Source organism: Dermacentor albipictus, chromosome 1 (genome assembly GCF_038994185.2).
Source record: "Dermacentor albipictus isolate Rhodes 1998 colony chromosome 1, USDA_Dalb.pri_finalv2, whole genome shotgun sequence".
NCBI classification, from domain to species: domain Eukaryota; kingdom Metazoa; phylum Arthropoda; class Arachnida; order Ixodida; family Ixodidae; genus Dermacentor; species Dermacentor albipictus.
In genome coordinates, this window is record NC_091821.1 from 13371648 (window position 1) to 13582960 (window position 211313).

General features: G+C 46.3%; 6 protein-coding genes across 7 annotated transcripts; 3 read left to right on the forward strand and 3 right to left on the reverse strand.

Moving 5' to 3' along the window:
* Positions 1 to 264: 264 nt before the first annotated feature.
* LOC135918204 (uncharacterized) lies at positions 265 to 1162 on the forward strand. Its single transcript, XM_065451886.2, has one exon. The coding sequence runs from the start codon at positions 403 to 405 to the stop codon at positions 1102 to 1104; it is 702 nt and encodes a 233-aa protein (XP_065307958.2). The 5' UTR covers positions 265 to 402; the 3' UTR covers positions 1105 to 1162.
* A 14743-nt stretch (positions 1163 to 15905) lies between these two features.
* On the reverse strand, positions 15906 to 71630 carry LOC135918196 (coiled-coil domain-containing protein 6-like). Its single transcript, XM_065451877.2, has 7 exons — positions 71270 to 71630; positions 70810 to 70959; positions 53132 to 53275; positions 37010 to 37410; positions 28272 to 28372; positions 18280 to 18479; positions 15906 to 18183 (listed from the first exon to the last, which is right to left on the reverse strand). The coding sequence occupies exons 1-7, from the start codon at positions 71501 to 71503 to the stop codon at positions 18013 to 18015; spliced, it is 1401 nt and encodes a 466-aa protein (XP_065307949.1). The 5' UTR covers positions 71504 to 71630; the 3' UTR covers positions 15906 to 18012.
* A 158-nt stretch (positions 71631 to 71788) lies between these two features.
* LOC135918197 (mitochondrial import receptor subunit TOM40 homolog 1-like) lies at positions 71789 to 73554 on the forward strand. The gene has a single exon (XM_065451878.1). It carries the CDS (start codon positions 71975 to 71977, stop codon positions 72959 to 72961), a length of 987 nt encoding a protein of 328 aa, XP_065307950.1. The 5' UTR covers positions 71789 to 71974; the 3' UTR covers positions 72962 to 73554.
* Positions 73404 to 84564, reverse strand: LOC135918200 (uncharacterized). The gene is made up of 10 exons (XM_065451881.1): positions 84325 to 84564; positions 84178 to 84255; positions 83933 to 83999; positions 83728 to 83829; positions 83533 to 83616; positions 83417 to 83450; positions 83099 to 83312; positions 80151 to 80216; positions 78615 to 78679; positions 73404 to 73480 (listed from the first exon to the last, which is right to left on the reverse strand). Exons 4-7 carry the CDS (start codon positions 83819 to 83821, stop codon positions 83222 to 83224), a joined length of 303 nt encoding a protein of 100 aa, XP_065307953.1. The 5' UTR covers positions 83822 to 83829; positions 83933 to 83999; positions 84178 to 84255; positions 84325 to 84564; the 3' UTR covers positions 73404 to 73480; positions 78615 to 78679; positions 80151 to 80216; positions 83099 to 83221.
* Positions 84565 to 84717: 153 nt separating this feature from the next.
* On the reverse strand, positions 84718 to 147303 carry mts (protein phosphatase 2 catalytic subunit mts). 2 transcript variants are annotated; one of them, XM_065451880.1, is made up of 6 exons: positions 147053 to 147303; positions 144106 to 144315; positions 143648 to 143911; positions 135149 to 135310; positions 98045 to 98163; positions 84718 to 86633 (listed from the first exon to the last, which is right to left on the reverse strand). In XM_065451880.1, the coding sequence occupies exons 1-6, from the start codon at positions 147158 to 147160 to the stop codon at positions 86561 to 86563; spliced, it is 936 nt and encodes a 311-aa protein (XP_065307952.1). In that variant the 5' UTR covers positions 147161 to 147303; the 3' UTR covers positions 84718 to 86560. The 2 variants fall into 2 exon arrangements, with proteins under 2 accessions (XP_065307952.1, XP_070395304.1); XM_070539203.1 differs by lacking the exons at positions 84718 to 86633; positions 98045 to 98163 and adding an exon at positions 105900 to 105986.
* A 156-nt stretch (positions 147304 to 147459) lies between these two features.
* Rack1 (Receptor of activated protein kinase C 1) lies at positions 147460 to 171568 on the forward strand. Its single transcript, XM_065451879.1, has 6 exons — positions 147460 to 147665; positions 147898 to 148069; positions 148335 to 148479; positions 162216 to 162425; positions 170392 to 170532; positions 171341 to 171568. The coding sequence occupies exons 1-6, from the start codon at positions 147557 to 147559 to the stop codon at positions 171518 to 171520; spliced, it is 957 nt and encodes a 318-aa protein (XP_065307951.1). The 5' UTR covers positions 147460 to 147556; the 3' UTR covers positions 171521 to 171568.
* The last annotated feature ends 39745 nt before the right edge of the window (positions 171569 to 211313 follow it).

A 211313-nucleotide genomic window follows, 5' to 3' on the forward strand; every position in this document is an offset into this window, starting at 1 on the left:
CCACAGTTCAAGGGTGCCACTGCAACAGCTAAGTTCATTAGGCTTTTTGATCGCTTGTTCGACATCATGAACTCTCGAAACCCACTTGCAAGGTCCTATAAGGCACCTCTTCGCAAGCAGAATGAAGCCCTCTGGAAGCTATTCTTTTCCGAGGCCCGTGCCTATATACAAGGGCTAAGAGATCCTGCAGGGCGTCCAGTAATAGAAGGGCTGAAGAAAACTGGGTTCGTTGGATTTTTGGTGTGCATGACCAGCACAGAAGAATTGTTCGATGAGCTTGTTCGCAAGGATCAGCTGAAATACTTGCTGACGCACAAGCTTAGCCAAGATCACGCCGAAAACTTCTTCGGGTCCATACGTGCACGAGGTGGTCATAACAACAACCCAACCGCTGCGCAGTTCATGGCTGCATACAAGCGTCTGTTGGTTCAGACAGAAGTGACTTCATCAAGCTCTGGAAACTGCTCCCAAGACATAGTCTCAATTCTAAATCCAACAACTACAGGAGCTTTGGTAGGTGAAAGGAGCATGCTTACTGATATGCGCAGGTCATCAATCCTGCAGGCCGACGACCACAACTATACCCATCGCATTGACTGCCCAGAAAGCCTGTCAGCTTTTGTCGGCGCTGTAGTGCCGTACATTGCAGGTTTCGTCGTTAAGAAAGTTCGTTCAACGGTAACATGTGAACTGTGCATCGCAGCCCTGCACTCGGATGAACTGGCACCTTTAATTAGGCAAAAGAGCCGCGGTGGACTTATTTCACCGTCACAAGACGTCGTTGGCCTGTGTGAAGCAGTTGAAAAGGGGCTGCGACGGCTACAGGCAGAATATGATACTATTAAAATGGTGACGGTAAGATCAAAACACCTCATCCTTGAAGTCCTGGGCACCTGCACAGAGAAAAACTGGTTCCAGAAACTGGAGGACCACATCCTTGATCTTGATCCACTTGATAACCATATTTATATCTTGTGCAAAAAAATCGCTGAAGAATATATAAAAGTGAGAATACACCACATGACGAAAGAACGAAACCGTGAACTGATCAAAAACAAAGTGAGACCACTTTTGTCGAGGGTGATTATTTTCAATCACCAGTAGGGTGTCTGTCATGGTGTTCTTGACTGTATGTCAAATTTTCTCCTTAATATCTGCTCATTTGAACTGCCTTCTGCATATCAGTTGGCTGCTGGTTGATGGTAAATAAACGACTACAACTAGAACCGCACATTTGCATTCCTTTCTAAATGTGAGCAGCTGCATCAGCAAAGCGAAAAAGTGCGAGCGCAGCTGCATTATGCTTTTCTCCTTAATATTTGCACAGTTACACTGCCTTTTACATGCCAGTTTTCTGCTAGCTGATGGAAAATAAATGTGTATAACTAGAACCACTCGTTTTTGTTGCTCTGTAAATGCGAGCAACGTCATCCGCAGCGCGGAAAAGCACGAGCGCGGCAGTGCTAAGCTTTTCTGCTTAATGTTTGAGCTGGCAAACTGCCTTGTACATGCCAGTTTCCCTTTGGTTGACGAAAAATAGACGTTTAATACTGGAACCGTTCGTTAGCGTTGCTTTGTAAACGCGCAAAAGGGCGGCTGCGCTATGCTTTTCTCCTTTATTTTTCCGCAGTTACATAGCCTTCTTCACGCCAGTTGGCTGCTACAGTTGATGGGAGATAACCGTTTACAACCAGAAGCACTTGTTTTCATTGGTTTCTGAATGCGAGCGCCTTCATGAGCAGCGCGAAAAAGTAGAGGCGCGGCTGCGCCGCTGCCTTTTGCCTCTGGTAAGATGGCCGCCGGCCGTTCGGCGCGGCTTCACCTTTGCCCATAGGCGCGTATAGGCGGCTTCCACTCCAGCAATTTTTATATATCCTCCTTGGCTTTGAAGCCGGGAGCGTAGACAGGTCCCGGATGTATGCGGCGGCGCTGCAGTCGCACGGGCTGTACGGACGCGTTCTCCGTGAGTTGCGGCCAGTTGCAGCGTGCTTGCCATGTGCTTGCTCTGAAGGGCTCTGAAGGAATTCCTCGAGTTTCTGTCTCGTTGGGAGTCACATGCAAAAGGATTGCCATTTGTTGGGCATGTTGGTAGCCTGACTTGGAAATCATATTTAGCGCCAGCGAACTAGGACAGAAGGGAAACGACACCACAATGCGCTAACTTCAACTTCATTTTCAGTAAACACCCGCCTATTTAACTGTGCATGGGTTAAATAGGTGGGTGTTTCCTGAAAATCAAGCTGTTGAAGTTAGCGCATTGTGGTGTCGTCTCCCTTATGTCCTTCTTCGCTGGCGCTAAATATGCTTTCCATTGCAAAAGGACTTTGCGGCTTGAGCCAGTCGACGGCAGATAGGCTCCGTGTGAAATTGTGCAGCACTTTGGCTCTGTTAGAATACTTGGAAGGAGAGGGTTTTAAATACCTATTGACATCTAGACTAAGCCAATAAAAGTTGGAGAACTTCTTGTGTGGTAGTCGTGCGGATCCAACGATCACCCAACGCCGTCTCAATTTTTGATTGTTGTGAATTGCCTTTTTATATATTGGCGAAGGCGATTCAAACAGGGAATACAGAAGTCAGTAAATATTTGGTATCGCTACTTCACTCACCTGATAATTCTGACAAGGAAGGGGACGTTTCGTAACAATTGACAAGTTAGTTTAAGCTGGAAATCTGACGCTGGTAGAGCAAAGGCTAAACAATACTCCGGCAGAGCACCGGGTTTATGTGGAGGAAAGGAGTGATAACCGCATCATCCATTATATATGGCAGGGTATGTCGCGCAGAAATTTTTTATTCGCAAGAAATGTGAGGACTGCCGCTCTCTTCTTTTGCAGAACTCTAGTGTCAGTAGCAGCCTCAAAATTCACGACATTTGTGACAGGGGTGGATTGCTGTATCCCTCCAAGTTGCTTTTCGAAGCACTAAAGAAACTTGAGGGAATAAATTTACAACCTTCTTCAACAAAAAGGAGCTTTGCAGCTACAGCATAGTTGATGTCATGATTCTAGTTAAAGCTTTAAATTTGGCTATATATATAGCTTAAAATTACATGCTGATAATTTCACATATCAACAGTTGTGCGTCTTTATGTCCTAACAAGGCTGCACTTTCACGTTAAAGGTGTTAATCAGTGAAGAGAAGCACCACGGAAAAAGAAATTGCACTTTATAGTTAGCTACACTGTTCTTAGCAGGCTGGTGCAACATATGCATGCGGACACTTCTCTGTGTTTTTCTTCTGAATGCACAACTTCTTCTGGTGCATTCAAAAAGCTAACTTTGTGAATATAATTAAAATGAATTAAGTAATTTATTTGCGCATTATAATTCCGCTGTAGGTCTCCGTTGTTTGGGTAGGAATGTACTTGCACTGTTTTTCTGTGTTTTGGCATGATGTGTGTAGTTTTGCAGAGAGAGAGAGAGAAATAACGTTTATTTGCACCCGCAAAAAGAGACCAGGGGTGCTATGCAGAATGCGTCGAGTTTCTCGTTCACCCGAGTTTTGCCCGAGTTTGCTCGACGGCAGTCAGTGAACGGAGATAGCGCGGAACGGGCCGAAGGTGCAGGCAAAAAAATATGTAGACAAGAAGTCGCGTATGACAACATGAGCGCTCCCTGCGCGGCACGCTGCTTCCACGTTTCAAGCGCAGAAGGCTGCACAACGAAACGCGCCAGCGCCGCGTATTGTTATCAACGGATTATCGCAACTTAGCGATACCGTGACTGCCCCGCTGTCTGTCAGCACACTTGCCGTGAGCCGTTTGCCACGCCTTTCCCGGGCGCGTCAAGGGCGTGCCTCATCTTTCGGGCGCTATCTATCTATCCTCCATCGAATGCGAACGGGGTACATGCGGCGCATTCTTGCACCTACACTTTCACTCAAACGAATACGTTAAAATACGACAAATAAAATAACGTACATTTTTATTTCTTTAGGTATCTGTTTTTCGTTTTCAATGCTAGAAATTTGTGATGACAAACAGAGATCGAGCAAATTATTAAATTTTGCACTTCTTGCCGTGAGTGGCGACAGGGAGGCGAAAGCTTAGAAGCGGTACATTGAAGCGGGTCGCACGCACGAGGGCGTTCATACGGTGATAAGTCGCCTAGGGGCGCTGCAGTGCTATTCTCAATAAAGTCGGTCATGATCCATGGAGGGTCATGGCCACTCTTTCTCTATTAGGAGAATAGAAACGCAGCGCCGCGGTACGGCTGTTCATCGCAGGCGCTTCACTAGGCTTTAAGGCCCCCGCTTTACCGACCAAAAACGACACAACAGCTGTCGCTGTAAAATGGCGGTATGTTATTTTAGAGTGCGTAGTGACGCAGTTCAGTGAAAATGTACCAGTTTATCTTTGTGCGCGAAGCCTCTGCGATACATTGCGAAACGTGCGTGCTTCCCCAGCGACAGAATTCATCGCTTGTCATCGCTTGCCCAGTGAAGGCGCCTCTGAGCGCATGTACGCAGTATATGAGTGTGTTGTGCAGTCGAAGGTACTTGCGGATTACCTCTGCTGGAGCCAGCAGCGATCGCAGATGGATATCGTAACGACACCGCAGCACTCGCATTTTGGCAGGTGAGGGCTCTTGTGTGCATTTATTAAATCAGATTTCGAACGGAGAGAGGTGTTGGAACTGTTGAGTGCGCAGTGCTTGTGATGAAGAAATGCCATTGCACTGGGCCTAGAAGAGCGAGCGATTCTCGGACGCTGATCGTGTTCACGACGTTGTGGCTCCGTTTCATCACCGATGACAGAGCAGCCATCTGAAACGACTGCTGCAATAAACACTTCTCAGCATCGTCGTCCCCCTCGACGCCTCGACGCCTTGCAAGCACCTACAGTGACGTGCCGATAATTATTTACTGTGCGCTACGCGCCGCAATGCAGGCAGTGAAACCGTGTTGTGCGGCCATCTCAGCCCGAGAGGATGTATGCCAGCGACAGTCAACGCTTTGTTTTCGATAGTGGTGCTCAATACATCATCGATGACAGTGCGTTGTGCGTGTTTTATGTCGGCGGTCAAGATTGTTGATGCCTCTCAGCTCGACACCGCGTCGCTGTTGCCGGAAGATAAGTTGGGCGTGGCCCAACTGTAGTGGGTGCGCGCGCAATAGTTGCATGCCTCGCGCGGGGCGTGACCTCTGGTTTTGATTGACAGGCGAACTCGTGCTAAACTCGTACATCGCGAAACCCCCTCCGAGTTCAACTCGGGAACATGGCGGCGGCAGCAGCAGCCTGTTTCATTGCATCCAGCGGCAGCAAGCGTCAGTATGACCGTCCGGACCCGTTCACCTGCATGACCGACGGGGAGTTTCAGCGTCATTTTCGCCTGTCGAAGACATCAGTGTGCTGGCTGTGTGACGAGCTAGGCGAAGACTCTCGTCTGCGGAGACAGCGTGGCGGGCTTCATTCGCTCACCGTCGTAGAGCAAGTCATCTGTGCCCTCCGTTTCTACGGGACTGAGAGTTTTCAGGGAAGCGTCGGCGCCGAGCGTTACATCGGACGCCATCAAACTACTGTTAGCCACTGTGTCAGAGATGTGTATGACGCGCTTATCGATGCGGCAGTGCGTAAGCGGTGGCTAGCTTTCCAGAATACTGCGGCGGAGCGGACATATATAAAAGAATGCTTCCCACTTCGTGGGAACATTACGAACGTAGTCGGGTGTGTCGACGGAACGTACGTAGGAATTAAGGCGCCTTCAATGTCAGCGTTACTGTGATTAACAGACTTTTTCGCTGGTTGATCACTTTTTGTCGATTGTTCTACTTATCTGTCAAGGTGCCTTCCAAATGGCTCACTTTCTTGGGAAAGGGGTTAAGTATAAATAGGTAAATGGATATCACTAATTGTGTGAAGTAACCTATGAATCCTAATCTCATAAACAACTTGGGGTTCTTCATTGGTGAAGTTACTAAGTATGCACAATGCTGAATTTTGGTCATGCGTAATCTATCGGCCGCACTATGAAACAGCGAGGCATTGCACAATTTGTTGCAGCGCGAGATGTGGATGTTGCGCCAAGCCGGTTGTGCCTATGCATTTGTGGCGAAATGAAAATGCATTGAGAATCTTAGTGTGTTGGCTTGCATGAAGAAAATACTTCAGATTGTTTGCTCTGTTCACTGTCGATGCATGTGCCAGAGGTTCAGTGCATCTTCTTTTTTTTGGGGGGGGGGGGGGGCGGCGTTATTCTGGATGGATAAATTGTATATTTTCGTCTCACAATGGGGCTCTAATTCTTAAGCATTAGAACAATGCACGTCCGATACTCTGCAGAACTCTCTGTACGTGAATATGTCATGAACCACCAAGGCATTATTACATATCGGGAGAAATGTGGTGCAGATGCCAATGAAAAGTGGGTCTTTAACCTACCATGATAAAAATAAAACTTGCAGAGCAAATAGACCATTTGTACAGGTTTAGAGCAACGATTACACAAAACGTGATATGCCCAAACGAGTAAACACTTGCCGCATTGTCAAAGTAGGCTGAGCGACATGCAGCATATATTGGCATTGAACATGTCTCGTAACTGTTATTTTTATTGTAAGCCCTCGCTGTCACACCTTTCCCTCCAGCACTCCCTTTCTGAAACGTGGCACTGTGTTTCCATTGGTGTCATGATGATAATGGTAACGGCAGCAGCAAGGCTGGTTAATGCTTGCCTCTTTGATTCCTGTGAGTTTAGTGGTAAAGAATATGGCACGTTCATACATACAGCTGTGCTGCAAAATTTAACATTTGTGATTTTTCGGAGAACTAATTTGTGTTGGGAAATCTCAAAGATGTGCACCATTGTGGCCTAATAACTAGAGCATTGGTGAGGTTGAAGACGGTGTATTGGTATAGAAGCTTGAAGTTTAATTGCACAACAATTCGACGGGACACAAAGAGAAATACACACAGCAGAATGCTTTGCTGTGTGTGTTACACTTCTTTGTGTGCCGTTGAATTGTTGTGTGATCCAACTTAAAATAGAGCATTGGGCTTCTTTGGTGCAGGACCGAGGAAGTGTGAGCTATTCGACAACATGCCAGTGCCTTGCCACACACTTATGGAAGTCGGAAGGTTTGCAAACAAAGCTTTGCTTTCAAATCCAACTGCTCATGTAATACAAGCGCTGATTGAAAGAACCATCACACAAAAATAATGGTGAAATCAATGGCCTGTGAAAAGTGTAATTTGTATATAGACACTGTTGACATAATAGGTGCCATACCGGTGCCATAATAGGTGCCATACTGGCCTCAAAATTGTACTGGACAGAGCAGTTTGTTTCCTAAGTGAAGCTCGACCTCCCATTACATGCTGTGCAAATAACCAAGCTCAGTTTGTTTTGACGTGCTACACAACATTCAGTGTAATCTGTTTTTGATTCTAAAGAAGTGCCAAACACCACCTCTTTTTCCAGGACGTCATGGGAATATTTGGCGAGACCTTTTTCAGCCCCTCATAATGGAAGTGTGGTCAGCCAGCTTTGCTTGGATGCCTTTATAGATTTCTGCTCCTGATCATTGTGTGCTATCAAATTGCAGAAGTATATGCAACTGGTGCAAGGCATTACGTGTTTCTATAGTCGGATACAACTTTAGGAGGCTGCGGAATCTGCACTTTAAGGCAGGTGAACACAAGCCTGCACCAATGGGCACGCACTCGAGACTGATATTGTGCCGCCAGACAGACTAATATTGCTCATTGGAGAGGGACTATTTCTTTAGACGTGTAGGCAATCGGCTGCTGCGCTTTGGTCATCTGGGTGGGGCCTCTCCTGTCTTCTGAAGTTTTATCCGACTGTAAAGGATGCTGCTTTTCATACAACACAAAAGGACAAAGTGTACAATTATTTGGCCTATGAAATGGATACATCAGAAGTGTGCTATGCAAGGGCTTAAGATGTGTGAAATATGGTACATGCAATTATAAGACAATGTTAAAGAATATGTGGTATTGAACATGCATGTAATGGCACATTTGAATCGGGGAGTGTTGCAGTCATATGCACAGTCTATAGGTGATAGCATTATTAAGCTCCTGCTGTTTCCTTTCTTCATTGTGAATTACACACAGCGTTCATCTTGTGGCTAATGAACACGCACTGTATTCTTGCACATAGAAAGAACAAACAGCATGATGACGTGTATGCTGCATTAGTGTATTTTTTTATTTACATGGTCCAAGAGTGGCACAGGTTGTCTTACGTTTTTGCCAATTTTGAAGGGACACAAAGTGCATGTTATAAGTCTCCTAATATGCACAGCACAATGTTTACTGCAATAATTTTATTCATGTTCTTGAATAATAAACATAATATTAAACTGAAAGCTCCTTTATAAGGTGCCTTCTGTGGGCTCGACAGGACAGCAGTGAGGTCACCGATACTACTGTTGCGGAGCAGTTCCTGGACCTTTGCCACACTCTCAAGAGCACGTGCCTGGCGCTCGCCTACTGCCACCAGGCGGTTGAGTGGCTCCAGCAGAAGAATGTTTTGCTGCAAAAAAGTGTATTGGAATGAATCAGCCACATACAAACCATTATTTACAAAGAAAAATGCTCATTGCACTATTAGTACTAAGTGCCCTTAAATGTGGAAGCCTCTAGTGTAGTATGCTTAGTAAAACAATGCGTTGGGACAACATTGCTTTATTTTTCAAAACTGGGGTTTTCTTTTTCAGAGCCAATTGTCATGTTGATTAGTGTGCCAGCAGCTGAGGTGGCCCTGCACCTTCACGAGTCTCTACTGTCAGCACCACAAACCTATTTTTGTTCGCTGCAAAACAAATGCCTCACCCTACAATCCCGTCTTATACGAGCTGATTGCATCCTATGCCTACAAACATCATATTCTTGTCCCATTACGCAATTTTCTACCATCCTTGGCTGTAGTTCTCTCTCCTTGACATTCATTCTGTAATGCTTATGTAATCACCTGATATGAATTGGCAACAAGTGATCGAATACGTGCATGGCCTGCCTGCCGATTCCTTTCTTTTTTAATCTCAACTAGCATATCAGTTGCCACGGTTTACTACGCCACTGTCTTCCTGCCTTAATGCTATCTGCAACAATTTTTGTTACTTCGCTTTCTACACACTCCTTGACATCTCAAGTTTCTTTGTTAACCTCCAGGTTTATGTCCCATATTGCATAACCGGTGGAATGCAATGATTCTAGACTTTTTTCAAGGATATCGGTAACGTGGCGATCACGATTCGGTAATGCCTTCCATGTGCTGTTCAACCCATGAAATTTTTGTATAAGTTTCCTGCTTTATATCAGTACTTGCTATTGATATTTCACTTGGATAAAGATACTCTTTCATAAATTTTCTAGCTTAATGTCACTCATGAATTTCTGTTGCCTCACCAAGTTAGTGAAGGTTACCTTCATCTATTCCATATTTTCGCGGGCCCACTTGCACGTAAAAGCACGAACACTCATTGGTTCTCACTGCCTTCTTTAAACTGCTGGACATTCAGTTCGCTACTACGAAAGTGACTTAATCCGTGCACTCTTATTATGCTAAATATGAAACAGTAGAAATATACTTATCTGCAGTTTGTCGAAGTCTCCTTCACTGTGTTGGTAGCGAGATCCATCGTCGGTACCACCTCGTCGCATCGTAGCTATATAGGATGTCTACCTTTTGCCCACACTATGTAATGTTCGTGACGCTCGCAGTCACGCAGAGTGGAGGAACTCAGCGCACTCGCAGAAGCAGCACCGGACAAGTTGTTTCTTCAGCACTTCGCCGTGAACAGTAGGTGCGCGTTGCGATCTGTAAAATCGCCGAAGCTATTGGCAGTCTTACCGGGTGCACGGGAAGATTGCCCACGGAGGAACAGAACTATCCAAGAAATAGTGGCCTTCGTCGAGCCTGATCACTACGTCGCGCACTGCAAGCTCGTTGTACGGGTTTGTTTACACTGGGCCTCTCTGATGCTTAGCCGCCATGCTTGCCCGGTGAATGGATGTGATGACGCTACTACAGCGCTCCCTCTTGGTATAATGCGAAGCGTACTAAATTACAAATTAGTCTAAGACGCATTCAGTGCACATCTCGTAAGCTTCAAAATGCTTCTAAACCACGGTAAAGTAACTAATAATATTGTACTAAATGCATTTGTTTTACAACTTGCTTCTGCATGTAATGCACTCGGTGGAACGACAAACAAGTGAAAGAAGGCACGACCATGCACCGACGGTATGATCACGTGAGCCCCAGTTTGTCGACCGCCCAGAAGGCAACGCCCAAGGAATGATAGCCAGCCAGAGTGAATCTAGATAAACCAATGAAACTGGAGGCTTGTCGAAAGATAAACTGTGTCTCGGTACCATTCGTGCTTTCATCTTGGGGTGTCGCCAGAGCTCGTGAAGATCCCGAGTTTCGCCAAACTCGACGCATCCTGCATAGCACCCCAGAGATCCCTTTTACTTGGCGTCATTCCTACCTGTTTTATTCGTTCCATAGAAATGTAGGATGTCGGTGTGTCTCATACTCGCACATGAGCCTGACGTTCGGGAACACTTCATGAGGTAAATAAAAAAAATGTCACGAATAAACTGTGCAAATGTAGTTGCGGGGCGCTCGCGAAACCGAATGAAAGAACGAGGGACAAATGTTTATCGCGAAAGAAGGTAAATGACAAGCAGGAAAGCTCTTTGACTTTGGGCTATGTACGTACATATTGTTTTGCCTTCTCTCCTACAACAGCAGCTGAGGAACTAAGCGCTTGACGTTGGCTCGCGGATGCCGCGGCCGCTTTTTTATGAATGCGAACCGCAAAAGAAAATGTGCGCACCTGGAATCCGAGTTAGTTTAAATCAATTCGATGTCCCTAACTACGGCGTTATTTGCAGCCGACTTTTCCGTTCGAATAATTTCTAGTTACGTGGCAGCGTGGCTCAAAACAAATTTAACGGCTTTACGCCACTACTTCGGTGTCTGCAGAACCTTTGCTGTTAGGTGAATAAATGTGTCTAATGGGCGTTGAGATGCGCTAGGAGTGCACATACAATTCATCTCTTATATGAAGTGAGTTTCGGGGATGCATCTTAACACCCGCCGATGATTTGTACGTCTATTTGATTGCGACAGAAAATGATTATCAAAATATCAGCATGCAGTGCTGGCGCTGCGCCGTACGTTCCGTACAGGATGGATGGATGGATGGATGATTGTGGCTCAACCCTTTGAATCGGGCGGCGGCGACGCGCGCCACCTAGCCTTTAATCGTTCTATATGCATGCATACCTATGTATTTACTCCTTTACTTTTGCGTTGATATTGTCCACCAATCAGTTAGCCTCCGTTTAGTTATTTCTACCTGTTCAAAGTCTATTCTACTTTCACTGTCTTTAAAACCCAAGGCTTTGAATAGTTCCCCGTTAGATTCAACTGCAGGGTGAAGTTGTTTACAAGCAAGTATCAGGTGTTCCGCCGTTTCCTCCTCCTCTCTACACGCCTCGCATACCAAATCTATCTCCTGGTATCTGGCTCGGTACGTTTTAGTCCTCAGTACACCTGTCCTGGCTTCGAACAACAATGACCTTCCCTTAGAGTTATCGTAAATATTTTCTTTGGCTATTTCTTGCTTAAACGTCCTGTATGTCTCCAATGCCGATTTGGTTTGCATCTCTGTACTCCACATACCCCTCTCTGCCTCCTTAACCTTTTTCTTGACAGATGATTCCTTACTTGTTCCCCCGCTACTGCCCAAGTATTTGCTTGTCAATTTTCTAGTTAGCTTCCTCCACCTCGTGTCAACATTCCTCGTGTATAAGTAACTGAAAACCTTCCTAGCCCACCGAATTTCCCCCATTTTTCTCAATCGCTCCTCAAAGGCTATCTTGCTACTAGCCTCTCTGCCCTCGAAAGAAGACCATCCCAGATCCCCCTGCACTCCAAGATTTGGTGTCTTGCCATGTGCTCCCAGAGCGAGCCTACCCACCCCACGTTGCCTAATTTCCAACTGTTGCCGGGTCTCTGTTCTAATACATAGAACCGCATTGGCAAAAGTCAGGCCTGGTACCATTACCCCCTTCCATATCCCTCGTACTACCTCGTACCTATTGTAGTTCCACAGTGCCCTACTCTTCATAATCGCTGCACTTCTGTTACCTTTAGTCGTTAGATATTTTTCGTACTCTGTCAGATACTCAATGCCATTATTTATCCACACCCCAAGGTACTTGTATTTATCGACTATCTCCAGCGTGGCCTCCTGTATCTTATGCTCGCCGCAACTGTTATCATTAAAAATCATGACTGCTGATTTTTCTTTGCTAAACTTCAAGCCTAATCTGTCTCCTTCTGTACCACATATGTCCATTAATTCCTGCAGATCTTCTGCATTGTCAGCCATTAATACAATATCATCCGCGTACATCAGTCCTGGTAATGACTGTTCAATCAATTTTCCTTGCTTGAGAAATGATAGGTTGAAGCCGAGTCCGCTTTGCTGTATTTTGGCCTCTAGACCTTGTAGGTACAGCATAAACAGCAGAGGCGACAATGGGCACCCCTGCCTAAGCCCCCGCCGAATCATTACAGGCTCCGAAACCTGCTTTTCCCATTGTATAATCACCCGGTTACCTTTATAGATATCTTTTAAGAAATTGGTTACTCCATCTTGCACTCCTAAAGTTTCCAGAATGCCCCACAAGCCCTCTTGAAGTACACTGTCATAGGCTCCCTTGATGTCCAAAAAAGCCAGCCATAGGGGTCTGTGTTCCTTTTCAGCTATTTCAATGCACTGTGTTAGCGAGAACAGATTGTCCTCTAGCCTCCTATGCTTCCGGAACCCATTTTGTAGCTCCCCAAGTACCCCCTCGTTCTCTACCCATGCCTGCAGTCTGTCCTTTATAATCTGCATAACCACCCTGTAAACCACTGACGTCAGCTGTTATAGGCCGGTAGTTATTTATGTCAGCTTTGTCCCCCTTTCCCTTATATATCATTCTCATCCTACTTAGCCTCCATTCGTCAGCTACTTTACCATCCGCTAGCATTTTGCTCACCACCTCCCTCAATGCTTTCTTAGATTTCGGGCCCAATTTCTTTATTAACATAATTGGAATACCATCGGGGCCTGCCGATGTGCTACTTGGTACCCTCTTCTCCGCCCTTTCCCACTCTTTTTGTCCAAGCGAAAGCAGTGGGTTGACCGGGCTATCCCTCTCCGACGTACTGCATGTACCATTTGTCTGTTTTGTAAATTTTTCCCTCATCATGGTTCCTATATGCTCCATTGCCCCCTCTCCTTCTAACCGAGTACCTTGAGCTGTTACTATATACCTCTGCTCTAGGCTTGTCCTATTACCCAAGGAGTTCAGATGTTGCCAGAATTTCCTAGCTGCCTGTTTATCTTTTTTATTGCTTATTTTTGACAGCCATTGGGACCCTTTTGTCTTGATTTTCTCGTTGATCAAATAAGATGCTTCCCTTTTGCATTTTATGTAGTTTACCCATTTCCTCTCTACTTCTGCTTCAGGTTCTCCCTTACTTTTGGAATACCTGTGTTCCCTGGAGGCTTCCCGACGTTTTTTTATGAGTTCTTGAGTTTTCGTATCCCTTGCCTTGTTTTCCTGACTCTCGCCTTACCTAGCTCACGCTCAAATAGTCTCATTAACTTTGGGTAAGTCCAATCCGTTTCAGTACCCTCTGATATTTCCTCTTCAATTTGTTTGGCCGCTATTTCCACTTCGTCTTCTGAGTAAAAAATCACATCTGGCGTTTCCTCGCGCGTCGTTCGTGTTTTAGTTTCACTCTTAAAACTCAACTTGATACGTTTGTAGTCGCTACCTATACTTCTGGAGCCCTGTTCATCTATAATCATGGCTCCTAATCTATCGTACATCCTATGTGACATTAACGCATAATCTATTGTCGAGTGTCGACCCCCTACCTCCCATGTTATGGTCCCGTCACACTTTTCAGTAGAGTTACAGACAACTAAGTTAAGCCTCTCACACATATCCAGCAGCATGTTACCTGTGGAGTCTGTGTGCCCATCCATATCTTCAATATGCGCATTCATGTCTCCTAATACAATTACTTCACATCCTTTTCCCAGCTCATTGATGTCCGCTGCTATACAGTCCAACATTTTTTTGTTTTCCTCTTTAGCATTTGATCCTGTCCAAAGGTATACAAAGCCTAGAAGTGTTTTCGCCCCTGCTACTTTTCCTTCTAGCCATAAATGCTCCTTGCATTCCTGTTTGACCCTTTGCCAATTTGTATTTTTATGAATGAATGCTCCAATTCCCCCACCCTTTCTGCTACCCTGCACTCTGTTGCAGTATTCCCATGCATAATCAGGGTTACAGGGCGGTTGTTCCATGTCCCTAAGATGTGTCTCTACAAACCCATAAACCATTAAGTTCTCCTGCCTTAGTTGTTCTTCGATTTCCTCCCATTTTAGCCTATTTCTGCCACCTTGCATGTTAATGAACCCTATGTCTGACTTAATTTGGCTCTTGCGCTTATTCCTGTCACCTCTCCTACAGTACCGATGTTCGCGTATTTGTGGCTCCTGCCTCGAATCGTCCACGCGTACACTGCTTCCTTCAGGGCTCTGGGTCCCCCTAAAAAAGCTGTTGCCTGGCGACCCATCCTGCCCCCTATCCGTTTGCCAGTGGCACTACTGTAGTGAATACCATCCTGCACAAAAGGCCGGAAGCCGGTTCCGTACACGTCCCTGTTTACCTCCATCACGCTGTACCCGAGTCGTCCGCTCAGGCTCCTAATGACCCGATTGGCCTCAACCACCCTCCTTTCTACCTGGTAAGCCTGGCCCTGGACCTCTGGGATAGTGCATATGGTCACATGCACCCTCCCGGAGGCCTCTCTAAGCTTACTCAGCCCAGTCTCAATGTGCCTCTGAAGGTCCTGGCTTCTCCCCTTAAGCACGTCATTGAGCCCAGAATGCATAATGACCAAGCTGTCGCTATCCGTGCTGACCCCAACTACTTCCCGCGCCTTGGTCATTGCTTCCGCCATACCCTTGCCTGCTTGCACCTCCACCTGTACTCCACCTCCACCAGCCCATGTTCCTACAGCGCCATCTCGTGCTATCTACATGAAGCGCCTCAGCGGCGAGGGCTTCCTGAACACACTGCCCCTATTCTAGTACACTGTAGCTCCGTGGTGCGTGAAATGCCCTCCTGCAAACAACGGTTGGAGAAACCTTCAAATGCGGCGTTTCTAATGCATTAAATGGAAAAGGAGGTGTCGCCGTACTCCAATAGCGACTGGCTGCTAAGATTCAGCTGTGCGAGTCTGTGTTTCATAAAATCATTTCAACATGGTATGCGTCGGCTCTGGTTTCGTTACCTGATGTGCGCGGTAAAATCGGTATGTAAAAAAAAATATTTGGGCGTTACTATAACTGCGCATTGCAATCGGTGGCACGGTAGGATTGTGTAAATATGGCAATTCAAATTTTAGCACAGCGGCCCACTGATTCTCATTCTATAAAAAGTATTATAAAAATATGAATTTAACAAATTTAAGGATTCATTTTCCCCCAACCATTCGCAAGTGGAACGGCTACCCGGGGATGTAGCAGAGTGGCCCGTTTTTGCTTTCACGACCGCACTTCATAAAATGGAACTTGCGTCTATCCTTCATGTGCCGAGCAACGTGTCATCTAGAATTTCATGCTCAATTTATGCGACCTCTTTTCAAGTGCTTTCATCTTTTTTTAAAATCGTTTGTTATCGTACTATGCATCGTGCACAACTAAATCGCATACTGCCCAGAGCTCCATGGTGTGTTTTTGCAAGTTCACTCTTTGATATTCCTATGAAGTGCATGACATTTTATAAAACCTGCTCCTGCTCGAAGTTCCCAACACAGGCCAGCAGTACGAAATAAAGAAACAAATCACATTCCATGTGAAAGGCACAACATTTTGTTTTTATTGTAATGAAATGCTTCCAAAACCAAACCAATAAACAAACCTTTAAGTTCTGTGTGCAAAGACTGTTAGAAAACTGACAACGGACACCTGTTACAACCTATAAACGCACATACTTGCGTGCAGACACACACACGCACAATGCACACTCGAATGTGCAATACCAGTGCCATTAATTGATCAGTTTGGCTTTACCCCTCCCCCTATCTAGGAGCACCCACTTAGCTCTTGCAACCCATGAAGTATGGGTACGCTCAACTGATATCACAGTCAGAAGCTACGGCAACATCTTTCAGCGACAAAAATCAGAACACAAAGGTAAACTTCACAAACTGCAGATCTGCTTGGGACCTTCGGCACACTGAAACTCACTTTGTGCCTTTCGACACTGAAGTTCCGGCACACAACAGCAACATTAAGGAAAGAAAACAGGACAGCAGCACTTGGCTGTTATGTATTGGAAGCCTCAAAATATAGAACCCACAGGTTATGAGTCAACAGCGCCAAAATACGCTTCAAGAACAGGCGGTACAAGAATGACGAGGCAGACAGACGGCTGAGAGCAGGTCTGTTAACACACAACATCAGCCAGACAGCACTATGAAACAAGTATGACAGCTTGTCGGGAGGCTCTCGTACTGGCTGCTGAACAAGCTGACTGCTTCCCTCCTCTTGTGGGTGACTGCATTCAGATATCCCTGGGTGCACAAGCTAATACATTCTCAACCACTCACAAAGCTTTCTTTGCTAACAAGAGAACCAAACTGACTGTTAGTTGAACAACAGCAGATTATCACACACAAGACACTTTCATACATAGTGCTTTACTCACAAACCTGAACAAATATGGAAATAATGACAAAGTTAGAAACTTACAAACTATTTACAAGATGTTGCCAAAAGTGCATTTCTAGTTGGACAGACAGATTGTCGCACCAAAAGCAGAGCACGGCCCACATGCACACCCCAGCATTTAATCTGGCAAAAATACACATCCCCTTCATAGACCAAGCTATGTTGCCAATGCAAAAGCTACTATGCTAACCTTACAGTGGTAACATTAGAATTCTCATTGGGCTCTTTCAATGCCTGCTTCATCAAATTGCACTGCAATAAGGACTGCATTTTTGAGCACTCAGCAGCTTGCATACAAATGTTACATTGATAACCTAATTTGCATAGCAAATAAACCTACCTGAAATGACTAGAACCATTGGGGAGTCATTGCTCACTACTCTATGCAAACCTTTGGATATCCAACTTCCCTCCAGCAACGTAAGCTCGCTTGATGGCACAAACATGCTGAAACCGTTACCTATGGCCATAACTAAAAAATATCTGCAGGCGCTGCAATGTCAGACGGCAAAGAATAATGGCAAGGCAAGCTGCCTAACTAGTGCGCACACACGAGGAAAAAGAATATCTTTAGCAGTGCTGAACCTTTCCACTAAGCAAGTGTTGATTTACTGACACCCACCTTGAGTGAAGCATGCAGTACACTGCAGTCTCATTTTATTTTTCCATTAAATAAATAAAGCCCCCACCCCAACCCTCTTCAGCAGCTTCTTTGGGTGGCTGCATTACTGCATGCACACCTTAAAAACAAGACAGCATGAGCACAAGGTAAAGGTGTGCAGTACATCCAACCTACTTTCCTGTAGGGTAGCAAATGATAAAAACTTTAAAGATGCATTTCCAAGTACTTGTACAATTACAACCAGCTTAAAAAGGGGGGACATGTAAAACAAGGCAATCCTTTTGCCAACAACACCTTTCCTTTAAAACTGAAGGACACATGCAGCCTGGTACTGCACTCAAACCTGGGCAGCCAAGGATAGCAAATGAGCATACTGTTGCCATCCAGAGAACCTCGAGGCATGCTAACTACTTGTAGCAGGACTCAGACTGACGAATCTGTAACCCTTCCTCCGGGTTCAGTAAAGTGTCTTGGAAAAGTACCCCTTGGCATTGCACAGCTCACTTGGGGTTCTGTTTCAATATTTATGACAGTAAATTGACTGTGGCTTCTGTAGAAAGAGGAACATGCCAAGGTTCCATCACTGCAATTTGTTGGTAAGCTGTCAATCAATCCATCATAGGGGATGCTGCAGCTGGCACAGTTGGTGGTGCCGGGTTTGCAGCGCTCAGGTGGCTGGGTGCAATTGGTGACACCACAGGTGTTGCTGGGGCAGGTGCTCTAGAAAACCGCTCCTGTGATGACGTGCGCACACGGGCCTGGTTTGAAGAGGGGAAGCTCTGCACAACACAAATTGGTTTGCATCATTAATTAAGAGAGGATTAAGGTAAGCCCTTATGAAATTCCCACTAAGGCTGTTGTGTAGCCCGACTCACAGCAGGGTGTGGGGGCAGCATGTTGACAGTGGGCGGAGATGGGGAAGGCAGCAGGAATGCAGGTGGAGGTGCTGTAGGCCCAGTTGGATGAAAGAGGGGCTGTCCACAGGTCTGACAGCGATTTAGAGACCCAGATGGGCTTAGAGCCTCACGTGGCAGACTGCCCAGCACACTACCAGGGCCTCCACTAACCGGAAGACCTGCACAATGTAGCAAAATGTCTAAGCTTAATCCTCTGAAATGGTATACCCCACCTTTATGGTAAGAACAGTGGCAGAGTAAAAAGAAAACAATCTGCCTAGCAGGTAAGAGAAAACCGAACGAGAGGACTACTCAGTCAATTAGACAATCAGTGTGCACAGTTACTTTATGTAGAGCCATCCAGCTATAAAAAAAAAAAAAAGCTTAATGATTCCACCACTCTGGTGTTTTGAAAATCAAAGTACTGAAATGGCTTTACACTACAGCTAACTTCCATTAATTCAACCCTGATGAGACCGACGAGTTTATAGAATTAAACAGGAGGCACAAAAAACAACACACAGTAATGATTCATTTGGTAGCATTTACCCACATTCCAACACACTTCTGAATCGAACGCATACCCACTTTTTATGTTTTTAAAGAAGAAAAACACCATAAAAGTGACAGATCTCCTAAACGAAATAGGAATCGAAGGTGCACCAGACTTTTTGGCAAGAAAAATGCGACATGCCTCGAATGTCTGGGGGAACAAAAAACAGTGAATTTTGCCTTTACAAAATGGAATTTTATTTACTGAATGCCCATAGTCATCACTCTCAAATGGCACTTTAACGCTGTCTATGAGGAACCACAACATCTCGTCCTCCATACATTCCATAGTGCGTTTCATATTCTGCATTCATCAAACCACTCGCTAGTTTGTCCTCCGACGCGTTATTCTCAGGGATGCCAAGAACGTGTGACATGACTTGTTGCCGCTAGCGTAACATGTAAAACACTTTATAGTTTGAATAGGCTGTCGTAATCAGATAGAGCTTTGCGCAGTTGTCCGGCTATGTGCAAACTTCTTTTGTTGCCATCCATGTTACCCATCTTGTGATGGAATAGTGATGCCAGCTAGGCTGGCTCTGGCAGTAGGCTGATGCAAATGCAGTTTTGGTTTCATATCAGACTGCACCACCTAAGCTATTTTCAGATGAATTCTTTTGGGAAAAAATATGCGCATAATATAATTGGGTAAATACGGTAATAATTCATCGTGAGCTACCGTTTTCGCTTTGAAATCTCCCTGGTGTAGGCTGGAAATAGGAATCTTTTATGGGAGATATTGTGTGTTCGACACATTCCCTGCGCACTAAGCGCTGCAAAGACTGACGCTGCTCCATTGGAATCACCACTGCAGCCACCACTGGGGTCGAGTGCATGTGTGATGACCAGCCAAGTTTGACTTATTTGGCGAAGGCCAATTTTAGGATCAATGAAACTTTGGTCCCATAGAAATGTATGGGCCCTGTATTTATGGCAGTGTGTGCCTGATGCCATATTCTGTAACAAACCACGTCATTTGCCCATCTTCTGGCCCATCATCACTGCTTTGGGCATGGATTGTAGGCCACCACACCGTAGTCTTTAATGGGCTGGCACCCTCGACTCTAGACATGATAAATATGGAAAATGGAATGGAACATTTTAAGAACAAACAAGTCCTAGTTGCGTCAAACCTATTTAAAACAAAAAATTACCTGTGTGAATTTGATCACATTTGTAAAAAGTAATTACAGCAGTTTATCCGTGAATTTAACAATAAACCATGTTGTGACGAGAGTAGGGACAATTGCGCTGGACAAGTGACCATGATTGACCGCAACACAAAAGAGTCCGAAGAGGATGAAGTGCAAATGATAGTGTATGCTGGCGCGGCCGGAGGTGACGTGTACTGGTGGTGACCAAGGCGGCTACCAAGGAGGCTACCGGTCCGTTCGGACACTCGCCTCGAGACCCGTTGAGACTAGGGGATGACCCTAGGCGGTTGGTCCACTTTGGCGCCAGTGCCTGCGGTCCCCCCAGAGAGCATAGCCGCTAGCAGTACTGCCGGCAGAATTATGCTGCCAGAAGCCGGTGGAGCTTTTTTCCAATGGGCCGGCCACACCCATCGAGCCACAGAGTGACAGGTGTCCCTCCCTGGTGCCAGGGCGCGGACAGCTCCACACGACAGACCCGCACAGTCTGTGTACCACTAGTGCACAGCCACAAGACTGAGCTTGGCATAGTTGTGTATCCGGTGAAAACTAACACACGTAGGATAGCAAACTATACTGCATATGCAAGGATGGTTAGGATGGGGTTACGAAGCCTGCTTTTTATTCACTGTGTTCTTGTTTTTGTTGCATGTTTAATGTCACACATGATTAGACATGGAGATGAAGGCAATGTCTGTTTCCCATGCATCTCTTAAAGGGTGCTGAACCACTGGGCCCGTGAACCTTTCACAATTGGCAAGCATGCCAGGATTGGCTTTTAACACCTATAGCCAACACTCCCACACCGCAGTGAGGCATGGAAACAGACAAATTATACAGTCTTGGACGAGAGCTTGATCTTGGGGAGGTAACGCTAAGAGAATCGGTGGAGGAGGAACATGCGAGACTACGTGATGAGACAGCAGAAGAGCACAATGCAGGGAAAGAGCAAATGTCCCTGCAGCATAAACTACTAGAGCAAGAGAGTCCTTGAACTGAAGCTCAAGCTGCAGGAGGTAGCCCGCAGGCTGCCGAACACGTAGTGCAGGCTACTGCTTTATGCTCGTGTTGACAAAGGTGTACAGTCCACACAAACTTATTCCACCATTCAATGCTACTATAGACAACCTAGACGTTAATCTGCAACGCTTCAAGCGTGTCGCGACATGCCAGGAATGGCCGCAAGAGAAATGGGTGCTCTCGTTGAGTATCTGCATGACTAGAGAAACATTAACCGTCACTGGTCACCTGGATCTGCTCGCCACCTTGGACTATGACGAGCTCAAGACTTGCACTCCTGCAGCATTTCCGGTACACTGCGGAGAGCTACCGTGAAAAGTTTCGCCATGCCAGGCATGAATACAACGAGAATGGTATGCCGTATGCAGCCAGGCTGTCCGGCTACTTCGTTCACTGGATCGATAGAAATTGCGGAAAAAAGTTAGTGCCCTCAGAGACATGATCATCGACAAACAATCAAGGGCTGCTCCTAGAATGCGGACAGCTTCATGGCAGCTCAGACTTTACAGAATCTAAGCAAGGAGTGGGTTACTAAGGAAATGATTGATCCTGCATCAAGGACGAAGTTGGAAAAGAAGACGGCATGAGGTGATAAACATTTTTTCCTATGCGACAAAGAGGCACGAGCGGCTGACTGCTGGTAGTGGACAAAATGAAGTTTCCCCGAGCATGGTCAGATGGGTGCAAGATGGGTCACAACATCAACAAGTGGCCAGTCAGTAATGTGGCAGGAGGGAAGCCTCCTGCATAGTGTCAATACACAAATTGGAGGAAAATGCAATAGAAAATGGTTGCCTCGTGCTTAGACAGGAGAAAAAATACAGATTGTCAGCGCAACAATGAGTTGGTGACCAAATTGGGCACATGCCTGCTGCAAAAGGGTTCCTGGGAAAGTATACAGTTATAGTACTGCGTGTCACTGGATGCAACACCGTTGGGGTACGGTAGGCATTGGTGCCCAAGGAAAAGTTTACCGGGACCTGCAGCACATTAGTCTCATTAGATTGCACGGTGCATTGTCTACCAGAAACTACGGTCTTCTAGGACGCGCCATTTTTTGCAGGACAGGTTTGTGCAAAGTGCATACAGGACCCACGTTATGATGATGTTCTTGGAAACATCGATGGAGCAGTGCCACTGGACAACCTGAAACAGCATCACAGCCATATAACCACGTACAGTAAAACCTCGTAACGAAACGGGATATAACGAACTAATGGATATAACACAGCAATCGTGATTCCCCTTGAAATTCAAATAGATGCCAGTGTATTACGTTTTAGCTTCGTTTTAACAAAGCTAAAATTTGCTCGCAATTGGTACAATCACATGAACCCACTTATAACAATATTCAGGTGCCACAAAAATTCCATTGTTATAATCGATAATTGCTATAACTGGGTTGCATGAAAAAATTAAAATAGGGTGATGGCAGAGCTGTTGTGAGAAAACTATAATGGCGGGGGGGCCAGTGACCCTCCCCACCACCTTCCTCCATCCGGCTGCAAATTGTGTTCATTCGTTTAACTGATTCCTGGACGCTCCAATTGTGTGTAACAAGCTGCGGCTCTCGGCGTTAAAGAATGGCACTGCTATAACAACTACAAAGAGGTGTCACGGATGGCAAGCCATATGCGAGTACCACCGAGGCATCGCTTTGGTGGCCCCAAAAGGGGCCTTTTAAAAGTTGTGAGAAATCCAGAAGAAACACTGAGGTGCGATCATCACAAGCATCTTGACACATACTTCTCACTGGCTTGCACGAGAAAACCATACGTCCCTCAACCTTGCATGCTTCACGCGAAGCTTGCCGACATCCTTCCCCAAGGCATGCAGGTGCTTCACGTAGTGCAGCGCAAGGTTCCTCGCGAAAACGAAGCCCTGGAGCCGGGCCTCCTGTGAGGACAACATTGAGGCAGCCTGCTCTAGTGTTATTGCTGCCGTCGTCACCGTCGCTATCTGATGCAAGCACGTTCGCGACGATTGCTTCAGTGGGCAGCCTGCCCTACCGCATAATCACTGCTGTCGCTATCTGATGCAAGCGCGGTCGTGACAATCGCCTCCTTGGTTAGAAGCACTTAGTTTCCAAATCTACAGCAGTGCGCTTTGGCAATGTCGTGCATTGCCGATGATCAGTGGGCGGATCAGCCATCTTCAGTTTCGGCGGCAAGAAACTGCATGGCCAGGAACGATTTCGACACAAACAATGAAGACCAACGCGAGCGATTAAGCTGTTTTCAGAACAGTGCCAAATGAGTAGCCAGCAAGCAACATGCAAGCAACCTGCGAGCAGCGCAGTTGGTGCAGTCCATTCGTGATTCTGAGGGTGGGGTGGTGTAGAGCTGTGGGCGCAGCAAAGCTGTGCGCATGCAGCCCATTCCTGTTCGGAGGGGGGGAAGGGCGACGGGAGAGAGGCGCGCGGAGATGGCTAGAAAATGAGCGCACGGTGGCTGTTGGAGCAGCAGCCCATCGTGCAGCAGCTTGAATTTCTCATTTTCTTTTTTTTTCTTTTCAAAGATTTCACATTTCACTACCGTTCGGCTCGGACACCAAGCAGTCAAGCTTCATCGTTATAACCGATAATGCGGCGACAGGGCATTGTAGTAAGTGGGTTATTTCGCCATGCTTCTTATTGTTATAACTGATATATTTTTAAAACCGGTATCGTTACAAGTGGGTAAGACTGTATAACGAACCTTTACTTTAGAGCGCAGCTCTTTGGTGCCCGTTCCTGTGTTTCGCAGAGCCCTCGTGCCTCACCATAACCAGCTCCGTAGCTAGGGCCAACACGCTGCTCAAGCAGCACGCGCTCCTGGCACCATCTCTCGCACACGGTGCGAGCCTTGCTCTCTTCGCTCCTCCTCCAATGTCACCCATGTGCAGCGGCAATCAGAGCATCGGCTCAGTAGCGGCTGACCTCGATGATGTGCTGCTGCGTAAGCCGAAAAGCATAGCCGCTGCCGTTTGCCACTGCATGTACCCCTTGCCCCCTCCTCTCCTCCGTGGCGGCAACCGTGCGAGGGCACACGGTGTTCTCCGGTCGCCGAAGCATCAGCTCGTTATGAGCAAGTCACGGTGCGCACTTCCCAAGCCGAAATGCAAAGCCATCTTCAGTTGACTTGCTAGCAGCGTCAGCCAGTCGCTGCCATCTCTTCGCCGCACAATGTTTTTATGTGCCTACGCGCAGCCTCCAGCAACCTTCCGATAAGCAAGGCAGCTGCGCAAGCTATGCTCCGTTTGCGGTGGCTGGTGGGAAATGTTCTGCACCACACGGATTATCCGAGGCTCACAGACGGTTTATATTATAATATAATCCGTCTGCCTATATAATTAGTTTATTCTCAGCCAGTTCTTTTTAAGCCATGAGTAAGGCAACCGGTGGAAGTCCTTCGTCTGCCACTGCTGCTAAACGAGCTGCCCGGGCAGAGGCCCAGCGCTGTCGTCGCCAGAATCCAGAGGTGCGCTACGCCAAACCAGGCATTGGTGCAGCAAGTCTAGCATATATACATCTATTTCTACGACCACAAAGTTACCTTCATGACCATCAAGAACTGGGACTGGAGTGTTTCTTGAAGAAGTGAAGAATAAGAAGTAACTGTACATGCCTAGCTCGAATTATTTGCCTCAGTAGCGTATTTACTCGCATAATGATAGCACTTTATTGTAAAAAAAATTAATGCAAATTCAGGGGTGCGATCATTACGCGAGTTAAATTTCCCGCAAAAAGAAAAAAAAAATTTTCATCCCGCGTTTGCGGCGGGATGACAACAGGTCAACAAATAGGCGGCTGCCGCTATATGTAGTGCGAGACGGCAAAACAAAAATGGCGGCCGGCGGAGCAAGCTGAACGCAATGAACGTGATTTTTTTTTCTTCTCATGAGTACATTACGTGCATTGAAACAGTTTCTTACGTATCAGTAATGAATGATATCGTTATTATCAGCAAGTTTGCGGCAATAACGTAGCCATGTCCACTTTGAGTTGACAGAAACAGATGGGCACGCTTACCTGCCAGTGACATAGAAACACATGGCGGGCATGCTGTGGAAACTGCGGCATTTGTCTTCACTACTATCCTAATATGGCACGTTTCCACTAAGGGTGGGCGAATATCTTAGCTGTGTTACAAGCGTCAGCATGTGAATAGGGTACACTTCTAACATACCAGAGTAAACGTGGCTACTATTGTTGCCGCTTGCGATTTGTTGCTTGCCCACGAGTGCAGAAAAGAATCGAAAGACACCTTTGTTGTTGTTGACCACAACCACTATAAAGCCTACACATAATAAAGGCAAGTTTGGTTGTAGCTTTTTTTTTTGTCATGGAAGTGCGGAAAAATGATGAAGGGAATGAAATGGGGCATCTGCTTAAGAATGTTTGGTGCGTGCAGACTGCTTGGTTTGTCTTGAGTCGTTCGCGTAGCATACGACAGATGGTAAGCGCGATCATTAAACGAAAAAAAAAAAAAATCGAATTTTGACAACAAAATTCAGGGGTGCGATCATTACGCGAGTGCGATCCCCGCCGATCCCCGTGTAATTTCCGCCAGTGATTAAACAAAGCCCAGAATGACTGAGAATGGAATTGGTCTGCAGTCTGCGAAGCATGGTGGCTTGCACTCGGTCGAGGTCGGGGTGGGGAGGCGGGTACACGTGTCTCGTCTCCTTGTAGAAGTTGGCAATGGTCAGCATAGGATTTGGGGGCCTCTGCGAAAAACAGTTCTGGATAACGGCGGCCGAAGTAACCGCCCAGGCAGCAGCGAGCATTTCCAGTGCCATGAAGAGATTAACTTCCATTGGCCGCTTCAGTTCCATATTTAGCAACATCCACTGGATGAGCCTTCCACGGTAGGCAGCCTTAACACTCCTAATGATCCCTTGGTCCAAAGGTTGAATGACAGATGTGCAGTTGGGAGAGAAAAAAATTAAGCGGACGTTCGTCAAAACGTCTTCAACGTGGTGGGCATTGGAATTGTCCGAAACAAGGCAGATGGATCTGCATTGCTTCCACATGTCCACATCAAAGGCTTCCAGCCAGCTGGTGAATATCGCGCGCATCATGCACGCTTTGTGGTTGGCAGTGTACTCGACTGGCAGCCTTTGGTTCCCTTTAAAACATTGTGGTTTCTTGCTCCGGCCAATTACGAGGAGGGAATGCTTGTCGGAAGCGTCCATGTTAATGCACAAAAGGATGGTGACCCGCTTTTTGTTACGCTTGCCACCATGACATTTTTCTCCCTTGAGGTCGAGTGTTTTCGCCGGCAACATCTAATAGAAAAACCCACTCTCATCCGCATTATAAATTTCGGAGGGCTCATATTCTTGAAGTATATTTTCGTAACTTTCCTACATCAAGGATTATGTGCCTTAGGCGCCGACACTCGCCGACTCCCCAGACAGCACCTTGGAGATGACACAGTGCCCCGTGCCTTGAATCGGCTTAGCCAGCCGGCACTCGCCTTAAACAGTTATCGTGCCCCAGAATGCATGCGAAGTCAATAGCCTTCTGCTGCAGAAGGCTTCCAGACAAAGGCACCTTGTTCACTCTTTTGTCGAGGAACCAGTAAAATATGGCTTTGTCCACATCTTCGTAGACCGGCGTTGCCATTGTGCTGTGCTGTGCGCGCGCTCCGTTCTTCAGTGCCGCCATGTTTTCTTTGGCTTTCAGAATTGTAGAAAGTGAACTGCACGGGATATTGTACTCTTTCGCAATATCAGACTTGTTCCTGCCTTTCGCAGCTTCGGCGATGATTGTAGACTTCTGTTCCAACTGTCAGAAACTTATGCTTTTTAACAGGCGGCGGCATCTTCCCGACAGACCAAACACAGCGGGTGGCAAGATCAGTGAGATAACACGGAGAAAGAGCCTTGTCGTCACGTCGTTGCTGTTGGCGGTGAAGTCAAGTGAAATGTCATGTGGCTGCATAGTTGCCAAAAAATGGACTAGCAAACCATCATTTCTAGCAGACAAAAAAGTCTTGTTGCTATCATAATTATTCAACCGATCGAACATAAACACCTATGGCGGCGCCCTGCACACCATTGTTTGTTGGGGGAAACGTCAGATGAGTGTGCTGCAGCAGTTTTGGCATTTCTGAGTTGCCAACTGGTTCATGAACTGAAAAAAAGTTGCAGGTCGCTACCTCAAACCTTCGTTAATGCGGGACTGCTTTATAAGAGCTCTTCGCTGTTGAGAGGGACAAAACGCATTATTCTCTACAGCCGCTCGCCGGGGGTGCCAGGTTATTTCGTTGCTGCGAGAATTTCGTTTCTGAGGGCTTTCGTTATTGAGGGGTTTGACTGTATATGCAAAGTGCTGCCATTTCGCAACCTGCTGTGGCCCTAATTTATGAAATGCATTTCTTACATAACAGACCTTTAGTGCAAATACCATTCTAGGCACATTCAGACCAGTTTTCTTCCTGGCTATCTAGCTATCCACCTATCCTACCAAAAATATGGGCCAATCCCAAAGGTAGTGCAATCTAAAAATGTGGGTCATTTGCATGGGTATGTGCTACTTTTCAATAAACCTCTTTGACACTAACTTGGGTATGTGCCCCTGGGTGCACGCAGACATTGCGCCGCTGCCGAACGTGCAGCGTGCGATGATGGAAATGCGAAACAAGAACCTGGCTGCGCCGCCTCATATATGGCATGTTTCGACTATTCACACACTTGGATAGTCATCGTAGGCAAGTCCCGAGGGAATTTTTTCCGCTTGATTATTACGGTCTACTGTAATGAGCGGCAAGTGTATTTAGACCCAAATTTTGAGTATTTGAGCATGACAAAATGTAGTAAAGCAGAGTGCCAATTTTTATGACTGATTATACTAAGGTTCAACTATGTTTAAATTGCCTAGAGAGAGAGAAGGTAGTGCTTCAGCTCCATAGTTATTGCAGCATTACCAAAAAAAGATGCCGCTGAGTGTAATTGCACGCTTCTGACTGTGCCAAATGCATAAAGTGAACATGCCCTGCGCACGTGAAAAAATGCCACAAGTCCAGCATATCGCCCTGCAGTAATTGCTTGCTGCTTCTTCATGAGTTGTTCTTGCGGAGGCAGTTAAAGTGATTGTACAATAGAATAAAACTTGAAAAATTACTGCATCGCAAAAGAGATAAAGAATGCTCTCGCCTAAGTCAGCATATAACGTCAACTACTCATTTAAGAACTGCTATGCAATGATGCAGATTACATTATGCAGAGTGCACAAGGAGAGGGGAAAAGGAAAGGAGATGGCACCTGGACTAAGAGGCCTTGAAGAGTTCGGCGATGGATTGTAAGGTATTGGGCTTGACACAGTCCTAGGCCGCATAGCGTGTGCCGACATTTCATTGAAGTGCCTAAAAAAAAAAAAAAAAGAATTTGTTAAAGGCATGTAAAGCAAGACTTGTATACATAAAGATATGAAACATTAAATGAGCAGTTCTACTACAATTACCTACAAAGCAGGTGCTTCCTTTATGACGATGTTCAATAAAATTTGCCCTAACCTTTTCAACACACTTCCAGAAAGAAATAGTGAAATTTCATTAATTCGACCTTGATGAGACAACAGAACTGACATAGTTATTTAACGGGTAGAATTTAAGAGCAAGAAAAAACACCTGAACCCACCACTGCTTCATTTGGCAGCATTTGCCCAATTCTAACACACTCCCAAATCTAACGTGCAACAAGACTTTATGAATACATAGCAGAAAACTGACAAAGATGACAGAACTCGTAAACAATGTAGAACTCTAATGTGCACCCAATTTTTTAACAAGAAACATGCAGCGGGCCTGCTATTTTGGCAATAAAAAAAACTATGACAGCAAAATTTAATCTTCATAGAATAAAAATTTATTTTCACCTAATGTCCATTGCCGTCACTGATAAAAAAAAAATTATTCAGGGGTGGAACTGATACAGTGTGTCTTGGAGCACTCCTGGGTGCAGGTAAATTGCAGTTTTGGAGCAGGCTGGGAGCAGCTAAAATACCGTTTCAGAAGAGACAGAAGGGGCACATCAGACCTTATTTTGCATTAGAGTAGAGGAGCATGTATCATATCTTAAAAGGTTGAACTTGATAACATTGTTACAAAAAGAAGCTCAATCGCCTCGGACCATTGTATTACACAAGAAACTCTGGTGTGCTAGGCTTAAGCTTGCAGAAATGCTATAGGACATCACTGCACACTGTGTGTTCAAAATGGTAAACAAGTATTGCACTTCACTGTCTCGTACCACTACAAAGGATGACACAACATCACTCGACGAACAACACTGCATGCCCTCCTTCCGCAGTCCTGCAATGCCTATTTCAGCCTTACAAGTGCACTGTAAATTTCTTCTAGTCACTTTAGCACCTTTTGCAGACCTGTGATGGCATCCTCGAGCAGGATGTTGCCGCTCTCCACTTTCCCCAAGTACTTGTTTTTAAGACCAGGGGTTATTAGTTATTGGGCACTGCTTAGAAGAGATTTGAATGAAGATACTTTGGTAGGCAAGAGAGACTTCTCAGTGAGAGAGGTGCGCTTGTACATGCTTTGCATCTCGTCCTCGCGTCATCGTTTTGCAGCTCTTAGACACTCCTGTTCATGCCCCACATGCTCCGTGAACGTTTGTGTGTGCTGCACATTAGGGTTGGTAATATCGATGAACGATTAATCAATGAGTTGGTTAAAAGTATCCCACAAACAATTAATCTTCATCGTTGTCCACCTTTCATTTAAGTTAATCAATTAGACATGTTCGATTAATCATTTTCGAAAGTTTGACAGGAGTAGTGCAAAAATTTAGAAATTGTATTAGAATGGCTGTGCACGAGCACTGACTGTGCGGCTGTGGTAGAGCAAATGTCAACTGTGTTTCTGCGTCCCCAGTTATGCCGAGCCAAGCACTTCCCCTCTTCCCCCACACCGCACACGCCACAACGCTGCCCGAAGCCATGGACTTCAAATGTTCTCGCAATTGAAGGCACACCATAACAACCCAGCGGTTCATTCTTGTGTCACTCCCAGTCCACTAAATACGTGGCACAGCATTCACGCCGGTTTGGAGCATGTATTTAACATAACAATGGAGTTCATGTTGATTCCAGCAAACGTATAGCTATTATTCTATAATATTCGTGAATGCTAGTTGCGTGGCCATTCAAGGAAGGCATCTGTTTCACGCAGACATCCCAGCTTATTGACATTACTTCGTTCCGTAGAAAAGAGCATGTGGCTTAATATCTTAAACCAGTAATTTTATTTTCCCCTCTGCATATTGCAGTTTCTTACATATTTCAGTTGAGCTTCACCTTTAACTTTTGCCACTTATCTTATTTTCTGTTTAACTGTACTGTATAGGGATTCACTAGTGCCATGTATCTTGTTTAATTCTGCTCTACGTGCCATTTTAATACATACATGTATCGTTTATTTTTTCAAAGCCACAAGTGCCAACTATATTCCACATTTATCTAATGACCTCACAACAATTTCGAACGAAATGATGGTCCATGCCTGGACTAAATATTTTCCTTGTGCATTTTCCCTCGGTCTGCTAGATTAACCACTTCATTAGCATGTCCTGTGATGCACACAATTCTCGGGAATAATGAAAGCACCCGGCTTTACTTTGCTGTCACTACCTTAGCATGTCAAATAACTTTTGAATGTGCTTTTTTAATAAGCGGCTCGCATGTTGTCACCGTCCTATGCAAGAACTTGTTTTGTTGCCATGTTGTGATGGCAATGACACAGGCTCTGATAATAGGCCGTTGCAAATACTGTTTCGCATCCAATAATAGAACTGTGCAGGTAATTTTCGCACAAATTTAGAAAAAAAAAAAAAGTAAAGTGAGTATTAGAAATGCTAACTATGGTAATCATTTATAGTGAGCCACTGTTTTTGCTTGAGATCTCCCTAGGGAAGGCTAAATTTTCAGCAGGAGATAACGAGTCTGACACTCCCTATCCCTTATTGCCACGAAGACCAGTGGGCGTAGAAAAAATTTTGCGTATCCTTCAAGCACAATCGAAGTTAGGTGTAATTATCAGACCAATGGGCAGCTTTTTCTTTCATTTCCACTAGCACACTGGAAGCTACACGCAGGGGAGACGGCAAGGGGCACAACGTAGCAACGCCTTGCTGGCACCAGCCAGCACATTAAAGGGACACTAAAGGTTACCAGAAACTCAAGTTAAAGTGGTAGAGCAATGTGCTAGAACGTCTAAGGCGTCAATTTAATCGCGAACAGAGCTTTAGTAACCGAGAAATTGAGGTAAATGCATGACACGATTTGAGACCCCCCAGCGACATTCCTGTACTAGCCCGATGACGAAAGGACTCCTCATAATTTGTGTTACTAATACTCATCTACTCCTATTAAAAATATCATTTCATTCGATTATAAGACGGAAAAAAATGCTACTTGTCTACGTCTATTCGATTCTAAGAAAAAATAACATTTTGACGTTGCCCTTCAGTAATATGGGTGTTCGAAAGGTTTCGTTTTCGCTCGACTCTGCGCCGCGCACGCTTTAGAGTTTCAGTACTTTCGTTATCGTGTCGTGCTGTGAGGGTTCTGCTGGCTCGCGAAACTTTCATTTGGAACAAGCAGCGAGAATGCCACGTCCATGTGATGTCGTGGGAAGCCCTCGTTGCTTTCCCGCTCCGGAGAGCCGGTGTCGAGGCCGCCGTCGTAGTACGCAACGACGCCGGCAGTGCGAGCCCTCAGCAGCAGGTCGCGCTCGTCGGTGTTTAAATCGCTGAAGTTGAGCCCACCATCGTGAGCCAATCTGTCGGTGTCAGGGTCCATTGCGACGAGCGTCGAAGTTTGCGTCATAGAATGAAGTACCAGCTTATGGGCGTATTGCGCTGGAGTTTGAGGTATAGTAGCGGCGCCTGGTGGCGGTGCGGGAAACGACATCTGGGTCATGCCAGCTTGGCTGTGTTGAAGCATGTTTCTAGGCCGAGTTTTGCGTCGATTCGCACTTTTTTATGCCCTGTTGCGAGTGCGAAAAGGCTCACAGACCACGCCGACCACGTTGCGAGCTCGCCGCAGCCTATAGTTGAACGACAACGGACTCTCCGTGTGCCGTGGGACGTAATTCGTTTCTCCTTCCGCTAGCCACCATACTCCCGCTACAGTGTTCTAGAACACTGTACTCCCGCTTTCGCACTGCTGTCGGCTCTGTCTTGGCTCTGTTTCTGGCCGCGCGTTTGCGTTTTGCGCAGAAAAGCCATAGCGCCGCCTGCGGACGCCGTTCTACTCACCGATGGCGCAACGTCACTATGAGACCATGATGTCAGTACTGCTCGATCGGAGGGCGGGCGATTTGAACTGCGCTAGAGGTACGCGGACGCTTCAGAACGCATTTTCTTTTAAAATAAGTCTCTCCTTGGCACGAAACAAGCATTTCGAGGTTTCTGTGATGGTATTTCAACAGTCCACGTTGACTTAATAGTAACCTTTAGTGTCCCTATAAAGTCTCGGCAGCGAGACGGCTCATGCCAGCACTCCTAAGCAGCCGCGGCATCTACGCTATGCTTTTTACCTCTGAGGCCATCTGTAGCAGATGCAGCAACATGCAGCTGCTGTGTGTAGACAGGCAATGCAAAGATGAAATGGTTTTTCTGTCTTTTTGAGATCACAGGCATACTGTATTTACTCGCATAATGATCACACTTTCTTGTCAAAAAAATTGACACGAATTCAGGGGTGCGATCATGATGCGGGTTAAATTTCCTGTGAAAAGAAAACTTTTTCTTGTTTCATCCCGCATTTGCTACGGGATGACAACAGGTCAACAAATAGGCGGCTGCCGCTGTAACAGTGCGGGACACCAAAACAAAAACGACGGCCGACAGAGCAAGTGGAACGCACCGATCGTGATTTTTGTTCTTCTCGCGAGTACATTATGGGCATTGAAATAGTTTCTTTCGTATCAGTAATGAATAAGATCGTTACTATTCGCAAGTTTATGGCAATAACGTAGCCATGACCACTTTGAGTGCACAGAAACAAAGATGGGCGCACATAGCTGCCAGTGACATAGAAACACATGGCAGGCACGCTGCGGAAACTGTGGCATTTGTCTTGACTACTATCCTATTACAGCACGTTTTCGCTAAAGGTGGGCGAATATCTTAGCTGTGTTACAAACGTCGGCGTATGAATAGGGTACACTTCTATAGTATCCGTGTAAACGTGGCTACTATCGCTTCCGCTCGCGATTTGTTGCGTGCCCACGAGTGCAGATGAGAGGAATCGAAAGGCACCTTTTTTTTTTGTTGTTGACCACAGCCATTATAAAGCCTACAAACAAAGCCAAGGCATGTTTGGTTGTGGTTTTTCTTTTTTCATGGAAGTGCGGAAATTGATGAAAGGAATGAAATGGGGCATCTGCTTAAGAATGTTTGGTGCATGCCGACCACTTGGTGTGTTTTGAAGAGTATTTCACGTACCGTATTTACAGGCTTGTAAGTCGACCCCTTTTTTTAAATTTGAAAGTCTGAAGTTGGGGAGTCGACTTACAATCGAAACCAAAACATGGCCCCGCCAAAAAAAAAGCGATACCAACGGGAGCTACAACGTAGTTACAATTTAATGTTTGCTCTATGGCCCTACCCGTATCTTTTTGCTATCCCGCATGTTTGTTCGCTTTTTGGAAGGGGTTTTCAACATTTTTGAAAGTCTTACAGTGCATGCAACACTCATGAGGGAGGGTGTCGATAGTTGATGGAAGCGCCGCTGTTCCCATTTGCAGCGGCACCCTCAGAACGGCGGCGCTTCCGGGGAGTATCGATAGTTCATGGAAGCGCAGACACCGCTTGTGGGTTTCTCTTTCTCTGTTTAAAGGCATTGGTATTGGTTTGACCAACTTTTTGACGCGTTCCACTTGGCTTCCGGCTATGTGCTACTTCTATGCTTCCCCAGTCGTCATGAGTGCTCCAGGCCCACTAATCATTCGGCACTCGTTCACAGCAGCGCACAAGAGGGCTGCCATCCTTTACGCCGAAGAAACAAATCACTGCGCAGCGGGCCGCAATTTCGATGTTTCTAAACGGGTGGTGTGAGAGTGGGGACTGCAGCGAAGCGAAATTTTCACCCTGTGACGGCAAGTGAGAAATTTCCCACGTGCCGAAGTCTGGACGCTTTCCGCAGCTGTAGGCTAAGCTTGCAGCGTACGTGGCTGAAATGCGTGATCGGTCCCTGCCATTGAAGTGCGACGTGGTCATGAAACAAGCCCGGACCTTCCCCTTAATTTTAAGGTTCTGCTCCGCCGTGAGTACAACGAGTGGCTGGCGGCAGAAGACTGCGAAATTACGCCAACCGGACCTGTCGAAAGAGCCTCCCTGACGGCTGCGTGTGGTTCGGTGCATTTGGCGTGGGCTGCTGTTCTGCAAGATGTCCTGGTGCGGTCGTTTGCCAAATTTGAAATTTAGCTGGACCACGACGCGCTGTGGGACCGCAACAACGATGACGATGGTAGCACTAGTAAAGACGAGTAGTCCAGTGATCATGTCAGCTACTAATAAATTTTCGTTATGGAATGCGCCCTCGGGTATGCTCTCCTGTTTTTTTTTTTCCGGTCAAGCGATATGGGGGGTCGACTTACATTCGAGTCGACTTACAATCGTGTAAATACGGTAGCATTCGACAGATGGTAAGGGCAATCATCATTAGCTCGACTTTGCACACGACATATTATGAGGGCAATCATTATGCAAGTAAATACAGTATCTGTGCATGATATTGTTGCATACTGAACCTCACATTCCCATGAGGAACAACCTACAGTTAAACCTCTATATAACAAACTTAAATACTTGTACAGTCAAACCTCGATATATCGAACACAGATATATCGAATTATTGCGTATATCGAACACTTTCTATATCACCTGGAAAGTCACATGCATGTTTAATTTTTTATTTTGAACGGGATTGGACGTAAAATGGCTGTATTGAATGCCACTACCCCAGAACAAATTCACTCTGTTTACAGGCGGTGAGCTTTTCCGCAACACCCTCGAAAATAGCAGTGGCGCAATGGGCATTACAGACTGCTGTGCACTATAGCTGCACACACCGATCGCGCCATTTGAACGTAGCAGCGTACGTACGTGGCGATTTTGCTAGTTCGACGTCAACGACGCATCATAACGCATTGCATTTACCGCACTGACTCCTCCTCAGTGCCGTGCTCTGCACCTCGCCAGGACTGGTGGTTTGCATCCACCAAGACGTGTGACAGCGTGCGCTCACTGGGCTCACTCAAAGACGCCTTGGCTGACGCCACTTAATACTTTGTTAATGACAGAGTTTCAAAATGCTTCGATTGACGGCCGTGGAGATTGCAGCAGAAGTAGAGGCACAACGAAGATGCTGCCGAGGTTTATCTTGTAAGCGCTGATGCTGCCCCGCTCCCAACTTCAAGTGTGTCTGTAGCTGCTTTGGCCCTTCTACGCTGCTACTACGGCGCAATAGAAGGCACTGGCCTATTGCTTGTGGATTGTTTAGACTACGTTGAGGGCTCTGAATTTAGGCAAGCGGCTGTCGATAAGCAGGCTACACTGCTGCGGTACTTTCAGCCAAATAAATAAATACTTTGTGTGAAGCTTCACGTGAGTATTTACTGCGCCACGATTCAGGCGCGATCGGGGATCGTTGTTCGGAGCTGACATTCAGTTGCACCGCACATTATTGGCCTGAGACATCGCGCGGCCGACGAAGTCTGCGCGGCCTAGGCTAATTGCGTGCGGCGCAATCGACTGCGCACTCACAGCGGATGAAGTCGGCGCATCCTATGCTAATTGCGCGCGGCGCAACGAACAACAATCCCCGATCACACCCTTGGTTCATTGATTGATTTGCAGAAGTTTTTGACGCGTTGTTTAGTGCGATTTTATATATATAATTATTTCGCAATCATTCGCTGTTCGATATATCAAGGTTCGACTGCATAATGAAATTCTCAATTTAACAATTCAGCTTTTCATAACTTTTCCACAGAACACCATGTATAACCTTAATGTAATTGTGTTTAGACACAATTTCAATATAAACAAATTTCACTGCTGCCGAAAAAGAATATTGAGACAATGAAAACTTTCGTGGCAGACATAAATGCTCAAATGATTGCATTACAAGCAGCTGCTTGCGGTTGCACCTCTAAAATTGCCTGCTGCGCGTTGGAGAGCGACCACCGAAGCAGAGCAGTATCAACTTCTGTAGTCCAAGAGCGATTAGATCCTGCCCTGCCCCGTGCTTTGCATACTTCGAGTGCTAGTGAAAGCTGAGCCGATGATGGTGGCTTGATGAGCACAGGTCTTTCCCGGCGAGTAAGGGGGTGGGGGGTCAAGCTTTCGGCTGCTCGTGGCTGAGGGCATACACAGCCTGCAAGCCATTTTAAATTTAATCTGGCATGTGTGCGTGTCTGGACGTGCCAAGATGGCGTGGCACCATGTGTTGTCTTCCTGCCCATTTAATAGTTGAGGTTGCGTAATCTGGACTTTCCCAGACGCACTGAAGTGAGAGCCAGACGAAGCATTTGGTCCCCGCAGCGAGGGCTTTTCATTATAGTGTAGCCCCTCTGCGGGCAACACTATTGGCCGCGGGGGCGAAGTGGACGTGCAAGCATGGCTGGCTTAGCTGAATTCATACCACCAATCTGAAGATATCATTTGCACGGCATGAAACTATCTTTTGTCATTGCCCCTCAAATTTAACAAAGTAACTTTTTTTCTTTCAAATTTGTTTTTTTCGATTGCCCAATGATCCGAAAAATTTTGCGGCCTTTTCCTTTTATGAAACACTGATAGGCGACTGCACTTATTTGCATAAAAGGTAGAATTTCAATACAAAGAAATATAACGAAGCAAACTACTGATTTTACCAGCTTCATTATATCGAAGCTTAACTGTATATTTTGATGCATAATGTTGACCTGTGTCTTGCCTTGTATACTGCCCTCAAAAAGTATTCTGAGAAAAGTCAGCACCTCTCCTCGTCCATCTCCAGGCTCGATTCAGACTCTGAAAGGTGGCGGCATAGGGACTCGCGGCGGTCCATCTCGAGCTGCAGCTTGCGCTGAAGGCGCACATTCTCTTCACGGATCTGGCGCTCCTCCTGAGCAAATTGGGCCACCTTCTCATTGTGCTCCTGCTGAGTGTCATGGAGCTGGGCACGGAGGCGTGCCAGCTCCCCACGCAGTCGTGCCACGTGGGCTCCCAGCGCAGCTGGTGTGTCACGCCCGGGCTCTCGAGGCGATGGCGGTGCTGATGGGGGCTGCTCCAGCCGTTCCTGCAGCAGCCGCTTCTCTGCTTCCAGCTTGTCCATTCGCTTCCACAGGCGGTTCACCAGAGCCTCCTGCTCTTGCTCAAGCGTGCACTCTAGCTCCACCTGGCAACAAGCACACAGCCACTGATGTGAACAATCTGCCACATCTGCACAAATATAGAAGAACAAAATAGACACAAACCTCGATATAACTGAACGGGATATAACAAAATAACAGATATAGCTAAGTAAATGATATTCTCCCTGAAATTCCCATAGAGATCTATGTATTTCAAGCTAAGTTTTAAAGAAGTAAAATTGTGTTGTTAATGGATACGACAAGTACCTGACACCAAAAAAAATTCACTGATTATGATACTCCCTAATGCAAAATTTGAGCCCAGCTCTATACAAGCTTTCATTTCACGACTACTGGCTGGCACAGACAATCTGTCTCGTGCCGAAAGTTGCAAATAGAGCGAACTGGGGCGCGACTGCCTCGCTAATCTGGAGATCGCGAGAGCCAGCGCATAAGTGACACGTGGGCGCGATTCACAGCAGCCCCTGCAGACAGACCAAGATGACGCGCTACTCTGGTGCCATCTCGTAGCCATCGTGACCGCACTACGCTTCTCTTCTCCCCTTTTGCCATACCCTACTCATCCGCTTTCCCTCTCCCGTCTTTCATCTTCTGGTGTGTTCATGCGCTTGGTTATGCCGATGTCGACATTCGCCGCAGGAATGCCAAAGAACTAAGCGCCCCCAGAAACTAAACTTCATGTATACAAATCACTCATTAGGCCAACAATGGAACACACATGCACCATCTGGGATCCCGATAATAAACGCAATATTAATGCAGTGGAAATGATTCAGCGGAAAGCAGTTAGGTTTATTTCTTCCAAGTACTGCATAACTGACTCAGCAACAACTATCATGCAGGATCATGGTATACAGACATTACAACTAGGTGGAAAATTTTAAGGGCTGAATTTCTTTTTTCTACTCAAAAATAACAACCTCGCAAACCATCCTGTTCCATATGCCCAACCATTAACCACAAGACAAACTAGACATCACCACTTTGAATCCTTAACTTATCATACAAAAACTAATGCCTTCAAATTTCCCTTTTTCCCCCGTACTATTTAAGAATGGAATGCACTACCAGTATTATTCTTAAACAGCACAGACTAAATTGATTTGATTAATTTTTGAACTATTAATTTCGCAACAGAGATGTCAGCATCTTGTTTTCTTCTCAATGCATGTATGATTACTTTTTGTAATACTACCACTCCTGCTTGGGTCCGCATGGAGCTGCAGTAGTTTGTAAATATTAAATAAATAAGTAAAATAACTGTGCTCTAAAAACTATCCAAATGTTGCGCACCAAGCATATTGCTTTCCGCAGTTAGACATTCATTCGGTGTGGTAGTTAAAAACTCCTGCATCAAATGCACCTTCAAAAAACAATGGTCTTTCTCACTGTTGCGTGCAGGTACTCTTTTCTAGTACACCTTAGCCGCACACAAGCAAAGCCTCACTGCCTTTCTTCCTGCTCACTGCCACCGCAACATACAGACATGGCTAGGTGTACACTGACAGGATCTCGGAGGCCACGCCTAGCTGCACAGTGTGACGTACAGTAGTAGAGAGATAAGTGTGGTGGTAAGCTGCAGCTTGTGCAAGGCTAGTGCTACTGGGCGTGGCGGTGCCAAAAACCAGTGCATGCACTTCTCTCACTGCAGCATGCCGAAAACACGGTTGCAACCGGTGCAATTTCCGAGGCCACAAGACGGCCAAGACTAGTCGGCACAGCATGGTTCACTAGTGTCCTTGTTGACATAACAGAGCCACGTGAGAGCAGCTCATCAGCCTGGATAGGCTGTGTAGGCGGCACGCCGTGTTGTGTGCCACGTGCTGCTCAACCATGACGAGACATTTTTCTTGATTTGCATCCCCGGCAACGAGGCGGCCCACGAGCTGGCTCGAGATCTCTACCGCCGAGCCGCTACGGGGCCCCTCGATGACCGAGGGAGCGGAGAGCGTATGCTAAAATATGGGGAGATCACGCAGCATTATAGATTGGCTCGTAGACTGGTATCCCCGCCAGACCCAAAATTAAACAACAGACAAGCAGTCGCGTGGAGACGACTACAAACTTATACATATCCGCACCCGGTTATGGCGAACCACATGTTCCCCGAGGCCAGGAGCGATAAATGTAATCTTTGTGGGGCGAGAGGGACCCTCGACCACATAATATGGGAATGTCCATACTCTCCCGGGGGAAGGCACAAAATAGGTAGCAGAGACACCTGGGAGACCCTGCTGCGCAGCTCGGACTCTGAGCTCCAGCTCCGGCTCGTCCAACTGGCCGAAGAGGCTGCTGGGACCCAAGACCTCCCAGCCTGCATCTGAGGCGGCGGCACTCGCCCCCTGACCTATGCGTCGGGGGGTGGGTAGATCACCTTTTTCAGTTGGACATTAAAGTTTATTCTATCTATCTATCTTGATTTGCATCACAGCATGCAAACTGTTCTCTTCAACCGCGTTGCCGTAACGCCAGTTTCGCGACAATAGGATGAGCCAAGCGAAAAGCTAAAGCGAGACTATCACATCGGCACAAGAAGGCAGCTATCATAAAAGCTGTTGCGTCAGGTGCAAGTGTGTTGCACACTCTGAAGATTTTAATTAAAATTTTATCGCATACATGGCTGTGCAGCGATTCCACAGGCCACAAAGCAGTCTTTCTTGCATGTTCAAAGTAATTGATACAGCAAAGTAATTTCTGCTGCCCCCTCAGCTTTGTTACAACAAGGTTCGAGTGTAAATTGTTACATTAGGGTTTCGGTTTCGAGACCAAAACTTACTTCTCCTTAGGGGACGCTGTGATAGCGACGCCGCGCCTATTTAAGGTGCAGCGCTTCAATAAACTCGCGCTCCGCCTCGGTCCCCGTCTGCATCTCTATTTACGCCGCCGTCCCGGCGTGGCGTTCTTGGCGGCCACGCCGACATAACATTGGCGACAAGCATTAACCTTCCGTGCGGGCTACAGATCTTCAACTATTGCCATGCTGCCCAAAAGAATGGTTGCCTCCCCGCTCTGTTGCCTCCCCGTCAGGGAAGGAGGCAACCTGGCGCCTCTTCTGCCTAAGCGCTGTCGGCTCAGTGTGGCAGCTGTTCCCACTGCGGCTAGCCGCATCATTGGGCGAATTTTCGAGTTGTCCTGCCTACCACAAATTCTGCCAGACATGTGTGAAGGGACATCTCTTCCAACTGGGCCATTCATCGGAAAGTACATCGAGACCAGTCAAGCTGGAAACGCAAGAGAATGCTGCTATAAAGACAGCGACCATAGTACACATTGAAGACGCTGTTGGCGCCCCATCACTTAAGCGCGTTCCCGTACAGGTTAACAATGCAGTTGATGGTTGACGCCGGAGTGGTTGTGTCGCTGATGAATCTTCAGAACTACAAGAGGCAGTTTTCACATATCCACCTGCTTCAATCCCATTTAATCATCCAGAACTACTTGGAGCAAGTGGTGAAGAATTTGGGATTTCTCTCCGTAACTGTCAAGTTTCAAGACAAGTCAGTTTCGGTGAACTTTCACGTGACTGAACTCGTTCGTCACTTCTTGGACTCGACGCTATTAATGTTGAATTCCAATGGCGGAGTCGGAGCAGCCGACGGACTCCGCGAGCGAGCACGCTACTCTGGCGCAGAGCAACGCCTCCAAATCCGTGATTGGAACACAACCTGCGCCGCCGGAGCAAGGCGGAAACGGAAGTTGTATCGCCGAGTTACCCAGGATACCTTGCGTGTTGTCACTTCCTTCTGCTGTTTGCTCCCACCACCACCGCACCGGTCACTTGTCTCTTCAGCGCCGTTCACCTGACGTTTTTTTTAAAGTGCGGTATGGATATCTCGCCAAGCGTGCAGCAGCTTTTGCTTCCTCGCGAGTCGTGACCGGTGGCGCCTCCCAGCAGACAAACGTGGTAAAGGAAATACGTCACGCAGAGTTCCGGTCCACTCCGCCGATTTTGGCGGAGCATCTTTTTCTGCTCCACGGAGTGACTACCGCTCTGAATCCACTCCGACTCTCTCATTGGAACACCTTACTCCCGCTCTCACTCCGTCATTGGAACAAACTTGCTCCGAAACGAGCAGAAAAACTTGCTCCGACTCCGCCATTGGAATTCAACATAAGGCATTGAAGGTAGTGATTGATGGAGTGACTTTGTCGTGGGTCCAAGCCTCATCACCACCGGACTTCGACATTAGTTTCCGCAGGACAGAATATCTTCAGACTTCACTGAACTTATATGGTGCAGTGGACTTTGACAGTGCACCACAGGCCAACGCCTGTTAGACTTCACCACCAGCGAGAGTGAACCAGTGTACAGTGCTTGAACAGTTGAGTGTTGGAACGCATGCTAAGGCATATAACCCTCTTACCAATTCTGTTGTAAAACAGTCACAAAGTTACTTAAGATATGCCTTCAGCGGATTCCGCATTTCAGTGCAGTTCTCATTCACGAGTACATTCTTGTACAGCTTGTAAAGTTGCTTGAATGAGTACTACATGTTCGGCTGTAAGGCAAAAGAGTCGAGTGCTATCACTTATGCTGACTGACGTGCCCAGTCAAACTGCACCGCTCAAAACATCGACTGCTGAGCGTTTCATAGGATCTGAGGATTCTATTCAGGCACCAGTTCTACCTTCGGCAGTAGTGCCCAGCCAACATGTTCTTCCACCTGGCCTGATAGGCAAATAGCTGAACCTAGTGGTTCAATGCAGGCACCTCCAATGTTCCCAGGCCCCATGCTCATGCTTTCTCTGAAACACCTAGCGCTCATGTCTCCCGAGCTTTCATGCTCACATACAATTCCTAGGACATAAGTCTTCGCTCCCAGCTGCGCCTGAGCAGCGCGTCAGTGAATCTTCAGATTCTTTTGGATCTTGTTTTTTGCCTTCAGAGTCATCTGACGGGCGCTTCAGTCAGCTAGGAAGCTCAAATGTCAAGTCTTCATCTCCGCCCCCCGTTTCACCGGGTGGGTGGTTAGCTGTGCAGCAAAGCTCAAAAGCAACTTCAGAGCCATTACTGGCACCTATGGACGAAACGCAGCTTCATGTACCGCAATTGCCTCGTCGGTCAAAAAGGTGGCGCCAGAAACCGCACCGCCTACAAGACTTTATTTCATGATCATTTCATGAGTTCATATTTCAATTGCACTTCTGTGACATACCTGGACAGGTGTTCAGGTGTTTTGTTGGCTGCTGTGCAGTCCATTGTGTTTCATGTTAATTTTTGTTATGCATTTTTAATTGTTAAAAAAAAAGAGGGCTTTATTTTGCTTTTGACCCTCAGGGAAGAGAGAGTTGGGAAGGATGCCAATGTATATCATTAACGGATGCACAATGATGCTTCCTCCGCCTTCTGTTCAATACGCTTTCTGACAATTACTATTGTATAATGTATGACTTTGCTTCTATCCAGAATTATTTTCAAAAAGGGGGGTGGTGTTGCATCAGGGTTACGGTTTCGAGACCAAAACTTACTCGTCCTCAGGGGGCTCTGTGATAGTGACACTGCGCCTATTTTAAGGCGCCGCACTTCAATAAACTCATGCTCAGCCTCAGTCCCCATCTGCGTCTCTTTTTAGGCTGCCATCCCGGCGTGGCGTTCACGGTGGCCACGCCGATATAACAGAAATGCAGGTGTTGACTCTAAGCTCTCAGATATTATACCGAGAAGCTACATCTAGATTCCCTTGAGCTATGCTTTAGTGCAGGGCTGCAGGTTGCTTTTGCCCGCTTTGGCTTCCCAAGTAGGGACGGCAGGCACATACTGGATGTCTGAGACTAATTTTCTCCATTTCCTCTAAATGAAAACTTAAGGGTAGCACGTGAATAATGAAGGCATTCCTCATTATGCATACCAAGTTTAATCTAGAAATATTGAGAATTATTATAACTATAAGCTTTCATATCTATGCATTTCAGCCCTTTTGTCAAACATTAAAATAATGCAATCAGCACGTTGAAACTACAGTAAAATATTGTTCACAATGTGGGCTTTTGACTGAACTAAAAGAATAACATTCACATTATCATTTACTTCAACACTGGTATACCTGTGTAAGGACAGCTTGGCAAGGAACATATATTTATTTTAAAAATCTACTCAGGGTAGCACAATCGTTTTAGTTGAGTCGATGCATAAGAAATTACAATTGGGCCAAACCTTGTGCTTAAAATTTTGTTAGCTGTGGAGATGTTACTCTTGTCAGCAAGAAAACTTTCCCAGAAATCGTGTCATTAGGGACCCAATTTCTAACATGTAGCAGTCATTCCTATGCAAAATCCTTCCTGGCAATTATGCTAGCTTTTCTCTCTGGACTGCGTTGAGTAATTGACCAAAACACCAGCCATCTTCACGGGGCTGCCCTCAACCGTGTTGTTGACGCAGGGTAGCGTACTGGTTTCCGAAGAAATTGTGCCTTTCTTAACATTTGATGAAAAAAGGCATTCCTGTCTTCTGAGTGTTGCATATGAAAATGTCAGTTATGTTTGTATTAATTTTTTGAGAGAATTAGAAGTACAATGAACAAAATCGCCAATGCACAAAGAAGTGTGTTGCCACCAACGGTCACTTTTGCCATTTTTGGTGAATGCTCAGAACTCTGAAAAGTTAAAATTAGTTATAGAGTCACAAGTCTCAATTTTAAAAGAAAAAATAAACTTTTTGCACATTTCTTGCTCTTTAGGAGGAATTGTGGCAAATCGCTATAAAGCCAAGTCGATTCTTATAGGGGGTAGTTACCCTTGGTGCTCATGTTTGCAGTACTTCTAGTGCTCATTACGGCATGAAATTTGGAGGATACATTCGTCATTAATTAAATATTCTTGGTAGCAAAATTGAAAAAAGAAAGATGATTTTTTAAATGTAATTGCCCAACATCTTAATCCCTTGAAATCACAAGTACAGGAATGTTCCTGCATTTCAGCCTCATCACAATATGACTGGCTTTGCATGCAAATTATTTACTACCGTATTTATTCAAATCTCGGCCGATAGTTTTTTTCACACAATCATATACCTAACTCAAGGGTCGGCTTAGATTCGAGGATTTGAAAAAATGTGACAGTTTGTAATTAAAATGATAAATATGGTGCATAGCTAGTGCCACCTAGAAAAGTCAGTATCGCAGCCGCTATTAGCTGTGCCATTAGCCAACTGAAGTACACCGGCTATGTCGTTATTTTGACCTGTGTCGTATCGGCGTGCAGGGTTGCCCATAGTGTGGCGTTACCGTAATGGCACCAAACAGGTGATGCCACCATAGTGTGTAGCAAGCATGTGACGCCCCCTCGGGCATAATCTTCGTTGGCCCGCCAGGCTTGTTGCCCTATGTTGTTTCTATGGGAAGAGTGCACAACAAAAAGCTAGTGGCTTGGTGGCCTGCCGTGCTCGGTAGGCAACATTGGGCACCGCACCCAATAAACACTGACGAGCGCAACTGCTCGGGGGTCAGTCATCTTTCATCGTTCAGTCATCATTCAGCGTCCGTCTAACAGTGGGTGCCTCGAGCCCTCCCTCGTTCACAAACCCAGGCGGATCGTGACAGTGCCGCTTTTAAACGAAAAGGTGCTAGCCGCCAAGGCATTGATGAGAAAAGTGCCCGTCATTGGAGGGGTAACGGGGGACACTTTTTGCTTGCGCACCTTTTTTGTGTGGACGCTTTTTGCGTGTGCCGCAATGAGGAGATGACAACGATAAGGAAAATAAGCGCACGATAAGAGACGAACTGTTCACCGCGATCGTGCAGTGTTTCGATGCATGCGAGCCGTGCCGCACTGTCTGCGCATGCATGGGTGCGCCGACGTGAGCTTGCGAGCGTCCGCAAGTGTGCGTTTTGTCTGGCTAGTGGCAACGATAACAGTGAGCTCGGCATGTTCATATTATATAAATGCTGTTCTCATTTCGTGAACGCTGTCCTCACTTTTTTGTTCGACCTACATTCGATGCAAGTTTTTAAGTTTTTTCTGGCTTCAGACATTCGGGGGTGGCTTAGAATCGGGGCCGGCCTAGATTCGAGTAAATACAGTAGGTACATTTACTATAAACTTCCCTTAACTTTTTCAGTGTCGCTGATGTACCCGTACGTTCTCCACTCTCTCTACTCAAATGTGCACAGTAACATGAAGTTGGCAAGATCCGAGGTAGTCCAGCCATCTGTTGTACAGTTAAATTTCTATATAACAAAGTCAGTAAAATCAGCAATTTGCTTTGTTATATCAAAATTTCGTTATATTGAAATTCCACCTTTTATGCAAATGAGTACAGTCGTCGATCAAATTTTCTTACACGGGAAGGGGTGTAGAATTTTCCGAATTATTGGGCAAGCGAAAAAAGGGAATTTGAATGTACATCGACGGTATCTTCACATCAGCGGTATGAATTAAGTGAAGCCAGCCATGCTTTCGCATGCACTCCACCCCGGTGGTTGACAGCATCTCCTGCACTGGACGACGCTATCAGGAAAAGCGCTGGCAGCAGGGAGGGCATGCTTCGCTGCCTCTCGCTCCAACGGGTCACCGAAACTCGTGACACACAACCTGCAACACTAAACATGTGGGAAGATAGCTTACATGGTGCCACATCCGCCGTTCCCACACGCCCACTTCGCACGCCCAATCAGCCCACACGCGGCTGATTACCTCTAAAAGCAAGGTGTGCAGCTTCGGATGCGCCCGACCGCGCTTACAGCCATGGGCAGCCATGGCCGAGACGCGTGCCACTTACCCCCCCCCCCCCCCCCCCGCACGTGCTCAATCGCGTTACTTGTGTGAGCTCGCTTCCCTCCCTCTTTCCCTTTGTTTGCGCTGGAAGGCGACAATCGTGAAGCCACCATCTTTCTTGTCTCACCCTTGCAAATTTTCACTCGCATCTAAAGCACACAGAGCGCAGGGCGCAATAGCATCCTCTCACATTTGGACATTATACAGAACATGATGCGGCTCCACTTCGGCGGTCAGTCTCGTCGCGCAGTGCACGATTTTAGAGGTGCGTTAGAAAGCAGCCACTCCTAATTTAATAATTTGACTATCTGCATCCGCGGAAGTTTCCATTTGGTGTCCTGGCATTCCTTTGCAGCGGCAGTGAAATTTTGTTACATTGAAACCGCATACACACTTCATTATATTGAGGTCCTAAATACCTGGTGCTCTATGGACAAGAGGTTATGAAAAATTGAATACTTCGTTATATTGAGAATTTCATTATACTGAAGTTTGTTATATCGAGGTTCAACTGTATATATTTCTATAATCATATTTTTCTGCTCTCTGAGTCTGTTCATTCTGGCTTTGTCCTATCAACTGTGGAATGCAACCCCGCGTTGGCGTGGTTGCGGAGTGTGTGGGTCCACAGACGGGAGGGGCAGCTCCCTGACTTTGTACACCGCTATGGCAGTGATTCTTTGTTATATGTATTCGTGTCGTTGCGCAAAGCCACCTCTTTCGGGTGTTTCTGCTATCTCTCGTATGTTTACAGAATTTTGTTTTTCCTTCTGCTATCTTCACTAGAGCACACCTCCTTTACAGTGACAAGAGTCCTTTCATAAGTGCTTTCTCCAGGATTTCCCGGCCCTCAGTTGTATCTCTTTCATCTGTTGCTCTCTTTGCTTTTTCTGGTCAAGTTCGAATAAACGAAAGTACCCCTTCGTTACGCATGGCCGCATAATCACTTTGAGATAGCTGCTTATGCAGCCCCTTCAACTGCTCATTGAAGCGGTGGCTCTTCAGACTCCAAATACGAGCCACGCTTGGACTCCTAAGACAACAGCTTGTTGTCCAAGGAAAAGGCAACTTCAACAGCTTTGATCTTGACACCATGAAAAACTACCCGGAATAGTGGGGTTTTTGAATCTGCTGCGCATTTTATTCCTTTTGGCAGGTAGGAGTGCGAGGACAATACCGAGACAGCATTTTCCATTACGTACCAGTGTCATTTTTTCCCTTCTTTATCACGAAAAATAAACCGTTGTGATCATTTTATAATACCCGAGAAATACCGATGCTGGGGGCATGCGACCTCCAGAAAGCCTAAATACTGAGATACTGAATAAAAATCTAGGAATTCAAAGCAATCGCCGACATAACATTCACAAATATATGTTAACTCTTTCGTTACCACGCCTATTCGGATAGATCACCTGTGATCGCTGCTTTAAATCGCCGCTTTCAACATGCTGGAGCCAGTGTTGAGCGGTGATAATGACGCCAGCTGTTCACTAGTGAGCTTTAGTTTGGAGTACAAGTCGTTTTATTCCACTAAAGTGTACTTCTGAAGGTCCAACGCATGTCCAACATGTGGAGCTGGCATTTTTAACCAGTTTCCAAGAGTTTTGGTTTCGATTCTTCTGTAAAATCCCGGGAAGGGGCGCTGCCAGTGACACTACGCAATTATCGAAAGTCGCTCTCATGGTGCCGTTTCGCGCGGCTGTGTCGCGAGAAAAGTGCCCCGCTGGAAACTATGCTGCACCCACACTTGAATTTAGTGATGAGGACTCGAGCTACTATTCCGAAGATGACAGCAAAGCAGATTCAAGCTCTGAGAATGACGATGTTTTGAGTCAGCCTGGGACATCCGCAGCTTTTTGCCGGCGAGATTTGTTTACAGCCTTGAGCGGTCTCCTTCCTTGTGCACGCTTGTATGCTGACCTTTTTGCACGAAGCGAGAGCTCTATTGATTTTCTTCAGCGTGCATACTTCGCTTGGTCATGAGTGCTGCGATCGGCAGCAAAGAAACTTCCGTTCACGACAAGAAAGCTGCTTATAGCACATCTCGGCCCAGCACGATGAAGCAGCGCAAGACAGTTTACAACTGCGTGGGATTTCTTTCTACTCTTCTCTGCAGAGGTGATAAAGACAATCTGCAAAAGTGCAAACAGATATGCTTGGATGCATAATCTTGTAGCTGCCCAGCTATGCTGAGAGCGATAGACCTTGGAAAGAGGTGCATGACTCCAGACGAACTGGTGAAGTACGTTCCTTGGACTTTTCATCGGAGCATCCTCAGAAGATGCCGAAAAAGAGGAACTGCAAAATGTGTTACGAGGACTGCAAAGTTGAACAAAAACTAGACGTTTTGTGGGAAAAGTGAGGAGTGCACCTATGTGTCAACTAATCCAGAAACTGCTCCATCGAATGGCATGAGCTATGAAGCAGTTTCTGGTCTTAGTTTTTTTTTTTATATCCTAAGAACGGCGGTGTACTGAGCATTTATTTTTTCAGACACTATTTCTGGGTTATCTCAGAAATTTATACTCTGAATTTCTTTTAATATTAATATTTTTTAGACGTGTTTGTTTACTGTTTTATCAACTGGCAGCAAAAAATGGCGCTTTCTGGAATATTTATGTTACCAAATAAATTTTTTGTTTTGGAACTTATCTTTTTGGAAAGAGCATTTCATTAAATATGGTATGCTGCAATGTGCGCTGGAATATTAGTTGTAGTGGTAAATAATTTTTTTCCAAGACCTATCAAAAACGCCCATTTTCTCACGGTAAGGAAAGAGTTAACAAAATTTGTGGCCATAATTTTTGCTGAGCCGTGGGTATGTCCTGCGAACTCGTAATATTGCGGACAAAAAGTGCTTGCTTGCAAATGCAACTTATATGTTGCACACATCTCGTGAAATGGACAGTGGAACAGTGACGACCTTTGAGCCTTTGCTTCAGCAAACGCATCAATCATCCCCAGCCAAGCCACCTATGTGGTGACAGGTTTTTCATAACTACATTGCACTGCAACCTTCACAAAATACACTTCGATGGAACACATCCACATGAAGTAAACAAGAAATCCCGAATTAGCAAAGGAAATACGACTATGAAGACAACCAGCTTGCATGCAATGGCTGCACAGCTAAGATCCACATTGAGTGGAGTTTCTGGTCCTCCAGGAAGAAATGACAGTGGGACTCCGATTATTCGTTCCCGATGGTCCCAGATTGCCCAAGGCGATGCTTTCAGCCAATAAGCGTTGCATATGCATTGTCTCAGGCAGTCTTGGACAGTACAGAACAACAAATCGAACAGGCAGACTGCCTATGCCGACTAGTGTTAGCCAAATTTTTTTTGCAAGAGACCAACTTTCATTAGCAGAACAAATCTTGGCGGCAAACCTTTTTATAATACCTTTAAGATTAATACAAAGAGACCTTGAAAATCTAATTGCTTTACCAGAAGTTTGCTTTAGACGAAGTTCACCAAAATTATACAAAAATAAAAGGATCCAAATTGCTGAGCTTATCAAGAAATCGGGCTCCACAGTAAACTTTAAAGGAGGCATACTATAAAGTATGAATTCATTTGACACACCAATGAAAGAGAAAGGCTTTAAAAAGTAACATGCTACACCTTTGCAATAGCAGTACTGGTAAGTTGAGAATTTATTCTATCTGATGTACCTGTATAGGTCTGTCTTAGCAATAGTGGAAGCAAAAAACAAGCTTTTAGCTTCCACAAAGCACAAACTGCCTGCTTTACAATAGATAAGCTTTCATTTGTCATACCATGTGTTGTGGGTCGAGAAGAAATGAATACTGCAGTTGGCTTTTGCTTTTTCTCATTTTACATCTGCAAAAGAGTTTGTTCCATACTGACACGCGCACTTGTTAACTTTCTTCAGGGACTGCTTTTCATCAGCTAACAAATGTTAAAAGTTATTGCTGAACTAGTTATGGCTCAACCAACTGGACAAGGAAAAGGAAAGCAAAACGTTTGTAGAAATGTCATAACAGTAGAATGAGATTTGGAAATTGGGCTTAATGAATTTGGAATGAGATTTGAGAATGGAAAAAAATTGATGCAAAGCAGAGAGTACATTTAAGCTACATCTAATTTCACTGTTGTCTGAACAGTAAACAGTGCACAGCTTTCCCCAAGTAAATTGTGCACATCTGCCATCCGATGTGCAATAGCAAAGTTTGGCATAGAAGCAGCCAGCTTTTTTTCCCCTTCCACATACTACAGTAAAACCTCGTTAAACCGTACCTGCTTAAACAGTAGTTTCAAAGTAGTAAAGTCAAATCCCCGACTCAGCGGCCATTGAACATAATGTGCTTTGTATCCGCATAAACCGCACCAGCTTATTACGTATGCATCGGTTAAAACGTAGCGTTTCCACTTTTCGTCGTGCAGACACGGCGGTGCGTCGTCTCCATCAGGTGGCCCGGCAGAACAACAAGCCTCAGAGATAGGAACAACAGCCCCCAAGCCCCCTGTGCGTTTGCGCGCGAAGCCACATCAACATCATTTCGGCGCCGTGCCAGCACAAGGCAGAGCGCATGCTGGCATCGTGCAAGCGAGGACTCACGTCATGCCGAAGCTCGAATTAAAAAACGGAAGACACCGGGTGCTCAGCATAGAAGAAAAAATAGACGTTGTCCGTGTTATCGAACATGACACGAAGTCGTGTCATGTGACACGACTTCGACAGTGACACTGTTGACTATGGTGTGTGGCATTTGGAATGCGGCAGCGCTGCTGTGACCGCGAAGAGATGACTACGAGGTTCGACTTTTTGCCATCGTTGCCTCTGTTGTTGCCGAAGTGTTGACTAGCGACAGTGATGAGGATGACATGGAAAGCGACAGCACAGGCGATTCAGGCCTGACACTGGCAGAAGCTGCGCGTTACATCAGCCTCATGAATGCAATTGTCGCGACGAGAACAGCACCCGGCAATGAAAAAGGCATGCCGCGACTTCTGCAGCTCTATCGTGCGCGTGCACGGAGAATACGTAATGCCAACGAGGAATCTGCCATGCGAGTGTTTGCTGAGAAGAGGGGGCTGGCTGAAAAGCTGGCACGCAGCTTCAGTAAGTTTGAGGCCGCTATTGTCGTGCTAGGCCGCGGCAGCATCAAACGAAAATAAGACTTTTGTCGTGCGAAGTGAATAAATACTGCATGTTTTTTCCCCCTTTCATTGCACCCTCTCTGAGTTCCGTTTTCGACAGGTAAGTGGGCGATCTCATGCTATTTCGGTTTAACAATACTATCGTTTAGTACGTACTTTTTCCGAGCTCCGGCCAACTACGGTTTAACGAGGTTTCACTGTACCTTAACCCTTTCAGGCGCCGCTTGCAATTATGCATAGAAAATTTTTTTTTTTTACATAAACATTCATTTTGGGACCTAAGAAAGACAAAACCATCGAATTCTTGAAAGTTATGAAACTTTATTATTTGCAACATTGTACACAATTGTGTACACAGCGCCTCGGTGGTCACAAAATTCACTTGTGGAATGCGAGGAAGCAGTTTCTCTTTTTCATGAGGCACAGTGGCACGGCGCATTTCATGCAGAATATCCAGGCGCCTCCTGTGCACTTTTCGAGCTTGCACCTCATTCGCTCCTACTGGTCGCGGGATTCGGGCCAATGGTCAAAGGAATCGTAGTGCACGTCGGTGCAAGGAAACGATATTCTTGCTTTTTTTTGCCCTATATTTGGTTGCGGTGCTTGGATCTCTGCAAGAAAAGGCCTTCCACGCTTTTTCTCAGATAGTACTGACTAAATTAATGCTTCGGCAACTTGCAAAGCGAAAATTTATCAAATCTAGGAGTTTAGCTTTAGGCAGCGTTTGATTGTCGCGGAGGTATTCCAGCCAAGAATTGCAGATAGCCACGTCTAAAAAGGGAAAAAGCACCCTCAGTGTCCACTTCTTCAGCTTGCGTTTCCCCTGCAGCAGCACCTTCCTTTTCTGCGAGGTTGGTGAACGCAGCTGCAACGCAAGCGTCGATCGCTTCACACGTGGCTTCTTCTTCGTCACTTTCCCCGACGTCTGAAATGTTTCCATCAGCTATGAGCTCCAAAAGCCTTTCAGCTGACTTTTGGGTTTTCCTATGTTTTCCTATGCTTTTTCGGATTGTAGAAAGAAGAACGAGGAATGGCGTAAAAACCTGGAAAGAAAATCGAAGCAACTCCCAGCGTTCTTCATTTCTGTAGCGACCACGGCGCTTTGTACACAATCGTGTACACATGCGCGTGCGAGCCTTAGCGTTCGGTCATCTCCTCAGAAAGGATGAAATTATCACTCCTCGGTACTTCATATAATGCAGAAGCGCGTCTAATTTTTTTCGCATGCCACAATGAAAAAAAAAAAAAAAAGCGGCTCTAAAAAAATAAGAACTTCACTCACCGCTCTTTGCTGCTCCGGCGTCCGCCATTTCTTGTTTTGATACGGACACCTTCACCGAAATGCGACAGATGGCGCCCAAAATGCACATGGTTGTCAGTTAAAAATTTAGGAATGCGCTAAAGACAACCTAATAGAGAAGTGCGCGCCCTAAATGCAAAAAACAACAGCAGAAGTGCAATGTACACAATTGTGTACAAGGCGTCTTAAAGGGTTAAGGTTGCATATACTGAAAATTTAATGGCGAAGTCCTGCCCTCTCCTAGTTGCTCAAATGGCTATCAAACAGCCACACACTTAAGCAAAATTATACCCTTTGGGTCGTATCTTGCCACACAACAATAAACGTCTAGTCTTGCCGGCATTTCCTTTATTTAATGCTGCAAGCCTGGTACTCCCAAGTCATGAATGGCATGCGCATTATCAGCATGACAGAGCCTTCTCGACAGGAAAGTAGCGAGCGCAGCATTTTTAAGAAAGAATCGCAAGCGAGACAGATGGCGATTATCGTTGTGTGGCAAATATACACCCCAAAGGGTGTACATTTGTTTAAGAGTGCATTCAGAGCACCTAATATGAGGTTCTGTAGATAAAAAGGAGATTAAGGAGGAATTGCCGGACAGGTCACCTTCTCTCGGCGCAGCTGCTCCAAATTTGCTTGCTTGGCCAATGTCTGTGCCTCTAGACGTTCTATCTTCCGCATCAACTTGTTAACAAGTGCTTCTTGTTCCTGCTCCAAGCTCTGCTCCAGCTGAACCTTTTCTTGGCGAAGCTGAAAAACATTGGAAGCTGCTGTGTTACTCAGTTTACTAGAAGTGGATGTGGTAAGAATAAGCAAGAACAACGCAGTAAGAACCAAAACTCAGCACTAGGACAAGAGACGAAGAAAGGAATGCACAACATGCCCCTTGTCTTAGCGCCGAGTTTTGTTTCTTACCATGAAACCCATCTAACTAGTCCTAGTTGCAGTCTCCAATAACTAAGGTTAGAGCAGCAATAACTACAGCAAAGGTTCAAACACAAAATGCACACAATAGAAATGTGTTGACAGAAGAATGCTGCCTTCAGGCCACTTTCACCAAATGAAGCCTGCTGCATGAAAGCTACAACTGGTGAGAACTTCCAGGGAGTTGCACTGGACTAACATGAACAGAACCTTACTTCTAGCATTACCAATGATGCACTATGTTATCCACTTACATGTGTGTCCAGCTAAGCTTAGCATGGGCCATTCTAATGCACACACACAAAACCCTTCAAATTAAGAGTAAGTCATGAACAATGATCTACAAGAGGGCATGTAGCACCGAGAGCAATAGAGCACATCACACGGCCAACTGGACCAAGCCTGCCTGAGAGCTGCTGTACAGAACAGCAGTTGTCATAATAATGAGCCTAGGTCGATCGCTTTATGAAGTTGTACCTCAGGAACTCTTGTCTAAAAGCGTGGGAACTGAGAAATCGTTTTTACTAGCATTCGCTGAATGAATTCGATCAGGTTTATTGCATTCAAAAGAAAATGTTGGAACCTACCCATTGTAGAAAGCAGATTATATTTACGTCAATATTTTGAGAAAGAACTATCACTGGAAATTCAGTTTGGAAACAAAGACTGATATCACAATATGTGACAAACTACACCTGCGTGGACAAATAAAGCAGGCAAAATTGATTATATACCACTCTGAATTTTAAGTATTTTAGGACATTTTTGAAACTTCTGTTAACAATGTAATGATTTCTTGTTAACTGTTATCTACTATCTCAGATTTGGCTGCTTTGAACAAACTGGTACAGCTTACAGAATTGGGGTGTTTCTTCGTGCTGAGCTATAGTTCAATTTTCAACAATTTTTTGTAATATTTTAAGCCCTACATTAAAATTCTGCTTTCTACAATCAGCAGAATCTTTCTCAAATGCACCAAATTTCATTCAAATCAATCCCACTCCATGCCAGGGCTCGACACTTTACTTTGAATTCACCTTTCGGCAAGCAGTCAATGTGCCATCTGGGTGCCCGAGTTGTGCACGACAAGAGAGTGCACGAAAAGGAGCCCAGGCTGAGTTTTTTATGAACCTGTTGATCAGTCTGCTACTTGAGAGGACTGGCTCAGCAGGTTCACTAGCTTGACAACTTGTTTATTGTTGCTCCTTTTTTTTTTTAAGGGGCCCTACAACACTTTTTATTAAAGCTGTGAAAAGTATTTGACATTAAAATACTTTATTTCAGAAATACTTTGCAGCAAAAGTACTTTAATGCGCTCAGAAGCAGAAAGATCGCCTTTAATCTCCTTCGCAGTGCTCCCACCCCTTTTTCAATGCCATGCACTGCGATGGCTACAAGGGAGCAGAGCGGTTACCACAACGATCCGTTTACTGAATGACACTGTGTCACTGTGCATGTAGTTCAAAGTTGATTTTGGATTACACATTTTAGTCATGTAGGCATTAACTACTTCAAATTCTAGTACCTACAACGCACCAAAGTAAGAGGCTATCCCTCAACTTACAGTTGAGTTCCCAGTGCCGCATTCCCTTGCCGTGCTACAGTGTACAGATAGCTATTCACGGCTGTGTTTTCTCGCATCAAGTGGCATGAGTAGCACATTTCCTTTCGTACTTATCTCTACGACAATCACACAATTTCCAAAGGTCAATCAAAACACTGCAATTATGTTCGCTTGTGTGAGTACGTCAGCAGCGCACACATCGGCTAGTGATGGATGCTGCACTCCGGACTCGCTTCAAAGGATTCCTAACATTACGAGTATCTAACGCGATGGTGACACACCTCCAATGTATGCTACTCTGGAAGCAGACCTGTTCCATTCAGATCTTGGTGCTCAAGCTGGCTCACCACGCCTGCCAGGAGCCATGTAACCCACAGGTACTAAAAGCATGTGGTTACCCTGAGCGAGCCGCAACGAGCTCAGCAAGCGGGCTTGTCGCCGGCACCCTGTGGTATCTACGCTACACAGCAGATGCAGCTACATGCAGCTGTAGTGGCTAATTGTAGTCCCTATAGCCAGTATAGTGCAACATTTTTTATGTGCACAACAGGAATGGAGTGCATGCTCATAATTGTCTGCTCTAGTCTGGCTGTGCTATGCAGTGCAGACCAGCTTTATCCTGCCCCAGCTTGACCGACGGATAGTAGCCACATCCAAAATGCACAATTTGAAGTGCTATCACTAGCCCAATATGAAGCGATGTCTGCCACGGCATCTAGCCAGGGGCGGCCAGAGATGAGCACACGCTGGCAAGTGTACGTGTGGTCTAAGTTTCACGGGATTGGAGGCTAGTTGAGTTTTCAAAACTCAAAATTAGCGAAACCCGATGACTAAGGCAGTGCTAAGCAGTCTGGCCAAGGTTTCAATCCTACGTGGGCCTGTGCGGCCAAGCGCAAGAGACAATAGTTGGCCTCTTCTGGAAGTATGTAATTCTTAGTGAAATTCCAGACACAGATTTTTGGTTACTTTAGCCTGTTAAGTAATCTGCATTAATGAATATACACAATAACAGTAAGAAGAGGCCAATAGCAGCCATTTATGAGAATCTTGCATATGAAAACATATGCAGGGTGCCGCCACCTTCAAAATGAGTGAGGAGAAGGCCTCTATTTGAAAAGTGTTTGAGAAAAAGGCGAAAAAAAGCTCTACACGCTGTTGCCCGACTGCAAAAATTGGCTTAGATGGTCACAGCAGCATATGCTATCAATGGACTGCTTTTTTCACCAAGCCTGATGGGTGGTTCAGGACCCCTTTAAAGCATCGCAAATACAAACATGCCACAACTGCACTTTACGTGAAAATGATGTGAAGTATGACATGACTGCATTAAATTCTGGCACAATCAACCAAAATATGAAGATATCAATCACTCCATCACATGAGTTAGCTTGCGGCTTGCAGCAATCCATGCCAGTGCTGAAGGAGTCGACAGCCACCTTTACGCATTTAAATAAAAGCTCTGGACCCTGGCAGAGTGGTGCCTAAATGACCATACAATATGGTGTAGAACATAGCTCTGTTCAATTCACCTAAACCACTTGTAGGGAGCACACGCGCCCATCTTTCTCAGCGTCGAGAGCCGGCGTAGACACTGGAGTGGTGCACTACGCCTTCTCCCGGTTCTCCCTCGCTCTCACAACGCACACACCCTGCCTCTCTTACTCTTGGGAAGGTATCTGAGGGGCGAGAAGGACATTCCCCCGCAAAGGTAAAAAGGTACACAACAGCGCCACCTGGGGAGACCCCCTCTTTCTGACGCCGGACCCATAATCTGCCGGACTGGAGTACATGCTGCAACCCGTGAGTGACCTCGTTTGCTTGACTATCCTAGGCAACAAGGCCAGCCTACTATTACTTCTTACAGAGAGGACTTCCCTCTGCCAGTGCTCTTTGTAGCAATAAACATTGTTAGAGTTGACGCCGCTTGTTGCCTTATTCGCTCAAACCTGACGTAGCCGCAATTCCCGCTCTACGGGTTGCGGAGTACCACAGAGCGACTGTGTGGGGCTAGATCAGGAGCTTGCCTTCAGCCCTAGCCACACGCAGAGCGGAACCCCCAAACATCAGAACCAGTTCATGAGATGTTGCACGGCGCTATTTGTTTCAGTGGTGCAGCAATGGTACCCCCTGAACCACGCCGCTCATTTCAAAAGGTGCAGGAAAGGTGCAAAGCTAGTTCACAATTTTGCTGCACCCTCTCTACTGTCAGTGCTGACTTGGTGCACACATGCAGGTGCAAAGCAGCGAGTGACACAGAACATGGCCGGAAGCGCTGTTGACACCTCATTTACGTGCGACTGCGATGTCTTTGCAAGCACAGGGTGTATTTACACCCCAGAAGCCAATGATACCTGCCGTTCCGGACCTCTCGAACTTATGCAATCGGTGCAAATTAAGTGGAAAAAACAAAACACCTGCACCACGTGTGCTCCTCTGTATTCATTTCAAGTGTAGTGCTATGCATGCACCGCAGAAATTGAGCTGCGCCATTTATGAACGTTTCGTGCACTGCTATGAACTGGTTCACAGTGGTGCAGGTGACTCGAACGGACCTCATATCTCCAAAATTGAAACCTATGCTGAGCTGCTTGGTTGCCAGTGCGGTATCATGAGGTGTTAAAGGGACACTAAAGGCAAATACTAAGTCGACGGGGATTGTTTAAATACCATTCCAGACACCTTGCAATGCTTGTTTCGTGCCAATAAAAGACAGTTTACAAGAAAATTGCATCTGAAGGGTCCAAACACCTTTTTCATAATTCAAATTTCCCGCCACACAACCAGGGGAGTGGTGATCTTGCATGTGCCATCAACACCCTTTGCTGCCGTCAGTAGGGTGCTTTCAATGAGTAAAACGGCGCCCGACAGATGGCGATACTGAACCAAGACAGAGCAGGGGATTCGCTCCAGCAGCTGCTTTTTGGTCAAGTGGCGTAGACCATTCGGGCATTCAGCAACATCACATGGAAGTTGAATTCTCTGTTACTTCCACTTTGTGCGAGTTTCGTGAGCCAGCAAAACCAGCGCAGCACTACGCGATAACGGAACTACTGAAACGTGAACATGTGGGTGACACGGAGTCGAGTGAAAACGAAACCTTTCGACCGCCCGCGTCGTTGTGAAGGGCAATTTCAATGAGTTCTTTTTTCTAAAAATGAAATAGAACTGGACAAGTAGCGTTTTATTTCGTCTTATAATACAAGGGTATTTTTTGCAACGAGTGGTTGAGAAGTAGTGACAGAATTTTACCGAGTGCTCTTGCCGTCGGGCAAGTACTTGAATGTCCCGGGGGAGTCTAATCATGTCCTGTATTTACCTCAATTTCTCGATTATTAAGGCTCTGTTCACGATAATATTGACGCCTTAGAGATTCTCGAGCACTAATCTATCACCTTAGCTTGACTTAATCTTTGCCTTTAGTGTTACTTTAAGTGGCTAGAATTAAGTCAGAGAGAGATACAGTAATGAAAGGGAAAAATTGGCATCCAACCAAATAGCACAAAGTTACAAAGGAAACCCATACGGGTTTCTCAGAAAGAAAGCCTCGCAGTTGTGCATACATTGTGCTTCACGGGAATGCCATGTTCGTATTGCAGTGCATCACATACCAATTTCCGACATTGCAGGTGGGGCTTGCTGGTGAGAAGAGCTTACCGAAGAGTAAGGGTGTGGAGGATTTTTCACTTGAAACTTAAGATGCTTCTGCAGTGCACACAGGTGTCATTATTTTGCAGGCGCGATTGTCACCATGTAATCTATGCACCAGGTTTGTTTGCAATGCTCAAACCTGGTGAGGCCTTTCTAAGAGGAAGCACTTGCCTCCTGGGCATGTCGTAAGCAACACGAGATGGTGCAAGAAGCCTGTTGAGAAAATTTTTGTATGTTGCTTTGAACAGACTTTTTATTTTTCCATGCATGTGTCTCCTGGCATTTTATTCAAAATGAAAGCCTCTTGGAGAAAAGCTAGCACTTATAGTCAAGTGAAAAGGAAACGAGGTGGTTCAGGGAGTTCATCTTCCGAGTAACAGCAATATTTAACTGGCCTTGGACAACAGTGGCAAATAATTGTTGAAATATATCAGTTCCAATGAAAGCAAAGATAGCACTGAAACCTCTGCTTTTGTTGATATCTCTTCCCGGCACCATCTCAATTTCCATTCTCTGGCGCTCCTTCAATGAATGTTGATCAATAGCAAACAGCACAGGAACATTGTGTGCATCGTATTTTCTTCAATAATATGAGGCAATGTGTGCAGTGAAGCCCACCTTTGTTACAATGTAAAAAATCATTTTTTAAAGGGACACTAACGCCAAATACTAAGCTGAACCAAAGTGATTAGTGCTCGAGAATCTCTAAGGCATCAATGTTATTGCTAAAGGAGTCTTAATAACTGAGAAATTGAGCTAAATGCAGGACATGATTAGAGACTCGCCAGGGACATTCAAGCACTTGCCCGATGACAAAAGCACTCCAGAGTTAAATTCTGTCACTAGTAATCAACTACTCGTTGCAAAAAACATCCTAGTGTTGTATTATAAGATGAAATAAAATTCTACTGAACACGACAGCTGAATGCCTCCTCGACTAAGATAGTCCCGCTCAAACAGTCACGCTTCTGAAACGCGCAATTCTCGGTATAAATAATTTAGTAAAGCTCTTATGTGCTACAGCACATGTGGGATTGCGAGAGAAAAATAACCCCGTGCCTTCTACAGCGCTGCCCGTCGTCTGCTTTTTCGCTTCGTTGCAAGTGACAAAAAAGTCACTTGCGGAGCTGTGTTGGGGGAAAGCATTTCGAGCGCTGGCAGCACACCTTATGCGTGATTGTGTCACAGCACGCATTCTACAGCTTGCGCGTGCAGTGAGCACTGGTGGACAGCAATCAATCGACTGTGCTACACAACGCTTGAACACCGTCGCTAGATGCTCGACTATCTCAGTGCTGACAACGATTGTTCATGCTAAGTTGAGGGCAAGAAATCTTTGCGTTGGAGGCTTATTTTGAAAATATTTTCTGTTGAGACCCTCGTAGGTTTGTTTCATGCACTCACGCTTTCCTCATTTCTTCTGAGAAAGGTTTTGCTTTATCACTTCACCCGACAGTTACGCGCGCTGTTCGTGTCTCACCATCTTCTGTCGCATATCCTCTTCATTGGTGTCACTTCGGCCACACGTCGAGACAAGCCTCGGAAAGGTGCGTTGCTTTCTGGCCGTTTTACGGCCGCTTCTACGCGCCAGCGGGCGGCCTTGCTAAGCCTAATGCATGGCCACGACTGCGTTGATGACCGAGCCCGGGTCATCGCAGCTTTGGTGACGCCTACGCAAGACTGGGGCCAGGAAGCGGCTACGGCACGTCCCGAAGGCGTTCCAGGAGCGTCTACCACAGAACGCTTTGCTGGGATGCATGAAGAATGCTGTGGGCATGCTACCACTGACCAACAATATAGACGCGAACGCCAAAGACGAAAGAACAATATGGAACCGAATGAACGCAGTCGCAGCCACCACCGTCGTGACAGAGACCGCTCTGCAAGTCTGTCAACGACGGCCAGTGCGGTATCGAAACGAACGCGGCACGACTCTTTCACGTCATCGACCTACGAAGACGCGTCCACCCCTTCCAGTGACGAAGAAGACATGCAAACACAAGCACCACTGACATCCTCAAGCCTACAGTCTGATGTGACAACACCACGTCAAGCAGAAACTGCATTGCACGCACCTCAAGAACTGTTTTCTTACGCAAACTCAACTGAGAAGCTAGAGACAATTCGAGACGCCACAGCCCTCTCCCAGGACGCGTTTGAAGATTACGGTGACGAAGGAGCGTGGAAAGTGCAACGCCGTAAGCACAACCAAACGCGGCCCGAGAAGGAAACACCGCCAGAAACTTTTGTGCTAGTCGTGAAACCACGGGTAAACGTGGCGCTCACGACTGTACCAGGCAAGAACCTCCACCGCAACTTCGTGATGGCCACACCCGCTGCCGTCTACACCAAGCCTTTGACGTACACGTTGCAACCAGCATCTAATACCATAAGATTGCTCGTTCACGACAAGAGGCAGGTAGACGGGCTTCTCAAGCTTTCACACCTAGACGTGAACCACGGACAGATACCAGTACAAGTGTATCAGTGCGCACAACCAACAACGGTAGGAAACGGCTGCAACCTCAACTACACAGCAGCGCTCAAGCAAACTCAACCAAGTGGAGGCAAACCGGCGAACTCTTCACCTTATACCACACCTATGCTACCTTCACCATCGCAGCTGGTTGATCCATCCAAAGACAGTGTAGAAGCTGAGATTGCAGAACTCGCACGACAGAACGTCGAACTGCGGCAGAAACTAGAAGAGAACAAAAAAAGGCATGCAGCACTGCTCGAACGTGTTCGTGCCAAGCCACAGCAGCAGCCATGCAATCCGCAGGAACTCACTAAAATGCAAGAAACAACCGCTACTAGCACACAGCAGACAGACCTGGCTCTGCTGGTACAACTTTTGCACCCTCTCCTCCAAGCGCAAGCGAAGCACTTCCAACGACAATATGGCTTGCTCCAACAGCTCTTCGCCTCGCGTCAATAGCCACCCGGCTTCGCGTACAGCCCTCGACAGTCCCACTCCACACGTTTTACAGTGGAACTGCCGAGGGCTCGGCACTTGTGTCACAGAACTGAACCTCTTGTTTGACTTTGTCGGACGCCCCCTTGCGCTTTTACTTCAAGAAACTAATGGCACAGATCGGACACTACGACAGTTCAATGGTTATTACCAACCGTCAATAGAGCATAGAAACAGGAAACAGCACCGAAACCCGCAGCACAATGGCATCGCCAGTGCAGCCGAAGAATTTGTAATACGGGGACAAGCGGCTGTCTTCGTCCGCACCGACATTCCGAAAACGCAGATTGACACTTTTCAGTACTCGACTGCCGTGCAGGAGGTGGTGGCTGTCCGTTGCACGATTGCAAAGCGAAATGCAGTGCTGGTATCGGTATACATGCGCCCTGAAGTTAGCTCCCGTACACGCGGTTCATTCACGTGGATTCGCGCTTTGCGGAGACGTTACTCAAACGACGACTTCCTGATAGGTGGCGATTTTAACGCCAAGCATACGCAGTGGGGCTGTGATTATCACACGCCCTGTGGAACGGCACTCGCAGATGCCACGGAGTCAGCTGATTTAGTGCTCGCAAATGACACCGACTACCCCACCCGCTCCGCCCTGCATAGTGGACAACATAACACGACCCCAGACCTGACGTTATCCACACCAGCCTACGTGAGAGACTGGCGATGCTATCCGGACGCCTGGGGCAGCGACCACTATCCACTGTGGATTACTTTGAACGTGGGATGAAAGCGTGCGGCCGGATGCACTGTGCGCACGATCAGATGGGATGCCTACAGAAGAGCATTTGCGGAGCAACCCAAGACTTCATCTGTACGGGAGCGGGCGTCACGCGCCCTGCGCAAGGCCACTACTGAGAATGAGGTGAGAGCTGATGCTCCGGCGCCGGACATACATATGCTAAACCCTTGGGATGCGCGCAAGTGAGCACAGTTGACGTACGAAGCCAATGGCCGACGACATCGCGACCGTGCGCGACTTCGACGTCGCACTGCCATTGCTAGAAGATACGCCAAGTGCCTGTATCGGGAACGTTGGAGCCAGCACTGCTCATCATTCAACGAAAGAACTGGCCTCCACAAGGTGTGGCACACGTTCAAGGCTATGACAGCTCAGCGTAAAACACGCAGCGCTATTTCTAACGTCTTGCTCAAAACTAGCCAGTCAGTCAGCCAACTCCAAGATGATGCCGCGAACACGTTTTTTCCCCAACCGTCGACGCCCCCGAACGTCGACATTTACCGGAAAACGCCGCCAGTGACCGATGAGGGCATCCAGGCCCCATTCTCACTCTTTGAGCTCGAACAGGCACTTTCTTCCATCAACGCGCGCAGCGCACCAGGCTATGACGGCGTGACGTGGGCGGCTCTGAGGAGATTAAGTATGGATCAACGGTGAAATCCCGGCAGGATGGAAGCATTCGATAGTCAAACCCATACCGAAACCAAACAGCCAGATGTACTGTCGAACATGCGCCCTGTATCTCTCACAGTTACTACATGTAAGCTGGCGGAGCGAATGGCCTTGACACGCATATCTCACTTTCTAGAAACAGAGGGTCGCTTTCATCCAGCACAGACAGGGTTTATACCAAACCTTAGCACTCATGACAGCCTCCTACTTGTGAGGGAGGGTGTACTGCGTCGAAAGACAGTCGGTCGCGGAAAGCAACCCCCGAGCATCCTGGTGGCGGTGGACCTCTATAAAGCTTTTGACACTGTGACGCATGAGGCAATCATCGAGGCAGCTGAGAGGCACGGAATCACGGGCCGCCCCCTCAACTTTGTGCGTTCCTTCCTTCAAGATCGCACTTTTTCCGTACGGGTAGACGGAGACGTCGGGAAGGTTTACCCAAACAGTTTACCCAAACACGACCAATTGATGAGCAGCAGGAGACCCTGCAGGCAGCACTTGACGTTATTGAACACTACCTGCCACAAAATGGCATGTGGCCATCTCCAGAGAAGACAACCTATATGGTGATCCGTGGTTCAACGCAGGACGAAGCAGCCCTCACGCTCACTCTCGCAGGCAAAATGCTGCAGCGAGCAGAAAAATCTGTGCGCGTTCTCGGGATACCTATTGACCGCACAGGCACAGCGGATGCGTGGCTCGCAGACCTTTGTCGGACATGGCACAACACTCTGCACCTCATAAAACGAATGTTTCCGCATGGGCGGTGCTGGTACCGACGTATGCCGAAAGCTTGTTAGTGCTTTGCTGACATCCCGAGCGATATACGGAGCGCGCTGTTATGACCTGCTTGCTCGGCACTGGACACAGCTAGAGGTACTCCACAGATCAGCTCTCCGTGTTATCACCGGGCTCCCGAAACACACGTGTCGAGGAGTTACATTGCTATGCGAAGCTGCCTACCCTCCGAGCAACCATCGAAGCATCGAAGGCAGGACACAAGGAACGCCTGAAGCACACCAGACAAGGCAGGACTCTACTGGCCTACATGGGAAAGGATATAACAACTTTGCCACAACTGCCATTCGACATCTCATCGTGGGATGACATTGCTGTCGTCGACACTACACCAACGCCGCGAAACATGGGCGTCCAACATGCGCACCGCCGGGCAGCATTCGCTGCGCGCCATGTGAAGACATTGGCAGACACACCGCCAAGCCATGAACAAGTGTACACTGACGCAGCTTTCGACCCACGCACCAGCGAAGGAGCAGTCGCCTACCATGTAGTGGGTTCTTGTGAGACACATTCTACCTTTACAACTGCTGATGCTGACGACCCAACGGACCTTGAACTCGGCGCAATAGTCTGGGCATTAGATAGAGTTTCAAGCACCACGCAAGCAAAACACATCGATATATACACAGACTCTCAGTATGCGCTGCATGCTTGCAAGTTGCGCCACACAGCATCATTGGAAGTACTCCTCGTCAAGCAGGCCTTCAGGCGTGCGGAGGCCCACGGGGTCACTACAACACTTCATTGGATCCCTGGTCACCAGGGCATCAAGGGAAATGAGAGAGCCCATGAGGCGGCGCGTGCCCTTCTTTCCAACTGCGTTGTCTCCCGGGATCCTTCAGAAGCCCTCACAACCAGCACAAGCAACACTACAAATGGAGCCCCTTATGACCCAGACAGAGCTCTGAGAGCAGCAGCCAACCGACGCAAGAGGGAACTCCGTGCAGTGTGCCCTCAGACCCAGACCCACTTCCAGCGGGTCTTCCCAGGTCGGGGCAGGTGCTGCTGCATAGGCTCCGTTCCGGCTTCGTCCTCACACCGGATGTGCTGGAGCGGTGGCGGCAGTACCGGCCACACCGGGAAAGATGCCCTCCACCTCCATCTCCGTCTCCCAACTCCCTTCCATCGCAGGAACCCGGCCATCCCACAGCCTCCGCGGACCAAGCACTCCAGACGCCACACAGGTGCCCTGGCTGTGACATGGCCACGCGGCCAACCGCAGCCCTTCTGTTTTGGGAGTGCCAGCGACACGCTCAGCAGCGGGACCATCACCTGAGGGCGGTGCGAGTGTCGTCCTACAAGGAGTGGATTAGACCGGCAACTGGTTCGATGGATTCCGACAGGGTCATTCTGGACTCGCTCTTGGCTTTCGCCAAGGACGCGCAGCTTCTAGGACGGCTCTGAATACGCCTCCCCCCTCCTCTTCCTATTCCCCATTATAAGCCTTCGCGCCATCCCTTAATAAATACATTTTGTCATCATCACCATTACTTCACCCCGTCCAATGAAAAACGCAGCGACACAGCGCATGAACACACCTGCCACTAACAGTAGGCACCAGAATTTGGCAAACTTTCTTCGTCTTAACTTCACTCGGGAGCGAAATAAAGCAACATGGAACAAGCACGCAGGATGTTTGTTTGTAGCCGTGTACCGCCGCGGGATCCTGTTTTCAGGCGAAGCGTAGTGCAGTATCAGTGATGCTCGCTGCAATATTTCTTCGCCGCATCACGGTTCAGAATAAACGAATGGTGCATCGTAAGCTCGCAGTAATATTTCCGGCATCACAGACCATCACAAACAGTTCGGGACTTCACTCTGACAAGGGGCTGACGCACACAGCTGACGTCACTTGGCCCAGCTCGATGCACAGGCAGCCATCTTCTCCGCCAGTGGGATGACCGGCTGTCCGGCTCATGACGTCAGTCAAGAGCGAGCGCCCATTGGTGGATGCTCGTGTGAATCCATGGAATAAACAGCCCCTTTTTTCTAAAGTTGTACCTGACTATAGACAGCGATATGCAATGCTCATTCAACATTTGCGAGTTGATGGGCATCTCTCTTGGCATGCGTTCCCCCTGTCGCACTCGTGATTCGAGCTGTTACAAGAATGCCGATGTGTTGTGTGGCCGTCGGGTGTTTGAATATGTACCTGAACATGAGCCATGGCTATGCAGCACACAATGCTGAGTAGAGGAACGCCGAACACATCCTTTCCTGTCCCAGCTTTCAGAGCGCCAGCATGCACCACTTGCAGCAGGCAAGTGCGACGCGGACCAGCCAACGCGCACAAAGCATGTAAGCTGCAGTCGACGAAGCTGCATAAGCTACCTATCAAGATCTGCTTAGCAAACACTTTCTCGGGGTGACATAAGTACTATAAGCCGTGATGGTGTGCGAAAACTAAAGGTATGTTGTTTTCAGGGGCAATATTCTGGAGCGATCATTTCCGGTAGTGCATCATCTTCAAGACATTTCGCGCGTCTCTACATCAGACACATCAAAGTATACGAACGAAAGCTTTTCAGGCACAGGACCAGAAACAAGCAGGAACTGCATGCTGCATTTTTCACGAAGGAGAACACGGTGCAAGCCATGCAGGAATGTAATGCCGCCAGTGCGAAATGTACGAGGATTTATCATGGCCGCCGTTCGGCCTCTCTGGCTGTAAGTTTACACAAAGCAACGTGCCCCTCTAGGTTGGGCATGCTGAGCCTCAGCTACTTATAATTGTTTGCTATAAATGGTGGTAGTTGTCTGATCGATCGACGAGTACGGTGTTTTCAGTGTGCTGGGCAGCGGCTGATGAAGTCGGATACATCATACTGGAGAAGCTCAGCTCGCTAAAATGTTGCGCTGCACTTTAATCATGACCTGCAGCAGCGCAGTGATCAGTTGTTGCCACAGCACGAGGGCACAAGTGTGCAGCAAGCGAATGCTCCTTTATTTGTCGAAGGCACAAATGCAACACCCTCGCTTCAGCGAACCTGAACTGTATATAGGCCAGTATGCTGCTGGTCAGCCAAGCCAGCATACGATGCACCCTGTTCCAGCAGCTTCGGCATGCTATAGGACACTTTCTATTCCCATGCCAGCCACACTAGACTGTAGAGCGTCTCATTTTCGCTGATATAGTGCAACTGCGCCACGTGTGGATCGCATCCACATTTACCATGGCCACCCTAATGCACCCTTCTTCGAGCGGAGGCAGAACACATTGAGGTTGTGCTGTTGAACATACACAAGCAGATAGAGAAAAGTGGCTGGACTTTGAGAATACTTTGCATTAAAAAAAGTTCACGAGTGCGCAACGGCGTTGGCACAGCTTGCAAAGCATACTAACTATGTGGCTAGCAGACATGTAGGACATGTTCGCTGATACATGGAAACGGCATACAAGCAAGGGAAGCAGATGACCTGGGCGCTGGTTCTCTAGTCTACAGAGTATGTCACTCACGGTTACTGGCAATGGTGGCATTTCTATTTATTTATTTTAATCTATTTTGGCAAGTGTTTTGTGAAGTTCTGACTCCCATTTCAAGCGTAAAATTTTCAATGGAGGCTACTGTAAGTCTAAATTATCTGAAATGGGGCTTTCTACACGGCCCGTAATTTTGCTGCAGTTGGACTTTAACCAAAGTATTAAAGGAGGAAGTTGAAATCTATGGTCTGTAGTATTAAATTTTTGTGTGGCACCGTAAGACATACCTAATTAATAAAAAGTCGCATCTTGAATATGTTGAAATGCAAAATTTACTGACTTGTAACATTGCGCTGAAAAAAAAAAAAACCTCGAAAAACGGCTGTTAAAGAGTGATAAAAGTAGACAAAAGTGGCATTTCATGACTGCATGTATAGGTGCTGTTAAGATATTGCATAGATTTCGTGGGTGCAATGAAGGGACAGTGTACAACATGGCAAAGCATATCAGTTTGCTCTAGTTAAATTTTTAAAAAACCTTTAACCCTTTCTTGACGAGTGTTGCCTACAGGCAACATACCAAAAAAGAGTTTTTTCTTGTTGAGTTTCAGTAGTGAGTACGAAGTTTCTCGCTAAATTTCTTCGGCCAAGACAGAGACAGGCAGCAAGAATAATTTGTTGGTTTAGAGCAGGAACACTGGACAAGGAAGAAGTTTGGCACGCAACTCACTCTCTTGTGAAAGCAAGGTCAGAAGAGACATGCCGATGCAACCTATCCAGCTCTAGTGGTGTCACACATGGGGTATAAAGCAAATAAAATGTACACATGTGGTTCAGAATGATGGGAGCTGTCTATGCAAATTGAAAACGAAGCCTTCGATGGCTTGGGGTGAAGCCCACTTCCAGTTTCCTGCCTGGGGTTTTCCCACCATTGCTTAAAAAATTTCTGCAAAATGTTTTTTCTTTTTGTTGATTAGGCTCATTCTTGATGTGTCTTGCATATATAAACAGAAAATAAACATTTCTTTTTATTTACATGTCTCGCCATTAAAGGGTTAAGGTTCCAGTATCACATTACTTTTGAGAAGACAAAAATAGCATTTTAACATGGTCAGAATTTCATTTTCTATATTTCGTTTGTAATCGAGGGTATAAGTAAAATGTTTGAGAAAACATTTATTTTGATCCTTCAGACATGACAAGTTTGAACTAATATCTTTGGCAATTGCCAACCAACATAACTTCATACTTTTCCATGTACTTGGATACGGACACATGAGGTGAAGCTTCTTATGTACTTGCAACCATCTGATCAACTCTGAATTTCCAGCATAGCTTCCAAAACAAATAAATATTGCTGCTTACAATACAGCTATCAGTTGTGTATGACAGAGGCAACAGCCAACAGCTAGAGTAATTCTCCTACCGCGTGTCTGCTCATTTTCATATCAGCTTTTAGCAAGAATAAAAATTGTGCCAGTCAAGAACGCCCTAAACAGAAACTCCAGCCACTTCCAAATGCTCACATCTTCGCAGCTATATGGCGTGCATACAATAACGGCAGTGTGAGCATACCAAAAGACACCGCAATGAGGTACCTTACACCACCAGATGGCAAATTTGAAACCATGTAATAACAGCCTGGGATTACAACCCAGATGTGCACGTGCACAACTGCCTGCATTTATACAAAACATTATTCTTACAAGTGGCATGCAAAATGCACAGCCAGCCTTTTCTGCTCAGAGCAACTTAAATGACAAAGCGTGACCCTAGATTTAAAAGGAAGCGCCTCCTTGTCCATGTCTATCTTGGTAGACAATAGTTAGCCAAGCCTATGTAACATAGCCTAGCCAGGTCCAAGGCAGTGCTCGGCTCTGGTGGCGCCAATTCAACAAGTAATCAGTACCTTGCTCACGGTCGGTAATCAACAAGTTTATGGAAAATCTTTAGATACCCCAAATAACATGTGTTTATGGTAGAAATAAGCATATAAATGATTTTAAACACCGCAAGACATGGTGTGGGATTCATGTTTTCGTAATCGAAAGTAGAAATCATTCTTTTTACACCCTTCAAGATTGGTTTAAAAATCACAAACGTTAAAAATTTTTTTTTTAGCAAATGACATGAATTTGTAATGAAAAGGCCCTTAAAACTGCGCAAGACAAAACTGTGCCCGGCAATTACAGCTGTTCTGTCCTCAGAATTTTCTTGTGCGGAACATATGGCAACAAGATACTAACACAAAGCTACGTCACACTGAAGTCAAACATTGCACAAGCAAAAAAAAAAAAGGAGGATCTCCGCTTTTGAAAGAAGTGGTATCCAAAACACACTGGACATTTTCACTTACTGCTTCGTGTGCCCACATGCATCAATGCCCTGGTAAAATGGTAACAAGCAATTTCCGAGTTGGCGCTCGGCTACCATGCTTTGGGCTCAACTAAACTAACTCGACCTTTAGTGTGCACTTCAGCTTCTGTACAGCGTGTGCTGCTTGTCAGAGGGCAAATGACAACATTGAAGTGTGCCAAAAACATCGCTTTCATAATAAAGCAACGGTGGAATTTCACAAGTTATTCACATGTGGAACTTCGTTGCAGCATTATGAAGTTGCACATGCTTACGATTGCTTACCTATCACTTTCTGGCCTGTTTTACTGCAGCAAGCAAGCCCAAATCCATTCCTTCCTTTTATTTTTCCCCTTGATGCTACATCTCAATGAATAGTACAGCGTCAACAGAAAGCGAGGAACGACAAGACAAAGCACCAACCGCCAACATGATTTTGCAACGCGGTAGCCAGCCAACGAGTGACATACATATAGAAAGACCTGGCTGGAAGTCAGTGCTTCTGTTTTGTTGCATCCTTAGCCATCTGTTTGCACCTTATCACTTGCCCATTCGTATATCCTTCCGAGCGAAACCTGAAGACAGCTCGAGGACAATAACTTTTATGTGATATATATACAAAGAGAAAAATATGTTTACAACTATTATGTCTCTGCTAGCAAGTTACATCCATTCCAGCACCAGCACCAGCAGTTAAGCAAAGTGTAATCTGTCATAGCAATAGAGCTTGAGTACATAGCATATCACAGGATGCTGGCATCAGCACGGTGCGTCACCTCCTGGTTTACGTCTGTGCCTAGTACACCTCCACTGTGCTGAAACTCTAATTGTGGGTTACAGCAACTGGACCAGGTGCAGCGAAGCCACTTTGAACTGCATATCACACTTTCAGAGGACAATTTAATGTGTGCCACTTGCAGCAAGCATCAAATTATTAGTGTCAAGGGATGTATGTAGGTACGTAGCACGCATATGTAATAAGGCATCTTGACAGTGTAACAGCATTGTCAAACAATCTTGCCACATACAATGTTCTGCGCAACCGCGATGCTGAAGCGGCCTCTTGTGAAATGCGCTAGTTCACATGTTCTGCACATAATCTGTAGGGCGTACCCTCCGGCTGAATGAAATATTCTCAACTGTCAACTCACGAAGAATGTGCAGATAATTCAAACCTGGTTCAGCTTTCGTGAAAGATCATTAGTAAGGCACTCCTCCTCTTGTTCGTAGTTAAGGGCGAGCGTCTCCTTTTCTTTCTTGAGCGCTTGAATCTTCTTCAACAGTGTGTTGCTGATGAATTCTTCCTCCTGTTCGGCTTTCGCTTGCTGCAAAAGCGTCAAACTCAATGAGTGTTAATTGCTCTTGAGTTTAATGTTCTATACGCAGGACTAACGATAGTTTTTTTCGGCTGAAGCACGTATGTACGAACACCTGCCGGTACTTTTAATACTCGCGATGAACAAGTACTCAAACACATGCGTAATGAACCTTCAGTTTTAAAGAGTGTTGCTGCATGTATAAACTCCATGTACAGCATGTACCGCGCTGTAAATTTAACGCAATGGCAACACAAACGCAATAGCTTTGAATGAGCAAGTCACAACATTCGTAAAATGTCACAAGGTTAGGCCTCACTATGTTGACGCTGACTTGCCGCAACGCACGGTTCTCCTCCTGCAACGTCTTCACTCGAAGTCTGTACGTTTCTAACTCCATTTTGAGCACTCGGTTTTCCTGCTGGAGAGATTCAACGCGTTTTTGAATCTGCTCTCGCGACAGAGGAGACGGGGCAATCATTGCCCCGTCAACTGAGCTGCTATCACTTTCACTAGCACTATCCGCCATAGTTCTGGCGCCGCCAAGAAACATGTGAGCGCCGTTGGCCGTTGGTGACGGCGGCGGGACCCTCGATGTAGAGCTCGACTAAATGGCGGCGCTTCTGATGTTAACAGAACGCGAAGAATCGTCTGCGATGCATTTATTACACCGCGTAAGCACGAACATATTTAGTTCACCAAATAGTAATGTATGTAGTTTTTAAAGATGCACGGTGGCGTTTGCGCTTCTTTCGTTCACATTCAAAACATACGTTTTTTTTTTTTTCGGCGGTTGGCAAGGGACCGTCACAGCCGCCACGTGACTGACTAAATCCATTGACTTGGTCGTTGTGACGGCCGAAGCCGAAGCCGTTGCTGCCTACCGTCTATGGTGGTAGCACTTCACTACTGCAGGAACACGTGCTGCATCGATTACCAAGCAAGACGTATATCCTTGCTTGTTCGCGACTAAAAAGTTACAGCAACCAGTGCTAGTGGACGAGTAGCATAAGGAGCAAGAACGATGGGTAACGTCTTCGCTTCAAGTCCTTTATCTCCACCGACAGCCATGGCCCCGGCCCCTCCACCGTCGGTACCAGAGCCACCGGACCAGCGCGAACTGCCACTTCAAGATGATGGTGAGATGCAGAACCCTGGTACTCTGGAAGACCTTCATAAGAAGTGCAAGGACATATTTCCGGCAAACTTCGAAGGAGGTCGCTTGATGGTGAACAAGGGTCTCAGCAACCATTTCCAGATCAGCCATACCCTGAACATGAGCTCTATAACGCCCTCCGGGTACAGATTTGGAGCCACTTATGTGGGCACGCAGCAGTTTGGTCCGGCTGAGTCGTACCCGGTTCTGCTTGGTGACATTGATCCTAGCGGCAACCTGAATGCGAACATTATTCATCAATTTACCCCTCGCATTCGCACCAAAATAGCGGCGCAAGTCCAGGACAACCGATATGTTGCAACGCAGCTGACTGCCGACTACCGGGGTCCGTCGTACACCGCGTCGGGCACTCTAGGCAATATTGATATCCTGAACAACTCGGGAGTCATTGTGGCGCACTACCTGCAGAATGTGCTTCCAAACGTGGCCCTCGGCGCTGAGTTAGCCTACCAATATGGACCTCAAGTGCCGGGCGGCGAAATCGCCGTCCTGTCGATGGCGGGACGCTACACTGGCCCCAACTACGTGGTCAGCGGCACCTTGGGCATGGCAGGGGCACATTGCTGCTACTATCACCGCGGTAGCGAGACAACGCAAGTGGGTGTCGAAGTGGAGACGAACTTCAGGGTGGGGGAAAGCGTTGCCTCCATTGGCTACCAAGTGGACTTGCCCAAGGCGAACCTTGTTTTTCGCGGTATGGTCGACAGCAACTGGACCGTGGGTGCCGTCCTTGAGAAGAAGCTGCAGCCACTGCCCTTCACCTTTGCCCTAAGTGGCATGCTTAACCATGCGAAGAACCAGAGCAGATTTGGCTGCGCACTTATCATCGGTTAGCACACTTTTGAGTGCTTTGCGTGCACCTTCGGGTGTATTTAGCAGCAGAGGAATGGCATGTATTTTTTTGAGCAGTTTTTTTAGGATGGCAGACCTGTGGAGGCAATGCCTCGATGCAATTTCACAGTGGTCCTAGCAGAGCTGCCCGAGGGTATGCAGGTCGTTATTACAGGAGTAGTTACTTCCTCATATTCATTGTTTGATCCATACCAGCCCATTCTTCGCTGGCCCATGGATGTGTACATAGGCATTAAGCTTCTCTGCCATTTGGACAATTGTATTTTTGAATGTGCTGCTTTTTTTTTTTTTGCACTGGTGGTCCATAGCTGTAGGTCATTAATTTCATCTAGGTGCTATTTTATTTCGTTTTCTTGAGACATGCAGATTATGGCGTTTCAGTCAAACTGCGTCACGGCTGAAAACAAAAAAACTATGGCTAGTATACAAGATGAAAGCTTTTTGCAACGTTTATTTGTAGTATAGAATTTGCAGCATTTCTGCTGTTGGCGTAGACTCCATCTGAAAAGGAAAAATGCAGTGAATGAATAGTTTCCAAGTGTCGAGTATGATACGAATAAAAGTAATGAACTGTATTCACAGACTATTCTTTTCCTTTAGAACTAAGACTTGTGCTGGAAACATCTTGGTTAATTTAGTTTGACTAATCAAATGTTTACGCCACATCACACAATAAATGCTGCCTACCCTATTGCATTTAAACAGCATATACCATGCAGGTAGCAGCACTGCTGCTATTCATATGTATTTTGTTGTAGGAATAAAGCGAGTTAGTGTATGCATATTTCTAGCTGAAAGCTAGAGGAGGGTTCCACTCAAGGGAAAAAATTGACAAAGTGTGATGCTATATGTTCATGCTTTTTGTTATGTACTATCATTGACTGCAATCCTAGCAATAATGTAAACATGCTGTGTACTAATTTCTTCACAAGGTGTGCTCAGTTACGTCATTATGCTGAACATTTCATTCAGCACAATTACGGACCAATGATGCATTGTGTGTGAAAGCCTTCTATATTCCAAATGATGAGTTCACTCTGCAGGCTTTAAACCTAGCCAGCATTAGTTTACACAAAGACCTAAAAATCACAATTTTCATCACATTTCACATACCATGGGTGCTGACTACTCATATACACCAGCACACACCTAAAGACATTATGCACAGGTCTTCCTTTGAGAGAATTTTGAACTTTCAAGAAAAGGATTATTGTGATGCTTCATTTAGTAACTTTCTCTCCATCTGCCCTTCTTAAACAGGTAGTTTCTGTGCCACTGATGCGAAGACTCACTATCTGAATCCTAAGCACCTCATGCAAGTTAACCCTCCTCAAGCAAAGCGATAATTGTCCAATGAGCCCCATTCCCAAGGGGAAACTGCAATCAACTATAGAAGACCCACAGTGGTTGCTTGGTGGCTTTGGTGTTGCGCTGCTAAGCACGAGGTTACGGTATCCTGGCCACCGTGACCATGTTTTAATGGAGGCAAAATGCAAGAACGCTGGTGGGTATCGTGCATTGGGTGCACGTTAAAGAACCCAGGTGGTCAAAATTGATCCGGAGTCCCCCACTACAGAGTGCCCCATATCAGATCATGGTTTAGGCAGGTACAACTCCAGTATTTTAGCGTTTATGGATGTAAGGTGCAACATAATGTGATGCACTCAACTTGAACCAGGGAGGTGGTTCCCTACCCTGCGTGATTACCGCTCAATGTTTGAAGTGGTTTGCTCATTCTGCGAAATGATTTGACTTTCCTTCAGTTTCAGATGAGCCATCTTGTGAATATCAAGAACAGTAGCAGTATACTTGGATATCACTTTCGAGGATTCTTTCACTTTAGCGAGATGTTGCGTGACCAACACTAGACGCATTGGCGTCTTTGGCCAACAGCATTCCTGGCCCAGTGCTAGAAATGTGGTTGCCCATAGACACTGACTAACAGGCAATGCTGCAGAATTTATGCAGGTAGTGCCGGTAACATTTACTCCGCACATTTCACAGTGCAGTTTTTCATCTGACACTGGAGTCCTTCAAAACTTTTCTAGAAGTATTGAAGGATCCTGACAGTGCTTTCTACAGAGTAACTACTACATATATCACAAGTACAATTTGTGTACATAAGGTTATGTCATTGTGTATTGTGCAGTATGTGACATACTGTGTTTTTGTCACGAGCATAAGCGGTGCACTGGAGCTGCTGGTTGCAGAAACGCGTCACTGTATTTGGTGTTAGGCAGCAAATAGGTTATCTGCGACACCTTTTATTTAATAATCGCGCCAAGTTTTGAGACTTGAAAGTGTAAGACAACGTTACACTGAATTATGTGACTCGTAACAGTGTTGATATCTGGGCAAGTTAGTACAGATTATTTATTATTATTTATTTATCAATACTGCAATCCCCATTGGGGATTTTAGCAGGGTGGGAAACAATACATATGTAAGAATACTATAGTATAGGCAATGAAAAACAATACAAGTCAGGTTAACGGAGCTTAAACATAGCAGTGGCACAGCAAGAAAACAAATTGTTACTCAATACTTGAAACAAACGCCGAAAGGGATGATTTTAAAACTTGGTCATTGGTTAGATGATTCCATTCAACGATTGTTCGAGGAAAGAAGGAATACTTAAAACAATTATTACGTGTACTAAATGGGGTTATTGTTCGGCTATGTCGCTGTCTAGTAGCATAACCAGATGAAAAAGTAATTATTCCCGTGAGATCTGTCTTATAATGACCGTTAATAAGTTGAAAAAGAAATTTTAGTCGTGATACACGATTTCTTTGCATTAATGGTGGCAGGTTTGCTTTTGTTAAGAGGTATGTCACTGAAGTGCGTCCGAAGTTGTTATAAATGAAACGAGCTGCTTTTCTTTGCACCATTTCTATCTTGTTAGTGCCAGTTTTAGTAAAAGGGTCCCAAATTACACATGCATAGTCTAGCATCGGTAAAACTACAGCTTTATATGCGAGTAGGCATACAGTGGGAGTAGAAAGTTTCAAAGCCCTTCTTAAAAAATAAAGCTTGCGGTTAGCATTAGATACTACATATTCAAGGTGCTTAGCCCAAGTGAGGTCATTTGTGATCCAGAGTCCTAGATACTTATAATGTGTTACTTCGGAAATATTTATGTTAGTAATACCATATGGAAACGTTAGTTTATGTTTCTTATGTGAGATGGACAAAAAAACTGTTTTCTCGAAATTAATTGACATTTGCCAGGCAGCGCACCAGTCGACAATTTGTCGAAAAGCATCATTCAGCAACTCCTGGTCAGTAACATTGTCTATCTCCGAGTACAATACACAGTCATCTGCATAAAGCTTAGCCATAACAGGAATACCATGCAGCATATCATTAATGAACAAAAGGAACAAGAGAGGTCCAAGGACCGAGCCCTGCGGAACACCAGAGCCTACCGGAAGTCGTTCAGAAGCATGATTATTAAAAACAACAAATTGTTCTCTGCTATCAAGGTATGCTGTAAGCCAATTAATTAGTCAGATGCATTGATACAAACTACATAACCTGTGTCTCATGCGACAGGCTATTTTCTGGTTGTGAGAGTGTTATCTGTGATATCTGAAACAGCTTAGTCACAAAATATTGTGAATGCGGTTGTCTGAGAAAGATCATCAGCCTATTCTCTGTCCACTGCAGGATGAAGGACTCTCCCTGAAACCTCCAATTACCTCTGTCTTGCAGCAACCCATTCCAACTTGCATCTGCGAATTTCCCAATTTCATCGCCCTACCTAGTCTTCTGTCGTCCTCGACTGCGCCTCGTTTCTCTTGGCACCCATTCTGTAACCGTAATGGTCCACCGGTTATCTAACCTTTGCATTACATGACCTTCCCAGCTCCATTTGTTTCTCTTAATGTCAATTAGAATATCTGCTGTCACCGTTTGCTCTCTGATCCACATCGCTCTCTTCCTGTGTCTTATCGCTACGTCGATCATTCTTCATTCCAACGCTCTTGGTGCAATTCTTAACTTGTTCTCGAGCTTCGGTGTCAATCTCCAAGTTTCTTCCCCATATGTTAGTACTGGTAGAACGCATTGATTGTACACCTTTCTTTCAAAGGTAGGGGTAAGCTTCCAGTCAGGATACGACAATGTGTGCCGTGTGCACTCCGGCCTAGTTTTAGTCTTCTGTAAATTTTCTTCTCGCAATCAGGGTCCCCTATGAGTAATTGACCTAGGTAAACGTACTCCTTCAGACTCTAGAGGCTGACTGGCGATCTTGAACTCTTGTTCCCTTGCCAGCCTATTGATCATTACCTTTGTCTTCTGCATATTAGTCTTCAACCCTACTGTTACACCCTCTCTGTTAAGGTCCTCAATCATTTGTTGTAACTCGTCCCCGGTGTTGCTGAACAGGACAATGTCATCTACAACTGAAGACTGTAGAGATATTCGCCGTCGATCCTTACTCCTCAGCCTTTCCAGTTTAATAGCTTGAATACTTCCAGGCATGCAGTGAATAGCATAGAAGAGATTGTGTCTCCTCGTCTGACCCCTTTCTTTATAAGTATCCCTACTTTTCTCGTGTAGAATTAAGGTAGCTGTGGAATCTCTGTAGACATTTTCCAAGATATTTATGTAAGCGGTTTGTATGCCTTGATTACGTAATGCCTCTATGACTGCTGGTATCTCCATTGAATGAATCTTTGTTGTTTCTTTATTAGGTCTTTTGTTACTTGGGAGAGCTTACCTACAGGTTGCCTTGGTGCCTTGCCTCCTACTTGCTGCTTCTGAAGCTAGTCTAGCTACGGTTTCGTTCATTACCTCTACGTCAGCTTCATCCCTCCGTTCTAAGGCTGAATATTGGTTTGCAAGCACCAGCCTGAATTGGTCTGCTTTCACCCTTACTGTGCATTGGCCTGTTTCTTCTCGACCAATTTTGCTCTTTCTCTCTTCAAATTGAGATGAATTCTAGACCTCGCTAACCTATGATCACTGCACTTTACCCTACCCAGCCTACCTAACACTTCTACATCCTGCACTATGTTGGGATCGGCAGAAAATATGAAGTCTATTTCATTTAGTGTTTCACCATTAGGGCTTTTCGAGGGCCACTTTCTGTTACTACGCATCCTCAAGAAGGTGTTCATTATTCACAGCTTATTCCTTTCTGCGAATTCTACTAACATCTCTCTAGTGTTACTAGAATTGATGCCATAGTTGCCAATTGCTTGTTCACCAGCCTGCTTTTTCCCCACTTTTGCGTTGAAGTCGCCCACGACTACAGTATATCAAGTTTGCACTTTTGTCATCGCTAAATTCAACATCTTCATAAAACTGGTCTATTTCGTAATCATCATGACTGGAGGTTGAAGCATAGGCTTGTACTACCTTTATTCTATACCTCCTATTTTAGTACGATTACTGCTACCCTCTCATTAATGCAAATCATCAATGTTGCCCGCTATGTCCTTATGGATTAGGGATCCTACCCCGTATTGCTTATTTAGTTCTCTATAACAGACATGGCAATGCAATGGTTACTATGTGTGAGATGGTAATTCTTGGGCCATTTGATGTCCGTGAATTCATGACCATACAGAAACTAGGGCAACTTCAAATATTCTGTAGGGGTGACTGCTTTCTGATGTCACCAACTTACCAATTTGTGCTGCTTACAGTTGATTCATTTTGCACACTCCAGTTCGAGCTCTTCGCTGTAATCTGCTAAAGTCGCCAGCCACATGCACCAAGAGAAACAGTTTCTGTGTTGCAACAGGAACGAAAAAAGGGCTGGCCTGGGAAACTTATTTTTAATCTTGTAAAGACTTGTACAAGGAAGCAAGCCTAACCTAAAGCCTAAAGTATTATTCACAACACTGAACGTTATGCAAGTTAAATGCCACCATTATCAAACATGCATTAACCATAACGTGCTTATCTTTGTTCATCTGTTAAAGTATGCAATGAGTGCACTAAGTGTAATGTTAAAATGATTGTCCAGATAGTACTCATTCCTGGGATAGTCAATTCATGTTTAGTTCCACATGAAAATGGGATCACAACGTAATGGATTAGTCGGATGTTACACATGTGCCTCGCATTACTTGGAATTCATAGTGTAGAGTTGTGCAATAAGCCGCAGCACCTACTGCCACGTAGTGACTCGTGGTGCCTCGTTCCCAGCCACCAATGGCTCAACACTAACTATTATAGACGTAGCAGCTGGGGGCTGGAACTACGAATGCCACAGCACGGTTCATTAAAGAAAGCTTGAGCTGGCACCTGTATTTGTTGCTACAGTCATGTAGCAGCAACTACAGGTGACACAAAATTTGTCTTTATTTCTTTATTGCGCATCTGTTCGCCCAGTTTTTACGCTATAGAGTCTCAATTCTGGGAGTGCAACAAATGATCGACTTTTATTGTGACCAGTTCAAAATGTGATGGACGTGAGGCAGAACATATTTTGCCAAACGATGTGGCCATCTCGTGGTTTTTGAAACCAACCGAGAAGTACCAGTATGCAATGTGATGAAGGGAGAGAGGGTCCCTTTGCGTTTCCAAGAGAAGCACACAGTTGCAAGGGCCAATTTGGCAGCTTTCAGCGACATGGTCATTGTATGGCTTTTAACCACTGAACCACTCCGACTAGTATGTGCTTGAATTGTTTGTGATACTATGAAACTGCCACCCCTGATTTTGGCAATGTAAATAGTTTCCTGCTTCAGTCGCACTGCACTTGGAGTGCAATTTGAACTGGTCACCTAAAAAGTGATGTAATTATTTGCGGTGCTGTGAAGGAAGGTAGCCCTCATACCCTAATTGTAGTCTACAGCTATCTAAACAAGCAAAAGAAAGGGGGACAAAATTTCCTTGTCTGTACTCCTGTAAGCTCTCATAGCCACCTAATGCTGACGAGTGCTAATGACGAGCAGCTGCTGTACACTGCTGTTGCCAGTTGCAGACCATGTGTTCGCATGTTCCCTCAACCCGGCCCACTTTTATCTGCCGTATCAAAGCATCTCGCACTTGCATGCAAAGCTTTTCAAGTCAAACAGGAGAAAGGAGGGAAATTGGAAGAAAAGCATGTCTGTAGTAAATAACTAATTTTGAGTATGTACGTTTAAGATAGCTTTCCCACTCAAGAGGACCAGGTTGAACAAAAATATCAAGTGCAAAGGAAGCAAGGACCTACCACATATTGCAAGCACAGCCAGATAGCCCGAGATCCTGGTTGCAAAACTGTGAAGCACTTTGAAAGCTGAAAAAAGAAAGTGGCATTGCAGTAAGAAAAGAAATTGCTTTCCAAACTGCCCAGGAGCTTATTGAAGAAAAAGCCTTATTGGGTGTTACCCAATAAGGCTTTTTGCAGTGCAGCAATCGTATGTGGCCCTAACTTTCCACTACTGTGTTCCTGCATATTCAGCAGGGATTATTTGCTTCAAGTATACAGATGCACAAATTACTCATGTCTACACCCAAGAGAAAGTAGCAATTCTGGAATGCCAAATAGGCAAGTCTTGCCATGATCAGAGGCACAGCAAACAATACAGGACAAATGTAAAGAAAGATGAGTGGCAGTGCCACCTTGCAATTTCCACACAAGCTTCCGGTGACATGCTGATTTACAGCATCTGCTCGGGTTGCTTGTTCGTCTGTAAATAATGTAGTCAAATGGACTCCCTTACTGTGAACAGCAGCTACGGGCATCTGACCTCTCAATACACAAACTGCCACGTGACCTTGAGAATGCAATGTTGGAGCTGGTCCCACACTTCTGCACCACGAGCAATGACCCACATAGCCACTTCTTTCCTGAATCTTCTGCCTGGTATTTTCTTGCGTCTTTCTTTTCCCCAATCCACTTCTTTTTGAGCTGCAGCACCACCTCAGCATTTATAACTTGAAAATGCACCTTTCAGCTCCGTACGACCTACTTTGCAGAACAATAATTGAAGTTTGTATGACATCTTCAAAAATAGAAAAATTAAATGCAAGAGTTGAATATTTACAAAAATATCACTCGGCCCAAGTTTTTAACACAAAGAACTATAAAGCTACAAAACAGGATTTTATCTGCCCATACCCCTGGCCAATTTTTTATGAGCTGTTTAGAATTATTGCAAACGGACAGATACATTCAGCCCATTCCCTAGTTTATAACTGCTGTTTGCAGTATAGTGTTGCATGTCATTACTACTTAGAAACTTAGCTGAACACAACTTTAAGGATCTCTGGTTTTAGAACCTCTAGTAGGGTGGCTTCAGAATAAAGGCTAGTACTGTAATCCTTCACCTCCAGTGCACAAAAGGTCTCATTTATGTATTTTGTCGTCACCGTTACGTTTTTGGCCGAGCAAGGCTGCAAGCCGGGCCAAGACAACTACGGTAACACGAAGCTTAAAGTATAAACCCCATGCAAGCAATCTTGCACGCGACAAGCGACACGATGGAGATGGCTGTCACGTTCGCTCGTCGCCTACAAGTTGCATCCCATGCGAGCGATGACTTCGAGCGACGTCTCCCCAGTGTTGCCGGTATGAGGGCAGCAATATAGGCGCCGAAACTAGCGTGACGCGTGCTTTATTAACTTACGTTGATGTATTTTACTGTAAAAAGCAGCATAAAATATTTCTGAGAGTCTTGCACTAGGTTCTTATCCTTGCACCTATAAAAATTCAATCGTTTGCTCGTTCCGTGCGACAATCGGAAGTACTGGAGTTATGTACATCCAGTTCCGGCTTTGCGCTATTGGCTAGTCGCTCATAGCACTTCCGGGCGACGAGCGACGAATTCTAGATTTGCAAAATCACGACCGGCTTTATAATAAAGCCGGTCGTGTGCAAAATCGAGCGATCGCGCGACAAGACCGAGCGATCTGTTCAAGCGACGGCCCGATCCGTCGCGCGAACCTGTCGCTCGTCGCTGTCGCGCACAAAATCGCGCCAATGGGGTTTAGCCTTAATGCGGCATACTGGCCGACCAAAAGGAACAACAAAAAGCGAAAACAGCGTCAGCTAGACCAATGAGCAACTGAAAAGAGAGCGTCCTTTCTTCGTAGCGTGCGCGACGCTATAAAGATTCCCATTTAGCTTTGTTTTGCTTCGTAGTGTCGTCAGTGGCTTGAGGACGCGCGAAGCGAAAGCGCAACACCGCCGCTAAAGCTCTAGCGCCGAGTAAAAGTTGTGGTGCTAAAGTGCCAGCACTAACATCCATTATTTACAGTAGATTTCCGTTAATTCGACCCTGACATGACTCGGAAAATTTAAATTCTCGGCGGGTCGAATTAAACATGATGCAGAAAAAAACCAAAACACCGCCGATTCATCTGGCACTATTCGCATGAGCTTAACAAGCCCCCAAATCAAGAGCACCCACTTTCTACGTGTCCACAAATTGAAAACTAACGTAGAAATGACATGAAATCTCCTAAACAAAGTATAAATCTAACGCGCACCCGATTTCTCAGCAAGAAAAATAGGCAAGGTGGTATTATGCGTTGCACAACGGCCGCCGGTTTCCCGAAGACAGCTTCGCCGCAGTACATTTACGTTATGCGGTGAAGCATACGACCGCGGCAAAGGCCATTTTGGTTTATTTTCCCCACAATCGTATCGCATTGCTGTGATGTCACGAGAAGCCAACAAAGACTCCAAGGACATTCTTGTTCATTGCTCTGATTCACACACATAGAACAAACGACTGTAAATACAACGGACAAATACTGTCGTATTATATTGTAAGCTACGGTTTTGATTGAAAACCTTCCTAGGGCATGCCGAAAACAGCAATTTTCGACTAGAGATTTGGCGTGTGTCCAACGCGATTCATTGCCCCGTAAGCTCTGCCGCGACATGCTGCCACTGAATGGGTCGGTATTGGTGTCACTACAAGGGTCAGGCGCATGCATGCCGAGCGGTCAAGTTCGATTTACCCGTTGAAGGCCGCATTTAGGATCGAAACAAAGTTTGGGCCCGTAGAAATGCATGGGCGCCGGGCGGGACCCTTCGGCGGGAATCGAATTAACGGAAGCCTACTGCACTACCCTGACAGCTTTCACTTACATAATGAATCCACACTACAAAGCCTACGCTTGGAAATATTTTTAAGGTAACGTACGAGGCAAGGTTGAAGTGCAACTTACGCCGTGATTGGCAAAACTTAGCTGTGAATACGAACAGCACAATGTTCAGCAGAAGAGATAGCTTGAGCCATCTGTAGATTATCTTGCTGTAGATGAACATTGGCGCTTAAGTGACTGCAGCTGCTAGGGAGTTGTAGCTGAGTTGGCCGGAGGTGCCACACTTGGTGCAGTGGGATGGACGGAAGTAATTCGTGGTACAATGCACTGCAGAATGCTGCAGCACAGTGAAAAATAATCGTAAAAAAACAGTAGCAATCAATACTCTCGTAACGCTTTTGGACAATATCAAGTGCCAAGTTGCAATTGAAATGGTACTACCTCAAGGATTCATTTTGCCTGGAGGTTACAAAATCTGGAACAAGACCAAACAGCAGCATGAATGACATACAAATTTACGAATCCTTCGGAAAGGTGATCTAGCATTATATGCTCACCCAACAGGTACATTAATCCAAAAAATTCGCACAGTGCGCCAGCAACTAAGTTGAGAGTGACATACCGGTCACGTTCTTCTTTATCTGTGGCAAAATATAGGAAACTGATTTGCTACACTTCGCAGTGCACGCGTGCAACTGAAAAAAAAAAAAATTTAGAAACTGAAATCATACTTGCATGTATTAGACACTAACCGAGGTTGCCATAAATTAAGCAGAGATTGGACTGTATCCTGAGCATGATAGCTGCAATTGCAAACACTCCTATTGTAGAGTCTTCAATGTACATCTTCTTAGCTGCGGTGAAAATGCGAACAAAAACAGTTAATGCCTGCTGCTACAGGAGGCAAGTGACGGCCAAAACGCTCGCAGCGTTACAAAACTTCGTAAAGTGAACTACCTTGCAAGTGCGAGTCTTCGTCCGGTGCTGTGGCCTTCAGACAGCGATTTCAGGTGACTTACAAGACCTGACCGCGTTGAAAGAACGGCATACATTAAACAGCTTCGCAAGTTTCAAATGCGTGTATAAATTGTACAGCGATCTGTGTAGCAGACGACTGCGCTCTTGACGCCACTAACCCCTTTTTCTTCGACTAAGCATCATCGTACCGAGTCTCACAGTAGAAGAATAACAAACATGCTTACTGTATGACATCAGCAGGATCAACACTCGGATGAGACCGCTCAAGATTTCTTCCGTTTCAACGGCTGTGTACACCCTACCTGATGGAAAATGCGGGGAAAGACGAACGTAGCGTCAAGCGTCCGGTCGCTTTGCCGAAAAGGACTTACCTCTTCTCGCTAAGAGCCTGAAGAGTATCAAAGCGATCTTGAGAAGAAACGTAAACAGGACCACCGTCGAAACTGCGTTTAACCTAGAGACCATTTCTCGGGGGCACTCGGCCCCGACCAACGGCTCACCGAGACGACCGCAGCCGCGAACGGCCACAGCTGGCTGTGGGCCGATTCACGCGCCCCTGCGCCCGCTCACGTAACAGGCGCGCGGGCCACGTTTAACAGGGACGCAACGACGCATAGGGTTCACGATACATCCACGTCTTGAAACGCGATTGTATCGCGCGCACACTTCGTTACAGCGCTTGATATGGCCCGCAAGCCGAGACTACCGCGACTGCTGCCGCTAGCGGTTCTATCCACTAGAATGTAGAAGACAACGAAGCCAAGGGCAGATGAGGGGTCATTTTATTTCGTTTATTATAATGCTCCATAACGTACTCTTCCTGAAGCACGAGAAAAAAAAAACGTGGGAAGGGGATCACTAACAAGTACCTGCACGGACAATCTACACCACCTTCAATTCCACAATAGCGAAGGTGACCGTGTCACGATAACTACACACCTTCATTTTTACAATAGACCGATTTCACCTCGAGTTCAACCACGTAACCGCTGCAGACAGGGCTGCCTGCAGCATTTAGCGATCTGAATGACGACGAAAGTGTGAAGGTTTAGCTGCTTCCCTCGTTTTCTTTCGTCACAAGTTTGTACAAGTCAAAATAACCAACCACGAATAAATGGTCAAACAGCGTGCGCAAAAGACGCCGATAGCCGACACCGTATGGCCGTATCGAAATTCGGCAAGGAGGCAGAAACTAGCGCGGTGTGAGCATCAACTATCAGCATCATGGCGGCGGCGCCACCTGCGCATGCACTGTTCGAGCGGTGAAATCGGTTTATTGCATAGGCCACCACGTTCCGTGAAAATTCCGCATATGGCATCCCGTTTTCAAAACACATTCTCTGAAAACATGTCGCACAATAAGCATTTCTGGCCTCAATCAATTGCAAATGAGAAAAAAAAAGTGCAGCATCCTACGGAAGTGCCAACGTGGCGTACAACTGTTACCATGTCACAAGATAAACAGAAAACATTCAATAGAGCGTATATATTTTCCTTTCCTTTCTGTGAGCTGAGCAACACATTGTGCAAGACCGAGCAGATGAGTGGGATTACACACCTATTTTATTGCCTTCTATATCCCCCTTAGCTTGTCGAATGTTAGCTTTTGTGGGCAAATGCAAGATTAGAAAAGTTGACAATTCTTTATCAGCCCAGGTGCTCAGAAAGGTCAAAATTCGCAAAATATTTATGCACATTGTATGACAAAACCCTAAATTCTTGTAAAAAAAAAACACTAATTTCATGGTGCAAGCCTTTCTTGCAGGACACTAGCTGCAGTAACAGCAGTCACTTCTCATTAGAGCAAGCATATAATGTTGAAGCCCACAATAGTTGCATTAGTTCCAATGAATGCTTATTAATAATAATAAGAAAAAAATCCAGCCGCAAGCAATAAAAAACTTCACTTTGCACAGACATTCATAACCATTCGTTGGGCCCATGGAGGAAATGTTCTACAGCATTCACAGTCCACTACGTTTCGACAAAAAAGACATGGCCTCCTCCTCCAAACCTATTACATGAACAGCAGCTCCTCACCCCAATGCATTGTTTTTCTTTCAAAGCACTGCCATCACCTCAAGCTCTCCACACCTTAAGCACATTGCAGTGCATGCACCAAACTTTGATGAGAAAAGCAGAAGAGAAAAAAAAAAAAAAGATGGGCAGGACTTCCATTGGAACTGCATGCAAATTTTCCAAAATGTTAAGCTTTACAGATACTAAAAAATGCAGAATACTGCTTTAGTTAAAAACACTGATTGGCGGGACACTGAAAGAACAAGAAAAAAAAAGTGCATCAAGAAGAGGGGAGAATGGAACTATCTCCCTGGCCCTTTTGCACTGGTTCCATAATGGAAGCCGACAGACCCAGGATTTCAGCAGCTTGTTCACTCTTTCTCAATGGCCGCAAGGGACAGTAGCCACTAAGAAAGCAAGCTTGCTCAGTCTGTAGCAAGTATGTAAATCATCAGAAGTGACAGTGTCGCCTGACTAAAATCAGGAGGACAGTGCTGAAGGACGGGAGGTAGCATCAGCAGAAGGGTGGGAGAGGTTGGCATACAAGCAAAACAGACTTGTTAAAGATCTAGCAGCGCGGTACAGGGCTTAAAGGAAGTAGTCGGGTGTGCGGCGGGTCACATGTGGCTCCCCTCTTCTAGGTGCTGGGTCGAACTGGAGGCTGCAGGGCAAAAAGGAGATAACTCAGACACAAACAACACCAACAAACAGCCGCAAGCTCTATCATGCTCTACACCTTACGACAGTTTGGCAATGACAGAAATCGGACAAACAGAAGGAAGAGCTACTTGACGGATGCAGGTGAACCTACTTACAGTGTGCTGGAAGACCCAAAAAGATTCACTTAATATATTCAGTAGTTTGACACAGTAAAAACCATGTACAACAAAACTTGCAAATTATAAGTTAGCATAATTTGCCAATATTTTTTTCTACACAGGCTCTTTTAGGGCTCTGCAACGCAAACACTGCGAATAAGCATGCTCTAGTTACTGAACGATTTTCAAGTGTACATCTGATCCAAATAATATTCTTGTACACATATTAAAGAGCCTGCAGGTTTGCTTAAAAGACCACTGCACTTGTGAAATTCCCACCATGTTTCTTAGCACGCACCAATAGACATGTTGCTGGCCAGTTATACGTCAGAAGCAAGCAGTGCTTCCAGAAGGCCCAAGAACACAAATGTCATGAAAAGTTCAGATGTGCTATCTGGTGGTGAACAATGCCACTGTGTCATAGCTATGGCCTCCGAGTTTGGGTGGCATGCCAATCATGGAGGCTGTGCTGATAACAAGGCTCAGCACAGTGATCTTTGGAGCAACACGAGGATCACTCCACGTCGGCATGCCTACCAACCTGGAACCTCGAAATTCTGGAAATTCCCCAAAACATGGCAGAGAGGGAACGACAATGACCAGACGAAAAAACTTTTTTTCTGGACAACAGATACGTCAGAAACAGCTCTGAATAGCTAGCAGACAGTTATTAGATAACTTGGCGCTCATACTGCAACTGGAGACAGCGCATGCGCATATAAAAAACACATACTACAGTTTACAACGGACCCGCATACAACAGATTTTTGGATATAATGGATTACATTTCAGCCTTAGTTTGTTCTACCTATTTTATTAATGCAACGAAGTTTGCTTTTAACGGACTGCGTTACAACGGACTATCGGCTACAGTGGATGAAATTGTCGACAATTTTTGCCAAAATCGGGCATCTAAAACGGACTTTGGCCGTGCTGACACGGGCTGGCAACTGCTTTGCGAGGGTCAGCCAATGATCGTGTTTCAATATCTTACGAGGGAGGGAGGAAAGCGGGGTGAAAGCACGCAGTCTTTCGTGCGCGAGGCATTGGGAGCAGGGGCGGGGGTTCTACTCCGGTGGCTGCTGTTAACGGCGTGGCCGCCATATCTTGAAAGCGATCTGTGATGGGAACAAAGTGCGCCCAGTGCCGGTAGCTTCGTATGTGCTGTGCTTTCGTCGTTTAATTCACGTTGAAGCAAGAAACAGCACGAAGGTCAGTTCGCTCGCTACTGCTGCCACGCTTATCTTGCTTAATTTGCTATCATAATCGATGCTTTGAATTTCGGGCGAAACAGCTTTCTTTTTGTTCTTGTTCTTACTTAGGACGTTTGTCACTCACTCTTTGCAATAAAGTTGTTAGACATCGCAACAAAAGTTTCAGAAGTGAGATGCATCTCGGATATTACGGATGTTTTTTGCCCGATATTGAGTATTAATTTCTTTTTTTCGTTAAATGAACGTACTAGAGTTTTAAACCCTAGAAAAAGTAGTCGCAAGCCTCAGAGCGCAGTGAATAATTTAACAGCTTTTCTATAACCAGTTTTGCTTTCGTTTCCTAGGAGGATACTGTGTCATAACGCCGTGGCACAGTATGCAGTGATGGAACCAACACTTGGTCTTTTGGAGCAGCTTTCGGAGCATGAAAAATCGCAGTTTCGGGCAGAAGCATATATTCTAGTGTAAAGAGGAAGCACTGTATAAGTTAGTACTTTCTGAAACATTGTATTCAGTATGTATTATACTAAGATAGAATTTTCCTTCAACACACTGCTTCATATTATTGTTTTTTATAAGAACATGAACATAAGCGCAAACTTAATCCTAATTCACAGCTAATTCTGCATTTAAATAAAGGGTTACTCCCATACCCTCAAGCTGTCCTAGGCTTCGTTATTCATTTCATCTGCTTAATCTTTTATCTACTATAGCGTTTCCTCCCCTAAACAATCTGTATATGCACAGCCGCCCAATTCTTCATTAATATGGCGTGAGGGCTGTATCCTTGCACATTAATAATAATGCATAAGGATAAGCTCATGCACTTAGAGCTCATGCTGGTCACAGCGTATGGTCTTCTAGGCTGTTCCAAACAAGGCACTGGCACACTATCTGTTCGTTACACATGCTATGATATAAAGAATTGGATGGCTCTACGATATCGACACTATGTATCCTTACAAATGAAATTACTAGCTGAGCAAATTGGTAGTGATCAGAACCACAACTAAGTAGCACAAATCCAGACGGAACAGAAATAATGATACAATTTTAATTGTTCTCGCAGGTATACGCGTAGTGCGCGCCGATGGATATGCCGATAGACGTGCCGCTGGTGGCGGTTTTGCGAAGTGCGCTCGAGAAAGGAGGCAGCAGCACACTGTAGTTTGCTGCATTGTAGAGCGTGCCTCTCTGTCTTATTCACATGTTCAGAGACGAATAAGCAACGCCATTCGCATGTGTGTGATGGCCAAAGCTTCAAGGAATGCCAAAGAAGAATTATTGCACAGTAGGGTGCTCAAATACTGGCAAAAACGTGCCGGCGAGACTGTTCTAATCATTATCAGCAAAGCCTCATCAGCAGTAGCAACGAATTGCGGCCATTCAGCAGGAAATGTCTTGTTCTCATGCTTTCTTTTGTGGTGTAGGTGTTTTTTCCACTTGATCATATTTGGATGGGAAAGTGACGAAGTTGGTCACAGCCTGCCCATGTTTTGTCTGCAGTGCAGCATGCGTTTTAAAGGCATTTCACTAAAGTTCTGAGTGCCGCTTGCCGCTTCGTTACTGCGTCGTGCTAGCTAGGCAGCACAACTGCACGAGTGCATTGTGTTGTATGTTAAAGCTACTGAAGCTTGCAAGAACTGAAATTGTAGGTTTTATCCTGCCTGGTAAATCCTCGTACCAGCTGTCACGCACTTCATGTTTTTGCATCTATTTTATGCGGGGCTTTGCGCATGTTGAACTGTTGCTAGTTGCTTCATGCAGAACCGTTTTACTTTCTCTATGTGCGAGGTTTTCACCCTGCCTGCTTTTGTAAAGGGCCTAAATCAAACTGTCATCAGAATAATACCAGGCAAGTGATTCTTTAACAGCTTTATTCTTTGCACCCGTGGACATCTTAGATATTGTGGTTTCTTGGGAAATGTGTTAAGAAAATAGGTAATTCAAGGCGAGAATTGCTAGTGGTTGCTACATATGGTATTTCTGTTCCATTTTCGTTGAAAAGTCTGCGTCACGTTTGGGAAGTTATTACACCTCGATGCTGTCCGAGCAGACTTACCACGTAGAGTGATTTGTTTGTTTCACAATGAAGTCCCTTTTTGCATGTGAATTTTGTACTCAATTGAATTCTTTCTTATTATACTTATGCCACCAGAGGACTAAACCTGACCTTGCTGCCAGTGCCCATCTACTTTGGCTGGTGCTGCTCTGCCTTTATATCATGTGGCATCTCTCCCTAGTAACAATCGAGAAAGAAAAGCTGCTGAAGAGTTGGTCAGACCTTTCTACATTTCCAAACAGCTCCTTAAGGAAATATAAAATTGCAAAAACTGCAGCAGGAACAGCAATTCATCGGCGTATGCAGCAGAATTGCATTGGCGGTACAGCGCTAACACGTGCTCTTATTAATATGTGCATTTGGTGACTTCGTTGCCTAGTGTACGTATTTCCATCAATAAATTCGCAATTACCCTTCATGAGACGACTGGCGGCACTTATTTGGCGATGTCACATGTATTCATCACACCGTGCGGATTTATTTGAGATATAAGTCTGCACTAACAATGTGTGCCTATTACTGAGGTATGGCAAGAGTAGAATAAGAGAGAGAGAGAGAGAGAAGCAGCAGCAGTAGCAAGATTGAGACATCGCAATACTCAACAAATCCTAGTGGCTAGTTATCACGAGCTTCACTTCGTGTAAATGGCGTTCACTGCATTTGTCTGCAGGACGCACCTGGCACGTATGTGGACCAGGCTGTCCTAAACACTATTAACATTGTGTTCATGTCCGCTCCCATAGAGATCAGTGTCTTCCCTGCAGCTGTCACCGCAGAAGCAATCTGGCACCCGAACCAAGGAGAAATCGCAGCTGCGCACTTCAGTCATCATTGCTGCAAAGGGTTGTCGTCTGCTACTGCTCCCGAGCGTACTGTTGGAAGTGTACGCTAGGTGGCTATCAGTGGTGCCTCTATAGGCGGTGCACTGTATAGACTGAATAGCATCTGTGTTCTGCGACTTGTGCGTTTGTGGCTACTTCCTTGTTCCATTTTGAATCTTTTTTTCCTTCTCACGTTGGGGCTGCCTAGTCATAATAAAATGCGACTTACACACTTGTCGATATACCACTAAGTTGCATGCAAGAAAGGCATGTCGAGCAGCTGTGCCCTCACAATGGTGCATCACCATAATAACATAACATACTGCATTTACACGCATAATAATCCCACTTTTTTCCAAAAAAAACTGACACAAATTTAGGGATGTGATAACCACGCGGGGTAAATTTTCCGGAAAAAAAAAACTTTTTTTTTTTTCATCCCGCATTTGCTGCGGGATGACAACAGGTCAACAAGCAGGTGGCTGCCACTGTGACAGTGCAGGGAATCAAAACAATAATGGCGGCTGACTGAGCAAGCCGAATGCTATATTTTTTTTCTTGTGAGTACATTATGTGCATTGCAACAGTTTCTGCCATATGAGTAATGAATAATATCGTTAATATCGGCAAGTTTGCAGCAATAACGTAGCCATGTTCACCTTGAGGAGACAGAAATGGAGATGGGTGCGCTCAGCTGCCAGTGACAGGAACACATGGCAGGCATGATGCAAAAACTGCCATATCTGTCTTCGCTACAATGCTAATACGGCATGTTTCCGCTAAGGGTGGGCAAATATCTTAGCCGAGTTACAAGCACCGGCATATGAATAGGGTACACTTCTAATGTATCAATGCAAATATGGCTAGTGTCGTTGCCGCTCACGATTTGTTGTGTACCCACGAGTGCAGACAAGAGGAAATGAAAGGCGTGTTTTTTTGTTGTTGTTGACCACAACCATTATAAAGCCTACAAATAATCAAGCCAAGGCAAGTTTGGTTGTAATTTTTTTTCCCTTGGAAGTGCAGAAAGTGATGAAAGGAATGAAATGGGAAATTCGCTTAAGAATCTGTTTGGTGCGTGCAGACCGCTTGGCAAGTCTTGAACAGTCGTTCGCGTAGCATTCGACAGATGGTAAGCACGATCAACATCAGCTAGACTTGGCACACGACATATCGCTGTGGCAAGTTTGGGGTGTGATCATTACGTGGGAAAGAGAAAAGATAGAATGATCATTACACGAGTGCGATCATTATGCAAGTAAATATGCTAATTATTATTGTGATAGCAAAGTGCAATAACATAGCAGCTGCACACCGTATATGCTGTAGCTGTGATGGAAAGCGTACGAGGGTGAGCCGCAAAGGATGGTTGCCTGATGCGCGGTGCCTTCTCGCGCGCGCAATTTCTTCCCTATTCGGAGAAGGTGCATATTGGCACAATACCTGCGATAAACGACGATTTGGCACATGTAGGAGTATTTCCTTCATGGCGCAGTTTGGCACAATTGGCACAGTGTGTGTTCCACAAGTTCTGCTGCTACAATCCTCAAAGAATGAACCAACTAGCTCAGTTAAACAGCCTTTTGCAGTATGCAGTCACGTGAGAGCAAAACACTGCGTCATTTTGAAACTCGGTCTGGCTTGCTCGGCCGTCTGCTATGCTGCAACATTGGCCCTCACAACGAGTAGCAGTATACGAGGTGACTGAGCAAGCTGGAGTGAATGTCAAAACGTTGTAATGTCCTCCCACATGCCGTGTTAGGATGACACGACCCAGTATCCTCCTGGAAATTAAACCAAACTGTTACATAAGCTGTTACATTAAATTATTAACAACGCTCCAAGGCATGCCACTATTTTTCTGGTGCTTAGAGGTCTTTAGAGGTCATTTATCGCAAGAAATGAATAGTAAAAAAATTATGTCAGCACCGCTTTATTATGCTTCACTGCATAAGTCTACTGCACCGTTATGCAATGGATATTAGAACTTTGCACCAAGCACACTTAACACATCTTGATAGAAGCTGAGTTAGGCTTACACTGACTACACACAAATGGCTTCAATTTAAATCTGACTTCGGCTAGCGATTGGGTGCATAATGGCAATTACGTCGCGACTGTGCATGCTGCATGATGCATTTTTATTGTTTCTTTATTTTTCAGTGGGGATGGGTCAGTTTTTCAGGAAATTTATGGCTGTGTCCATGTAATCAGGAGTTTGGCCAGAATTTGTGAGTCTCGTGGAGAAATCGAGAGAGTTGGCAGGTATGCGTCGGTGCAGTGGCATAGCGCAATAGAAACAACGAAAAAGAGGGAAGACTGTAGAAGCATGGCAGGGTCAGCATTTGATAGATGGTGATTTTCCTTATATAAGGCGCATATAAAAAGCTTTGGTTAGGAGACACTTCAGATGGTACCACTTAATCAAATTCTACTACTTTCACACGAGGTTGTTACGGGCCGCTTTGATATAGTGAGCGAAAAAAAAAAAAAACCTTTTCAATATTAAAAAGAAAAACTTCAGCTTCCAATAACAATGGCCTTTGGCACACTTCCGTGCCAAGTTACCACCACGGAGCAGCTGCAACAATAAGAAGTAGTCATATTACTGGTTTCTTTTATGCTACAGCCTTGTACACCGAAACTTATTAAAATGGAAATAAATAAATAAATAAATAAATAAATAAATACAGTGAATTAAGACTTGCACAGTCGACTTCCTTTCATTTGAGACCCTTGTTAATTTACAAGTAAAAGTGTACGTGTGTGTGTGAAGAACAAGAAGAAAGAAAACCGAGGGGCCAGATTTTTATTAGTCATCTCATAAGACGCCAACAAAGACACCAATGACAGCACAGGAGAAATTACTTGTGCTTATTAATTGAAATAAACAAATTATAAATTAATGGAAATGAAAAAACTGGCAGCAGGTTGAATACCAACCTAGTCTTGGCATTACAAGTGGGATGCTCTTACCATCCTACTTATCACAGCGCCATCGTCCCATCCACGTTCTGGGGTACTTATATATGTATAAATATATATATATAAACAGCGCCAGAGTTGTTCTTTTACCTACTTTTATTTCTATTCATATATAATTTGTTCAGTTCCATTAATAAGTACAAGTAATTTCCCCTATGCTGTGATTGGTGTCTTTGTTAGCTTCTTATGACATGACTAATAAAATTCAAGCCCCTTGGTTTCCTTTCTTCTTGTTACAAACACACACACACGCACGCACACACTTTTGCTTCACTAAGTACAAATAAACAGATTTGCAACAAAGCAGCAAACTTTTTTTTTTTCGACTACAGTAAAAGCTCGTGCAGAAGTTGTTAATTCGAAATTTCGGATAATTCGAAGTAGCCGCCGCGGTCCATCCAACAATGTATTGAAAGCAATATGCTACGTATTATGCTAATTCACACCGAAATCCGCACCTCCACCGATAATTGAACTCGCTGCGATCGTGGATGGGGACAGTGCTAGAGCGCGGGGCTTGTTGGCAGCGATCGTTGCCGCATAGCTTTGCTTTTCCATCTGCGGCTGTCTGTTGCAGGTCGGTTCTCTCCCTCTCTCAAGACCTTCAAGATAAAAGTGCGGACGCGGCGCTGCGTGTTTTTTTGTTTATTGCAACAGCAATTATATGGACACTCCAAGCGCATTTCTGCCATCACCGCGGGTGTCTGTGTCACTGTGAGGTTCTGCATAAAGTCCAAGGGCGATAACGTCGCCGCGTGCCCTACCCTGTATGCGCGAGTGAAAGCGTGCAAGGGAAGCAGACGATTGCGGCTTAATTTCGCCCGGAACGAATGTGAAGAAGTGCACCGTCTTCAATCACGCGTGAGACATCCAACGTTGCGAGGCGCCAGGGTGCGGGGGTGGGGGATGTTCTCTTCGGCTGCAACTGCGCATGTGGCGGATATGCGCAGTCGTGTGGCCATATTTTGAGGGCGATCTGCGTCGGGGGACGAGTCTAGTAGCTTCGGTGGCTTGTAGCTTTGTGCGTGCTGTGTGTTCTCAGCGCTCACTTTGTGTTGAAGCGATTGACAGTACGAATGTCGATTCGCTCGCTGCTATTGCCGCGTTTCCTTATGCCAGCGTTTTGACAGCGAGTGTCCGTAGTCATCGGGTGTGACGTGTTCATGTTTGCTGTGCGCGCTGACATTATGCTTAGTATTTAGTTAGCAAGCAAATGTTTACATGTTGATACGGCCAATAAAAGTACTATCCTAACATCATACGGCTGTCTACTAATTTGCTATCGCAATCAATGCTTCGTCGCTCGGGCGAAACTCTGTCTTTCTTTTTTCTTCACCGTTTTTTTTTTCATGTTACATCTTAAAGGCTATGCTCTTTATATACGAGATGCTCTGCCAAGAAGCGGCACCAGGTAATGTCTATAACACGCTGGCCGCGATGTTTATTGGCGCTCGCAGTACGAAGAGGCATAGCCTTTGAGAATCGTGGCTATTACTTGAAGAAGAGGCTTACTTCTATAGCTCATATATTAAGGTTTCTTGCTGGTAAAACGTGGGGCACATACGTGGCATCTATGCTTCACCTATACAGGACGCTCTTCCTAGGATACTTGTGAAAAGTGCTTCAACCGTAGCAACAATTGCCATCACAAGAGACCACCCAATAATGACCTACATAGCTATCAACGCACTCCAGGCGCATGTTCGCCATATATCCACAGCCCCTGACCGCCATCTCGCTCGCTAGCTAGCCTGAGAAAGGACCCAAGGCAGCGTTCTCCAGATCAGTTGCGGCTAACCGGCACTCTTTATCATTGAGGAACTCACCCGCAACAAGAATGCCATCCCCTCTGTGGTGCTTGAAAAAGCCTCCTGTGTACCTTGCTGTTCCAAGAATAGTGAAGAAAGCTAGCCTGACCACCGCGGCTCTGAAGCAGATCACATTGGGACTTTTTCGTTGTTCATACGCTAACCGAATGCATGTTTACACGGAGGGTTCCGTCTCGGAAAATTCGACGGGCGCCATTGTTATACAATCTTAATCGGTTGTCATCAAGTTTAAGACTTCACACGTAACGACATCTACAGGATCCGAACTGGCCACTTTTCACGCTGCTGTTGAATAGGTTGAAAAAAAAAAAAAGACGCCTAACAAATGGGCAATATTTTGCGATTCGAAAGCAGCCCTCCAGAGCTTGAGAGGTTTACTACGTGGCAATTATGAGCAGCTGGTGTCTAAAACCCAACTGAACTTTCCATTGCACTTCTGAACGAGGAGATGATATCTTTCAGCGGCTGCCGGGACATTATGGCATCGTTGGTAATCACCTCGCCGATGACTCTGCCCGACGTGCCCAGGCTGGTGCACCGACACTCCTTATACCTTTATCGAAAGTAGACACTGCAAGAGAGCTTCGCAGTCTCGCTCGTACCATCACGTTAAGTTACTCGCATACACCACAAAACTGTAAGTGTCGTTTATACAGCCTGAACCCATCACTGATTTCTGTGTCACTGGCAGCTAAGCGCGCCCATCTGTTTCCGTGCCCTCAAAGTGGACATGGCTATGTTATCGCCGCAAATTTGCCGATATTAATGATATTATTCATTATTGATACGGAAGAAACTGTTTCAATGCACGTCTTTCTGCTAGCGTGTTTAAATTTAGTTTACTGCAAAAAAGAAAATCCGAGCAACGCCTGTTACATAATCCACATGTGCCTTTTCTTACTGGTCTTAACTAAATTATCAGCAAACCTTTCACGACGTTACGCAACAGTGCTGTATAGGCTGTGGGTAGGAGTAGCATTCACCAACTCCTACAGCTATCATATTAGAATGGCGAACTCACCAATGTGCGCTAAGTGCAAGTGTGAAGAGACCGTCAGCCATCTTCTGTGCCACTGTTCTCGCTTTGATAACCGACATGAGACTCTCCAGTGTGCCTTGAATAGACTGGACAACAGGCCATTTACAGAAGCAAAGATCTTGGGAGTTTGGCCTCACAATTCATTAGCCCAGAAAGCAATTCGAGTGCGTCTTCGCTACTTAGGGCAACAGACTTGAGTGCCCAACTATAGACATCCTACACCTAACTTAGTGCATGAGAAAGTGCGGTATAGACTCATGTTTTCTCTCTCCATGCCCCTCCCCACGTGTAGGGCAGCAAACTGGACTCAGTCTGGTTAACCTCCCTGCCTTTTCTTCCCTTCTCTCTCTCTCTACTCAAAGGAAAGCAACGCTGGGATATGTGTTTAGACACCTCCTATGCGTATGGTGGAACTCTGCAGCATGCAGCCGGTGCATCTACGAAAGTACAACAGAGACCAACGTCGCAGCACGCTGTGATGCATTTTGAGAGTGCATTTTAGTGCGCAACTCTTTGTTCCTGTGGCAAGCGTCCACGCGCGTCGCGTGAGGCCAGTCACGCTACGGCGCTTGCGCTGCGCCAGCCAAAATGCCACCCCCTCTAGACTTCGATGCGCGCGCCGTTGGCTTTTCTCTTCTGAGCATGCACAGAACAATCCCCAACCCGTGTGCCGCTTTGAACGGCTGCCTGCGACTGCCGGGAAAGCGGCGTGGGTACTTGTTTTTTCTTTTGCGCCATGCATAGTGGGTCGGCACAATTGGCACGACGAACATGCGGATGGAGCTAGAGCCACGTCCAACATGTCGGGCTGCGCCAGTGCTTCGAACTATATATGCGCTTTAACCAAGCGATTTTTTCCTCCGACTTTCATTAGTTGGTATTTTGTATAATTCGAATTTTTGTAGCATCCCCGCAGGATTCGAATTAATGAGCTTTTACTGTATAGAAAAGTATGTAAAATTTAGGAATGTGGTGAATTAACAAGGGTCTCAAATGAAAGGAAGTTGACTGTACAAGTCTTACTTCACTGTATTTGTGTTCATTTGAACAAGTTTCAGTGTACAAGGCTGTAGCAAATAAAACCAGTAATATGCCACGCCTACTTTTTATTGTTGCAGCTGCTCTACGATGGTTTTACTGGAAACTAGTGTTTAGTAAACAATTTTAGGACAGTGATCTCTAAAACAAAAGAGACAGCTAGTTGCAACTGCAAAGTCAATTCATGAGCAACATAATTTATCCCACCGGTATGTCAGTGTTAGTTTACTTTTAGTAGAATAAGAAACAAGTAGTTTCCCCCTTACAACGAGTACTTGAGTTGGTCATCCAGCTCCATGATGGCTGCCTGGTTGCCACAGCGGTAGCAGTAGTTAGGTGCACTAAAGATGGTCACCACATTCCGATCGTGGCACCAGTTGTAACCCTGCACAAAAATTTCATACAAAAGTCAAGCAACAGAGATTATAGCAAGAGTAATTCAAGACTTACAATGCCAGTAAGGATGTCAAAGTATTCAAGATAAAATTTAAATATATTCTTTTATGTTCAACGCCACTTGTGCATGTTTTAACAACAATGCTCTGGATTTACTTCGCATGAATATGCGATGCTGCTGTGAAACAAGACTATGAAAGGGTCTGGGTGAAAAAGCAGATGAAAACACCACTGTGACACTATCAGTTTCATGCTTTCCACTGGCACTGTCAACAAAATCTTACAATTCAAGTTTACAGCTGTTAAAAATACTAAATATGACAGCATACAATCACAGAAGCCTACATAAGTTAGAAATTCAAGCAATGCCTGTATGCTGGTGATTTCAAGCACTGTACTTCCGGGCGCAGCTTTTTTCCAAGGTTCCACTGGTGCACCATATATAATGGTGTGACATATATACATAAAACAATGTCCAGCAGTGTCCCGAGAGTAACAGAATTTTGTTTTAACAGCGAAACGACTGTGGCGACACCTGTGAACTCCTAGGGCTTGCCATGCAGGCAGCATGGCAGCAGCAGTAAAGGCACCAGGGTGGCTTCCTTGATTGGAGGTCATCTATATTAGTTTGCTGCTACAGTTTAGTTTTTAGTGGCAATAGCACTGCGCCGCTAAGCTTGAGGCCGCAGTCTAAAATCCCAGCCATGGCAGCCGCAGTTAAATGGGGGCAAAATGCAAAAATGCTTGTGCCCTGTGCACTGGGGGCACATTAAAGATCTCCTGGTGGTCAAAATTAATCCCAAGTCCCTCACTACAGCATGCCTCATAATCAAATTGTTGTTTTGGCATGTAACTCACCACAATTCCAGTAGTTGTCTTAAAGAAAATTGGCACAATTACAAAAATATACCCCAATATTTCATTGTTATGATGTGGTACCAGTTAATAGAAAAAAAGGAAAGATAAAGATAAAGTAAACCACCATTTCGTTTACATTATCAGTTGTCCGTCCAAAGTCTCAACAGTCCAGCAGTAGTTAAAGTGCTTCCAGCTTCCAATGGACATTTTGCATTTGTACGTGCGTGTTCAGGCAAGATGTGATCGTTGTCCGTGTGTTCATCCCAAGCACACCACACTGCAGAAGCAATGCCAGCGACATGCTTCATGATTCCAACAACATTGCATACAAGTTATTCAGAGGCTCCTGATGGTGACACAGCGATGCTGCTGGCCGAAGTGGCTGAACACCAGACTGCGCATCAGAGGACTAGGCCTTCGCTGGCTTTGAGTGAAGTGCAATAAATGTCAGTTTCCTCACCTAAGAGGAGTGTTAGATTCGGATAGCGGCACCGCCAACGAACCCATAGACTTAATGTGCAAAGACTACTGATATTTTTGGCAGCTGCCAGCTCAACATTAGATTATCCGGACTTCGTCCGTGGCTGTAGCGTATGCTGGCTCTGCCGCCATTGTCTCCCCTGGTAACATCAAGTATGGCCTCAGAGATTACACGCCAGATGGTAATCTCTGAGGCCTTGCCTTGGTCAGAGCCCTACACCTCAGAGATTTAAAGTGCAACTCCGGTGATTTTTGACTATTTCAAGGTAATGGAATATTTAGGTTCCCGAGACCCCCCTGTCATGCATCTGATAGTAAAATTTTTATGCAAATTCGAAAATAACTTGAAATAAGCGAGGAAGTGCAAAAACGAAACTGAAATCTGACGAAGCAGCCGAACGAACCTCTTTATGTGATGTTACTATTGTCCCCACCGGGAAAGGAGCACAAGGCATGCTGATCTCGCCCGCTGGCAGCGAAGAGCAGACGCTTGGCTGAATTCCGACGGCGCAGGACCTTCAAGTAACAATATCAGCTGCACTAGCTCTTTGGATCTGTCAAATATTGATAGTTATGATTCTGACGAATTCAATAGCCATGAATCGCTGCTCGCATCCGAGCCGCCACCACAACAGCCAGCGCCTATGCACTACATATCCAGCTGCAACAGTAAGACCAAGGGTGGTCCTAACCACTGATTTTATACGTGCTGCTTGCTATTTTAGGTGTGTTACCCTTATACTAAGGGATACGCGTCGCATACTCACTGTAAGACATGGAGCACGACTTTCCACATACATGTACCGCAAGAACGCCGATGATAGTCAAAAGCACCGAACGGTGCATTTGTTTACATCGGCAGGTACAGCGACTACTTGTCGTTCGCTTGAGCTATAATGCTAGCCGCTCATCAGTAGCCTCAATTAATGTCAGAACATATAAAAACAGGCAGATTTTGTGCATGTGAGCACCACTGCATCACTCTGAATCGCGCTGATACGAGAGACGACACATCTTCGAGAAGAGCGAATGGGGAGACCGTAGTACGGGAGCATTGTTATGCTGCCTACTTATAATTCTTTGTATTCTCTTCATGCACACAATATGTTCCGTAACGTGGACATAGATGAGGATTTTGTGCATTGATCATTCATTTAGAGAACGCATAGTTTTTTCGTGGAAACGCCAATGCCAGTACTGACACCGGTGGAAGTTGAACGATGCGGTTGTTTATGCTGCTGTATCGAAGGGGTTTCCGCTTGCTGCTCATTTGGGATACGAGGCAAACAGTGCCCCTCGGAAGCTAAATAATAAGTCAGCATAACAATAGGTAACAATACAGCCATGTATGTAGTCATATTTAATTTATGGAAATGCAGACGAGTGCGAATGGCCACGTTAGAGAACAGCAACGTAGGCATGTTGATAGCGCGACGTGTCATCGCTTTTAGCCTGTGCATTTTACGAAATGAGGAATCCTTTATTTCAAATCCGTATGGAGAAGCAGTTTTCTTCACTCTAATGGCTTAATTAGCTTCAGGTCAATCGCTCAGGTCCGCCAATGCAGTAGACGCATGAACTCGGTGACTGTGACATAGCCTTAACGTCAGCTGAACGCAATCGGCATCGACTCAAATTGTGTGTGCGGATGGCGAGGGCTGAAGTTCATGCAGCCAACAACACAACACCATTTGCCTCCCATCTCTTGCATGTCTACAGGGAACGCAACTTCTCGCGACAGCAACTTCTCACGCCATGCAAGGCAAGTGTTCAGAGGAACGTACGCAGCGAATTTCATCGACACTTGACATCGAAAAATCGCCGGAACTGCCCTTTAACTGCAAATGCCAATCTTGGAGGCTTTGCCTGAATTATAAGTCGCATCAACATCGCGATCATCACATCGTCTTCCAGCTATTCCAGCAACCCCATGCATGGCCTGCTCTCTCCATTCTGTTTGACGAGTTTGACTTTCGGACAGCGTACAACCATTCTGTGCTTGTTTGTTCAGTTTGCATTCCAGACAGCGCTCTGCTAGCTCCAAGAAGTCTTTCTCGTGATTTTATAGACAAGCCAAGTAGTCCGAATGAGCCCGACACCACAAATGAAGAGACTCTACTGCAGCCTACCACAACGAGCTCAAAAGTGGACATCATTGATAACATGCTAGGCGCGGTGTGCCAATTTTTGCTGCCTTTACTTTTGAAGACTTTGCAGACGTCGACAACCCAATGTTGTGTGCCAAACTGAATGATGACGAAATAATTGAGCAAGTTCTCCCACCGTCAAACAGTGGCTAACTCGGATGATGATGATGTGCCGTGTGCTCCGGAGCCTTCACAGTCTTTATGTGGGCATACAGCAACAGCAGAAAACTGGCAGAAATACAGGCGTACTCGGTTGTGCATAAGCGGAAGTGCGTGCAGCAACAAATCGACCACTTATTCCTTGCACAGGGGTCTTAAAATGTACATAAAATTATCTTTTTTTTGGATACATTTGTTTTTTTGGACATTCAATAGTTCGAACGTATGTACATTCCCTGTAGAGTCCGAATTATGGGTCGCTGACTGTATTAGAAAGGCCTAAACTATGCCACTGTGCAGATGTCTTGTTCAATTACTGAAGTATTTAATGAGAAAGAAATTGCATAATTGGCTTCACCAGGAATAGAACTTGCACCTTGCAGCCAAAATTTCAATTTTCATATAAAGGAATTGAAAATTTAGTCTACAGTTGCATTCTGCATAAAATTCTACCTAGTAAGCACTCTATCGATGACTATGCCTTTTCTTATACAAGAACAACAGTTTTTGCAATAGCGCATTTTCATGAGGTAACACAAACTTAGAAACGGTTCCAAAATTCTAAAGTGTGTCATCTTATTCAAATTGCATCTATTACAACTAAAGCTATCCTGCAGCATGTGTTGAGCCTTTTTTCATTTCGACTTTGTTGGGTGGCAATAGCTGCAACCTTTCTTTTTTTCTGAGCCAGTTTTGAGCTGTCAGGTGCCCTTGGCTTTTGCCCGTGACAAACACTGCCTGGGCAAATTGTACAAGCAGCACATAACCAGTGCATAGGAAAGCCAAACATGGTCTCCAAAAGCGGAACTTTGGGTCAAGCGAAATGAGCGCAAGAGAAATTGTGCTAAATAGGCCCTGGGCGAAGTGGTGCGAACAAGTTGGCAGTTATAAAAAAAAAAGAAGAAAAAAAAAAGGAAAAGGACCACTGCGGCCTTCTTTCCACACTGTGCGTGATTCTTATCCCTCCAAGCATCAGTTAGCACGCTGTATTCCTCCTCAACGATGTTGATCAAAACTGGCAGAGGTAGGGCACTGTTTCTGTGATATCTCAACTTCTTTATTTACCAATTTTTTCTCCATTCAGGCTGTCCCAAGCCTGAATGACTTACAAAATGTGATAGACTTGTTCGAAGCACTGTGCATTCCAAAATGAATGGTTGATGGCACATATTCTTAGACTTTTTTTTTTACATCATATTTTTTAGTTCTCTCTCTTTTTTTTTAATGAGGTGATTGTACAACAGCCATCTAATCTCTGAACAACTAGATGAATCATTAATTCAGAAAAGACACACTGGAAAGCAAGAATGTCACGGGCTGAACTGCACTTCAAAAAACACAGTTAAAGAACGGAATTAAATCGATCTAGCAGCCGCAATGAAATCAGCGGTACAAACTCGGCAGGAAGGAAGAAAAGCGGTTTCAAGAAAATGGCTCACAAAGTTGTTCCTTCAATTTTAAGGGGGGATACGGCTTCGCATCATCATCATCATCATCAGCCTGGTTACGCCCACTGCAGGGCAAAGGCCTCTCCCATATTTCTCCAACAACCCCGGTCATGTACTAATTGTAGCCATGCCGTCCCTGCAAACTTCTTAATCTCATCCGCCCACCTAACTTTCTGCCGCCCCCTGCTACGCTTCCCTTCCCTTGGAATCCAGTCCGTAACCCTTAATGACCATTGGTTATCTTCCCTCCTCATTACATGTCCTGCCCATGCCCATTTCTTTTTCTTGATTTCAACTAAGACGTCATTAACTCGCGTTTGTTCCCTCACCCAATCTGCTCTTTTCTTATCCCTTAACGTTACACTTATCATTCTTCTTTCCATAGCTTGTTGCGTCGTCCTCAATTTGAGTAGAACCCTTTTCGTAAGCCTCTAGGTTTCTGCCTCTTGGTGAGTACTGGTAAGACACAACTATTATACACTTTTCTCTTGAGGGATAATGAATCATGAAAAATCATGAAAAATGGCAAAAAATTTAATTTTTGCAAATCACATTTTCAATTTCTATGACTATTTCTATCTGATTCCGAAATATCACTGTAAACTATGTACGAGTGCTCTAAAAAATTTGTTTTATCAGCCAAGGTGGCGAGAAATTTTGCGGTAATAAAGAAAAAAACAGCATTTTCTCAGTAGGTACTCGTCACCATGTTACGTTTCTCATATGTGGGAGCCTGGTCAGTTGACATTGGGAAACAGTCTCGAAGCAAGCACCTGCTCCTGCAGTCCGCACAGCGACAGGCTCCGAATTTACATGCGCAGTGATTGGTGCTCCCCATCCTGTCTTTTCCTGCAGCTGCCGTGTGCAAGTTTTGCTTGTGGCTTTCCTCAGCCATGATTTGGCATTAACGGAGACTATCACACATGATTACGTGGTCCGAAGTGTATGAAGTTGATATCCACATGGGTGGAAAGGCCTGCAAAAGTAGCTGCAAAATGGTGATGCCCACAAACCCAACCATGAACATACCGTGTTTACTCGCATAATGATTGCACTCGCGTAATGATCGCACCCCTAAATTTTGTCGTCAAAATTTGATTTTTTTTATTTCCCGCGTAATGATCGCGCCCCGAACTTGTCGCAGCGATATGTCGTGTGCTAAGTCTAGCGAATAATGATCGTGCTTACCACCTGTCGAATGCTACGCGAACGACTCTTTAAGACAAGCCAAGCGGCCTGCACGCATTAAACATTCTTAAGTAGATGCCTCATTTCATTACTTTCATCACTTTCCGCACTTCTATGACAAAATGAGGTACAACCAAACTTGCCTTTATTATGGGTTGGCTTTATAATGGCTGATGTCAACAAAAACAATAAAGGCCCATTTCGATTCCTTTCATCTGCTTTTGCACTCGTGAGCACGCAACAAATCGCGCGCGGCAATGATATTAGCCACGTTTACTCTGATACGTTAAAAGTGTACCCTATTCATACGCCGACGCTTGTAACACAGCTAAGATATTCGCCCACCCTTAGCGGAAACGTGCCGTATTAGCATAGTAGTGAAGACAGATGCCGCAGTTTCCGCAGCATGCCCGTCATGTGTTTATATGTCACTGGCTGCTAAGCGCGCCCACCTGTTTCTGTCCCCTCAAAATGGACATGGCTACGTTATTGCCGCAAACTTGCCGATATTAACGATATTATTCATCACTGATACGGAAGAAAGTGTTTCAATGCACGTAATGTACTCACGAGAAGAAAAAAACATCGCGTTCGGCGCGTTCGGCTTGCTCCGCCAGCCGCCATTTTTGTTTTGGTGTCCCGCACCCGCAATCTCACATCTCTCAACAAACGCGGTACGAAAAAAATTTTTTTTTTTTCGCGGGAAATTTAACCCGCGTAATGATCGCACCCCTGAATTTGCGTCAATTTTTCTGACAAAAAAAGAGCGATCATTATGCGAGTAAATACGGCACTTCGAGAATGTGGGGCACGAAGTGCGACTTACACATTAGCGGCACGCGAAAGAACAAAAAGAAATGTTCAGGTTGGAAAGGAGGTAACGCTTAAATGCTGGATACTCCATGTCGCTATGTTGGCTGCGGCAGCAGATGCTTGCGTCACCTGATTGCTTGGCAATGCAAGTTGCTCATCTTCAATGGCGACTGTCCGCGTAAACAGGTAGTACACACTGTTCAATCTGCTTGCACTGCTGGTTGTTGCTTGTTACCAGACCACCATGTGCGACGAAGGCAAGCCCTATGCCTGCAGTCGGACGGTTGAATGTGCCGTAAGCGACCCGTGTGCGTGTATGCTCACTGTTGTCATGTGAACTGTAGCCAATGTACAGTGTATAGTGCCAGTGTGTTATGTTAGAGGTATGCTGAAATGGTTTGATTGCATAGTTTTATTTCAATGCTGTACCACTTGGTCATGGTTGCCGTGTTACATTTCTCGGATGTGGTGGGCTGATCAGTTGCATTGGGCAACAGCCTCTCAAGGTAAGCACCTGCTCCTGCAGTTCGCACAGCGACATAGACTCCCTGTTTACACGCACCGTGATTGATGCTCCCCGTTCCGTCCTTTCCTGCTGCAGCCGTGTGCAAATTTTGCTTGTGGCCTTCCTTGGCCATGATTTGGTGTCAACGGAGACTATCATGGGTGATTACATGGTCCGAAGTGTATGAGGTTGATATCCACATGGGTGGAAAGGCCTGCAAAAGTGCCCGCAAAATGGTGATTCCCACAAAATAGACTATGTCCATATTGAGAGCAGGTGGTGCACCAAGTGTGAGCGACACAGTAGAGGCCACCGAAAGAACAAAAAGAAGCATGCAGGTTGGAAAGGAGGTAACGCTAAAATGCTGAGGAGTTCACGTCGCTGTGTTGGCTATGGCAGCAGATGCATGCATCACCCAATTGATTCGCAATGCAACTTACAGGGACTGTCGATGCAAACAGGTGCGACACTCCAATCTGCTTGCGCCGTTGGTTGTCACTCGTTGCTAGACCGCCATGTGCGATGAAGGCAAGCACTGTGCCTGAAGTCGGATAGCTGAATGTGCTGTAAGCAACCCATGGTGCATGAATGCTCACTGTTGTCATGTGGATCTTAGCCAATGTACAGTGTATTGTCTGAACCTTATGTGGTGATTGAATGCAGAGTGTTATTTGATCATGGTCACCGTGTTGTTTCTTGGATGTGGCGACCTGGTCAGCTGCATTGGGCAACAGTCGCACGAGGTAACCATCTGCTCCTGCAGTCCACACAGCGACAATGACTCCCAATTTACACAAACCGTAATTGCTGCTCCCCGTTCAACTTTTCCTGCTGCAGCAGTGGGCAAATTATGCTTGTAGGCCTTTATCGGCCGTGATCTGGCGTGAACGGAGACCAGCATACGTGATTACACGATCCGAAGTGTATGAAGTTGATATCCACATGGGTTGAAAGACCTGCAAAAGTGGCTGCAAAATGGTCATGCCCACAAACCGATCATGCCCATATTGAGAATGTGGGGCACCAAGTGCGAGTTACATATTAGCGGCACACAAAAGATCAAAAAGAAAAGTGCAGGTTGGAAAAGAAGTCATGCTAAAATGCCGGGTAGTCCATGTTGCTCTGTTGGCTGTGGCAGCAGATGCCTGCGTCACCTGACTGCTTTGCAATGCAAGCTGCGGCGACTGTTGATGCAAAGAGGTGGGGCACTGTCCAATTTGCTTGCGCTGCGGATTGTAGCTCGTCACCAGACGCCATGTGCAACGACGTAAGTGAGCCTCTCAGCGCATCTCAAAAAGTAAATTTTATTTCTGCGCTTGTACGAGAAGGTGCACTGCTTTTCTTCTGCCAATAAAGTCGCACGTCCTGTTCACTCACTTGTGGCTTGTTTGTATGGGCGTCAGTAGAGGCTCTTTGGTCTTCTGGCAATTAGAACACACCAGCTACGTGGGAGCCTAGGCAATGAGGCATGCCGCATAGGCAGCAGGGCGCGAACGGCACGTACCAGCGAAAAGCGGCCATATTGGATTTCACTCTTAAACAACAAAAAAAAAACACACACTGTCACTTCCTGGTTGAGCAACGCCATCTGGTGTCCGCCCCGCTAAGTTCCATGCGCTGCCGCTGCTTATTTTCGTGCCACTGCGGAAGGTACAGCTTCCATTCTCTAAATTGGTTCTTTATTCTATAGCGTGGTCGTGATCAGTCGAGATGCCAAACTGTGCACGGAAATTCCGTACAGTGCATAAATTCGGGAAGTGTAGAAGAAAGCACGCAGTGCACCGAAAAGATGCATCGGAACTCAGTGACGCCTGACGACCTTGTCGGACTGGTGCTCGCAGATGTCGCGGAACAGCGGTGCAACCAAGGAGTTGGGTGCAACACAACGGGAAGAGGCGATCGTGATGGCTGTCACTGCAGCGGTCCCGAAAGCGGCTGACGACGGCGGACCATGACGGTGGACACCCCGGTAACAGACTGCGGGGCAGCCGTTGTCACGGGCGCATGTGCTACGAAGATGCGCACTCAGCCAGACCGTGCGAGGATCGACACGGCGTATCTCATGGCGGCAGAGCGAGATCAGATCAAGCAACAAGCATAGGAAAAAACAGCGGAACTCTCCTTAGTTTTAGCGATGGAGCACAAGGTGAAGTGCCTCACAAGTGAGCCCCGTCTGGAAAGTGCGTTGACAATGTACACCATCGTCCATCTCGACATGGTAAACTGTTTACTGGAAGTTGCTGGTTGCCAAGTGTGCAGCGGAGCGACAACTATTGAGCGGAACTCACGGGAGTACAGCACTGCCGTGAAGCTGAAAGTTCTGTGCAGCAACTGCGACGAAATTGACACGAAATGGAGCTCGCAACGAGTTGGTGGCACTGCCAATTGCAATCGTTTCAAGATTAATGTTCTCGCGGCGCGTGCCATACAGAGCATGGGAAATGGGCAGACGGTGCTTAACAATATTTTTTCTGCTATCGGAGTTTCACACAGACCTTCACACCAAGACCTATCAGCACCATCTGAAATCAAAGCTAAATCCAGCTGCAACAAGTGCCTGCACTGACAATATGGCTAAGTGTGCCACTTCAGTGAAGAATGTATACCGAAGCCTGAATTTTGGAAATGCAGGTAATATTGCAGTTTATTTTGATGGCACTTGGCATACTCGGGGACATTCATCTCACATTGGACTGGCCACAGTGAGAGCTTTTTTCATGTTACGTTTTGGACTATGTTGTCCTTTCGAATTTCTGCCTTGGCTTTGAGCTTGGCCCTAAACCTGAAACTCCAGATTATGCTGACTGGAAGTCGCAGCATTTATGCCAAAAGAACACGTCTTCCAAGGCAGGCCAGATGGAGGTGGAGGCAGCACTAATTTTATTTCAGCACTCGTTTTCCCTTCATGGCCTGAGGTACACAACCATTCTCTCCGATGGTGATAGGAGATCATACAGTGCCATCAATAAAGCAAAAGTCTAGGGTTTCATGCCAGTAGAAAAGGAAGACTGCACAAACCACGTGCAGAAACGCATGGGAACGGCGCTGCGGAATTTTGTGCAGAAGCAGAAAGGGGAAAATGGTGGGCGCACCAGCGGTAAGGGCCGCCTGACAGGAGACGCTTATTCACGGTGCAAATATAATGCAGCCATTGGAAGAAATGAGCCCCCCCCTCCCAAAGGCAGATACAATCTGCCAGATGCTGTAAGCAATGCACTGCGGTCAGTGCATGAGTGCCTCTCTGATAAGCTCTTGCAGAGGTGCCAGAGAGTGAAGACGCAAAATGCCAATGAATCACTGCATTTGATCATTTGGAGCCTGGCGCCAAAAGAAAAGAATGCATCACTGTTTGCTGTTGAGGCTGCCGTGGCAGAAGCTGTTATGCAGCTCAACCTTGGAAGCCACCAGTCTAGCTCGCACATACTCAGTGAGCTGCACGTGCAAGAAACTTGCACAGACAGTAGGCGAGCAGCCGAGAAAGACAAAATAAACAAGTACACGTGTCAGTATGAAAACCAGATGCCTGGGCGACAGCGAAGGTGCCCCTGAAATGTGTCAATTATACAAAAAAGGCGTGCCACACGACTCCAGAAATGCCGCACAGGAAAATGAGCATTAGTACATATCGTACTACATCCCGATTTGCTAAACGAACATAAAAACCTTCTGCAAGTAAATATTACTTCACTTGGTGCCGACAAGAATGATGAAATGACAACTAGCAACGATGGCTAACTAGCACTATCAGCTACTTCCACAGTGCACGCTGTTTCCCACGTCGGCCCGGCAGGGCAAGTGAGCTTGGCTCCGACAGATAACTACGCTGACATCACGAGCATTCACTGAGTGTTTATAAAGCTGCAAGTGTGCACTGTGTGAAGTTGTGAAATGACGGCGTTCTAGTGACGAATGCACAAAGACAATAAAAAAAAAAAAAAAACTTCGCTTTTCACTCAACCAGGCAGCGCGAGCTCAGAGATCATTTGTTTCGCTAGCTCAAACATAGATTTGTGTCTTCGTTGAGATTGATTGTATGAGTCAGAAATGAAAAAAAAACAGAGAGGTAAACCGTATATGCCAATACATAGCTGTCACAAAGTGCAGCCCTACTCTAGGCTTCATGGAGCTGTTGATCGCATTTTAACGACGGAAATCAGAAAATCCACATTGCCCTGCTGGGATGGTCACGGGAGGTGCAGCCGTAAATGAGACACGACATTGGCATCGCGCCAAATTTCGATGGCAATAATATTCGAAAGGCGTTCCGTGCACGCGGCAGCAACAATGGCAAAGCTGACAAGTGAGTGAAAGAACTTCATTGGAGTTCCGGCGAGGACGCGAACTCGTCGTGCACCCGGCTGGTCCCACTTCGGGACTGGCAGGTGTAGCCCACCGGACCGGCCACAGGCACGCCGGGCAGCCAGGATTTGCTTGTCTAGAGCGGGGCCACGTAGGCGCGAGTCCCACTGCTCCTAGCTGAACTTGGGGTAATTCAACCCGCGCTCCTGGAGCATGTGTGCTAGAGCGGAGGTCTGCCCGCTGGACGGGCAGGCATCGTCGTGATATACGTCGGGGTGAACAGTGTGGAACGGCAAGACATGGTTGTGTGCCAGTCTGTAAGAGTCTGAGAGACACAGCTGGTGTCCTATTCCACTGACAAGTGCAGCGCCTGCCACGGCCGTACCCCACTCACTTGGAGGAGAGAGTCGAGTCCGGCTGTGCGCCTGCCAAATTGCTTCGGCCCTCAGCCACTAGGGCGCTGCGCATGCGCAGTTCGGCATCGCAAAAGCAGATGAACAACAAAGAATTGTGTTCCAAAGTTGGTAATTCAAATTTTGATAATTTTGGCTAATATGTAGATAGAAATACGAAACTTTATATGTGCACTCTTTGAACATTCAAAAACATGCCTAGTTAATTTTAGGTCTCTCAGTACAATAAATTTCTTGCAAGTCACATCCCAAATTTATAATAAAGATTGCATAACTTTTTTCCATTAAACATACCGTATAGTGCGGAATATAGGTCAAGGTTTTTTCCAAAAAATATTGCTAAAAGGTCACCGCTCGACTTATATACCGGCCCTTGGCACAACCTGAATAGTCGTCTGGCCAAATGTAGGAGTACAGACCTTTTGGTATCAGCATCGTTATTGCCTCCTTGGTGACTGACACGTCCCAATGTTAACGCGGCCTACGCAGTTGGACCGATGCCATCTTCCCTTTTTGTGCAGAAATTGTTCCTGACAAACCGCCAAATGAGTACGAGTACTTGACGTTAGTTCACTGTGCCGTTTAAAAAGAAAGTCATCGAATATGCTGAAATGCATGGGAACATGTCCGCCCAGCAGCAATTTGGCATCTCTGAAAAAAGCATCCGGTACTGGCGAATGCAGAAAGTCAAGCTGTCTGCCTGCAACGCGCGGAAGATGTCCTTTCGCGGGCACCCCGTGGTGCACCGAGAGCTCGAAGATAAGGTGGCAGATTTCGTCCACGAGCATCGTGCCAGATCTTTGCCAGTGACAGCAGAACTCATCCGCATCAAAACTATCGAGATCACCCGAGAATCTGGACTGCCCAAGGAACAATTCAAGGGCTCCATTTACTGGGTTCGTCTCTTCATGCAATGCAAGGGATTCGCACTTCCACGACGCACATCGATCTGCCAGAAGCATACGAGGACAAGTTGGTTGAATTCTAGTGCTATGCTATCCGTCTCCGGCCGCAACACGGCTACATGTTGGGACAGATTGGCAACGCAGATGAAACGCCGGTGCGGTTCGGCATACGGTCGCCCACCACAGTGTGCGAATGCGGCGCAAAAGAAGTCAAGCTTTGTGACGCGCAAGACCCGCGGCAAGCCAGCCCAAGACCCACGACGAGGAGCCGCGGTTCTCGGAGGCCAGGCGCGGGATCGACGGTAGTTGACTGAGCGACGAACAGGTGGCGTGAGTGCGGCCAGGCGCGGGATCGACGGTAGTTGACTGAGCGACGAACAGGTGGCGTGAGTGCGGAGAGGACAGCGGCGTGAGCGTGCGAGCGTGCGGGGGGAGAGTGGCAAAAGGGAGAACTCGGAGGTGGTTGTGTGGTGCGGAAGGTTGGCGTTCGGGAAATAAAGCGGTAGTTCGGGACCACGTGTGGCGTGTCGTCGATCGTGACAAGTGGGGGCCCGTCCGGGATCTACGTGGACATGGAGACAGTGGACGTTCCCGAACAATTGGTACAGCATCTGCTGGGGCAGACGAGCGGATCTACCATGGAACGCGAGCAAATCGCGGCAGCTGTCAGACAAAGACTGATGGCGGCCGAGGCAGTGCCTATGGGTTCTACGACAACGGCGGCGGCGGTTCAACCGGTGAGCGACTGCGCTCCGCGCTCCACAGGAGGTCAGCCAGGTCAGCCTCCAAGGTTTAAGGGGTTCAACGACCATCAGTCCCCCGAGGAATTTTTGGACCGGCTTGAAACGTTTTGTTTGGTCAGCGGTGTCGCAGCTGACAAGAGGCTTACGCACATTGTGCCTGCTGCGCTGGAAGGTTGCGCGAAGTTGTGGTGGCGATTCGTGAACTCGTTTGCGTCGTGGGAGGAGTTCACTGCGGCGTTTATTGCGGAATTCTCCTCCTTTGACGCGAAGCGCCGCTTGAAACAAGAGCTGGAGCACCGGACGCAATATCCCCAAGAAAATTTAAAGGAATTTATTTATACCATCGCGGCCTACTACGACCGGATTGGCGGCGAAGTGCCCGAGTCGGAAAAGGTTGACAGCGTGCTGCGGCAGATGCACCCGCAACTTCAGGATCTGGTGGAGGGAAGACAGTTCAGCAGTCTCGCGGAGTTGGCGAAGGCCGCTGACGGTCTCATGGAGCGTTTCTGGAGGCGCATGCAGTACAAGCCACCACCACCCCCGACTGACCAAGTCGCGAGAGACTTGGCCTTCCAATCGACTATAAACGTGGCCGGCGTGCCGGGAACACAACCCGGAGGGTTGATCACAGCGGCTGCCGCGCCGTTCCAGTATCCGCCGGCGGCATCCCCCTGGCCGTTGCACCCCGCGGCGATACAGCCCTCCTACCACAGAGACCAATTGCACGGATTGGCCGCATTCGCCACAAGGACGCCACATCTCTCAACGCCGTCACAGCACCAAAGGTACCAGCCGCGTGACCAAAGAGAATTCAACTGCCATCGCTGCGGAGGCGTCGGTCACATGGCCCGCGAGTGCCCTACAGGTCGGCGTGGCGGCCCACCCCGCTGCTACCAATGCAACGGGATCGGACATATCCGCTCTCAGTGTACGGGAAACGGGGGACGGTAGGTGCTACACCGGCAAGCACCTACGAGACTGCGCTGCAAGTAGCGGCCTTGGCCGGCAACAAAGAGCCTCTCCTGGAAGTGCAGATCGGGAGGACGACGTTCCAGGCCCTACTGGACACAGGCTCGAGTGTGAGCTTGCTTGGATTGCCGGCGGCAAGGGTAGCGGTCGAGGCGGGCGCCAAACCCAAGACACAGGAACAAGCACTCCGCCTGGCAACAGGTTGGTCTCAGTCGACGACTTCCCTCAACTGCAAAATAAAGTGGGCCACAAGCAGCCGCAATCAACGCTTCCTGTGTGTGCCAGACTTGTGTCGGGACATTGTGCTGGGCAGAGATTTTTTAACAGCAACAGGCATCTCTTTACATGTATCGCTGGGTGGGTGGACGATTGGAACCGATCCACAGTGCATGGTGCCATTTGCTAAGCGTGAAAAGGACCCAGCGACAGCACTTGCAATAGAAGATGGAGAGTCGTACCACTTGCACAGCCTCTTTGAAGAAGTGCTTGTAGTTCCAGGCATAGAGAACATGCATCAGGCTGGCACCAGGGAACTACACCCAAGCATGAGTAAAGTTCTCGATGACTTTAGCCATCTGTTTACTACAGTTGCGGGATGTACCACCCTGGCTCAGCACCTCATTGACACGGGGGACAGTGCGCCCGTGAGATGCAAGCTACGTCCAGTGAATGCGAAGAAGCAGAAGATCATTGAGGGCTGTGTGGATGACCTCCTACAACAGGGCCTTATAAGACGAAGCACCAGCCCATGGACTAGCGCCCCAGTGCTCGTTGCAAAGAAGTCTGGAGGCTACCGGCTCGCTGTGGACTACCGTCCGTTAAATGCACGCACCCGAGTACCTGCCTACCCAATGCCTCGAACTGACTGGCTGCTAGCGCAGTTGGGCCGAGCAATGTGGTTTTCCAGCTTTGATCTCTCCCAAGGGTTTTTCCAAATTCCTGTTTGCAAGGCTGACATAGCTAAAACGGCCTTCATTTGCCATCAAGGTACATTTGAATTTACGAGGATGCCCTTCGGGGTGGCAGGTGGTCCAGCAACTTTTCAAACCCTAATGGACCGGGTGCTGCAGGGAATCAATCACCACTTTGCTATGGCATTTTTAGATGATGTCCTTGTATACTCAGAGACACTGGAGAAACATGTTGAACATGTAAGGGAAGTGCTACAACGCATTGAGGGTGCTGGCCTTACGATTAATCCAGATAAAGTACAGGTCTGCCGTCAGTCCCTCAAGTTTTTAGGTCACATCATCTCCCCTGGGCAGTGCACACCAGATGAGGACAAGGTGCGTGCAGTGCTGGATTACCCTAGACCCAGTACAGTTAAGCAGCTGCAAGCCTTCCTGGGACTTGCCGGCTACTATAGAAGCTTCATCCCTCACTTTTCACTGACGGCACATTCACTGACCAACCTTTTGAAGAAGAACGAGCCATGGCAGTGGGAGGAGTGCCAAGAACAGGCTTTCACTGCACTCAAGCAGGCCTTAGCTCAGGATGCTGTTATAAGCCTCCCAGATCTAAATCGACCCTTTGTGGTGGAGACAGATGCAAGTGGCATTGGCATTGCAGCTGTGCTGCTGCAGGCTGGCCCTGATGGTCTGCAGCCTGTTTCCTTCATTAGCAGAGTCCTTACAGCAGCCGAGAGCCATTATACTGTCCAGGAGTGGGAATGCCTGGCAGTAGTCTGGGCAGTGGACAAGTTCAGGGCATATCTTGAATTTACGGAGTTTGAAATACACTGTGACCACTCCTCCCTGGCATGGATGTTTCATACCGACCAAGCTTCACCCAGGGTCAAGCGTTGGGTTCTTCGGCTGCAGGGCTTCAACTGCCGAATCAAGCACAGACGAGGGCTGGCAAACATACCCGCTGATGCCTTGAGTAGAGCCCCTCTCCAGTGTGAAGACAACCCAAGTGACAACCTACATGAGACGCTGTTCCCCATTGCTGCTCCAGAACCTGAAGGCAAAATTACATTTGATGAAGTAGCTGTGGCCTCGGAGGTTGACTCTTCGCTGCTGAGTGACACAACACAGCTGGTACAAGAACAGGCTCGTGATGACCGCCTCTTAAAGCTGAAGGCAGTGGTCCATGGGACTCAGCTCCCAAGTTCGGACCCTGATCATCGCCTCTTTCGTGATCTGGCCGAAACAATGGAACTGCAGCCAAGCGGATTGCTGGTTCAGCAAAGAGGCAACCAGAAGGTAGCGTGGTTACCTAGTCACTTGCGGCAGCTGGCACTGAAGGTGGCCCACGACCATCCCACTGCAGGCCATGCTGGATTTTTCAAAACTCTGAGGCGTGTGGCTGCACGATTCGTCTGGCTGGGCATGCGAGCAGATATATCAAAGTATGTGCAGTGCTGTACTGTCTGTCAGCGCACAAAAGCTCGGCGCAAGAAACCAGAGGGCCTCATGAGCAGTCAGTGGGCAACATCACCCATGGAAGAGCTCAGTGTTGACATTATCGGGCCCTTGCCATCTACACCCCGGGGCCACAAATACTTGCTGGTAGTTATTGACAAATTTACGAAGTTCCCAGAGCTTTTCCCTCTATGAGCAGCAACAAGTGCGAAAATACTGGAGTGCATGGTGCAAGTCTTCTGCCGCCATGGCACACCTGTGGCCATCACCAGTGACAATGGCAAGCCCTTTGTTAGCACACTATGGCGCAACCTCTTGAAACACTGGGGCATCAAAGATCGCCACACAGTGCCTTACCGGCCGGCTGGCCAAATGGTGGAGCGTCACAATGGCACAATTAAGCAGTGTCTACGGGCATACTGCTCCAACCACAAAGACTGGGACCGGCACATACCTGAGATCGCCCTTGCCATGCGTACTGCCGAGAGTGTTGTCACCGGATATACTCCAGCATTGTTGTGTTACGGCCGCGAGTTGCGCACCCCATGGGAACCTACAAGCGACAAGGAAGACACAGAGCCTCCAAAAGCAGCACACCATGCACTTGCTGCGGAACTCCAGCGGTGCCTTGGAGAGGCCCTCCAGTATGCTCGGTCACATCAGGCAGCTGCTTGGAAGGTGCAGAAATCCTGTTACGACCGTCATCGTCAGGCAACAACCATCAAAGAGGGTGACCTTGTGCTCCTGGATTCCCATACCTTGAGTGATGCGGCCAAGGGCGTTTCGGCGAAATTGGCACCGCGGCGAAGTGGACCTTATTGTGTAATCAAACGATTAGGTGACAATAACTTTGTTTTGAGCGATCCTGCTACAGGACGTCATCGAACTACTGCCCATGCTGATCAGTTGATGCTCTACCATGAGCCATGGCCCCTCCCTACCAGCACAGCTTCACGATTCGAGGGGGGGGGAGAGTTGTGACGCGCAAGACCCGCGGCAAGCCAGCCCAAGACCCACGACGAGGAGCCGCGGTTCTCAGAGGCCAGGCGCGGGATCGACGGTAGTTGACTGAGCGACGAACAGGTGGCGTGAGTGCGGAGAGGACAGCGGCGTGAGCGTGCGAGCGTGCGGGGGGAGAGTGGCAAAAGGGAGAACACGGGGTGTGGTTGTGTGGTGCGGAAGGTTGGCGTTCGGGAAATAAAGCGGTAGTTCGGGACCACGTGTGGCGTGTCGTCGATCGTGACAGCTTCTTTCTACGGGGAACGAGCATTCACGCTTCACGGTGATGCTCGCACATACTGCAGACGGCAGAAAGATGCCCCGATACATAATTTTCAAGAGGAAGATGCTGTCGAAAGAGGCTTTCCCGCGGGATGTTGTCGTTCGCGTGAATGAAAAGGGCTATATGGACGAGGCCCTCATGCTCAATCGGATCAAGACCGTCTGGAATCGGCGACCCAGCGCACTCCGAGCATGCTCGTCTTGGATGCCTTTCGCGGGCACTTGACCGCGGGTGTGAAGCAGGCACTCCGCGACGGGAGGGCGGAACTCGCCGTCATTCCGGGAAGCATGACGTCAACACTTCAGCCACTGGACGTCGTGCTCAACAAGCCCTTTAATGACCGTGTCTGGGAACAATATAATCGGTGGATGGCCGGCGACAACCCGACAACCCCAACCGGCCGGCTGTGCAGGCCGCCTCTCGCCACTGTGGCCACATGGGTGCCGCAGGCTTGGCGCTCGCTGTTCGACGATATGGTGGTGTGGGCATTCAAGAAGTGTTGCATTAGCAACTCCTTGGATGGCACCGAGGATGACATGTTGTAGGATGCAGCCAGTGAAAAGCAGTCGTCTTCGGACGAGAGTTCAGAAAGCTTGAATGAATAAGCAGGTGAAGAGTCTGGCGGCACTACAAAATAAAACGAAGTTTTGTGCCTTATAAATTGTATGTTGACTTCTTTGCTTCAATGTAAGGGGGTCGACCTATATTCCACAATAAACGGTAGAAAAAAACTGATTACATATTTGCAATCAGCTCACTAAACTGAATACAGTGGAACCCCGTTCATAAGTTTTTCACTGGACCGAAAAAAAAAAAAAAAATGTAACAGCTGGGAAAAAACAACAGTGAGGAAAGCTCCGATAATGAATGAAAAAAGTGCAGCTTCAACTATAGACAATTTATTTCCACATAGTGCGCTAAGGACTTAAAGAAGTCTAGAATGGTGGCTTGCCGTTTCTTTCGCTCGCTAGAAATCACCACACGTTTCTCAATAGCCTGGAAGGCCGCACTGCTGTCAGCGTTGCTGTGAGGTGCGACGTACCTGCAGAGGAGGTCTAGAGCCGCGACGGCTTCTCCAAAGCTAGGATTTAGCAACTCCCCGGCATCATGCGGCTTGTGCTCCTTGTAGTCACCGCGCCATGGCTATGGCAATGGACAAAGGAATATCCGCGGGAAATTTTGCCCTATTTGGCGTAATCATGCTAACATGCTAACCATTGTTTAGTATTGCTACGGAGCGCGCGCGTCCGAGCAGCCCGGTTGCGCGCAGCGCGGCGTGGTTTCGTGAGAAATATAAACAAGAGAGGAGAGCTGGCGCTATAGGCGGAGCAACGCCAACTTCCATCTTCACTTTAGCTTCACAAAGAGTGATGTCAGGGCCTCTCCCGAGTTTCCTTCCTCCATGAGTCGACCCGTCCAACAACCATGCGGTGACTGTAATCACAGTGATGATAGTGAGAGCATTTTTCACAAATGGCCACCTAGTGGCGGCCTCTCGAACTGGCGTGCGGCTTCTTGCAGCCAGTTCCATAGCCAAGCCCGGCCAAAACTCGTCAAAAGCCAAAATGGCAGTTGGAGCGCGTTGCCTATTTTAGCCCAGGCGGGTTCGAGGTGCTAAGTTGCGACGCATCATGCAGGAACGTTTTCACAGCTACTACGTAACAGCGGAGTTTCTTATACATTGGATTTTATGGAAGCTATGCCGAAACCGGATGAAAACGACGTAGCAGCCGGGAAAACGCAGTAGTGAGGAACGTAACAGCGGGGCTCTACTGTATAAGCTGAAAGTTTCAAATCTCCAGAGTCCATAACAATAAAGTTCTGTTCAAGCACCAGGTCCCCCCTTAATAACAAGTTATTTTCAATCGAATGCCTGGAGGCAAATGCAATGCTTGATAAATTTGCTATTTTTAAAGTGCGAAACAGCTTTGTGTGCCGCACAGGCATCGTCAGCATCGCAGCTGACCACAGCGCCACAGCTTACGAAACGTCCAAGTTAAGCACCGGGGCTGTTGGCATCGCAGCTGACTACAGCGCCACAGATCATGAAGCGGCAAGAATAGCTTTGTGCAACAGTGTACGCGTGAGAACAGCACGCTCCAGGCCTCTTGGATTATTTACTTGAGTGGGTTCGGTAATTCTACATGCAACAAAGTTCCACACGTATTTCGGGTGCCGTCGCGACAATGGCAACTCGCGGACCTTATCGGACACTTGACTTGGCAACAAAAGTAAAAATTTTGAAAGTTGAGGAAGGAGGCACCGCCAAGCAAGATATTGCACGGAAGTACGGCATCAAACCGAACACTCTTTCAAACTTCTTGAAGAACAAGGGCTCGATTCTCGAAGCATTTGAATATGATCAGTTCAAAATGTATCGCAAGACAATGCGCACTGGCACCCACTCAGAGCTAGAGCAAGTGCTGCTCATTTGGATTAGGGAGGCACAATGTAACCATCTCCCGCTCAGCGGCAATATCGTTTCAGCGAAAGCCTTAACGCCCGCTACAATGCTAAGAAATGAGAACTTCGCTTCTTCCGATGGATGGCCAACACGCTTTAAGCAACGTCACGACCTGGTGTTGAAAAGCACGAGTGGAGAAAGGGTGTCTGTCAACCCTGAAACATGTGCGACTTGGAGAGAAGACAAGCTTCACAAGTACTTAAGGGGGGACGCGGCCCTTCAAAACCGAAAAATCGCGAAAAAGTCGATTTTTGAAAAACGATATTTTTGGGTTGTATGTCTCATAAACGACCTGTTCTGCAATTATCAGCACCTAATTCAACCGTAAAGTACAAAAAAAAAACAAAAAACAAAGAAAAACACTACTTTTGAGGCCACCGCGGCCCACAAGACACGCACAAATGCCAAAATGAAGTCAAACTTCGCGCGCGCGCTATTCCCGGCCCATGCGGCCTGCCCGCACCATCTTGGTGTTGTTTTGACCGTGAATTCTGTCTCTATTTTGCCGCCTTGCAATATGGCATCGTTGGCGCGGTTGAGGCGCTATTGGCGCTTTCCCGCGATGTGATACGGAGCGCTGATTGGCCGGAGCAGCGCGTTCAAATCCCGCGCGCTGAAGCGCGCCTGCCATTGGCTGCTGCGCGGGCGGCAGCGGGTGCTCCCTTTGATGCCGCGCCCACCGCGCTCGCGTCGTTGTAGACCCTTGCTTCGCCCGCCTCAACATGAGCTTGCGAGCTGCTCATCGCCTTGCGGTGTCTTTTAAATTATTTGCTGAGTTGTTTTTTTTTTCCCGCTAGTTCTTTGCTGCACGCGATGCCGGCAATGCGCAAGACAGTGCAGATGTTCAGTGCACGGGAGTGCGATATGCGTCTTGTACGAGCATCGAACTTCCGATCTTCCGCAGCGAGTGGCGACTGCGTAGACGCTTTTCAGCGGCGGAACTGTGCTTTCCGCTGTCGCCAGTCGAAAATCTGACACACAGTGTGTGCCTGGAGCCGCGAGAGTTAATTAAAAGCTCCGCAGGAGCTTTCTAATAAAAAAACATGCGTTCAACTTTAAGGCCTGTTTTCTTGGAATTGATTTTTTTCGCTAGTAGTGGTGCTGGGGAAGGCGATATCTCAAGAACCGCTCTTCAGATTTGCATGCCGTTTTTTTTTTTTAAATTCTGTTCCTGAATGACTTTGCCAGGGGGTAACAGGCTTCTTTTTTTGAAAGCTGGTGCAGTTAATTTACAATAAGCAATTATTTTTAATGAATGTGGTCATTACTAGCTACATCAAATTCAAAGTTAGTCTTAAAAATTTTTGGAGGGTAAATTAAAAAAAAAAAAGGCTCTTTAGCCCCCTGGGATACCTATCAAGGGATCATCACAGTGAATTTCAGCTTCCCACGATGTCCTGGCATTTCTGCAGGCTCTTGCTCAGGCATACACATGAATCACCTAGTTAGACCTCAATAACTCTGGAACTAATAAACGTATCTTTATGAAACTTTGTAGTTCCTCATAGTTCGGTGGTGTGAACATACCCTGAAAGTTTCATCTGGATATCCTAAAAAATGAAAAAGTTCGGTCTCCAGGGTAGCCTCCCCCTTAATAAGCGAGTATCAGCCAGAAGACACCTTCAATGTCGACGACATGGCACTATTTTACAGAATGTTACTCTAGAAGACAGACCTTCAAGGACGATGACTGTGCCGGAAGGGAACGCAGTAAAGAGAGAGTGTCTGTTCTTGTTGCAGTACAGTCGCCGACCGATTTTCCGGACTCCAAAAATTCGGACATGCCTGATTATTCGGTCAGCTTCGCGGCACCGCAATTCTCCCCATAGACCATAATGTATAACAACTGCCGAAAGTTCGGACACCTCGCAACCTCTCGTCTGATTTTTCGGACACTCCTTGAGCCAAATCGGTCGAGAGCACCATGCACTGACTCTGACCGGTGCATGGTTCGTCTTGCTGAACGCCACTTTTGTTTTGAAGGGAGCTTCCTTGCTGCCCCACGAAGTGGCGCTACTGGAAATCCCCGCTCATCATCATCATTTCTGCCTAATTCGATAGAGTGGCTCTGCAGCAGTTCCGGTTTCAGCTTAGTAAGCCATGTCAAGACAATCCAGCAGCTGATTTGTTTCTTCGCGCGCGACGCTGCGAGCAGGCCGCGTTTTGTCGTTTGTGTGACTGGTGTCGGCACGGTGGTGTTTGCTTTGTGTGCTGTGTCGACGTTTCGGTGATCCAACGCGGCATACGGAAACATCGCGTCAAGTCTCTAATGGCGCCGACAGTGCCCGCGCAGACTGCGCTGCGGAATGCCGGCAAGCGGGTGCCGGGAGGCCTAAGATTTGTCGCCTTCCGATGTGCTCTCTACCGACGCGGAACTGCCGAGACTTGCGCAGTGGTTGCATTGCGATTCTGGACACCGTCTAATTGACAGTTTCACAGGTGCTGACACTGCTGTACTGACATACGCAGAGCTCGACGACGGCGAGATCATTCGTCACGTTTCTGCTGCACCGCCGGACATCGTCCGGCGGTGCAGCAGTCGGAAGTTGACGCTCTATGTGCTACGCTGCCGTCGCATGCGGAGCGTGTACAAGCAGTGACTGTGCTTTCAGCCGCCTAGAGTGACTGTACGACCCTCTCCGAGATTCAGGCTTATCTGACTGCGCGTAAACGGAACAGCGTGCAACGGCGCATTCACGATTTCTTCAAGCCTACTGCCGAGCCCGAATAAGTGCGTGGAAATAAAGGATTTAATTTTTTTTTTTCTTAATCTGCTTTTTCGGACACCTGTTTATTCGGACATTTCCGCAGTCCCCGTGAGGTCCGAATAAACGGTCGGCGACTGTATTAGGATTGGAGCGGTCGTTGTTGTAGGGAGGACCTTGGGGCGACAGGACTAGGTGAGCAGGATTTATTTACATTATTTACATCTTAGACAAGACATACATCGACAGTCTAGCGTGACTCCCATATGGAGCCCGCAAGACTAGCATACAACAAACAGCTTACGAGCACCACAGCTCACGAGTACATTTCTAGCACGACAATGAGCACGCAGCTCACTAGTACATTTCTAGCACGACAATGAGCACGCACTAGCAGCTGACAATCGCTGCTTATAAGCACTTGGTCCCCCCTTGATTCCAAGCGCACAAACACATTCGTCCAGTCATCGTTCGACATCACCGAAGATGACCTGCCCTTTTGGAGTTGGAGGAGGGCTCACATACACGTGCCGCACACACACACTGGTGTAAAGGTCCGGAGCCGACGTCAGAGGGGCTTCGTAGAACTTTGCTCCGTCCCAGGTGGCACCCCGGGTAGCACATTGTCTGCTGTCTCGAAAAGCTCATGGGGAGGTTCCGCCAATTACCTCCCCTCGAGAACTCCCCTGAGCTGACCCCGCGCCACGTGGCTGCCGGTTATTCGCAGTTCTCTGAAGTGCGCCCCGTCCGGTTGGATTGGAATACGTGCAGCGGGCTGAAATAGCTGGCACGTTGTCACCCCGTACGGCCATTCCTAACAGCAGTGAACATGGCTGGCACTGAGCAATGTCACCTGCTGGTAATCGGTAAGGCCGCTAAGCCTAGATGATTTAAAGGTATCAAAAAGCTGCCCGTCGACTATGCATTTAACAGGAAGGCTTGTATGAAGGCGGACATATTTAAAGACTGGATAATTAAACTGGATTGCAAGTTCATGTCGTCGAACCGCAAGATATCGCTTACTTGCCAGCCAACACAACATTGGTGCTACAGCCCATGGACCAGAGATCATAAAAAAATGTAAAGCTATTGTACCAGAAGCATCATCTCGAGCAGATGCTATTGTGTATGGACAACTCAACTCAGTACGAGGTGAGCCTCCTCGGAGTCATCCACATGTTGGCCGAGCGTGGGGTCGTGTAGAGGAAACCATTGCAAACTGCTTCAGGGCCTGTGGTTTCACTGCGAGTGCGCCACAGCTGATTTTTCTTTCCCAGCGGAGGAAGCACACACAAGTGAGCTTGACAACAATAGTGTTCAAGCAGCTCTCGGCGACGTCCCTTTCGAAGAATATGCTGCCGTTGATAGCACAGTAGACATGCGTGGTGCGCTGACGGACACTGAAATCATCGAGAACGTTTGGCCCAACGAGGCTAGTAACGGAGGTGACGTGGACGACGACGTTGTAAGTGAGCCACAACCGTGGGCTGCTGATGTAGCTGCGGGCCTTGCTCACGCGCAGCGGATTTTTGCTGCAAAGAGCAATGCCAAGGAAGCACTCGGGCAGACCTGCAGAACTTGCTTTCCGCAGCAAGATTTTCTAAGCAGAAGCAGACGGCAATAATTGATTTTTCATAAACAGCCTGCTTTGAAATAAATATGTCCCTTTTTGTTCGTTGTGGTTAATTGGGAGTTCATTTGATTTGAATTGTTTCGCGGTCCCCATGAACTTCGTATTAACGGGAGTCGACTGTCCTATACCACTTGCGTATTGGGGCGTGCGCAGGCGGGCAGTGTTTAGTTTGGGTTTTGTTCCGCGGCCGGTTTCGGCTTCGTGCGCTCGCAAAACTGATGGTTATCTCATTGCTAATTGCTCAAAGGGCAGCCACCTGTTACTCGCTCGTTTATTGCTCACAGGGGTGCACATACACATACACGCACACACATTCTTATTTTTTGGACATTCGATAGTTCGGACTTATCTACGTTCCCCGTGGAGTCCGAGTTATCGTATAACATGTGTATAACACATTAGATGTTGTCCCCGGTCACAGAAAGAGCACAGAGACGTCTAACAACTGTACTGGCAGCCATTCAAAGCTATTTCTGGTGTTGCTGTGGCAATTTGAGACGTTCCGAACCATTCCGTTTTTCTTTTCCCTTCCCTGCAGTCCTCGAAAAATGTAGCAATGGGGTTCTACTCTAGTAGTAAATACTTCAGACAACAAATACTTCTTGCTAAGTATTTATATTAATGAGCTTCTGGCGCTATACAACTTAAAAGGGCCCCTCACCAGATCTGGCCATGTTGAGCTGACAAGTGCAGAGCATACAATGTGCGCCAACAATCGTGTTTGCAACATTGCTACGTGCCACGGAAAGGTCTGAAATTTCAATCCAAACGTCGCTTTCTTTTCTCCTCGCAGCCACTGAGCTCCAAGCTGGACAGTGACGTACTCGCGTCCCTGTGCCTACGTGCTCGGGTCCGCAGTGCGACGTCACTCGTGGTGACACGCGACTTCTAGAATTATTCAAGGCACCATCTGTTGCTGGAATTGACGAAGTGAAATTTAGAGAAATAATAAAACACGCAAATGGAATATCAGCATATTTGTTGTTTTACTTTGCACCGAAGCAAGAGAGATGTACTTCTGCTTCGTCTGTTTGTTCGTGCAGTAACCTGCGCAGGTACAGTAAAAGCTCGTTAATTCGCACCTCGTTAATTCGAATTTTTGAATAATTCGAACTAATTGGCACGGTTCGGCCATACTCCATAGAGCCCCATGTATTGAAAAGCTCGTTAATTCGAATGTTAATCCGGTCCGCCACGGATAACTCGAACTGCGCGCTGCTGTAGCCAGCTTGCAGTCTCTGCTGTTAAGCGAAAGATGGCGCGACATACACTATCATCATTGCGTGTTTTTTAGGGGGCAGCACTTGCGTTTATTCGCAAATGCTCTGCTGCATCGTCATGGACAGCGGGATATGCAGTGCGTTCGGTGGCAACCACAAGACCGGCCATTCTCTCCGTCGCCAGTGCGATCAGAACGTCGAAGCCTAAAAGTGCGCCGTTGCTCGCTTTTGTTCTGTACGCGTCCGTCGCATACTTACACTGCTTGCGTGCCGCGATGTCGCCACGCTAGCCGCGGTGGCTAACACCACCGCGGCTCTTCAGTTTATGGATCAGGGCGTTATAAAAAATGTAAGTTTTTATAGACGTCACATTCTTGAGAAGTTGCTCCTGTGCTCCGATAATGAGAAAAGCTATACCATGACTCTGCTCACAGCCCTGCACATGCTTGTGCGTGCCTGGAATCAGGTAACCACAGAAACCATTGCAAATTGTTTCCGGCACTGTGGTGTCGGAGCGCTTAACACATACGCTAATGAAGTTGAAGAGGACGTCTGCGCTCCGCTTCATGTACGGGAGGTGCTCTGCGATATGGACTTCAGCGACTACGTGAATGTCGACAGCTGCGCCGCGGTCTGCGGTGCCGTGACCGATGATAAAATCATCGCCCAAGTCATCGGCGAAGACGAAGAACCGGCCATGGACGATGACGCACGAATGATGAAGATGATGTTGGTGAAACACCAGTTCGACCTTCATTGACAAAGGTGATGGACAGACTGAATCACGCCCGGCTTTTCTTCAGTTACGAAGAAGGTGAAGACGATGCTTTTCGGCTCATTCGAGCTCTGGAAGATAAAGCGACAGCAATCGCTTTTAGAGGAAAAAAGCAAAAAACCACTACGGACTTTTTTTCCAAATAACTGTACCCGGAGTTGCTGTACTTTTTTTTGTCATCAGATGTGGCCTTTTCTTAATCACTTTCGTTAGTTCGAATTTCAGTTAATTTGAACTCGTTAAGTGTCCCCGTGAAATTCGGGTTAACGAGCTTTTACTGCACCTAAACTATGCCATTTTTTTACCGTGTTCCAGAATGTGATCATGCTTTGAGATCCGCTTGTTCTTCCTCAGTATTTGTGCAGCACTGAATCATACCGCTAGTCATGTCTCCTTGTGCACAGCATGAAAAATTGTGCACGGCACGAAACCACACTCACAACAGCTCGTGCGCAGCGCCACAAAAAGGAGAGGGGAAAAAAAAAAGAACGATGGCAGGGCTCGTGACGTATGCATCACGCGATCTTCGAGGTCCGGTATCGTAAACGCAGGGAAGGTATTTCGCTCGTGGAGGCTACACGGGGCAAGTGGAGAGAGTGTCTCGCTATGCAGTGGAGCTCGCCTCCTGAAATCATGGGTTCGCGGCTCTGAGCTATTTCTATCTCGGCTATTAATAAGCCGAATTGATTTTTCCCCCCCTGCAGAACGCTCCTTAGAGGACACGTAATAACTTTCAGCGTACCAAAATTTTCCATAGGGATGGTGAAGGGCCCTTTAAAAGGAAACAAAGTGAAACCCATTCTTTGTTAAATCATCCCTCAAGATAGCTTGAAACACTGCTATAGAAACAACAAACGACTGCTGAAAAGATAAAGTGAAGGAGCCACACTTTTATCCTATATTGAAATCACCTGCTGACCTGCCAACCTTGAAATTTTGGTAATGACTTAAAGGGAAGCTGAAACGGTTTTCAATTTCCATGAATTGCTGGGATTGGTAAGAACAGACCTAATAATTTATGGTTCCGAAATAGTTTTCTTCGTTTTGTTAATATAAGGGGCGGAAATCGCTTTTTAAATCACCCCCGCGGACACGCCCCCATCGTTTCCCGGAGCGCCAGGTAAGGTGGTTGCCAGAGGAGAGAACCGGCGAGAGTGACGTCACTCGCGGGAACCAAGCTGCCGGATCGGCGTGCTGACATTTTCTGGCATGCCTCTTTCCGTCCTGCGCTTTACTGAATGACGCTACGAGAGATTTGCCGCCGCCACCGCCACCGCTCACATTTGTTTTCTTTTGGGATTTTTGTAAACTGTTTGGGATTTTTGTAAACTGTAAGCTGAGTGCCTACAGCCAAGGGCGCCCAACATGCCATCGTTCTGTGCAGCATTCGGCTGCGCGAACACAGGCGGGCGAGACGATGTGGTGCTTCACAGGTTCCCGAAGGACAAGAAGCTTGCAGCGCAGTGCGGTGAGGAGAGATAAGTTCGTGCCGACGAAATCAACTGTGTTGCGCTCGGACCATTTCCGCGATAGCCGGATAGCCTTACGACAAATGCGGAAACGCGTTGTTGCTAGCGTTGCTACAGTCGCCGACCGATTTTCCGGACTCCAAAAATTCGGACATGCCCGATTATTCGGTCATCCTTGCGGCACCGCCATTCTCCCCATAGACCATAATGTATAACAACTGCCGAAAGTTCGGACACCTTGCAACCTCTCGTCTGATTTTCCGGACACTCCTTGAGCCAACTCGGTCGAGAGCACCATGCACAGACTCTGACCGGTACATGGTTCGACTTGCTGAACGCCATTTTTGTTTTGAACGGAGCTTCCTTGCTGCCCCATGAAGTGGCGCCACTGGAAATTCCCGCTCATCATCATCGTTTCTGCCTGGTTAGATAGAGTGGCTCTGCAGCAGTTCCGGTTTCAGCTTAGTAAGCCATGTCAAGACAATCCAGCAGCTGATTTGTTTATTCGCGCACGATGCTGCGAGCAGGCCGTGTTTTCGTTTGTGCGACTGGTGTCGGCACGGTGGTGTTTGTGTGCTGTGTCGAGGTTTCGGCGATCCAACGCGCCATACGTGAACATCGCGTCAAGGGTCTAATGGCGCCGACAGTGCCCGCGCAGACTGCGCTGGGGAATGCCGGCAAGCGGGTGCAGGGAGGCCTAAGACTTGTCGCCTTCCGATGTGCTCCCTACTGACACGGAAAATGTTCTGCCGAGACCTGCGCAGTGGTTGCATTGCGATTCCGGACACCGTCTTATTTGAGTTTCATACGTGCTGACACTGTTGTATTGACATGCGCAGAACTCGACGACGGCAAGATCATTCGTCAGGTTTCTGCTGCACCGCCGTACGATGACTCCGAGTCGGAAGATGACGCACCATGTGCTATGCTGCCGTCGCATGCGGAGCGTGTACAAGCAGTGACTGTGCTTTCAGCCGCCAATAGTGACCGTACGACCCTCTCCGAGATTCAGGCTTATCTGATTGCGCATAAACAGAACAGCATGCAACGGCGCATTCACGATTTCTTCCAAGCCTACTGCCGAGCCCGAATAAGTGCATGAAAATAAAGGATTAAATTTTTTTTCTTAATCTGCTTTTTCGGACACCTGTTTATTCGGACATTTTCGCAGTCCCCGTGAGGTCCGAATAAACGGTCGGCGACTGTATACTGCGTTTCATACATCAGGTGCAACGCTGTGGAGGCTTGAGATACTTTTTGCAGTGGCTGCATTCGCACTTAGAAAAAGTTCGGTGTTTCTTGACCCGATTTTTGAGAAATTTTTTTATATAGCTCAGTTCTGAATGAAAAAAAAAAAAAATTCACCCATAGAAACAATCCGTGTACTTATACGGCTGCTAACACTTCTTTTAAATCAATTTTCTTTTCGGCATTTCTTAATTGCAGCCCGTCGCGGCAGCTTCACGTGCATGCTCGCGCGAGCAAACGCCGCTGGCACCCTGCGAAGCATAGACGGAAACGCGCGCAGTAATAAATTTTGGTGACCGGATTTCGTGCGTAGCTTCCACAGCGTTGCACCTGAGGTATGAAATGGAGTACAGTGGAATCTCGATGATACGAATCTCACGGGGTGACGGAAAATATTTGTATTAGCCGAAAATCGTATCATCCAAACAATTAAATTAGCTAAATTAAAGAGTGAGAGGTGAATTCACTCAGGCACACGTACTTAAAAAGCATTTATTTCTTGAAGGAAAAGTCTCCGATGTCCTTCTGCTTCTTTTTCTTTGTCAGGTCAATTAGCAGACTTTGTTCAAATCCATAAAAACGCGTGCATGTGTCGTCGCTGATTTCATCCGCGGCCATAGCACGCCTCGGAACTTCGAGCGCATGCAGCGTTTCAGCCGCCGGTGGTGGTCCTTCGCCATCGCCCACGTCAAAGACAAGAACACGGCTAGAAGCACAGCAGCCACTCTGTCTGATGACATGCGGAAAAGCACAAAAGCAACAAAAGTGCCACCGCTTCAAACTCTTCGCGCCCAGTCGCGACCTCAGCGCTGTTCGGCGCCGTGTCCGCGCCTCCGCACAAAAAGAGAGAAGGAGAAATTGCGTAACTGCGCGCTGTTCTCTTTCACTGCCGTCGGTGGGGCTCGCAGTCGGGTCCGTCCGTGCGCTGGAATGGTGCCAACTGCGGCCTCTTCTCCGCGCAGAGGCGCAACCTCCTCCCCTCCTTAGCAACCGGCGCGCCGGTCGGGGCCGCAGCTGTGCATAGCAACTGTGCACACACACATAGCACACACAGTAGCGGTAGAACGAGCGCGCGGGCGTCGGCGGTGGCAGCTGCACCGCCGCTCCTTCGTCAGACGTCTCGTTGCAGTCGAGTGAGACCCGTAGCTCCGAAGCGGCCCAGTGATTGCGCGCCAAGCGGTTCTGGAAGCGGCAGTGGACGCCGGATTCCCCCAACATCAAACGCCAGAAGAACAAGGAGCGAATGCGCGTGCGACGAATGAACATGTCACCAGATGCGAAAGCAAGGGAGGCAGAACGGAAACGCCAACAGCGACTGATTAGATCACCGGGTACTAAAGGCAGGGAAGCAGAACACAAGCGGCAGCAGCGACAGGCGATATCGCCGAACACCAAAGCGAATGAATTGGAGCGCAGACGGCAGCAGTGACCGGTCATTTCACCGAACAGTAAAGCCAGGGAAGCGGAGCGCAGACAGCAGCAGCTTCTGGCCTTCGCCAAGCACACTTTCAAATTTCCAAAGTGTCTTCGGTAATATTCGTATCAACCGATGCGGGTCGTAAATTGATTCGTAACAACCGTTCTCTAGCACATTGAAAAGTAATGGGGCTCGACAGAGACCACAGAAAAATTCATATCATCCAGAAATTCGTATTAGCCGTGATCGTATCATCGAGATTCCACTGTATAGGCTTGCCTAGTGACATTCGACGTACGGTTGCAGTTATCGTGTTTACCACACGGCGGTGCTAAAACTGCCTAATATCTTTATGTCAACACTAGCATGGAGCACGCATACCGATTCTTGATTGAGCCACAGTCACAAAGCCGTCGAACCATAGTATGAATATTGCACATATAATACCTCTGGCCATCTCTGGATGTGTATGATAAGCAACTTCCAAGACTGTACCTCGCAGCACTGCATGTGCGCGCTTTGAAACGCGGCACTTATGTTCGTGATCGTGTATCAACACAAAAAAAAAAACCACAGGACTTTAGACAAGCAGCGGCAAGGTGCTTGACATCACGGAATTGCACCCATGTTTACAATCTAAGGAGAAGTTAGTGCTTCGGCATTCTTTCAGTAGCAAGTTCCCAGTGAGACTCTAGCGCATTTTTTCTCCCGTCATTGGAACGTGCAGCTACATGAAAAAAAAAAAAAAAATGCGTACCAGCTAAGATTTCCAACGCACGAGAAGGTGCACACATCGCTCTCGCTTTTGGCACACTCAACATCGTCGTTGCCGCCATCGTTTTCCGTATCGGCAGTCGGTTCGAACAAAAACGGCGAAAATACAAGCTGTCCGAGACAGCGAGAACGTTCCATAATGCTTACAACTCAGCTATGAAGTCAGAACAGAACAGCGTGCTACGCTCTGAAACAGCGGCGCCGACCGGCGACTGCCGCGAATGACGTCACAGCGGCCCCGACCAATCACGGGCAACAGCGGCGTTCGCGCGATACCCTGAGGCGCTGGTGCGCGTTTTCATGAAAAAACAGCCGCTTGCGCTTGTTTCCGCCCTTTCTGAACCAGATATTAATTAGTGTTCAGGGGACTCAAAACTGTAGAATGCCGCAGAGAACTCATTTTTTTCGAAAAGTGTTTCAGCTTCCCTTTAAGACTGCTTACTCAGAAAATTAAGGGGGGAGGCGGGGATCAACTCTTGAAAAACGACTCAAAAATCACTTCTTAGAAAGTTGCAGATATTGAATCCTTGACCCCTTTTCTGTAAGTTTTCCAAGTGTTTCAGCTGAAAACGACTGCTAAGTACCATAAACAAATATATTCATAAGGCAATACAGCGAAAATTTCGTGAAAATCGGTGGAAAAAGTCACAGTTTTCAAGCGTCCCTAGCTCCGGAATGGCAGTACGCGGCGCAGCCATGCTGGTACCGTTGAAAAGCGTGCCTCTTCGCCTTTTGACGCCTCTCTTTCATTTCCTGATAGAGAGAAGAGCAAGCATAAAAAAACAAAAAGTCTGAAGGTCGCGGAGCTGCTTGTCGCGGCCGCCGATTGGCTTGCTCAGTCACATGCGTTCTATGAGCTGCCCCATTGGCCGGGTCTGGAGGCGAGCTGCTGTGGCGTCTGCTTCTCCCGTTTCTTCGCGCGCTGGCTGCTGCCCCTTTGTTTACGTGTTGGATATTCGAGGTACACCGCCGTGTCAGCGCTTTTTTCGGATTTGAGTTTTCTATTTTCGTTTTGTGGTTTCGAGCATGACTGGGTGGACGTGGACGACGAAATAAGCGACCAAGCACCGCTTCGGCAGCCGCAAGCGCAATTCGCCGAACATCCGAAGGATAAGTAGTCCTAGCAGTGATGCATCTGTGCGCAAGCTTAGACTGTCGACGCATTGCCAGGCAATTCGCAGGCTGTTACAGCCTTGAGTTCCAGTGGTGATGATACCGAACTAATAACAGCTTTTTCCGATGCTCCCGGGCCTGCAAGGCCCTGTAAATGCTCCGCGACGTACCCCGATTGTGCCACTGCCGGCTGTGAAGACGAACCGTGCATCAGCAACGGTCGCACCATGCAGTCGCATCTTGAGTCACAAGTCATCTTGTCGGAGGTGTTGAATATGACCACCGCCACTGTCCGCGCGTCACTTGGTTCTGTGCCGGCAACCGAACGGAAGATAGCATTTACGGCTGGAGGAGCATGCTCGGTGGCGACGGACTCAAGCGAGTCGAGCGGCTGAGAAAGATGCCTTGCGCAAGAAAAGGGCACAAAAAGCACATGAAAGCAAGCATAGAAGATCCAAGAAGCCAAGAGATCAACCCGACACCTGTACCTACAAGGCCGATTGTTTCTAGTCGAATAAAAATGGCCCAAAACTTCGAACACCTTTTTCTCAAAACTTTTTTCCCACCACCAAGGTCAACTTGCAAAGCCAATATCTCAGCCACTGTTATGAATATTTTTACACCGTTTGTTTTGTTACACTCATTGTGCACCACTGCACACAGTGACATGTTTTGTTTTCAAAATAGTTACTTCAATAATTTGTTATCTTTTGTTTTCACAGTCGAGATTTTCATGCAACTGAAGTAGCTGCCAAAGAATGAAAATATAAAAATATTCCGTTAGGCTAAAAAAATTACAGGAATGTCACTGTGTGGAGGATACATATAGGAGTGCTATCAATGTTTGTTTGAACTCCTAGCATCAATATACAGGTGTGCAGGCATTTTGCAAAAATGAAAGCAGAACAATTTTGTAAACAAAAAAGTACCTCAGATATTGCAGCCATATTTTCACAGTTTTGTTTATGTGATATTACTAACATCTGTGCAAAATTTCATCAAAATCGGTTGGTAAATAAAAAAGTTAGCTTTGATCCACATATCCCCCCTTAAACATCCTTTGATAAGAATGCTGTGAGTACTCTGCTCTTGTGGCACCTTTAGGGTTTACACAGCTGAAGTAAGATATGGAGCAATTTTTTAAGCAGGTTACAAAGCAATAAAGAAAGCTTTTGGAGCACCAAATGCCAAATTTGAAGCAGGTTAATAAAGAAGAATGATTACTTCTTTAATACAAATCAAAATGATGTGAACATTTAGAGCAACTATCTTGAATTAACTCAAGCAATATTACAGAGCCACAAATCATTAAACTACAGTGCAATCACGCTTTACCTTCAATGGACAAGACCTTGAAAAAGTATCCAATGAATTCTATGATACCGAAAAATAGTCCAGAGAACTCATTCACAAAAAAAAAAAAGAATGAATTTATTAGTCCCGGAGTGGCTTAAAAATATCTCTAATAATGCCCTGCTTCATACTACGCTTGGAGGTGATCAGATTTGCTTGGATTGGTGCAGAATTGATGTCTCCGTTGCTGGATATTGCCATGGAGATCGAAGAAACAAGCCAAGTTCCTTCGCACCACTTGGCTCTTGCAAAGACACAGAGGTGGTGCCGATCACACAAATGCAAAGCTGCACAAACACAAAGATGCAACATCTCCGAGACGCACCTGCTCTGTAAACATACTACGTGCGAAATAGCAACCGGGGAAGAAAAAAGAAAGGATCCTGCATTAAGTGTGCATGACGATGGAGCTGACTGAAAAAAGAAACAGGGAGAAGTGCTGTCCCATGGAGCTTTCAGTCAACCAAGGAAGAGCGGGCATGGCCTCCGAGATGGGAGGACGTCACGCGCTCTCCATTGAAAGTGTGGGCCTCCCAATCTTGGAGGCTACAGAGCAGGTCACTGGAAGTCAGCCATGGCCAAGCCAGCGCTAAACCCAACATCGCAGCTTCCAAGCAGGTAGCATGGGTCGGAACGAGCAATTTAGTTGGGAAAATTTAACTCTCGTGCCTAAGTTCGTCCAAAAAATCAGTAGCGAAAATGCATTAGCTCTACTGTTGGAACCCTGACAGTGCATTTATGAAGTCTGGAATATCCACCAAGCCTGAATTTTTGGGGTCCAAAAAATTTGTCGGCTATTGTATATAGAACCCACACATAACGAGTTATTGTATACAACGAAGAGCAGTAAAATCACTCACAAATTTTTGCATAAAATTCCTGTTTTATTTATTGAATTACCTATACAGTCGCCGACTGATTTTTCGGACTCCAAAAATTCGGACATGCTCGATTATTCGGTCTGCTTAGTGGCACCGCCATTCTCCCCATAACAACGGCCGAAAGTTCGGACACCTTGAAACCTCTTGTCAGATTTTTCGGACACTCCTCGAGCCAACTCGATCAAGAGCACCATGCACAGACTTTGACCGGTGCATGGTTCGACTTGCTGAATGCCATTTTTGTTTTGAACGGAGCCTCCTTGCTGCCCCACGAAGTGGCGCTACTGGAAATCCCCGCTTATCATCATCGTTTTTGCCTGGTTCGATTGAGTTGCTACAGCAGTTCCGGTCTCAGCTTAGTAAGCCACGTCAAGACAATTCAGTAGCTGATTTGTTTGCTTCTTCGTGCACGACGCTGCGAGTAGGCCACATTTTGTATTTGTGCGACTGGTGTCGGCGTGATGGCGTTTGCTTTGTGTGCTGTGTCGAAGTTGCGGTGATCCAACGTGGCACACGGAAACATCGCGTCAAGTGTCTAATGGCGCTGACAGTGCCCGCGCAGACTGGGCTGGGGCATGCCGGCACGCGAGTGCCGGGAGGCCTTGGATTGGTCGCCTTCCGTTGTGCTCCCTACTGACGCCGAAAATGTTCTGTGGAGACCTGCGCAGCGGTTGCATTGTGATTCAGGACACCGTCTCATTTGATAGTTTCACAGGGGTTGACACTGCTGTACTGACATGAGCAAAACTCGACGACGGCGAGATCATTCGTCAGGTTTCTGCTGCACTGCCGGCCGATGACTCCAAGTCGGAAGACGACGCATCATGTGCTACACTGCTGTCGCATGCAGAGCATGTACAAGCAGTGACTGTGCTTTCAGCCGCCTATAGTGACCTTATGACCCTCTCTGAGGTTCAGGCTTATCTGACTGCGCATAAACGGAACAGCGTGCAACTGCGCATTCACGATTTCTGCAAGCCTACTGCCGAGCTCGAATAAGTGCGTGGAAATAAAGGATTTCTTTCTTTCTTTTTTTTCTTAATCTGCTTTTTTTGGACACCTGTTTATTTGGACATTTCCGCAGTTCCCGTCAGTCGGTGGCTGTATACTGAACTTTTTTGTGGTCCCCTTAAGATTCGATATATCTGGGTTCGACTGTATGAGACACATCGTCAATATGTAAAAGGACCTGAATGATGTGGCAGTTGGAAGCGCTGTGCACCTTTAGAATCTAGCCCCCCTCCCCAACATCTGAAACCACCAAACTACGTCTACGTTTCGTTCCAACACAAAAGGGTTAAGTGTGCTTATATAATACCTTTTTTTGCCTTTCACATAAAAAACTCTCACCTCCATGACGAGTTGATGTGCCCGGGCCACTAGGGTGAGTCCATTGCTGTGGTTGAAGGTCTCAGAGATGTCCTGCCCGAAGGTGTAACCAGCACCTCGGGGGGAGATCCCCCAGCCACCGCGGTCATCCGGATCCGACCACAGCAGGTCACACATGGGCCCCTGAAATTAAAACATTTTCAAGTTATGCAATGGGCATGTGCTGTGCTAATGACCCAGAGCTTTAAGCAAACTAACAATTTCAGACATAGCTGTCATGCAATATTTGATTATGCTGACTTGCTGAATGCCAGAAAATGACCAAACGTCTAAGAAGCACTTGCGAGAATACATGAAAAGGTGTAAAAAGCCAGGCAAGTTACTAAAATTCTAAGCTATAAGAGTAAATGCTTGCATAGGAAGCAAAAGGCTGAAGCCAGACTAGTGGTCATTGTTCTCATGCCTGGTTAGGAGTACCAATTTCTTTCCGAGTTTCACGATGAGAAAGACACCAAGAAGAGCAAAGCATCCTTTGTGCCCATACTGGGCTTCAGTTTTAGGGTACCTATACTAGAAGAGCTATCAACACAAATTTGCTACCCCTGCCTCATCATGCGGAAGATGTCAAACTAGTATGAACAAGCAGCTTAATGCAGCGACGACTGTAGGAAACAATGAGTCATCACGGAGAGAAAACTTCAATTTCAATTATAGTACTGCATTGTAAAATACCAAAGTGACTTTATTCACATTCTTGTTTCAGTACTACTTCGCTCTTTTCATCGAAAGATTCATTATTGTGAACTTGTTTTAAAGACAACTGTCATTGACAACGAGTGCTCATGTCTCGTAAACAAGACCAAATATTGTAACACACATGATGCAGCATGCAATTAAAGGGACACTAAAGGCAAATACTAAGTCAAGCTAAAGTGATAGATTAGTGCTCGAGAATCTCTAAGGTGTCAATATTATAGCGAACAGAGCTTTAATAATCGAGAAATTGAGGTAAATGCAGGACATGATTAGACTCCCACCAGGACATTCAAGCACTTGCCCAATGACGAAAGCAAGTGCTTTCACTTGCTTTCACAAGTAAGTGTTAAAAAACATCCTTGCGTGGTATTATAAGATGAAATAAAATGCTACTTGCTCAGTTCTATTTCATTCTTAGAAAAATGAACTCATTGAAATTGCTGTTGACAACGATGCGGGCGGTCGAAAGGTTTCGTTTGCGCTCGACTCTGTGCCACTGACGCTTTTGCGCTTCAGTAGTTTCCTTATCGCGTAGAACTGCGCTGGTTTTGCTGGCTCGCAAAACTCGCACAAACTGCAAGTAGCAGAAAATTCAAGTTCCATTTGATGTCGGGGGATGCCCAAACAGTCCACGGCACTTCAGCAAAACGCAGCTGCAGCGGCGAATTCGCTGCTCTGGCTCAACTCGGTACCGCCGTCTTACTCACCAATGGCAGGCAGCAAAGGGTGGTGATGGCGTATGCAACGTCACCACTCCCCCGGTTCGGTGGCGAAAGATTTAAACTTCAAAAAAGGCATTTGGATCCTTCAGGTGCAATTTTCTCGTCAATTATGTATTTTCTTGGCACGAAACAAGCGTTGCAAGGTTTCTGGGATGGTATTTAAACAGTCCATGTCAACTTCGTATTTGCCTTTAGTGCCCCTTTAAAGGGTCTCTGAAACACTAACTAATCATGGAATGAATATAATGGGTATGGAATTGTAACCAGAAGTGCAACATTTTTTTAAATATCATTCAAGTATAAGCGAAGTTGGCCGTAGTTATTCTTTTCGTCTCCACTAGCATGCTGGTAGCTACGTAAGGGAGAAGACAAGGGGACAAAGCCTTGCAAAAAAAGAAAAGAAAAAGACTGTCTCAGTGCCAAGAGTTTCTTGCGGTACCATGTGGCAGCAGCGGTAGACTGTGCTATGCAGCATGCCACTGTTATCTTGGAGACCATGTATAGCAGACGCAGCTATAGCAGTCACCGGCAGTGCAAAGATGAAATTACCTTTTCTGTCTTTCTGAAATCACAGATATACATACTTTTCATTTATTTAACTTAAAATTTGCAATTTAGTGTTACCTAAAGCCCCTCCATACACGTTTCCGCCGACCAGGTTAAGTACCGCCAACCTGCCCTCCTCCTCCACGCTCCTCTCCGACTCACCCCCTTAGCTTCCGGCGGCAAGCGGAACTTACGTAGCTGCAGCTTCCTGTTCCGAGTGGAAGTGACGCTTTGTTTTTAGCGTTGTTTACTTTCGCGTCGCTGGAAAGGCTTTAATTGCACGAGCTGCGGTTGAAACTGTGAACGCGATTCCATCCAAGAACCACCGCCTACTGTAACCAGCGATCTGCTCGTGTTCGCTGCTTCGCGTCAACCTGCGACGGGTTGTGGCACGAGTGACAACGTACAGTGGAATGTAGTGCCTAGGTGCTTGGAGACCACTGCCGTTTTTCGTGCATTTGGAAAACAGTGACCGCAAACTACTACTTCAGCGGAATACGTGCGGGCATCTCACCATAAGCACTTGCAGGCGTCTCACCATTGTCCAACGGCAGTCAACGCGTAAATTCCCGCAGCGCAACTCCAGGAAGCGGAAACGCCAGAACCGGAAATAGCGGATTTGGTGTCAGGGGAAAAGGCGGCGCACAACAAAGGTTGTCGCTACTTAAGAAAGCAGCGGTGGCGCGTGGATGTAGGGGCTTTAGTATTACCAAAAACACTCTCACAATGACGAAATCGGTCAATGGCTATTTGCGGGCGTCGCTGCTTGCGATGATGCTGCAACAATAAATTTTTTAGTGTTTTTGGCACAAGTGTAAATTCCCTGCTGCATGCACTGCAATATACTTGGCTCACATGTTCATGGGAGCCTCTCCTACAGATTAGCAATGCTTTCTTCCCTTGTTTAAGAAGTGTTTCACCACTCTTTTATGGGTAAGTTCTATAAGGTGTTAAGTTACACTCAGTTTTGGTGAAAGATAACAAACTGGGCACCATAATATTTTTACAAGCTCTGTCATTTCTACAACAGCTGTTTTGCTGCACATATTGCAAATTATGAATGCCAGTATATTTCACAATGGAAGCATAGCCTGCCCTCTGCAACACATGGTCTGCTCATGTTACGCTAACAGATGAGTAACATCCATTTCACAAAGGCACCTGTGAACTCCTTTTATCTTGAGGACTCCAAAGTCCTTTGAACAAAGGGACATCTACCAAAAAGGTGTTCACACGAGGTGACACAGGACAAAAGAGTATATCCTTGCTGGCAATTGTCACTGCGGAATTAGAGATATCCGAGCTACATTATGGATGTAAAGGCGTAGCCTCGTGCACAGCCCATTAACATGAGTTGTCAAATCACATCACAGTCTTGGTAATTTTACTGCTTACAAAAATGTTTGTTTGTTAGCACACACTCAATATGTCTCGCAGTGAACTTTTACTGCAGCCACACTTTCAAACGTACGCAGATGACCCTGTTGCAGATATAGCCACTGCACCATCACCATAAACTCGGGTAGAGTGTACTAGGACGAAGCATTTTGTGGCGCCAGGAGCAGTGGTACTGCACTCACTAATTATTGAGAGTGCATCACAGGGAAGCATATTGCGTGCTGAAGCACGGTTGGTCTGGAACACTTGCCTAGCACCTGGCCAAACAAGCACTTCAGAGCAGCCATGGGTAGAGCAACAGTGTGCTAGACACATTAAATAGTTAGCCATGAGAACACTACCGCTACGAACACTACTTTGTGCGACACGCTCAATAACATGCAGTGCGCATCGGTCGGTGCACTGCAGCTGGGGCAGCTTCATCCGCAGCAGCGCCTTTTGTTTTGCTACAGCGCTTACTGAAAACAAAGGAGACCACACCATACTGTATGTCACAGGCAAGACTCCTTTTTGTAAGGAGTCTTCAGTAATAGAGCAAAGGGGGTTTACTTCATAGGACTTTAATTCACCCACGTGTCAAGAGTACTAGCCAGTCAACTCTCTTCCCCCCTCTGCTAAGGGACTTAACTGGAGCTTGAGATAGAAATGAACACCAGTGCTTGAGATAGAACTGAAAAAGGTAATTTTTCTTAGCCTTAATTTACCCTTGTTTGTAAACAATTCTGGTTGCATAATAGAACAGTTCAACCACTGCTGGATCATATTTATGCTCGCTGCTCCCCTTTACTCTTGACCCAGAGCATCTCTTGATTCTACACGCAGGCAGCATCTTGTTCAATAATAGGTTTATTGCATGCCTCATGGCTCATCGTGCTTCACAACTGCCCGCGAAATGGCCAGTGTAGAAGTTGTGCAGTCTCTCTAGGAAAGAAGGGTTACGAAATTGCCAGGCAAAAATCCGTAGGCGCACCATGCTGCGCACAAAAATGGGGAAGCACAAGGTTACCACTGTCACTGTCAACATCGCTATGCTTGTCAAAGGCACCTTACTTTTTAGATAACTAATTTTTTGCATAAGATTTTTATAATAGATGTTTATTGAAACAACATTAGGCAAAATAGCTTTAGGTGTAATTAGAAGTGAAATGTTTGTGCATGTACATAAAATGATGCACACTTCATGTGACCATGGCAGCTTTTGCTAAAGATTTTTTTACTGGCCGTGTGACACAACCACAACTCCTTTGACATTGAATGGCTTCAGAAGTTTCATGCTCCATTTAAGGGAATTCATGGGTGCCTGTGTGACACAGGTATAAATTTTCCAAGGGTTTGGTTTAACAATGCCAATTTACTAGCTCCTGTGGCAAAGATTGAGAGAGAAGGATGTCGCTGCTCAACCTGACAGCATGTTTGCAGAAAGCCTTTGCAAATAAGATGAACTGCACAAGAACAATCGCACTAAGAGTTTCAGTTCACATACTAAAACCATCATCCAGGAAAGTATTATAAGGTCCGTCTCCAACATTGCGAATTTATAAAGCTTAATACAGCAGTTTGATGCGCGTTTTCTACGACTGTTAAAACCAAGGACCACAGAAATGTGCATACCAAATTGGCTGTATGCATCAGAAAAGGTTACAACACTGCAAGGAAATAAAAAGGAAGAATTGTGTGATACGCAGGACATTGCTACTGGTGCTGTCATTACTGAGGTGAGGGCAACCAGGGAAAGCAAACATTGAATTACAAATATTGTCGTTCATGTAAGGGCTCTTTCGAAAAGTCATTTGGAAATACAGCACTAAGCTCATTTTAACATGTACTTCATGTTACAAAAAGGTAGTGCAGGGCACCTTTAAAGGGGGATGCAGGACTAAAATCACAATTTTTGCCCGAAACACATTTTTTACTTTGGTTTACTTTGGATTCCCAGATGCATATAGAAGCTCATCATTAAGTTCAGTTCAAATTCTCTTCTCATTACGGTGGTGCACATTCGCCGTCGAGAGCACCTACGGATGCTGTATTTAAAGGGCCCCTGAAATGGTTCGGGAAAATTTTGTAGATGCGTAGGGTACAGCTAAAGTTAATCATTCGCACCACAACTTGTGTGAGACATCTCACATTAAGAGAGCTACAGACAATTACAAGTTACCCTCCTCCACAGTCATGCATTTTCTCCTCAACTTGTTCGCCGAGTGATCGGGGCTAAGCTCCGCCTTCACTGGCTCTGCGTCATGGTGGCACGTCGTGCCGACTTCCAGTTCTCTAGGAAAGAGCGCACGAAGCCTCTCCAAGCCAGCTGTTTCGCAGTCGCCCCAAGCGAGAGCTATCGAAGCAGCGTGCATTGCGAGCATTCTGTCGCAGCGCCGAACAGGTCTGGTATTTCGGTAACTACAGGCTAGCCGGGCGTTTCAACGGAACGGTGGAGGCATAAACTATAACTGATGAAGGAACTTCAGCGTAGACGTACATGAGCTGCCTGATCGGTCACCACGGTTCAGCCACCCGTTGGCGCAGATCTTAACTAGCCACACAAAGAGCTAATATTACTCTAACCAAGTGTAAAACATTTTAAACATTTAGACCAGAAGCAAAGAAGAATACATTTTGTTACTGCTACTGTGTGTGGTTGAGCTCTGTGCCACCAGGTGGCCGCACCATGCAGACCCTTTACATTTGTGCTTCTGCTCATCCCGTGAAACTACACAGTCAAACGGCCAGGCCCTCTCTCCTTGCACTTGCGTTTACCCTAATACCGACCTCGCGAAACGCTATTGCGTTAGTAATCTTTCGGTGTAAAGTGACAGCCACAAACCCGCAAATACTGGCGCTGATCGGACAGCGGCAGTCCGCTCGTCTGCTGTCGTGCAGAGGGACACGATGTTGCAGCTTGACATATTGCCAGTCGCTACGTTTGCCGTCCACAATGCAACCAAGTCGAACCATAGTGCTCGCGAAAAGACTGAGACCGACTCTGACCGCGGAGCTCTCGTCAAAATGGAGCATGTTGTAACACAGCAGACGATGCTTGCTGTGTGCTGGAATTGCTTAAGTGTAGTGAGAAATTGCTGTTGTGTATTCTCTTTCTGTTACTTTCCTTTTATTGAAACAAATTAACTAACATTCCAACTATTATGAACACCATTTGTTCACCATAAAGGTGGAAAAATTATCGATGATGTGTCCTGGGCAGCCAATCGGACAGCTCGCCCACAGACGTCATATGGGCGATTTACGTCATATGGGTAGGGGCGGCTGAAAATTCTGCCGTGCAGTGTGCTGCGACGGCAGCGATGTATATTTTTAAAGCCTTATAATAGATTGCATGCTTCTTGTGGAGCACTTACATGCGTCAATTAATGATCAGAAGGATCTACTCTAACAACTTCCCTTCAAAACGTGGCCGCAGAGCAGGCAAGAAGCTGAACAAGGGGTAAAATACCCGTTTTCGAAAATTTGCTTTTCACGCATTTAAATCATGAGAGACCTTCCAACGAGAGCACAGCAGGCTGCAAAGTAAAAAGTAAAAAAGGCATAATTCTGGCTGCGGCGCCCTTGTCTGTGAGCGCTGACAAAGTAGTTGGACTGCTCTAAGGTTGCAAAAAAGCGAAGACTTGAAGCAATTGCCGCAGAGCAGGTTCAAATTGAAGAGGAGGGTCAACCTATGGAGCAGGGCACTAATTATTTTTGGTCTTAAAACAGCTCTTCCTGGGGGGGTATTCTGTAAGAGTCCACCTAGTGGATTATCCATTTCGGCCACTGCTGATTGGCTGGGGCCGCTCGTCTCCTCCTCCCTCGTACAGCTTCATCCAATCAGCAGTGGCCGAAGTGGACAGTCCATTAGGTGGACTCTTACAGAATACCCCCCCTGATATCTTTCAGCTAATTTTTCTCAGTTTGCACTTTACTGCCAAATTAAACCTTTAGGAAAACTATCATTTGCAAACTGCTTCGCCAAACTTACTTTTAAAGTTTCCACAGCTGAAATTTTGTCAGGAACGAGATGAGGTACTTTTTATATTTCTAAATTTTTATTAACACGAAACATTATTACATATCCGACATATAGTGACAACGAAAAAATTTGAACTTGGCCTTGAAGTGATGGCATTGTTACAGAAATGTAATGAAAAAACATGCGACTGGCCTTACCGTGCATTATAACCCCCTGAGAATCAGCTTCATTATTTATGAAATGGTAGCTTTCATAAGGTGACATGCCTAATTGGCCCATATGACAGCCATAACTTCTTTTCTGTTTCATCTGTATTAATGAAATTTAGAATATGCACTTAAAACAAAAGGATACATAAACCTATAAATTTCTATAGATATCCGGGCAATGGTTCAAAAGTTAAAGCTCAAACCCCAAAAGAGCGATTTTGTGTGTGACGGCTTCAAGCAATGAAACAGGCTGTTGCGCGAACAGATAGCTTGGTTCTTGAAATCTAGAATTTATCGCTCGTCATCCGGAAGTGGTATGAGGGACTAGCCAATAGTGCAAAGCCAGAATTGGAGGTACATTAATCAAGTACCGACTGTTGCACGGAAAAAGCAAACATCCAAATTTTGATACGTGCAAGGGCAAGACCCTAGTGCAAGACCTTTAGAAATACTTTATGCTGCTCTTTACAGTAAAACACAGCAACTTAAATTAATAAAGCGCGCGTCATGCCAGTTTTACTGCACATTTGCTGCTCTCATACCAGCAACACCAGGGAGCTGTTGCTCGAGGTCGTCGCTCACGTGAGGTACGACTTGTAGGCAACAAGCGAAGTGTAGTCATCTCCATTGCGTCGCTTGTCACTGTCGGGCACAAGATCGCTTTCATGGGATTTATACTTCATTTTCAGCACAACATCCCCACTTAAGAATAATTTTGAAGTCGACATGCCATGGACCTCCTACATCATGAAGTATTTGTGCACACCTACATTTCACTTCCTCATTGTCCGTTATTTGTCAATACCAAAAATTTCAATGACCACTGTTTATTTACCCTCACTCATGTAATGAGCAAGTGCATTTCCGGTGTAATGGCACAACAGTGATGCTGCCCTGCCATGCCAAGACATTCCAGATGGCAGCTGACCTCATGGGGGACCTCTTGCAGCCTGTCCAATGCCCGGATGTGGTCCAAGGTGTCAATGGAAGGGGAGAGGCCTCCATGGAGGCAGAAGATCTGGCCATCCACAAGTGCTGTCAACGGCAGGTAGTCGAACAGGTCCGTGAAGTACTTCCACACGTTGGCATTGCCGTACTTGCGCAAGCACTCATCGTAGAAGCCATACACTTGAGTGATCTGCCGACTTTCGTGGTTGCCCCGCAAGATTGTGATCCGCTCCCGGTAGCGCACCTGGTTCATACCACCGCACGTGTAAGTGACCACTGACATTTTGTAAACATGCAAAATTCTCATTCATAGATAGGAAAAATTGATTGGACAATGCTGCTGCATTTCAGCCAATGCAGCAACAGTGACCAGACAAGCTGAAGCACTGAAATTGATAGGCCCACCACACATACCCAGTGAGCAATCGGGACTCTCACCTTGAGTGCAACCAGTAGGGATACTGTCTCGACGGAATAGTAGCCCCGGTCTACATAGTCCCCCATGAAAAGGTAATTCGTGTCTGGTGACTTGCCCCCAATTCTAAACAGCTCCATGAGGTCGTGGAACTGGCCGTGCACATCGCCACACACCGTTACAGGGCATTTTACCTCCTGGACATTGGACTCCTTGGCGAGAATCTCCTTGGCCTGCATCACAAAATAGAAAGTGCACGAACTCTACACTGCACTGCGTGCTTTAATCTGTTAAGAGATACTTTTACTACCTTTAGAATACATTGCAGCAGTCAGCATGAATTATGCCATTAGATCCTTCAAAGCAATGTCACAGCAAAATCTCAACACCATAGAGAGGAAAGAAGGCAAGTAACCAGCCTTCTTTCCTTCCTTCCTTGTGTTATCCTCTATCAGTGCCTTCAGGCACTGATAGAGGATATCACAAGGAAGTCAGAGCACATCAAGGCAAAGCGGGGGGGAAGGCATGTTTTTACTAAGAATATATGTGGATTTTTACACACCAGTCAATGCATTCAAAATAAGCACTCGACAACATCCAGTAGTCATTCAATGTCATTGTAGCAACACTCAGGTGCATTCCCTACCATGTGCATGTTGCCAAAAGCACACACAGACACACAGACAGACACACACAGACACACACACACACACACACAGACACAGACACAAAAAGATCTCAAACGAACGCTACAGATAATTTTTAAATCTGTTTAGATTGATGAAGTATCCTTTCAGAAACATTTTGGTTACTTTTAGGATAAGAAGTTGATTACTAAAGAGAAAAACGAAGGCCAAACTAATTTCACGCTGCAACCTCAGTGGCAGTATGCGAGTGTGATGTCAAGTATTTCAATCTATTTTCTCATATTTAGGCTGTTGCGGCAAGTAAATGCTCTTGAAACTTGGCAAGTTCAGTCTCTAGATTTTTCTTCTTCTTGCAACTCATACATGAGCAGAAGTGTCGGGCGAAGGCGGTGGGCAGCTCTAGTAAATCTGCATTCTTGACAAAATGAAGTGCAAAAATGCCCGTGTCTCGTGCATTGGGGGCACATTAGATTTTTTAAGCATTGGGGGCACGTGGTCAAAATTAACCCGGAGTCCCCCGCTACAGCGTGCCTCATAATCAAATAGTTTTGGCACGTAACACCCCCAAGAATTTAGATACAGTGAAAGTTATGTTGAATGTTTCTGCCGCAGCCATTACAAACGCTAAATCTGAGTAATGCAGTAGTAAATGTGGACCATTATGCAAGAAAACTCGAACCAGAGACCAGCACTACTGCGCGAAAAAGCAGGTAGTTGATCAAATATTCTGCCAGCTTTATAGTGACAGCTTTTGGGCATGCACATCCCGGAGCTGCATGAGAGACCATTCTCTTATAAACAAACAAGAATCGGTTGGTCACACCAAAACCAAATGGTGATGATGCTAACTACACCAAAGCTTCTAAACCTTCTCAAGAGGAGCTTCCCAAGCACAACAACATTTCATGCTCCTTGAAATACAGGGGCTCCTTGAAAGCACAGGGAAGTTGGTGCAGCTGCGTTCTGCATGCCTTGCAACAAGCCAACAGAAAAAAAAAAGAGGTGCTCCGACACCAAAATATAAACTGTAGAAAGGCACACATGACAGTCATTGTTAAGCTGTTTCACCTGACTTGATTTGGCTACTAAAAATGTCTCGGTATTGGGGCAAATGACCAGTCAAAATGGCAAAAAATTTTGTCTAATCAATTTCGTAACAGCTAACGTACTTTTCTAATCATCCTGTAACCACGACAAGATATGAGGATATACAACAGCATTCCATGTAATTACCCCATAAATGTGACCCGGAAAACATTCAGACGGCAAGCATGTGAACCAATGATGCACTATATATACTAGGGGAAATTGTTCATTTTCAGCAATTCGCACTCTGGGTGTTTTGGGGTAGAAATTTTACTTCACCTATTTGAGAATTGGCTACATTCATATGTATGTCCAGTGAAGGGATCTGTGAACGGTTGTCGTACTTGCACATGCAGTGCACAAGCAACATCTCGTACCGTACTCGTTCCATTAGCTTACCTGTAACTCGTGCGTCACACATTAACATTCCTTTAAGTGCTCAACTTTGTGCGAAACGAGCGGTAAAGGGAAAGTTCGCATGCGGCATGACCGCCGCGTGTATAAGTACTGTATCAGTCAAGAGATTGTATACAAAGGATTGGCGACATGAAAGGCTATCATGACACTCAGTTCATAGCGGTTCTTAACGGACAGAGGAAACTTCGAACTAACGGTCAACTTAAGGGATAACGCAGGGTCCCTTCAACGGAACGCGCACAGCGGGCCTCCGAACAGTCATGACGGACGCGTTCGTTATGAACACCTTAATGCCCCCGATCACAAATACTGTCAATATCTCGGAGAGCAGGTCATGGTTCACGATTTGGGAGTTGAGCTCCAACGCACGGTTCGCAGCCAAGCTGTCAGGTAACCGAAGTGAAATCGTTGTTGTAGCGACGGTCATAGGAGGTGTAAAGGACAACTACACCTACAGCAAACAAGCCGCACGCACCTCGTCCTTCCGCCTCACTTAGGCCTATCATTTTGTAATAGCTCATTTTACTAGACCGGTCACATCCACAAATGCCAATGTTGGGTCGCAGACATTTGACTGTACTTCAATATCCTTAAAGCTATATTAAAAGTGGACCTCCTTCAAGACACAAACAATGCCGGACTTATAGCGTCCCTTCCCAGCGTAGGGCAAACATGACGAGCATCGCAAGCGCGCAGGCAAGCTCATAACCAAGGGCACGATACAAGATGCGATGGTTGCATAACAGCCAAGCATCAGAAACCTTGCGGTACCCTTTACAATTGGTAAACGAACGACATATATATTTGACGTCTTACTTACCTTATCACACAATGTCTTTACTTGGTTTTCTGTCAACTGTTTGCACTCATTGAGTTGTTCAATCCATGCGTCCAGCTCCTTTAACGCTGCTTTATCTTCTATAGACATTCTCAATATATACCAGCTATTTAACCACTATAGGCAATGCGTTTCTGTCGTTTTCCTGTACACAATTATAGACTAAGACACAATTATTAATTATCCTACACCACCGGCCAGATCCACTTCAAAATGGCTGTCGAAACAAGAAAAACAAAAGAGGAGCAGATTCATAAAAATAACGTCTATATATTCAAATTTGTCTAAAATAAATTACAAAAAATTTAGTAAAATTTATTTGTTGTATATTATTGGATATTATAGTTACAAGTTTTTTTAACCGTAATTCCGTGGCGATGTCTTGGTGCGGTCCTTTCTGGCTCTGTGGTGGAAGCGGAGGTGTAGGACTTCTTTTCGGGGTTCTCAAATCCATCGCAATCACCGAAAGAGAGCAACTTTTCGAAAATGTCTGAGCAGTTGGAGTTGAAAGGAGCCCTTAGGGGTCATAATGGATGGGTAACTCGTATTGCAACGAACCCAAAATTTCCTGAGACTGTGCTGTCTGCGTCGCGGGGTACGTATGCCGCCATGCCACTGCTTCTGCCTGCCGGCACCAATAATATGGTTAGAACTCGCGGACTTCATTCCACGTCGCTAAAGTCTTTAAAAAAGACAACTAATATTTATGCCTCGCGTTTGCTTCAGTTTTATCTTATTGTAATTGTAATGTACTTCATAATATGCTGCGAACAGAACGCGATCGCTGGTGCGATTGTCATGTCGCGATGCTTGCAACGTGTTTGCAGACAAAACCCTCATTCTGTGGGAGCTAACGAAAGATGAGACAAGCTACGGTATTCCAAAAAGACGCCTCAAGGGGCACGGTCACTTTGTGACAGACGTCGTGATGTCGTCGGATGGCCAGTATGCTCTGTCGTGCTCGTGGGACAAGACTCTGCGGCTGTGGGATTTGATCGTGTAAGTGAATTTTGCATCCCTCTTAATCTTAGGGCTTTGCTAAATCACCATTCTCTTTTTTAAAGTGGCTGCGCCATTCTGAAGGCAGAAGTGTTGCACGCAATGTGTGCACCTTAAGGTCCTTGACTGCTCAATGATTATTTGCATGTATTAGCTGATGAATGACAGTGATATCACAATCTGAATGAGAGCAACTCAGAATTGGGTTTACACGTTGCTGACACCGCTAGACAGCCCATAAATGCTGTACAATAACTCGTTCCAGTGGCCGCACGACTCGTCGCTTCGAGGACCACCACAAAGACGTCTTGAGCGTGGCATTCTCTGCCGACAATCGTCAGATTGTCTCTGGCTCTCGGGACAAGTCGATCAAGCTGTGGAATACACTGGCGCAGTGCAAGTACACCATTGTACGTTACCCTTCTGTCAACACTTAGCGTGCAGCTGTAAAGAATAGGGTGGACTAAATATCGCGCTATTCTTTCCAGCAGCACTATTTCCTTATCTTTTCCTGCACGTATGGTTACTGCGACCTTTTTAAGCCTACATAATGCAAGCCACTAGCTTTACCGTATGTCACACCATGTGTTGTGTGCCTTATTGCTGTGCACCTGAACACTAGCTGCCCTGAATTTGGGAGATACTAGGCCGGATTTCTGCTGACAAAGGCTGTAATTGAGCATTTGTGCTTATTTCTGTGTCTGGCCATATGTACAAAGTGTTGAATAGGAGTTCCAAGTGCACACGACTCTTCCAGCAAAACCACTGGCTGATTTCCACTCAAAATTTAGTTTTATAGTAGAATTTCGCAGTGAAGTGTAAACCCCATGCAAGCGATCTTCCGTGCGACAAGCGATGGAGATGGCTGTCACGTTCGCTCATTGCTTACGAGTCGGGCCCCATGCGAGCGATGATTTTGAGTGACGTCTCCCTGGTGTTGCCAGTATGAGGGCAGCAAATATGTCTAAACTAGTGTGACACGTCCTTTATTAATTTAAGTTGATGTATGGCTGTAAAAAGCAGCGTAAAATATTTCTGAATGTCTTGCAATAAGTTCTTATCATCCTTCCACATAAAAATTGAATTATTTGCTTATTCCGTGCGACAACCTGAAGTATCTGTGTGATGTACATCCAGCTTCGCGCTATTGGCTAGTCGCTCATAGCCTTTCCGGGCGACGAGCGACGAATTCTAGATTTCCAGAACTGAGCGATGGAGCAATAAGACCGAGTGATCTGTTCAAAAGATGGCCTGTTTCGTTGCCGTCGCGCACAGAATTGCTCTCATGGAGTTTAGCCTTGAGTTCAGTTTGATACCACGCTTGCGAGCATTAAGGGAAGTTCAGAATCGTTGACCATTGTGCTAGTTGGTTGGTGCACCATTTTGTGTCAGTGAGTGGAGTTTGAGCAGAAAGCTACTGGAAGAGTTGTGCTTCTATTTACACAGCACTCGGTGGATAATGACTGTACGAAAGGTCTTCGGCATAAAGTTTTCACGATGTTGCAGCCGTTTGAGGTAAAAAAAAGAAGTGAGGGTGGTGATGCCTGCGCCCTTTTAAACAGATCGGGTGAGGGGGTTGATGCAAGTGTTGCCAGCAGCTGCATTGTACTTCAAAAATGAGCAAGTTGTTGTGTTAATTGTACCAAAGAAATACTTTTCTCGTCTTAAGTCATTAGGGTGGAATGTAAAAAGGCTTGTGGGCCTTTTGTATGCATATTTAGAAATGCTGGTGGTCAAAATTACTTGAGAGTTCATGGTCTGTGGTGCAGCTTTGGGGTGTAAAACACCATTAATAAGGATCTGTAGTGTTTTGTAATACCAAATTTTTATTCTTGCATTTTACGTGTGTTCACTGCAGTCATGGGATTCTTTACTCTTTCTTTCTCCATTCAGCAGCATAACTTAATCACATGTGTGCGATTTTCTAGTGACTGGTCTTGCCATTAAAAGGGGGGGGGGGGTGTTGTTCCATCCAGAAAATTTCTATAGTCACTCAAAAGTCCACATGGCTGCAACCAGTTATACCCCTGTCACACTGGGAGTTTTAATGTCATTCGAATCGAATGGCATTCGATGCAACGAATGTCATTCGCCCCCCGGAGCTGCTACTCTCGAAAAATTAATGTCATTCGGTGGCGATATCAATGGCGATGATTACGAAAAAAACGTTCCAAATAAAATAGAACAAGGTAGGTATAAATTGCTTGCATAAGCATTCCATAACTTTAAATATATTTTTGGAACGTCACTTCACTGAAAAAAAATATTTTAGTAATGCGTATAAAAAAAGTTGTTCTATTTCAGACTATGTGGCCACTATAAGCCAAAACAAGGCTTAGCCACCTGAGTAGCCGATAAATTGAAAACAAACAAAATGGCTGACATGTCGACGCTGGACGACGGCGCTAAGTTGCAGGAGGTGAAGCGATAAGTTGCGGCGTACTTTGCATTACGAGCAAGGCGTAATAATCAGAGGAAGCGATTAGACGTTCTATGACCGACGAGCAGAGTGGCGGCGGCATGGACGGCGGCATGGACGGCGGCCAGACGCTACTGAGCAGGAGAGTAACAACATTTTGCGACAGCCTGCCGCACAGATTTTGTCTCTTTAGAGTAACAAGTCCATTAAAACACGCAAACGTTATTGTTTCTATACAAGTACGGTTTTCAATTTGCAAATACTGTGTCCTGTTTTGCTTTGTTTCTGGGGTTGAGAGTACACATTCGCTCCGAGTGCGAAGCCGAATGAGTTTCTCGAACTCATTCGATTGCCGAAGTCATTCGGTGCTAATGACATTAAATATCGCTGTGTAGCAACCGAATAATGTCATTCGATGCTAATGCCATTCGGTTCGAATGACATTAAAACTCCCAGTGTGACAGGGGTATTAACCTGCTTCAACTTGAAATTGGCCTTCACTTCATCTCGTGCTGAGGGCAAAGCATTGGCAATGTGTCATTGTTATTTACATCAGTTGTAGACTCTTGGCCACTACAGAGAGTCGTTTTGATTTCTACCTGCTACATAGCACCACAGTGGGTTTTTACTTGCGGTGATGACTTTAAAAATAGGTATAGTTCACTCTTCTAACTCGCTAGTTACTTTTTCTGTGATGTTGCATTCATGCAGTTGCCCCATGACGTGACAGCCTGCCAGTCTTGTTGCTTGAATATCGCATGCGATTACCTCTCAACTTGTTATGCCTAGAAGGTAAATTTGTTAGTTTTGCAACTGTACAGTGTTGCATACTGGATGCTACAACAGCCACAAAACTCCTTCTCACGTGGCAGTTGGGAAGCATTAGTGTAGTCTTTATTAGTAGAAGCCATATAAACATCATCCTTATGACTGCCTGGTATGAAGTTGGGTTTAAGTGTACAAATTGTACTAATATGCAAAACGCATTAAGCAAGTGAAGAAAAAGCTGTAATGCTTCGTGTGAGCTGCTAACAAAATGCAACTTTGATCACCTTGTTGGTGTTGCTAGAGAAGCTTCATTTTTCCGTTTCACATATGGCAGTGACCATGAACATTCTTCATACTGTTAATCTGAAATAGCTGTCAACTTTGCAATTCTTGCAGCACCCTTCAGCTGCAATTTATCTTAGTCACCACCTGGAATGGCACTGCAAAAAAAAAAAGCTGCTGTATGCTGGAACAGCCATTCTTTATACTTGTGTAACATGATGAAGCCATGAAGAAAGTGACAGTTGCTTACATCTTAATACTGTAGGCATCGCCAGGCCCAACTATGCTGGCAGGTGGTAGTGGGCATCATGAATCCATTGTAACTTCAGTGTTCTACGTTTAGTAGTTGTGATTAGTCAACCGGGTGCACAAGTGCAAGTCTGACCTGTCACTGACCTGTAACATCATGTCAGTGAAATTCATGCCCGTTAGCACTAACAGGCATTGCTGTCAAGAGCATTTAAGGGTGGTCTTTCTATATCACCACCTTGACCCATGCATAGCCATTTTCAGCCTGCACATGCCCTTGCCCACACCCCTGCTACGTTATTGACAGTGTAATACAAGTATTGATAAGCAAAAGACATTAAAGTTTGAAAGTTATGAAACCTGCATAATGGGCAGTAAAATTTACTGCGCACAAATTTGTGCTTTGTAGTACAAAGTACAAGTTTACCCCCGTATTCAGAATGCATCTTAACTTGAAGCCCATGCTTGATTTATGTGACACCTGTCGTGAACACACCCAAGAAATGCAATGAGCGTCCTGGGTGTGTTCACACCAGGCATCATTTATATCAAGTCGAGCACGGGCTTCAAGTTAAGATGCATTTTTGAATATGGGGGTTAGTGACTTCTGCCTTCTTTGTGACCGAGTCGGGAAGTAGCATCTGAGAATGCGACTAGACCTGCTGCTTACTGTGAACTGGCAACTTTAGTGCAACACTTTATGCCTTTTCTGAGTGATGTTAGCTTTCATGAAATTAGATGCTAAGCCAGGTGCACTATTCTTAAAACATGGTAATTTTAGTACTTGGACTACTATAAATTGTGTGCCATGGTAAACCACACAAGTTTCAAGTGCAGCTAAAAACTTAGTACATACCATAACCACACTGTTGAGGGTAAGTTAAATTGCACATGTGGGCTAAAGGTCTAAGAAATCCAATCCTATAAAAGGGGCATAACTCGGCCGTTCGATTATTCTTTCACCGAGAGTAGAGGGCCCAACGTGGTTATACACACACACAAAGAAAAGGCTATCAGCGCTTTGACTTCAAATTTCAATTGAACATTGCTGCCCTAAACCCTTCCCACTGACATTAACTGACATTTTCGCATGGACCGTGCAACATGAAATGAGCCCAGCACCCAGCCGTCCGTTACTTAGTGGGTCCGCTGTTTGCAGTATACAAAAGCATGGCCTTCGCTAGGGCACTGCCTTCGCTAGGGCATGGCCTTCGCTAGGGCATGGCCTTTGCTAGGGCATGGCCTTTGCTAGGGCATGGCCTTTGCTAGGGCATGGCCTTCGCTAGGGGAACCGTTTCTGGGGTTGTCAATTCATTTCATCACCTTTCAGGATTGCCAGACTGCTGTACTATTCAACTGCGACATAAGAAAATTCTCTACCGCACCGAATGTGCTCACACTTTGTTAGCTTGCTGCAGAATGCAAGCTGTTTAACAGGCAATGCAGAATTCAAGTTCAAAAAATTTGGTGCTATGGCCTCTTTAATGTTTTTTGGTAGTGCAATGGTAATCTTGGTAATGTTGGTAGTGGTAGTGGTAAAGCAGTTCAGTGTTGCTAGGTCTTTAGTGGCAGAAAGTAGTATCTCAGTAGGAAAGCATTTTCTCTCTTCTCTCATTGGTTCAGAGCTCTCATTGTTTCGAACATTTCCAGCACTTTGCTGGAGTAGGTGTAGGTAGAATGACAATCAGTGGATTTGTGTCGCCTACTATTAAAGACCACAAAACCTGAGAAATTGTCACGGGTCACATTAATATTGGCCATAAGAATGCTGAGGTTCCATCCAGTGCTTGTCTTTTGTTATGCTCATTCATGTTTTGTACTATAATATGTATAGAAGTTTAAAACTGATGAGTTGTCATTGTACTAATTGCTCTTGTAAGCTTAGCTGTACTACAGTCAAATGTGAATTTAGCACTTGAGTAGTGCATAGCCACATGACTTGTACTTGGTTCACCTTTTACTGTGTGGCTTATAAACTAGCAGTAGCAGCTGTTCGCGTTAAAAGCGTGCTAGTGTCCTGCTAAGATTTTGTTTATTCTATTTATTCAGTAACTGCATAGCCAATAAGGCATTACAGCAGGGGGGATTTCATTCAAAATACAGTAGTTTGTAGAAGGGTATTTATACACTCGAAGCGGGCTAAAAAGCATCAACAGATGTAATCAACACATCAGGTAGAAGATTCCAGGTGCGTGCTGCCTGGACAAAAAAAGAATACCACAAAACGTCGCCTTTAAAAGCAAGTTCCTTGACTCTCAAAGGGTGATCCTTTCTTAGGGATACACATGAAAGTGGTGTCATGTATTTCTCTCGACTAATGCCGGTATGGGAATGATATGTGCTATAAAATAATTTCAGACGCAGATTTTTCCTGTGAGTCTCTGGGTCCAACCATTGAAGACTATGTTTAGCCTCTGTCATAGTTTTCTAGGACAAATCTGGCAGTCCTGCTTTGTATTTTTTTCAAGTTTGTTAGTTCCGAGGTGTAAGGGTCCCAGAATGCACATGCATATTCGAGCGTTGATCATACATATGTGAAATAGAATTGTTGCTTCAGACCTTTAGGTAGGGGACTGAAATTCCGTCTTAAAAAATCGAGCACCAACGTCGCTTTATTCGTTATATAATTTGTGCCTACTCCATTGTAAGTCCGGCATGAAAAAAAACACCCACGTAATTAAATTCGTTTGCAATAACTAAACAAGCCTCATGGATTCTATATGTGTGCTCTTCGTTGGAGCGCTTGCTTGTAAAGGAGATGCGCATACATGTACGCACATTTAGCAACATTTTACAGCGTGCACACCATGTTGCTACAATGTCCAAATCATTCTGCAAAGCTAGTCGTTATGATCCTTAATGACTCTCTCTATAAGATACTGTCATCGGCAAACATTCGAAACGATGACGTGATGTTATCCGTAATGTCATTAATGAACAGTAGGAATAAGAGCGGCCCCAGTACTGATCCATGGGGTACCCCAGAAGTGACTGGGGAATTTATCAAAGAAAAACCATTCAGAACAACACACTGCTGCCGGAAAGAGAGGTATTCAGCAATCCATTTTAGCACATTTTCATCCAGATTATAAGGTCTAAGTTTTGATATAAGTAACCCATGCGCAACACCATCAAATGCTTTGTGAAAATCAAAGAAAACAGTCAGCAACTTAGCCTGTCAATAGCCAGGGCCATGTGTGAATTCTACCATCTGTGTAGCACATGAAAATCCGTGACGAAATCTGTGCTGTCTGTCATTTAGAAGATTATGCTTTTCAAGATGCGACATTATAGAATAAGTTGCATGCTCGATTATTTTGCACGGGGTACCTGTTAACGACGTAGGTCTGTAGTGCTGAACGTTGTTGCGTGGCCCACTCTTGTTAACAGGCACTACATGTGCCAACTTCCAGTCACGGGGTAAAGCAGCATGGTTTAAATAATATTGAAACAATCGAGAAAGATACAAGCTTAACATCCTTGAACCGTGCTTGAAAATTGCAGCCAGGATATCATTACGACCGCTGCCTTTGCTCTCTTTCATATCATTTAGCAATCGATGAACACCCATTATCGAAAAGGACACCGCGGGCATGCAATCTACTTGAATCGGATGCAAAACTTCAATATCTTGCGTATTTGTCGGGGCAAACACATACGAAAAGTAATGAGCAAAACAATCTACTTTGGATTCATCTTTGTCAATAATGGTTCCATTGTATTGTAAGGCAGGGATGGCGCTAACATCTCTGCCATTTCGGCGGACGTACTTACAGAGGGTCTGCTGCTAACTTTTGCCTGAGGTTGGGAAAGTAAGCCTTTGCCAAATCCTTCGTGTGTTTAAAAAGACTTTTTTATTTCACTGAGCAGAGCAAAATGAGCGGGCAATTTATTTCTCTTGTACTTAGTATATACCCATTTCTGAGGGCCAACCAGGGAACATAGTGGAGCGTTGAACCACGGTTTATCCCGGGCGCGCTTACTTGACAGGACCTGACATGGCACAAACACTTCGTGTAGGTGGTATAGCTTTTGATTTAGTAAGTTCCACAATTCCTCAATGCTCATTTCTTCAGCAAGCATATCAAATGTTGGGAAGTAGGCTTCTAATGCCAAAATGATTGCCTCGTAGTTTGCTTTACTATGAACATAGATCGATCTTGGCAGTTTCCTTGGGACAACCACATTTTCAAGGAGAATATCTGCTACTGCAATTTTATGGTCACTAATTCCAGGCAAAACATGCATGGTGTATTGCATAGCAACAAGTCGAGAACATGACCTGTGCTGTCCCTGCATGAAACATCGCAAACATGCTGTTCAAGTGTGAAGTGGTCCAAAATGTAAAAAAATTCAGAGTACATGCTCCCACTGGCTGAATCTGCAGGGTTGTTGGATGACCAGTCAATCTCGGGCAGATTAAGATCGCCCCTGAGAATAATGTGATCACTCGTAAGGGTTTCAAGGTAATCGTACAAATGCATAACGGGCGACGAGGTCGCACCAGGCAGGCGATAGAACGAGCCGATTACAAGCCCTTTTCCATTCTCCAAATGCAATCTACAAAAAACTGCTTCACACTCGGTATCGGGGAATTCCAGTGGCACACATTATATTGTGAGCTGACGTGCAATTTCCTCCCGCACGAAAGCTTGGATTTGTGTGAGCAGGGGGGAGCGATCAGGGAAGACGGTCATAGAGAGGGCCTCGTCAGCCACTGAGGGGCACCTGGTCAAATCGCACTGCCTCCTCAACTCGTCGTAGCTTTGGCACAAGTTTATGAGCTCTGCTACGGTGCGCGGACTCTTGGCGATCAACATTTGAAAAATGTCATCGGCGATGCCCTTCAAAATGTGCTTCAATTTCTCATTTTCGGGCTTAGAAGCATCCACACGATTGCACAGGTCCAGAACCTCTTCGATGTAACAGGTGAATGTTTCACCGGGTTGTTGCGCTCGCTCTCGTAACCGCTGCTCGGCGCGCAACTTGTGGACGGCGGGACGACCGAAAACTTCAGCGAAACTGGCTTTGAACGCGGACCAGGACTCGGTCGGCTTCGTGATTTTTAAACCACAGGTGAGCCACTCCCGCAAGGCAGAAGATGACGGCATTTAACTTGGCGGTATCGTCCCATCGATTGTGCAAGCTCACCCGTTCGTATGTAGACAACCAGTCATTGACGTCCTGCTCATACGTACCGCTGAAAACCGCTGGATGGCGTTGCGGGACAGCGCCAGAGCAGGCGACGTCGGCTGGGGAGAGTCGGGCATGACTGGAGGCAGAGTCCGAGACCGGAGTTCCAGGGTGTAGATGTTCTTGAATACCCCGCACCTCCACCAATTGTAATGGAGTGTGAACAGTTCAGTTGGCAGCGTGTGTTCGTAATCAAGGAGGAAGGTCACGCAGAGCAGGAACAGCTGACTGCCCGAACGGCTCAAGCTCTTGCTAAACACTGGCGATCCGGCTGGCCCATTGGTTCCACTGCAGGCACGGAACAGACGATCTGGCTGCCCTTGTCCTTCTGCTCTTCTTCATTACAGAATGAAAAGTATAAGCACACCACCACCGTGAGCATTACCATTGCGTCGAAAGCACTGATATCCTTCAGGAATCATCTCGGTGTTCGAAATACTTGGGTCAAGCAACGAAAGAAGAAAATGAAAGTTATCAATTTTATTTTTTTATGGTCCAGAAGTTATCAGCAAAACGCTAATCGGCCGTTTGACACCAGGTGCATGATCATATCTGAATGATGTTTTTAGTCTTGATGTCATACTTCAGTTTAGCCTTTGTGCCCCGTTTGGCATTTTGCTTAGTGTATGCCAACATTTTGCATTTTTCTCGGACGGTGCGTGTGAAATCTTGGGATATGCCAAATCCTGTCCCTTTCAACATGTGCGGCCTTGTAAGAACTGATTGGCATTCCCTGAATGAAGAGAACTGAACAAGCACAGTTCGTTTCTTTTCGGAGCAGAATGTGCCTATACGATGGTCGCGTGCCATGCCCAAAGACAAACTAAGAAATCTATTGCAGAGATTGGCAATCAATTCCTCTGATTTCACTGCCCTCTCATCACTATCCGGGTCAGTCAGGCCGTAAAAGCAAGATTGTTATGTCTGTTTTTCTTCTAGATCATCAATCTTTTTTACAATACTTAACACGGTATAGTCCTGACGTTGCTGAACTTCAACGGTATTCAGACAAGCGCGCATTGTATCAATGTTTTCAAAAATGTTGCTTTCAAGTGACGAAAGCCAGGCTTTAAAATCAATTACCTCGAAAGTAAGCCGAGTTTGTTTTGCTTCAATTGATATCAACTTCGCCAATATTGCAGCTTGACCACTGAGGAGTTCTTTGAAAATTGTCAGAACCAGGGCCTGGATTCATTTCAACGTCCCTGCCACACAGCAATAGCAACATAAAATAAAATGCAGGATTTTTCAAAAACCAAAAGCGACACCTCAACAACCATTTTTCAACAATACACGATTCAGCCGCCAGCGAGAGCAGATAGCAAAAAATGCTTCGGGTGGAACGAGCAATACAAGACAGCTCTTAAGCGAACGGTGAAGGGCACCATGACGATAATGGAAGAGAGAATGTCCAGAGGAATTTAACATCCCACAAGTAAGGCTGATGAGATTAAGTTGCAGGGACGGCATGGCCACAAGTAGTACATGACCGGGGTTGTTGAAGTATGGGAGAGGCCTTTGCCCTGCAGTGGACGTAACCAGGCTGATGATGATGATGAAGTAACGCTGGAAGAAGTAAAGAAAGCCTTTGGAGCTATGTAAAGGGGGAAGGCAGCTGGGGCGGATCAGGTAACAGCAGATTTGTTGAAGGATGGTGGGCAGATTGTTCTATCAAAACTGGCCACCCTGTATACGCAATGCCTCATGATCTGGACCGTACCGGAATATTGGAAGAATGCCAACATAATCTTTAGGGAGGAGGCTACCCTGGAGACCGAACTTTTTTATTTTTTAAGATATCCATATGAAACTTTCAGGGTACGTTCACACCACCGAACTATGAGGAACTGCAAAGTTTCATGCAGATACGTTCATTAGTTCGAGTTATTGAGGTCTAACTAGGTGATTCATGTATATGCCTGAGTAAGAGCCTGGAGAAATGCCAGGACATCGCAGGAAGCTGAAATTCACTGTGATGATCCCCTGATTGATATTTCAGGGGGCTAAGAGCCATTTTCTTTAATTTCCCCTCCAAAATATTTTAAGACAACTTTGAATTTGATGTAGCCAGTAATGACCACATTCATTAAAAATTAATTGCTTATTATAAATTAACTGCACCAGCTTTCAAAAAAAGAAGCCTGTTACCCCCTGGCAAAGTCATTCAGGAACAGAATAAAAAAAAAACGATACAAATCTGAAGAGCGGTTCTTGAGATATCGCCTTCCCCAGCACCACTACTAGCGAAAAAATCTATTCCGAGAAAACAGGCCTTAAAGTTGAACACATGTGTTTTTTTTATTAGAAAGCTCCTGCGGAGCTTCTAATTAGCTCTTGCGGCTCCAGGCGCACTCAGCGTGTCGGATTTTCGACTGGCGACAGCCGAAAGCACAGTTCCGCCGCTGAAAAGCGTTTACGCAATCGGCACTCGCTGCGGAAGATCGGAAGTTCGATGCTCATACCAGACGCATATCGCGCTCCCGTGCACCGAACAACTGCACTGTCTTGGGCTTTGCCGGCATCGCGTCCAGCGAAGAACTAACGAAAAAAAAAAAAAAAAGCTCAGGAAATAATCTAAGAGAGAGCAGGGCGATAGCAGCTCGCAAGCTCATGTTGAGGCGGACGGGGCAAGGGGCAACGACGCGAGCGCGGCCGGCGCGGCATCAAAGGGAGCAGCCGCCGCCGCCCGCGCAGCAGCCAATGGCAGGCGCGCTTTAGCTCGCGGGATTTGAGCAGCCGCCGCCGCCCGCGCAGCCGCCAATGGCAGGCGCGCTTTAGCCCGCGGGATTTGAACGCGCTGCTCCGGCCAATCAGCGCTCCGCATCACATCGCAAGAAAACGCCTATAGCCCCTCAACCGCGCCGACGATGCCATTTTGCAAGGCGGCTAAATAGAAACAAGGAATTCACGGTCAAAACGACACCAAGATGGCGCGGGCAGGCCGCATGGGCCGGGAATGGCGCGCGCGCGAAGTCTGACTTCATTTCGGCATTTGCGCGTTTCGTGGGCCGCGGTGGCCTCAAAAGTAGCGTTTTTTTTTGGTACTTTACGGTTGAATTAGGTGCTGATAATTACAGAACAGGTAGCTTATGTGACATACCACCCAAAAATATGGTTTTTCAAAAATCGACTTTCTCGCGATTTTTCGGTTTTCAAGGGCCGCGTCCCCCCTTAATCCATAAGAAAGGGGACGCCAAAGATTTGAAAAATTAGACTGATCAGCTTACTGTCCGTGGCCTACAAAGTATTTACTAAGGTAATCGCAAATAGAATCGGGAGCACTTTAGACTTATGTCAACTAAAGGACCAGGCGGGATTTCGTAAAGGCTACTCAATAATAGAACATATTCACACTATCAATCAGGTAATAGAGAAATGTGCGGAATATAACCAACCCGTATATATAGCTTTCATTGATTACGAGAAAGCGTTTGATTCTGTCGAAACCTCGGCAATCATGGAGGCATTACGGAGTCAGGGTGTAGACGAGCCGTATGTAAAAATACTGAAAGATATCTATAGCGGCTCCACAGCCACCGTAGTCCTCCATAAAGAAAGCAACAAAATCCCAATAAAGAAAGGCGTCAGACAGGGAGATACGATCTCTCCAATGCTATTCACTGCATGTTTACAGGAGGTATTCAGAGACCTGGAGTGGGAAGAATTGGGGATAAAAGTTGATGGAGAATACCTTAGCAACTTGCAATTCGCTGATGATATTGCCTTGCTTAGTAACTCAGGAGACCAATTGCAATGCATGCTCACTGACCTGGAGAGGCAAAGCAGAAGGGTGGGTCTGAAAATTAATCTGCAGAAAACTAAAGTAATGTTTAACAGTCTCGGAAGAGAACAGCAGTTTACGATAGGTAGCGAGGCACTGGAAGTGGTAAGAGAATACATCTACTTAGGGCAGGTAGTGACCACGGATCCGAATCATGAGACTGAAATAACCAGAAGAATAAGAATGGGCTGGGATGCGTTTGGCAGGCATTCTCAAATCATGAACAGCAGGATGCCATTATCCCTCAAGATAAAAGTATATAACAGCTTTGTCTTACCAGTACTCACCTGCGGGGCAGAAACCTGGAGGCTTACGAAAAGGGTTCTATTCAAATTGAAGATGACGCAGCGAGCTATGGAAAGAAGAATGATGGGTGTACCGTTAAGGGATAAGAGCAGATTGGGTGAGGGAACAAACGTTAATGACATCTTAGTTGAAATCCAGAAAACTAAATGGGCAGGGCATGTAATGCGGAGGGAAGATAACCGATGGTCACTAAGAGTTATGGACTGGATTCCAAGAGAAGGGAAGTGTAGCAGGGGGTGGCAGAAAGTTAGGTGGGCGGATGAGATCAAGAAGTTTGCACGGACAACATGGCCACAATTAGCACATGACCGGGGTAGTTGAAGTATGGGAGAGGCCTTTGCCTTGCAGTGGGCGTAGGCAGGCTGATGTTGATAAGGGCCACTATCATGTTGCCAGTTCCACGCCCCACTATAGAAGTGTCGCCACTGGGTACTTGTAGTTGAGACACGTTCGGGCCAAGGGCACAGTGTGCAGCTGAATACGCAGGAAAGTCCAATTCGGCATCATCTAAACACATTTCAGGATTTGCGGCATGCAGAGGCTCCCCTTTCCTGTTATATAGTCCAGCGCTGGGCACAATTTGACTAACTGAGCTGATGAAGGGACTGACGTCGAAGAATTGCTCAGCAACTGATGAGTTACCATTGTACTAATTGCTCTTGGAAGCTTAGCTGTACTACAGTCAGTTGTGAATTCAGCATCTGTGAGTAGTGCATAGCCAGATGACTTGTACTTGGTTCACCTTTTACTGTCTGGCTTATAAAGTAACAGTAACAGCAGTAACAGCTGTTCACTTTAAAAGCGGGTTAGTGCCCTGCTAAGATATGTACAAATGGGCTTCTGTGCTACCTACAGAATACTTAGTAATATGCTTACATTCCTTATTGGGGGAGTAGAGTTTATTGAATGTGTGCAGATTCTGCCACCTGGTAATTCTTTTTGGCAAGCTTGTAAAGCCTTTTAAAGGTCTCTGTGCTGACAAAGTGATTGACTTAGCATTGCTATTCTGGTAAGTCATTACCTTGCATTATGGTTGGTCGCAGAGGTAATGCAAGAGGTGGTTGTGGAGAAAAATTCTCATCAACTGTGTCACTATTTTGAAGTATACCAGTAAACGAATACATGCAATCCATTTTGACTTTTTGCAGGAGAATGCTCACAATGACTGGGTGTCATGTGTGCGCTTCTCGCCCAACAACAGCAACCCCATCATTGTCTCCTGTGGCTGGGACTATGAAGTGAAGGTGTGGAACCTGACTAACTGCAAGCTGAAGAAGGCACATGACGAAGACCACAAGGGCTACCTGAACACTGTCACTGTGTCCCCTGATGGCTCACTTTGTGCCTCTGGTGGAAAGGTATTATGCTTCCTCTTTACCTCTGGATGTGGGAATGGTTTGTTTGAATGTGGATCACATGACTGATCTTGGACAATGCTATGTGCACGCTGTGGCGGCGCTGTCGATATCCTGGCGTTCATTATCAGCCTGCTGTGATTACACTGCAGATTTTGAAACATTTATTAAAATTGAGCATCAGGAACTAATAAGCAATTCATTAGCATAATAAAGACTCATAGCAGGCATTGTCATAAATTAGGGTGTTTACAATCAAGTTAATTTAATATTCACTTTGTGGTGACGGCAGTGTGAGAAAAGCCATCTTTTGCTCATGTTGGAATGGTCAGTGAGCTTTAAGGGGGGAGTTGGGCCATGATCAAAAAATTTTTACTTTTGAAGATACTAACCTGAAACTTTTCAGAAGTATGTAGTTTTGCATGCCGATTTCAAATATGCAGTCAGATTTAATCTCTGATGTATAGATCACATTTTATGCTAATTACTCTGTGTGATTGTTATGAAAACAATAGAAAAAGAACTGCTACATAGAAATAGTTAAAACTTATATAGCCATGTTTCTGGAAGCCTAAGGTTTGAAATAAGACTTGTTTCATCATTTTCTGTTCACTTGGTACTAAGTTATGAAAGTTCGAATTTTCCAGTCGATAACTGAAAACTGCCTTTTTGTGATAGCTACAGAATTTCAAAATGTTCCAAGTCAAATATTAGTTGCACTGTGATGTTATTGCAAACATGACACATATAGGACTGAAATAAAACAAGAATGATCAAAATCTATTGAGTAGATGTGAAGCCACACCTCTCACAAAATTTAAAAGTACCAAGAATTTTGTTTTTGAGAAAAACGTAAACATCTAATTGCAATGACATGCAAGGGTTTATTGAGGAGGAAAGGTTTCAATTATACATTGTGAAGGCTTAGAAAGCCCCAGGGCAATAGTCTTCATCAGGTTTTCCATGTTGCCTTCTCTTCACGGAAGTCTGGAAAGCTGCCGAGGCACCACGCTTTTTCTCGGACTTCACAGCACGAAACCTATCTTTCTCAGCAGCTCTAGAGCTACCTTTGCCACTTTGTTCCAACTGCAGCTCCCTCAATATGCTGGAGCTGGCATGCTGTGTGCCATGGTTGAAACGCATGACAGCTTCTGCTACAGAATTCTGCACTGCAGAAAGGGACACATTCTTGTCTTTAGGTGCAAGGCTCCAGATGAGGGAGTGAAGGGCCTCGTTAGAATTCTGAGTTTTGCCACGTTGGCATCGCTGCAAAAGGCTTTTGTCAGCAAGACGCTCGTACACGGGAAGCAATGCCTGGCACACATTTGGAGGCAGATTGTACCTGTGTTTGGGAGGGAGCTCATTTCTGGATATGGCTGCATTGTGTTTGCACCAGGATTCAGCACCACTTGGACAGAGGGTGTGGTTGTGCCTTTCATCACTTGATGTCACATGATAATAGGTCGCCATGACTGCCCTCTGCATCCTGTCAATATCTCCTACATTTGACTTCAGTGCCCATCCATAGTAGTTAGTCAGCTTTGAAATGAGGTCTCCAGTGAGCCGACCCTTGCCACCGATGCGCTCATCAGACTTTTTTGAAACGAGGTTTCGAAGCGCTGTGCCCATTCGTTTCTGAACGTGGTTGACACAGTCCTCCTTCTCAACTGAAATAAATCCATACACTTGGGCCTCTTGTACAGCAAGGTACGACCTGCTGTCACCATCGGACAGCATTGTGGTGTACCTCAGGCCGTGGCAAGAAAGTGACCTTCGAAACAAAATGAGGGCTGCCTCAGCCTCCATTTGGCCTGCTTTGCTTGTAGTGTTTTTCTGGCACTCATGTTTTTCCTTCCAATGAGGATACTCTAGGCTGTCAGGTGCTGGTGCACACTGACATCCAAGGCAGAAGTTGGACAAAACAACATAATCAAGCACATATCCAGAAAAAAGTTTGATCACTGCGGCAACTCCAATGTGAGAGGAGTGCCCTCGCGTGTGCCAGGTTCCATCGAAGCTTACCGCAATGTTCCCTGGATTTCCAAAGTTCATTTGCTCATAGAGGTCTTTCACTCTCTTAGCGCACTCATCCAAGCTCTTGCTGCATGCTCGTGTTGCCGCCGGATTCAGTTTGTTTCAGGTAGTCCTGATATGTCTTTTTATGAAGGCCTCTGTGCGACACTCCCAGATTTGCGAAAATGTCGTTTAGGGCTGCTTGTGCAAGTCCGGTGCTTTGAACAGCACGCGCCGCGAGCAGATTTATCTTGAAAGGCTTGCAATTTGCCTGGAACTGCCCTGCGACCCGAGGCGAGCTCCATTCAGCACCAACATCACCACAGTTGATGCACGGCATTCTTAGTTTTGCAGCTAGTCCGTACTCGCGATCATCCTTCGTAATTTTCAAGACCCCGCCGCACCTCCGGCACCCAGCAGAATGCAGCAAACTGTTCACTGCATCGAGGTCCACTATCGTGAACGCCGTCGACGAAACGTCCGGCGCACTAGGCGGTGTTGCGAGAAGTTCCGTTTTACGCTTCGTTGCCGAAACAGATGCCAGCTCAGCCGTTCTCTCCGCCGCTCGCTGCGTCAGAACATCGCACTCTTCGCTTGACAAGAAGTGCGTGTCCACTCTTGTCCGTTCCGGTTGCAAGTTGAAGCTCGTGGAAACCGCCACTCCGGGAACTGTCGAGGCAGCCGCCGCACTCGCTGAACCGCGTTCAGGCGTTCGTGGCGGGTCCGAGGCCGCCGCACTTGCCGAACCGCGTTCAGGCGTGCTGAGTCTCTCTCTCTGCGAGATGCATCATGCCTTCCTACAGTAGAATCTTGGTGCAACGATCGCGTCTGAATTTTCCAGAAGTCCTGGCCCAAGCCAATTTATCTTGCATGCTATGCACATGCACACACAGTGGGACATAGTATTCAAAAGCTATCGGGAAAATATCTGAATTTTCAAATGCCAACTGTCTAAGTCGGTCCTCAAATAGAATAGGACATACAGTCGCCGACCGATTTTCCGGACTCCGAAAATTCGGACATGCCCGATTATTCGGTCAGCTTCGCGGCACCGCCATTCTCCCTATAGACGATAATGTATAACAACTGCCGAAAGTTCGGACACCTTGCAACCCCTCATCTGATTCTTCGGACACTCCTTGAGTCAACTCGATCGAGGGCATCATGCACCAACTCTGACTGGCACATAGTTCGATTTGCTGAACGCCATTTTTGTTTTGAACGGAGCCTCCTTGCTGCCCCTCGAAGTGGTGCTACTGGAAATCCCCGCTCATCATCGTTTCTGCCTGGTTCGATAGAGTGGTCATACAGCAGTTCCGGTTTCAGCTTAGTAAGCCATGTCAAGACAATCCAGCAGCTGATTTCTTTCTTTCGCGCACGATGCTGCGAGCAGCACGTTTTTCTTTTGTGCGACTGGTGTCGGCACGGTGGTGTTTGCATTGTGTGCTGTGCCGAGATTTCGGTAATCCAACGCGGCGTACGGAAACATCGCGTCAAGTGTTTAATGGCGCCGACAGTGCCCGCGCAGACTGCGCTGGGGAATGCCGGCAAGCGGGAGCCGGGAGGCCTAAGATTTGTCGCCTTCCGATGTGCTCCCTACTGACGTGGAAAATATTCTGCCGAGACCTGCGCAGTGGTTGCATTGCGATTCTGGACGCCGTCTCCTTTGACAGTTTCACAAGTGCTGACACTGCTGTACTGACATGCGCAGAACTCGACGACGGCGAGATCATTCGTCAGGTTTCTGCTGCTCCGCCGGACGATGACTCGGAGTTGGAAGATGACGTACCATGTGCTACGCTGCCGTCGCATGCGGAGCGTGCACAAGCAGTGACTGTGCTTTCAGCCGCCTATAGTGACCGTACGACCCTCTCCGAGATTCAGGCTTATCTGATTGCGCGTAAACGGAACAGCGTGCGATGGCTCACTTACAATTTCTTCAAGCCTACTGCCGAGCCCGAATAAGTGCGTGGAAATAAAGGATTTCATTTTTTTTTCTTAATCTGCTTTTTCGGACACCTGTTTATTCCGACATTTCCGCAGTCCCCGTGAGGTCCGAATAAACGGTCGGCGGCTGTATTTGTTTGAAAGTTTTCAATATGCACACACCCCTATCTTTGTGTAGTTTGATATGTGCCACTGGCAGTGTAGGCTGTGCTGCAGCACTCACTTATTTCTGCCGATGCATGCTATTTCTGTTCTAGCCAATAAGTGCACAAGTACCGTATTTACTCGCATAATGATCGCACTTTTTTTGTCAGAAAAAGTGACGCAAATTCAGGGGTGCGATCATTACGCGGGTTAAATTTTCCGCGAAAAAAAAATTTTTTTTTTTTTCGTCTCACGTTTGCTGCGGGATGCGAGATAGCGGGTGCGGGACACAAAAACTAAAATGGCGGCTGGCGGAGCAAGCCGAACGCGCCGAACGCGATGTTTTTTTCTTCTCGTGAGTACATTACGTGCATTGAAACACTTTCTTCCGTATCAGTGATGAATAATATCGTTAATATCGGCAAGTTTGCGGCAATAACGTAGCCATGTCCATTTTGAGGGGACAGAAACAGGTGGGCGCGCTTAGCAGCCAGTGACATATAAACACATGACGGGCATGCTGCGGAAACTGCGGCATCTGTCTTCACTACTATGCTAATACGGCACGTTTCCGCTAAGGGTGGGCGAATATCTTAGCTGTGTTACAAGCGTCGGCGTATGAATAGGGTACACTTTTAACGTATCAGAGTAAACGTGGCTAATATCATTGCCGCGCGCGATTTGTTGCGTGCTCACGAGTGCAAAAGCAGATGAAAAGAATCGCAATACGCCTCTATTGTTTTTGTTGACATCAGCCATTATAAAGGCAACCCATAATAAAGGCAAGTTTGGTTGTACCTCATTTTGTCATGGAAGTGCGGAAAGTGATGAAAGTAATGAAATGAGGCATCTACTTAAGAATGTTTAGTGCGTGCAGGCCGCTTGGCTTGTCTTAAAGAGTCGTTCGCGTAGCATTCGACAGGTGGTAAGCGCAATCATTATTCGCTAGACTTAGCACACGACGTATCGCTGCGGCAAGTTCGGGGTGCGATCATTACGCAGGAAGTTAAAAAAATCGAATTTTGACGACAAAATTTAGGGGTGCGATCATTATGCGAGTAAATACGGTATTGTGCTGACAACTGCCAGTCTGGGCCATGCACTTCCTCAGTGGCTTAAGGGGGGACATGGGGTATAGAGCTATCTTACATATTTTTAGACCATATTTAATTAGAAGACATTGTCTTATCAGCTTTTTAGCCAATTTCAGAAATTCGATTATTTTTTGATAGGTAGGTAATTATGGAGATAATTAAAAGTCAGTTACTATTGTTTGTGAAGACAATAGGTAGAAATATTGGGTAGAAAGCAATAATAATGCATGAGTGGGCCACAGAATGTTTAAGGAAGTGAAGTGCCGCAAGCAGTTTTCGAATCCAACAGTTGGCAATTTAGCAGCTCGTCAAAGTTCATTGTTTAGTTTGGCTACTAGGGGAACAAAAACAAATAAACAGAATTTGAAAAAAAAAAGGAATCTGCTTGTATTGCTTCAACCATTATTCATTTAGCTCCATGTAACAAAAAAATTACAGCTGTAGCTGACCTAGGTCTTGATATTATTGCCACAAACAAGCAGACTGAGCGAAAAGTTAGTTTTGAGAAAATCGAGAAAAACACAGAACTCAATTTATTCAGGAATTTAATGAAGTATGTACAGGTATGTCGCAGTATGAAACTTTTATTATTGCGATAGCAATTATATGGACACTCCAGGCCCATTCCTACCATCACTGTGATGTGTTCCATGTGAGTGAAAGTGTGTGAGGGTGAGCCGGTGAATGTGGTTCAATCTCGCATGCACGAGCGAGGAACACGACCTGGATGTGTGCCCTCTCCTGTGGCGCACGAGGCAAGGGAGGAGGGACGGTCTTCTCCGGTGGCTGCTATGGTGCCTCGATGTCCTCCTCGCCTGCCGCTTCGTATAGAGTGGAGACAACCGCGGAGTCTACTACAGCGTTCGCCGCGCGAATCGTGGACGCTGTACAGACGCATTGCTGGTGCTCGTGTCTTGAAAGTGGTCTGCGAGATGGCTAAAGTGCTTACTTGCATGGGCTTCATCTTTAAAGCGGTCTGCAATGTTTGCAGAGTGCGCTTAGTGCCGGTAGCTTCGTACGTGCTAGGCTTTCGATATTTTATTCGTGTTTAAGCAAGATGCATGAAGGTCAGTTGGCTTGCAGCTGCCGCGATTCCGAACTCCAGCGTTTTCACAGACAGCGGAGCATAGAGCGATGTGTGTTCATGTTTACCTGTGCGCTTATAACACTGGGCTGGTTAAACACGTTGATGGGCTAGTTAGTTGGAATCCACGATAGAATGTGTAAGTGCGACTGAACAAGGACGTAGAGAGAACCAGACACACAGACAGCACTGTCTCCGTGTGTCTGTTTCTTTCTATGTCTTCATTGAATCACACTTGCACATTCTATCATTGTTAATTTAGTTAGTAAGCGAATGTTTTTACGGCCGATAAAACTAGTATCCTTACTTGTACAGCTGTACGAATTTGCTATCGCAATTGGTGCCTTGACTTTCCAGCAGAACTGTAAATTTTTATCAAGAAAGGAAAGCATGTCGTTTGCGATTACCTGTACTCTGCATCTGAGATTGTCGACGAGCAATAGGTTGCGTGTTTTGTCGACACAGATCGCACAAAATATTAATATCTTTAACCGCAAAAAAAGATTTAATGTCATTTGCCAATTACCGGTGCTCCGCATTTCATGCACGGCGACATTGTTCACACGGAGAACTCCACGCCGACGCAGCATTGCCGCAGATTGCACATGAGATTACTATATGGCGAGACTGCAGTCACGTTCGCCTTTACCCAATGCTGCACCGCAACTTGCATTTTACAGAAGACAGCAGACCATTTATGAAACCGCGTGAGCGAGAAAATCCAATTTTTGCTTGGTAGCCGGCATTGAAGCAAAGTCTTGCTGTTTTTCTTTAGCCACCTTCTCAAAATTGTAAGGCTGTAGTTGTTGTGCTGGAATGCCTTACGAACGCCGGCCGCTGTTAGAACCGCGTTCATCTGCCTGCTAAGCCTATTCAGCAGTCACTGCGGGAGGTATGGGTACAAACTATTCTTCCAAAGCTGCTGCGCACTTTCGAAAGTTTACTGCCACTGATTTCTTCTGTTTTCTTAATTTATGGTTCATAGCAAACTGAATTTGACATCGTTTCGTGCCGCGTTGCGCGCACCCTAGTGGCCCGGGCAGACAGTGAAAATCTGCCAATGGCATGCAGTGCTTACGGTCACGTGTCTCGGTCGACGAATGGTATTGCACATAGGGACAATTCTTCCGCAGGCTTTTTCTTCATAGCCATTCAGCGCACAGAGTAGCGGTGGCATAAAAACTGAACAAGAGTTGCTCTTTCAAACAAGACGAAGATGACTGCGGTCGGAAACTTAGAATGGCAACTGCGCGTCACGAGAAAAAGCCCGCTTTTGCGCTTTTATTAGAAAAAATACATCACCATTGGTCAGTGAAATTGAAGTGGATGGTGGCAGCACTTTCATTCACTGCTGCCATTTTGCTACTCGTAAGAAGCTGATCATGTCCTGTGAAGTGATTGCTGTGCCAATCTGTACAGCAACCTTCTTCCACATCACAGCTCAGAATGACCAACGTACGGTGTTTTTACTGTTGTGGGTCACCGTTCACTGCTGTTGTATCTTCACCGTAAATTTTCTTGTGTATAGGTATCCGTATGCCCTGTGATTATTGACATGTTTGAAGGTCTTATGAAGGCCATTGTTGACCACAGTGTCCTGCAAATATGAGGGCTATGCTATTTTTGTAAATAGTCTTGTTTCATGCGAAAAAGTGGTGCTAACTTTATTGTGTTTCTGGTATTGTAGGACTGCCAGGCAATGCTCTGGGACCTTAACGAGAGCAAGCGCCTGTACACACTGGACCACCAAGACATAATCAATGACCTGTGCTTCAGTCCTAACCGCTACTGGCTCTGTGTGGCCACTGGTGCGGCCATTCGCATCTGGGTAAGTTGCATTTGGCTAATGTTACTTTCGTCCTTGCATAAGATTGCACTTTCGTTTACCCAGTATACTGTAAGGCTACCTTCTTTATCTGCTGCTCATGATATCTAGCTCTGTGATAATGTGGGTGGAATGCAGCTCAAATTCCCTAAAAAGGAAAAGATTTTGCAATGCAATCATTATTAGTGTTTGTGAAGACCAGGGCCCTAGTGTTCAAAGAATTCCACCACACAGTATGCTGTTGTACAGGGTTCGTAGCAGTCCTTGAACCCTTAGAAACACTGCACCTATTTTTGGCGCTTAAAAATACAAGCCATAAGTAAGGACAATCCAACTTAATTAGCGTTTTGTAGCTGGTGGTGGTTAAGCCTTTTTTTATGTCTACCTTTGTGTTGAATTAAAGGTTTTCTTTTCTCATGTTTTCAAGCTGGCAAGGGTAATGTTGGTTTGCTTTGAGTTTTAGGAGGCCTGCATTATGCATTTTTTCACTGAACTGCTACAAACTCGTGCCATTTTTGTTCTTTTCTCTTGTGGTTATGTCTCAAGTGAGCTAGCACATGGTGTGCCCTGTGATTACAATACCTGACAGCCTTAGAGGTGTCCTGCTGACCACTTGTGTCCTGCAATTATGAGGGTTTCACCATGATCTCACTTGGTCAAAGCAGATTTGTAGCCTTGTCTGCACAAGTGGTCTGCCCTGCAACTTGGTAATAATTTTTAAAGAAATTTACTATGTTCCCAAGTCGCGAGTTTTTCCTGGATTTGCAGTGTTCTTTTGACTAAAAAGTTACTGTGCCACCTTTCAAAACAGGACTTGGAGGGCAAGAGCCTGGTGGATGAGCTGCGACCGGAAGTAATGACAACAAATGCAAAGGCTGAACTGCCTCAGTGCATCTCCATGGCGTGGTCAGCAGATGGCCAGACATTGTTTGCTGGATACACGGACAACCTGATCAGGGTCTGGCAGGTGTCCATTGGCACCACCCGCTAATTGCCACAAACTCTGAGCAATCTGAATAAACTCATTTGTGGTATCCTGCTTGCGCTTTGTGCTTCAAACCTGGTATTTTTCCCATTTGTACATTCTGTATGAGGACTTTGCACTGCTTCACAGGAAGTATTAGTGAAGTAATCTGTCGAGCACAGGGCTATAGCAATTTGCTGTAGCAAAGTTGCTGTGGAAGAGTGCTACATTTGCATTAGCATAGGGGTGGCTTGAAGAAATTGTCTGCTCAACTACTGTTCACAAACAGTGGCATTCATTGGGTCTGGCTTTTACGTCTACAGTGTTAGTGTTTGTTTCATCACCTTGACCTATGAAAGCTTTGCTTCTGGCAAAATTTTTGCCATTTTGAAGTATCAATTGGTCATTTCATTTTTGTTTTTAACCTCATTTCTACATCTGTTTTAATCATTCTGTATTGCCTTGCATTTTAATCCACAATTTTTGCTGTCCCCTTTCACGAAAAAAAGTACCAGCTATGCTCAAAGTGCTGTAGGCAATATTTTTTGTTCTTACAATTGCATTATGGCTTTGGGTACAGCATCCCGTTGCTGGGTATTGTAATGCCAATGAGTGCCTATGGGCTTCTACTGCAGTTCCTCTTTGAATTAATTGTAGTGTAAGCTCAGATTTTGTACCAATTCTCATTCTGTTGCCATTTCTTTTTGCACTTCATTAGTGGTCAGCAGGGCTTCACCTGCATCAATGGAATCGCCTGGCTGCGAACGATAGTGGCATAGAATCGAGTAGAAGGCATTGCTATGAAATGTCTTACTGTTGGCATCCAGTGAATAGTGGGGATATTAGTTTTAGTTTCAGATTCAGTTTGTTTGTTTATTCAGACATAGGTACATTGCCTGGGTTGAAAGGACTAAAAGGCAGATGAGCTCTGCCTGACTAAGGTCCCTCCACCCATGCATTTGCTCAGAAGCAGTGAGAAAAAAAAAGGAAAAACAATGGCTTTGTACATTAAAGCGCCACAAAAAGATTTTCATGAACAGAGGTAATATCGTGATTAGGCATTTTAAATTGGGTAACGGAAACAATAATGCAACAGCAACAACCCATAAGAAGCACAAACGCGTACATAAATGGCAACATATTAAAAAGTACAAAGTTTGTGCAAGCGTTATACAAAATGTAACATAATTCCTAACAATGTATAACTATTAGAAAACGCAGCAGAACACAGAGGTTATAGAACAATAAAAAGTTTTTTTTTTTTTTTAACTCGGGAACTTATTTAGGACAGAGCACCAGACAGTAAGTAAATTGTAACATTTTTCTTTAAGCTGTGGATAGAAGTACAGTTTTCAATAAGTTCGTGGATATGACTATTGTTGCGGAGAAAGTTAGGTATAAGGTAGAGCAATGTTTGATTACCGTAAATTGTTCTGAATAACGGTATTCTAAATCGCTCGTGTCGGAGGTCATAGGGAACATTAGTAGGGTAGCACTGAGCCATATAACTAGTCAATTGATTTCCAATTTCCTTGCGAATATACAAGGCGAGCTTCAGATTAAAAAGTTGGTTAACAGTAAGCAATTTAAGCTTGATAAAATATGGCGCAGTGTGTTCAGTTGGTTCCAGATTTTCTATGCAGCGAACACCTCTCTTTTGTATAATTTTTAACCTTTCAAGGTTCGTTGCTGAAGTCGTACCCCATATTAAGAGACAGTAATTGAGATGGGAATGAACTAGTGAATAATATAACTGGAGCTTTAGCCAGTTTGGTACTAGAGACGTAAGTTTAAGACAGAAATTGATCTAGACATACTGGCATGTACTTTGTTGATTTGCGGTGTCCAACTGAGATTTTCATGGAAAAGTACACCTAAGAATTCAAACAACGGGACACGCTCGATGTCATTATTTTTAAATCTAACAGAAATGGTGTAATCTTCGCGTTTATTTCTGCCTTTGAATAAAATATATTTACTTTTACTAACATTTAATTCTAGCTGGTTACACTCAAGCCAGTAAGAAAGCGATACCAACCATTCGTTCGCTGCGATTTCTAAATCTCTTAAACGGCTTCCAGAGAAAAACAAGCTGGTATCATCCGCATACAGAACTATAGAGGAAGATTGTGGTACCGGCACGATATCATTTATGTAGATAGTAAAAAGGAGTGGACCGAGTATAGAACCTTGTGGTACACCGAATTTCAAAGGCTGTAGCTGAGATTTATACCCGTGAAGAAACGTATACTGTAGCCTGTCTGTTAAGTAACTGCGCACTAATTGTAGAGCTACCCCTCGAATGCCGTAATGTGGTAATTTTTCAAACAGTATATTATGCTTGACCGAGTCAAATGCTTTTCGGAAGTCTAAAAAAATTCCTAGGGTGAACACCTTGCTATCAATATTCTTTGCCAATTTTTCTTTGATACTAAGTAAAGCTGTTTCAGTAGATTTTTTCTCGCGAAAGCCGAATTGTTCCTTGATAAGCAATTCATGTTCATCAAGAAACTTGGTTATTCTTGTTTTTATTATGTGCTCTAAAACCTTTGAGAATAAAGGTAACACCGAAATCGGTCGACAATTGTTAAGATTATTCAAAGGACCACCTTTGTGCAAGACCGCAACCCTGGCTATTTTCATATTAACTGGAAAAATGCCTGTTGATAATGCTCTGTTGCAAATATGCTGCAAAGGTGCTGATAAAAGGTTGATGATGTGTGTTGTTTTGTGGCGCAAGGGCCAGGTTTGGCCAAAGAGCGCCATGACTGGTAGTAGTGTTAAGGATGTATTATGGAAGATGTGACTTGGCTGTAAAGTGGCCTAAAATAGTCGCTGTAAAGTGCGTAAAATCTACGTGCTATAAAATTATGGCGATGACTGATGACGAATACTATGAACTTTAAAATCCATCGTAAAAGAATGATGCAATGTTTAAAATATGCGAGACTTTAAATTGCTTACAGCACTACTGCCTCGCCAGAGCCCTTGAACCATAAGGGCCTAGTGGCATGTGCTATTCAAAATAGTTATCGCAGCGGCATCCTCTGGAGAGAGGACCCGCTACGAACATGTGGGGCTAAAAATATGCAAGACAACATCTTTCAGAAAGCTTAGTACTGCGTTGGTGTCAAATAAAGGTTCTGGGCCGAGTAACATAACAGGATGAAGGGGGATGTGCTGTCGGTATGCTAAGGGAAAATGTTTCTTTCTTTCATATTCGGCTTCCCGACACTCCAGTAGGACGTGGAGGACGGTCAGCCTCTCCCCGCACCTACCGCAGGTTGGAGGCTCATTTCCCGTGAGCAAGAAGTTATGTGTTCCAAAAGTGTGTCCTATTCTAAGACGGCAGAATAGGACATCTGTCCTGCGGGATTTTGTTACAGGAGGCCAGAAACCTAATTGTGGCTTTATTACATGCAGTTTATTATTGATTTCTTCGTCCCACATGCGTTGCCAGTGGCTTCGTAGTTTCCTTCTTAAGAAAGGCTTCAGGTCTGTGACAGGGACCGAAGCAGTAGGATTAATTGCATGCAATGAGATTGATGTGGCCATCTGGTCGGCTAGAACGTTTCCCTCGATGCCCCTATGTCCAGGTACCCAGCATATGATCACATGTTGGTTAGATACATATGCTTTGCACAGTGCGGAGTAGAGATCATTAAATACTGGATTTCTGTGATTACAGAAAGACATCAAGGCCTTCACAACACTGAGGGAGTCCGTATATATAATTGATTTCTGGAGCTGTGATTTATTTATATGCTTTACGGCCGACAGCAGTCCGTAGGCCTCAGCCGTAAAGATACTAGTTTCCGGGTGCAGTACGTCGGATTCCGAGAAGGATGGACCGACGGCTGCATAAGACACCCCATCGTGTGACTTCGATGCGTCTGTGTAGAACTCCGTGCAGGAGTATTTGTACTGGAGTTCCCGGAAATGCATCTTGATTTCAATCTCTGGAGCGTTTTTTGTAACTTCCATGAAAGATGTATCACATTGTATCAGCTGCCACTCCCAAGGAGGTAGCAGCTTGGCTGGATGCATTAGGCGAAGTTCGAGGAGTGGAACATGCATTTCATGACAGCTCCCTCACACGCAGAGAGAAAGGCTGTCTTACGGAAGGACGATTACGAAATAGTGTAGCATATGTCATATCATTAATAGTGTTAAAACAGAGATGTTCGGGATTAGAGTGGACTTTCAAAAAATATGTTTGGCTGATGTATGTTCTCTGGATATGAAGTGACCACTCATTCGATTCTGCATATAAACTTTGTACGGGACTCGTTCTGAAAGCTCCTGTGGCTAAACGGATACCCAGATGGTGAACAGGGTCTAGCATCTTTAGTGCGCTCGGGGCGGCAGAGTGATAAATGACGGCACCATAGTCTAGTCGCGATCGAATGAGGCTTTTATATAGATTCATTAAACACTTCCTGTCACTACCCCACGTAGTCTGGGATAGAAGTTTCATTATGTTCATTGTTTTCAGACATTTTTCTTTAAGATGTTTAATGTGTGGGATGAAAGTGAGTCTGTAGTCAAGTATGACACCTAGAAATTTGTGTTCTTTGTTTACAGGTATCTGTTGTCCACACACTTCTACGCAGGGATCCGGAACCAGGCCTCTCTTCCTTGTAAACAAAACACAAGAACTCTTATGGGGATTGATTTTGAATCCATTTTTCTCTGCCCACCCTGACACCTTGTTCAAACCATGCTGCACCTGTCTTTCGCACACTGCGAGGTTACAGGATTTGAAACCTATTTGAATGTCGTCCACGTAGACAGAGTAAAAGATGGCGGGTGGTAAGGAAGCACGAAGTGTTGTCATCTTAACAATAAAAAGTGTGCAACTGAGCACGCCACCCTGGGGTACACCGGTTTCTTGTGCAAAAGGACGTGACAGCACATTGCCTACTTTCACCCGGAAGGTACGATTGGACAGGTAGCTTTTTATTACGTTTAGCATATTACCATGAATTCCCATTTCTGACAAATCTCTCAAGATTCCATAGCGCCAGGTCGTATCGTACGCCTTCTCCATATCGAGGAATATCGATAAGAAGAACTGTTTGTGTACAAACGCGTCACGAATATGTGCTTCAATACGTACAAGATGGTCGGTTGTGCAGCGCCCTTCTCGGAAGCCACACTGAAAGAGATCAAGCATTTTGTTTTGTTCAAGGAAATGGATGAGTCGCCGATTTATCATTTTTTCAAATACCTTACACATGCAGCTTGTGAGGGCTATCGGGCGGTAACTTGCCACTGAAGAAGGGTCTTTCCCTTGTTTCAAAACAGGGACCACAATGGCTTCTTTCCATGCCATTGGAAGGTACCCTGCGTCCCAGATAGTGTTGAAGAGTGTAAGTAGTGTTACTTGTGTGTCATTGTGTAAGTTTCTGAGCATTGCATACATGATTCTATCGGATCCCGGTGCAGAGGTCTTGCATGCGCTCAAGGCAGCTTTCAACTCGGCAGCACTAAAAGGGCAATTGTACGGTTCATTCTGTCGACATTTATTGACGAGTGGCTTGCATTCTTCTATTTGTTTATATTTTAGGAAGGGTTGTGAATAATGATTTGAGCTCGATACACTCTCAAAGTGTTCCCCCAGTGAGTCGGCTTGATCTTTCAGTGTATCGCCCTGTGTATTTACTAGTGGGAGTGAATATGTTTGCCGCCCTCTAATTCTATTTACGCGGTTCCAGACTTTCGCCTCATCTGTAAACGAGTTAATACTTGATAAAAAGTTCTGCCAACTTTCTCTTCTGGCCTGCCTGCGGGTTCTCCTGCCTTGAGATTTTACTTTCTTAAAGTTGATAAGATTCTCTGCAGTGGGGGAAGCGCGTAGCAACCCCCACGCTTTGTTCTGTTTCTTACGAGCAATCGTACATTCCTCGTTCCACCACGGGACATGCCGTCTGCATGCCAAACCGCTTCCTTCAGATATGCATTTAGATGCGGCATCTATTATGAATGCTGTAAAATACTCCACAGCGGCATCGATTTCTAGAGAAGACATATCAGCCCATGAGAGTCTAGATAGATTTCGAAATTTCTCCCAGTCGGCTGTATCTATCTTCCACCTAGGAACTTGTGGGGGAAATTCATTTTCTTTAGATGTTCTTAGCAGTACGGGGAAGTGATCGCTCCCGTAAGGATTGCTCGTAACTTCCCATTTGAGCTCAGGCAGTATAGACGCGGAGACTATACTAAGGTCTATTGACGAAAAGGATCTGTTTGCAATAATATGTGGGTTCTTTCGTATTTAGAAGGCACGCTCCAGAAGAAAAAAGGAACTGTTCAACGAGACGACCTCGCGCATCGATGCGAGAGTCTCCCCACAAGGTGCTATGCGCATTGAAATCGCCAAGAACAACATAAGGTTCTGGCAATTCATCTACATAGGATTGAAATTCATGTTTCGTTAATTTGTAATGTGGGGGTATGTAAAGAGAGCTAATGGTGATGAGTTTGTTTAGGAGAACAGCTCGAACCGCCACTGCTTCGAGAGGCGTTTGTAGCTGTAAACGTTGACACGCAATGCTCTTATGGATAACAATGGCGACACTGCCCGATGATGCGATAGCATCATCGCGATCTTTGCGATAAGTTATGTACTGTCGGAGAAACTTTGTATGTTTGGATTTTAGGTGTGTTTCCTGTAAACACAGCACTTTTGGATTGTGTTTTTGAATGAGTTCCTGCATATCATCTAGGTTTCTAAGAAGACCTCTGATGTTCCATTGAATTATTTGTGTATCCATATTGGAAGTGAATAGGTGCTGTGTGTCAGGAAACGGATGTTATGCCTTAGATTACAGAGCTCTTTCGAGGCCCTGTAATCGGGGTTTTGCCCTTTCTGGAGCGTTCGAGGGAGCCTCGCCGCTCCTTGGGCGCTTGGTGCGCCTTGAGGCTAGGTGTAGTGTCCATTGCCTCTTGTGAGGCGCCGGACACATGCTCTTGCGAGCGAGTTTTCTGTGAGGGTCCTGCCTCGGAAGGCAAGATCCCTGCGCCCACCAGCCCGGAGGTCGATGAGGCTCCCTGAGGGATCTGGCTGCGCCGGCTGTTGCCAGCGCTGGATGGGGCCGGGGAGGTGGGGGTAGCCTCGGCTGCGCCCACCTTCGTGGTCGTTGGCCCCGCCTGTTGTGTTGGCGAAGCAGCGGTAGCTGCAGTCGCCGAGGGAGCAGATGGCGTCACTGCCGCTTCACTGGGTGTGGGTCGGACAGCCGCCGGAGGCCGTTGTGGCGCTGCCCCCTGACGCGCCACTTCGGCAAAGGTGTGCTTTGGCAGGAAAGATACCCGCCTGCGTGCTTCTTTGAAACTTATGTTTTCTTTTACTTTAATCGTAACTATTTCCTTTTCTTTCTTCCAAGATGGGCACGACCGCGAGTATGCAGCGTGCTCGCCTTCACAGTTTACGCAGTGGAGAGAGTTTTCACAAGATTCAGAAGTGTGCTCATTAGCACTGCATTTAGCGCAGGTTTGGCGGCCTCGGCAGCTCTGTGAGCTGTGACCAAAACGCTGGCATTTGAAACAACGCAGGGGATTCGGGATGTATGGCCGAACACGGAGCTTGATATACCCGGCCTCGATGGAGTCGGGCAGGACACTTGTGTTAAAAGTAAGTATCAGATGTTTGGTCTGTATTTCCTTGTTGTCACGCCTCATCTTAATTCGCTTAACGTTGATGACGTTCTGCTCACTGAAGCCCTCCAAGAGCTCAGCCTCAGTCAGCTCCAAGAGATCATCATCGGAGACCACGCCACGGGTGGTATTCATAGTTCGATGCGGAGTTACTGTCACTTTGGCGTCGCCAAATGATACTAGCTTGGGTAGGTTTTCATATTGCTTCAGGTTTCGGAGCTCCAAGAGGAGATCACCACTTGCCATTCTGGATACCTTGTAACCTGTACCAAGAACTTGGGTCAGAGACTTGGATACAAGAAATGGTGAGATTGCTCTTACGGGTTTGTTTGGTGTTTCGGAGTGGACTACGTGGAAGCGTGGAAAAGTTTCTTTTTGACGGGCGAAAAATTCTAAAACATCATCGGTGCGCCCCCTCTTCAGGGAGCGATCAGGTAGTTGGGGAAAGGAGGTAGCCATACGAGATTGTAATTTCGGCAGTAACGCCAGCCACCCACCGTGGAGTCCTACAAGGGGACGCTGCAGGCCTGTGAAACACAGCCTGCAAACGCCAGCTGTACATTACCACTATAACCAAATATGAAATAACCTAGGTTGGTTATTCACACAAGGTTAACCCTTGCTGCCTGGAAAAATCGGAAGTAAGCGGAAGCTAGGAGAAGACAGGAAAGATGAAAAGTAAGAGAAAGACGAAGGCTGGAGGGAGAGAGAGACAGGAAAAGGCAACTACCGATTTCCCCCGGGTGGGTCAGTCCGGGGGTGCCGTCTACGTGAAGCCGAGGCCAAAGGGGTGTGTTGCCTCCGCCGGGGGGCCTTAAAGGTCCGAACACCCAGCATCGGCTCAACCCCCAGGATCCCCTTTTCCCCGGACACGGCTAAGCCACGCACGGTTAAACGCGGGAGGGTCCAACCCTCGTGTGCTCGGGTACGTGGTGTCGCAACACACCAAACGCCTGCTGACGCAGGCGCCCCTGCGGGGTGATAAAAGGTTAGCAACGAAAATAATTGGAGTAGCTTTAATGTCGTCATTACCGGCAGCAGTATTTTTATTTAGCTTCTTAAGAAAAGAGTTTATCTCTAATTCACTGCAAGGAGACATAAATATAGAATTCGTAATGCAAGAGGATATATATTTCTGTGCATCTAGCTGAGTGCTGGAAGATGAATATGCGCCTGAAGATGAAAAGTGGGAATTGAATTTATCTGACAAAGTCTCTTTACTGTATTCGACACCATCAGTAATTAGTGTACCAGGGATGCTGTTCTGTTGTTGACCAATAAGCAATCGTAATGTGTTCCAAATTTTTTTAGGGTCATGAGAAACAGCAATAAACCTATTCTTGTAATATTCACATCGAGCTTTCTTGAGATCAGAGTTTAACTTGTTTCGAATTTTCTTATACTCAATTAGAAGAGCGATATCTTTTAGATTAACAAATTGACGGTACATCATATCACGGGCTTTTATTCTTTGAAGTAACTCTTTTGTTACCCATGGTTTTCTACATTTTTTATGTGCTTTTTTCGCATAACGCAAAGGAAAAGCTTCTTCATAGCAACATTTAACTTTTTGCAGAAAGATGTCGTATGAAATGCTTGCGTTTTCTTCCGCATAAACATCCGACCAGTCAACACACTCGATCATCGAGTGAGAAGCAGAGAGACTCATTTGATTAAAACTACGATAAGGTACTGGGGGAATGCGAGCAGAATGTATTTTGTTTTTTGGAACAGGAAAGATACAAAACACAGGTAAGTGATCACTCAAATCGACTAAAAAAATGCCAGGTATAACATCACTTTCATCATGACTAATTACACACAGATCAATCAAAGTTTGACTTAATCCTGTTATTCTTGTCGGCGAGCGTATAACATTTGTACAAGAGAATGACTCAATTATGTCTAAAAATTGTCCAGACTGTGAACTGTCTATTAGTAAGTCAATGTTAAAATCACCAACCAGGACAATGGGAAGCATTGCAGAGGACACATATTCCAAAACAGACGTAATATATTCAAAGAATGCTGTAGCTTCACCAGAAGGCGGGCGATAAATTGAAGCAATGACTGTTCCAGCACTCTTAACAACGATTGATTCATAATGCGCAGTAATACCAGAAAACTGCGACAAGACATCATAGGCAATGTCATCTTTAATATACAATGAAGTTCCTCCACCTCTACGACCTGATCTATAAACACCTTCAGACCTATAGCCGGAAAAGTGTACAACATCTTGAACATTCTGAAACCAAGTTTCCGTAAATGCTACGAAATTAAAATTGTAATCAAGTGATTCAAAAAATGCCTCTGTTTCAAGTTGCTTGTTCCTCAAGCTTCTTATATTTGCGTGGAAAACTGACATGTTATCGCTTTTTCTGCGCAGGGTATGTACTAGGGATTTAAAAGAAGAAACATCGTGATACATAACCTTAGTGAAGTCAAGTCATCGAAAGCAGAAATCACAACAACGAAAATTATAAGCAGTGCAATCTTGTGGCCGTTCAACGAATCTTATCAAGATCAGCTTCGCAATTGATGCGCACTGCCCGCTGGCCAGATGCCTTACGCATGAAAAGCTTTCCATCCTTTTGCCATGCGAACTCGTAGTGAATTTCCCGCGCCTTTGCCTTCATCATCCACAAAAGTTTCTTATTCTGCGGTGTCAAATTGTCTCTGAAATGTATCGGCAATTGAGCAGCTGTAAGTTCGTTTTTCTTTGCCATCCATTCATCGCGCATGACACGTGATGTGAAACGAATTAATATTACCGAGGCCTTGCCAGGCTTGGCAGGCAGCCTGTGTAAGGCCTCAAAGTCGGTACGGGTCAACTGAGGAAGGTGAAGTTTATTTGCCAGTTCATTCACCCTAGCGAGCAGATTCTCGTTTTCAACATCTGGCAGTCCCTGAATTTCTAGATTCTGTCTTCTACTGTACTGTTCGAGGGCGGCGACCTGTTTTTTTAATTCAGACACTTCCTGATTGTTGTGAGAGGATTCCACCACATCGATTCTTTTCCCAAGGCTTAGGATTTCTGCAGATTGTTTTTTTAATTCTGCAAGTACCGTGTCGTACTGTTCAGACAGATGCTCAATGGAGTGTTCCATTTTGTCGACCGTTTCCTTAATTGAAAAAAGAGCATCCACCCTACTCTGAATTACAGGTAACTGAGTCAATTTTCGATTAATTTCAATGATCATTGAAATTGAAAAGAAAAGCACTGGAGAAGGTGCTCGAGCACCTTCTCCAGTGCTTTTTCATCCCGAAAGTTACCACTTGCGCATTGAGTCCCACGGGCAGCTAAGACTAGACATGTTTGGCATTTCCATGCTCTTTTTGACGTATCATCTTTAGCTTTGAAGGCAGTTTTGCTTATGCCCGAGCATGTTCCCATATGGTAACTGTAGTTACATTCAGAACACGTTGGATTCACACAATTATCTGGGAGCAGCTCATTACAGACCAAACACAACTCCGACATTTCGGTTCAAAGAACAGAAGTTACAAAGCACTTGTAAAGGAAGTATACGCAGCAGTGGTGGTGGCAGAAGCAATATAGTACGTTAAAGTAGTCAGAAATTAAACCAACCTGCAAAAGCAGAGGATAGCGATCACTGTAGAGCCGTTCCGTCCGTTGCCACCACCACTGAGCAAATGGGCTCGTCGAAGGCTTGCCGTCGTCTTTAAGTCAGCACGGCGGTGACGTGGCTCATGACGTAGAGCTGTAGCTGACACGTGGTAGCGGCCGCTATCGGGAAGCTGCAGCAGGCAAGCGGTGATATTGAAGACAGTCAAGTGTTCCAACGCAGTAACTGCAAAAGCAGAGGATAGCGATCACTGTAGAGCCGTTCCGTCCGTTGCCACCACCACTGAGCAAATGGGCTCGTCGAAGGCTTGCCGTCGTCTTTAAGTCAGCACGGCGGTGACGTGGCTCATGACGTAGAGCTGTAGCTGACACGTGGTAGCGGCCGCTATCGGGAAGCTGCAGCAGGCAAGCGGTGATATTGAAGACAGTCAAGTGTTCCAACGCAGTAACTGCAAAAGCAGAGGATAGCGATCACTGTAGAGCCGTTCCGTCCGTTGCCACCACCACTGAGCAAAAAATGTGCCAGGTATAACATAACCCAACGCGCCCGCCCAGTTTAAGGGACGCAAGGGCTAGGGGCGACTGTACTGCACATGCGCAGTACTAGAGTTTTAGTATAGCGTACGCTGTACCATTGCGTGCGCTAAAAACTAGCGGGTCGTCACTGCGCATGCGCCGAACGCTAAACGAAATAGCGGGCGTACGCAACGCAAACAAGTTAGCGTGAACGTTTTTGCGGGGTTTGATGAGTTTGCGGGAAACATGGCGGCGGTCCCGGCTGCCCGCTTCGAATAGAATTCGGCGTTGCTTTTGTAAAATGCATTTCGTTCGTAGCAAATGACTGTGCAAACGGCTTTCGCTTAGTCTCGGGCCGCTTCGGCGACAGAGTATTGTGGATAACCTCTTGGCGTTTTCGAGATCGCTTCTCGTTTCAAACGAGTCAAAGCCGAACATTCGAGATGTTAGCGCCACCTATTGCTACAAGCGCGAAATAGCCGCAACGACGGCATATGGCCTCTGAGATACGAAGATATCGCCGGCCAACTAAAATTGTAGAAAATGTGCGCTGCTTGGCGTACGCTATATTATAGCGTATAGCGTATGTTATAGTTGCGTACGCTAAACTAAAACTGTCTACTGTCGCCCCTAGTTCTTGCGTACGCAAGCCGCGTGCGTCCCCTAAACTATTGTAGGTAAAGAAAGGGGCTGTGCAGCAAGTTTCAGCCTACTACTGTGCCTTCTCATGATGACCGACTTCTGGCAAGCATCCGTCATGGGGGGGGGGGGGATTAGCCAAGAATTGGGAAGTGCACATGAGGTTTGGAAAAAATACTGGCGAAATCTGTTATTGCAATTCGAGTCTGTTTCCAGATACCTTATTGGAGTGAATTCCTTTTGGGAAGGCAGGCAGTCGAGGATGAAACCTTTCACAGCGTTGCAAACATTCCAGTGGCTGCACCTCGCCAAAGGAAAGCAAGGTCATTGTAGTGCAATTCCTATTGCTCAATTCTTATCGTCCACCTTTTAGAATCGGCAGATCCTGGTGATCGTGCAGGCAGAGCACTGCTTGGACCATCGATAATGCGGGAAAAGGAAAAGCATTGCATAGAATATTTACGTTATTCCTGCCCACATGCGGTCATGCCGAGGCTAAGCTCGTTTATATGAACTTTGAGAGGCATTCTCAGTTACAGAAATTGTTGACATGTAAATAAGTTTCTGGTTCACTGCAATATGAACAAAACATACTACCAAACAATATCTATGCAAATAGAAAATTGGCTCTGGCATGTGGCAGGATTAGCAGCTCCAGAAGACCCAGTGGTGATAGAATGCGAGGCCTGGTATAGAAGACTTGTTCGGTGTCATTTCAGAATGCCAGCTCTGGAAATTAAAGTTGTTGGGACCATAAAGTTTTGCAAAATTACTAGAAGGCACTAGTATCTGCGGGTTCTACAAGCAGGGCAGTTCAGCCAGCATGGGAATGACTCCTAGTACGTAGATTTGCCTAAATTATTATTTTAAGAATGTACCGTGTTGTAATTAGAGAAACATCAAAATTGTCTGTCGGCAGGTTTCGAACATGAGACCTCTAGCACAAAAGCCCGATAGTTAAACCATTATGCCAAGGACACAGAGAAGCAGAACCACTGCACTTACCAACGATTATGCAGGCTTGCAGAGTCATTACCTGATGTATTAAAGTATAAATTGCCTTGAAATTTAGGCCCAGATAAAGCATAATAAGCGAAGCCACAAGGACGTCTGAAGCCCCAAGCACGAAGATCAGACAAATCCATTTACCACCTATCATTCGCATGGTGGCCGAACAATGGGAGCACCATAGTTGCTTCTAGTAATTGTAGGAAACTGGTTCAGACAAGGACTGCCCATCGCCGCATGCGTGCGGTTGCGCGAAAGATTGCACGCATCAGTGCACAAATTCGTAACTGTCGTAACTGCATTCCTGCCAACTTTTTTGATTTCATCGTAAAATTCCAGATTTTCAGCACTCTTTTTACGGTTGTCATATTGATGCCAATATTTTCAGATTTTTCATTTGCGTATAGGACAAAACCAATTCCAAGAAAGGCAAAGTCGCCGAGTGATTTTGTGGCCCAACGCGCCCGCCCAGATGACCGAAGCGCGACAGCCGATAGCCTCCGCGACTAAAATAGTCCCGCTCGAAACACCGTGCTCCTGAAACGCGTAATTCTCGGTATAAATAAAGACTTTTGCATTTTGATGACTGGTTTATTAGAGTTCTCATGTGCTGCAGCACATGCCGGATAGCGGCAGAAAAATAACCCCGTGCCTTTCACAACGCTGCCCGTCGTCTGCTCTTTAGCTTCATTGCAAGTGACAAAAGTAGAAAGAGTAGCTCTGCAACGCTTTTGCGCTTGTTCACTTGTACACGGCGAATCTACTACTCGTTTCTCATGCCTAAAATGAATCAGTTGCTATAGAAAAAGTACTTACATAAAACAATGCATTTATCGCAACCATTACAAACCTGGGGCGAGAATACGGTCGAGGCAGGAAGGTGCAAAAACGCTTCATTCATCGTTTTAAATAAATACTCTTGGTTTCAAATAGCATAAAATTTATATTTTTTGGTTTTGTGTTTTCACAATTTCACAGCACGCATTCTACAGCTTGCGCGTGCAGTGAGAACTGGTGTACAGCAATCAATCGACGGTGCCAGACAACACTCGAACACCGTCGCTTCGTCGGTATTCCGGTAAAATGCAGGCGGACGGGGCATTGGGGCGTTGGGGCTGCAACACGATTATGCCAGTGCCGAAAATTTACACCAGCAACGAAGAAGAATACGCTCGGTTAATCCAATATTAACTGTTTCTGTCTGTTTGAGCACTGCGCCACTAGGTGGCTGCACCATGCAGACCGCTCGACCGCTCACGTTTACGCCTCCGCCCCAACGCCCCAACGCGCCAGGCGTCCGCCTGCGTTTTACCGGAATACCGGAAAAGCTAAAACCTCTCTATTGATAGTTTACGCTAAGTTGACGGCGACAAATCTTTGCGTTGAAGGCTTCTTCTGCAAATAGTTTATGTTGCGCAAACTTTTCTGATTTCTCCTGAGAGTGGTTTTGCTTCATCATTTCACCCCATCCGACGAAAAACACACCCGCCGCTACCGTAGGCACCAGTCTTTGGAAAACTTTCTCGCCATAACTTCACTCGGGAGCGAAATCAAACAACATGGAACAAGTACGCAGGATGTGTGTTCGCAGCGGTCGCCGCGGCATCCTCTTTACAGGCAAAGAGTAGCACAGCGCCAGCGATGCTCGCTGCAATGTTCCTTCAACGGATCACTGCTCAGAATAAGTGCACGCGGCATAAATGGCGCATCGTAAGTTCGTAGTAATATTTCCGGCATGATAGACCCTCACAAACACTACTGGAATTCACTCTGACGAGGGGCTGAAGCACACAGCTGTCGCGACCTCGCCCAGTTCGAAGCGCGGGCGGCCATCTTCTCCGTCGGCGGGGTCACCAGCCGTCTGGCTCATGACGTTTGTCCAGAGCGCGCGCCCATTGGTGGATGCTCGTCTGCCTCCACCTTGGAGGAGTAAACGCCCCCTTTTTTCTAAAGTTGTATCCGACTATAGGAGAGTTGCAACGCAAATTGAAAAATGCCCCTTCCAATTTTCGCAAGCTGGCTTATCAAACTCTCATTTGTCATCAATTCGAGTATACTTCTATTTGATCCCCTCACCAAAAATACTTTATTGAAATGGCTAATATCTGTGGACAGGAAGGCAACAATTTAGGTTTGAAATTTAGTGTTAGAAAATCAGGTGCTATGGTATTCAATGAAAACAGCGAACAGACAGTGGAGATACAGGGCCAGGAAATACCTCGGGTAACAGAATATAAATACCTTGGTATATGGATAAACGAAGGCAACATATTTTTTTATTTATAAATACTGCTATCTTAAGATCTTAGCAGCGTGGTACACGAGTAAGTATACTAAACAAAAATACAAAAATGGAGAAGAATACTAAAGAAATTTTTCACACAAGCGCAAAAAACAGGCGCAAAAACAAGCGCTTCAACGTTACTTCAGCGATCTTTCCCAATCATACAGTCGAACAGTGCTATCACTAACAATCTCAGCAAGTGCAAATTTTTTTTTTTAAAGATATGTCTCGAAAAGCGATAATGAGTCCTCTGTTACAGTTTTATCGGAGTAGATATATGGAAACACAGGAAAAAATAACAGTGAAGGGGAAGAGAAATGCAGCCATAATGAAGCACAAAGCGCTATGGGGATACAATAGGTACGAGGTCATCCGAGGTATGTGGAAAGGTGTAATGGTTCCAGGACTTACTTTTGGAAATGCGGTTGTTTGCTTTAAATCAGGGGTACAATCAGGACTCGATGGGAACCAAAGGTCAGTGGGTCGCCTCGCATTGGGCGCTCATGGGAAGACTACAAATGAAGCTGTGCAGGGTGATATGGGTTGGACTGGTTTTGAAGTGAGGGAAGCTCGCAGTAAAATTGAGTATGAAGAACGGCTTAGGAATATGGAAGAAAGTAAATGGGCTGGGAGAGTGTTCAGGTATCTTTACAGGAAAAACATTGATTCGCAGTGGATGAAAAAAACTAGGAAGCTTACCAGCAAGTATGCGACCTGTAGGGTGGGCAACACAGCAACATAGAAGGTCAAGTGGAAAGTCAGAGAGGCTGAAATAATCTCATGGGTGGCGGCAATGGAAAAGAAACCTGCCATGAGTAACCTACCTAAGAGGAAAAAACGAAATCAGGAAAGAAACCATTTATAATAACTCAAAGGGAAGCTCATTACTTTTCGAAGCGAGATCGGGATGCCTTGGAACACGCACCTATAAAGCGAGATAAAAGAAAGGAAGAAGCATGTGCTTGCTGCGGTAAAGCTAGGGAAACTATGGAGTATGTTTTATTAGAATGTGAAGACGTCTACCCAACGGTCGATTTAGGCACCACTGGCCTCCTTGAAGCCCTTGGGTTCATCGAGAGCAGTGGAAAAGTAAACATGTCCACAATAGGCATTAGTAAGAGGCGATTGGAGGGTTGGTGGATTAAAGTAGGGAAACGAGAAAAAACGGAGACGTACAAAAGCACAGTGTGCAATAGGGGATCAGAAAATTTGGTTGTGGTAGTTCATAGTGTTCTTTTTCTTTTTTTATTGTTTAACCTAGGTAGGACATTAGACAGTATAATAGCAAGAGCTTGGCAGCGCAACCCACCGCCCCGTTCCAAAGACGCTCATAACATCCATCCATCCATCCATACAACTCATTGTTCCATTGACGTTGTTGACCTGTTCTATTCTATCCCACAGACTGAGTTGTTAGCCGCTGTACAGTCGTGCATTGAAAAGAATGGGGCGATTTCCTTCCAGAACTCTGCCGGTGTTTCTGTTGCGAATTTCTGGGCATTGTTAGAGTATTACTTGTCTTGCACGGTGGTATTATTTGAAGAACAGCTGTTTGTTAAGAAAAAAGGAATTTGCATTGGTTCCTGCGTCGCTCCAGTGCTATGTAACATCTTTCTCGCGCAGATGGACAGGTCACTGGCGGATACTTTCGACGAAGCCAAGTGCTGAAAAACATTTAGATATGTTGACGATTTTTTATTTATTCTAAAGAAACAGCTTTCCTCATCTTACCCACAAATAGTGAGAGAAGTTTTATCTGGTTTTAAACTACTTGGAAAAGGTTTAGACTTCACCCATGAGCTTGCCCAAGGCAACAGATTGCAGTTTTTAGACATTGACATCACCCTTAATGACCACAGCTTTTGCTGGATGTATCGCCCTCGCGCACCAAAAGAACTAATGCCCTATGATTCATCCCATTCAAAGACAGTAAAGCGCGCCATTGCTCAGATGTGCCTGGAAGCGTCGCTGAAGAAATCTTGTTGCCATAAGGCAGAGGAAAGCTTTAACACCCAGATTCAGAAGTTGGAAAAAGCAGGCTTTCCAACCTCGATCTTAACCGGAGTAGCGGAAGCCTTGCTGTGAAAATTGAAAAAAGAAAGTACAAAGAAGGGCGACCAAGATGACGTCCCCAAAAGCAAAAGTAGACCGGTTGTCATCCCGTACACCTATAAGGTAGCGCACAATTTGAAGCATGTAGCGACAAAATATAAGGTTCCTGTGGTTTTTTCCGCCCCAAAGAAAGTGGCTGGCTTGTGCGTTAAAACTGATCCTAACAAGGTAAACAAAACTGACTATAAAAAGAGACATGCAGCCCCGCTTGTGAAATGTGCCGTGGGTGTCGTATATCAGATACCTCTCACATGTGGAAAGAAGTACATCGGACAAACCGGCCGTTGTATTAATGACCGATTAGCGGAACATAACCGCGATTTAAAGAATGGCCCTGGTTCCCATCTGCCGCATCATCGTAAAGCCTGCGGAGAAGAAAGGAAGATTAAGTGTGTGGCAAGGCTGAAAGAAGCAAAGGTTTTAAACAGAAGTAAGGACCAGACAGCCCGTGAACTGTTGGAGGCCTACTATATTGAAAGAAACTGTAGCGATTGTGTTAGCGCCCCATCTATCTCCATTTATAAGAATGAAACCGCTTTTTTAGATACACGGGCGTGAGATACGTGTGTACCTCACCCATCTTTTTCCGCTTTTTGTAAAAAACCTCGTGCGCATGTGTGGTTCTTGCTACTCATCTTTGGTTGTCCTTATATTCATTCGCATATGCGGTGAATAAATAGTTGGAAGTTGCGCCTGTCCCGTCTCGCTTGCTGTGTGTTGTGTTTTTTCGGCGCTATAACCCTCTTCTGGAATAGGAAGGACATGTCCAGGAATTCTGAACATTGCCCCTTCACTATTCTGTGGAACTTCACGGCCATGCACAAGCGTAACTGAATGGGCAAAATTTTGAGAAAATGTTTGAAAAAAATCGACCGAGTATCAACAAGGTTAAAGAAGCGCCAAATTTAAAGCGCAAATCGATGTACATCAGCTGGTGCTTGAATGGTAATTGCATAGCGGGTGTCATTAAATCTGTTTGCACGCGCAGGTTTTATGCGAAGCATATTACGAGGGCTCAACCCAGCTCCTCAGGCGCGGCGGTGTCGCCTTGAATTCCACGTGACACCGTGACGTCACGACAGAGGAGAAGTGGCTTTGGCTCAACTCTTGCAAGATGGGCTGGGTGGGAATCGAACCAGGGTCTCCGGAGTGTGAGACGGAGACGCTACCACTGAGCCACGAGTAAGATGCTTCAAAGCGGTACAAAAGCGCCTCTAGTGAATGCGGTGTTGCCTTAGAAACGAGCTGTTTCTAAGGCCCAGGCGTGCGTCGCTTGCTCAGGCGCACATTTCGTTGCCGCGCCGAACGCTGCGTTGCTGGACGCTCACCGCGTCCAATGCGGGGCGTCCAAGGCGAAGCAGAGTAATGCTATGTTCAGACTACGTTCGTAAGGCGCCGATTTTTCGTAACATACGTAAGCGGAAGCGCAACAAGCGTATGCGTCTAGTTGAGACTGCGAACGTAAAGGTACCAACGTGCGCAATTCTCGCAAAAATCGTGGGTGAGCGTGTTAAAGGGTCGGCAACATTTACGACTGTTATGTTACGACCGTTGCGACACAGCCAATGACCGATAAGCTTTCGGCTTTCAACAACCGGTGACGACACTTCCGTCCTCCCGTCTGCAGACAGCTCCGGGCGCGGGAATTGCCATTCCGCCATTCCGTGCGCACGATTGGCTGTGTTCGTGAAAATTTTTGCAGTGCGCCTTGCGAGACTGTTTTCAGTTCATCTGGTTTATCCGCCGAGGAAATCGATGGCCGCAGATGCGTGCTCCGAACTTCGATGAGTGGTCTCATTAAGTTTTCAAGGTAGCGGAACTGCTGGGGCGACATGCGCATGATGTTATGAAACATCGCAGCGTCACCAACTCGGAGCTTGGCGAAAAGGTTGTGAAAATCGCCGTCCACGGCCCTGTCGAGAAATACTTGCCGCACCCAAACCCTTCTACGTCGCCTTCGTCGTCTTTGGGCGATTGAATGCATGACTATAAGTTTGTTTGGAGCGTGAATTTCTTCGATCTGGGCCAGCGCTCGCATGTTGGCAGGAGCCCATATTGGACCGCTGGTGACGTCGATTCTGCAGCTCCAAATTTGATTGGCCTGTTTTAAAAGCCGTAATTTAAGCAGCAGTAAATGTGAACAAAGGTGCCGGCTTAACTGCCGTAACGTTTTTTACAGCCGTTACGTTCGATACGCCAAAAGAGCTGTTACGCGCGTTACGACCGTAGTGTGAACATAGCATTACAGAGACTGCATTAAATTAGAGTGCGATAAACTGAAAGAAAAATGGCAGTCCGCATGGAACAATCAAACGAACAATAAGCTACGCCTTGTGAAACCCATCATGGAAGAGTGGAAGTCATGTTCATACCAAGAACGGTTTATCGAAGTTGTCTTATCTCGCCTCAGCATTGGACGCACACACCTTAGCCACAATTTCTTGCTGACAAAAAAAGACAAGCCTGCTTGTGACAAAGGCGGAGACGAACTTACAGTATAATGCTATGTTCACACTACGGTCGTAACGCGCGTAACAGCTCTTTTGGCGTATCGAACGTAACGACTGTAAAAAACGTTACGGCAGTTAAGCCGGCACCTTTGTTCACATTTACTGCTGCTTAAATTACGGCTTTTCCAACAGGCCAATCAAATTTGGAGCTGCAGAATCGACGTCACCAGCGGTCCAATATGGCTCCTGCCAACATGCGAGCGCTGGCCGAGATCGAAGAAATTCACGCTCAAAACAAACTTATAGTCATGTATTCAATCGCCCAAAGACGACGAAGGCGACGCAGAAGGGTTTGGGTACGGCAAGTATTTCTCGACAGGGCCGTGGACGGCGATTTTCACAACCTTTTCGCCAAGCTCCGAGTTGGTGACGCTGCGATGTTTCATAACATCATGCGCATGTCGCCCCAGCAGTTCCGCTTCCTTGAAAACCTAATGAGACCACTCATCGAAGTTCGGAGCACGCATCTGCGGCCATCGATTTCCTCGGCGGATAAACCAGATGAACTGAAAACAGTCTCGCAAGGCGCACTGCAAAAATTTTCATGAACACAGCCAATCGTGCGCACGGAATGGCGGAATGGCACTTCCCGCGCCCGGAGCTGTCTGCAGACGGGAGGACGGAAGTGTCGTCACCGGTTGTTGAAAGCCGAAAGCTTATCGGTCATTGGCTGTGTCGCAACGGTCGTAACATAACAGTCGTAAATGTTGCCGACCCTTTAACACTCTCACCCACGATTTTTGCGAGAATTGCGCACGTTGGTACCTTTACGTTCGCAGTCTGAACTAGACGCATACGCTTGTTGCGCTTCCGCTTACGTATGTTACGAAAAATCGGCGCCTTACGAACGTAGTCTGAACATAGCATAACCCACATTTTACTCCCTTGCAAACAACTTGAGACAGAAAAAAAATATTTTACGTCATTTTACAGTGAACACATTCCTTTTCACCCTTCATTGATTTTAAGTGAAGATGCACTGGTTGAGACAATTCATGTTTTTAGCTTTTTAAAAGAAGCTGGTTTTCTTGAAAAATTGTAAAGCCTGACTTTGTTCTCCTTTACATCCAGTGACACACCTCATCCACTTTCTCATGTCTGAGAAAGAGGCTGAGGTGTTTAATTAATTTGTTGGGATCCTCGGGGCCCTCTATCACAAAAGGACTTTTGAGGTTACCCAGCTTTTTTGCTGCATTATACCTTGTGGTTGGCGCATGATGGCCTTAGTTGCTTATGCGCCATTAAACTCAGCAACAACAACAAAACTCTAAACTCTTTGCCTTCCAAGAAACAGCGTGAATAAAAATCGAAAGCGGACTGGCCACAAGCAATATGCTCACGGAGTTATACTATTGATAACGTCATCAAAAAAGGCTAGGTGCGGTCAGGTTGACTTTACAGACGTTCTTTTTCTGCGTCAGTTATGCTTTAAGTTCAAGAGCTTAAACACACGTGCCCAAGCGTGCACTTTTGTGTTTTACAATGGATTCTCCTGCATTATGGAAGAAGCACCTCGGTGCTACGGTACATCACAGATGGTGTGCGAGAACATTATTTGCGCTCCCGATTAGTTTTCCGAGTGCTGGTGGCATAAGGCTTGGTTTCCTGGCGTCATTAGGAATAAAAAATTGGAGGACGCTTAACCTTCGCCTTTAAGAGTGGAACACGATAACATTTAAAGATCGCTGACTGCTTCTCGCGCGTGCTTCCCGGCAACTGCAGCTTATGTAACCGTAATGTTTACCGGGAAACGCTGGCGGCGAACGCTGTGCGCGAAGGCGAGTGTTCTGGTAGAAACGCGGCATCTTGCAGGGGCCGAGCCCGGAGGTTAAACACGTCACGCAACCATGTTCAACCCAGCAGTTTTGCCACGACACATTAAAAAATAGTAGTAGATTTTTTCGCGAAAAATCAGTAGAAATCGGTAGATTTTTTAATTTTAATTTTTGCACTCAGTTTATGAGCCCACGAATTCAGCGCTTATATTAGTACTCTGTTGAAGTATTGTAGCTTCCAGGAAATAGTACAAAAATTGACCCCGAGATTCTTAGCGACACTTTCGAAAAACCCGGGGATCCAGAGAGCCATTGTCAAGCACGAATTTAAAAACAGTGAAGCCCTCCGATGGTCTATTCAAAGGCGTCAGATGGCAGTTAGTACCTGAAAGCTTTAGAGTATAGTATCTTCCAGACAGGGGTAATTGGAGATCGCTGGGAGAGGCCTCCATAGAGGCATCCGTGCTGCAGTGCACATTGGTCATGATGATGATGATGATAATGGTGGTTTCATAGTTGTGGGGTTCGGTATGCACCCACTTTCACGAATTCACCGCCTCACCTTTTCACATAGAGCATAGAAACCCTAGCCTTTTCCCCACTTTGCTCTAAGACAGAGTTAGCGCCACGTTTGAGAGTCTGGAAACGCAAGAATGTATGTTAACCTCGGAAACAACCACGTTTTTTTTATCTCGCTAGGTGGCATCACATTAATATAACCTCTGTAACCTCTATAACCATTCATCCTCTGTACTGAAAAAGTTGCAGATTCCGCTTTCGTTTCAGTAGAAAAGCAAGGAAATCAGCAGATTCAAGCGCTTTATCACTGAATCAGCACACAATTTTAAAAATCAGTACATCTACTGATAAATCAGCAACCGTGGCATCACTGCAACCCAGTGTACGAGAGTATTAAAGAGCATTTATCCTCACACCTGCATGCCACTTTTGTAAATGGTCGATGGTTGCGTGCTACGCGCATGCCTCGGAGATAATGAACCGAACCATTATTGCGCGGGGTGGGTTGGCTCACTTTCCTTTGACTCGCCCTCGTACATTAGAAATGTGACGATATAATGGGATATACAAATGCGAAGATACAGCTTGATAAAGGGCAACAAGGTGTCACTGGAAACAAAGCTCATGTACGTAAACACAAAACCTCGCAACAAGATATTTAAATATACATATAAGTGTCCAATAAATCTACGCATCTAAAAAAGCCACTGTTGTAATGTGTCAAACAAGGCAAATAAACATGTTGCGCAATCACGGATTCACAGATCACATAATCCTAAGGCCCGCCCACCCTCCTTCCACTTCCCCCGATGTATAGCGCGCGCCGTAAGGCTGCGCGCTTGCTCCCCGCTTTTCTCTCCGCACATACACCATGCGGCGCGCGGTCACGGTGTTATCACCCTTGGACTTTATACGAAACACAAGGACGAAGGCAATGGCAGGAATGTGCTTGGATTGTACATATAATTGCTTTCGCAATAATATCATAAGAGTACCCGGCAACTCAAGCGTCCCGTGGCCTACTACTTTCCGTAAATGAAATAACAAAATCGAACTTTTACCATGCAGAAATTTGCTGCGTCGCAACAATGTATCCTTTTGTTCCTTTTGAGAGGCGGGTCCACCGAAATGAACAAACGCAAAGGAAAGCATGTTGGCCACAATCGAATGCCTACTTTGGGCACCTAATGTGGCTACCGAAAGAATATCGAAGAAAACGTGGGACGTTTGGCCCACAAAAAACCGTACGCATGATGCTCTGTATCCTACACCGGGGAGACAAAATATTCCGGGGAGGTTGTGCTCAGGCGAACGCGTTGCAATCCGTCGAGTCCCCACAGTGATGGCGGCGAGCGGTGAGCGACCATTGTTTCTTTTTCTAGTCTGCTAGCCAGAAAGCGTCCAAAACTCTCGAAGGTGAAAATCCACTCGGCCAGAGAAAACCGAACGGGCACCGAAGTGCACCGCGCGGTGGTAGGGTCAACACCAGGAAAAGGCACGCGCTCTCGCTGGCTATGGCAGCCCGCGGGTAGGGTATAGCGAGAACAAAAAAAATTGGAGAGGCTCAATGCTTCCTTGCAAATAAAAGTAGAAAAAAATAAATAAGAACATAGTTACCTTGGCTGGCTTTCGTATCTTGACATGGATGCTTTGGCGTAGGTGAAAAAAAAATGTTGATTTTTTATATGACATGACGGCACAAATGAACCACCACAACGTTTCGTCTCATCGGACTTCGCTGCGTGCTTTGTCAAATTTTCTGATCGTGTGTTGAGTTGGCTTGTGTCGTTGTATGTTCCGATGTAAGATTTTAGAAAAGTCAATGAACCTTTGGTGCAGTAAAGTTTCGTTCGTTCTCCGTCCTCGCTTCACCGTTGGAACTTGAAGCTTCTCGGATGATGATCGGCAGTTGTTGATCAAACGCAGGCAGGAAACGATAAGGTCAGATGTACAAGAAATATTTATACGTGAACTTTTCTATATACATGGCAGGTAAAACAAATACATTACAAACTTGAACAATTGAGAAACAAAGTCTCACTCTTCTACTGTCTCAATGACTGTTAGAGCCCAGACTCGTTTTAACGTACATAGTACGGAGGCTCACTGATCTATCAGCAATCCTGATTTCAGCCAAGTCTGAGGGACAGCATGTCGTCCCGATTTTTATAGCCCAAATATACAAAGAAGAAAAGGCGGTAGGGCCGTTGGCCCGTCCCACAGGTTCAGTTGCCAATCAGAGTCAACCGTTTGTTAAGCTACAACCCACAGGGATGGGCTTACTCTTAAAAATAAACATATTGGAAAACAAAGCTCTTTTCCTTCTTCGCCAAAACTCCGTTGCCCTCTCATTTCTCCGTAGTTAGTGACGGGCTCAGCAAAACACGCCAGGCCCGAACAAGTTATCGCTAGACCGTTTCAAATCCCAACGGCGTCTAGGCCGCAAATGTCTCGGAAGCAGGGGCATCGACACCACGAAGTGCCGCTGTACTCAAAGTTTGGCCGTGTGGGAGACGGATGGCCCTCCTTGTCCTTCAAACTTATTGTCTACAAGACAAAGTTCTCCGAGTGCGTGTTTCCAAGACGCCGTCGTCTGAATGCACTTTTTACGTGTGCACCGCATTCCTACAGCGTGCACGGTAAGCTGGCCTTCGACACCACACAGGCAGTCGCACCCAACAACAAGGCTGGCGATTGCGTTCCGGACGCGTAGAAGATTAGGTCTATGCTCACTGCATGCGGCACGGGGTCAGAGTTGCTAAGTCCTTCTTAACCTCGGCGGCGCCTCCAATTAGTCAGGCACTCGGGCGCCAGACCCACAATACCTTGTACAGCGGTCCGTTTCAAGGCTGGTCTGTGTGACCGTCGGCGGACTGCCAACACCATGCGCACAATACCGATTTCCCGGAATTGGCACTCCCCGCCTGGCGCCTGCCGCGACGCGTCACCCAACACCGCGCGGTCCGTGACCTCACATAACACAGAAATGGTTGCCCCGCTGACATGGGGGGGGGGGGGGGAGCGAACCCCCTCTCTATACACACAGCACGTGGCCGATTCGTGACACTTAAGAACACGAACAATCAGAGCGACCTTACACGTCCCTCCTAAAGAGTATACTGGGCTCACAATGTTCCCAGCTATACTACAAGAGCCAAAGGGCGCTGTATCGTAAGATTTAGGCTCTGAAGGTTCCGTCGTCAAAGAAAATTGACATACGCTGCCCAACACAGGTGCTGCGGAGTCCGTAAGGAACAGGAAAATGAACTGAAAGGACCACGGAAAAAAAACAATTTTCTCACAGCGATAAAAGAATAGGGCGAAAGCTCAACACATTCATGACAGTGAGCATGCAAAAGAAACACTCATGTATGTACAGGAACACTCCAACGCACTGCACGGCACAACAGCAGCAAAGTAACATATGCAGGTTATATACATAGTATGCCCACAGTCTTATAACCCTCACACACATAGACGACAACAGCCACAGAAAGTTCCACCAAGGCTGAACTGTCCCACGCACACATCCTTCGGGTGAACGGGAACATTCACGCCTGTCCCAGCTGGCATGGCTGTTTCTGTCTATCCTTTCTTTTCTGCTCTTTACTCGATTGGCTCCCATAAACGATTCGAGAGCCTTGACAATGCATCAGCATTGGCGTTACATGTTCCTTTCCGGTGACGCACCGTTACATTGTAGCACTGTAGTGAAAGCGCCCATCTTGCTAACTTGGCCCCCTGCGGGGTGCTGGTTGTCAAATATGACAATGGGTTATGATCAGAGACAACATTCACCACTGCTCCGAAAAGCCAGTAGTCAAATTTCTTGAGTGCCCAAATAATAGCAAAGGCTTCTCTCTCTATAGTCGACCAGCGCGCCTGTGTCGGGTTAAAGCGATCGCTAGCAAAAGCGATCGGCTTTTCTTTTCCGTCCGCTGACATTTGAGCTAAACAGGCACCGGCCGCCGTCGCTGACGCATCAGTGGATAGCCAGTACGGCTGATGAGGCTCAGGCGTGTTCATGGCGACAGCCTGACAGAGAGCTAATTTCAGACTTTCGAACGCGCACTGCACTTCTTCCAACCATGGAATTGAATTAGGAACCCCTCGCCTTGTCAAAGCTGTAAGCGGGCTCGCCACGTCGGCGTAGTTCTCTCTCAGAGTTGAGGGCACCGCAATATCACCCATCCAAGTTTGCTGCAATATTGACATGGACCCATTTGGGTTTCTACCGTACCAGAGCCTGAACGGCGCCACCCCGGTGGTATCATGCGGCACTTCGTGATACGCCCACAGAACAAATGGGATCAGCTTGTCCCACTTTCTTCGGTCCCGTTCCATTACATGATACAACATAGTTTTGAGCACTCTGTTCCATCTCTCAAACACTCCGTTGCCCTCAGGGTGTTCGGCAGTGGAGAACCTGGGTGAACAGCCCAGTTTTTCTAACATTAACTGTGTCAGTTGAGATTCAAAGTTAGTACCTTGGTCTGAACAGATCGTTTCCGGCATTCCAGTACGACTGAAATTTTCCAGTAAAGCCTCGCATGTGACCCTCGCTGTCAGGGATCGGAGCGGCACTACCTCATTGCGTCTTTCTTCTGGTAGGACCAGTTGTCTGACTTTGACTCCCGCTAAGGAATCCCAATGGCACAAAAGTCCGTCTGACACGAACATGTCAGCTTTGCCGTTTCTCGCATTATTCCGGGCCTTTTTCAAGCCTTCATCGGCAAGCTGAGCAGCTCGAAATTCCTCCCGCTGACTGGGCACCCCATTTACATCTTGTATCAAACTATTGCCTTGCAATTTAGGGATTTCATCTGTCGTTTCTTCGCAACTTAGACCGCAGTCTGGCTCAGTGTTATCGACCATTTCGACTGATCGGACCCCTACGGAATTGGCTACCCGCGGAATATTTTCCTCTCCAAACTCCTCTTTTTCCTGCGCCTGTAGTAGTTCCCAATCTTCCTTTGACAGCAGGCAGTCAATCCCGTTTGCAAGTTCGTCTGTAACCGCACACACCAGATCGATCCTCTGCGGTTGTATCACAGCCCCCGGGCGATGCATGCCTACGGGCAGCGTAGCTAGGTCAGCTCGAATGGTGTTTCCGAATGCCGACTCAAGTCTTACTGTTCGTGATGACTCCTGTAAAACGATGGGCAACATACTTTTACGGACTGCCGTTATCTCACTACCTGTGTCCAACACAGCTTCTGTTGCTACATCCCCGCACATGATAGGGATAAGGTCCAGCTTTGACCTCCCTGAACTAGAATTTTGAGCTAAGACTTGTACTCTAGCGCTTAGCACCCTTTCTTGCTCTGGTGGAGGTTCTTCGCTTACAACAGCAACCTTCTGTACCCTTTGTTTTTGCACAGTCGGCGCCTTCCCCTGCGGTTCTTTATCTGAAGCTTTTGGGCAGTCTCTGGCTAGGTGACCCTGTACATGACACACGTGGCATTTTAAATTTGTCCTCTGCGGGCTAGCTAGTTTTGCGTGCTGCAGCAGTGATGCTGTTGTGGCTGGCTTAGTTGCTCGTCCTTTCCCTTTAGCTTGCTCGAAAGTCTCGAGCACTTTCGCCACCTCCACTGGCCTAAACCAATCTTCGCCCTCCCGCAAAAGAACATATTCAAGGGCTTCTGAGCTTAGACTAGCTTTCATACGGTCAGCGACCATAAGCTCCGTCATAGTTTCTTTGGTGTTTACATTTCGAGATTGAAGGTAATAGGCCAAATAGGTTTTAGCGCGGGACGCGAACTGAGCCCAAGTTTCCTCCTTTCGTTTAGATCCCTTTCAAACCTCTCCGAGTATTTAGCTGGCGTGAGCTTAAGTTCATCTAATACTGCCTTCTTTACAGTCTCATAATCTGTACATTCCTCGTCATTAAGGCCACGCAACAGATAACGAACCCGCTCGGCCAGCGCCGGCATGATCAAATGTACACGGCTATGTGCCGGTACTTGAAAAGATGCAAACAACTTTTCGACCTCATCAAACCATATCGGAACGTCAGCGTCACACGGCAACCGGTATGCCTTAAGCACTTTAGCACATTGTGCTATTCCATCCGTGATGGCACCGCGCCGATCGCTTCCTTCCGACACCGAAGGCGGCCTGCTCGACTGCTCGAGCTCCACTCTCCGTAGAGCAATGCGCTCGCACTCTAGCTGTAGGCGCACTTTTTCCAGCTCCAGCTCCAGGCGTCTCACCGCCATGGCCTCTGGATCTGTCGTGCTCAGAGCCTGAGCAGCGCCTTGCGTCTCACTATCCATTTCAGTATCCGACGTCTCAGACTCGGTCTCCCCGACGCGTTGCAGCTCCTGCCGTCTCTGACCCTCTGTTTGTTCAGATGTAGTATCAATGTTTACGTTAGCCTCAATCGCATTTGCTGTTCTGCGCGTGAACACCATCAACCTCACTGAACAACAGCCATGCCAACCTAGACAAAACGCAAGGAATCCCGCTCACCCGTTGCTGCTGGGGGCGCCGCCTGACGTCCTTGTCCAGATGAATTGCAACCCTTGCGGAATTCGCTGGTGGCCCTCTGATTCCTTGCGCCTGGCTCGCTGCTCGTTGCTCGTTGTGGGGCTTGCCGATCCTGTCGTGCTGCGCCAGTAAAGTTTCGTTCGTTCTCCGTCCTCGCTTCACCGTTGGAACTTGAAGCTTCTCGGATGATGATCGGCAGTTGTTGATCAAACGCAGGCAGGAAACGATAAGGTCAGATGTACAAGAAATATTTATACGTGAACTTTTCTATATACATGGCAGGTAAAACAAATACATTACAAACTTGAACAATTGAGAAACAAAGTCTCACTCTTCTACTGTCTCAATGACTGTTAGAGCCCAGACTCGTTTTAACGTACATAGTACGGAGGCTCACTGATCTATCAGCAATCCTGATTTCAGCCACGTCTGAGGGACAGCATGTCGTCCCGATTTTTATAGCCCAAATATACAAAGAAGAAAAGGCGGTAGGGCCGTTGGCCCGTCCCACAGGTTCAGTTGCCAATCAGAGTCAACCGTTTGTTAAGCCACAACCCACAGGGATGGGCTTACTCTTAAAAATAAACATATTGGAAAACAAAGCTCTTTTCCTTCTTCGCCAAAACTCCGTTGCCCTCTCATTTCTCCGTAGTTAGTGACGGGCTCAGCAAAACACGCCAGGCCCGAACAAGTTATCGCTAGACCGTTTCAAATCCCAACGGCGTCTAGGCCGCAAATGTCTCGGAAGCAGGGGCATCGACACCACGAAGTGCCGCTGTACTCAAAGTTTGGCCGTGTGGGAGACGGATGGCCCTCCTTGTCCTTCAAACTTATTGTCTACAAGACAAAGTTCTCCGAGTGCGTGTTTCCAAGACGCCGTCGTCTGAATGCACTTTTTACGTGTGCACCGCATTCCTACAGCGTGCACGGTAAGCTGGCCTTCGACACCACACAGGCAGTCGCACCCAACAACAAGGCTGGCGATTGCGTTCCGGACGCGTAGAAGACTGGGTCTATGCTCACTGCATGCGGCACGGGGTCAGAGTTGCTAAGTCCTTCTTAACCTCGGCGGCGCCTCCAATTAGTCAGGCACTCGGGCGCCAGACCCACAATACCTTGTACAGCGGTCCGTTTCAAGGCTGGTCTGTGTGACCGTCGGCGGACTGCCAACACCATGCGCACAATACCGATTTCCCGGAATCGGCACTCCTCGCCTGGCGCCTGCCGCGACGCGTCACCCTACACCGCGCGGTCCGTGACCCCACATAACACAGAAATGGTTGCCCCGCTGACATGGGGGGGGGGGGGGGAGCGAACCCCCTCACTATACACACAGCACGTGGCCGATTCGTGACACTTAAGAACACGAACAATCAGAGCGACCTTACAGGTGCCAAATGTTTATAACAACATTAAACCCACAAAGTTCCGCAATTGAAAATCTAAAGTCCAACTTTGGAAATGTCAATGCACCTTTCACATCAAAAGTTTATAAGAACTTTATGCCCATGAAGTTTCAGAATTGACATCCATGCGCTCCATAGGTTCCGCTGCCTCCGCGATATGCCGCGACGAGCCCGCTCGCCATCAAAACGACCTGTGTGCTAGGAGGGGGCTCCTTGTATTATGTGACTCCAGATGCATGGATGTTACCGCCAAATCCAGCCCGAGTTCGCAATCTTCGCGGTGAAATGTCTTTTCGAGCGTGAAAAAGACATTCTAGACAAAATACAGAATGATTTCCGGCGCCGGGGGTTGCTTTGGTCGGCGGTGCATGGACTGCACGAAAAAATTTCGGGGGGGGGGGGCTGAAGCCCCATAAGCCCCCCGCCCTGGCTACGCCCCTGAATGTAGGGTAAATGCCTCTTCTGGAAAAAAAAATAATCCATGACTGTCCCGTGTCTGTGTCTGAAAGATATTACGTCGTCCCATCTGTCAACCGGATTTCGCTCAAAAGCGGAAAGAAAACTATCTTTCTACTTGTGCCACGAATCACGGCATTGACTTGCGATCCGCATGTCCCACCATTTTCTGGCATTGCCAGATAAAAAACGGCGCATGTTACAGACTTAGTCGTCGAATGATTTCCAGTGGTTTTGCGCACATGCGTATTCATAAAATCTGAGCCACAAGTTGGCGGCATTGGACGTGCCATCGAAATTATCAGGCTTAAACTCTTCTTGATGTGGTTTCTGTGCTCTTAGTGAATCGCAAACTGCTTCGAGAATCAGTCGCTGTTGCTCATACTGCGTGGTCTACTGCTGCAGCAGCGCTTACAACAAGGCGTTATTCGTGTGCTCAGTCTCATTCTTGGAATCTATCCTTGAATTTCCCGGAAACATAACCTCATATTCAGACATAGAAGCATTGATTCGTACCACACCTTTCTCAACGAGGGCCGCTTCGTTCAGTTGACTCTTCTCAGTGATGATGCGAAGCAGTTCCGATGAAGTTGCCGACTCCCGAAGAAGCACTGGGTCTTCGCCATCAAGCTGGTAGGTCTTCACGGTCGCCTGCCCATCTGTTCTTACCAACGTTACTTCAAGCCACATGGTCGGCTGCGCCAAACATAAAGTACGAATTAAAATACACTCATTTATTTACAGGGATCCATCTTGACCACTTCTTTCTCTTCTTCCCCCTCCTGTTCTTGTCTCTTCAGTCCTCTTCTTCGCCGGAACATCACACGCGTGCACCTGCTATCTCCTGTCACAGTACGAGCACCGATATGCCTAATAAGTGTACTGGTAGGCCTTCAAAGCTTTTTCGGATGTGTTTTTAGTGATGTGAGCCCTTAAGGGCAGTAAAATACATGCATTCATTATTTTTCAAACTGGCCGATTTTTCGGACGTTTTCGCGGCCCTTAGGGAGTCCGAAAAATCAGACGCTGACTGTAGAACTGACCAAGAGTATGCTTCGGATGGTCCGCGGGGCGAACGCGCGGACCATCCTGGGGTAAACCTTGGGATGGGGGTAAACCTTTTATGATAATATTCATACCCAGTAAATGTGGTGCAATGAAACGTTGATGTTTAAAAACAAAACTTACAAAGTTAAAGCATTTTCAGATCGCTGAGAAAGCGTTAAGCCTTTATACGAGCTTGATTTAAATGCGCAACGCAATGAACAAATCCTCGTTTGCGCCCATGATATTTCTTTGCTTGTTCTTGGCTGTATAGTTGATGGCACAAAACTTGGCCATATCTTGCCGGATATGTTATATAACATACAGAAAAGGCGTAGGCACATCACTACTAGCTTTTCAAGGGATGTGTCATCGCTGATCTCAATGCTTTCGTTCTCACAGAAGCAGATGAGGAGCCTTGTTTCCCCCCAGACAATTCAAGGTCTTAAAAGGTCACTTATAGCGCTATCTGAAAAAAAAGAAGGAAAACGTCTTAATACACAAAGTGTAATACTTAGAAGTGAAAACATATTTCTTTCAGACGAAATGTGGTAACGAAGACCGCTTGCTTTTTCATTGCTTTAACACTGATTGCACTTTTGACTTTTCTCCTATTGACTGCTCTTAAAATGTTGCAGTTTGGAAGTTTTTGGAAGTAGGCAGTGGTGGAACAGCTGCGCCGATTGCGCCAAACTGTGCCGAGAGCGACCTTTTGTGCCATGCTGCGCCAAAACGGCATTTCAGCGGAAAATTGCGCCGAGCCTGCTGTAAGATTCGTCGGACGATCTCGCCGCTGTCATCATTTGTTAGAGTTGTCGGACGATCTACGAGCTGTAGGCCGATTTCACCGCTGTCATTCAGATGTAAGATTTGGCAGTCGTAGCTGTAGGGATGAGCTTGGGAGGAACTAGGTGAACCGAATTTATTTACATTATTTACATCTTAGACAAGACATACATCGACAGTCTAGCACAATGCGTTGGCGGGCTGGTTGGTGCGAATCCATGAATACTTTGTTTAGCGCAAAACGACAAACACAAGAAAGACGACCCCCCCCTCCCCCCCCCCCCCCCGCTCAGGACAAGGCGCTACTCTCAACTGACATCATTTTATTGCTCACTGCGTATGTTCCTCTGGTTTGAGCGGTCTACAAATGAGTGACGCAGTAAAATGATGTCAATTGAGAGTAGCGCCTTGTCCTGGGGGGGGGGGGGGGGGGTCGTCTTTCTTGTGTTTGTCGTTTTGCGCTAAACAAAGTATTCATGGATCGACAGTCTAGCCTGACTCCCATAAGGAGCCTGCAAGACGACGCATACAGCAAACAGCTTACGAGCACACAGCTCACTAGTACTACATTTCGAGCACGACAACGAGCACCTTTCTCGCACGACAACGATCACTCTCTAGCAGCCGACAATCGCTGCTTATAAGCCCTCTGCTTGACGTCACAGTTCGACGTCATTGAAGATGACCTGCCCTTTTGGAGGAGGATGAGGGCTGTCGACTTGGAGGAGGATGAGGGCTAACATACACGTGCCGCACACACACACTGGTGTAAAGGTCCGGAGACGACGTCAGAGGGGCTTCGTAGAACTCCGCACCGTCCCGGGTGGCGCGGCCGGGTAGCACATTGTCTGGTGTCTCGAAAAGCTCATGAGGGAGGCTCCGCCAATTACCTCCCCTCGAGAACTCCCCTGAGCTGACCCCGCGCCACGTGGCTGCCGGTTATCCGCAGTTCTCTGAAGTGCGCCCTGTCCCGGTTGGATTGGAACACGTGCAGCGGGCTGAAATAGCTGGCACGTTGTCACCCCGTACGGCCATTCCTAACACTGCGTCAAAACATGTATAAGAGCGAAACCCACCTTCCGTCCATGCTTCGCAGCTAGCAAAACTGAAACAGCAGCACGCTATTATCATCAGCATATAAGAAAGCAGGGGCCCGCCCATAGAGTGTCGCACTCTACCAACTCTACAGCGAGAAACTATGTGCCTGTCGGAGTTTTTTCTCTGTGTCGTCTTGCTGGCACTTTATTTCGGTGTTCATCGAACCCGCGTGGTACCGCGGAATTTCCCGGAGGAGGAGGTCACATTCTAGTATTAAAGGTAAACTTTTTCGATGTTTATAAATGATAGCGGTGTTTCGCAGAAGAGCCGCTGCGATCAGACTCGCACGTGGGGCACAGTTAAAAACGATATTAGCGAATGTGGTACACGGCGGGAACCGCCACTTCGATGGGTGCCGCCATGTTCGTTGACGCAAACCTTTTGCGTCGATTTCGTGTCGCTGCGCTATTTCGGTGAAATAGCGTCGCCGACGCAAACGCAAAACCGTATTTGCGTCTCGCGCATGCGCAGTGGTGCTGACGCTTTTGCGGCCCCTGTTCAAAGATTTCCTAATGTGCATGGCATGACACGAGTATGTTGCATGATGTCATGTTCAGTGCAGCCGCGCATACTCGATCGGTCTTGCGGTGAGCGTTTGCCATCACGCCGTGACTGTCGCACTGTGTTGCATCCAGGGTTAATAAACACGCGCTTGTTGACGATCTGTCACTGGTGCCGTATCGACGAGCCCGGCCTTCGCTCTTTGTGCGTCGCGGTGTGGATGAGCTTCGCGTCCTTTCTTGACTGCGTTTGCAGTGTAAGCCTCGCGCAAATCTGTCTTCACAAAATATCGACTGTATCAGTTAATATTTACGTAGTGTATCGTGAGCACACTTGCATTGGGCCCTGCGCCAAAAGGGCTTGCCGCTGCGCCAAATCGGCTTTTTGCCTGCGCCAGGACGCGCGCGTAAAGGTGAAATGGCTGTTCCACCAATGAGTAGGCGATATGGAAAAGAAGGTCAACTCACCTCACTAATAGAGCATGCTTTGCGAGCCTGGGTCGCAAGCACGCTTTTAAAGCGAAGTAGGAAGGCTCAGAAAATGTTAGTACTTTTGATACGATCAGAAGGAACTGTTTCAATTTTTGTTCATTTTCATCAATCCTACTTCCAAACCTTAGTTCGCTTTCAAATGTGACCTGAAAAACAAAAGAACAATGTGCAAAGACGCATTTAGGTGAGACACATAGCTGTAACTGGTTTTATTCCATCATGCATAAAAATAAAGTTTAAAAATTCGAACACAACTGGCAACGCGTTAGATGAAACCTTTTATTACTTAAGCAAAAATTAGCTAAAAGAAACTTATTTACGCTCAATTCGCAATCTAACGGAGATGGAAATTTTGATAGGAATGACTTTCTACGCGAACTTATCACACGTGAGCTCTCACTGCGGGCATAGATGAGTTTGCAGCTGAAAATCAAGAGCTGCAACGGGCAGAGTATATTCATGTTCGTTGAACACAGTCACACTCCCTTTCTTCAAAGCCCAAAATGTAAAATATGCGGATCTACACTAGATAGATATCCTAATTCGAGTGCTATTGAAGTTGCTGATTATGCAGCACGTGTGGTTGCAACCTCGCATGCAACGCTTCTGAGATGCAGGTTACTGTCAGTCGATAAACAGCTGACAAAATTATACATTTTCACTTTATAGGCAGCGGTATACTATGAGCGGCATAGGCGACAACTACGCGGCATACACGGCACACCACATTGATGCGCCACTAACAGAGTTCTAAATCATGAGAAGAAGCACGGTGCAAACTGCGCAGTGGCACCTCCCAGCTCGCCACCCTTGCCCGAGGCGAAATGGCAGCGGGCACATAGAGAACGGTACGTTGGCAAATATAAAAAAAAGAAAACAACATCAGAAATCGTGGGAATTTGGTATTTCAACACAATAAACTGAACCATTCAGAGGAATTCAACAGTCCGGCTTTAAAATTTGTTAAAGAAGCACGAGGCTGACTACTCTATTTCGGTCGAGGCTACTACTGCTCGCGTAAACGGCTCTCGCTTTCCAATAAATGCACCATTGCGGCAAATTTTGCACCACAGCATACAAGCACATATCGGATATCATATGACAAATAGGCAGTGAGCCACCATTTAATAAAAGTTAACCATAAACAATGTTCCTACCTATATATTTTATTCGTCCATGAATGGCAAGTGAGGGAACGCGACATATCCATCATCCATATGGAAATGCTGCTCTGAAGCCGTCAGACCGCGGTGGATTCTTTCTCGCATAAACTCGTAAACTCGGCACAGTGACAATGCATGCATGCACCACCCGCGTTGTACAGCGTGAATGTCTGTAGAAGTGGGTATGGCGATACACACCAACTCTGACAATTAGACCGGAAGCTCTGCGCTGCAATGAACGAACGTCGATCGTGGCAGTCCGCCGGAAAATCCACACCAAAAATGGCCGAGCGCAGTCTTGAAAACACAGCGGTCTCCTTCAGCCTCCACAAGAAAAGTTTCGTATTCCCCGCAGAGCAGTGAGAAAGCGCAGAGCGTTGCTCTCATCCGCTATTCATATTTTTATATGCGTGATGGCTCACGCTCGCACACGACCGAACCATGGCGTGCAGTCTTGTCCTCACGCTTACATGAAGGAATGTCACGCTTATTTTCGGTCACGTGGTACTTGAAACGTCATCCGTGCCTCATTTACATGCGTGTCACGCTTAAACTTAGAGTTTAGCGTGAGATTAAGCGTGGAACTTTTTAGAGTGTTTTCTTCTGGGGTCTTCGCTTCGCGCAAAGAGCTGATTTGGGTGCCAGGTCACGAGGGCGTAGAGGGAAATGAGTATGCTCATGCTGCCGCCCGAGATTTCTCCCCGGGGTCCCTCCTCTTCCCTCCCCGAAGACCCGGACTTCCCAGTGCCATTAATAACTTATGCAGATGTATTACATCATTAGCGCTTATAGCGACGAAAATACCCGGGCCCATCCAAGGGATTAGATAAATCAGAAGAATGTATTTTACGAAGATTGCAAACCATGTCATTTAATAACCCAGTCAAGCTACATGCAATTGAGCCACAATCCATTTCGGCCGAGTGTAATTTCTGCGGGCAGAAAGCAGATTTGCACCATATGGTAAGGGCCTGCCAGGCTAATAGTGCCTTAGAAACTATACAACAGCCAGCGTGGGAAGAGAGAGAGAGAAACTTTTATTGGCTTAAACGATTTACGTGCAGTGGTCGGAGACCCTTTAGTCCAAGGCCCCACTGGCTTCGGCCGCCTGCTTGACCTGTCTTATGAAGGACCGTTGTCCCGCCAGGTCTGAGCTGGTTGGCTGTGCCTCCCATTGCTCCATTGTGTGCTGTGTTTTATCAAATGGGTGTGATTCACTGTCCCAAGTAATGTGTTGTAGTGTTGGTATGCCGCCGCACCACGGGCAGTCGGGCCTGTAGCGAGTGGGGAACATGGCATTCTGTAATTTAAGGTGGGGGAATACCCCAGTCTGAATTTTACGCTAGCTGGCGGCTTCCTATCCACTGAGTTATGGGTGAGGGGGAGGGTATTTTTTTCTGGTTGCACGCTGATGAGCGAGAATCTCCCGGGCATTCGTTGGATTAGGGTCACTACAGTGGCTACTTGGGACCGTCCCAGTCGATTCGGCCGGGTTAATAATACCTCGGGCTAGCGAATCGGCCAGTTCGTTCCCCTCAAGGCCTGTGTGAACTGGACACCATATATATAGGATCCGGTGATGATGGGCGAATTTGGTCGGTATTATTGAGTGACATGTTTTGGTCACGTGGCCCCTGAGAAAAAGGCGACATGCTTCTTGTGAGTTTATGGTGACGCTCTTTTGCGTGCGTTCCGCGTGAGCGAGGGCCATTGCCATGGCGAAAGTTTCGGCAGCCGCCGGAGTACGTGCGTTGATGGATGCCGTAAATTGTTGCTGTGCTTTCGTGTCGACGATTGACTCTCCCTGATCTTTTTCTCCCCACTCCCCTTTCCCTGTGCAGTGCTGTTGAGGTGTCCTCCTCTGAGAGACAGTTACGGCACTGCACTTCTCTCTTCCTCTCCTTCAAAAGTCACTACACACACGATTGGCACTGCGTACCTCCTGATGTTGTTTTGGGCATCACTGGCGTTCGAGTGTACGTTCGAATACGCGGCTGCGTCCGTGTATATTGTGTTGTACGTGGGATTATTTTTATTCCAAAACATTTAATGACGAGTCGACTTCACTCCTCTAACATCATTGATAACATGGTCACTAAAACACGATTGTGTTGGCTGATATTTTCTGCATATTTGCCGTAATAAAGCAACATATTGTTTCTTATTCACAAAGCTTTCGCCCATTTCTAAATCTTAGTGTACGTAACTGCGCTCTGTACTCACCGGCGTAACTTTCCGATGCCGCGTGGCGACGCTATGCAGGCCGTCGGTGTACGGCGACATCCGGTTAAGTGCGCTCTATTGGGGCTCGCGTTTTTTTATTGGCTAGGCTAATAATTTCGAATAAAGCACTCAAGTAAAAACTTGAGGAGCTGATTATCTTGTATAGATGCTCCTCCACCGGCTCAGGAAATTTTGCGTCCGTGCAAGCTCTACTTACCGCTAGGACATTTTCATACGAAGGGGAAACACGTGCAAGCACCGAGGCCGATATAACACAAATTCAAAGATATTTTTCTTGCCTAAAACAAAAAAGTAATTTAATAAGATTTTCTCGGTTTGCAGAAAATGAATGTTTCTAATAAATAAGCTATTTAGCGAATTTTTACCCCGACAACTTCAATGCTAAATTTACGACTAAACATAGGCTAAAACTAACTTTTTTGCAACTTTGTCGCCAGCTGTAAAGGCCATTTCACGTTATATTCATCCTAAATTATTTTTCACTTACAGTACAACTTGCTGGCAGTTATTTACTATGAAACCTTTCTTAGTTATTTAGTTTAGCTCTAGTTACCTAACCTTCCGGTAAAAGTTATCTTTCTGCAAAAAAATTCCCAATATGCACCAAATTTTGCATATTTACTGCCGTATAAAAACTCACGGAAACGTAAGGATGGATAACACCGTTTTTAAGTGAAAAGCCCATCTTCATTCTCAAGGAAAAATCGTGTGCCCGCCTAATTTAAGAAGAAATTTTTTTTTTGACAGTGCGGTTTACGACTCATACTTTCGAGCTTTCTAAAAAACTTTAAATGTTCCTAGCGGTGCTGAAAAGTTTTTTTCCACAAAAATGTTTCACTTAAAGACTTGTTGCTTTAAATAGATAGTCCTCAATTTTTTTTCAAAGAAATCGCTGATGGTCGAGCGCCAAGGTTGGGACAGTTGGCGTGGAATGACCCATATATAAAGCTTTACAATAATTGTTAATCACACTTTTTGTCAACGCCACTCGTTCGGATGGGATGGGGAGGGTAGAGGAAGGAGTGCGTGTAACAGAAGGAACTTGGGAACGGGCGCTGGCAAAGAACGTGTTGTGTTAGCGCATGCCTTTTAAATTGATTTGACAAGTTCGCTCCGCGTTACGCTTCACGAATAAAAGAGGCACGCTCACAGATTACGCGCACTTTTGGTGCGCTCATTTTTGTCTCTTATCGTGCTGTACGACCCTTCTTCCAATACTTCAGTTCATGGTCAATTCGCTTGAATGTATACGTACCATTATGCTACTTGTCTGCATAAGCATAGTGTGCTCGTTCGACTGGTCAGGCAGCAGTTGAAGCTACGGAGTACAACGTTACAAGGATGGATCATATCTTTAACTATGGCTTCTAGCGTGAGGGTTTGAAGCGTTGGCTATAGGTCCGTTGTCACAGGCTAAGTGACGAGGTAAGGACCACTAACCTGAAAGGTACACCCTAAGAGTCATTTGTACGCACCAGCTGGCCATTTATTTTACCATTTAATTTGGTAATGTGTCACGAATAATCAAATGGAT

What these genes read in the sequence shown, in the direction of transcription:
- Rack1 (XM_065451879.1), top strand. Translation starts at nt 147,557, where the DNA reads ATGTCTGAGCAGTTGGAGTTGAAAGGAGCCCTTAGGGGTCATAATGGA. An exon ending in TGTGCTGTCTGCGTCGCGGG is followed by an intron (nt 147,666 to 147,897) that starts GTACGTATGCCG and finishes ACGTGTTTGCAG; the next exon opens with ACAAAACCCTCATTCTGTGG. An exon ending in CGGCTGTGGGATTTGATCGT is followed by an intron (nt 148,070 to 148,334) that starts GTAAGTGAATTT and finishes AACTCGTTCCAG; the next exon opens with TGGCCGCACGACTCGTCGCT.
- LOC135918204 (XM_065451886.2), top strand. Translation starts at nt 403, where the DNA reads ATGGCTGCATACAAGCGTCTGTTGGTTCAGACAGAAGTGACTTCATCA.
- mts (XM_065451880.1), bottom strand. Translation starts at nt 147,160, where the DNA reads ATGTCTATAGAAGATAAAGCAGCGTTAAAGGAGCTGGACGCATGGATT. An exon ending in TGCAAGAGGTCCCCCATGAG is followed by an intron (nt 135,311 to 143,647) that starts GTCAGCTGCCAT and finishes TTTTAATTTCAG; the next exon opens with GGGCCCATGTGTGACCTGCT. An exon ending in GACCAACTCAAGTACTCGTT is followed by an intron (nt 86,634 to 98,044) that starts GTAAGGGGGAAA and finishes TTTGCCCTGCAG; the next exon opens with CCTCCAGTTCGACCCAGCAC.
- LOC135918197 (XM_065451878.1), top strand. Translation starts at nt 71,975, where the DNA reads ATGGGTAACGTCTTCGCTTCAAGTCCTTTATCTCCACCGACAGCCATG.
- LOC135918196 (XM_065451877.2), bottom strand. Translation starts at nt 71,503, where the DNA reads ATGTTTCTTGGCGGCGCCAGAACTATGGCGGATAGTGCTAGTGAAAGT. An exon ending in GGCAAGTCAGCGTCAACATA is followed by an intron (nt 70,960 to 71,269) that starts GTGAGGCCTAAC and finishes ACGCTTTTGCAG; the next exon opens with CAAGCGAAAGCCGAACAGGA. An exon ending in TTTCACGAAAGCTGAACCAG is followed by an intron (nt 53,276 to 70,809) that starts GTTTGAATTATC and finishes AATGTTTTTCAG; the next exon opens with CTTCGCCAAGAAAAGGTTCA.
- LOC135918200 (XM_065451881.1), bottom strand. Translation starts at nt 83,821, where the DNA reads ATGTACATTGAAGACTCTACAATAGGAGTGTTTGCAATTGCAGCTATC. An exon ending in CTTAATTTATGGCAACCTCG is followed by an intron (nt 83,617 to 83,727) that starts GTTAGTGTCTAA and finishes ATTTTGCCACAG; the next exon opens with ATAAAGAAGAACGTGACCGG. An exon ending in AGGCAAAATGAATCCTTGAG is followed by an intron (nt 83,313 to 83,416) that starts GTAGTACCATTT and finishes ACTGTGCTGCAG; the next exon opens with CATTCTGCAGTGCATTGTAC.